The sequence below is a fragment of the Cupressus sempervirens genome, chromosome 10 (assembly GCF_028749045.1).
Source record: "Cupressus sempervirens isolate cs-2001-9-10 chromosome 10, ASM2874904v1, whole genome shotgun sequence".
NCBI lineage: Eukaryota > Viridiplantae > Streptophyta > Pinopsida > Cupressales > Cupressaceae > Cupressus > Cupressus sempervirens.
The window spans coordinates 91,008,105-91,294,111 of NC_143127.1; the positions used below are offsets into that span (position 1 = coordinate 91,008,105).

At 36.2% G+C, this 286,007-nt stretch overlaps 3 protein-coding genes across 4 annotated transcripts; 2 read left to right on the forward strand and 1 right to left on the reverse strand.

The window, feature by feature from the left end:
• The first annotated feature begins 42,796 nt into the window (after positions 1-42,796).
• Positions 42,797-43,659, forward strand: LOC149532717 (uncharacterized). Its single transcript, XM_089805754.1, has 2 exons — positions 42,797-43,311; positions 43,605-43,659. The coding sequence occupies exons 1-2, from the start codon at positions 42,797-42,799 to the stop codon at positions 43,657-43,659; spliced, it is 570 nt and encodes a 189-aa protein (XP_089661880.1).
• Positions 43,621-44,454, forward strand: LOC149532718 (uncharacterized). The gene has a single exon (XM_089806682.1). It carries the CDS (start codon positions 43,700-43,702, stop codon positions 44,117-44,119), a length of 420 nt encoding a protein of 139 aa, XP_089662808.1. The 5' UTR covers positions 43,621-43,699; the 3' UTR covers positions 44,120-44,454.
• A 9,107-nt stretch (positions 44,455-53,561) lies between these two features.
• Positions 53,562-224,145, reverse strand: ARPC4 (binding protein). 2 transcript variants are annotated; one of them, XM_089804918.1, is made up of 9 exons: positions 223,913-224,109; positions 202,835-202,900; positions 200,777-200,829; positions 149,988-150,015; positions 80,529-80,603; positions 79,613-79,681; positions 58,934-59,038; positions 55,345-55,434; positions 53,562-53,997 (listed from the first exon to the last, which is right to left on the reverse strand). In XM_089804918.1, exons 1-9 carry the CDS (start codon positions 223,913-223,915, stop codon positions 53,908-53,910), a joined length of 579 nt encoding a protein of 192 aa, XP_089661044.1. In that variant the 5' UTR covers positions 223,916-224,109; the 3' UTR covers positions 53,562-53,907. The 2 variants fall into 2 exon arrangements, with proteins under 2 accessions (XP_089661044.1, XP_089661045.1); XM_089804919.1 differs by lacking the exon at positions 79,613-79,681 and having other exon boundaries at positions 223,913-224,145.
• Between the last annotated feature and the right edge of the window lie 61,862 nt (positions 224,146-286,007).

The window sequence follows — 286,007 nt, forward strand, 5'->3', positions numbered from 1 at the left end:
CTCGTGCATTGCATGGAGATATACAATAGTCACAATGCGAAGTAGGTTATACTAACTCTTAGATGTGAACTGTTTGTTTTTAAAATGCTTTGTGCTGAACGAGGATACTTATTACAAGTGGGAGGCTTGTCAAAGATGATGTTTACTCACCTATTTGTGTATCTTTAGATTCAATAGAATTTTTTGGATATTTTTGAGATATTCAATGTTTGAGATACTTGCACTATTGTAACCAAAGAGAGAACATCAGTCAGTTGTGCTCAAGTAACGATGGTCATGTATTGTTTCATTTCTGTGAAAAAGGCACCATGCCCATACAGATGGGATGCAATGAAAAGTGTGAATTATTAAAATTGTGGAGTTATGGTGTTTTCATTTGGTATGGGATTTTTGGGAGCCTGGGTATGTTTTGTGCAGTTTTTAAAAAAAGAAAAGATTGTGAATGTATATTACAACCAAAAAACTATAACATATTGATATTAAATTACATTGTATAATTTTTTTGAAGTATTGAAAAATTCATATCAATATCATCCTCTAAATAACCTATCAATATGTTCGTTTTTAATTGATGTTTGAGAAAGTTACTAGTTCAGAGATCAGAAATTGATGAGATTATCTGGGGACTTGACAATGAGAAATAATGTTTGATTGAATGAAGACCATATATTCTAGTTTTATCAAGAAGGAAGAAGGAATGGTTTTGTTCAGTCAAATATTGAAGTCATTGGCTGAGAAATGGAAAACCATTTTTTTAGATATGGTTGTGGTTTTCTGTTGTGCAGCTGCAATCATTGTTCTTATGGCTTGTCAAAGTGGTGTTGAAGTAAGCAAAGTTTTCTCCTTCACATTTGTGTTTGATCAGCAAAGGGTTCCCTTGTTTCTTGTGGTATCTAGAACTCATGAAATGAAAGGAACACTATCATCAATGGTTTTTTACTTTGAAGTTGAAGCAGGCATCCTGGCCTGGAGGCACTATGAAGATTGGTGCATTGGTCAAGATAGATGCACATATATGACCAAAATTGTTGTAGTTGTGCATTAAAACCTAAAAAGACCTATGATAACAATATCATTCCTTGCCACTTTACCCTTGAAATAATCTCAAGTTACAATTTGTTTATAGTGGAAAGGAGACAAAAGTTCCCTTGGGTGAATAGTATTAGCCCTTATCACTACAGACTAAGATTTTCCTGATTAGACTATGATTTAGGTGAAGAATTCTTGGACTGCAGTGTTTGTCTCATCCTTGGCCCTTGAGGCAGTGGCCTATTGTCCATATCCATATGTTTTTTTGAGAGAAAACAAGATTGCCTCTATTAAAATAATATCCTCACTTAGTTCAAATAATTGAAGTTATATAACCTCATAAATGCTTGATCCTTTAACATTTACTAAATTTGGATGGTGCATTCACCAAATGGATGTGAAGATGCATTTTTTGAGTTAGAATCTCCAAGAGGAAGCAAATATGTAAGTACTCGAAGGATTTGAATTTCAAGAAAGAAAGAAGTAAACATGTTAGTGTCCACAGATTATCAAAAGCAGGTCAATGCATCTCAAGAGTATAGTAGATTATAAAGAAAGTTCAAGGAGATTCCTAGAGCATCAGTTATGTCAATTGATCAAATCATTGTATGGGTTGAAGTAAACTTCTTGTGCAGGGTACAACACAGATTGATTAGCACCTTTGAGCTCATGAATTATGTCAAAGTCTTTTAGACAACAACTTTGCACACTTTTAAACTGGACTCTTAGTAATTGAATCTGCACAAATTAATATTCAGTGTGTTTGTTGAGCAACTCGACAGAACTTTTTTTCATTATAAAACTACAGTGTTAGAAATACAGTAACAATAATCTTTACAATTCCAACTCTCCTATTGTTTAATTACACTTATGTATCAGACACAGCTTTCAAACTGCTAGTTTCTTTTGTCTATTAATATGTGCACATGAAAATACTATCATGCCATTTATTTTTTAAATAGTGCATGATGCATATTTTCTCAGTACTTGCTTCAATTTATTGAAATCCATTAATGCCTTGTATTTTAATCATATAGATTCTGAGATCTAGATTTTACATTCAATGGAGTCATAGAGTATATTTCTAACTTCTACCAATTTCTGATTATAATTTTGCAAGTGCAAATTGGTACGCATTCGTTTACATTTGATCACATGTATGGCAGCACTGGTTCTCCATCATCAATGATTTTTGGAGAATGTGTTGCTCCACTTGTTGATGGTTTATTCCAAGGTTATAATGCCACAATTCTTGCATATGGACAGGTGTGTGTCATCTCATCATGGCACCTACATGTTGGTTGATCGATTTCTTTTTTAAATCCCTAAACATGTAAAACTAAATTTCACAGATCCAATCTCTAATCTCTAAACTTTTAAAATTTAATAAAATTCATATTCTAACTTGTTTATTATTTGACAGGTCATTCTTGGAATCATGATTGTAACTTAGTTTCATCACAATGATCCTTATGAACTTACATGTACGTTCACTAACAAGTAACTCTAGATGAAACTTTAAGTTTATTTATCAAATTTCAACATTCTCACCAAAATTTGAACTACATTATCTCATGATTGTTGCAGAGTACCACTGCTCACATGTCAAGTAGGCATCTAGATTATTGAACCCTTCTTAAAATTAGTTTCATTGAATTAATATATGTTATGCTATCAGTGGGTGTGTAATTTGAGCATGAGAATAATGTCATATCTATCTACGTGTTTTGCCTAACAAACTTCTAAAATATAATTTCTATAAGTTTTTAAAATTAGAGTAGATGAATTATTCTATAGGAAAAGGTGTTGCATTTAGGCATTTATTGATAGGTTTGGACATGAACAATTTTCTATTTCTAGTAGATTATAATGATGATAGTGTTGGATTTTTTTCCATGTTTAATTTTTCTCGTGATTCTTGAACTTTCAGGTTGTTGCTTCACAAGATTGGCCTAAACTTATAAAGGATGTAGGTTTGTTCTATGTATGCTCAAGCACATTGAAAAGAATTGACTCAAGAGATAGAAAGATCATATGAGGGGCACTATATCTGCACTTTCAACTCCCATGCATTGCTATATATTTCATATTCTAAACAAAGGAAAAAATCATATATTCAAAAAAACACAAAAAAAACATAAAACTTTCTTTCACCAGTATGAGTATATTTATCTATATTGTTTAATTGAATCACCTGTTGCTTATGAGAAGAGTCTAGTACATAAAATATTTGGTGGCCGACTCATAAGTCGGGTTGTGATTTTTAGGTGTTTATATTTTCAAAAAAAATTGTACTTTGTTAACAAGGATGAGTGAATGTAAGAAGATATCAAAAGAAGTTATTCATATCTAAACATCATCTTTTTTAATATTAGCGAGGGAATAGAGAGGGGCTTATAGACACCTCCAAGATTTACTGTTCATTTCATAAATGGGATTTTTTGAGTCACTTAAACCTTTCAAAATTATTTTTATGCTGGGAAATCTAGGTTATAGTCTTAGAAAAGTATTTTATTCATTAACAATTGCTTCAACCTAGCTTGTAGGTGAAGTGCAAACAATGTTCTTATTACTCAAATAAATTTGATCCTTTCTTAGATTTGAGCCTAGAGATCATTCAAGTAGATTCCTTGTTGAAAGCATTATCCCATTACATGGCAGTGGAGCAGTTAGATGGGGATGTGAAAAGAGATCAATGTGAACGATGCAAAGTAAAAGTGAAGGCTCTAGAACAACTCAAAATTGATAAAGCACCACATGTTCTTGCAATTCATCTCAAGCACTTTAGTGTAGTTGGATCTGGAGGAAAATTTGACAAAAAAGTAGACTTTGGTTGTACGTTGGATCTCAAACCATTTGTTAGCAGTTCACATGTAAGTAGCCCTTACAATATTATTTGCCAGTGGATCACATTTTCAGTGGAATCTAATAATATAGTTTTTGTAATATCTACTAGTTTTTTAATAAATTTTGCACATTTGAATGATATTCTAGTTTCTCTGTCTATTGATCAATCATAGGAGGGCAATTTTAAGTACACTCTTTATGGTGTTCTTGTTCATCATGGTTGAAGCACACATTCTAGTCATTATTTCTGCTTTATTCGTTCATCCATAGGTATCTGGCATGCTTTAGATGATAATCGGGTATACATTTGCTATAGTTGTGAAGACATGTTTAATTTTGTGGAGCAAGCTCATTATAATTTGTGTATAACAGAATATACAAAAGAACTACAATTTTATGTAGTACCTTTTCTTTATATGGTAACACTAATTATACTGAAGTTTCTTAGACTAATTGAAGTTATTCTTATGACATTTTGTACTCTAGGTCTATTTAGTTAGTGAGAAAAGTGTGCTTTCCCAGAAAGCTTACATGTTATTCTATATATGAGATAAGAAAACTAGAATTCAAACAGCAGGTGGATTTGAATCTCAGTATAATGGCTCTAAACTAAAGAAGAGGGTGTCATTGAACATCGGACATCCAAAGGAAAACCACTTACAAGATTTATATGCCCCCCGGGCGACAAAAAACATGCATTCTTTCCAAACAACAGCAATCTCTTTTAGTGTTGTAGGTGTAAACAAGATACCCCAACAAGTAGAAAATTTGTCAAATCCCAATTTCATTTTAGAAAGTCTAGAAAAGAACACAAGTTCTAGCTAGTCATGCAGTAAATCCTGATCATCAGCAGATCATGATGCTAGATTACAGATGGTGCCTCCAAGAACCAATGGTATTCAAACAAATAATGTCTTCTAGTCAAGTCATACCATAAGTAATCGATGCACATCGAATGGGTCTAGTAATAATGTTAAGAAGCAGGAATCTAAAATAGGGGGAACTAATTCTATGGGTAATTTTAATATAATGGTTGTTAGACATTCTCGAAACTGTGATATGAGCAATGATAATGAGAACTATATTGGTAGAAATTCTGAATCTTATTCAAAAATTAATGGTAACAGATCATGAGAATGTCAAACATTCTACAAATGGTTTGACAGGTATTATTACTCGGCATCATGCTACTAAACTTCCAAAAAATGATTCAAATGGTAAACTTGTAGCTGGTGAGCATCTAGAGAATGGTAGTGTGGTCCACAATTCTATAGATAATGAGAGTGAGGCTGCTAAGCTCCTATCCCTGGTAGATGGTTCCTTATTTTAGGTGCTTGTTTTTTGTATTAATGCTCCAGTGTATATTTTTGTTTTTGAGAAAATTTCTTTTAGTCCTAATGAATCTTTATATGTTCCTTTTGGCAGGGAGGCAAAAATGGTACTTTACTCTGTAAGGGAAGGGAAATGAATGGGTCATGTGTAAAAGTTATGCATCCACATAGGTTGCAAAAATATAGTCAAGAAACTAAATGTATTTCCAACCAAAAGAACTAAAAACACCATGGCTGAAGCAACAGGCTGAATATGCTTGCAGTGGGGTCGCTATGGTGGTGACAGCAGTGGGCATCACCACCATAGCGGCCCCGCTGCAATGCTTGTCATGGATGTTGCAATTACAACATCCTCTTGACCATTGCGACAACATGTGCATCACAGACACAGCATCAGCGTCACAATTCTTGCATGGACATTGCAATTGCAATGTCCATGCAAGCATTGTGATGGCCATCGACGTCGCCGCCATAGCAACCCCACTGCCAAGTGCTGACGCATCCCCATCGCAATTTTTTGAGGATGTCACAATTGCGACGTATAGGGCAAGTATTGGGACAACTACCGTCACAGCAACCCCGTGGCCAGATGCTAACACAACCCCATCGCAATGCTTGGGGCAGACGTCAAAATTGTGACGTGTGTCACATGCATTGCGACAAGATTCATGCCATTATAAAGTGGTTTCATTGCGACGGATGGGTGTCAAAATTGTGATGGCAAAGGATAGACATCATAATTTGTGACTAAAAAATAACGACGTCTATTACTGTCGCAATGGTGACACATTGCCGTTGTAATTGTGACAGTTAGCCATCACAAATCGATGCCAAATGTATCAGTGTAAGTTTGAAGAGGTGAAGAAGGTACTTGAGAATATATTCTCATTGTACACAAAACTATGTGATCCTACACTCTTCACTCAAGAAATCAGAAGTCACATTCTGACACTGGAACATAGGATAACTACATCAGGTGTAACCCTACCTACAAATCTAGCTCAGAGTGAGAAGCATTTTAGGGCATTGCTTCAAACACAAAGTTAATTAGCTATATTAATAGTAGAAGAGGCTAGCATAAGAGCCAAATTGACATGTATACAAGCATCTCTCACTCCACACATGGAGATACTGCACAAGGAGCTAGGTTATGCCAAGACTTTACTGAAGAAAAACCCCAATCTTTCTACTTTAGATGGCCTAGTGCATCTTGTTTTCAAGCTTGCAATCCAAATCAAATCATTGGATGTTGCATGTGATAACTGGGATGCAACCCTCAAGATCATAATGGATGTCCATAAATCCTTCTTGTAAAAACACACTATATGTGTATAACCCATTTGACATAAGTGTCAAAAAGGGGGAGATAAAAATAATATGGGGAGAATAAAGAATAAAGTAAGGGGGAGTAAGGGGGAGATAGAAAATGTGAAAAAAAAAATTTGGGAAGATACATCATTGAGATAGAAATAAAATGAAGAGATATTAGCTACGGGAGAGCATGAAAGAGTATTAGTGCATTGAAGTCAAAGAGTATTAGTAGAGAAACATTTACTCAAAGAGGAGCACAAATTTTGGATATAGAACTGACATATTAACTCAAGGGGAGTTATCAAATTTTGAGGTATATAAATTATTGCAAAATTTTGAAATTTTGAAGTTTTTTATATAAGTCGAGTCATGGATATGTTATGCTCGAGAAAATTGAGATTGATTATGTATATTCAAGTGTTTTTGACACTCATGTCAAAGGGGGAGATTGTTTATCTCATATTGGTTTTGACAAGTGAGCGTCACACACTTAAGCCATTTACTTAGTTCATGTTGAACTAGTAATACATGCCAAGCACAAAATATATACATTAGACCATGTCGAGTTACAATATCTGCCGAGTCACTCAAGTGTCAAGCAGATAGACCATGGTGAGTGATTCAAGAATCAAGTAAATAGTGGATGCCAAGCAATCCAGGTGCTGACTTAGAATACAAATAGAGTGCATGTCGAGTATCAGTGACTTCATATGTTGAGTGACACAATTTGGACATATTTGTTTCTAGTGGCACAAATAACTATGTAAACCATTTTTAAGCCAACTCAAGGATAGATTATGATCTTTTGGAGATAAGGATGAATCTATATTTGGATTCCCTATGCAATTACATGTAGCCAATCAAAAAATGGGAAGGTTTAAGTGGGAATATGGATAAATCTCATTTGTAGATTCATACTGGACCCTAAGCCTCCTAGTCTTCTCAAGGAGGACAAAACCTTAAACTTCATATGAACGTGAAATGAATGTTGAAGAAGCAAAGAGAGAAGTTTGCATGCACAAATAGTGCATTCACAGAGACTTAGAACTTATGAAGAAAGAGAAAATTGTAGAATCAATTAAAGAACAGAGGATAGAGAGAAAGATACAACATTGATACATCTGATCAAGAAGGATCAAGAAGATAAGTGTTTAGAGGTGATTTGTCATTAGGAAAGCAAGTGCCAATCATAGGATCTATGCTGAGACATTTTAACAGGTGATTTTAGTCAAATCTCTTAACAAAGTAGTCCTATCAGGTTGTATGAAATCCTTTAACAAGGTGCTTACTTAGTAGTAAGTTGAAGTCCTCTAACAAGGCACACTTCTAACAGTATTGAAATCCTCTAACAAGGTAAGACCTAATAGTCTTTGTAAGCCTTTAACAGGGTAGACCTTTCACAATATAGACCACAATTCATGGTCAAAACATTGTATCCTTAATTGGATACACTTTACAATTGCAGTAGTGAAGATTTGTGGGTGTCATCCCCACCCTAGTTTTACCTTCTCACTTGGAGGGTTTCTGGGTAATCATTTATGATGTTATGTGTGTGATTTCTTATATGTTTACATGATTTAGATGTATGTTCTTTACATGTTATTTTAGTTTATTGATTGAATGCATGAGATGGATGTGAGGTGAAAGTCTTATGGGTTCAAGTTTTAACTGCTGATTTACCCCCCCACCTTCTCAGAAGTTTACCTTTTCTATTGTAATTCCAACAATGAAGGAACCAAGCCAACTCAGCTCATGACAAGACTGAGTCAATTTGAGATGTTAACCTGACCAAAAAGTATGTTTACCCACATCAAATAATCCAACCCATTGACAATCTCTCAGATGGGTTATCAATGATGGGTTGAATGGGGGGTAAAAATGGCCAACAATACCATCTGGCATATGGTAGTCATTAATGAATACATCATCCTTGCAAACATACAAGTCACCTGAAAAATGTTAATAGATCTATGTTTTCCATTTATGTAACCTCAGCCTTTATGCCCATCTTATCACAATAAAATTTCATCAGAATAATCATCCCATGATAGAAATATACTTCATCTTTAAACAATATAAATAGCTCAGTATGTCTTGTTATTTCCACAAGCATCAAAAACAAATTTACATAGGGTTCATATTGAGTAACCCATCATTCACCTATAAATATTTGCAAGTTTATCTTTTCCATTTGTGTGACCTAGTCTTGCATGCACATCTTGTTAGTTTAATTGTTTCAAGGAAAAACTTAAGCCAAACAAAATTTTAAATCATTGACAGTTTCAGTTATGCAAGTGTGTTTACTCCATATTGGAGCACAAAATGGCCTTCTTTTCATTTAATCAACATCAAAAAGGATTATCGTTGTTAAATTTAAAAGAGTTCTCAAAATCATGGTTCACACTTTTGTTTCATTTTTCCTTTAGTTCAAGTTCAAAATAAATAACAAAATATTTTTACCATTTCATATGAATAGGAATATAATTTCATAAAGTAAATGTTGGGAACATTCAACTAAAAAGAAATATTTAGTCAACATCAGGGTTTAGATAACATCTCATCAAGGTTATAGCAATTGGTTTGAATTGTGCAAGCCTTGGCATTTGGATCCAATTTAATCTTCTCATTCTCTACTGAGAATGGCCCTCCTTGCTGGGATAAGGTACAAGTACCATTTTGGTCCTACCACCTAAGCATCCTAGTGTTAGAGTGTGAGCTCAGTAATAGTCAAGGTTGAGGATACAACTCCAACAATCTATCCTTCTGTCAGCTAGCACCACTGACTTCTTTGTGATCCATTTTAGGCAAGCATGCCTTTAATCTACCTTGGCCAAGGATTTAAATGGAAAAATGAATAGCCCAATCACCACCAGTCGACTTCCCTATCATGTCATTTCCTTAGTTCTAATTCATCTTTATGATATTGCAGTTTATACATCTGTCCATTTCATATGGACCACACCATCATCTCAGCCCTTCCTAGCTTTTCTGGATGATTCCCCAGTGTGATTTTCCAATTTGATTTTAATATCTAGTTATGTAAAATAAATCTTTTTCAACATTTATATTTTTAGTTTCTCTAAAATAGTGTTGGGTCTAAGGTTCAATTTCAAACCCAACTCTCTGATACCATATGTAACAACCACTTTTTCTAGGTCTAAACTAACAACTAACATATCAAAGAAATACAATTATTACTTATTTTTCATAGGAAGACAGTTATTTCAATTACATTCATATGAATGAGATTAATGGTTACAACTAGTTAAACAAAATTTCATAACTAAGATTTGGAAACACCATCAATGAATTTACTATGGGAATTTAAATTTACATATCATGGTATTCAAAACCAAAATCAATTTAGTCATGTTTCTACAAACACCCATGTTAGTCCATAAATACCACTTAGGATCAAATGATGATTACCATCCAATACAACTATATTAATTAGGGCATTGCATACCATTGTATCAATTAGCACATCAATTACCATTGGATCATTTAGGGCATTAGATACCACTATATCATTTAGGATATCAGATACCATTGTGTTAGTTATGGCATCAATTACCATTGAATCATTTAGGGCATCAAATACCATTATATCATTCCTTTTTTGGCTATTGCTAACTGTGGAAATAACATAAGATTCAAATATTTTCTCATTATTATTATTCTTATAAATGAAAGACTGAAATATCAATCCTATAGATATATTCCATATTCGGTTGGAACGTCAACCAATCTAATGATTACCAATTACATTGATAAGAAATTTTGCTTACATCAAAGGAGATAATTGAATTCAATGATATAAATTAATCCATCATAAATTTTACTTGTATAAATATCATAAAAGTAAAAATACCTGTTACCAATAAATGTTTGAATGCTCAACTTATCTTTATCAAATGCAAGTCTGAATATCTTGTGGAGAGGGAAAATATTATCAGGGGCTTAACCACCCAACCATAGACCTTAAACTTATCCCCACACTTTCATTAACTAGAAAGGCCCTCCCTACTCGAGATAGACATGGAACACCTTGTTAGGCACTATAAATCCTAGTATCTAATCACACCACTCGACTTAACAACAAGAGAAAATAATTAAACATGATCATGCATAAGCTATTAAATGATTCCTTTTTAAAATGATAAACATTCTTATGTCACATCTTATTCTGTTTTATGTTATTGCAGATCCCTCTCTCTCACCTCTTCACCCTTTTCCTTGGCTCTATAGTCGAGTGAGTCCCAAGTGTTTTGACCTCAGAGCAACCATCTCTTTCTATTGATTCTCAATTGTTTCATGAATAATATATGTTCTAGCTTATCACAATCTGTAATTTTAAGAATGTGTTCTTTAAGACTTGCAAAAAATATGATTTGAATTCTAATCTCCAATGGCATAATAAATCATGATTTCATAACATGCTTACTTGGCTTTTATTTTCCATAAACAACTCTAACTTAGAGGTGGTCTAACATATGATATTAAGCAAGATAATTTGCATCATGATATGGGTTGTAGCTTACTACTATATAAATTGGAATGTTGTAGCAACTAGGAAGAAATTATATTGCAATGTTTGGATTTATGGTTAACCAGATAACCTGGTAAAATATGAAGGAAAGTATGGAGTCTTGTTGGATGCTCAACAACCAGCCTTAGAAAAGATCTTGAACACTACATTCTAGAATGATTATTGCTCATGATCTTAGCAGGGCATCTGTATAGCTAGAAATTGTGGAAGGGAAACAATGCAATAATTATTAAAATGATAACTATAGGGATCTTGAGGCTATGATAACGTGGTTGGGTAGTATGGAGAAGTAAGGTGATAAACAAGGAAGTCGAGTGCTAGAAAAATGAATGTCTTCTGCCTCTCTCCACTTCATAATATAAAGAGATAAAATGTCTTTTTGGCTTTCAAAAAGTTGTAACATAAAAGAAATTTCTTGGCTCTTGGACGCCAAATAAATATGCCAAGTGTTGAATTGGTTTTTGAGTAAAGAGTTGAATAAATAATAAAAAGAATTTGAAAGGTTACAAATTAAAAGAATAATATAAATATATTTATTTACTTGCACGTAAATATATTTTATTAATATGACACATATGAAATGTTTATCCAAGGTCTTACCTTTTAAATATGTACATCTAAATACATGTTTTATCTTGGATGGTTTATTTTATCTTCTTGTACATGCATTTAAATGTATGTATTAAAATAGATAAAAATCTTGTATAAAATAATATTATGATGCCACCTTTAATTTATATCTATATGTACATACATAAATATGTATTAAAAAGATGTGGTTGAAAATTCAACCAAAAGCCATTTGAGGTAGCATTAATTAAGTTAATATTTTAAATATTTATTTAATAGCTCATGTGTGTCTAATGTGTGTATCATGTTATGCAGTCGCTAGGTCCTCAACCATGGTGATTCACAATTCATACCCATTTGTGCAATGATGGTGATGCTCCTATGCCCAATTCTTTTCTGACAATGCTTTCACCCCTTTGACGTGCTCCCTACAAGGAAATTCTTCGCAGTTAAATCATATTACCATAACAAGTTATTAATCATAAATAATCATAATAGCTAACCACCTTTTCAATTCGATGAATTCATGATAAATGATCAACTAGCATGTTATCTTCATATGAAATTATAAAGACTAACCATATTACCATTTCACATGATTATAACAAATTTAACTGTCAACTGACTTCATGTGAACCTCAATGGCTACATGAACATTTTAAATTGGGTCAAAAATTGGGATGTAACATTTATAGTCAAAGCTACCCTATACTTAGGGTTACTAATTATCACCATTAATAAAAACCATTTTGATAACAACATTTTGTAAGAGTATATAAATTTTCTTAAGAAATATATATTTACCATTTATCTTTGTTTTCAAGCTAAGTCTATGATTTGAGTTTCCATGCAATTCTATGAGTATAAAGATTGTACTATGAATTAATCATTTTCATACAAGTGTATTTTACTTACTTTGGTGTATTAGAGTTTATTATCAAATTAGGGGCTAAAATTATAGGATTAAATCCAAAAAACCTAAAGCATCGATAGTGTGGATACATGAGAATAGCAAGAGAAAGAGAAATAAAGAACTTTTTTCTCCCCAATCACAGTATATCATGGATGAACAAAAGGTAGACTTATGTATCATTTCATAAACAAGAATTTATGAAACTCCATATGAAAAGATGAATATTATAACTTTACAAATTTGCACGACACAAGGACCAGCGACAGTTACTGTGAATGGGCCATTTAAAGACTTTGTGTACTCTTTTAATGAGAGAAATAAAAAAAAAATTAGAATGAATACATTGATAGCCATGACTACAACATATATAAGTTGGTGATGTTGCATAAGAAAGGCCAACTCAATAGTTGTATCGTCTTGGTCTCCACAATGATACATAGTTTTTTATTAAGAAAATTAGTTTTGATGGGGCCCCAAAACTCATTACAACTAGATTTTGACAGGGATCTAAAACCCAAAGTAGATGAGAAACTGCAAAAATATATTCAACAACATATCAGCAGACAAAGATCAGCCATAGGCTAATAGAAAGACAATAGCAACAAGATGGAAAAACTAGCACATAGGCTATACTTAGAAGCCCAAAAGGGCTAAAAAAAGACCCTACATGGTCCTATAGATCATGGGGTAAAAAAGGGGGGGTATACCCCCCAACTCCAAAACATAAAAATATTCTTTGAGAACATCTTGATCAGCCATCTGAAAATACACATCCTTGAACCAACTAACCCCATAAGAAAAGAAGGTTATCCACCCTAATCCTCCCAACCACGAATCGTTCCACCTCAACAGAAAGGGTATCCACCTCAATAGGAAAATGGGAAGGAGGAAGAGCCCCAAAGAAACTACTTCTAAAACCAACCCATCAAACCAACACCACTTCTTAAACTAATCCATCAAACTAGCAAAGCATATGGAGCTTCATCTATATAGAAGACCCTGGAGGAGGAGGAAAAATAGAAAAAAAAGTCCACCTGATGATAGATATAGATAAGGCTCAAAATCTAGTAGGGAGGAAACTCCCCCTACAATCATATTCACTTAACCAAAAATAATTAGGAGCTAAGGAGGGCCCTTGAAAATTTCTAGCATCCACTTGGTAAAGAATCAAAAGATCATTCTTGTGAAACTAAGAAAAATGCCTCCCCAATCTCACAACAATGAAAAATCCAAAATAGCTAAGGATAATAAAATTCATAGTATCAAAATAGAGGCAGATCCCTTTAGAGTGATAGAAAATGTCCCACCGAAAATAGGGGGGCTTCCAATCAGCAAAATTGATCTTAGGTGGACCAAGAAAGGTAAGGTGGATCATACCAATATAGAAGTCTAAGCTTGAAGAAATGTTTGTATGATCAAACCTAAAATAGTCCATCCAAATTTCCTTGCACAACTCACAAAACCAACTCACCTTGCAAAAGAACAACCCCCCGAGCATAAGGGGAAACAAAAAACCTTCCCCTAGAGTAGCTAAAGGGGGCACACCAAACCCATAATTATGAAGGACCTAAGAAGGAGACACCTCCTTCCTACTTGAGAAGCCACAATTTTTGTCATTAGTGCAAACCCCAATCTTAGAAAGACCACCACAGGCAAGAAGACCTGACCCCCACCATGAAAGGAAAGAATATGCAGTTGGCACAATAGGGACAACTATCGATAAGCTTCTAGGACCCCTTCATCTTCTAATCCAAAAATAGCCATGAGCCAAGGGATAGTCAACACCAACACCTCACCATCTAGAGCATTAGCCATCAATAACTAAAAATAGAAGCAAGCCTGCTAGACCAGCAGGGTGCACACCCAACATCATTTCCATCCACACCATCTCCATCTTTAGGATTATCTTCTCCATCCCTTGAGTTGTTTGCAACCCTAACACTGGCTTTCAAACTCTATCCTCCATGCACTACTCACACTCTCTTTCCCATCACTCTATTTTGTGTGGGTGATACCAATTCTAATATTCCACAATGATACATGGTTATGAATTCCAAAAGTCATGCAATAGAAAAACTCTTGAATGTTGCCAAGAATGAAAGGAAGACACAAAAGATTGATTAATATGGTACGCATATAGATAATAGTTATGAAGAGTGCAATATTTCTTGTACACTCTTGTAGTCTTAGACACCTAGCCATAAAGAATAAATAGGCAATGTAGAGAGGGGCATTGCGTTCACATGAGTTGTATGATGAAGCACTCATTTTAGGTAAGCAGATATCTCCAACTATAATCTTCAACACTCCCTCTTAGAAAAAGAAATGTCATTTCTAGATTATCATGTCATGGATTCTTTGTACATGATAATCACAAAGGCTACACCCCTTGTGAAGGAAACTAATACTTTATCACGAAGTCTCTCAACATGATTGAATCATGGAGTCACTAAATGTGATAACATCATGGAGTTTCTCAACATGATGTTCACCATGGCTACTCCCATGTGTGAAATAAACACAAGCTCACATTGAAAAGTCACTCAACATGATCTAATTATGCAATCTCTCAATGTGATATCCAGTATGGCTACTCCCATGAGTGAAAAGAGAAACAAGGGCTTTCATCTCAAATTTCTCTATCTCGCAGAGAGATGCATTACAAGAGCTTTCACCTCAAATTTATTTGTTTCAAATAAAAATACATTACAAGGTCTTTCACCTCAAATTTATGTACTTCAAATAAAAATGCATTACAAGGCTTTCATCTCAAATTTCATCTCATAAAAAAGAAAAAAAAATGCATAAGAAAAGGTTTCACCTCAAATTTTTATGTCTCAAAGAAAAATGCATTAGAGCACATAAAAATATTAATTGATGTTGAGACTCCCTCCCATCAAAGGAAACATTCTTAAACCTTATATTATCACAAAAAAATATAGTTGACTCCAATGTTTGACCAAACAAGGACCTTTCGAAGCCACACTACTTCATAATCTTGTTGATTCTCTATAAAGGACTTGGCACTCTCCATTTTTTGTTCAAGCTCCCTATGAATAACTAACCTCATATGGAAGGAAAATCACTACAAGGAGTTTACACACTCAAACCATGTGGTATAATAGACATGATTTTCCAATTGTTGCAAAAGAAAGAATTCACAAATTGTAGACACAAATATATACGAGCTCACTATTTGTGAATTCTTTCCTAGGACTCATGCAAGATGAATATACAATGCCTATGTTGAGGAGACCTAACTTCCATCTTGAACAATTGAAATATATAATGCTAAGGTTTCCTTAAAAAATCCTCCTATATAAATCTTGAATTATACCATTGCAATGTCTCTTAGCAACCAACATAAATTTTTTGTGACCATCTAAAACAACATACAGCAATACTCTTTAATCATGATAATATGCAATCGATATTATAGCTATTCACAAGTCTTGCTCAAGAAAATAGGGCATAATATCTTCACTTTATGCTCTCTAAAACAAATAACAAGTATGTACAATAGTCAAACACTAGTGCTTGCATTATTTATCTTATGCTCCAATCTAATAAAATTAAGGCAACATTCCCCCACATATGTATAGCCCTAAAAAGTAAGCATGCACTATGTGTTCATTTTGATACCACTACTAGTTCACTTTTTTTTATTTCCTATATTATGGTCTCATATTGAACCCAATTGTATACTTAATTTAAATCAAGGTCATATCTTCTCCTTCAAGTCTTGCTCAAAAATCTAAGTTGGCTTTAATTTCTACATAATTTTCCATATAACCATCCACATATAATATATCTTCTATCTAGAACCTATTAGATCCCACTTTAATGGTTCCTAAATATGAAGGTATTCAAGCTTAATTTTCCACATCGTTCATGCTCTTTCTCTCAACTAGACATAGAGACCATTTTTTGTTGCCTTCTCATTTATATGTTGGTGCAAGTCAGCCTATACCTCATGAGGTGAAATTTAAATGGGATTTGGGACCAATGCGAAGGTGTTTCTTTTCCTGCTCTTAATTTGGTCAACCTTTAGAAATTCAATCCCAAAATGTGTATAAAAGGAGGGTTCTTCCTCTTATTTTTGCATCCACAATCTACATCTATCATTGTGCAAGCTACCTGGATGAAAGAAAATTATTGTCCATTCAAGAAATTAAAGCATCCATCCATGAAGCATTCAAACACTCAAGCATTTTCTTCCATGGATCTAGCTCTTTTTTTGCATTCGAGGTCAAGCAAACGAGTTTGCAATCAAGGAAGGAGATCTACACTCATTCATTCAAGTCTTCTTCTTCCTTTTTAATATAACATTGAGGTGAATCACAATATCTATTACATGATGTTTTATCTATTACGATTTTTTTTATGTTGAGTCAAAGATATTGTATCAACATACTTGATCACATTCTAAGTATAATAGCATCTACATAGTGCAATATATTGTATTGTTTATATCTACTATCTACTACATGACAACACTTATTTCATTTCAAGGTTAATTCTTATAAAGGGCTTGACCAAGGCAAGCCCCTTCCCCCTAGCAATTTCTCATTTTACTTATATAGGGGAACAAGTAACAAAAGTATAGATTAAAATTTGTGGAAGATTTGGAACCACTGACAGGTACAAAAAAGAGTTATGCACTTTTGAGTATAGGTCAACATTTTTCTCCATATGCCTTGGTATATGTCACTTAATGTCAACCTATTTCTAGAGCTTTGTAACCTTCACAATCAATAGATACATGCTTTAGGACCCCAAATCTAGAACAATTTCAGTTTTTGACAATTTTTTTCACAGTATTTTTAGGATCTAAAGATTTGTCCTCTTCTAACTCTCAAAGAGAGTACAATATCATTTGCATTCCCTTTTAGCACTTACATTAGATCTGATTTCTTGCTATTTATCATTGGATGAGCATTTACTTTACATTCCACATTACAATTTTCTTCGTATACAGAATTCATCAATCCATCATTTTGCTAGATCTTGCTTTTGTACCCCTATATTCTTTTGGGTTGTGCAAATCAAATTTGGCCTAAGGGTTTGACTAAGGATTCTAATATGTAATACTACTTGGTGAGTGGTCTACATCCTAGCATAGCTCACCATCTTCTATTACACAATAGACAACAACAATATGTAGTCACATAACTTCAGATGATCTTGCTCTTATGTCCAACCATTTGAGAGGCAAAACTAAGACAAGAGATGTGCAACTAAAAATGAACAATGATCTTCCACTTGATCAAAGTTCATTCCAATAATCACTTCGAGCAACAAAGATTGAAACTGTGACAAAATATTATCACCGCCATCCAATATAGTTCCCACACAATTATGCTAAAAAATATTAGTTCATAGATTTTGGAATCATAAATTGAAACATGGACTTAACCCCTAAACCAGCCCATGAAGTATTCAAAGAGTCATTTAACTCTAAATAAGAGGACCATTATAATCAAGATGCACAACCTTGCAACCAGAATCCAAGGACAAAATTAGTCACAATATTCGACAAAGCCAATCAACTCTATGTGATTCACATATAGCAAGTGACCCTAAATTGGAGCATTGAACTAATGATTGTGTTTAGTGGAGTTGCTATGACCAAAGGCCACTTTCATTAGTGTATTCCCACTATGAAAAGTATCCATTACAAATATACGTCAAAAGCCCAATGGTGGTTGAAGAATACTTCCAGCAATAACAATGTATATCACACAAAAGGTGTAGCATGATAAATAAGAAATATGTTTTTCAAACTTATGATTTTATTGGCCCAATTTTCCTTTTGCAACTACATTTTCATAGCCATACAAAGTTCAAACTACATGAAATGATGATCATATGAGGCTTTACCAGCCCAACCTAGAAATTGTGTAGTTATCATATATAATAAAACAAAATACCATATCAAAAATAATATAAAATACTAATCTAATGTCTCAAAAAAATTATTGAAGGAAGACAAGACTAAACATTCATATAATACTAAATATATCATAAACCAAAAGAAAAACACTAATTTTAAGTTATTCTACATTTAAGAGAAAATCTTTAAAGATGAAATAACTCAAATATCGTGCTAATAGAATACTTAATGATTTTTAGATCTTCCTTACAATCCACCAATCATTCTTTCCTTAGTTGTGCACCTAAAGTAAAAATCCTTCTCAATCAACACTGGATTATTTATGAGGTGAAGCGCCATCAACATTTGCAGCATCTTGATGTTTTGATCTTGTTAAAAAAAAGTCTAGCAAAGTGATTATACTTGTCACATCTAAAACATTGAACTCTACAAAGATCATTCTTCTTCTTTACTTCAAGAGTTGAATCTGAATTCCTATCTCTACTCCTCTTGAAATTTTCTTCTCTCTTCCTTTCCATTTAGATGTATGAGCAACAAGAACATGATCTTTGTGATGAGGTTTCCATCCATGTCCTTTTTCTTCTAATTTGTATTCCTCTTGAATATAATCAACTCCCAGACAATCAAACTTGGGTAATTTATCTCTTCCACTAATGCCTTGAGCATAAGATTCCCAAGAATGAGGGAGACCATTCATAGCCAACATAACTAGGTCTTTATCTCCAATTGAATCTCTAATGAATTAAGTTGATCTTTCAATTATGTAATCTTCATGGAGACAACTAATTTTTGTTTAGCCATTTTTATATAAAGGAGTTGATGTCTCAAGGTTAGGATTCTACTAGTATTGTTAAATTCATACAAGCTTTGAAGACTCGTAAACATTTCTTTAGGTGGATTCAACTTGGATATAATAGGCACCAGGTGATCCTTTACAGACTGAATCAACATCTTCTTTTCCATAATATTATTCTTCTTACATTGAGTTTTCTCAGTATTATTAGTTGGATCACCCACATTAAACTTCACATCATTTAGAAGATCATTTTCTTCTCTAACAATGAGAACTTTGAATTTTTGTGATGTGAAATTTGATGCACCCTCTAACCTATCTTCAAATTTGAGTCCATTCACAATTTTTGAAACTTGAAAGAATCAATCTAGAAGAGAAGAAAACTATACTTTGATGCTTGAATAATTTTGATTATGTATCTTTACTTAGACCTTCTCTGATATCATGTCAAATTTAGAAGCGGAATTGAATAACCAAAGAGAAGATACCTTAATAATAAAAAAATATGATAACAGAGAAACAAAAAAATTATCCTAAGAAAACTCTCCAACTTGAAGGGAAAAAAGTAGTCACGCCAAAATTGGTTCTTTATTGAATAATCAAGAAGTTTAAATACAAAGCTCACTAGCTTAAGCAATAGTGAATTAGCTACTGATATTGTTAACACATAACAATCAATATTCTTTTTAAGATCATGTATAAACTACCAGAGTTGCATCACATACAAAAAAACTTTTATATCAATCATTGATACCATTCACATTACAATAAGCACATATATAATACAAATGTCTACCGAAATCTCAAACAACATCACAAATGCCTACATCAAACCATCTTTGAACACGATCACATAAATGATCACCCCAATGCAATACTAAATCACCCCCAACTTTAGTCACATGTGATACACAAGAATAGAAAATAAACCAAAATCAAAAACTTGTGTTGTCCAATTGCAATATATCTTGGATGGACACCAGTTACAAATATGAGTCATTTCATATCAATAATTTATGACACTCCCTATAAAGAGATTAACATCGTAATGTTACAAGTTTTGTGGCACGAGGATAGACAACAATTATTGGTAATGAGCCATTTCAAGACTCTTCATATTATTTTTGTTGGTGTAATTAAATATTCACTAATTACACTTTACTTAAGCTTACTTATGATAACGCATTGCATAGAAATTTTTCATTTAGACACCTATGAGTTTACACCTATATTAAGCACATAACGTAAGAGAAATTCACTTTAGGTGGTGATTGTTGATATCCAATCCCACTTTATGTGTGAAATCCACCTTTAGTGCATATATGGTTAATGTTTTAGCCCAAAAAAAGAGATAAACAATAATAAAAGAGTATATATAATACACAGAACACGCAAAGCATTTGTCTTGGGAAAACCCTTCCACCAAAAGGGAAAAACCCAACTACACCAACTTTTATTGATCATCAAATATTCAAGTACATGGCTTTCCACTTGATTGATTCACAATATATCAGGCAATCATAAGACTCTTCATCTTTCACACGAAGGTTTCTTTGAGTCCCAAAAATAAGGTCCTTCACATTTCCACATATTACACTTCACATTTCCATATACATGCCTCTTTGCATGAAGTATGACATGATTTTTTCCCATAATATTAACTTGAATGTGATCATAAATATCTCTTTCAACTGAAGATGACCATAATGGTCATAAGAAACATAGTTATAAATCATAAAATCATATATGAAGATCTCTATTGTAGCTACTAACTTCAACTGTCCCCCTTAGCAAGAGAGAGATATTTAGTTAGGCATGCACAAATAGTTGCAACCAAAGATGATAAGTTCACATAACATATGTTATCTTAGCATAACATAATCCACCATAGTTACTTCATAAGCACATAGAGTGAAGTCACATGCATGACTTTCGCCATGCCTACTTGTAGAGAGTAAAACAAAGACTTTTATCTCCAAAAAAAATTCCAAAGAATGATACATTGCCACCATACCTACTCATAGAGGGTGGCCCACCACACCTATTTGAAGAGGGTGGAACAAAGACCTTTATTTCAAACTTCTCCCAGAGAAGAATACATTTCCACCATACCTACTTGTAAAGGGTGGTCCACCTTACCTACTCAGGATGGAACGAGGGCTTTCACCTCAAAATTCTCCAAGAGAAGAATGCATTAATAATATTCTCTCTTAGGAGAGACTCCCACTCAATATGGACAACTTTAATAACATACTTTCCCTCTCAGTAAAGACAAATTTTATCACCACAATAAGATGGTTGACTACTACAAAAACTTGCAAAGGGTTGGACATCTCCCTTTGTCACATAACCTCCCTTTGAAGTTGTATAGTCTCTCCCTCTAAATAATGTGCCATCAGTTTAATATCAAGATAGCAAACAATGTTCATAATCTCCCACCATCCCATTGCATCCTGCAACCATGAGAGATTCATCCCAACTCATAAGGTTTGTTTATCATAGAGATCAAAGAAAAGGTATACTTTCTTTTGAAATTAGATACAAAATTCATAGAATAAATATCTCTTTAAAGTTTGATCTCAGCACCCACATAAAAAATGCAACCCAGCTTTCATATGAACAAAAGGTGTTATACAAGAAGAATGTTACCATGAAAATGATCACTGGGGTCTTTAAAAATAACCTGCTAGTTTAACCACAAACATTTACACAAAGTCAGGTCAATATATGCATCATAACTAATAGCATAGAACATTAAAAAAAAATTCTTATGAATGGTTGATCATTCAATCGATCATCACCATCTTGAAACCAAATAGATCATGCCAAAGCCCTTTATTATATTCATTATGTTTATGTCAACCTATAGTCCATTATTTCAATAATTCTTTAGACACAAATAGTGTAACTCTGCATGCACAAATAATCATCATTATTGATCTATCAAAAACTTGAACGCTAAAATCTATAGCCTCGACTCCCAAAAATCACACCATGATTATAATATTGATTTCAACCTCTACTAACTAGTTCATTTTAAATCACAAAAGAACACATAACATATGGTTTAGGAGCATCCTCGGTGTAAGAGCAATCTTGCATTACCCAAAAAAAAAATTTATTTTAGTTGTTTGAATAAGGAATGTCTTAATGAAAAGTTGTTGGTTGTGGAGGCTTGCTACTTTGTAAGTCAAACATACGAGCTTGGAATGTCCTACTTTCAGGGGTAGAGGTATATCTCTGTCATATCAGCCTACCAACTAAGGCTCAGTTCCATATCATAAGTATCGATGGCGTTATTGTGGATTTTTGGTATAAATTTTTGGTACAAAAACTTTGGGCTCAATGTTGAAGGCCTAAACATGCCCGGGTAAGGCCCGAAAACTCGACGAATGGGCACTTGTGCAGATCCAAGCATGTAAATCAAAAGTTGGGGATTCTAAAAAGTGGTTATAATAGCCAATTGGAACAACAGCTCGAAAGTTATGGCCTTCCAAAGTTGGACTGACCAAAACTTCCAAAATAAATGTCAAAAATGTATTTGGCTGAATCTATATGTATTGTTAGTCTTTCGGCCCTAGGTATTAAGTTTGAGTGTCTAGAACCTTCCTAGGTGGCATACAATTTCCTATTTAAGAAATGCTCATACATTGTCTAGGATAGCTCTGGGTGATAATCTGTAGCTTTGTCTTGCAGATTATTGTACTGAAGGCACCCATGTGAGTTAGCATACTGTAATTTTGAATTTTGTAATTCCACATTTGCAGGAATAACAAGAAACCCATATTTTGTTTTCTCAAATTTGTTATTTCTTTATTTATATTATGTATTTGTGGTATTAAGGGTAGTTCCCTTTATCAAGTGGTATCAGAGTAGGAGTTCCTGAGTGTGTAAATAGATTTTCGATTGTGAGGCAGTTGCACTAAGATTGTGGTTTGGACTGAGCATGTAGACATATCGCCAATTGTGAGACAGTTTGCACTAGGGTTTTAGCAAAAGCATAAAAATGCCTCCACAAAGAGAGCATGGTGGAACAGTTGTAAGTGTTACACCTAAGGGTTTTAGAACCCTCCAAAGAAAGATGCAAGGATTGGAAGAACAAATACATAGAGGAATAAATCATGTCGTAAGAGATAAAAGCGAGGATAAGGATGATGAAGAAGAAGAAAATGTTGAAGTAGAGATAGTTCTGATCCCAAAGGAAGAGAGCTTTTTTTAGGCCATCTCCAAGATTGGAAAAAGACCTAAGTTTGAGGTTTCCACATTTTCGAGAAATCTTAACCTTGAGGAGCTAATCGATTGGATCAATGAATTGGAGGAATACTTTGAGTATAAAGATATTAAGGATCTTGATAGGGTCAAGTTTTTGAAGGTGAAACTAAAGGGACATGCCAAGATCTGGTGGTAGGAGATTCAGTTAGAGCAAAATAGAAGAGGAAAGGACAAAATCACCAAATGGGACCGGATGATAGCTAAATTGAAGAGACAATTCATTCCCGTGGACTATGACATGGATCTACTAAAGAAAATGCAAGGCTGGAAGCAAGCGGAAAGATCTGTTCAAGAGTATACTAAAGAATTCTACTGATTTCTCATTAGAGCCAGTCATTCAAAAGTTCATAAGGAGAAAGTTGTCCATTATCTTAATGGGTTAAGGCCAAGCATTCAAGAGAAGCTAAGTCTGGTTTGAATGACCAGTATTGAGGAGGTGTACCATTTTTCCCTAAGAGTTGAAGAGAAGATGAGCAAAAAATTTGATAAGAAGAATAGTGGAAGAGGTCACAAAGAAAGATCTAGCAGATGGTCTTATGGAGGCTAAAATGATGATCAAAAGAACAAGGATGAAGCAAGTAGTAACAATCAAAACCAAAGAGGAAACAATTCCAATTTTTTTTATGATCAAAACAATAGATATTAGAGAAGAAGAGGCAGAGGACAAGGATCTGGAAGAGGAGGCTTTCGTGGGAAATATTTTCACTGTGGAGAAGAAAGGCATAAAGCATTTGAGTGTTCCCAACACCAAGGAAGGACAAATCAAAGAACCAAAGGCCAGGCCAAAGTTGCACATATTAATGAAGATGTCAAATCATCCCATTCTAAAGATGCTGAAAGAGGAGAAGTCCTAGTTAATAGGAGAGTTTTGTTGAGTGATGAGAATGAACTTGATCAAAGGAGTTTGTTTCACACCAAGTGCAAATGTGAAGATAAGTGTTGTGATATGATCATTGATGGTGGAACCACTAACAATCTGGTGTAAAAAAAGATGGTCACAAAATTGAAGCTAAAGAGATAGAAACACCCGCGTCCATACCATATTGCCTAGGTGCAAGATGACCACAAGGTCAAGGTCAATGAGCAATGGTCAGTGAAGTTCAAGATTGGAAGCTACTATGATGAGGTGTTGTGTGATATCATACCTATGGACATATGGCATATGTTGTTGGGTAGGTTGTGGCAGTTTGACAAACATGCTATACATGATGGGCAAGAAGATACCTACACTCTTACAAATGATGAAGTGAAACATAAGTTGAAGTCGTTGAAGGAAAAAGAAGAAAAGGTAAGTAGTGCTGCTAGAATATGTTTTGTTAATGGAAAAGAGTTTGTCCAAGGTATGAAGTATGAGAAAATGTGTTTTGATGTAATACAAAAATATGGTAAAGAAGAAGTAGAGGAGGTACCTATAGAAGTTGCAGATTTGTTATAAGAGTTTGTTGATATTGTGTAAGATAATGTACCTAATAGATTATCTCCAGTGAGATAGATAAGGAACCTAATGCATTTGATTCAAGGAGCAAGTTTGTCAAACAAGGCAATGTATAGAATGACACCAACAGAAAGTGAAGAGTTGAATAGACAAGTTCATGAGTTGTTGTAAAAGGGGTTGATTCAAGAGAGTCTGAGTCCATGTGTTGTACTAGCAGTATTAGCACCAAAGAAGAATGGAGAATGGAGGATGTGCACAGATTCACAAGCTATCGTCAAGATCACAATCAAGTACAAATTTTTATTGCCAAGGATGGATGATGTTATGGACTATTTGAGTGGAGCTATGTATTTCACAAAGATAGATCTAAATAGTGGTACCATCATATTCACATTAGAGAAGGAGACAAGTGGAAGATTGCCTTCAAGAAAAGGGAAGGATTGTACGAGTAATAAGTCGTGTCTTTTGGGTGAACCAATGCACCGAGCACTTTCATGCATCTCATGAATGAGGTACTGAAGGAGTTTCTGAGTAAGTTTGTCATTGTTGATCTAAATGATATATTTATCTTTAGTAAGACATTGGAGGAGCATTTGATGCATATTCAAAAGGTGTTTGATAAGTTAAGAAAGAAAAGTTGTTGATAAACCCGAAGGTGTACCTAGGATTTATAATTTCAACAGAATGTTTGAAAATGGACCTAGAGAAAGTGAAGGCTATCCTCGAATGGCCTACTCTAAAGAGTGCTATAGAGATAAGATCTTTTCAAGGACTAGCTAGTTTTTACAGAAAGTTCATAAGAGGTTTTATTAGTATTTGTGGACCTTTGAATGAAACAATGAGAGGGGATAGGAAAGAATTTAAGTGGACTATATGAGCAAATAAGAGTTTTAATCTATTGAAATAGAAAGTTACAGAGCAGTTTGTTTTAGCACTTTTAGATTTTAACAGAGTGTTTCAAGTAGACTGTGATGCTAGTGGTACAATGGTAGGAGTTGTTTTGAGCCAAGAAGGTAAACATATTGCTTATTTTAGTGAGAAGTTGAATGATGCCAAAAGAAAATATTATGTTTATGATCAAGAATTTTATGCTATAGTTCAAGCATTGAAGAAGTGGAGACACTATCTTCTTCCTAAGGAGTTTTTTTTGTATACTGAACATCAAGCTTTGCAATATTTGAATAGTTGAGGAAAATTAAACCAAACACATTTGAAGTAGGTTGAGTTTTTGCAGAATTATACATTTGCTTTGAAATACAAGAGTGGGAAGTCTAATAGAGTTGTCGATGCTCTTAGTAGATGACAACTTTTGCTGACAGAAATGCAAATTTAGGTTGTTAGGTTCAAGCAACTCAGTAATTTGTATCCAGAGGATCTTGATTTTGGTGAAACGTGGAAGGCTTGTACATAACCTGTTACACTTGACAGGATGAAGTGGTTGGATTTCATAATCCAAGATGGTATGTTGTTCAAAGGAAGTCAGTTGTGCATTCCAAGAAGTTCAATGAGAGAATCTCATCAAGAAGAAGCATAGTGGAGGATTGGTCGAACATTTTGGTAGGGATAAAACCATTTTTTTAGTTGCTGAGAATTATTATTGGCCATAGTTGCAGCAAGATGTGAAGAATTTTGTGCAAAGTTGCAGAGTATATTAGATGGCCAAAGGAGTGAAGTAGAACACAGTGTTGTATCAGCCATTATCTATAATAGAGAAGACATGGGAGGATGTCAGCATGCACTTTGTTCTTGGATTACCAAAGACTCGGTGAGGGCACAATTCTATCTTTGTGGTGGTTGATAGGTTTTCAAAGATGGCACATCTCATTCCCTGCAAGAAGACTAGTGATGGTGTTTATGTGATAGAGTTATTTTTCAAAGAAGTGTTGAGACTACATGGTCTGCCAAAGAGTATAGTTTCATATCGAGATACCAAATTTGTTGGGTATTTCTAATGTACATTGTGGAAGAAATTGAAGATGGATTTGAAGTTCAACTCATCACGTCATCCCCTGACTGATGGACAGACAAAAGTTGTGAATCATAGTTTGGGAAACTTGTTGAGATGTTTGGTTGGCAATAAGCCAAAAAAATGAGATTTGATTTTACCACAAGAAAAATTTGCATATAATAATTATGCCAATAGGAGTACTAGTAAATCACCATTCCAGATTGTATATGGGAGTATTCCTAAAAGTGCTTCTGAATTGAGGAAATTGGATAAAGGAGAAATAAGTAGTGCTAAAGCACAAGAATTTGTTGAACATTTGAAGAATATCCTTGAGGAGGTAAGGAAGCACATTATTAAGATGAATACACAGTATAAAGCTAAGGTGGATGTGAAAATGAGGTGTAAGGAATTCGAGATTGGAGATGAAGTCATTGTTCATTTGAGAAAAGAGCATTTTCTAGTGGGTACATATAATAAGCTGAAAATGAAGAAGTTTGGATCATGCAAGATAGTGAAAAGACATGATTTTGGAAATGCCAATGAAGTGGAATTGCCAGTTGAAGTAGGTTTAGTTTTTGCAGAATTATACATTTGTTTTGAAACACAAGAGTGGGAAGTCTAATAGAGTTGTTGATGCTCTTAGTAGAAGACAACTTTTGCTGACAGAATTGCAAATTCAAATTGTAAGGTTCAAGGAACTCAATAATTTGTATCTAGAGGATCCTGATTTTGGTGAAGCGTAGAAGGCTTGTACATAACCTGTTACACTTGACAAGACGAAGTGGTTGGATTTCATAATCCAAGATGGTATATTGTTCAAAGGAAGTCAATTGTGCATTCCAAGAAGTTCAATGAGAGAGAATCTCATCAAGGAGAAGCATAGTGGAGGATTGGTCGGACATTTTGGTAGGGATAAAACTATTGTTTTGGTTGCTAAGAATTATTATTGGCCACAGTTGTAGCAAGATGTAAAGAATTTTGTGCAGAGTTGTAGAGTATGTTAGATGGAAAAAGGAGTGAAGCAAAACACAGTGTTGTATCAGCGATTATCTGTAATAGAGAAGTCATGGAAGGATGTCAACATGGACTTCGTTCTTGGATTACCAAAGATTCAGGGAGGGCACAATTCTATCTTTGTGGTGGTTGACAGGTTTTCAAAGTGGCACATCTCATTCCCTGCAAGAAGACTAGTGATGGTGTTTATGTGGTAGAGTTATTTTTCAAAGAAGTGTTGAGACTACATGGTCTGCTAAAGAGTATAGTTTCATATTGAAATACCAAATTTGTTGGGTATTTATGACATACATTGTGGAAGAAATTGAAGAAGGATTTGAAGGTCAGCTCATCACATCATCCCCTGACTGATGGCCAGACAAAAGTTGTGAATCATGGTTTGGGAAACTTGTTGAGATGTTTGGTTCGCAATAAGCCAAAAGAATGAGATCTGATTTTACCATAGGCAAAATTTGCATATAATAATTATGCCAACAGGAGTACTAGTGAATCACCACTCCAAATTATATATGGGAGTATTCTTAAAAGTGCTTCTAAATTGAGGCAATTGGATAAAAAAGAAATAAGTAGTGCTAAAGCACAAGAATTTGTTGAACATTTGAAGAATATCCTTGAGGAGGTAAGGAAGCACATTATTAAGATGAATACATAGTATAAAGCTAAGGCAAATGTGAAAATGAGGTATAAGAAATTTGAGATTGGAGATGAAGTCATTGTTCATTTGAGAAAAGAGCATTTTTCAATGGGTACATATAATAAGCTGAAAATGAAAAAGTTTGGATCGTGCAAGATAGTGAAAAGATATGATTTTGGAAATGCCAATGAAGTGGAACTGCCAGTTGAACTGAATATTTCACCAGTATTTAAAATTTCTAATTTGATAGAGTATTATGAAGGACGTGATGGAGATGAAGTGGCAAAAATGCAGTGGAGTATTCTAGCAGCTAGTTCAGTTATAAAGGAGATTGAGGATATAGTAGATAGTTGTGTTGGCAAAAGTACAAGGAACAAAACTTATGAAGAATACCTGGTCAAATGGAAAGGGAGGCCAGTAGAAGATTCATCGTGACTAGTAAGGGAGGAGATTAACCATTTTGGTTTTCCTCTGAACACTTGAGATGTGACGGGGTCACTTTTCAAATTACCATAAGTGTCTGATGCAGGAGCATCTTGGGTGTAAGAGCAATCTTACATCATCAAAAAAAAATATTTCATTTCAGTTGTTTGAATAAGGGTTGTCTTAATGCAAAGTTGTTGTCTATGGAGCCTTGCTACTTAGTAAGTCAGTCATACGAACTCAGAGTGCTATAATTTTAGGTGCAAAAGTTCATCTCAATCATATCAGCCTGTTAGTTGAGGCTCAGTGTCATGTCATAAGTATCAATGGATTTATTGTGGATTTTTTGGCATCAATTTTTGGTACATAAACTTTGGGCTCAATTTTGAAGGCCTAAACATGTCTGGATGCGGCCCAAAAGCTCAACAAATGGACACTTGCATGGATTCAGGACTACAAATGAGAAGTTGAAGATTCCAAAAAGTGGTTATAATAGCCAATCGGAGCAACGGTTCGAAAGTTATGGCCTTCCAAAGTTGGGTCAACCAAAACTTCTAAAATAAATGTCAAAAATGTATTTGGCCAATTCTATATGTATTATTAGGGTCTATCGGCCCTAGGTATTAAGTTTGAATGTCTAGAACCTTCTCGAGTGACATAAAATTGTTTATTTAAGAAATACCCATACATTGTCTAGGACAGTTCTGGGTGATAGTTCCTAGATTTCTCTTGCAAATTACTATAATTAAGGCACACGTGGGTTGGCATATTGTAATTTCAAATCCTATAATTTCGCATTTGTGACGATAATAAGCTCATATTTTGTTCTCACAAATTGTTCTTATTTCTTTATTTATGTTATGTATTTGTGGTATTAAAGGGAGTACCCTTCATTAACATACCACATAGAGGATAAAACTAACACAAAATAAATCACACAAAGAACAAAAAATAATTATGTCCCATGAACAAAAGCACACTTTAGTTAGAATATGATACTGCTTTCTCATCCCTAATCAAAAGAACAATAATTACTCACATTATATACATAAAAGCATACTTATCTCTTTGAAGTCTAATCTTCCTTCAATATAGAAGAGGAACGATTCTTACATAAGAGTAATGATCTTCAAAAGTATTGATCCAGTATATATAAAAAATAGAAACTATTATGCAAACAACCCCCAAAATAGAGAGGCAAATCTTGGTGCACACACATGTAGGTAGCTCACACTATAACATTGACTGATAAAACATACCAAGAATGGGAAGAACGGCTATTAAAATAGTTCCGCATGGAAAACACTAAGTCAACCAATAAATCAGAAGAGCCAACACAGAGTCTTTGCTTCTGAAAAATTCAAAGTTCTTCAATAGAAAAAGTCTTTAATCCCAATTTAAAGAGGCTAAGAAATAAAGGGACTCTAAGAAAATAAAAACATAAAATAGACTTTACTAGTAGCAGAGCACATTATGCAAAAAAATAGAACCTTTGTATCAAACTTGTAGATGTCTATAGTGTTGCGTAGTTCCCTTTGAAATTCTTCAAAAACTAAATGAATAGCTAATCTCACACAATGCTCAAATTCCAAAAATATTTGTGAGCAAATATATTAGAATGATTGTTTTAGCACACATTTATTCTCCAAATGGCAGTCACTCGGCTCTCCAAGATATCAACGAAGATAGTGAACATTTGATGGTGTGGGATGTGAATTAGACAAGAAAGAAATACTTACTTCAATCTGCACAAAAGCTTCAATCGATCATTGCTTTACAATGCACAAAACTATAGAGCAAATATCTAATACTGATATCTCCTAAAGGAATTTATCAGCACATACAATCAAGCTCAACGGAATGGACATGAAAGTAGTGCCAATACAAAAGAGACAATCGGCTTGACAAGATATAAAAAAAATGACAAGACAAAAAATGCACTAAGCTTGGATACGATGTCAAAATGATTTATGATGATGTTACCAAAGAAAATGCATATGATACACCAAACATAGTGTTGTGAGGTTTTCACACATCGCCCCAAAATCTTGGGGACCCCCTTTTTAATCACCTTTAGGGCCAGTGGAGAAGGTTAGATGTATTTTTTCACCCGGTTTCAACTTGATTTTCCAGAGCTATCAGTTCTATCCTTAGGCCGAATAAGTTCAAAATTGATTTCAACTTGGCAGGATAAGATTGTGAATTTTGTACTTAGACGATTTCTTTTGAAAATTTGGATTTAATTGTAAATTTGAATGATTTTCAAATAAGGAAATTTTTCATTAGACTTAGGTTCTTGGAAAATCTTATTTTTTATTTTTTTTTTTGGTGAAATAGAATTTAATTTTGTAAGATGAAGTTAAATTGCAAAATCGATTTTTACTCTAGAGGCAATTTTATTTTTTGTCATAAAATTTTAATTATTTAGCAAAATCGATTTAGAGGAAAATTGCAAAAATTGGCTTTAGTAGATTAAATTTGCCTTGAAAGCTTTTGGTATTTAATGAAATTGGAAAATTAATATTAAGAAATGGCTTTTGGTTAGCCAAAATTCAACTTCAAGGATGTATTAATTAGCAAACCCTCATTAAATAGAAATTTTTAGCATCCCCAAGGCACCATTCAATTTCGTTTTGCAATTTGTGGTTAATTAGTAAATTAAAAGTGCAGTTTTCATTTTAGAAAATTAAAATTTTGGCAAAGTATTTAAAGTGGGCCACTAACTTAGCTTTAATTTTGGTTTTTTTTTTCCTCTATAGGACCAAGTCGGCCAGCTTTGGAGGAAGGTGAAAGTTGCAGTAAAGGGAGTCCCCTCCCATTTCATTTTCATCAATTCATTTGCTCCTCATGCTTGGGCGAATTTGAAGCAAGGGCAGATTTCCAGACTTGGGCGAAATTGGTGGAAGGCAGTTTTTTGGCGATTTTTGGGCAATTTCTCCATTGCCATTGTTGGGCGATTTGTCTAAGGGCCAGATTTTTTGCATTTTTGGGGATTTTTGCTCCACTTTGTGGGCTGCAATTTGTGCCCTAGGTGGCAGATTTTACAGATTTTGCTCCTTCTTTGCTTGGGCGAATTTTGTGGAAGGGCAGATTTTTTTTCATGCTTAGCCGAATTTTGTGGGAGCCGAATTTTGTGAGGGCCGAAATTTGTGGAAGACAAAATTCTGATTTTCTAGAGGGGCTGCAATTTTTATATCAGATTTGGGCAATTTTGTTGGGAGAAGAGATACATATGAAAGTTTGATTTTTGCATAGAAGGCAAGTGTTGGATAAGCTTAGAGGCTTTGTTTTCTAATTTGCAAAGGGATTTTTAATTCTTTGATGTCATATCCCGGGTTCCGAAAAGTTGCTGTAAGATTATTAGTTAAGGTGAAAGTCATCATCTAGAGTTGCAAGGAGTGCTTAAGCTGACATCCATTCTTTCGCTCTTTTCTAAGAATTGCACTACTTGGTTCTTCTTGCCTTTTGGTCCACCACTCTACCATCCCATAATAGGGCGGCGAGCATGGAGGATGATAGTGCAAGTAAGAATCCCAAGCGGGCAAACGCTAAGAAAGACAAAGAGGATATAACGCCCAAAACTTCCTTCTTCTCGAAAATGAAGAAAATAACCGATACTAATACCGCTACAGTGGACATGATACGGATGAGGGATAGACTAAAGGAAGGACAATCCCCCTTGGCAAAGAGGATATACAAGAGCGGAATTGTACATGCAGCAGCTTTTCCTCCTACTTTGCCTTGTCCGGAATTGATTATGGAGTGTGCATCCAGATTTGATCTAGACAGTAAATCCATCATTTTTGGCGAAGGGAAGAGAGTGTTGGCCAACATTGGCGAACAAGCGATTGAAGAGACATTTAATATTCCCCAGAGCAAGGGCATGACAGTTGTAATGGTGGATCAGGCAGCCAAATCATTTCAAGGTAACCAAGAGGCCTACTTCTCACATCTAAAGCAGAATTGGATACACGAAGGAAGGAAAGCAGTTAACAAATCAACAAGGCTTACAGTGGCAGATTTCAAGCCGGAATATGGCGATCTCATTGTTCTTCTCAGCCGGATCATGGGCCTAGCTCAAGCTATGCAATTCAAAAATTGGATGTACTTCTTCATTGATGAAATTGAAAAAGGAAAAGGAAAATTTGATTGGGCTAGGATCATAAGTGAAAATTTAGAGTTGCAACTTAGAACAGTTCAAAACCAAAGGCAATTCTACATGGGATCCTATCTGTTTTACTTAATTGCTAGATTGTATGAGAGTCCGAGACTTAGCGCCTTAGGAGAGATTGGTAATGGGTCGGGGCAATATTTGGTGCATGAATGCTATCCGCAGCTTCATTTGCACAATAACAAGGATTACAAGATGTTTTGCGATGCATTCGCCATGAAGACAGTAAGGGTATTACAAGGGGCGTCTGCTAAGAGACTTTCATCAGAAGCAGAAGCAAGGATTAAGAAGTTTGGGAGTTGGTTCATCCAATTCCCGCAATTCACATACATTAGAGTGGCAGGAAGTACAATTTGTCCCAAGAGGCTTCCAAGATACCCGCCCGACAAGGTAGTTTTGATGGAATTGGCTAGGCAGCTTGAGCACTATGATAGAGTAATGAGGAATGAGGGGAAAACAGGTGTTTCCTTCTCAATTATAATTGGCAATGATAGTTGCCCAAATCGGGCAACCTTTGAGGCTGCGGAAAAGGAATTGGAGTGGTATCATCTAGGATGGTACAGAGAAAGGCAAGGATTCGACCCTGTTGGTCTTATCAAGGCATCTCATGAAAGAGAATTTAAGCATGTTCCCACTATAGAGGACTTTTGGGCCAATGCAAAGGATGATTTTCACGTGAGAAAGCTAGCTTTCTCGAGATTGTCGGTGAACATGATGAGAGATATCAGATGGAGAGGCCTTGATATTCCCGATCAATTGGAGGATGATCGTAGTGTGTTGAGAGAAGACTATGAGACAGTAGTTGGAACAGAGTTGAATCCAGTGGATTGGGACGATCATCAGGATCCTTCCTTGGAGGCAGTCACAAGGACAGTAGATTTGCATACCGAGTCATGGTATAATGCCAAGTTGAGAAAGCTACAAAGACAAAAGGTTCTCCTTACTTATGAGATGATGTAACCGAAGGAAGGTCTAGTAAAATCAATCGGACAGAAGGGTGAAGGAAGTGTCCAGCAATCGGAGACAGTTAGAAATAGCAAGAAGAGGGCTTTGGAGGTAGAGAAAAGCCAAGAACGTTCAGAAGCTCTAGCCAAGAGACAGCGGGCAGCGCTGTCAAGGGAGAGTATAACTAAGGCTAGAAGCCAAGAGGTCAATTCGAGTGATAAAGGGGCCGCAGTGGAGGTGAGCTCTGATTCGGAATCAAGTGGCTACAGTGAAAGTATGGAGTACTCCCCTCTCTCGGAGAACCAGCAAGGAAATATGGCAGAAACTAGTAGAGAAGAAGATGGGCCGATTGATATTGAAGAGATAAGTCAAGCGTCTAAGGCCGTTGGTGATGCTTTGTTGGTCGAACCGAATCCGGATTTGGGGAGATGCACTGCACCACTATGGTTAAGGCAAATGCTTATGCCAAGAGGCAAGGTGGTAATGGCTCACGCAGTTGATGATATCCAAGGACTAATAGAAAAGGATGATAGCGACAACCAAAAACAGATGGCAAATACGGTGGCAAGGGTAATCAGAAGCAACAGTGATGGTCACCAAAGGGTTCAGATTGCTATACCAACAGTCAATAAGGCAGCGGATGAGATTGCAGCCCAGGAGTACGAAATAGTAGAACATAATTTGGGAAGAAATACAGATGATATGGAATGTGAGGAGGTTCAGGAAGGCATAGCATCAATCAGAGAAAGATTGAGGAAGGCAAACGAAAAGATAGTAAAGTTGGAGGCCGAAAACAAATATTGGAGAGATTGCCAGCCAATCCAACAGCTGCATCAGGCAGCCCTTCCTCAAGACAGCGGGAGCAATTCAGAAGAGGTATCAGCTCAGTTACATGAAGTAAGGGGTTGGATCTATGATACAATCCAAGATGGGCGAAATTTCTTTCCCTCCTTCATCTCAACATTCCAGTCATTGGTGACTGTTAGAAACAAATTCAGATTATTTGAAGAGGAATGGAAGAATTTTCTTCCCATCAAGGATTTGGTTATTCCTAGGCTGCAGGCGTTCATTAGGCTACCGGAGGCATATTTGGAAAGAGCCCGGTTGGTTGATGAGAGAGGATTGAGCATAGTTGAATCTTGGTATGTCGCATTGACTACCAGATTCAGAACACTTGAAGAAATTCATGCTGAGATTGCACAACACGGCCCAAGCATCGACACTTCCATTTCGACCATGATGAGCGACGTTGGGGTGGCGCTTGATTTTGAGGGTATTAGAGAGGAGGATGTCAGTGAGACAGGATTTGGATCGAGATTGGATGAGTTAGGAAAGGCTGCCATCAAAAGGAAACATCTGAACACCCTTTCCTCACTCAATGCTTTTATTGGGTTTGCAAAGGAATATGAGAAGGATCACGAAAGGATACTACAAGCAGCAAACAGCGTGGCAAAGTCAGCAGAACTCCGAGCGAAGCACACACCTTGTCCTCCTATGGAAGAAGTTAACGAAAGGCTAGCTAAGTTCATTGCCTTAGCTAAAAGAACAAAAGAAAAAGGAAGAATTATATTAGAAGATCATCTTATGTAAGCCCAAGGGGCAACTTTCTCTTTCTTCTAGAATAGGACAAGTGTTTGTTTCTGATTGGCCACCATTTTGGTGCCTTCTCATTGGTTGTCACTTTTGCACTTTTTTCATTGGTCCATTGATGAGGTTGCATCTTCTCATTGGCCGATGGGGTGGCAACCCTAATTAGGGTTTTTGGATCCAATCTGGATCATCAATCTTGTTTTGATCTCTACCGTCCATTGTATTTTGGACCTCTATATAAGGCCATTGGCCCTCATTTGTAAAGGAGGAGGGGTTGGAGAAATTGTTGCGAAAATAATACCAAAGTGCTCTCTTTTTCATTGCATGTTGACTAAGAACATTGGGTGTTATTGCATGTTTTCTACTTCCACATAGTTAAATTTTCTTTTCAAGTTGAAGCAATTTCATTTCAAGTTGTTAGAGTAAGAGTAAAATAAAATGGATAGTTGCATGGTAGCTTTGGTAGATGTTTGATAGGGGTCAACACTAGGCCACTAGCATCCTAGGGGCTTGTTGGGAGGCTTTGTGTGGTGATCTAGTTTACTTTCCTTTGAAGCGTTGCATCTATGGAGGTAGGGCCGCTGGTTAGCCTTCATTAGATTCGATCCCTGTCCATCTGCTAACCTTCCATTCTTAGGAGTAGGAGTAGTTGAGTAGCCAAATTTCATGCTTAGAAGAGGTTAGTTAGAGAAGTAAACCAAAACATCGGCATTCTCACCTTCCATCGCCATTCACCCTACATTGCCATCATCGCGCCATCAACATCATCTAGCATTCACACCGAACCACCATTTCCATTTTCTCACCAAGATCCAAATTTTTCTCAAACAAGAAAACGTAAGGCCGCCTACGTGATTACCAGCAAATCACATTGATAAAACTGAGCGAGTATCCAACGGTGTAAGGAACATTGGAGTTATACTCATGTCCCATGAGAGATAACTTTTCAAGAGAGGAATTGTGTATTTGATATTCTGTATCAAGCATCCAATTACTAATATGTTATGTAGTGACAAAAAACTCGCATCAACATTATCTGGCGCTAGAAGGAGGGCAAGAAATTTTCCCTTTTGAGAAACTTTCAAGATAAGTATGAAGAAGAATGGTGCTTCCTAGATCAAATCAACCTAGAGCAACTTGGAGAACACTTCAGGATCACCTTGTAGCCAGTTTGGGCTCAATTGCTTGGGAGGAAAGTGAAAACACCAGAGAGTATTTGGACACCATTGAAGTATTGAATCAAGAAGAAAGGAAAGCAAGAGCTATTGAAAGGAGAATTCAAAGGAAGTTGGAACGCCAAAGAGAATTGGAAAGGAAGCTTGAGAGAGAAAGAAAGGTGCAAAGACAAGCTCAAGCTATTATCAAAGAAAACTCGAATTAGAGAATCACTTGAGTCGGGTCTGAACTATATTCAAGCTGGATAGAAAGATTGGATCTTTTTCCCCTGAAAGATTTGAGAGATTGATATCGGATAAGAGACAGAGGATATTGAGAAATACACCACACCAAGAAGAAGACTTACTTGTGTTAGAATCTCCCAAAAGGTCAAGGAATCGTCAGGTAGCTGATATCTCAAACTTAGCTAGCTCCTCAAGTGGTCAAACAATCCAAGCTTTGGTTAATTCGCCAGTTCAAGTTCAAGTTCAAGTTCAAGCCAATCAACCAACAATGGCTCAACCACCATGGATTCAAAACAATGCTTCACCCATTTCATTCCAACAGTACCATGATCTACCTAAGAATCTTGAGGTTTTTTGCTCCAAGTTTTTTGTCAATAACCCTAACCGCACAGCAGAAGAGCATATCAAAGTGTTTCAAGAGGCATTATGCAACAAAAGAATTCAATAAGAAGATGTTGCATGTAGGCTTTTCCCCTATTCATTGAGTGAGGAACCATATTACTGGTTTGTCAATTTGCCAGCATCATCAATAACGGGATGGGTTCAACTCAGGGAAGCCTTTATTGCAAAGTTTGGTATGCCCACCACACCACTAGAGTTACATAGAATGTTTGTGGACATTAGGAGACGTGATAAAGAGTCAATAAGTTCCTTCAATGATCGTTTCCATAAGGCTTACACGAGATTGCAAGCTCCTTACACAATAACAGAGGCGGGTGCATTAAAAGCATACTACAATGCCTTAGACAGCCAGACGGCTATGTTCACAAGGATGGCGAATCCTGCTCCTGCAACGCTAACTGAGGCTTACACTAAAGCAATTAAGATTGGCAGGCAATTAAACCAATGAGGAATAGAACCTCAAGGTGTAAGGTATCCGAACAATCCAGTTCCACAACTTGCTTACCAAGCTCCTACAAATCAATTGGTGGTACACCCGGGACCTCCATTATCTCAAGCACCACCCTCAGTACCAGTTTATCTACAAGGTGCAGGTTCCTCCACGAGGACACAAGAAGAGAAGGATGAGATGAAAGAGTTGATTGACCAAGTCAAGAAGCTATCCACGGAAGTCACCTATTTGAGAAATCAGAACAATCAACTCCAATGTTCCCATAGAAACAACCAAGGAAGCAATTATCAGAACCAAGGGAATAATTACCAGAATCAAGGTGGAAGTTATCAAGGAGGGTATCAAAGAAACCATCAAGAAGGGGGATACCAAAGAAATTATCAGGATAGAGACTACCAAAGAAACAATCAAGGTGGTGGTTATCAAAGGAATTATCAAAACAACAACTATCAAGGTAACAATCAGTCACAAGACCAAGGATATAGCAACCAGTCTAACCAAAGGAAGACTTGGAACACAGGCCCAAACAATGGAAATGTGGTGTCGCCACTTGATAATCAGGCCTCAGCGGACAGTAGACCGGTAGATAGAATATTTCTAGCTGAGTTCGCTGTGTCCAAATATTGCAGATTTCATGAGACTGATTTACATTCGGAGTTAGGATGTGCTGAGTTCAAGAGGGCATCTAACCTGTTTCAAAACATAATAGATGAGTCAAATAGTCAGGAAGATGTGAAGGTCACGGGGTATGAGATTCTTCCATCCCCGGGATATGATTAGTGTTTGACTTTTGAGGAGTTTTCATTCCCGCCAAAATTTGAAGCATATAAAGAGCACCAAGGAAGATTTCCACCCGAATCAGCCAATGGGCCAGTTAGCGAGGTGATAAATCAAAATGAATATAACAATGAGTCGGATTTTTCTTTCCCACCTTTGGAGGATACTGTTCTAGTTCAAGGAACAGGTGGGAATCAAACATTTCAACAACCGGCTAGCAACGTGAGATTTTATCAGAGAAACAACAGGAGGAATGACGGACCCTTCACATCCTCCATTCCCCCGAATAATTTCAATACACCTCCACACCCCAATGCGAGCAATGTACCAAATGCTTCAAGGGATGCCCCTGAATACAGACAGAGTAACCATAGCAGTGGGAATGGACAACAGAATTTTCAACAGGGTACACAAAAGAACAATCAAGATGTTCAAAGATCACAGAATGTCCAGTCGACACAAGAAACAAATAGAGGAAGAACGGGAAACAACACTGTCAATAACGAAGAATTGAAGAAGTTGGGACAAAGTGTGACAGAGGAGATGAGAAAGATCAAGATCAGTCTCCCTTTGTTCGAATTACTGAAAATAGCAGAGGTTAGGGATACGTTCCTTAACAATTTGAAAGATAACAAACCACAAAGATCTCAAACTCAAAGTATAGTAACACATACTCAAGGGAGGTCTCCTCCTAATTGGGTGCATGTAATCCAAGACACTCTAGGAGCAAATATGACAAATTCATCTCAAGAAATTTCGTATGGTGAGGGGGAGAACCCTACACAAGAGGTTGCATATGGTGACATTAGCAGTTTCAATGGCCAGTTAGGGCCTCAACCAATTTATGTGGCTCAAGGATCGACGCCTATAGAACAACAAACTCAAAAGAGTCAAAATCCGGTGAACAATAAAGAAAAGGTGAAGAAGGAAGAGATTACTCAAACAATAGATTTCGGAGTGAAGCCAAAGCAAGCACATAAGACACCTGTGGTATATTATCAAGGGAAAGAGGAACCAGCCCCATTCTTGTTGTCAGTAAGGATGTTCGGGAAGTTGCTTCACAATTGTTTGATAGATTCAGGAGCATCAAGCAACGTCATGCCTTTGAACATTTGCAGAAGGTTAGGAATCACGCCTTTGGACTCCAACAGAAGAGTTACTCAATTGGATAAAATGGAAGTGCCAGTGGTAGGAGAATTACACAATATACATATGCAGTTGGCATCTGATCCGAGGATGGAACACATGGTAGACATTTCAGTAGTGGATGTAGCCGATACCTACGGATTGATCCTAGGGAGAGATTGGGCTAGAAAATTGAATGGATATATGGCTACTGACTTCTCCCACATGTGGCTCCCATGGAAAGGTTTGGCGAATCAAATTAGAATTGATAGCACCCCAAGGTTGAGATTGACAGTGACCAAAAATGGGGAGTCAAACGAAATATTGTTTATGGAGACAAATATGAGCACCTACAGACTAAAGAAAGTAGAAGTATTGACAATGAATATCATAAGCACAGGAAGGGATTCCACAGAGATCCTGATTGAGTCAGATCCAGATGCTTCGTCCGATGAGGGTGAAGGCATGTTTGAAAATTTCAAGAATTTCGTGACTAGGACCCTGCAACAAGGAATGGAGTTGGGTAACCGAACACCAGTAAGAGACTTATTATTACCCAATTGGTGCAGAATTCACAATGCATTCCACTCAGAGTTATCTTGCTCTCTGTGTACAGTAGCCTTAGAACAAGTGGAAAAGAGAATACCAGGGGCTCTAAAACGAGAAGATCAACATGGTAAACAGAAGGTTGAGATTCAACAAGTTGATGAAGCAAAAAGCAACATGATGGGTGAAACAAAGAACCAAATTACACCACCCAGTGCGGAAATAAAAGAAGATGATGAAATAGACGAGTCAGAGAGTCTCCAAAAGGAGAAGCATCTAGAAAGAAATGGAGTATGGACTCTAAGATTCGATGGTTCCAGAACCAAACAAGGAGCTGGAGCCGGATTTGAGTTAGTCAACCCAACAGGGACAACATATTTAGAGGCACATAGATTGCAATTCTCATGCACTAACAATGTGGCAGAATATGAAGCTTTGATTTTAGGATTGTTATGCGCTATCAAGAAAGGTGCCAAAATACTACATGTTCTTGGGGACTCATATTTGATAATTGAGCAGATAAAACAAAAGTTCGCCTGCTATGATAAGAGATTGAAGAGATATAGAAACAGGGTTTGGGATTTGATAGAGGACTTCGATGCCTTCAATATCAAGTTTAGCTATAGAGTGAACAATCAGGTGGCAAATGCCCTTGCACAGACTGCAAGCTCGCTGGCACCAATTAAGTTGGATGGTTTGAAGAAATTCAGAGTTGAGTTGGCATCGGTTCCATCAGTACCAGACAATGTCAAGAATTTCCAAGTGTTTGAAGATGATAGACATATCCTCAAATTCTTGACCAATTCAGATGTTTTCACAGCGCAAATCATAGATGGTGAAGTGGATGAAGAAGCAGAGATTGATGCAGAAGGAATTATGAGCTTAAAAGAAAATACTATTCCAAAGGGGATTATTGAGTTAGAAAGGATATTTGACATGGACCAGTTCCACAAAATGCAGTATCAACCCACAGAGGGCGATGAGTGTGAAAAGGTTAATTTGGGGACAGAAGATTGTCCCAAAATAGTTCACATTGGGAAAGTTTGCACACCTAAGGAGAAGGCAGATATATTGAGTTTGATGAAGGAATTCCCAGATGTAATTGCTTGGGGATATGGAGATTTGAAAACATATGATCCTTCTATCATCACACATACAATTCCACTGAAGGAAGGGAGTAAGCCATTCAGGCAGCGGCAGAGGCCAGTCAATCCTTTGTTAGAACCATTGATATATCAAGAAGTAAAGAAGTTGCTAGATGCGCGGATCATTTTCCCAGTGAGACATTCAACGTGGGTCGCCAATCTTGTCCCAGTAAGGAACAAGAACGGAGAGATAAGACTATGTGTAGATTTCAGAAATTTGAACAGAGCCTCAGAAAAAGACAATTATCCATTGCCATCACTAGACGAGGTTTTGCAAATTGTAAATGGAGCCCAAATGATGTCATTTATGGATGGATACTCGGGATACAATCAAGTGATAGTCGAAGAAGAAGATAGGTTAAAAACGACTTTCACCACGAAGTGGGGAACATTTGCATACAGAAGGATGCCTTTTGACTTGATCAATGCAGGCGCAACATTTCAAAGAGCCATGGATTATGCTTTCAAGGACTTAAAAGACAAGTGCATTATAATCTACATGGATGACATAACCGTATTTTCAAAGAACAGAGAAGATCACATTCTGGATTTGAGGAAAGTTTTCAGGAAATGTAGTAGGTATGGAATTTCTCTGAACCCGAAGAAATGTATGTTTGGAGTCATCGAGGGCAAATTGCTAGGACATATCATTTCAGAAAGAGGTATCATGATAGATCCAGAGAGGGTGGAAGCAATTTCCAAACTTGGCATGCCAGGAAGTAAGAAGGAGCTCAAATCGTTCTTTGGAAAGATCAACTTTGTGAGAAAGTTCATATCTGCATTTCCTGAGATCATGAAGCCAATGAATGACATGTTGGAAAAGGATGCAAAAGTGGATTGGACTCCAGTAGCTAAGAAGGCATTTGAAGAGATAAAACATGCTATCATCAATGCACCAGTTCTAGTGAGTCCAGATTATGAGAGGCCATTCAATATATATTCTTTCGCCTCTGATCATGCATGCGCGGCTATTTTAACACAGAAGAATGAAGAAGATGAAGAGCACCCGATAGCCTTCATGAGTGCACCTTTCAGAGAAGCTGAATTGAATTATCCAAATGTGGAGAAGCAAGCTTATGCCTTGGTGAAGGCAATGAAGAAATTCAGGCACTACATCTTGAGAAGTAAAGTACGTGCAATTGTACCTGATATAGCAGTGAAGACGCTACTGATGCAGAGTGAGCTTGGAGAAAGAAGAGGCAAGTGGGTCGCCACTATCCAAGAATATGACATAGAAATCCTACCAATGAAATTGGTTAGAGGACAACAATTGGCATAGACCATGGCATCAGAGGGGCCTGGACATGGGCAACAAGTTTATGAATTGGAGGATGTACATCCCGATGAATGGTACCGGGACATAACCAACTATTTGTTAAATCATCGGTGCCCTTCACATTTGAATCCAGTACAGAAGCGAGCATTGAGATTCAAGAGCAGAAGATATATGTTACAAGGAGCAGTATTATACAAGCAAAATCATGAAGGGATATATTTGAGATGTGTCGGAAAGGAAGAAGCCAGAAATATTTTAGAACATTTTCATGATAAATGGGGAACAGGACATGGATCAGACTTGGCCACAGCACATTGGATACTAAGAGCAGGATATTATTGGCCAACTTTGTTTAAGGATACTCACGAGCACGTAAAGATTTGTCATGTTTGCCAAACTTCGGCAAAACGACAAAGGAATCCGGCAATGCCTCTACGGCCAATCATCGAGGTGAGACCTTTCGCGATGTGGGGACTTGACTTCATCGGTCCTATCAATCCACCTTCCTCAGCACAACACAGGTATATTCTAACCGCAACTAACTATTGTACTCGGTGGTCAGAAGCCCAAGCTTTCAAGAATTGCACTGCTGAGATTGTTATCAAATTTTTAGAGGAAAGAATCACTACCAGGTTTGGGTGTCCTTCTGCTTTTGTTTGTGATAATGGTTCTGCTTTCACTTCTTTGAAATTTCATACATGGGCATTTGATCACGGGATTATTTTAAAATTTTCATCAGGTTACTATCCCCAGGGAAATGGCCTAGCAGAATCCATAAACAAGAACCTTTTGACTGTGATTGAAAAACTTTTAGACAGGAACCCAAAAGATTGGCACACACAACTGAGATACGCTTTGTGGGCAGATAGAACAAGAGTTAAAGAGTCCATAGGGATCACTCCTTTTCATATGGTTTATGGACAAGACCCTGTATTCCCAATTCAATTGAAAATTCCAACTTTAAGGTTCATACAGGAATACTACGATGAGAACGAAGACAGAGTCCAAGTCAGGTTGACTCAACTGATGCAGTTAGATGAGAAAAGAGACGAAGCCCTGGAAAAATTTGCAAAACATCAAGGGGTAGTAAAACGTTGGTTTGACAGAAAAGCACAAAACAAGGCCTTCAGGATTTCTGACTTGGTCTTATATTGGGACAAAGCCCATGAAAAGAAAGGACAACATAATAAATTCGACAAACTTTGGAAAGGTCCTTTCCAGATTGCTGAGATCATCGGAGATAATGCATTTAGACTCAAGACACTCACTGGAGGAGATGTCCCATTGCCCGTCAATGGGCAATTCCTCAAGCATTATTTCCAAGCCTAGGACTCTGTCCGGAGCCCTTTGTACATAGTTAGTTTAGGTTTGCTTTCAGTTGTTAGTTTAGGTTTGCTTTCAGTTCTTTAGAATAGAGTTTATCTTGGACCATTTGGCCCAAGGGTTAAAGTAGTTTCCCTTTCAATTGTTTAGAGTAGTTTTCTTTTAGTTGCTTAGTTTAGGTGTTTTGAGGGAGCTTGAATTTGATTTGCATCAAGTCATTTGACTTGAGATCTTTTTGCTTCCCTCAGTCGGAGAGTAGTTTTGGTTTTGGACCTTTGCAAGTGCAAAGGAGGGTTCCATGTTATCACTCATGGGCGAGGTGTGTAGATTTTATATTATATTGGGACAAAATGGAGTCTGTCTTGTTCATTTCTCGAATGCATTTAACAAGGTTCAGAGATTAAAGGATGTGTTTAGTCATTGGTCTATGGTAGGACTTGTACTAAATTTGGGTTAGACTCTATAGAGGTTCTTAAGTTATCTTTTGACATGGTTACAACATTCTACTCACACTTAATTGCTCTGAGTTCTTGGTGTTTTAAAGTGAAGTTGGACTTAGTAAAAATCATACACCTGCTTCAGCGCCACTGTGGTCTTCCAAACCCTCCGCAAGCTTCATTGCCTGCAAACCAAACAAAAGATTGAAAAGAGAGAAGAAAAAGAGAAAATATCAAGAGAAAAGAGAAAAGGCAATATTAAAGTGAAAATAAAGATAAAATTTGGTTAAAGGGTGTGCAGTCATCTCTGCCGGTGCTATAAAGATAATCACTAAAGGCAGAACCGTGATTGTGGTGCCACAGCGATAACTCCGTCGGGGCTATAGACGCCTGACTGGCAGCGGAGCTCTATCCGGGTTGCTTTTGAAGTAAGGATATTTATAATAGCTAAGTTTAATGGATCTGAGAGACTATCAACTTCTTGTCGAGCGGGGAATAAATCATTTGCACACACGTGAGTAACTTATGGTCAGAGTGCTTAGGTTCAACTTGAGAGTCCTTTCCCTTGTTGAGTGCTCGTCCTTAAGTGATTTGCGGATAGGCCATCCTGAGATTTTGTTCTAAGTTACTTGTTTCTCGAAATGTTCAGGAACATTTCACCCGTGGAGTCGCCAGATGTTGTGAGGTTTTCACACATCGCCCCAAAATCTTGGGGACCCCCTTTTTAATCGCCTTTAGGGCCAGTGGAGAAGGTTAGATGTATTTTTTCACCCAGTTTCAACTTGATTTTCCAGAGCTATCAGTTCTATCCTTAGGCCGAATAAGTTCAAAATTGATTTCAACTTGGTAGGATAAGATTGTGAATTTTGTACTTAGACGATTTCTTTTGAAAATTTGGATTTAATTGTAAATTTGAATGATTTTCAAATAAGGAAATTTTTCGTTAGACTTAGGTTCTCGAAAAATCTTTTTTTTTTTTTTTTTTGGTGAAATAGAATTTAATTTTGTAAGATGAAGTTAAATTGCAAAATTGATTTTTACTCTAGAGGTAATTTTATTTTTTGTCATAAAATTTTAATTATTTAGCAAAATCGATTTAGAGGAAAATTGCAAAAATTGGCTTTAATAGATTAAATTTGCCTTGAAAGCTTTTGGTATTTAATGAAATTGGTAAATTAATATTAAGAAATGGCTTTTGGTTAGCCAAAATTCAACTTCAAGGATGTATTAATTAGCAAACCCTCATTAAAAAGAAATTTTTAGCATCTCCAAGGCACCATTCAATTTCATTTTGCAATTTGTGGTTAATTAGTAAATTAAAAGTGCAGTTTTCATTTTAGAAAATTAAAATTTTGGCAAAGTATTTAAAGTGGGCCACTAACTTAGCTTTAATTTTGGTTTTTTTTTTCCTCTATAGGACCAAGTCGGCCAGCCTGGGAGGAAGGTGAAAGCTGCTATAAAGGGAGTCCCCTCCCATTTCATTTTCATCAATTCATTTGCTCCTCATGCTTGGGCGAATTTGAAGCAAGGGCAGATTTCCAGACATGGGCGAAATTGGTGGAAGGCAGTTTTTTGGCGATTTTTGGGCAATTTCTCCATTGCCATTATTGGGCGATTTGTCTAAGGGCCAGATTTTTTGCGTTTTTGGAGATTTTTGCTCCACTTTGTGGGCTGCGATTTGTGCCCTAGGTGGCAGATTTTACAGATTTTGCTCCTTTGCTTGGGCGAATTTTGTGGAAGGGCAGATTTTTTTTCATGCTTAGCCGAATTTTGTGGGAGCCGAATTTTGTGAGGGCCGAAATTTGTGGAAGACAAAATTCTGATTTTCTAGAGGGGCTGCAATTTTTATATCAGATTTAGGCAATTTTGTTGAGAGAAGAGATACATATGAAAGTTTGATTTTTGCATAGAAGGCAAGTGTTGGATAAGCTTAGAGGCTTTGTTTTCTAATTTGCAAAGGGATTTGTAATTCTTTGATGTCATATCCCGGGTTCCGAAAAGTTGCTGTAAGATTATTAGTTAAGGTGAAAGTCATCATCTAGAGTTGCAAGGAATGCTTAAGCTGACATCCATTCTTTCGCTCTTTTCTAAGAATTGCACTACTTGGTTCTTCTTGCCTTTTGGTCCACCACTCTACCATCCCGTAATAGGGCGACGAGCATGGAGGATGATAGTGCAAGTAAGAATCCCAAGCGGGCAAACGCTAAGAAACACAAAGAGGACATGACGCCCAAAACTTCCTTCTTCTCAAAAATGAAGAAAATAACCGATACTAATATCGCTACAGTGGACATGATACGGATGAGGGACAGACTAAAGGAAGGACAATCCCCCTTGGCAAAGAGGATATACAAGAGCGGAATTGTACATGCAGCAGCTTTTCCTCCTACTTTGCCTTGTCCGGAATTGATTATGGAGTGTGCATCCAGATTTGATCTAGACAGTAAATCCATCATTTTTGGCGAAGGGAAGAGAGTGTTGGCCAACATTGGCGAACAAGCGATTGAATAGACATTTAATATTCCCCAGAGCAAGGGCATGATAGTTGTAATGGTGGATCAGGCGGCCAAATCATTTCAAGGTAACCAAGAGGCCTACTTCTCACATCTAAAGCGGAATTGGATACACGAAGGAAGGAAAGGAGTTAACAAATCAACAAGGCTTACAGTGGCAGATTTCAAGCCGGAATATGGCGATCTCATTGTTCTTCTCAGCCGGATCATGGGCCTAGCTCAAGCTATGCAATTCGAAAACTGGATGTACTTCTTCATTGATGAAATTGAAAAAGGAAAAGGAAAATTTGATTGGGCTAGGATCATAAGTGAAAATTTAGAGTTGCAACTTAGAACAGTTCAAAACCAAAGGCAATTCTACATGGGATCCTATCTGTTTTACTTAATTGCTAGATTGTATGAGAGTCCGGGACTTAGGGCCTTAGGAGAGATTGGTAATGGGTCGGGGCAATATTTGGTGCATGAATGCTATCCGCAGCTTCATTTGCACAATAACAAGGATTACAAGATGTTTTGCGATGCATTCGCCATGAAGACAGTAAGGGTATTACAAGGGGCGCCTGCTAAGAGACTTTCATCAGAAGCAGAAGCAAGGATTAAGAAGTTTGGGAGTTGGTTCATCCAATTCCCACAATTCACATACATTAGAGTGGCAGGAAGTACAGTTTGTCCCAAGAGGCTTCCAAGATACCCGCTCGACAAGGTAGTTTTGATGGAATTGGCTAGGCAGCTTGAGCACTATGATAGAGTAATGAGGAATGAGGGGAAAACAGGCGTTTCCTTCTCAATTATAATTGGCAATGATAGTTGCCCAAATCGGGCCGCCTTTGAGGCTGTGGAAAAGGAATTGGAGTGGTATCATCTAGGATGGTACAGAGCAAGGCAAGGATTCGACCCTGTTGGTCTTATCAAGGCATCTCATGAAAGCGAATTTAAGCATGTTCCCACTATAGAGGACTTTTGGGCCAATGCAAAGGATGATTTTCACGTGAGAAAGCTAGCTTTCTCGAGATTGTCGGTGAACATGATGAGAGATATCAGATGGAGAGGCCTTGATATTCCCGATCAATTGGAGGATGATCATAGTGTGTTGAGAGAAGACTATGAGACAGTAGTTGGAACAGAGTTGAATCCAGTGGATTGGGACGATCATCAGGATCCTTCCTTGGAGGCAGTCACAAGGACAGTAGATTTGCATACCGAGTCGTGGTATAATGCCAAGTTGAGAAAGCTACAAAGACAAAAGGTTCTCCTTACTTATGAGATGATGAAACCGAAGGAAGGTCTAGTAAAATCAATCGGACAGAAGGGTGAAGGAAGTGGCCGGCAATCGGAGACAGTTAGAAATAGCAAGAAGAGGGCTTTGGAGGTAGAGAAAAGCCAAGAACGTTCGGAACCTCCAGCCAAGAGACAGCGGGCAGCGCCGTCAAGGGAGAGTATAACTAAGGCTAAAAGCCAAGAGGTCAATTCGAGTGATAAAGGGGCCGCAGTGGGGGTGAGCTCTGATTCGGAATCAAGTGGCTACAGTGAAAGTACGGAGTACTCCCCTCTCTCGGAGAACCAGCAAGGAAATATGGCAGAAACTAGTAGAGAAGAAGATGGGCCGATTGATATTGAAGAGATAAGTCAGGCGTCTAAGGCCGTTGGTGATGCTTTGTTGGTCGAACCGAATCCGGATTTGGGGAGATGCACTGCACCACTATGGTTAAGGCAAATGCTTATGCCGAGAGGCGAGGTGGTAATGGCTCACGCAGTTGATGATATCCAAGGACTAATAGAAAAGGATGATAGCGAGAACCAAAAACAGATGGCAAATACGGTGGCAAGGGTAATCAGAAGCGACAGTGATGGTCACCGAAGGGTTCAGATTGCTATACCAACAGTCAATAAGGCAGGGGATGAGATTGCAGCCTAGGAGTACGAAATAGTAGAACATAATTTGGGAAGAAATACAGATGATATGGAATGTGAGGAGGTTCAGGAAGGCATAGCATCAATCAGAGAAAGATTGAGGAAGGCAAACGAAAAGATAGTAAAGTTGGAGGCCGAAAACAAATATTGGAGAGATTGCCAGCCAATCCAACAGCTGCATCAGGCAGCCCTTCCTCAAGACAGCGGGAGCAATTCAGAAGAGGTATCAGCTCAGTTACATGAAGTAAGGGGTTGGATCTATGATACAATCCAAGATGGGCGAAATTTCTTGCCCTCCTTCATCTCAACATTCCAATCATTGGTGACTGTTAGAAACAAATTCAAATTATTTGAAGAGGAATGGAAGAATTTTCTTCCCATCAAGGATTTGGTTATTCCTAGGCTGCAGGCGTTCATTAGGCTACCGGAGGCATATTTGGAAAGAGCCCGGTTGGTTGATGAGAGAGGATTGAGCATAGTTGAATCTTGGTATGTCGCATTGACTACCAGATTCAAAACACTTGAAGAAATTCATGCTGAGATTGCACAACACGGCCCAAGCGTCGACACTTCCATTTCGACCATGATGAGCGACGTTGGGGTGGCGCTTGATTTTGAGGGTATTAGAGAGGAGGATGTCAGTGAGATAGGATTTGGATCGAGATTGGATGAGTTAGGAAAGGCTGCCGTCAAAAGGAAACATCTGAACACCCTTTCCTCACTCAATGCTTTTATTGGGTTTGCAAAGGAATATGAGAAGGATCACGAAAGGATACTACAAGCAGCAAACAGCGTGGCAAAGTCAGCAGAACTCCGAGCGAAGCACACACCTTGTCCTCCTATGGAAGAAGTTAACGAAAGGCTAGCTAAGTTCATTGCCTTAGCTAAAAGAACAAAAGAAAAAGGAAGAATTATATTAGAAGATCATCTTATGTAAGCCCAAGGGGCAACTTTCTCTTTCTTCTAGAATAGGACAAGTGTTTGTTTTTGATTGGCCACCATTTTGGTGCCTGCTCATTGGTTGCCACTTTTGCACTTTTTTCATTGGTCCATTGATGAGGTGGCATCTTCTCATTGGCCGATGGGGTGGCAACCCTAATTAGTGTTTTTGGATCCAATCTGGATCGTCGATCTTGTTTTGATCTCTACCGTCCATTGTATTTTGGACCTCTATATAAGGCCATTGGCTCTCATTTGTAAAGGAGGAGGGGTTGGAGAAATTGTTGCGAAAATAATACCAAAGTGCTCTCTTTTTCATTGCATGTTGACTAAGAACATTGGGTGTTATTGCATGTTTTCTACTTCCACATAGTTAAATTTTCTTTTCAAGTTGAAGCAATTTCATTTCAAGTTGTTAGAGTAAGAGTAAAATAAAATGGATAGTTGCATGGTAGCTTTGGTAGATGTTTGATAGGGGTCAACACTAGGCCACTAGCATCCTAGCGGCTGGTTGGGAGGCTTTGTGTGGTGATCTAGTTTACTTTCCTTTGAAGCGTTGCATCTATGGAGGTAGGGCCGCTGGTTAGCCTTCATTAGATTCGATCCCTGTCCATCTGCTAACCTTCCATTCTTAGGAGTAGGAGTAGTTGAGTAGCCAAATTTCATGCTTAGAAGAGGTTAGTTAGAGAAGTAAACCAAAACATCGGCATTCTCACCTTCCATCGCCATTCACCCTACATTGCCATCATCGCGCCATCAACATCATCTAGCATTCACACCGAACTACCATTTCCATTTTCTCACCAAGATCCAAATTTTTCTCAAACAAGAAAACGTAAGGCCGCCTACGTGATTACCAGCAAATCACATTGATAAAACTGAGCGAGTATCCAACGGTGTAAGGAACATTGGAGTTATACTCATGTCCCATGAGAGATAACTTTTCAAGAGAGGAATTGTGTATTTGATATTCTATATCAAGCATCCAATTACTAATATGTTATGTAGTGACAAAAAACTCGCATCAACACATAGCATATAACTGAATTATTACCGTAATGAATTTTCTCACCGGGAAGACTACAGCCGATAGTAGAGCCGAATCATCTTGCAAGGAATTTCATATGCTTGAGGGTTATGAGGTCACATGTGAGATTTCACAATTGACCCTACATGGTCTTTGATTTCACAAAGGTACATCTCGATTGTGATTAACGATCACATGACCTTGAAGAGTTTCTCCTTGTACTCGGGCAAGAATGAAGAGGGCGGATAGCAAGATGGAAAGACAACATTCGGAAGTGATCTAAGAAAATGAAAGCTATTAATTACAAAGGCAAGCTACCAACAATTATGATTCATGGGCACATTATTATGACAGGAACTGCACTTTCACACAATTGACTTTTCCCTCTAGCTCGATGGCATCTCCAAGCCTCAACATGCAGTAAATGTGTCACTGCATGCAACAACTTTGAGCATCATCGTTCAATTCTTATGTCTGAGGATTATGTTTCAAACGAGCTTACAAATACCAACGAGCTCGCAATGCGAATAGAATCATTTTCCTAACAAGTTCTTTCCGCTCCACTCCAACCTAATACTTTGATCCCTCTACTCTTAAAGTTGCCTGAGATTGATAGCTTCACACAAATCTTTCATAGACGTCTCTAATTTATTTAAAGAAACCTTCACACTTCCCCTATTAGACCACACACTAGCATTCTTTGGCTCCTATGCAATAAGGTTGGACAATATTCTTTCAGACTCCTCCAAATGCCCAGAACTGACAATCATGAGAGTATTATCTTGAAGCATGGACGTTTTCCTTCGCATCTCTAAAGTGCAAGTGATGTCTACAGTGAAGCTGGAGGGAGCACCTGAAAAGATTAGAGGTTGATCTCTAGCCTCATTACAGCCTAAGTGTTACAAGAAGGTCTGGTACATATGGAGATGGAACAAAGAACTCAACAAATGCAATACATAAACCAAATGAAGGTCAGTATTCCTTAAAACATTGATATGAATAAAACTTTGCAATATATTTAGGATACTTAGATACATTTTAAACAACAGATGCAAAATAGTCTCTGTCTTTGTTGAAACCTAACTAAGCTCTAATACCATGTTAATGTTTTAGCCCAAAAATTAAGATTAACAGCAATAAAAGAGTATATACAATACACAAAACACTCAAAGCATTTATTCTAGGAAAACCCTTCTATAAGAAAGGAAAAACCCAGTCACGCCATCTTTTATTGATCATCAAATATTCAAGTACATGACTTTCCACTTGATTTATTTACAATATATCAAGCAATCATATAAATAGATTACATAAGACTTCATCTTTCACACCAAGGTCTCTTTGACTCCCAAAAATAAGACCCTTCATAATTCCACATATTTAACACTTCACATTTCCATACGCATGCCTCTCTGCATGACGTATGATAGGACTTTTTGCATAATATTAACTTGAATATAATCATAAATATCTCTTTCAGCTGAAGATGACCATAACAGTTATAAGAAACATATATCTATCTCATAAAATCAAAGACGAAGATCTTCATCGCAGCTACAAACTTCAACATATATCACATTATCAGACTCATCCTATGGCACATACTTTATTGCATAAAGGAGGTTAATCCACCTTTGGTGGACATGAAATTACACCTTGCATAGGTGATAAGTTATCTTCTCATTATCATTATCTCTAATTGCCTTGCCTTGCCTATACATGCAAGCCTATTATGTACATTTTTATAATGTCCATTATCAATAATATCATGCTTGCACCTTAATGCAATTGTCTTATCATTCTCTAGTGGAAGTTATCTTGGTCTTTCATTTAATCTTGGGGGTGTTGTAGAGTCACCTAACTCTTAATACTCCTAATAAGAGATATCAAATGGCATGAATAAATATATCGATAGCCATGACTACAACAGATATGAGATGGTGACATTGCATAAGAAAGACTGACTCAACAGTCACGTCAACTGAGTTTCTACAATGATAGATAGTTATGCAACTCACCACGCTTAGAATTCCAAAAGTCGTGCAATAATAAAACTCTTGAATGTTGTCAAGAATGAAAGGAAGACATGAAAGCTTGATTGCTACAATACGCATACAGACAGTAGTTACGAAGAGTGCAACCTTTAATGTGTAGCATGAAGACTCTACATTAGAATTCAGTGATTGAAAGAAAAGAGAGAAGACTCTTCAAATAGGAATCGGTTCAGCACTGTAGACTCTTGCAGTCTAAGTTACCCAACCATAAAGATGAAAAGGGCAATGCAGAGAAAAGGCATTGCATTCACACAAACTGTACTCTTTAAGCATAGTTACCAAGAGATATGGAGGTAATGGCACCTGAGAAGAATATGGCAGTCAAATTAACTATGCAAGTAAATGATGAATATCCCTATATTGCATATAAATGTAGTCCCTAGAGATTGTGGGTACAGGACAAGCATGTGATACACATTCCTACAATGGAGTTGATTTGCAACAACATTTTTAAGCCATTAGATTGAACTACATCTCATATTTTAGATTCTCTAATTACTCCTAAAAAATGTCACTGTTTCTCTTCTCTAGTTACATATTGACCATTTATGTACACGAGTCCATGTAAAAAAATAGGATTTGCTTCTAGCAGCTTTCCAATCCACTAACTATTCACATATCCACCAATTCCATTGACATATTTTCAACCTTTCACCAATATTTTCAAGGTTATGTAAACAAGATTTTCATTGTCTTCTCTTACAAACTTCATAAATGAATGCTTAAAATCTGTCTTCTTTTGATTTATGAAGTGTCTTCTTTGTTTTTACAGTTGAATTCTACATAAGAAGTGGTATCCTTCAAAATAATACAGCCAGATTTGTCATAATTCCAAAAATATAACAGTTGTACAGAAAATTCCATTTTTGTAACCTTTCAGAAAAAGACGCAAAGGTTCTCCAATATAACATATTCAGGTGAATTGTTTCAAAAACTCTGTTGCTACCAGCCGGCCACGAGTGTTCACAGAGAGCTTCAATTCACTTATCTCTTTATCGATATCCTGCAAGATTGCCAACCAGAGTCAAAATACAATCTTCAAGCCAAGAAAAATGCTGAATGCCGTAGGCAACATATGTTGTTGCTTTGAGTGATGTAATGGCCCCATAACATCATAAGCATCTGCTACTACTGTTCAGTTTTGGGCACAATAAACTATACAATTTCTAGCTTGATTAACAATGGATCTATTCAAAAGTTGAAGGCAAACAGAAGTTCAGGAACAGTTTTCTTTACACAGTTTATGAATGCAATTTAACATTAATATATTTTAGAGTTTTATTAGGAAAAAGAAGCTTTTTATAGAATGCATCTCTAATAGATCTTGCCCATGGGATACAATCATTAAAATATAAGTGGATATATATTCAGTGGTCAAGTAACAAGGCACTAGCTAGAAAGATCTTTTAGCTCGTTTGCTGCTGGGAAGAAAAATAATACTTTTCTGTAGTTAGTTTGTGTGAAGTGGAATGATTCTATTTTCATTTTAATTTTAAATTCATTTCAAGAAAACGCATCCAACCAAATGATTCAATAATGAAAGCATTGCATAACTCTATCATGGAAGAATCCTTAGTGCAAACAGCTCTACACAAAAGGAAAAAGTATTCACAAGAGGATTAAACCGAAAAGGCATTTACAGAAGATGGAAATGTATGCAAGGTTGATGAGCCAGGGAAGACATGATCAAGAGCAAGTTATAAATTGTATATTGTGGAATTAAAGATTTATTTCACTGGTCATTCAAAAACAATAAAAAAGATTAATGAAAAGAAAAACTAGAATTTGTAGTTTTATACTGTCACAAAGTTCGAATTCGAATTCAAGTTCATTGATCATAAAATTCAAATGAAATTCAGCAAGGGTTAAAATTTGGAAAAAAAAATCAACACCAAATTTAAGTTTATGTGCGTGTGTATTTTTGAATATTAGTAATATATCCACAAAATTATCAAAATAGTTTAACATTGCTAAATAATTTGATAACTCAATATCAGTTTAAAATAAAATAATATCATATTAAATAACAGTATTATATTAAATATCATAAAATTTGGATGAAGTTTAGAAAGGGTAAAAATTCACTGAAATTCTAATCTCACGGATGAAATTCGACGCATCCTGTGACTTAGGTTTTATATATGACTGGAAATCTAATAGTTTTTAGCTCCTTATATTAAGTTTACAAAAAGCATTACTCGAAGATAACAGTGTTCTAGCATGAATACACTGGACTTTACAACCTGGGCATATCTGTTTCATTCTCTGACATAAAATGTAACCACCTGTAGGCATCAGAAAAGATCTTGCATATAGATGTAACATTAAAATGGGGTTGACAGATACTTACTTCCATAAACTGGACGATGAAATCTATAAGTTTATGTTTATACATCTCTTCACAATGATAGTTTGTAATCAAAAAGCTGATATCATAACCCTGCAAATCCCAGAAAAGGAGACTTATGAATGCTGTTGGAAATGGTAAGCTTGAAACAAAAACTAAATATTCTAAAGCACCAACAAGTTTCATGCTTTAAGTGAATGAATAGAGAAAGAGATGTTATTAATATATTGAAAAGCCAGAATATAAAACAAAATGGAAAACTATTAACTCAAAGAGAATGGAGAAACAAGGATAAAAATATTAATAGAAATGTGTCTGCATGCAGGAAAATGGACTTCCATTTATGAGACAGTTCAGTTGCAAAGTAAATCCACTGTTTGGTGCTAGAAAATTGATCAATGATGAGAAATGGTTCTAAAAGAACAATGCAACTTTGTTTCAGGTTAAACTTTGGATGAATCTTTTGTATGGTAGATGCTACAACTTCATCCCACAGTGAAGCTTTTAAACATGCTTCCACTCCTTCAAAACATAGTTAAAAAGGTAAAGCTATGAAATCTCTGAAACAATTGTCGCTTATTACTTCTATACTTGCAATATGGATTTTGTCTCTTTATTCCAAACTCGATAAAAACTAAGCTAAAGTCAGTTTAAAAGAAAGGTTCCCTCTAAACATGAATGTTAGTAATGAAGATAAATCACTTGCAGCAAAGCCTTTTCTCTGACAAAATTCTTTCCACTCAGACTCAACAATGTATCAAAAGCTGCCAAATCCAGTTCTGCTTTTACAATTGAATAACACCCAAATATACTGAGATGGTGGGGAGGGTGGGAAGGCTGGGGGGATGGCGGGTGTGTGAATCAGTAGATTAAAAAAAAAAAATTTAAAGACTTCATAAAATAATAGTAATGACTTTTAAAGCTTAATCAACAAATGCAAACTACAGCAAATAAGGACACCAACATTTACATGTAAACCCTAATGGAGAAACCATGGCCACAAATACTTGTCTATGAATGTCTCGTTTTACCATGTTTGTAGGCATCAACCCCTAAATATAGAGCACCAACCTCACCAAAATGAGACACCAAACTCCTAAATATGAAGCATCAATTTCACCAGTATTCTGCTCATGGACTTCTCATATACTTCTGAACTAATCTCACTTATATACCACTCCCTCTCTCTCTTGATGTACTGTATCTTCTTTGTTCACACAACACACACACTCTTCAATCTCCTTTTGCAAACTCTACTATACATGTTATTTCCTAAGAGACACCTTTTGAATATGAAATAAAATGTATTTTATTTCTTACTAAGCGCATCTCATAGAGAATCAACCTTTCATCAATTATTGACTGTGGAATGACCATACATGAATCATACCTCCGCATTAACAAATTAAACTACTCCAAGATAAATAGAAACTTTTGACCAAGCCTAGAATCTGTTGTATCATCTTAATGAGTTCTGACATTAACAGAAATGATGCACCTTTTCATGACAGATCCCAACCTAATCATCATTGTCACTGTGCGAATCATATCATTCATTGCCTTAACAGATCGAGCTTTTGTCTTAGCAAACTATTGAATGAGCTTTTGTCTTAACAAACTATTTACTATAAATTACTCGGCTATCAATGCTTGTTATTAGCTCGCTGCTTTTGATTTAAATTGTTTGTTATTTCTAACATAGAATGAAAATAGTTCAGCCTTTGATTCTCAAGGAATCGCTACATAATACACTACCACTGCTTATTGAATTGCCATCCAGGGATTGTTTCATTATACACTATCACTTCTTATCGAATCATTATCAATCGGATAATCAATAATCACTGCCGGAAATTCATTGTAATTGCTGCATATAATTATTAATACACAGATTGCTCCAACTGATCGTACCATATTTAGCATTGTAAATTGAAATACTATCATCTTCTGTGTCTTTATATTTGATTTTATGCCAATGATTCTTTTCTGTCATCAATGAGAAAATTGCATCAACAATGTCTCATTTTTTCTCTTTTTGGTTTCTTCTTAATTACTATAGGTTATGATGCCTAGAGTTATGGATCTTGTTTATAAAACAAAAGCAGCAAGCCTTTGCATGATGGAATGTTTCACCGTATCACTGTTAGGGCTGCATCTAGAGAACAAGCATATAAACAATGTGTGCAAGTTGGGACCTAAACATACAAATGTTCATCACATTTATAATTGTATATACATGTAAATTAGTTATTATGTATGTAACTTTAAATAGTAGCTCATCCCAGCACAATATCCTCACAACAAATCATTGTATGAATATCCATTGATACCCATTTAATGAAGAGCTCCTTAACTAATTATAAAACTTGTGATGTCACAATCTTTTTTATGCTACATCAGTAACTAACTAATTTTATGCAATGTTTGTCAAGTAGATACAAGCATTGACCAAGATAGACAAAAATGGTCCAACAGATAATATTTAGCACAAAAAAAGTATTTCTGCAATAGCAGATTATGATTTACAATCATTTATCAAATAAAACGAAGAGCTTATGAATGTCTGTTGATATTAACAAATTAACAACATAACCATAGATGTAGGAAATGGGTAGTAAAATTGGTGGAAGCTCAAAGAACTTGATACAATAGGAATGATCTAGGCATTAGGTACAAGGAAATGCAAAATATTAAAGATAAATGATGGATAAGGGGATTTGAAATCATTCTAAACTACAAGCACCCTCTGTGAAGTGGAAATCCTATACAAGACAGAAGGTTGAGAATTGGGTCCAGGCCAATATTATATCACTAACATCCAAAGACAATGAGAATACTTGAGACATTATGATGCTAGCATTGTGCTGGTCTGATGATGGTTTGAGACTTTGATGGAGTTAATCACAAGGGTATTTCTGACAAGTTTCTTCTGTGACAGAAGAATGCCAAGAGGTGGATGTGGATCTATGAATATATCCTCTATTGAGATAACTTACATATTAAATTATCCCATGGAAAAGAAGGCATGCATTTCTGATGCTTGGTCAACACAGACGGGGACTCTTTAAGCTAATCCACAAATCTTATAATCAACATAAAATATGAATATCAAATTATCCATCATTTCTAGTTTTATGTTAAAAGTTCACATATTCTTGTTTTCTAGGAATTTAATGATCTCTCTTTATCTCTGACCTGTTAGAAAATACTGATGCCCCAGCCTATGGACATGTCAGCTCAAACGATGATCCAATGTATCTTGAAATCATATTGTGCCCCTTCTTCAGCAGGGTATAGAAGATCACTATTGGAGATGTTGAATGAGCCCAGGTGATTAAATATAAGTGGTCTAGAATGGTTGTTCATAAAGAAAGAAATAATAAAATAATAAAATGTGTCTTCTGGATGTAATTGTGCCCCTTTTTAGATAATGTATCATTTGTGCTTTATCAAAATAGCTTACTTCCAAGTAAATATTACATATGTTTTGCCTGCAGTTGTGATAATGAGAAAAATCTCCAGCTATCTGGATATATATTGCAGAGACAAATTTACTACTATTTTCAGTACTGGCATGCATATTTAATACTACCTGTACTGGCTTTCGTCTAAGGACCTCGAAAGCTTCAGCACGCATCGACAAGAATCTGAGAAACTTCTTTGCAAGAATATTTTCCAATTCATCTGCTTGCTTTACCTGCAGCATTTCAATCATATTAGAGAAACACATCATATGTAGTACTTGTCAAAGCCATATCATGAATCTTGCATAGCACTACAAGGAACAGTGCACAACTATATCTCAACTCTCAGTTGTCAATCAAGGCTTTAATAATTCCATATGAATTAATCATGCAACTGGTTTGCAGGACACACAGGCATAAACACTTTATTTAGCTTAGGTAGAGATACTTGAGATACCATAATAATAGTTGACCAAAGTTTTATTGTTCAATTTGAAATTCCCCCTTACCATTTTTGCTAATCAATGTCAGTTGAAACATCTCCCAAAGATAGGATGGATCTTTTTAAAATAGCAAATTCTTAAATGCAAAATAATTTTGGAAGGAAAATCACACCCAATGCTTATGTAATTACTAATGACTGAGACATTACATACGTGCAAATGTGAGCAAACATGAATTTATGTGTGTGTATACACATACACACTTGAAATGGACGGCTCAATGTAAATAAATTAACTATAAAATTTAACAATTACAAGGAAATTGTTTAATTTCAGTACCCTAACTTGGTGAGGTCATAACCTGTGTTGCAAGATGTGCCTCATGTAGGCCCACATTGAGTGCGGATGCACATCAATGCAGATGCGCACAAGGTTCTTGCCTAGCACATGTGTGGGCGGCGATCACATAGAGCGAAAAAATGAACAATAAAAATGTGTTTTTTTCTTCTAAACTCTAAAACGGCCCTTTTATTAGGCATTTCAAATCAAAAATTATCATTTTGCTTCTTGTTATGCTCTCAACTTATTTCCTCCCCATTTTGGCATTTCGAAGGGCTGGTGGTTTTTTTTTGGAGATCATTTCTGGAGTGTTAGATAGTTTCCACAAAAGAGATTTAACCATCTAAGGTAAGCATTTAAACCTTTTGATGATTTTTTTCAAATTTTAGATGGATTTTTTAAGGTTTGTGAATAACTTTTTCAAGTTTGCTTCTTTATTTTTATTTTTTTAGAATGCAACAAAGGACAACTGTCGAAGTTCAGTGGGTGAGGAAAGAAATCAAAACTTCAAAATCGATAAAGAAGCTCCTTTATGGAGACGTACGCACAAGGATTTCACAAGTTCTTGGAGGTGGGGATACTTTTGGAAGTGTAGTCTTTCTAATGTACAATATAATAGCTCTTAGTCTCTAGGCCCTCATGATAAAAGGATTAATTTGTCTGAGGGTCCAAATAAGAAGCGGTTGTCTCTTGTACAAATAGCAAGATTCGTAAAGGAACAAGAAGATGCTGACAAATTGGATGCAAAAGGAAAACAAAGTGCCCATAATTCCAAAAAGAATGGAAAAATAAATTTACCCTCTAATACAATAGCAGCCTCCATATATCCCTTCTTGCCTATACTTTCTATGGAAGATGAAGATGAAGAACAAATTCACACCTGCAATAGAGGTCCATTGGATAGGGCATTTAAAATGGAAACAAGAGATATTGCTGAAGAAAAAATTGCATATTTTAGAACTCACTAAAACCAATTAGAGATTCTTGGATTGAATTAGGGTTCTATTGTTTCTGATGGAAAGATTCCAAAAACTGACGATTGATAAATGTTATTGCGATATCCCCAAAGGGGGTAATGCTCTTGAGGGTGGTTGATTGTGAAGGGGAAGTCAAAGACACAGAGTTCATTTTTATGATCCTTGTTGACTCTATAGAGATGAATAATGAGAATGTGGTCCAAGAAATTATGGACAATGCAAAAATTTGCAAGGTTGCACGTGCATTGGTTGAGGCAAGATATGAGCACAGTTTTTGGATACCGTACACTCCCTCAACTTGGTGATGCAACCGATTAGCACTCAAATAGAGTGGGTGAAAGAAATATACTAAGAGGCCGAGGAGATCTAGATGTTTGTGATGAACCATCATGTCATAAGAAATTTTCAGAACTTTCTCAAGATTGGAATTGTTGAAGGTAAATTTAATTTATTTGGTTTCATTTGTGTCACATTTTACATAATTGAATAGAAAAAACAATTATGTTATTTATTGTAAGAACACCAATGGCTCTACCAATGTTTCAAGTGTCCTTGAAAGATATTGTTTTTGCAATTTTAGAGTTTTTGTTTTAAGTTTTTCCAGAGTAAATGCTTTTTTTGGATTTCTGACAATACAAGGAATTCAAATAAAAATGCTTTGAAATAGACAAATGATAATGCAACAACTGTAGCAACTTTATTTCATTATCCCCACTATGAAATATTTATATTATTCAATACAATGCACATGAATTTTATTGGAAAAACTAATGAAGAAAAATACATGACTATTTGCATGCATCAAATTGACTCCCAAGTTGATATGCTGCCCTGTAAAAAATCCTTTCTCGCATTTACAATCCAGTTTTGCAACACAGCTCATTGGGAATGATTACCATTTGTTTTTAAGGTTCATAGTCCTTGCATGAAGGCACTAAACAACAAAATGTGCCTCTTAGAAAACAAATGCTGCCCCTTGCACTTAAATCATAGTCTGTAACAATGAATGTCATCCTCCTATCAAAATGATTAAACCTATATTCCCAAATGCAGCCCATTGTAAAGCTGTGATCTACATTAATTAATCACACCCCTGTCTTGCAACTGTTTCTGAGATGAAACACTGAGTCCAACTCTCAATTTGGTCACAATTTGAAGCATCCTCTAGCACAATTCAATGGTATAGTCACCATTCTTCCTTCAAACACTGAAACCATTGGCACAATACATCACACAAATTCGCCAAAATATCAAATGCATAGGAATATTGATTTCCAATGTTTGCTTTTATACTTTTCATGCCCAACTCAATCTAGAAGCTTCAACCAAACTCTTCACATCACTAGATAAATGTTCTTTTGTTCCAAAGTTTGAAACATAATAATTTATTATATTTCCCTCCAACCCTAGGCACTCAGCTTTAAACTTACAATTTAAATAATCATAAGATGCACTTATCAATACTTTATAATATAAGCTTTTAAATTTAATATTATTTAAGGGAAACCTAATTAATGATTATAAATAGCTTATTAATACCTTTAAATGATTCATCCAAAATCCATGTGCAATTTGCCTGAGCTTGATGCCAAGATGCCCTGCCAAAACTAGTACTAACCATTATTTGACTTACTTAGAATGAAAGCTATACTGATGACTCCCCAACTCCATACTGCTACCAAATTGTTCAAGTGTTCTACTAAATATAGAAACCATAACTTTCCCAAAATAATCACTTACTATAAATTGTAAGTCTGCCAATCTGACTCAAGTGAAGAGCAACCCTGAACTTCCTAACCTTTGCAGTTGAAAAAATAGCCTCTAGCTCGACCATCGAAGACTCTCCATCCAACTGATTAGCCTGCAAAGTTCATTGATAGGCTAATCCTCACTTCAGATCAAGGTTAACTAAAATGGGGATATTGCAGTCCGCCCTCCCTAAAATTGCTTGTTCCCAAGCAATCTCACAACTGATAGCTCACTAGACTCAACCTAAGAGGAATTCACACTCCAACGAGATCCCACAGATAAATGTGTAATGTCCTTGTCATCACCAAACCTGTAATGAAACATCATCCATATAATAATCAAAGCTTTCCTAACTGAACTCAACACCACAACTAGTGATGCTAAAGCAAGAACATTACATGGAAGCATCTCTACAGGTTGACTAGATTTGCCCCCTTTCTATATGCAAAATAAGTTGCCATACCCAATGTTGAAAATTTTTGCAATATATTGCATGTTGTTAATATTATAATAATAGATAGTTTCTATTATCTCCATTTAGTATCTAATGGTTATCTATTGTAATCTTCTATAATTATTAGAATGTTTCTAATATTTAGTTTTCTGTTTCTAGAATGGAATGTATCCAATCTTTACGATTGTTTCTTAAGGAAACATCATTCAGTCTCTTGTATAAATTGATCTCTTGATCACTGTTAATAACAAGTAAATATTTTCCAATTACTTCGTTATATGGTATTAGAGTCAATACTCTAAATTTTTTTCGAAAATAATTATAATTTCTTGGTTGAAATTATCTGCCTTTTATTTTTGAAATCATTTACATGCATATTTGCTTCCAATTCTCTCTATAATCCGACTAGGATTTCCATTCTACAAGATCTAAATCTGTCCACTTCTGGTTTGGTTCTACAACCCATTTCTATCTAGATCCATCTATTTTTTCTGCACATTTCTACCATTTTTTGTGGTTTTTTTGTAGCGGAGTTGTTTTTTCAAATTCTTGGTGGGTATTTTGAGAGCTCAATTCGATGGTCAAATTTTTCTGGGTGCCTCAATTTTCAAGCTACTAATCCAGAAATAGACAACATATTCTTTCTGGGTTTTTCAAGCTCTCTTCTGGGTCACCCTTCAAATTTTTTAGATCTCTACTTTTTGAGGGTTGCATGTACTTGCATGTTTGTTGCATGTACTTGAATGTTGTTTGCATGTGCAGCTTTACCATGCAAAGTCTCACGTTTTGCCTCCCTTACAAATTCTAGTGGGTTTTCAAAAAAAAATCAAAAAAAAAGAAATTCTAATGAGTTTTCATACTTTTTTCCCTAAAAAAATTTCTTATGGGTTTCTATTAAGTTTCCCTTAAAATTTTCTGATTTTGTAATTTGCTAAGTTGTGTGGGATTCCTTTGTTGAAATTGTAATTTTTTCCTCAAAAATTATCTATTGAGTTTTACCATTTTTCCTAAAAAACAAAGCTTTGTATTGGCAAGTTTTGATTGATTTTTCAACTCAAAAATCATGTTGAGTCTTGATTGATTTTTCACCTCAAAAATCATGTTGGGTTTTGATTTATTTTTCACCTAAAAAATCATGTTGGTTTTGATTGATTTTTCACCCCAAAAAAATCGTGTTTTGTTCTTTCGATTCTCTCCTAAAAATAATGGCTTTTTACAGTTTGTTTTGGAGCATTATGCTCATCTGCAAACATATTCAGAAAGCTCCTGAAAGAAAAACATTCAATGCAACTATTGCCACAAGTTTGGGCAGATGAAGGTTGAATGTCGGAAGTGCTTAGCTGCCCTATCTGAGCAATCTGGTTTGCAACCCATAGTGAACAGTGTGGAGCACCTTGAGCAGATAGAATCTGTCTTTTACGCTTTTTGACATCTTCGTGCTCTAGATAGATTAACCATAAAGGGAGGGTATTATGATAATAGATAGTTTTTATTATCTTTGTTTAGTATCTAATGGTTATCTATTGTAATCTTCTATAAATATTACAATGTTTCTAATATTTAGTTTTTTTGTTTCTAGAATAGAATGTTTCTATTCTTTACGATTGTTCCTTAAGGAAACATCGTTCAATCTCTTGTATAAATTGATCTCTTGATCACTATTAATAACAAGCAAATATTTTCCAATTACTTCGTAATAGTTAAAGAAAACGATATAACCACCTCATATATCGGAGTGAATATTTTGAAGATATCACAATGAAATAGCGTAGAGAAAAATCAAAACACTACCCTAAGAATTTCAGAATTGCAAAACAAAAGTTACCTTTATTTCTTAAACACCGCTCTCCCAGTTATTTTGGCAACGCGGGTATGGTAGGGTTTACTAGAGATGTGGCTAGGTTTACTAGAGATGCGGCTAGGTTACAAAATAATCTTGTTCAACCTAGAGACGTTGCTTGCAATCTTGTTCAGTTAAATGTCAAATAATTGAAACACAAGAATTTGGCATCAGTTTCCCATAATGATTAATGTTTTATTGTTTCAAGCATTGTTTTAAAACTTTGAAGTGTAATAGTTGAATGTTATAATAATTTTATTAATTTTTAAATAGTTTTAGATTTTAATATTGTTATTTGTTATTAATTATATTATATTTTAATTTATTAATATGATTATAATAATATATTCCTTATCTCTAAAGTACTATAACACATCAGTACTTCCTGTCCCAAGGAGAGTACCACCATATAGAGATTTTGAACTTACTAATGGGTACAAGCAAGCATTTATTAAACTCTTGAAAGATCCAAAGGTGGAGACAAGTGTTAAGCAAGAATTTGGCTTGTTCATCTCAAAAAGAAATCATACAGTTGTGATATTAAAGAACAATCCAAAATGGATGCTACTGCATGGTGGTACCTCCATGGTCAAGATTATATGTACCTCCAACCTCTTGTAATCAAGATGCTCAGACAAGGTTTTTTTTGGGCCACTTGTAATGTAGAATTTAGTGTTTAACATTCTTGAATTAATCTTGCAGCTTTTATTTTATTTTTTGTTGGTTTGCTCTCCATGTTGCAAGTTCTTCTTCCGCTGAATGGAATTTAAGTACACACTTCTTTAGTCACTCAATGAAGCATAACTAGTTGGCTGCAAAAAGAGATGAAGACTTAGCATATAATCATTCCAATTTGTGTCTTCTATCACATAAGGATCCCTAATACACACAAGGGACAGTAAAGCTTTAGGATGTAGCACCTGAGTCTAACAACTTGGATGCAACCCTTAGGGACCTTGCTAGATGGTGTGAATCTAAAGTGAGAGAAACCACCTTGGGTTAAAATGATGATAATGATCTTGAACTTGCAGTAGCTGATTTTTCTTTTCTATACCCCTTCTGATGATTGATGAGTCATAATTCATTTAATAAAATTTTGTAATTTAATAACTCTAATGATTTTCATTGGAATCACAAATGTAGACATATTACATCATTGATATGGATTATTTAAATATATTTGGACCATCTTTTAGTATTTAACATTTATCTTTTGCATTTAGTACTGATCAATGATGAAGTATCATACTATCAAATTATTTAGTTTCTTAATTTTGTTTATATCTTTAGGTTTTTCTGTATATATATATATATATATATATACACACACACACACACACACACACAAGAATACGTATTGAGCAGCTGCATGAAACAACTCAGAGAACCTCTTGTATGCTCAGATTAGAAATCTTACAAGAGAGTGTGTACACACAAACTAATATGATCCTAAATCCATCATGTTCTCATGTCTGTAAGCTTCTCATAGCCGCAAAGCCCTCATCAATGAAGTTATAAGTGGCACTTATATCAACAAGAGTAATGTTTCACTGACCCTGTAACACACCTCTCACCTTAAATGTGACTGCCTTCTGAATACTAGAGAGTTGAGCAATGGTACCATCACTCTTCTGCTCCTCTCTTGATGAACTTTCCCCATCAGAAGTCAAATACTTGTGGGTTCCCTTTTCTATTAGCCCCAACTTAGAAGAGAAGTGGTTATGGATGAAAACAAAAATTGAATAAAAGTTGGATGGATGGAATAGGTAATACTTATCCTTAGGTGGCAGGAGAGAAGTTTGTCAGGAGATCTTATCTTCAAGTAGTCTGTAACTTTATGTTGACTTAGTAGTCAGCACCTCCTGGGAGAATCATGACATGGCTTAACCAATTTGTGTGAGTCAGGTTAAGTATGGCATTTGTATCGGGCATTGATAGTTCGAGATTTTGGTGCAACGGTAGATGATTACAACAATTGGTATCAAAGCCTTGGGTCACAGGTTCAAGTCTCCCTTCAGTGGTTGCTGAAGGCTCAGTCAGTGTTGAGGGAAAGATTGTTGACTTGGTGGTCAAGACCTTCTTGGAGACTTGTGACATGGCTTAACCACCTCCTGCAAGTTGGGTTAAATCTGGCATTTGTATCAGGCATTAATAGTTCGAGCTTTTGGAGCCACAACAAATGATTCCAACACTTTATACTATGCGTCTACTTGACTTTTCAGCAATTAACACATAAATGCGATAAAGAAAAACAAATTGAGACTTTTAAGGTCAGATAGAAAAGGAAAAAAGGAAAACATTCATTCGATTGGGATTGGTGTTTTATGCAGTTGCACAATGCGGGGATTAGCTCTTATGGACCTCAAAAAACATGGCATTGTTTTAGCAGTAAAATGGATTATAAGAGGTCTTGATGGGGAAGCACTATGGAAAGTATTAGTAAGAAATAATATTCAGCTAACTCCCAAGCATGTCAAAAAGTGAATGTCTTTACCTATATGCGTTTATGGAAAGCGTATTATAACTCCTGCAGGATCTAACGAGTTTAATAGTTTAAGGAAAGCATGGAAGATGGTTAAGAACAAAGTAATTAATTGTCATTTCATGCAGGATAATAATAGGAAAGTTATTTCTCACAGATCCATTTGGTAGAATTTACAGCATTGAGGCAAGCATCTTGCTTTACTTGAAGGATGCTCAGCCAAAAGTTGCTATTAGAAAGGTATGCAATGCTTTATAAATATCATCCACAACAGTCAGCTTAAATATTGGGTCTCCCCTAGTTATGAATGTAAAACTGGAGGACATAAACCATTATGGGGGAGGCTTGTAAAGGATTTTAATTTCCACTAGGTTGCATCCAGGATGTTGAACAACTTAAATACAATAAACAGATAATGCTACTCCATTATGTAATATTAATGTTGAGATAATCTGTAAAGAATTGTCTCACAGTGTTTCTATCTCGGATTGCCTTAATAACTGTTAAATGTTAAGTGTTTCTATCTCGGATTGCCTTAATAATTGTTGAAATGTTAAGCTAGAAGATAAACAATGTCAAATATGTTTCAAGATGCTATTGTCAAATATTTTATAGCCTAAAAAGACCTGATTTAGATGGGTATTTGGTATTTACTCCGCAATGCTTTTAAACTTACGAATATAGATATTGATATGTGCACTATCTGCCGAAAGTCTGAATCTGTTAAACATAATTTTTGAATGTTTCTTTGCAAAAGAAATCTGCAAACTCTTTTGTGCGGGTCTGGAAACTGTAATGTAAGTAATTATGTTTTTTGGATGGAAATTTTATCAGGAACTGTTAATAAGTTGGATAAAGTTCACAATTTGTTTTGGCTTTCCTTTTCAACTGAGATATTATCTGGAAAGCAGGAAATGATGAGAATTTTAATGGGGTAAAGAGGATGCATACTAAGTCAAACAAAATTCACACCTTCCAATGTTGCCATGCAAATTATAACTTCTAGAGAGGTCTCAAAGACTTAAGTTTTTGAAGCTTCTTGGCGATGGTACAGTGAGAGTAAACAAGGAGGTAAGATATGGCCACACTTGTTCATACAATCAGTTCGAGAACCTCTCCCCTTCTACAAAGGGCTAGTGGAGTTTGTGAAAAGCTACAATAAGAAAACAGTGATACACAGAGAGAGTAACAAGGGAGCACATGGAGTAAGGATTCATCCTAATAAGGATAACGGTGGCATTGAAGCAGTAAGATCTGGTGAAAAGCTATCAGTTATGTCACATCCTATTGGGTGGTGAAACTGGGATTCCTATAATGAGACCAGAAATTACTAAAGAATCAATATACACAGTACAGTAGCTTACTTCAGAGTATATAAGATGTACATTCAATCTCATTGTTTACAGTGGACACAATATTATATTTCAATATATGCATCAGTTGTAAATAGATGTGAACTACTATTTAGTGATGTTAGAATGAGCTGCATTTTATATAGGTACAGCAGTATTTAGATGCTTAGATTTAGTAGCAGGTTATGTTTTCCATTGCATAGTGACCTAATGATCTGATGATCTGAATTTTGATATTTTTTATTGACAATTAAACTATATCTTACACAAAAAGTCCTTCTGATTGAAAAACTTCTTCAAGCTGTTATAATCTCTCCTTGCCACAAATTTATCTGCTAAAAGATAATATCAGAATTTGGCAAATACATATATAACAAGTAACATATGCAATGGAAAATCTTCCTTTCATCTCTTTGAGCTTCCCACCTAAGTCACAGGGTTCGCCGAATTTTCGGCTTCATGTTCGGATTTCGGCGAACTTCAAAAAAAAAAAAAAAAATTCGTTAAATTCAGCAGAAAATTCATACGAAATCATTCTAACTGTCTTTTGGCAGAGAACATATTTCATAGGTGTCATTTTTTAGGGTTTTCGGCCAAAAAAAACTTTAAAATGAAGCTCTATTTGCTCAAAATTATTTCTTCTGAAGATCGTTTCTGAAGGACGGCAAGGCAAATTGTCTACCGCAGCTTGCAAATCATTTATGTCGTCTATTGCAGGTTGTGGCATGGGAAATCATTAGGCATTTGGTGTTTGACATCATTTGCGTTTGAAGTAGAATCATTTGCACATCTGCATCTAGAGTAGAGGCATCTGAACTAGTCGTCAGTTGTCATTTATGTAGGTCGTTTAGCGTCTGAGATTATTTGCGTCTGAAGAAGAGCGTCCATGTTCAACGTCTGATAGTAAGGTGGTTGTAGCGGTACGATCCTGACAATCTCCCAGTAGCGGCAGCATCGACAACGACTATTAGCAAATCTCGACTACCATTTCTAATAGTTAGTAACATTGTTATAATGTATTTCATTTTAATTTAGGTTTCAATAGTTAATAACATTATTATAATGTATGCTATTTTTATTTATTTATTAATAGTAAAATAATTATGTATATTCTTTATTAGAAAAATATTAAATTTTTATATATTTTTTATTAACCTTCTTCTCATTAGTAAAATATTAATATATTATATTTTTATTTATTATTACATTACTTTTTGGTTTTATTTATATATTTATTTAAGATAAATTTAATGTCGAATTTTTCCCCGAATTTTTTTGGACCTTGCCGAACTTGATCCAAACTTCATAGTTGTCGAACTCGAACCTTGTGACTTAGCTTCCCACTATCAAAAGCTATAGGATGTTTGCTCTACATTAGGACAACTTCAATGAGCTTACCAAAAACATCACAATCTAAAACAAAGGGCTGAAAATTTGGCAATGCTAGAAATTGACACGAACTCCTCAACTCCTTGATCATTCCAAATTTCTTGTGTTGCATAAAAAAGTCATATGAAAGATCTCTTCATGGTCATCCCTATTAACGGTGTTGCCAACTGTGAAAAACACTAATGAATCTCCTATAACAGCAACACAAACCAAAGAATCCCCTCAAATAGGTCTATGTCTTAGGTGGTGGCCAATCCAAGATAGAGTGAATCGTATCCTAATCCATTTTGACTCCCTCTACACTAATCATATACCCCAAATATAGAATTTCTATCAAAAAAAATTCACATTCAAAAGTTCTATCATATAGTAACTATACCTCTATAACCCTAACAATTTCAACAATGTCTGAGATAATCTTCTCACGATTTGTTGTATATCAGAATGTCATCAAAGGAAACAAGAACAAATTTCCACAATTGCTTATTAAATACCTAGTCCATGTGTGATGAAAATATACCAGTTGCATTGATCAATCCCAAAGGCATTGCAAAGAACTCATAGTGTAAACAATAGCATATAAATGCAATGTTATTAATGTCCTCTTCTCTGACTCTAATCTGATGATAACCTAACAGAAGATCAATCTTCTAAAAGTAAATTAACCCATGCAACTCAACAATCTTGACAGCCCTATATCAATACACCTCATGGTTTCATCTGTTAGGAATTACAGAGCATGACATAGAATAATGTAATTAACAAGAAATCAACATAATTATCTTAATTCATTGTAAATGAGCTTTTAATTAGTTATTAGTTATAAGCGGTCATTAGTGGTTTGGTTAATTCATAAGTGGAATGGTTTTATAAAGCCATAGAATGTAATCATTTGTCAGTTAAAGATAAATGATTGATTTTGTGGATTTGAGCATTTGGATCTCATCTATTTTTCGATTTCAATACCATCCTTCTTAACCAACACTACTGAAGAAGTGAAAGGACTAGAACCAGATCTAGTATGACTGATACCAAGTATCTCCCAAATTACCTTGTCTATCTCTTCATTATGCCTTTTTGTGTGGTAATAAGTGGTTATAAGTTATAACTAATGTTACCCGATGATGCATCCCCAGTATATTTTCAGCCATCCCCGTCCCGAAAACATCTCAAAGACTTGCATATACCTAGGGGACTTTGACTTTGACTTCTAGAACAAATTAGACTTTGACTCTCAAAAGTAACACAAATTTGGAATAAGAATTCTGTTGATTCTTAAATTTTAAAGTTCTATTATGTATAAGTGCATGCTTTATCCATGTTTTCATATAAATATTTTAAATTTTTCTATATATTTTTATTTTCCCTATTGTTATATAGTCGTCCCCATTTGCCATCCCCCCATCCCCAAAATTGGCAAAAAATTTTGCCATCTCGAAAACCCATCCCAATGTCCCCCAACATCCCCATTCCAAAAACTTGGGGGAACATAGGTTATAACAGACTTGGCCCTCTCCTCAAAGCTTTGATCTAGTGGCCTACCAAGAGGATTATTGCCAAACACCAAGCTATGAATGAATACCAGCATAATAAGCTCTATCATCCTTCGAAAAAGCATTTTTAGAAACAAAACATTAAGCTGCCCATAACCTCACCATCCCAAAAAAAGAACTTACATCTTTGCAATGACTACTATGGTGCTCCATTAGACATGCCTCAAAGTACTACTCATTTTTCCATCTACTTTGAACTTCAACTCCATCGTCTAAGAATTTTGGGAGTACTTTCCAAGAGAATGTAGCTACAGTGTTCCCAAAACTAGATCAATCTTTCCAATTCCCTATTACATATAAATTGTTTGTCACGAAGTAGTTGACTACCATGATGGTCAACTATGATATATTTCTGGTGCATGTAATAGTAAATCCATTTGCAACCATTACATTTAAATTTTAAATCCTTCAAAATAATCCACCTCCTCTTTGCCACGAGGAGCTCATTAGTGAAGTTGTGGGTTGCCCCATGATTAATCAAAAGCAAAACAATCTCTCTAACCATGTAGGACTCCTCTAAACACTGAATGGATTGTACCTTGGTGTATCTTAAAGAGTAGGAAAAATCTCTCCTCTAACTCCAATCTGGTCTCTTTGTTCAACATCTTCCTATTCATGTTTATTGACTAATTCAACTTCCTCCTTTTCCTATTCATTATCAAATACAATCACAATGCAATGAAACTTGTACCTATTGAGGCACCTATGACATACTTCCCAAGGCTCTTTGCATGAAAAACATACTTTCCTCCTTCATGGCTTATTCTTTGTCTCCACATCCATGTTTTCCTTTTTAGGCCATTCTTTCTAAATAGACTTATTATATTTCCTCAATAGAGATGACACGGACTGGAATCTATTTTTGGTTATCGAAAACTCCTTGTTTCTTTCCCTTTTTATTCATCCTATAGAGATGGTGGGTCCAATTCCTTGACCCAAAATCTAAGTGGTTTAGTAAAACCCCCAATGAATAAGCAAATCCTGTCTCCGATACATCAAGAACCATAGCAAAAATCCTTATGTCACCGTCGCACAATATAACAAATCATGAACATCAAACTCCAAATGAAGTGCAGCATATTTCATTGCTTCTTTCTCAAACATGGGATTTGTTTGAGATAATAATCATTTTTAGATCCATGAATATATTGCCCATCTATTAGAGCCATCAAAAGAAGGTATGGACAGCTTGCCTAACTTTCACTCTAGATTTCAATTATGTTTGCGTCTTTCCTTCTTCTGTCTACTCTAGAAGATCAATTAGCAACATAGCTGCATGGTATTCTTCCCCTAAGGACATGGTATTCTTCCCCTAAGGATTGGTAGTCTTCCTTATTTAAAAAATGTAAGCACCAAGAGTCTAGCTGCTGATCCAATTACCATTCTTGTGTTTGTTGTTGGTTTGGTTGTTTGCATAATTACTTGCTCCCCCATTGTTATTCCTAATCAGCCCTTGGCACGTTCATACTTTGCAACATTTGTATCAATAGATTGGCCAACTACTGCTGTCCCTATGCAAGATCATTGACTTTCTACTGTAGAACACAGGCTCACTACTAAGAGGGGGGTTGAATTAGTAGTGAATATACCTTATCATTAGTTTCAAAACTTAATCTAAATTTTCTTCAACTTAGTCAGTTTTATAGTTTAGTGCATTAGATTAGATTGATAAGAAAACATAACAAAATCAAGAGACATAAAACTCAATGCACAAAACTGTAACGTGGAAACCCAATGCGGGAGAAAACCACCGAGATAATGACTGCTAGGAGCTACTGTCCTAATCCAGTCTAACAAATCCTTCTGTCCAATAACAACTTTAAGGACTTCAACCCTAAGGAGCAACTACCCCTCTCTTCTTAAGAGCATAAACTCTTTCACAACATAAACATCAGCTATACAATCTGAACTATATTCAACACTCTTACATGAGCACCAACTCAACAACATTCAGGGCTTCAACACTTCAACTTGATAAGGTTTGATATAATGTAATGATTGTCAAATTCTAAACAAACATCAACATGCTTTCAATCTGTATTCAACTCTTGAAGATCAACACTTACATTCAAGCCCTTCTGCACATGTGGTAATGACAGTACTAAATCATATATGTTTTGAACAAACTGAAAAAACTCATCAGTAAAATCATGTACTGATACACAAAACACTTTGTATGTGTGCAGAGATATATTAAAGCAACACTGATTGTCCCTATAAATCAGATATAATATCTCTCATACATTCCACATTTATTTTATCACTATCTGCGTAGATATCTTGTTCCACTTTATTCTATCAGTAGAACTTATGATACAGTAGATATGAAATTAACTCTGGAACAGCAAATTCGATACCTGACATAATGATTTGAAATCAGAAATATTTTCTCAACATAATCTGCAGAAGACGGGTCAGATCAACTACTCGGCCTGGCATCATCCAGGTTGTTGTTATATCTTCTTTTACCTTGTCGACATATACTTCATATTTGCTGTTTCCTTTCCAAGATTATATCCATGTTTTGTATCTGTGCTTTTGCAGATATACTTTTTCATTACACATACTCATTCTTTCCAATAACTCATCAAACTTATATAGGCATAATGTTGAGCTGTTTTGGATTGTTCAGTTGCAAACTATTCTGTAACTTCTCCCAATGTGTCATTATTTAGAGCATTTAAATAAAACAAAAATTATGAACTAATGAAACGACACTTTAAGCAAGTGCCTCAACTTCCACCGTTTCAACGAATTAACAATCTTCGCTTTCTGTTTCACCTGACTTTGTTGTGCAGCATATAAAAGTTTGTCGTCGCATCTAAACAGCTGTAGAAAATGGCACAAAGATACCTCCTTGCTTACTTGTGTGTGTGTATGTGTTCTAGACTCTAGTAACATCCACCTGTAACTTTTGTATTTGTTTGATTTGCCTGAAAACAGATACGCATCCGATAAATTTGCTTTCCCTTTAATTAAATCACATTAGAATGTTTATTTTGCAAGATTGAACAATATGGTCGGAATGAAGTCTGCCTTTTATGCATTATCTGAATGTCTTTAGCGAAGGAGGAAATAATTTGTCTTTTTGTGAGTTTGGCAGAAATAATTTGTCTTTATCTGAGTTTGGCAGTATTCACTGCTGAAGACCTGCCGTGTTCAGTATAGTGCTCAAATCTTATCAGGCTGTTTGACTCACAAGAAGCTTACTCCACAGAGGACAGAATTTTATAATTCGTCTCTAACAACAAGCACCCTAGCAGGCACCATTCGATCTATTCAACACAAATTTGTCTTCAAACACAAGGATATAGGCAGCCACCATTCATCTGTACTAATGCAACCACCATTCAATCTGTACAAATATATTATTAGATGGACTTATTTGATCTAATACCTGTAATGTCATCTCTGTTAGAACCACCATACTCATCCTGGTCTTGACATCAATGACACATTAGTCTAACATGTGCTTCATGCTATTTCCTTCATTCCTCTTTGCTCTATCTACAAAGATTTCTTCTACCTATAAATCTACAAAAGGAAATCTTTCTTCTTGATTTTTCAGAAAATTATATTGCCATCTTCTAAGATTCCTCTTACAGTAACTCTTAGCTCTTTCACTACACTCGAAATGAATTGTGTATCTCCATTTGTCTGTGAAGTTCCCAACAAACTAGTAGGAAAAGCAGCTGTGATACAACTGTAAACTGTCAAGCTACATTTTCTGTCTTTCAACAAATGTTTGACAAAATCATAATATAATAGCAATGCATAAACCAATATTACATTCACTGTATATGAGCAATGTTAGTATGCTAATAGAAACCAAATTTAAATAGAGCTTCTACAAACTAAACAAAATTCATAAACTTCAAGATAGACTAAGATGAGCTCTCAATTGAGAATATGAGCCATTAATGGACTCTCTCAATAAGAAGCTCTCTTGTTGAGTAGCTTTATCTAAATGGATAGGATGTATGCTCAATATGCTTCCAAAGGCTTCAATGGATGATTGTGGATTTTTGGTGTGGATAGATGGCTTTAGTATGGATTTGGCTCTCAAAATAGCATTATAACTTTACTTCATGGATTGTGTTATTTTGCAAAGGGGAAGAATCCAATTTATAGGCAAGAGGCTTGAGGGTTTGAGGGCTAAGATGCAAGGATGGGAAAAAGCTTATGGAGGGCTCAGATTGCATGAGAGGAGAGCACATGGATTGTGCTTCCTTACAACCAATCAAGGAGTGACACATGTCACATGGTGAGAGGATGGAGGAAAGGGGAAGGATGAGTCAACAAAGGAGGCTCAAGGGATAAAATCTTCATAAAGACCCTCATAATGACTTGTAAGAGCAATAAAAGGGCTTGTAAGAGTCATTTATGACCTAGTGGACTTCATAAAGTTTTATGGTTGAAATATTTTGAGGGTGATGAGAGCAATTTCGACTTGAGCTTGATTAAGAAGGTTCTAAGCTTGCTTAGGCTTGTGCAAATGATTAGAGGATGGATTAGGATGGTTTAGGATTAGCTTAGGGATAGGAAAGTGGATGGCATTTAATTAGGGTGGGTGAAAGAGGAGATATTTGTTAACTTTGGCTTGGGTTAGTAAGTCTTAACGCATGTTTAGGGAATGTGACAAGGTTAGGAGGGGATTAGGATTAGGTTTAAAGACATCTTCTAGAAGAGTCTAGACTTTGGATGAAGATAAAGACTTTCTAGAATAGTCTAGAATTTCCTAGGATGAGGATGAAGACTTTCTAGAAGAGTCTAGAACTTCTTAGGATGAGGATAAATTAGATTTTTAAGAAATAAATAAAGTTTTATTTATTTCAAGGGTTTGGGTTGAGGAGATATTTCAGATAAGATCCAGCAATTAGGAGTTTCAAAATTTTCAAATATAAAGCATTAAATTACCAATTGAAAGTATCTGATATTACAAATATATAGAGCTAAAGAAAAATGCAAGTTCTAAAGAAAGAAAATGCTGATAAAACCTTTGATCTGCTCATATAGGTCATCAAGGTTAAAGCACATTGAAATCTTCAACCTTGTCAACAATATAGCCTCCTCCTATGACTGAATATGCTGTTGGAATCTTCAAATAATAGCAACAACCAACATATTTTAATCGCTAACCCCACATAGGGTTGTGTTTGGTATGTGGAGATCTAAACCCTTGAAAACTCAAAGCAGCTCCTTCTACTGAAACAGCACCTTATTCCCGATTCCCCGCCCCTTTTCTACAACCACATGCCCCTCTTAACAAATGATATGGCACTCTCTACAGAAAATAAGGCCTAGGCCTAGAAATTATATGCTCTGGCTTGATCAACTATGACAGTCCCAGGCAAATACTAAACACATCCCTCACTATTTGATAGTATTTATTTTTGAATATTTTCTAATGAACTTCAAGAACTTCACAATTGGCATTTGATCATATCTGACATATTAGTTCAATTAATCAACATTTACCTCCGTACCCTTGCAAGAGGTAGAATATCATTTTATTTGCTATGTGCATCCTTTCATTAAATACCTTCAATCTGCAACTCAATCAGATACTGAAGTAACAGCTCTATAAATGATATGTTGACTCTTCACTATAATCTCCACCAATTTTCTAACATTTGGCAGACCTATGAATCCTATAAGAACCCACTAACAGATTCGCTAGGAGGGATGTCTTCTAGGAAAAAATTTAAAATATTATATTTCATTTCCCTCAGAATGACTTTTAATATTTATTTTTAACTATATAGTTGGCACCCAAAAAACTCATTTTTTAATAATTTGTCGAATATTAGTAAAATAATGATGCGCATAAAATGGGTGCCTTGTGATAGCTTTAATTAATTAATTAATTATTGCCTTACCAAATCCCAATTAAAAGGTAATCAAAATAGGGTAAGGATCTACGCAAATTGATCATGCTTGTGAAAGGAGCATTACCAGCACTATAATTTTCAGTTCTTAATAGGATTTCTATAGTCTTTAGAAACATCTTACAAACAAAAGTGCAAGTTAAGATGTTGCTAGCATTGTTCACTAGAGCTAAGCACCTTTGTATTCCTGGTTATGTTACCCCAGAAATGGACCTTTGTGTCACTGGTCAACTTCACCAGATTTGTCATTTTTTGAACTGGAAGAACAAATCATGATAATGCTCATAGAGGTTGGCCATCTCCTCACAATGACTGTCATGAAAGGATTATCCATACATGAGGATAGCTTCCACGAGGTACTCGTTATCTCAATAGCCATTTCCAAGAATGGCAGCCAAGGAAGAAGAAAAAATCAAAAGATCATATAAAGACAAATGAAGATCTTACCAAATATAGTACACCCCGTCATTGGGATTGGGCACTGATTGATTAATCAATCCTCGGTAGTAGTTCTCCAACTGCAAGCCTAATGTTTTAGTGGTCTTTGGGGAGTGATTCCATTTTACCCATTTTCCCATCAAAGCCTGTATTATAATATTTTTCTAATCTGGTTATAATCCCAAGATTTAACACAAAACATAGAAGTTACAAGGGAGATGAAACAGCAAAGGTAGGTCATTTGAGGATCAGGTGTTTAGTGAGGGGGATTTCTAACAGCTTGGAGTCATCCTAGGGATGTCCCATTTTTTTACATGTCCCAGTTTTTTACGAGTATGGTGGAATAAAAAAGATTGGGAATGGGTATTGACTTCATTAATCAATCCTTTGTAGTAGTTCTCAAACTGCATGTGTAATTTTTTTATTGGTCTATGGGGTGTGATTCCATTTTACCCCTTTTCCCACCACAATTTGTATTAGATATTTTTTCTAATCTGGTTATAATGCCAAGATTTAACACAAAAAACAGAACATGCAAGGGAGATGAAACAACGAAGGTAGATCATTTGAGGATCAGATATTTAGTGAGGGGGATTTCTAACAAATTGGAGACATCCTAAAGATGTCCCATTTTTTCTTTGAGTATGGTGGAACAACAAAGAAAGATTTTGTATCTATTCCATTATACCAGCAGTAGGCTGAACGTCATGCTAGGCCAAAGGGAGCATCCTTTTGGTATTAGAAATCCAATCACAGGTACTAATTACCTAATGCTTTGAAAACATTATATTAATCACATAAATCAATGAAATTCCAAACTCCAGGAAGAAAAATGGAATCACACACAAACAATTAGACCTAATGACCTGCTTTTCATTCATTCTAAAAACATAAATAAACAAATCCACCATTGATATAACTCACAATTGCAATGAAAACAAATTAATCTTACATTCAATTTTCTAGTCCTTTGGAAAACTTGGTCTTTCACTCCTTCAAAAGACAATCTGAATCAAAATGCTTACATAATCTAATTTGCTCCTATCTTTATACTAGTTTAGCTAAAACTAAACTTTAATAATTCAATTATGAAAACATCATTATCACCACTAAGGACTCGATGGAAGATAAATCTGAATCGTTTGTGATTATATGCACTTTTATTAGACTTAATTAGCTAAATAACATAAACCCACTTTAATCCCAAAGGTGGAATACAAGATATACTACCTCGCACCACTTCAACTTTTAACCACACATTCACAATGAACATGTGCAGAAGTTCCTATCCAAGCTAAGAGCTCAACACATGATTCATTAGAAGGAATAATTTTCCAGTCTATAATAGTTGACAATAATTATACCACTCAAGTCTATCTCTAGGTTGCACTTGGACAGTGTTGTCTTCTCATAGACACCAAATTCTTTTGTCAACATGGAATCAATGTATTTTTACCTAGGTTTGCATGGGGATGGGGGTACTTCGGTGCTTAGGGTACCGGTACTGGTACGGCTATTTTCCAAAATAGGGGACGGGAGTACTTGAGTGTGTCAAATGTTTTTTTAAATATAATTTAATATTTATAGAAAATTGGAAAATATGTGTCATGACAATGGTTTTTCAAAACAAGAACAGTGATAAAGTTTGCAAATGTAATGTATTGTTTTCAGTTTCAGATTTGCAATATGTTTGTAAATAGTAGTAATATTATATGATAAGTGTTTAGATGCTTAACAGTGAAAGCAGACTTTAAACATGAACAAAAAGATCATAAATCATATGAGTTATAAGAATGACATATTGCAAATGATAAACTTCTGACTTATCAAGCTAATACACAAACAAGAAACCAAAACAAACATCAGAAATCTTAATCAAGGTCCTTAGCAATGATGCTCTCACCCGAGTACCCGGTACTTGGGTATGTGGGTATGCATGTGGGTGCACGTACCCATGCAACCTAGAGTTTAACTGAAATGAAAATAACAAAATGGTGATCAAAAACAGATTTAACAATTATTTCCTCTGTTGCTTTGCATAACTCCAAAGTATTACTTATAATTTATACTTGACCACATTCCTAATAGCAAGGAGCATAAAATGATGTAGCATTACATTGATATTAACTCATAAACATTGTCAACTAGGAGCCTACTTGATGAAAGAAACTTACAAAGCGATTGAATTCAAATCTTAAAGAAAATGATTAGGTTAGGTTGAACTGTGAACTTGTAGGTGAATTTAGCAGAAAAGCTACTCCTTAATCAGTGAATCCAAGTCAATGGTCGCAATAAGATGAATTTCCCAAATCAAAGATGTATTCAAAAACATTGTTAATTTTCCATGGGTTGTAAAACACAAGAGTTTTGTGTGCATTTGAGCAAGGCAATGAGACACTACTTAAACAATGAACAGAATTCTCAGGAGTTATGGGAGATTCTGCAGTCTTCCAATCCACTTAACCTCAGTAAATGAATGCAGGCATAACTTGATTGTTCTTTCTCTTCAAACGTTTTCTTTTTATTTTGTCTGCGCACACACTAAATACGAGTTTGCAGTTTGTAATCATATCAACCATTAGGAATACTAATCAATATAAGAAATTACATGATTTATGGGCAAAAACAAGTAGCTCATTTCTCATAAGATTATAATCTTTATCTATTCTCTCTATCAAAACCTTCTTAAAATTTCAAATTATCAACTTGGTCAGCCATTACTCCATTGCCTTTTCATTTGTGTAAATAGAATTCTATTAATAAAAAAATTGATAAAGCTCAAATAACATAAACAGACCAAATATATTGAGAAAATTCACCTTAATACTAATTCGAAGGGAATTGATGGATGTTTCTATTAAACACTTCTCTGCCTCATTTCGACATATAAGAACCTGCCCAAGTAGATGATAGAAAGTAAGAAAAGGAAATAAGAAAGCCTAAAACCAGTTCCAACACATGATTAAACAAGTTAATGATATTATAAAGTGACCCTCTCTTTTTCCAGAATAGGAAAGCATCAAATTTTTGGATCTTTTCTGCTGGAAATTTTGCATTTCAAAATATCTAGGCATATTGTAATCGTGCAAGGTAAGCAGCATTGGTGAAGTATCTAATACTTATGAACAAAATCAGAAGACTCATTGTGAAAAATTTATTAGCTATACAAATAAAAAATGCAATCCACCTCCCAGTGTATGAAGTTATGACCAACCTGAGCCAACATGCCAACTCGATCTTTCTATGACCATGCAAAGGCATCTCTATACTCCTTGAAAATTCGCATCACATTTTAAGAGTTAGTAAACTGTTGCCCACTTTCCTAGACCCCCAACTCAATAAACCAGATTCTAGCACAATAGGACTGCCATGCAGTGCATATGTTCACCAAACTTAAGGAATGCATTTTTAATTTTTTAGGCATAATAATGATATATAATCTAGATGCATATTCATAAAGAAAAATTGGCACTGATGTGAAGCTTGAAGAACTAATTACTCAACAGTTCTTGATCAAGAATATCACAGAATTCTTCTAGAGAAAAATCAGAGTGAATAGAGTCTATCATTTTACAGTATACATGTATTCCAAGGACAGAACACAATTTAACTGCGGAAGTTTTAGCATGTATGTATGTATGTGTGTGTGTGTATATATATATATATATATATATATATATATATATATAGTTACCCAGTTCTCCCCTTGGCCCTTCGAACTAGGCGAATTTTGAACCGATTCTTGATCCTGGTCTTCGTTCCCTTTTGGGTTCCACTTGGGTTCAAACCCAAGCAGGTTAGTTCCTCCAGGTCGATCCTAGGTCTAACAATGGCAGACCTAGGTAGACCAAGTGCGAATCAGGTAAAGTTCCATTGGGGACATTCTATAATTTAGTGCAGAAAACAATTATAACAAAATTTGAATAAAGATTTTTAACATTAAAAAACAAAATTTGCTAAAGTTCAAATATTTATTACATCAAATTAAACTAGCCCTCAAGATTTCGTCCAGTGAAATTTTTGTTTCCAATTGCTAATAATGACCCCTGTCTAAATAATTGGAAGCTCTGTATAGTGATAAATCATATTTGAAACATTAAATAACATCTTCCATAGCTGAAGGGAGTTGCAAGCTACTTATATAACATTTTTCAAGTAGGATGTTAAATTACAAACAAACAAGTTCTTGTACAATTTGGACAACTTGGAAAGCAGTAATGTTATTAGTGCAATTGATCTCAATAACATTGACAATGTTTGTGATCCAACTAATGCCTTTAATGAAGAAGAAGAAGATTTAGATAATCCATTAGATGATTGAAACTTAGCATAAAGTTCTAATTGTTGAAAGTCTAAACAATCATACTTGAACTGAATTTTATTTTAATAGTTTGGTGTTGATAATAGATATGATGCTAAGATTACAAGTTTATAGTGTTTTTGTTGTTTTTATGATACTCTGTAGCATTCTAATCTTAATTTATATATAATTTTTACCTTTTTTTGTACTAACGAGCCCACACCCCATTTCAAGATTTTGTTATACCAGCAAACCGGCTCTCTCTCTCTCTCTCTCTCTCTCTCATATATATATATATATATATATATATATATATATATATATATATATATATATATATATATATATATATATATATATATATATATATATATATCATATCTTAACCATATCTGAGAAAAAAGTGTTGCTAGAAGCTAGAAGTAGACACCCTTTTGATCGTTGGATGAGCTATTGAGTGCTTTGCAACTTGGAAAGGTGGGTTTTTCTATTATAATTTGATTTAAAAGATTTAGTTATATCGAATTAAAAAGGTATCATAAAGGTGCACTACCAGTGGAATCTGACACCTTAAATATTACATTTTATTTAGAGGTCATATACACATGCATGTGTGTGTGTATACATGTGTGTGTGTGTGTGCATGCATGCCTATATATACATAAATATACATATACCTATAGGCTATATAGTGATATACACATGCATACATAACTATAGAGAGAGAGACAGAGAGAGAGAGAGAGAGAGAGAGAGAGAGATTAGCCATCAAGAAATTTTAATGTAAAGATTTCACACTTGGTTAGTCAAGCTTTAGCTGATCCTTATTGAAAAGGATTTGTGGGACATTATGAATGGGACTACATCAAAGCCGTCTAATGCTCACAAGATCTCAAACTGGATGACCAAAGATTGGAGGGTGATGACCAGTCTTCGATTTTTAGATGCATACATAAACCATATTGATTTGCCATGAACCTCAAAGCAAGTATACAATGATCTCAGGTTTTTGTTCGAGTCACAACGATCAAGTGTAGAGATGGCCTTGAAATAAAAGCTAATTGAGCAAACAATATTATTCAAAACATGAACGCGCTTTGTTCCTTGATCAATCAACTAACTGGGATAAAAACCAAGTTAGATGATGATGATGCAAAAGATATTTTAATATTTGTTGATATTGAACAATAGAGATGTCACCCTAGAAGCTATAATATTTACCCGATTGGGGAAGGGCCTAAGTAAAATGCCTCAACTATAGACAGAATTGCAATGTTTATCAAAAGCAAGGTAAACCATTCCTCCAAATCCAATTCGTCTACTTCAAAGAGATATCAGTTATCAAAGAATACTATATGCTACTAGTATAAGAAAAAGGAGCATATCATTACAAATTGTATTCAACATCCAGGGTTACCCTCAACAGCAAGATTGAATGAATGAATAAAGAATTTTAATAACGTCCACGAGGCCAAAGCAGCCTATGGGACCCAGCTGCTAACAACTAGCCTAATCCAGCTGTAATCCTTTGACTAATTCTTCTCTTCTTTGGTGTATTTTGATGATCAGGTTTGCGGTCTTATTTAGCTGCTTTTCTTCAAAGAAGTGGCCCATACTGCTGTTTTCTAACATCTCTGAATACCCGGATCTGATGTCACTGTACGCCAAGCAGTCCATGACAAAGTGATGTTCTGTCTCGATTGCCCCCGTGTCACAAAATAGGCAAGTCCTATCCTCCCATTCCTCTTTTGGTACTTTCCAGCTATACACAAATGGTATTGGTTGCTCACGACAATGAAGGATGGATTTAAATCCACTAGTTAAGACCCTTCACAGAGAACAATGAGGATGATTAAATTTATTAAACAAAATTATGAATTTGTATATATGATTGGATGTGTGTCCCCAATCCCAATTGTTTTTTTTGTGATTTGATGGGTTTGTCTCCAATTATAGTTGGAAATTGTAATTGGATGTGTTTGTCCTTGGACATAATTGTTAACAAAAGTATGTGTCCCTATTCATCACTGATGAAGAACATATGTGTTTGTCCATGTCCTTTGAAATACCATGGGCAGATCAAGATGTGTTTGTCCATATCCTTTGAATACCATGGGTAGATCCAGATATATATGTCCATATACGCTGTGTTTTTTATGAACTGTTGAACATTTTCATCAAGAGTTGTCCATCTACCTATTCCCTGTTTGGAGAATGATGTAATTAGGGTGGTGTTAGGAATATCACAGTATTAGTTATTTGTCCAAATCTACTCAGCAGTCCCTTTTGAAAGGGTTTTTAGTATGAATATTATATGAATATCATGTGTATTAATATAATCTTGTAATATTTGTTGTATGAGTGTTTGTATGGATAGTATTTTTGGAAAATTGTCATTGATGCCATCTACAGATCAGATACCATTAGTGTGCTCTGACTTCAGCTTTGATTAGAAATGAATATCCATGCAGATTTATTATTATGAGCAACCAACTTGTTCAAGAGATGCAGTTCAATTATAATTGAACCGCAATACATTAAGACAATAACATGATGTGAAGATTGAACAAAAATACATTAAGACAATAATATGATCTTAACAGCCAATTTGAATGATAAGTAACCATTAATTTTGAAGCAATACAATTTGTTTCCTTAATAGAATGAAACATAATTCAAAGGATGCAATGTGATAGTGGTGGCAATCAATAGTGTTAATGTTATAATTCTGTCAGATAAATTATATTATGTATATGAGATATATAAATAATAAATGACAAATATTATATATCAAATAATTAACTTATCAAATAATTAACTTATATTAAGAGTACTATATATATATATATATATATATATATATATATATATATATATCTTGTTATATAATCATTATAATGAATTGAGCGTATATTACTTCTGTTATAACTATAACTAATGTAAGTTAATATATTAAAGAGACATGTCTCTTCAAGAGACATGTCTCTTCAAGAGACATGCCTTTTTATATCACATATATATTCATTCGTATCGTAACTTGGAAAACACATAAAATACCCACAAGTGCTAATACAAGTTACAGCAATGAAAATTGATCTTACTTTAACATGGTACCAAAGCACCAACAAACCCTTGGGAGAATCATTTTTAGCATGACTTTTCATATTTGAAAGATACATTTGCGTTTTTCTGGTTATCATTGTACAGAAGGGCTCAAAAGATAAATTAATGTTTCTGGATTTTCATAAACTCATAGGTGCCAACAGTGAGAGTGGAGATAGAGTGTGATTCACAAAATATGAGCATGCAAAGTTGCTCTCAATGAATTGAAGTAGAAATAGTTATAATAAGAAAAGCAACAATATAGATTAAGATCAACACATTGTGCACCATATTTCTTGGTTTATGTATATCGACATACTAAACTAATTTGTGATGTCTATTGCAGCTTTGCTTCCTTCTCTCACGACAACTAGAACTTTCACATCTTCGGGGAGCCATGGAACCTCTCCCCCTAGTCCTCACCTTGCTGGCAGAGACTATTTGTTCAAGGACACTGACGAAGGTGGTATCGACTTTGGTGATTATGGTAAGGGGATCACACTTTCTGTGTCTCCCTGGTCAATTTTTCCCAAGGCTTATGTGCTTATGTGACTACCATCAATCCATCTCCCCATTATGTTTTAAGGTGGGAAGAGTGTCCAACATGTGGCATATTCCCTTAAATTTGGGCTTATGGATGGGGGTGTTACAACCAAGGTTTCTCCTACTATGACAGTTGGAGTGAAACACCAAGTGTTGTCTTTGTTGGTCATGGAGTATCCGAGTCTGATGTGGGTTCTTTGGAAGGTGTCTTCTCCATGCATATCCAGTCTTCTCTTGTGATTGCACATGCTTTTGATCCAACGGTGGCTCTTGCATCCTTTGCTCACGAGAAAATAGTGGTGGTTCTTGCATTCCTTCTTCTCGGGTGAATTAAGTGTAGTGCAGTGAGACAATAACAATAACCAAAATAAGTTTTAATAAAGCGCAGTGTTTGCTGCTTGGGATTCTATCACTTCCTTCAAGGGAGAACACCATGAATATGGTTTGGCCAGAGACGTTAATTGGAAGAGTACAAGTTTTATGTTGGAGCTCAATGTTATTACCAACAATACACATTAGTTTAAAATGCCAACCATATGTAAGTAACTGTCCATATGAAGATTAGAGGGATCATAGATCACTAATGATAAGGTGATCTAAATAAAGAGGATATTATGCTAAGAACTCGTAAATGTAAAATAATACCCATATCAACACATGATCACCCAACTTATGTCACAAGACAACAGATGACTATATAATTATATAATCCTTTTCTGGCACTGCTCAAGGATGGTTAAGGATATATTTTGATTTATATCAGGACTACATTAATTATATCATGAGTCAGAGCATTCTATTTAGCCGCCAAATTCTATTACAATGTAGCAATCAACTTGAATGCATCCAAAGACTTTCAAAAATTCTTGTTCATTTAGAAATGATATGGAGAGCTTGGAAAAGTGATAAAATGGACCAAATTCATGCCATCCTCAGTATTCTGAATGTGCATGGAGAATTTATATTAAAGAGAAGATGGGTGATAAAAACAAAATAGGGAAAAACGATAGAAAATCTATCAAGGCGTGATATTGCTAATATAGTAACTTTGACATCAAAAGAAGACTGGAAACATGTTGATAACCCTGTCACGTGGATGACTTGGTATACACTGTGAAAGCTTCACGTGCATGACTTTCTATACATCATGAAAGTTTCATGTTTACAAATGTTGACAAATCCATGTATACTATTTTATTCAGTAAAGGATGTTAAAACAATAGTTTATTAGGCTACTATCTTACAAATATTTCTTATCTTTCTTATCAGTAAGGATAATATGCAAAGTTAGAGTTGGTTTATAGGTAGATGATATTGTGTACAACAATAATTTTGAGTCAGATATTTTTATACACGTGTACAGCCCCACAAACTAAAAATATGTGTTCCTTGTTCAAATGAATGGATGTGTGAGTGAGCACATTTAAAACATCTAGAAGTGAATGCAATCAATATGAAAATGATTGTGGAAAATGAAAAACTCATTTCTGAGACTGTCAGAATCTCTAATTCAGAAAGTAATATGTGCAAAATTACTTTGAAAAGGTGAAGCAGTACAGGTTCATCAAATTGATGTTTGGAACGGATAGAGCATATTGTGATTCCTGACATTATTGCAAGTTTCAGATTGTAATAAGCTTATAGAGTTTAGAAAAGTAAATCAGAACAGAGATAAGTCAAATTAAGTAATGTCTGTTGTGAATTAGAAGTTATCAAAACTTAATCTGAAGTCAGCAATCCACAACTACGCAACATAAGGGGACATCTACTGAAAAATCCGATGAGATATATGTGTGATGAGAGTGGCTTGTAGAAATTGAGTAACATATTCATGGGCAAAGGGTCAAATTGTCACAGATAATTCAATTGTGTTCATGCCTGGAAGCATAATGAATCTTATCATTATTAATAGTCATGTTTCAGTTAATAACACTTTCAAATGAGTCCATAACACAAGGGTAGCTCTACAACCTAAATATGGGAGCAATCAAACTAGGTGATATCCATACAGTCTGAAACCACCTAATAAGTCTATACAAAGAAAACATCAAGTTGGCTTTACAGTGATTTTTCACTTAACAAGATTGTCTAAGGCTTCAAGATCAGAACTTGGAGGTTATTCAACCAATTTAACAGGAAATTCTCATTTCCAGAATAGTTTATGTTCACGGTGGTAATTCTGAGAGCATAGAGATGCTCTTTCCTACCATGTCTCGACTTGGACATAATATTCGTTGTGTTTCTACATGAATTCAATTGAGGATCAATTTCTCAACATCATAAAAGGTTTGGATTTGAGCAAGGAGTTGAAATATTTTATCTGTTACCCTAGAGGTTGGAACATTATATATGACATTTGGATAATTATATCCTTATTGTTCATATTGGTCAATCCTCTACATATATTTGGAGGTTCATTAATTTGGAAGACCTTTTAAATTTTTGACTGGGAATTTTACATTATGGGGGGAATAATAATCAATGTTCTATTCCCATTTTTTGACAAATGCTTACATCGAGACATTTTCTGATTTGTTGCATATGGGCCTTCATTGGAGCAACTCATATCAAGGATGTGCAGATAAGTATTCATTATCTTTGAGTTTTACATTTTTCTTATTTGTATTCCTATACATACCATAAAGAGCTATTTTCCTTGATCTTTTCCTTTTCTATCTCGAGATGTTCTTGCAAGAAAAGGTACTTGAACATGCTACAAAATATTGTGCAGAACTCAATCTTATGACTTTAGTCAATCTTATGCTTCAAGCAAACTTTTGATGAGCTTGATTGAATTGATTCAAAGGGAGTCTAACACCACATCAAAGACAACCTTCTATGAGGAGGTCAAAAGGTTGATATTAGTTTCAGAGGGAGTCTTACATTTCATCAGAAGCAACCTTGGATAAAAGACGTCAACAGATTGAGATGGAGAAGTCCGAGGTGAAATCCCTCGTAATAAATTCTTCTCTAATGAGGGATAAGTTTGAGGTGAAAACCTTATTCTCTAATATGATCCATGGTGGATGTTATGACAACACCACATGATAGCATCAATGGTGACTTCATGTGAACTTTTGATGTCATGTGTGTATGGGCCTTCCCCCTGTGTACATCATGAGGAAGTGACGACTTTCAAATGATTATCACTTGTATTTGGAGAAGTTATTGAAAGGTGACGACCTTACAATAACTTGTATCATGATATACATTTTGTGTAAATGTTGAAATAAATCATGAAAGGCTTTATCTTATAAATCAAGAACTAGGTGTTACGTGTCATTAATTTGACTATCTACAAGTTGTTTGTATAGATATATTTTAGGTACTTGGTGAATATCTTGCCTTGATATTCTGATAGGTCATTACCGCATTGAGTACTTGGTGAATATCATTTAGTTGATATTTTGATAGGCCATTACTCAGAGTACTTGGTGAATATCATTTGATTGATGTTCAGGTTGGCCAATGCTCATGTTACCTAATATGATACCAAATAGTAATTGGTGAATATCATGTGTTGATGTTCTGAGAGGCCAATACTTATATGATATCATATACTAGAAATCTTCTGATAAAAGATTTCCTATATGTATTATTTTTGAAATATTACCTATGGTGTAATATCTATGTGTTTTATCCTTCTTCATTAAGAGAGAGTGTTAATGTTATAATTCTGTCGGATAAATTATATTATGTATATGAGATATATAAATAATATATGACAAATATTATATATGAAATAATTAACTTATATTAAGAGTAATATATATATATATATATATATATATATATATATATATATATATATATATATAATCATTATAATATATTGAGGGTATATTACTTGTGTTATAACTATAACTAATGTAAGTTAATATATTAAAGAGACATGTCTCTTCAAGAGACATGCCTCTTTATATCACATATATATTCATTCGTATAGTAACTTGGAAAACACATAAAATACCCACAAATATTACAAGTTACAGCAATGAAAATTGATCTTACTTTAACAAATTGAGATATAATTCAGATTCATATACTACATAGTTGAATGAGAATCCTGATAACAACATTACAATTTGACTTGCTGAGGAAAATATCTTTGACTTATCAATTGATGATCTTAAGGGGCTTTATAACGAATTTTTCATAAGGCACAACACTTGCTGAAGGTTTTGCCAATGGGTTGCACACTAAGTACCTTGCAAGAAACTCCATGATCGAGCACACTTGAGCTAGAGCAGTAGTAGGATGGGTGACCACCCAAGAAGTCCCAGTGCTTCACCTCTACAAGCATCACCTAGTTGCAATGAGTGCTAAGTGTTCCATTCAGTCTCATGCGATATGCATTCTTGTGAACCACTGCTATGAAGCATAATTCAATGATTTTGACTCAAAAACTACATAGTTGAATTCTAATAGCAATATCACAATTCGACTAGTTGTGGAAAATATCTCCTAATTATCAATAGATGAGCTTAAGGGGCTTTACAATGAATGTCCATAATGCACAACACTTACTGAAGGTTTAACAAATGGGGTTGCAAGATAAGTATGCTTAAACTTGGAGGAAATTAAAATTGCTTGAGCTGGAGTAGTACTAGGATGGGTTAGCTCCCAAAAAGTCTTGGTGTTTCACCTCTGTAATCATCACCTAGATACAATGAGTGCTCACTGTTTATTTCATTCTCATGAGAGAAGTTCTTGTGAACCGCTACTCATGAAGCATGATTCAATGAGTTTGACTCAAAAAACTATATACTTGAATCCTAATAGCCATATCATGATTCGTCTTGTTGTGGAAAACATCTCCTACTTATCAATTGATGAGCTTAAGGGACTTTAAAATGAAAGGTTCATTAGGCACAATACTTGTTAAAGGTTTTGAAATGAGGTTGCAAGCAAAGTGGCTTAACCTTGGAGGAAACTCCATGATTAAGCATGCTTGAGCTAGAGCAGTACTAGGATGGGTTATCTCGAAGGAAGTCTTGGTGCTTCACCTTTGTGAGCATCACCTAGATGCAACGAGTGCTAAGTATTCCATTCATTCTCATGAGAGATAGGATCTTGTGAACCACTACTCATGAAGCATCGGTCAATAAGTTTGACTAAAAAACTACACAATTGAATCCTCATAGCAATATCACAATAGTAAGGTGATGTTTCTTGTTTAATATGCAAACAAACTTGTAAACAAATTACTAAGTACGATTTATGGCAAATTGTGAAGAAATTTAAGTATAAGTTTCTAGCTTAATTCATCCTATATTATGGTGTGATTTGCTAAGAAATAAGAAGTGGGTTACCAAGGAATTTTGTTACCAGGTTCATTCCTTAAACCCCTCAAATCCTGATTTGGTTCAAATTGGGTACAGATCCTCATACGATTTGCATACAATTTAGAATAGGTCCTTCAATCTCCTTGTGAGTACATACAAGATAAAGCTTGAAAAGTTTCTGATGAATTTCACAACATATTCCTACCAACCCTAATAAATTTGTGATAAATTTTACCATGAATTTCACAACATATTCCTACCAACCCTAATTATTTGTGATAAATTTTACCATGACTAATTTGTGATACTTTCATTGTATTTTTGCTACTATGACTTAAATTGTGATAAATTTCAATGTGTTCTTACTACCACAATGAATTGGAATTTATTGCAATTATATAATAAAATCGAAATTGTTTAAATTTTAAGATATGTAAATATTATAATAAAGTTGATACGGTTATATATATTTATAACAATAGTATAATAAATATCACAAACCATTATTTTATAATTTTATAATGTTTTTTATTAGCTAAGTAGTGATTTTGCAGGGGCCCTAATCCCTTTCACAAAGAAAGATGATGAATTCAGTCTAGCAAAATGAAAAATAACAACATAGAACAGAAATTACACAGTAAAGCAAGGCAAAACAAAATTCCACAGGCAACTAACCAACAACCAACCAAATTGATGACAACATTAAAGACCTAGTTGTAAAAGACCAAAGGTTGAAGCCAATAAACCTAACAATATAGAAAATCACATACAAAGGGGTTTAATAGGTTCTCTTAACCTAAACAATGGTTCCCATAACCTTCACTTCTTGTAAATTACTACCTGGAATAAGTCGAACATCCCAAGAGCACACAACGTGATGAGAAATAGAAGGAACAAGAGGTTTTAACAAGGCTTTTGTAACCTTCACTTCTAGTAACTTACTAACTAGAACCTCCCAAGATCCTAGAGCATGGTGAGGAATGAAAGGAACAATGGGTTTTAACAAGGCTCCCATTGCCTTCACTTCCAATAACTTACAATATGGAATAAGCTGAACCAAAACGGCTCCCAAAACTATCCTACAAAAGTCAAAAAAGGCTCCCCAACAAAAAGAGTTCACCTCTTCTACAAAGCCCTCTCCACCTCAATAAAAGAGGTACCCACCTCAATAGGAACAATAGAGGAAGAAACCACTAGAAAGAAGAGCCACACTCAATCCAATCTCGCAGCCAATGACAATATAAGTCCACATAAAGAAACTTTCAACCTCTACCATGAGACAAGTCTCCACCTCCATAGGGATGTTGCCGCCTCAATAAGAATTGTCAAAAAGGAAGAAATGAACAGCATGAGCCAAACCCAATCCTTAGCCACATGAATATTCCCCAACTCAATAGGAGAGAACTCCACCTCCGAGAGAAACACAAGCCCACTTGAGAAAAAAGAGAACCGGAAAACACCAGGCTCCAACAAAGGCAAGCATAGCCTTAGCACAACCAAGACACTAATCCAAAGATCTGTTATGGAAAGCATAGGAGAAGCATAAACAAAACTACAATAGGAAACAAAGTACCACCAACCAACAAATAGGTTCAATGAAACCACTGCTACCACCAAAAGCCCAAACAAAGTTGTGGTGCGGGACTATTGTAAATAGAAAAATACCCAAATGTGTTGTCGAAGCAACAACATTGGAATAAATTCCCACAAAAAGCATCAGCAAACAACCCCTCGACAACAAGAAAGAAGAGAAAGAGGAAAGTCCTTAAAGCAAGATACCCTCCCTACTTACCACACCAATAACCATCACACCACCAACCAAAATGTCAACGATACAGATCAAAGCCCCTTCCCTCACAAACCATCTCAGAAACCATTAAAAAAAGAGGGCAAATGCAAAAAAGGTTGCACAACTAAGCACTGAAAGGAAAAAGTACCACCATAACAAATCGCAGCCACAAAAAAAACTCCATCTAGAAGCGGCAATCGCACGCAAAGAAACAACAAAGAAGACAAACTCTCCTCTTCTAGCAGCAAGAACAAACAAAGAACCAAGAACAGTCGCTCCCAAGCCTTATGGCATAAACACCAAACCTATCGAATGGGAACTGGCGTATGAGAGTACAAAGTATAGAGAAGCTGCATGTGTATCCTACTGACCAAACAAAAAAATAAAAAGGTGGAAGAAACGAAGCATGCGTCATTAGAAATGGGCCTTGCCAAGGATGCCAACAACACCTAGTCGTCAAATCTGGGAACAGCCATATAGTCCTCAACCAAAACAGCACCACGCTCACTCAAAAACAACAATAGACAAAAGAGTTGCCAACAAGGCATAATCAAAGGTAAAACAGCGGGAAGGATGTTCCCCAACTGTTGAAATGATAACTTCAGTCAGATAATTATGAATGATAATTGTCAATACTATGATATAAATACACACACATATTTTGTATATTGATATATAGATGCATACATATTTAAATGCTTGAAATAATATCATTGTATTGATCTTAGCTTTGAAACTAATTATCATTCAAAAATCAGATCGAAATTTCATATATTAGTTCCAAGTATAATATCAATCTGCATATTTGTTAGACATTTAACATTGCAGATTATCATTGATCATGTTCCAAATATAATTCCGATCAAGATATGATCAATAGTGCTGAGATTCTCATCAGATTGAGTCTGATATCATTGCTTATACAAATTGTTGATTATGGTATCGACCATAAACATTTGTCTTTGCAAATTATTGTGTAAACCTCCGATAATTATCAGGCTTTTTTTAAAGTAATGAACTGGCACTATTTAGGAGACATGACAATGAATGGGCATGTCTCCACTTTGAGAAGACATGTCTATTCATTAGCAGGTCCCCTCTATTTTGAATTTACTCATATATATCAGATCCGATTGGACCTAGAGGAACACTGAAATCAATTAGTGAAAGCCTCTTGGAGTACGATCATTCTATGATAATTACATTCTGATTGGTAAAAGCAATAACCAGAACTCATTTATATTGTTTCAGCATCAGTTCTATATTTGAAAATTATTATTCTCATTCTGATTATAACCTGCAAAAGAGAGAAACATCAGTCAACAAGCATATTATTCAAGAGTCAAGAAATTGAAAAGATATACACAGTCTAAATCTGCAATAAATCTAATCACTTTAACATGGTATCAAAGCCTTGCTAAGGAATATCCAATTAGATTTGAGAATTCAGATTACTCAATATATAAATTGTCTCTTGAAAGAATAATTACATTCCACTCTTCATAATGTCTAGTGTAATGAGATTTGAGGATTGTCTTGATGGAGCGACCATCTTCATATCATGGAAGCTTATAGTTATGATGATATTGAGAGAAACTATATTCATTTGTGAAAGGAAACACATCTGAGCTAAATGTAAAGTTTCTGCAAATTCTGTACTAAATAATTCAGACTTATATAGTATCCTTGGTTGCCGAAAATGAACTTCTTAATAATCTGAAGTATGGAGGAGTTGTCAACTTTTATTTTGAACTGAAAGTTATGTATCTCTGCAATGAATTCGACTGGGTATTATTGCTTGAGGGAGCAGACTTGTTATACTTGCGTGCCCTCAAACTACAATAATACCCTCCTTTAATATCATCACTAAAGGGCATGTCCCTCAAAGGGACATGACCCTCCCTAAGTCGGCTCAAACACCTCTCCCAAAAATCGGCGACTAGCAAAGATGTTTAATACAAACAATAACCAACACAATGTGTTCAGTTGGTACTTAATATTAATCTATCTCAGAAATCACCGCCCATCACAAGAGGTGTAACTTATATATCTAATGCCTTTAAATGATATTAGAGAGGAGGAAGACTAGGTGCAATCTACACTCTCAGACCAGTAGATTATCACAGTTATAAACTTAACACTCCCTCTTAACTTGATGATCATACTGAGAGATAACATATCTAGCATCATCAATTACAATAAATAAGCATAGATTGATACTCTATATCTGTCTGAATCTTCTTGAGAAAATAGCATCACAAGATACTGAATCATATAACCATCTTGTGATATGACTCATCACGTATACTACTGATGTTAGTATTGCACATAATGCAATACACACAGGATAAAATCCGAAGAATGATTAAAATCTTCCTTTATCCAGGTTGTGATTCATAGGAACTGGTAATCCTATATCACAACTTGACCTTGAATTAAGATCTACCAAAAAACAGGATAAAGACTGAAGAATGAATTCTTCCTTTATCCAAGTTGTGATAAATAGGCATAGAAATGCTTATTTCACAAATGATCTTGAACTCACCTAGATCTAACAGTAGTTCTCTACTGTTCAATACATTATCTGAGGGATCGTCATCTCTCATAATGTTTTTTATACAAGTATTCATTATCTCAAAGATCGTCACCTCTTAAATAATGAATACAGATGGTGGAGCCCATAACAGTCAATAGCCTAACAAATAAAATTATTTTATTAATAATTTAAAGAATACAAATGGATTACAATTCAACCATACCAAGTCTTCTCCTGAAGTGGTCTATCTTCACTCTAGATAGAGGTTTGGTGAGTATGTCTATTGTCTGATCTACAGTGCAAATGTACTCTAATTTTGCAGTATTCCTGTCTACCATATCTCTTACATAATGGTAAGGAATTTCAATATGCTTGGACCTGTCATGAAAAACTGGATTCACCGAAAGCTTGATGGAACTCTAATTATCACAATGAATAATTGTAGGATTCATGGCTTGCCCAAATAATCCCACAAGTAACTTCCTTAGCCAAATTGCTTCTCGAGAGGCCATTGCTGCTGCAATGTATTTGGCTTTTGTGCAGCTTTGAGCTACTGAAGACTGCTTTCTACATATCCAAGATATCGTTGCTGATCCTAAATTGAAATAGCATCTTAAAGTACTTATCCTATCTTTAACACTTCCACCCCAATCTGAATCGGTGAATCCATGCAAATCTAAATCAACTTTCTCATATTTGAGCCCAAAATTAAGAGTGTCATGTACGTATCTCATAATGTGTTTAACTGCAACTAGGTGAATCTCCTTTGGCTCACACATAAATTGGCTTAAGGCATTAACAGCATAACAAATATTAGGTCTTGTATCTACTAAGTACCTAAGGGACCCAAACATCTGTTTGTAGATAGTAGAATCTATGGAAGGTGATTCTTTTGTTGCTTCTTTAAGTTTATGTAGATTAGTCTCCATTAGAGAAGACATAGACTTGCAATTCCACATTCCAAATCTCTTCAAAATGTCTGATGTATACTTCCCTTGATTTAGTATGATACTGTCAGAATTCAGTCATACTTCCAGTCCTAAGAAGTAATGAAGGAGTCCCAAGTCTTTCATCTCGAATTCTCTAATTAGATTTTGCTTGCATTGATCTATGAGATGATCATCACCTGTTATTAATAAATCATCAACATACAGTATCAAAATTACCATATCATCTTTATCTCCATCTTTATCTTGTTTATAATATAAATTTGGATCAGCTTCATTTTTGGAGAATCCTAAGCAGGTAAGATACTTATCAATTCTTTCATACCAAGCCCTTGGAGCCTGCTTAAGCCCATAGAGAGCTTTCTTGAGCCTACAAACAAAAACATTAGGATCATGAGTTTCAAATCCTTCAGGTTGCTCCAAATATACTTCTATAATCTTTCCATTTAGGAATGTTGTTTATACATCCATCTAATGTACTTTCCATCCCTTCGATGCTGCAATTGCTAGGACTGCTCTTATAGAGGTATATCTGGCAACATGAGCAAAAGTTTCTTCATAATCAATCCCTTCTTTCTAAGAGAATCCTCTGGCTACAAATCTAGCTTTATATTTCTCAATGCTACCGTCAGCAGCATGCTTTATTTTAAATATCTACTTGGAAGAAACAACAGATTTTCCTTTAGGTCTTGGAACAATTTTCCAAACATCATTCTTCATAATAGATTGGTATTCTTCTGTCATAGCTTCTTTCCAAGCTGTATGTTTAATAGCATCTGAAGGATTGGTTGGTTCTGTTTTGGACAATTCATTCATGTTTGTTGTATAACTGGAAAATCTTTCAGGTCTTTTGCTTTCTCTCACTGTTCCAAAAGGTGCAACAAAGCCTTGTGCTTACTCGACTGTTTTAATGGCCCAAAGTGGTCTTTTCTTTGAATTTTTAATTTCTCCAAGATTTGGATTTTGAATTTCATCTTCAATTTCTTCTATGTTCTCCCTTTGAGACTCAGACTCAGTATTTCTTTTAGAACTAGGTAAAGGAGAAGGTTCTTCAAAACTTAGGGCTCTTTTGAATGCTAGATCTTTTTCAAAATTACATCCCTACTAAGTTCAATACTTTTATGTCCAAGTATGAAAATCCTATATGCTTTAGATTTTTCACTATACCCTACAAAAATATATTTCCTCCCAGAGGGTTCTAACTTAGTTCTCTTTTCTTTTGGAACATGGATATATACGAGGCACCCAAAAATCCTAAGATGACTTCTATTGGGTTTAACCTTAGTAAATAACTCTTCAAGAGTTTTATCTCTAAGGTAAGAGTGTGGGCTTCTATTTTGAATATAGACAGCAATACAAGAGGCTTCTGCCCAAAGATAATATTCTAGATTTTGATCAAATATCATAGCTCTAGCAGCTTCTATAATTGTTCTATTCTTTCTTTCTGCAACCCCGTTTTGTTTTGGATTATAAGGAATGGTGTACTCCCTCTTAATTCATGTTTCTTCACAAAACCTTTTAAACAAATCTGAGGTGTATTCCCCTCCATTATCAGTTCTAAGAGTTTTAATTTTATGTCATGATAAATTTTTAGCTAATGTTTTGAATTCTTTAAATCTCTTTAGGATTTCTTCTGATTCTTTGCACTTTCAAAAATAAATCCATGTTTTCCTAGAGAAGTCATCTATGAGCAAAATCTAATACTAGTATCCTCCAAGAGAAGGAACAAACATAGGTCCACATAAATCTGAATGAATTAATTTCAAAACATTATTTGTTTTTCTAGTGCTATCATGAAATGGACTTTTGGTACTCTTACCCAAAGCGTACTCTTTGCATATGCTTGAGTGGTGTTTATTTAGTTTAGCTAACCTAGTAACCATCTTCTCCATAGTTGATAAGGTTTTGAAATTTAAATGCCCTAATCTTCTATGCCATATTTCATTTATGTTTGCAGCTTCATGAATTAAGGCTTGAATAGGTCGACTAGATTCTGAATTTAATTCATACAAATATCTTTTTCTCTAACCAATCAACTTTGCTTTCTTAATTGAGGAGTTCTTTGCCCAAGTAATTACTTTACCGTCCACAAATGCAACATTATGCCCATCATCTTCAAGTGTTGTAACTAAGATTAGATTTCTTTTTATTCCCGGTACGTAGAGTACACCTTTGAGAAAAAGAGAATTTTCTGATTTTAGTTTCAAGGTGCAATTTCCAATTCCTTCAACAGAACGTGCGAAATTATCACCAGTGGTGACTTTGTCATTAACCTTTTCAGATATAGAGTCTAGTGCTTCTTTGTATCCTGTTATATATCTAGAAGATCCACTATCAATTACCCATGCTTTACTTGAGATTTCATTTGATAGTGACAAATACAATACATGATTCTCAGGATCATAGTTATCTTCTTCCCTAGTAACATTTATATAGTTTGCTTGTTTAGAGTTCTCAGGACAATTAGATCTATAGTGTCCAAACTTTTCACATCTGAAATACTTTATTTTGGATAGATCTTTCTTGGGTTTGCCATTCTTTTGATTTCCCCTTTTCTTTTTGAAATGCTTCTTCTTGCCCTTATAGGAGTTTGTATTAAGAACATAAAGTTCTTCGTCTTCTGTTTTCAATTTCCCTCATTTCTTTAATTTTCTAGATTCTTCTTAAAGACAATCTCCCTTAAGTTTGTTGAAGTCAAGAAGTTTATCTCTAGCACTTATTCCTTGTGCAATAGTTTCTCATGAATCTGGTAATCCATCTATAGCCATCAGTGTTAGTTCTGTGTCACTAATAATGGTTCTTATACTTGATAGTTCATCTCTTATGCCTACAACCCTTGGGAAATAAGAATTCATTGATTCTCCTTTCTTTATTTGTATGTGATTTAATTGCCTTTTTAGTGTGAGAACTCTAGTTGCATTGTTGACCTTATATGCATTTAGTAATGCATTCATCATATCAAATCTTGTCTGATGTTTTGTTAGCATAGGTACAATATCATTCTTTACTCCATCTAATATGATTTGAATGGCTTTTCTATTTTTTTTATTCCATATAGTTTTATGAGGTTCAATACTAAGTTGTTTGGATGCTCTATCAACAATTTATTTTACATCATTTTCTTCAAGAATCATCATGATTCTGAATTTCCAAGCATCAAAGTATTCTTTCCCATCAAACCTGTCCTTGGGTCTAATTGTGTATGCCATTGAAGATAGGAGATAGATGCTAGATATATATAAAGTCTGATTACTGAATTTTGCAGAGCCTAGGTTCGACTACCAGAGCTCTGATACCATGTAAAGTTTCTGCAAATTCTGTACTAAATAATTCAGACTTGTATAATATCCTTGGTTGCCAAAAATGAACTTCTTAATAATCTAAAGTATGGAGGCGTTGTCAACTTTTATTCTGAATTGAAAGTTATTTATCTCTGCAATGAATTCGACTGGGTATTATTGCTTGAGTGAGCAGACTTGTTATACTTGTGTGTCCTCAAACTACAATAACACCCTCCTTTAATATCATGACTAAAGGGCATGTCCCTCAAAGGGACATGACCCTCCCTAAGTCGGCTCAAACACCTCTCCTAGAAATCGACAACTAGCAAAGATGTTTAATACAAACAATAACTAACACAATGTGTTAAGTTGGTATTTAATATTAATCTATCTCAAAAATCGCCGCCCATCGCAAGAGGTGTAACTTATATATTTAATGCCTTTAAATGATATTAGAGAGGAGGAAGACTAGGTGCGGTATGCACTCTCAAACCAATAGATTATCACAGTTATAAACTTAACACTAAAGAATGATCCTAAGAGAACTCAATGGGTCAAGAACAATGAAAAGGCTATAAAAATAACTGTGGATGTAGTTAGGGATCATATAGTTCCTATTTTGTCAAAATGTGATACTACATATCAAAAGTTCGAATCTCTTGAAAATACATATGAAATTAACACTAGCAGAATCCTTGCATTAAAATGACCAACTTCACCATGTGAAAATGAATAAGAGAGAATTTGTCACTGCATTCTTTATGAGAATCACTAAATTGAGAGATCAACATTTAACTGTTGAAAATCAAATTGACAATAAAGAGTTAATAACTCTAAGTGGCCTCCCAACATCTTGGGAATCATTTATTCAAGGAATAAGTGCATAGTCAAAACTCCTTAAATTTGATAGATTGAAAACAAATTGCTTACAAGAAGAATCCAGACTAATGACAAAAGGATAAATCAAAATTCCATAAATGAGGATATAAATGTATTAAAAACTAACTCTCATTAGAAGGGAAAGAAGAAGAACTTCAAAAGGAAGAAAAACACACATGGAAAAAGGACCTTCCAAGAAGAGGAAGGACATATCTCAAATACAATGTTTCAAATGTGATCAATATGGACATTATGCAATCAAATGCCCTGATAGAACAAAACAAAAAGCCACTTTTGCCAAAGTCGGGAAAGCTAACATAGATTATGATTCAAAGAAACTTGTTTACTATTCAGCCTTATCAAGCCAAGTTTCAAATAAACTCAACACTTGGGTGATTGATAGTGGATCCTCATGACATATTACAAGATTCAAAGAACTTCTAGACGCTATGGTAGAAGAATTTAGCAAAGAAGTAACTATTGGGGACAATTCAAACTATTCACTAAAGGGGATTGGAACCTGCACCATCAATTTGAAATCAGACATATCACTTCAACCCATAGGAGAATTATTTGTACAAAGGATAGAAAGAAACCTTGTCTTCATTTCTGCACTTGAACACAAAGGGTATAGACTAACCTTTATGGATGGAAAAGTTTTGGTATGGACAAAGAACTCCACCATAAAGAAAGCACACACTAGGAATAAGACAAGGATTTCTTTACAAACTTTGCACTAATTCAAATCAAGCCCTAATTCATGAGACTTTTAACTCCAATGAAATATCACATAAAAGACTAGGGCATCTCCACTTTCGCGCCCTGCCTTCAATAGAGAAAATGGTGACTAAGTTACCCAAACTAAATCAGTCTCATGAAGGAGCATGCAAAGGTTGTCCCCTAGGAAAGAATACAAAAGGGACTTTTCAAAATGGTTTTAGTAAAACTAAAAATTTACTAGAATTAGTTCATTCTGACTTATGTGGATCCATGTTTGTACCCTCCATGGGAGGCCATGGGAGGATTCTTATATAACATAATCTTTGAAGATAATTTCTCTAGAAAGACCTAGATATACTTTCTTAAATGTAAAGAGTCTGAGAAAATCCTTAAAAGCTTCAAGGAATTCAACGCTCTTGCAAAAAACACGTCTAGGAAGAGCATCAAAACACTAAGAATAGATAATGGGAGGGAATACACTTCAAAAATCATTACAAAAAAAACTATATAAATGTTGGGATTACAAGGATGTTTACTACACCTTAAAATACACAACAAAATGGAGTTTCTGAAAGAAAGAATAGGAGGACCATTGTAGAACATTACGTCCTCTATTTTGTGATTTTGAAAAATTATCTAGTTGTTGATATTTGAAGCGAACCCAAAATGGTTGGTCAAATTGGTTACTCATTTTTTATTTCTTATGAATGGGAACATTGGTTATTTGTTATGTTCATGTGAAATGGAAGGTGTTTGTTAGTCGTTGTGTTATTATAAGACTTGGAAATGAATCATCAAATTGGTTATTAGCTATGATAACTAGATTTTCCTTTTGAATGATATATGCTTTTACCGTGATAAATTTCTTCTTCCAGGAGCACACTAAAGGGGGGGAAGCATTGCCAAAGAGGTAATATGGCATGAGAGCACCAACCTACCATTAAGCCAATAGGTATGAGTCCTAATATACCAAGTGTCCACCATGAGCTAACTGGGTTGTCAAATTTAAAAGAAGCGTAGATATATAAATATTCACTTGGACATTAAAATGAATTAAAAACAATTGTTACCTTTGAGAATTGAGTTGATCTCAAATCCTTCTTAAAATGTCAGACATGTTTTAGTATAATGGTACCCATGGTACTTAAATACATTTGTACATGTTACATACATGTATGTGTATATGCAAATATGATGTATATGTATACTTAACATACAACATATGCATAAAAATACCTATGTTACCGGGGGACGCGTTTCCACCTCTAAGACTCAGGTTTCGGAAATGGGGACGGATTTGGGGACGGGGGGATGGCACGAAACATTTCCAAGCCGTCCCCACCTGGATAGGAAAATCAGAAACGCGTCCCCAAAACACAGAAAACGGTCAACGAGTTTCTGAAACTTGTTGACTGTCCCAGGGACTGCATTTTCATTTCCTAGAGGTTTCCGAGACTTAAAAAAGTTTCTGATTTTTATTTTTATTTTTTACCACAAAAAATTAAATAAATTATATTGGCACCTGTGGACCCCACATTTTGGGAGTCAAACTTCAAATATATTAAAAAATAAAACTTTTAATGTTTTTTATACGTCTAAAAGCTAAGCTTTTAAGTTTGTTAATGTTTAAAACTTTAAAACTTTAGTGAGGAAATATTTTTCATTTCCCATCTTCCTCGACACGGACAAAGTTGCGCTGAAGGTTTGAAGAGCCGAGTTTTTTGTAGGTCGAGTTTGTTTTGGAGGGCGATTTGTTTGCAAGTCAATTTTGTTTTGGAGGGCGATTTGTTTGTAGGTCGGTTTAGATGCAGGTTGGTTTGGACAATTGTTTAAGTCTTAACTTTTCAATGTTTTCATTTTGTTGAAAGTTGATGTTTTTCATTGTCTCATTTGATTCATTTCATGACTTACTAATGGTATTGTAAGTACTTAGATGATGATTGAAAGTGATTATTTGAATTTTTTTAGATGATTGAAAATGATGCTATTTAGAATTTTCTATGACAACTCAATTAGATGTTGATTGCTATGCGCTATGATCATTGATCAATCATTATTTGATGAATGGAATTGATAATTTTAAAGTATGTTGCTATGATGAATGTAGAATTGATGAATATATTTTAAAATTTAGCTATGTATGTGTGTGTGTGTGTGTGTGTGTGTATATATAGCCATCCTCTGCCGTCCCCTGTTCCTGCAAAAAAAAAAACCATCCCGGAAACCCGTTTCCCCATCCCGTCATCCCCTCGTCTCGAAAACTTGGGGTAACATAGAAAAATACGTATATTTGGAATATTACGTGTATGTATGTATGTGTAACACATATAGATATATGTAAATAATATAAGTATCACTATAGTAAATACGTAAGAAGTTTTATGTAAATTAAATTATTTCTTAGAGTCCATCAGTCTCTTATTTTCCAATCTTGCATTTACAAACCAAGATTGTAACTCATGCGCCACCTTTCAAGTCACCCAAGCATGTAACTCCTCTTGGGTAGCATTATAATTTTAAATAAGCATTTGCTTGAGAGGACATAATATACATACTCAACATTCTAAGAGTTTTGCATTCTTCTTTTCTTTAAGCCAGACAGATATAGCAATGACAATAAAGATTGAAATGCATCTTTTTTCTGAGGAGCCATTTAAGACTAGCTTGCGACAATTTGTAACCAGCAGCTAAGAAATAGACGCACCTACTTGCACTAGCAACCTGCCAAGTTGTATATCTCTCATGTATTTTATTTTATTCCAATCTTATAAATATGAAGCTCTGCAATCCAGCTAAATATGAATGAAAGATTTAAATATATTTGGAACCTTGCCGGTCAGATTAGAATCCATGAATGTATGATCTTTGAATGACCTTAAGCTTTCCGGTTTTATAGATTTTATGACCAAAACTGATCGAATGATTTTGCATGTAATCAGTCTAGTATAGAATTAAATTACATGTCATCTATCGATCCTTTTCTTTCAAGGACATAAATAACCTAGGAACGGCCCAAGACTATATGCTCTTATACAAGGGTATAATGTAATATGCCTTTGAAATAAGATGTAGTACCTTTACAGTATGATAATGATTTCATTGTAAGTCTTGTTACTCCTTAATATCATTACAAGGCCCAGGTTGGCCAGAGAACTTATGACTGTGGTAGACTGAATTATTCAAGAATTATAAATAGTCACACCCGAGATCATCAAGGACGACCAAGCATGGTTGAGATGATGGGTGTAGATTGATATCAAAAGATTGTGGAAAATCCCTACAAGTCAATAAGTGAAGATCAATAAACAAACCAGGCATTAAAAGAAACATAAGAAACTTAATTTGATGACAGAGTTAGCTCATGGTGTGCAATAGGGTGTAGTCTTGTTTGTAAAATTGTAAATCCCCGGCCAAGGTAGGTTAGTGGCAAATATTGTTGTTGTGATCACTAGAGGTCATGATAGCTTGCAGTCGAATAGATAGGTTGGTGGGAAGGATTCCACAGTCTAGTCAGCTATATAGTTGACACTCTAACACCAGGATCTTCAGGTAGCAAGACGAGGTGGTGGTCCAGTGCCTCATCCCGTGTAGGGTAGGGCCATTCTCAACCGAGAGTGAGAAGGGATACATTTGATCCATGGTTGGGAAGTTAAGCCTCTATCAATGCTTCTCCTCTCCACCAAATGCCAAGACTTGCACAAGACAGATCAAGACTGCATTTTTGGTCATTACGGTTTGCAGGTATCTTTCCTCCTCTCATATTTATTCAAGTTTAGTTATAAAATTATTTATATGGCTATTGCGTTTATTTTCTTTCAGATTTATAAAGTATTGTTCTATCTTACAAGTAGGAAGTGATCGATCTCTCTCTCTCACACCATGTATTGGTTAGTTATGATGACAGTTTATAAATGCATTATTTAGATAATGAGTTCTCAATCCCATTTGTTAGTTTAAGCCAATACCTGAAAATCAATTAATCTTTTGATGTTCCCAAATATTATTGTAATAAATTAATTTAATTAATTAATTAATTGGTTCCAGAATTTAAATTATATAAAAAGAAAAAACAAGGACCTTTAATTAATTACTTTAATTAATAAATGTGGAGCCCAAATTAATAAAGTAAAAGTTGTATTTGGGGTTATGATTGATTTATGTATATCTCGGGCCCATCTTTTATTTTGGTCGTAAGTGTTTGTTGCCATGTCGGCAATATTTGAAAACCCTCGAGAGTTTTCTTCGAAGGGGTATTCGTGTGCAGCATGTCGAAAGTTGTTATATATGTGATTTGGATTATTTCTTTGTACTGCAAATTCCTGTTGCAATTCTGTATTGTTCGCCATTTCAGAAGTGGAAGACCTTCCCTACTTGGCTAGTTTGGTTTCAGTGGGATTCAACCCTCACCTTATCTTGATTCTCTGTATTATTTTGCTTCGGATCTAGCACATCTAAAGCACCATCTTTGTCTATGAATGTAACTGGCTAATATCTATGTTCAACATATATTCTTGTTTGGCAAAAAATCTTGTGCAATTAGTGTTCTAATATTATCTTACCTGGCAAATAATGTTGAAATTCACTGTACTTTTTGGATAGCAAATTCAAACCCCATACGAAAATTTCTTTATTTCTGCAAGTGTTTTCTTTCCTTCCATGCGGTGACTTCTTACCGTACGGCCTCTGGCTTCTTACCATGTGGCCTTCGGCTTCCTTTCCTAGCGGCCTCTGGATTCCTTCTGTGCGGCCTCCGAATTCCTTTCCGTGTGGCCTCCGGATTCTTTTCTGAGCGGCCTCCAGATTCCTTCCGTACGAGCGACCTCTGGATTCCTTTCCATGCGGCCTCAAGATTCCGCTCCATGCGGCCTCCAACTTTCGTTCCATGTGGCCTCTAACTTCCTTTCGTGCAGCCTCCAACTTCCTTCCGGGCCTCTGGCTTCCTTTCATGCAACCTCCAGCTCCCTTCTGTGCGACCTCCTTACCGAGGTCACCTCCAAACCGAAATCGCCTATGGATGGAAACACCTCCAAACAGTAATCATCTCCGCACAAAACCACCTCTAGACAGTAATCGACTCCGAACAAAAATACCTCTAGACAATTTTCACCTCCGGATAGAAACACCTCCGAACAGAAACACCTTCAGACAAAGATCACCTCCAGACAGAGATCGCCTTCAGAACATTACAATGGTATTAGAACTGGTGATCTTACAAGCCTACTGGGATGATTGAGAGATTTTGGGATTTGGATCACACTGTGGTGCCCAACAACAATGGAGAGTGGTGGTTGAGGGCACTACAAAGATTGACAAAGAGCTCAGCAAGGGTGTTGATCTTCTATTAGATATATTGAAAGTATTTTTGTGTAAGGTGAACCAAATGCCTTCAAGATGTATACAAAGGACCCTTTCTCTGATTAAGGATGCTTTAAGTCAACACAAGCTTTTGGGACACCATGACAAGGAAATAAGATTGGGAGTTGCAACATGTCTCAATGAGATCTTCAGAATGTTGGCTCCTAGAGCACTGTATGATGATAACACCATGATAGAGATATTGCATTTGATTTTTGACATCTTTTAGAGCCTTGATAACTTTAGTGGTGATCCATTTGGTAAGAGATTTACAATATTGGAGAATTGGGCAAATGTCCAAGTGGATAACCTCCTCTTAGATCTAGAGTTGCAAAACTTAATCCATTATATGTTTCTTCACTTCTTGGTCACAATCAAGGAGCGTCATGATACTAGGGTTTCAGTTGTTATGGAGAAACTTGTGATTTCGTGCATTGAAGAGATGAATGAAATATCCCAACCTATCATATCTATGTTATGGGTTTTTCTTGTTATATCCCAAATTTTGCCCTAATTTTTAAATTGTTCATAACTGTTGGATTTAACGAATTTTTTTTTTTTATGATCATGTGAAATAGTTAGTTATTTATATACGTTGTATTAACTGTTGATGAAATGGTTGGTAACCTATAATTTTTATTAGGTAATTAGCAGTTGTCAATTTAAAATAACGATTAATATATTTTTGAATTACTATGGAATTGTTATTATGGTGAAAGTGTTTTTTTATGGGTGATTGTAGGAGAAGATTGAAGAGGGGAAGCATTGCTAAACAGGATCATCGAAATGGGATGTTTGCTTAGCTCAGTCATCAAGATCAGCAAATATGACCTTAGAATTACTTGGAAGGGATATGATGACTTGACCACAAGTTACATTGTGGGACCCACATGAGCTATTAAGAAAAACAATATAAGAAAAACATAAAATAATCTAATCTAAAATCTAATACATACCTCAAGAGATTTTTTTTAAATTTCATCATATCATCATAATAAAAACTTACATACGAACACATAAATATAAAAATGAAATGGCACCAATAAATTATAATAACATAATTTAGTGATGTCACCTCATCAATATACTTACGTGAACATATATAAGAATATATTATTATAATAAATGAAATTTTAATCTTTTCAACTTCTCTTCACAACTTTTTTTTATTTCTTTTCATTTCTTTCTTTTTCAAATCGAATTATTGATTGGATTCGAATGGACTTCTTTGTAACCTCTGGAAGCCAAGAAGCCATGGCTAGTATTTTATATAGAGCCATAATAGAAGCCGCAAAACGCAACTCCCAACCTTACAATCTCCTATGATCATTTCCGTATACATTGCAACAAGCCGAGTTCCATATTATCACAGCATTCTTACCTACATCCGCCGTACCCTACTATTTCCGTAATCAGCTTGCTCCATTTCGGGTGTTAAACTAAACCGTGCAAGAGTTCCGGTTGGAAGTCGTGAGATTGCCAAGTCCAAGCCAGGGTCTTACATAAACCAGGTTAAGAAATGCTTCAAATGTTTTTATTTACTTTTATTTTCCTGAATGTAATACATACTGCAGCCGGCTAGGTATGATAATCAGTTTTTGGACAGAGATTATCATATGTAATAATGTTGTTGGTCACCATCAAATTACATAGAGTCTTCCATAATTATTTTCCTTGTATGTATTTTATTTCATTGTAATCTCAGTCCTTTAGTAAAGAAATCGATGGTAACTTTAGGAGATCAAAATGATGTATGAACTGTCCCAAACAATATAATGAATATCAACAGCAATAGCTATTATGTTCTAAACTATGATAAATGCATAATATGAATAGTATGCTCATCCCGGGCACCTAGGAATCACTGGCAGTAAAGCCGCAATGGTGAAGAGGTGAAAAAGGGGCGGTGAGCTCATAAAATCTAATGCACCTAGGATTCACCGGCTGAAAGCCAAGAATGGTGAAGAGGTGAAATGAACCTGCAAGGAAACAAGAATGAAATCAGTTATATCTTAATAATGAAATACTTAATAGCTCATGCTTATCCCTATAATGGAATTTGTTGTCAAGTTTGAGTGGTGGTGATCGGGTCAATGAACCCATCGGAAATCTTTGGCCAAGGTAGTTTATAGGCATATGTGCCATCCAATGATCACTTGATGTTCGTGACTCAGTTATATAGGTATAACTAGGTGGGCACTCAAAAAACACCCGGTAGCTCAGATGGCTGGACTGAGGAACATCCCAAGCCCGATCCCGAGGTAGGGAGGGCCATTCTAATATGTTAGAATGTGGAGGGATAAGTATGGTCCGAGCTTGGGAGGTTAAGTCTATGACAATGCTTCTCCTCTCATCATTGTCGAGGCTTGCACAACCAGATAAAAGATCCTTTGATGATACTAGTATGTTTTCCTTCTTTCTTGTTAAACATTAACTTTACTTGTTAATCAATTTATCATGAATACATATATGTTAGTTGATTATTTTAGTTGAATGTGACTACAATTAGAATAGTTAATTGATATTTCATTTGAAATAGGGATACATTTATTTTCGGTTAAGCATGATTACAATTATGATAAATAGTCGTTAATCTATTTATTTCAGTTGAACATGAAGATACAGTTAAGAATAGTTAATAGTCGATCTTGAATCTGATTAGAGTTATTTCTGTTATTTGTTGAAAGTAGTCATTGTCATGTGAAATGGATTTAGTTTCTTATATAAACGTTGGGAAATATTAGTATTAGATGTATTGATTTAGATATGAAAAACCATTTGTTACAGTTCGTAATCAAGAATGTGTCCCTTCTATAGCAACATGTAGATTGGTCAAAATAATGTTTTCAAGCATTGTAAAGAAAAACTAATAACTCATTTGCACAAGTGGGAGAAAATGGATGACAACAATAAGGATGATGTATTACATGAGGAGAATGGAGGCATTATTGCAAGGCTTCTCCAAGAGGATTTGCTAAATCTTTCTCCTACACCAACATGGGGAGAACACCTAAAAAATGAAGAGGTTTCTTGCATGGATCTTGTGAAGACAACATGGATGAATTAAGTTGTGCCCAAGGCTGTCCCGTCATCGAGGTTGTGTTCATCTTCGAGGCACTATCAGTTGCGAAGGTTCTATCATTCCATAAGGTTGTGTCCATCGTAGAAGCAGTGTTTGTTGCTGAGTCTCAATCTGTCATCGAGGATGTGTTCGTCCTTGAGGCTATGTTCATCACCGAGGTCATGTTTGTTGCTGAGGCTATGTTTGTCACCAAAGCTATGTACATCATTGTGGTCATGTCCCTCACCAAGGTTGTGTGTCTATCATTGTGGTTGTGTCTGTCACCGTATTCATGTCTATTGTCGTCACCAAGTCTATGTCCATCATCGTCATTGTGTCTGTCACCATCATCATGTTCATCGTCGTCATCATCGTGTCCGTCACCATCATCATGTCCATCACCATCATTGTGTACCTCACCTTCATTGTGTCTGTCACCATCATTTTATTAGTCATCGTCGTGTCTATCACCATCGTTAATTCTGTGTCAATCGTCGTAATTATGTTCGTCGCCAAGTCTATGTCCATTGTCGTAGTTATATCCGTCAACATGTCCACCACCATCATAGTGTTGTCGTCACCACATCTGTCGCCGACTCTATGTCCATCACCGTTGTTGTGTCTGTCGCCATCGTCGAGTCTATGTTCGTCGCCGGGTCTATCCATTGTCATTGTCATGGTTGTTTGCCTCGCCATTGTATGTTTGTCATTTTGGCTACGTCTATCCCAATGGCTACATTTGTCACCATGTACGTCATTGAGGCGTTGTTCACTGTCGAGGCTCTGTCCATCGTCAAGGCTTTAGCCAGGATTTTATGTACCACCAAGGTTCTATCCACAACTGAATTTTTGTTTGTCGCCAAGATACTCTCTGTCGAGGCTCCCTTCGCTGAGGTACTCATGGCCAGGGTTACCCTTCACCAAGTTATTCTCTGTCAAGGTTCCCTGCATTGAGACTCCCTTCGTCGAGTTAGTCTCCATCAAGGTTCCCTTTACTGAGGTACTCTTTGTCGAGGCTCCCTTCGCTGAGACACCCTCCATCGAGGCTCCAGTCACCAAGGTACTCATGGTCAAGGCCCCCTTCGCCAACATACTCTCCACCGAGGTTCTCTTAGTTGAGGCACATTGGCAAATTGAACGCACAACCTACCTTTTATATGGTTTGCATACCACCATCAAGTCTCTCTCCATTGAGGCTCCCTTCGATGAGCTACTCACAATCGAGGCTCCTTTCGTTGAGGTACTCTTTGTCGAGGGTTTGTCCATCGGGAAAATTCAATAGGGTTTATCCAAAGGGCATTTGCTAGTCAAGAATATAATAGTGTTTGTTGTGGTCGTGTCAATGGCTAAGTTTGTACCAGCATCAGCATATGTGCATATGACCATACCCAAAGAGATCTTTGAACATGACGAGAAGGATTTCACTAATTGGCATCATTGGTATCATAGTGAAGTGTGTGAAAATGTCTATATCAAAGTGGCGTAAGGAAGTTGAATGACTGTGTGTTGCAACAAAGGTTTGATGTCAACTCACATGTTGTACCTGTGCATTTGATTTGGGATTCGAGAGTGGATGGTATGGATAGTGAATTGCTTGAGGACAAGCAATCTTTGGACGGAGAGGATTTGTGATGTTACCAAATTTTATTGTAATAACTTAATCAAATTAATTAATTAATTGGTCCCAGAATTTAAATTATATAATAGGAAAAAAACAAGACGACCTTTAATTAATAAATGTGGGGCCCAAATTAATAAAATTAAAGTTGTATTTGGGGTTTCGATTGATTTATGTATATCTCGGACCCATCTTTTATTTTGGTCGTAGGTGTTTGTTGCTGTGTCGACATCCTTTGTAAACCCTTGGGAATTTTCTCTAAAGGGGTTTTCATGTGCAGCATGTAAGAAGTTTAGATATGCGATTTGGATTATTTCTTTGTACTGCAATTCTTGTTGGAATTCTATATTGTTCACCATTTTGGAAGTGGAAGACCTTCCCTACTTGGGTAGTTCAGTTTTGATGGGATTCAACCCTCACTCTATTATAATTCTCTATATTACTTTGCTTTGGATCTAGCGCATCTGAAGCACCATCTTTGTCTGCAAATATAATTGGAGAGTGTCTATATTTAACATCTATTCTTGTTTGGCATATATCTTGTGCAATTGGTGTTATAATATTATCTTATTTGGCATATAACACTAGAATACATTGTACTTTCTGGATAGTAGATTACACCCCATAAAACACTTTCTTTATTCCTCTAAGTGTTTTCTTTCCTACCATGCGGTCTCTAACTTCCTACTATGTGGTCTCTAACTTCCTACCATGCGGCCTCTGACTTCCTACCATGTGGTCTTTAACTTCCTACTATGTAGCCTCTGGCTTCCTTATGTGCATCCTTCGGCTTCCTTTTCGTGCGGCCTCCGGATTCCTTTCCGTGCGGCCTCTGACTTCCTTCCGTTTAGCCCCTGGACTGAGGTCACCTTTGGACAGTAATCACCTTTGGACAAAAACACCGTCGAATAGTAATCACCACCAAACAGAAACACCTTCTGACAGAGATCACCTTCGAAACATTACAAATCTATTATAATTGTTAATCCCGTGCATGTGAATATGTAAACTTGTTGAATTCAATATTAAATGAGATGGTAAATATAAGGGTAGAAAATTTGGTTATTACATAGAAGCTACTAGAGCCATGTTGATCAATCAAAACATAGAAACCTCATTATGGGCGAAAGTCTCTAGGACAATTGTCTACATTCAAAAGCCTATAGAATACACATACCAGGACAAAATTTGATTGAACTTAGTGGAGATGTCATCTTTCAGGAAGACATTGATTTTGGGAGATCCAAGAACTCTCGTGAGATAGAAATACAAGATCCTCCTAAATATATGGAGAAGGATCATACTCCTAAGATTCAAAAGAAGTTTCTTGAAGAAACTATAAATGAAAATCAGACTACTACAATAGATGAACCTAAAAATAACAAAAAGAGACCACTTTGATTGAGAAAGATGATTAACGAAGCCGAAAATTATACAGCACCTAAAGGAACTTTTAGACAAAGTAAGAAACCCCATAGATTCTCTAGTTATGTTGCCTTACTGAGTGAGATCATCAAATCAAAACCAACTAGTGTTATAGAAGCTCTCAAACAAGTAGTATGGAAAAATGCTAGGATAGATGAGTATCAATCCATTATAAAAAATGATGTCTGGGACATAGTACCAAGACCAAACAAAAAATTTGTTGCCTCTTCAAAATGGCTCTTCAAAATCAAACATGTTGCAGATGAAAGTATTGAGAAACATAAAAAGGCCCGGTTTGTTGCCAGAGCTTTCTCACAGAAAGAGGGTATTGATTATGAAGACGCTTTTGCACATGTTGCCTATTACACCTTAGTAAGAGCAGTAATGGCTATATAAGCATCTAAAGGTTGGAAGATCCATCAAATGGATGTAAAGACTACATTTCTGAATTGGACAATTAAAAGAAGAAATTTATCTAGAGCAACCTGAAGGCTTTGTAATACATAATGCTCAATCACAGGTATGCAAATTAAAAAAGGCTTTATATAAATTTAAACAAGCCCCTAGAGCTTGGTGTGAGAGGATTGATCACTATCTTGTGGGACTAGGGTTTTCCCAGAACGATGCAGTTCCAAATCTTTACTTTAACGTAATTAATGTTAATATATTAATACTTATTCTATATGTTGATGACTTGCTAATTATAGGAGAAGATCACCAAATCTCTTAATGTAATAGAGATTTAGCTTTAGAATTTTACATGAAGGATTTGGGCATTCTACATTACTTTCTTGGCTTAGAAGTCTAGCAGAAATCAGATGGCATCATTCTTTATCAAAGGAAGTATACCATTCACATCCTGAAAAGGTTTGGAATGTTGGATTGTAGACCCATGTCCACACCTATGGAAACAAATTTGCACAAATTGAAGGAAGTAGTAGTAGAATCAGAATTCGCAAAATCCACTCTCTATAGATAGATAATTAGATCATTGATGTATTTGGTCGACACAAGACCGGATATATGTTATACAGTGAATGCTTTGAGCCAATTTGTGTGTGAACCAAAGGAGATACATCTTGTTGCTGTAAAGAATATTCTGAGATTCCTTCAAAGTACAATTAGATATGGTCTTAAATACAAAAATATAGACGTAGATCTACATGGAAACTCTAACTCAAATTGGGTATTACATAGTAATTGGTAAAATATTTGTTTGTTATTAACAGAGACTGAGAGGTCTATATATACAAAAGAATAAAGTGATGTTTCCTTAGGAAACGATTGAAAAGAATAGAAATATTCTATTCTATGTAAAAGAAAGCTAAAGAAAGCTAACACATAACTGCAGCTAACTAAATATTAGAAACAATCTAATATTTACAATAGATTACAAACAGATAAACATTAACTAATAATAGAAGTTTATCTATTATTGTAATACCCTCCCTTAATGGTTATTTTATCCACAACACCAAGTTGTCCTCTGAATTTGACGAACTTATCAGGACCAAGAGGCTTGGTAAGAATGTCTACAGTCTGATCTGTGGTAGGAACATACTGCAACTCTATTGTCTCGTCTTCAACCAGCTATCGTATGCAGTGACGATGAACATCCACATGCTTGGTTTGTTCATGGAAGACTCGATTTCGTGCTAACTTGATAATGCCTTCGTTATCAACAAACAAAGTGGACAGTCCTGCTGGTGACATCTGCATATCCCCAAGTATCCAACAAAGGCAAACAACTTCACAACTTGCCTTGACTGTCCCTTTGTATTTGTCCTCTGTAGAGGACAGAGAAACTATCTACTACTTCTTACTGGTCCATGTGACGGCACCTAATCCCTAACTGAATACATATCCAAAAGTTGACTTTTTATCGTCAACAGAGCCTGCCCAATATGACTCCGTGAACCCATTGGGTCTAGGAGTAGAACTTCGAGAGTAAAAAAGTTCATAATCTAAAGTGCCCTTCACATAACAAAGCATGCACTTTGTTGTTGTCCAATGATCAGCCTTGGGAGTTGTCATAAAGTGTGATATCCCCACTCTAGCATATAATAAATAAGTACTACATATATAAAGTAATATTAATAATAATATTTTATTAAGTAATACTATATTATAATATCATATATCATATTATAATAATAATAATCTAATATAATAAATCATAATATTATGATTAAGATATATTTTAATATAAAAATACTATATTAAAAAATGTATTACAATATATATACTTATATATTAAAATAATATTCTTTATGACATTACTATAACTAACCTTATTAATTAATATAAGTATATTATTATTAATATAATAAAATATATATAGTTGATATAACATAATTATTAATATAACGTATCCTGTGATATTAATTAATACAATTAAGGTTATTAATATAAATATATAATTAATATAATTAACATTATTATTATTTAATTAATATTAATGAAAGGACATGACCCTTTCAATTAATATATATATGGATTTATAACCTTGGTAAGGATGAGATTGAAAAAAAAAGAGAATGAAATCTATACAAATCGGAGAAAATATAATATAAAAAAAAAAAAATAAGAGATCAAGTCGGAAACAAGCAATGGACCCCCAATTTGGGTTCATTACAAATGGTATCAGAGCATGATCTTGCCATCTTGATGGGAAAATTAGAAAACTTATTACCAAATTCTCAATTGCTAGAAATTAAGTCTGCAGATATTCATACATCTAGATAGAGATAGTAGCATACATAAATATCAATGCGACTCATTGAAGTGGTATCTAGTCAGAATCCAACTCTGCGAAGTTATCATTTGTCAAATGCAAATTAGACAGTCAGCGCACAACCAGAAATATATGGAAGGCAATGAATGATAGATATGAGTAACAAATTGCTTATATACTGTACAAGGATGAAACCAACAAATAATGTCTCAGTCAATATAATTAAATGCATCAAGTTAAATAATATATATGATGCTATGAAGTGCATATAAGAGAAGTAAATATATTTGAAGATTATGGTCTTGGCTGGGTATCCCCATATAATTGAGAAATGTTCGTTCATTTAATTAGAGTCAAAGACTCAAATGGCAAACCATTCTGGCCTTGAAATTCAATTATTTTTCCCTTGCACAAAATTAGATATTTTGACTATTTTTCCATAGACAATAAAGGCAAGAATATATAATAATAATATCAAGTAAGAAAAGGATCAAACCATGGATATACAGGTTTACATTTATCCAAGATATGCAGAAATTTTAGTAAAGAAAATGACAACTAGCTGCATTCCCTCAGCCCTCTGCTAACACTGGACACGTAAATAACCAGTCACCCACCACTAGCAGGCAGAAAGAAAAGGTAATTGACGCCCAACATGGAGAGTAGACCCAGCACAATTAGCGCAGGAGAATGAGCAGAAAATGGCAGGTAAGTTGGATGATGTCGATCAAGTAACACGTCGAAGAATACCCATCAACATTACTTTAATTATGGAAAAAAAGGCACGTGAAATTTGCATGAGCTGAATTAGAAATCGAGGGGAAGATTTAGCATTAATGGAAGAGGAGCAACCCATGTATGCTATCTCGAGTAGTAATACTTGACATGGCCATTTGGTGGCAGTTTAAATACAATACCTAAAAGGGAAGCACCTGCTTCATAAATAGGAAAGAATTCAATATTCGGGAAACAAATCTGTGATTAAAAGGGTGTCGTGAACATCCATTACAGTAGATAGCAAATATGATGGCAAATTGAATGTGAAGCCAATTAACAATGTCTTGAATATTACTAACTTAGAAAGTAATGATTGGACAGCAATGTTAATAATATGGAGGAGTCGACAATGGTTTACAATGATGTCAACACTTGAGAGACAACAAATGAGGAGTACAATATATTAAATTTGAGAGAAGTATCATATTCAAAAAGATTAGAATCGATTAGACAATAATGTATTGAGCATCCCACCAAAATGAGTTAAATCCAATATTATAACATAGTCGGCATCACTATCTAAATTAGATATATCCAATACAATTCAAACTACGATTCGGTGTAATGCATGATTCAGATTCATCAAAGGTATTATGGTAAACAATGTATCCAAGAATATGGTTAAGCATACTCAAGGAAGCTGATGATTTATGTGCACCAATCATCTATGTGAAGGCAGCCAACATCTAATATTTTGAGAGAAGAAAGATAGCAATATTTAAATGACAAATAAAATATTCATTTGTGTTTGATAAAAAAGGAAGAAATGCAATTGTTGATTTCTTTCAAACATAGAGGAAGAATATATGTATGACATCTACACATGGAAGCATATTCACCATCTGTCATTAAGCATGTCGTTGAGGAAATCAACAAGTGTCTATTCACTCAAGCCATGCAACTCTTCAAGATATAAAATGGATTAAAGATTGGTAAAAGGAAGGGTGCTAAAAGAAAGAACAAACTCTTTAAAAGAGGTAAATATATCATAAGGACCAATAATGACTAGATCTATAAGGTAATATGGAATATAAAAACATAGATGAATGCTAATATGTAAAGATATACGAAACATAAAGCAATTCCATAGACTTCGTGCAGAAAGAAGTTGAGGTAATATGGAGGTAAGTATTATTTTCATATTTCATTATGAATATATAATTTAAGTGGATATGAAGATTACTTCATACTTATAAATTGCCATAAAGGTAATGAGGTAAGTTTATATCTTCTTCATATGTTTTATTAAGAGATAATTTTAAGTGTCTTTCTTATTACTGACACATTTTTTATTGTGAAGAATATTGAATAATCTATCAATGATTCTAGTTACAAAATAAAAAGAATATATGAAAATGAAATATAAATGGAAAATATATATATGAAAAAGGAAAAAAATGAAATATAAATAAATGTTGATTTAAGGAAAACATAGTAATTAGAATACATTTCAATTATAGTATAGAGAGTCTATCTCTTGTCCAAATTACGTAAACTTAGATAGGGAGTTGGTGGGGGGGAAAGGCGGAGTAATTTCGAGCACTTGTCGGATACGCTTGGAGCTTGTTTCACGCGCCCTCTGCACCGTCATTCTACCATCAAGATGATCGTAACAAGGAGAGAGAAAGTTGTTTGTGTACTATAAGAAGAAATCTTTCAAATGAACTATGTAAATTAAATTTAATACTCATCTTCCCATCCACATTATGATATCCTAAGGTAGGGAGTTGGTGGAGGGAGAGGCGGAGTAATTTCGAGCACCTGTCGGATACGCTTGGAGCTTGTTTCACACGCCCTCTGCACCGTAAATCTACCATCTTATGATAATCGTAATAAGGAGAGAGAGAAAAGTTCCTTCCAAAGGATTATGTAAATAAAAAAAGGGAACCCTACCACTTTCCTATGGAGTCTGCAATCAGGAGAGAACACCCTATTGTAGTGCTAGTTAAGGGAAAGATAGTAATGGCTCCTTTTCACAAGAACCTTTCTAGCCAAACAAGCAATCCACTAAGTAGACCACCTCATGTGGATGCCTAACACCCACCACCAGGGCCAAGGGGGCCAAAGTTCCGCTCTTGGGCTTAGTATGGAACTGGCTTGGATTAATTTATTATTATTTGAATTTCTTTTGAAGCTTTTATATATATATATATACTGATGCTTATTTGGTGGTTGCAGGGTTCATAAGCCTAATGAAGAAGTATAGTCATTGCGCATTGTTAATTTTTGGGATCTAATCAAGGTTATGTATGATGTGTTTGCATCGTGTTTGCTCCGTGTCTTCATCTGTCTACATTGTGTCTACTTCGTGTTTTCATCTATTTACATTGTGTATGCTTTGTGTTTTTATTCATGTATATTTCATAAATCTCTCGTCTTTTGAATGCAACTATGTTTCGTGTCTATGATAAAGCCTGTGTATGAAAGATTTTGCTTGAGGGCAAGCAAATCCGAGAAGGGAGGACGGTGATATCCCCACTCCGGCATATAATAAATAAGTACTACATATATAAAGTAATATTAATAATAATATTTTATTAAGTAATACTATATTATAATATCATATATCATATTATAATAATTATAATAATCTAATATAATAAATCATAATATTATGATTAAGATATATTTTAATATAAAAATACTATATTAAAAAATGTATTACAATATATATACTTGATATATTAAAATAATATTCTTTATTACATTACTATAACTAACCTTATTAACTAATATAAGTATATTATTATTAATATAATAAAATATGTATAGTTGATATAACATAATTATTAATATAACGTATCCTATGATATTAATTAATACAATTAAGGTTATTAATATAAATATATAATTAATATAATTAACATTATTATTATTTAATTAATATTATGAAAGGACATGACCCTTTCAATTAATATATATATGGATTTATAACCTTGGTAAGGATGAGATTGAAAAAAAAAGAGAATGAAATCTATACAAATCAGAGAAAATATAATAAAAAGGATACAAATAAGAGATCAAGTCGAAAATAAGCAATGGACCCCCAATTTGGGTTCATTACATAAAGCATGAGATGTGGTTGGCTACGAAGCTGATATCAAACCTGGTAGCAAAGAGGTAGATAAGGCTACCTACTAGTTGCTTGTATGTAGTATCATCAACGAGAGGAGAATCAGACTTGGCTGATAACTTAAGACCTTTCTCCATGGGTGTAGATGCAAGCTTGCAATCCCAAATACGGAATTTGTCTAACAGAACCCTGGCATATTTGGATTGAGAGATGAATATAGCAAAAGACTGTTGCAAAACCTCACAATCTAGGCAGTAATGCATGAGCCCAAGTTCCGCCATATCAAAAGATTGGAATAAATTCTGTTTGATTCCCTGAATCAAAGATGTCGAACTGTCAGTGATCATCAAATCATCCACATAAATAACCAGAAGGATGATGTCACTGTCAGTACTCTTGATGTACAAATTTGAGTCTGAAGACCTCCTCTGGCAACCTTGATCACTTAGGTACTTATCAATTTTTATGTACCATGCCCTAGGGGCCTGCTTCAAGCCATAGAGAGCTTTCACCAATCTAAGAACTTGATGGTCTTTACCAGCAACCTTGAAACTAGGGGGCTACATCATGTAGACCTCTTCGTGGAGATCACCATTCATGAAAGCACTCTTGACGTCCATCTGATGGACCTTCTAACCAAACTGTTGCCATGGCTAGGACTAATCTAATTGTGCTCATCTTTGCAGTAGGAGAAAAGGTCTCCTCATAATCAATGCCCTAACATTGAGAAAAGCCCTTTGCAACTAAACGAGCTTTGTACTTATCCAAAGTACCATCAGATTTGTATTTGATTTTGTAAACCCATTTGCAGCCAATGGGTTTCTTCCCTAGTGGAAGATCAGAAAGAACCCAACTGTTATTCTTCAGTAGGCTTTGGTGTTCAGATGTAATGGCCTATTCCCACTCTGGAATTCCTTCAACCTCGGAATATGTTTGAGGTTCAAACAAATTATGAATGTTGGCCATGAGAGCAAAGTTAAGAAACTCTATAGGTTTGTTTTTTTTTCGAGCAGTTCTCCCATCAATGAGCTCATCATCACAAAGATCAACGAGTGTCTTATCCCACCACTTAGGTCTAAGAGAAGAATGACCAACATTAGTATCAAGAGATGCTTGGTGATCAAGTTCCTCTTCAGAAGAATTTGGTTCAAACTCAGGTGAAGCATCTACAAATCAAAGTGATCGTATAGGAGAAGCTGGAGGTGTCTGTACAGGTATCACAAGTATAACTGGAGCTACAGGAGCTATTGGAGCCCTCCCATCACGTGGACCTAATGGAATCCTAACTCCCAAATCATAAGCCTTCATAGGCTAGTCTATTGGATCAAGATCAGGAGAAACAGGCATGAATGGTCCTCACTACTCATCAAAGACTACATCATGACTGTACAGGAGACGAGATGTCTCAGTGTCAATCAAGCAGTAGGCTTTGTGAAGACTATTGTATCCAGCGAGCATAAGTTTCTGACTCTTGGCATCCAACTTGGTGTATGACGCATCAAGGATCCAAACAAAAGAAAGGGAGCCAAAAACCTTCAAGTGAGTAATTCTACGCTTGTGACCTAACCAGGCCTCTTCCGAAGTATTACCTTTGACCACCACTGTGGGTGACCGGTTCAAAAGATAAACTGTAGTGTTGACTGTCTTTGCCCAGATCTTCTTCGGAACATGTTTGTGTTCGAGCATGGATTGAGCCATCTCGGTGATTGTTCTATTCCAACGTTCAACTACACTATTCTGCTGTGGTGTGTGGGGTGTGGTTAATTGGAGTTTGATGCCATGAGTATCCAAGAAGCTAGAGAATTCATTAGAAAAGAATTCCCCCCCATTGTCTGATCTAAGAGTAATAATAGATTTCCCAGACTCTTTTCAACTAAAGGTTCAAACTTCTAAAATTCTTAAATGCATTTGATTTCTTTTTAAACAAATACACCCACATATTTCTATTGAAATCATCAACAAACAAAAGAAAATGCCTGGAACCAAGAATAGAAGGAGTGGCCATAGGGCCACAGATATTGACATGAACAAGTTGAAGTACCTTAGAAGCTCACCATGAATCACCACTTGTGAAAGGTGTGCGATGTTGCTTCCTAGCCTGGCATGCATCGCAAACTCTAAGCTGCTTAGTCTGAATCTTTGGCAAACCAAGGACAAGCTCTTCTCGAGCAAGCTAAGAGAGATAATGCACATTTAAGTGCCCATACCGTTGATGCCAAAGTGTGCTAACCGAAGACCGTCGAGCAGCCATAGCTAAGTCCCAAGAATCCCCAGAATCAGTAAGTCGAAAAAGACCATGATCCTCAAGACCCACTGCAACAATTGACTGAGTCGCCTTATCAGTGATGGTACACTAATGTGAACTGAAGGTGACATCCAAGTGTGGAGAATGTCGCAATAATTAACTAAGAGTAGATTTAGTTCCACCCCTGGAACATAGTACACATCGAGGAAAATGAGATTCCTCCCAGTAGATTGAATCTGAATCTTGCCTTTACCAACAATGGTGTACTCTTCTCCGCCGCCAAAAATAACAGAATTTGAATAAGGCTAGTAGTCAGTAAACTAGTCTTTGCGGTGGGTGAAGTGATGAGAGGCACCTGAATCAATGTACCAAGTAGATGACTTCACATGATCTGCAGGACTTTTAGCCATGAAGGCGTAAAAGGCAAATTTCGTCTACTCAGAGTGCTCTACACTGTTCACTTTGAGCTGCAAACCTAATTGCTTAGATCGGGCAGCTAAGCATTTCTGACATCCAACCTTCATGTGACCAAACTTGTCGCAATAGTTGCATTGAATGTTCTTCCGAGAGCCTTCTGAAGTTGGAGCAAAGGACTTCTGCTAAGAAGACTGTTGAGACTTCCCTCTATCCTTCTGAAAGTATTTGGCAACAAAAGCTTGCTCTGTGGAGGTGGCTACTGATCTGTTGTTTCCACCGATCTTGCTGAAGCAGAAATATGCAGAGATTAGTGAACTTCAAATCAACACCAAAAGACGTGATGTTGAGTCTCGATAAAATGCTCGTAGGACTTTGGTAAACTCTAGAGAGTGACAACCACAATGTCCTTTTCCTCCATCTTTCGACTGATGGCAAGCAACTAATAACGGATTTCTTGAATCCTATTCAAGTGAGCCTAGAGTGAGGTTCACTCATCCATGATAATAGAAAATAGAGTGTTCTTCAAGAATAAAACTCTGCTTTTGTCAGAAGTTTCATATAGACCTTTGAGATGTGCCCATATCTCAACGGTTGTCTCGTTGGATGGAATCTGAGAGAGTTGATCATCAACTACGGATAATTTGAGAAGCATCACCGCCTCTCGATTATTTAGATCCCATGAATCCTGATCAGTGCCAAGGGCAGTCAAACGCTGTGTAACACCCAGAACAATCTGATCAGTATTCTGATATTCAAAAATTGCTATGATCTAACAACTTCTTTGATTTGGTTTACATATTGAGAAAAATTCTCACCTTATTTCATTTCATCATCATACTTTCCTCTAAGACTTTCTACATTAGCTCTCCTTATCTCCTCCATGTACAAGTGTCAATTTATCCAATGCCATAATTCTAACCATTGAATTTTATATTGCTCTCAAGCAGAATATTGGTCAATGATGCCATAGCACGTTTTTCAATAAAAAAGCGTGAAAATCTCTGAGGCACGTTCTTTGAGAAAAAATGGAAGACCCAAAAAAATTCAAGGGTGCCCAAAAGAGAGCTCAAAAAACTCAGATAGAATATGTTGACAGTTTTTGGATCCACTAGCTCGAAAATCGAGGCACCTAGAAAAATTAGACAACCCAATTGGGCTTTCGAAAAACCCACCAAGAATCTATAAGTAGAAATTTTTACCAAGCTCAAAATTTAGGGTTTCGAAGAAAACCCTAATCGACAGCCATGGAGGTTGAAGTTGCAGGAAAAAATGATGTTTGTAGGTTGAAAGACGCCGATTTTTTCCTAAATAGAGATAATTTTGCAGGGACAACAGAGACAATGAAGGGTTGTCACAAAAGAAACAAATATTTCACCCTAAAAATGCAAATGTAGGAGACCCATGACCAGCAAAAAAATCTGTAAAAACGACCTCAGAAAATGGCAATGCCGACCTTAAACCAAGTTGCGGTTTCATTTTAAAACCAAAAGAAGCCCATACTTCAACCCCAAGATGCTACAAATAGGTGGATCTTCCTAAAAATTGTAATTTCAGTCGGATTTTTCACAGAAAACATGTTTTTCCTATACGTAGATTCGCACAACAAAAATGTGATTTTTAGCATTCAAATTTCTCAAGGCAAAAACCCTAAGTGGGTTGGAGAGAAAAAGACTGAAATAATTTCGAAAAATTTAAACAAATAATCTCAAAAGAATTTGAAATTATAAATTTGTCGAAAAAAAAATTGTATTGCCTTTGACACCATATTACGAAGTAATTGGTAAAATACTTGCTTGTTATTAACAAGACTGAGAGGTCTATATATACAAAAGAATAAAGTAATGATTCCTTAGGAAACGATCATAAAGAATAGAAATATTCTATTCTAGCTAAAATAAAGTTAAAGAAAGCTAACAGATAACTACAGCTAGCTAAATATTAGAAACATTCCAATATTTACAATAGATTACAAACAGATAACCATTAACTAGTAATAGAAGCTTATCTATTATCATAATATTGGATTGGAAGTGTAATTGATTGGAAAAGCACATCAAGATGTTGCTCTAGTCTAAGATCAGCTATGATCTCGTGGGTCAACAAGAAACAGTCATCGGTTGCTTAAAGCTCTACATAAGCTGAATACATTGCAGCCTCTATGGGAGCAAGAGAAGCAGTATGGTTTCAGATATTGCTTGTGGGATTATTTGTTGAGCCCCTGAATCCTACTATTATCCATTGTGATAATCAGAGTTGCATCAATCTTTCTACGAATCCAGTGTTCCATGATAGATCAAAGCGCATTGAGATTCCTTATCACTATGTTAGAGACATAGTAGAAAAGAATGTGATTCGATTAGAGTATATTAGTACAAGTGATCAATCAATAGACATTCTCACCAAGCCTCTCTCCAGGGTAAAAGTTGAACATTTTTGGGATAAACCTGGTATGGTTGAAAATGTAAGTCAAATTTGAGATTGAGTCTCAAAATTATTATTTATTTGTACTAGTATATAAAAAGATTTTAATCTGTAAACTCTTTTATTGTCATGTGTGTGACTCCATGACTTTATCGGCACCTGTTGATTTGCTTCACTATCATGATGGATATCATGTGACTTGATATACGTGGACATGTCATGATAGTCAATATCTTGGACATTCTAATAGATATTATGAGACTTGATATCAGTTGAACTTTGAATATCGTTATGATCCTTAAGAGATAATCATGGTGGATAGCGTATCCATGGATATACCACGATTTATTATGATAGAGATCTTGAGACTTGATGTCAGTGCACATACCATAATATGGATATTTGTGTTATGAAGAATGTCATCTGACTTGATATCTTGTTAAAAATGTCATATCTTCTGATATCACAAGTAAGGTGATATTGTTGTGATATATACTTGATTAAACTTTTATCTTCCCTAGCTAAGAGGGAGTGTTGAAAATGATAGCTTCGGTCAGATAATTATCAATACTATGATATAATTATATGCATGTATATATATCAATATACATTGTGTATATTGATATCTATATATGTATATTGATATCTATATATACATACATATTTAAATGCTTGAAATAATATCATTGTATTGATCTTATCTGTGAAACTAATTATCATTCATAAATCACATTGAAATATCATATATTAGTTCCAAGTATAATATCAATCTGCATATCTGTTAGACATTTACATTGCAGATTATCATTGATCATGTTCCAAATATAATTCCAATCAAAATATGATCGATAGTGCTGAGATTCTCATCAGATTGAATCTGATATCATTGCTTATACAGATCGTTGATTTGGTATCAACCATACACATTTGTCATTGCAAATTATTATGTAAATCCCCGATAATTATCGGGTTTTGTTTAAAGTAATGAACTGGCCCTATTAAGGAGACATCATAATTAATGGACATGTCTATTCATTAGCATGTCCCCTCTATTTTCAATTCACTCATATTTATATCAGATCCAATTAGACCAAGAGGAACACCAAAATCAAGAAGCAAAAGCCTCTTGGAGTACGATCATTTTATGATAATTACATTCTGATTTGTAACAGCAATAACCAGAACTCATTTATATTGTTTCAGTATCAGTTCTATATTTGAGATATATTATTCTCATTCTGATTATAACCTGCAAAAGAGAGAAACATCAGCCAACAAGCATATTATTCAAGACTCAAGAAATTGAAAAGATGTACACAGTATAAATCTGCAATAAATCTAATCACTTTAAAACCAACCACTGCTTTCAAGCCAAGAAGAGGCTCCAAAAGAGCAACCTCTCCAACATGTTTTTATGCCTGTTTAACCACAGGCAATGATGTTGCCCTCCCAACCATAGGCAAACGACTATCGTCTCCCCCAAGCACTATAGATTAACTTATTGTTTTCTCTATTGTAGTATTATCTGTATAATCCATTGTCAAGAAATGAAGATCTAATCTTCCTTTATACCTACCGTTGGTGCCTCTTCACCAAGGGTCACCATTCTTCAAGTTGGCCCCATTGATTATATTATATCTCATATTATTATATTAATATTTAATTTGTATATTAATATAATTATAACTCATTTTTTTTTATTTTTTTTGATCGGTGAACAGTTGAAGCCTTATATTATATTAGATAAGCAAAAAAGATTACAAAATTCTCCATTCTGACAAGCACTGGTAGGAAAGAACGGAGTAAAAAAACCTCCAATCTAGCTCGGGACCGAAGTCCTTTATTATACATATAATAAAAGGGGCATACCCTAGTGAGAGTATAAGTTCAATATATTCTCATAATGCTCGGGTGAAAAGCAAAGCAGCGAGAAGCCTATAGATGAGAGGATCCACGAGCATTGGATAATGTGCATTCCTTGGGGAGGAGCAAGAGACCTGTCAAAAGAGTAAAATAACATCGCCAAAAACTAAAAGCCAATAGGGTTAAGCATAAATAATATTAAAAGGATAGATGCTTATGCCTTATTAGGACAAACTTGTTAGGAGATAATGTTACTTTCAAGTCCTCGGTATGAAAAATGAGAAGTACCATATGCCAATGGGTTAGTTAAATGTTCTAAATAGTATTAGCAATGACTCAAAGCTGAATTTAAGTATTACCCTGCTTAAGATTTCATTTGATGTAATTATGCCTATTTTTATTCTTTACTGGTTTTGAAGTTTAACTTTATTAATAGTTTTGCAGTTAGTAGCTACTTTAAGATGATATTTATGGAGAACTCCATATAAGCCTCAACAACCCGTTGTAATTTAAATGTTATATATTGATAATAACAGGGTGATAGGTGAAAATGCCAGAACTGAATTTATCCTTCTCGTATGCAGTGATAAGATCTAAATTAATGAATTGCAAGTGAGTGTAATCAAAGTGAATCTTTAAGAGGTTTAATAAAGTTTGAACAAAATTTGATCTGGTCAATTAACCAAATAAGGTGTCCATGTGCAGGCACAAAAGACGATACCATACAAAGGGCCGAGCCCAAGCCCCAATCAATTTAGAAACAAAACTCTCATAAAATAAAAGGTTTAGTATTAATATAAACTGAATTTTTACATAAGTAAGCCATAATCCGTCGAGTACTGGAGATGCCCTAAACTATATATGGTCTACTCACTGCCTAAGGAAAATACAGCAAGTCAAAACCTAATATAACCCTAAACTTTTATATCTAGAATCATACCCAAAGCTACATAGAGAGAGGGAGAAAGAGCCATATAGCGGAGAAAGAGCCATATAGCAGAGAAAAAACAAAAGGCACACCCATGATCCTAACTATTCTTCATGAGTCTTCTTACTGAAGACCATAATGATTTCTGAGGCTTCCCTGATGTTTTTTTCCCTAGAGCCAGGTGGGAACTCATAAGCATTTCTCATTTTGCTTGATTTGTCAAAGTTAGGGAGGCAAAACTCAACAACTTCCAAGTCAGAGAAATCCACATAGGGTGAATATACACGTCAAAGGCCTACAAATAAGTCCTGAGCCACTCCCTTGCAGGATCCTCTTTAATGCCTCTCCATTGCAGCAGGAATTGTACACTCGCTTCCATTCTAGGCTATTCTCGGAAGAAAAGAATGTTATCTCTGACAACCAAACAAGGGCGCCTGGGGACAATAGCGAGTTCAAAGCTACCCGATTGGTGAGCCATGTAGGCTTCTAGCACTGGGATTTTGAGTTTCTCATCAATGCTAAAGACCACTTCTTCTAAACCTACTAACCAGCTCAGGTCAAAAAGGTTGTACCAAAGTCTGATTATATCCTATTTCTCTACTCTAGCCCTAGCTAGGCATCCAATTCATGACCCCAAGATGTCACTGTTGGTGCACCATGAATAGTCATAGTTAAAAACACCTTCCCCCAAAACCCTACTGACAGCAACCCTACTCATGTCGTCTATGGGTCTGAGTAACCGATTCCATCTTTCCGGTTTAACTAAACCACGAAAGGCCATGGTTCTATTTTCAAAAGCATGACACAAACAAATATTGGTATCCATTAATTGGGGGCAACACAGAACCTAAATCAAACAAGGTGAGGAGAACATGAAGTTTAATTAATCCAACCCGCATTTATAAAATAATAGAAGGGAAGCATCTTGAGAATCAGGTGATGACGCCATCTCCATGCAACTGGATGATTACTCATCCACTCGAGATCATAATTAAAATGATGCCTATAGTCACAATATCTCTGAGAAATAGATTCAATTGTGCGGGAATACATGAACCAAGATTTGCACCAATAGAGATAATCATGTATCCAAGTGTCAAGGGAGATTGCAATAAAGGACTATATCTTATGATACGTATCCTTTACTTACTATGATTAAATAGTAATATGTTTTCTCCATCTATACCTTTATTTGCTAAACTGTCTGCTTCAATATTGCCTTCTCTAAATATATGTGTAAATCTAATTTCTTCAAATTCTTCCAATAGTCTTATGGTTTTTTCTAGTCTAGAATTTAATATCCAATTAGGAGTTCTTCAATTCCTAAGCACAATTAAGACTATTTGTGAGTCTCCTTCGATTATAATTTTCTTGATTTTCAGATTAATACAAAGTTTTAGTCCTTCTACTGCTTCTAGTTCTGTCATATTATTAGAGACTAATCCCAAAGGCTTTGCTCTTTTTATGAGCCAATTTCCAATTTCCTCCCTGATTATAAACCCTATTCCTACTTTTCCGGGGTTGCCTCTAGAAGCTCCGTCAAAATTGAGTTTCTTCCAGCCTTTTAGTGGTGGTTCCCATTTGCATTCTTTTTTGGCTACACTATTGCTTCTTTTATATATGAGGGGTGGATTGATTAGATGTTTCCAATTCCTTTTAATTTCAGCATCCCACTCCGAGAAGGAGCCTTCTTCTTTTGATGTTTTCCTAAGATCGCAATTTATGACCTCTACAATGTGTTCATGTCAGTTTTGTACCACTACATAACATATAGCAATTGAAAACTTGACATGGAATATCAAACACTCAATCCCTCTCTTGAAAATTTAATACTCATCAAGACATGAGAAAAACTCTAATGTTCCTTTAACCTGTGGATATTAACTCAGTTATCAATGTGATTTGTTGATAATCACGTAGGCAGCCTTACATTGTTCATTCAAGGATGACTTGGGTTTAAGGATGATGGTGATGATGATGGTTTTGTAGAATATACAGTGCTAGATAATGTTGATGGTGGTGATGGTGGGGGTGTGTTTAGCAATGATGCTTCTCCTAATTTCCTTCCTCAAAACTCCAAATACTAAACTACTCACTGCTCTACTCTTACTCCTATGAATGGAAAGATTAGCAAATGGAGGAGGATCAAATCTGATGAAAGCTAACCAACGGCTCTACCTCCATAGATGCAATGATTCGAGGGAAAAAGACTAGAATACCACACAAGGCTTCCTAACAAGCCGCTAGGGTGCTAGTAGCCTAGTTGTAGATCCCTATCAAACATCCACTAATATCACCATGCAACTATCAATCTACTCTTACTCTTACTTAGCAACTTTCTCAAAATGAAATCTACATTAACAACTTTGAAGGAAATCTAATTCTAACTATTGGAAGTAGAAACCATGCAATAACACCAAATGTTCTTAATCACCATGCAAGTCACAACAATGATAAAGAGAGGCAATTTTGGTATTATCTTAGCAACAATTTTCTTCAACCCTTTACAAATGAGAGCAAATGGCCTTATATAGAGGCCAAAATTACAACCAACAATAGAGATTAGGAGGCAAAATCAACGATCCAAATTGGATCATAGAAACCCTAATTAGGGTTGCCACTCCATTGGCCAATGAGAAGACGCCACCTCATCAATGAACCAATGAAAAAAAAGAAAAGTGGCAATAAATGAGAAGGTAGCAAAATGGTAGCCAATCAGAATTAGACACCTATCCTACCCAAGAAGAAGGAGAATTTGCCACTTGGGCTTACATCAAATGATCTTCTAATATAGTTCTACCCCTTTCTTTCATCTTTTTAGCCAAAGCAATGAACTTGGTTAGCTTGTCATTAACTTCCTCCACGGGAGGGCAAAGTGTATGTTTCATCCTAAGCTCAGCTGAATTCATCATGTTGCTCACTGTTTGCAGTGTTTTCTCGTGATCCTTCTCATAAGTAAGGTACACCCTCTGACTTTGTAATTTCCTTAACTTCCCATTATCCACGACTCAGTTTGTAGATCAACTATCCTTGTAATTGCCTCCAAGGAAGGATCCTGATGATCATCCCAATCCACTAGATTCAACTCCGTTCCATCCACTGTATCATAATCTCCTCTTAGCACATTTTCATCGTTTTCCAGTTGATCGGGAATATCAAGGCCTCTCCATCTGATTGTCCTCATCATGTTCACTGACAACCTTGAGAAAGCTAGCTTTCTCACATGAAAGTCATCTCGTGCATTAGCCCAAAAATCTTCTATGGCAGGAATATGTTTGAATGTATTTCCATGAGATGCCTTGATAAGACCATTAGGATCGAATCCTTGTCTTGCTCTATACCATCCTAGATGATACCACTCCAACTCTTTCTCTGTAGTTGCAAAGGCGACAAGATTAGGGCAAGTATCATTGCCTATTCCAAATGAGAAGGTAATCCCTATCTCACCTTTAAGTTTCATCATTTTGTCATAATGCTCAAGTTGCCTAGCCAACTCCACCAAAACTACCTTATCGAGTGGGTACCTTGGAAGTCTCTTGGGACAGACTGTACTTCCTACTACTCTAATATATGTGAATTGCAAAAATTGGATGAACGAACTCCCATACTTTTTAACTTTTATTTTTGCTTCCGTTGAGAGCCTCTTAGCAGGTGTCCCTTGTAATATCCTTACCGTCTTCATGGCAAAGCCATCATAAAACATCTTATAGTCTTTGGTGTTGTGCAAATGAAGCTATGGATAGCACTCATGCACCAAACATTGCCCCGGCCCATTGCCAATCACTCCTAAGGTCTTAAGTCCGAGATTTTCATATAGTCTCGCAATCAGATAGAAAAGATAGGACCCCATATAGAATTGCTTTTGATTTTGCACTATCCTAAGTTGCAACTCTAAATTCTCACTTATAATCCTAGCACAATCAAATTTTCTCTTTTCATTTTCAATTCCATCAACAAAAAAGTACATCCAGTTTTTGAATTGCATACCTTGAGCTAAGCCCATGATTCGGCTGAGAAGCACAATGAGATCGTCGTACTCTAGTTTGAAATCTGACTTGGTGAGCCTTGATAACCTGGTGACTCCCTTCTTGCCCTCGTGTAGCCAATTCTACTTTAGATGAATGAAGTAAGCCTCCTGGTTATCCTAGAATAACTTAGCCCCCTGATCCATCATTACCACTGTCATGCCTTTATACTGGGGAATATTAAATGCTTCTTTGACCACTTGTCCGCCGATGTTGGCCAACACTCTGTTACCTTCATCAAAAATGGACTTACTAACAATATCAAACTGGGATGCACACTCCATTACCAATTCCGAACAAGGCAGGGTAGGAGGGAAAGCCGCCACGTGTACAATTTCGCTCTCATAGATCTTCTTCGCCATGGGAGGTTGTCCTTCCTTCAATCTGTCATTTAACTATATCATGTTCACTGTACCGATATTGGTATCACTTATTCACTTCATTTTCGAGAACAAGGTGATCTTAGGCATCATGTCTTCCTTGTCTTTTTTGGTATTCCTTCCCTTTGTGTTCTTGCTTGCACTAACATCTACCATCCTAAACACTTACTTCTACCCCTTCATTCTAAATGATATGGACCAAACTTATCAATCTCCAACTTTCTTTATATCGATGGAATCTAGCTTATTTCTACCTCGCCAAGTCCTATCTCTACACTTTATAATCTCCAACCCTCAACCTAAGGGTGGGACTACCACTTATTTCTGCCTCTTTGTTACCTTAAGATGGACTACACTTATATCTCCCAACTTCAACCTAGGGTGGTCTAGCTTATTTCTGCCTTGCCAAGTGTCCTATCATGAAATCTACACTCATCAATCTCCAAACTTCAGCCTATAAATGGAATGATGAAGTGGTGGATGATGAATGCGAAAAAAATATAAGGGAAACGAACAAAGCAAGAACAAGGAATAGCATCTGCCTTTCACAATCTTCACCTCTAAAATGAATTGAATTTTACCTTAATTTTGTCTTTACCAATAACCGGGCCCTCCTCAAGTTTGGATCAGATTTCGGAAATTTCAAGCCTCCTTGCAAATAATGATGTCTTAGCAAAAATTAGAATTTTGCCCCTTGAAATCGCCTAGATTGTAATAACCCCAATAGGTAATAACTTCTTCAAACACCAAAAATCTTTATACTTCAGTTGTTTGACATTTCGTCAAACACTTTGCAAGCAAGCTCTGATACCACTGTAATGACCCTCCTCAAATATGTTCTCAAAAAATGCTGATGAAAGCTCAAGGAATTTCATCAAACAATTCACATGCAAGGGACGTATGACTGATATAGTATTTCAGCTGGCTTTAAATGACTCTTTTTCAATTTGCATCAATGAGAATCTTGTGCTAGAAGACTCCAAATGGACTACACAATGACCTAACGTGAGTGTGCTACTAATTTTGACAATATTCAGTGTATATATATGATCTAAGCATGAGAAATGAACACCTACAGCCAATTGGCATTTTTACAAATAGATGGTATGCAAACTAACTAGCTGATAAATAATGCTATTGAATTGCTTAAATGACACCAGCAACTATTATCTTCTTAATTTGCAATGAAATTTCTAATACAATGCTCATGAAATTTGGTTGTATCCCTCTTTTACTTTATAGATTCCATCTTTAGAAGCTGCCCAAATAAGTCTATCCTCCCTATTTTTAAAATAATCGAACGCTCTCTAAGGATATTTTCTAGGATCTCCTGATCTACCTGATTGAGACCACAATTTACTAAGGATTTCCATTTCTAGGTCGTTTCTTAATTAGACTGGTCCAATTGAATATAATCTTCTAACTTAGTATCCCAGATCATTTGTAAGTGAATTTTTGCATTGCGAGTTAAATCAAAATGATCAAGGGAGGGATACCCATTCCAAGAATCTTCCCAGAATAGAGCTTTATCTCCTTTTCAATATCCCATGTCGTATATTTAGTTATTAGGGGATGATATTTTATTAAGAAATTTCATGCTGCTAAACCTCTAGGAGGGTTCCTAGTTCTAAATAGTGATGTACTATCTGACATGTTCAGATATTTGTTATACAGAATTCTAGCCCATTTGTTATCTCTTTCTTGATACAATCTCCATACTTGTTCTGCTTCTAGTGCTTCATTCTGCCAGTCTAGATTTTTAATTCCTAGTCCCCCTGCTTCTTTTGGCCTACAAATTTTTTCTCATCCTATTAATGCTGCCTTCTTCTTATCTTCTATGCCATTCCAAAAGAAGTTTCTTAATTTCTTTTCAATTTTCTGATTTATATTCTTAGGTAGTTGTCAACACGATAGTTGATAAGTAGGTATAACTGATAGAGCGGCTTTGATTTTTGTTGCTTTCCCAGCTTTGGTCAAGCATTTCCCTTTCTAGGCTTCTATCTGGTTGTCTATTTTTTCCAATGTTTGTTCCCATCCTTGATTATTTTTATTTCCTTTTTCCAGATATATTCTCAGATATTTACATGGAAAGGTACCTTTTTTATATCCTAGTTCATTGCATATATATTCTTCTCTATCTACTGATGTGTTTAAGAAAGAAAAATTCAGATTTTTCTACATTAATTTTTTGACCTGAGGCTTTTGTATAATTGTTTAAAATTGTTTTAATATAGTCTGTCTCTTTCTTAGTGCTTGCTCCAGCTAGTATTGTATCATCAAAGAAGTGTTGATGTGTGATGTTATCCACGTTTTTAGTGACCTTTATACCTTTAATTTTGTTTTGAAGTTGTGTTGTTTTAATTGATCTCCCAAAGGTTTCTGCCATGATGATGAATAGAAAGGGGGAGATAGGGTCGCCTTGTCGGAGCCCCCTAAATATACTAAAAAATCCTTTTGGAGTTCCATTAATACGGAGTGAGATTTTTGGGGTAGAAATGCATTGAAAAATGATGTGATGTTGATCCATTGATTTGAGAATCCGAAAGCTTCGAGTGTTTTACATAGGAATCTCCAGTCTACTTTATCATAAGCTTTTTGTATATTAAGTTTTAATAAAATGCATGCTTCTTTATTTTTTGATGCTAAATGAATTGTTTCTTGAATGATTGATATGCCATTTAGAATAGATCTCCGAGGTACAAATCCTTTTTGTTCTTCTGATATTAATTTAGGGAGATGTTTTTTAAGTCGATTAGGTAAAGCTTTTGAGAAAATTTTATAAATAGTATTGCATAGTACAATAGGTCTGAAATCACCTAGTTTTTCAGCATTATTTTTCTTTGGGATAAGAGTTAGGAAGGTGTGATTGATTTCCGCTAAAAGTGTTCCTTTGTTCCTTGATGCTTCCATTGCTTTTCAAAAGTCTACTCCTATTATTTCCCAACATTTTTGGAAGAAGAATGCTTGGAATTCATCAGGTCCTGGTGATTTTTCTAGGATAATATTAAAGAGCGTTGTTTTGATTTCTTGCAATGTGAATGGTTTGTTGAGGGATTTATTATCGTCTGTTATAATAACCTTAGGTATCGTTTTCAGCATTTCTTCTTGTTCTATTCTGTTAGAAGTGTCATAATTATTAAGGATATCTTTGAAATAATCTACAAAAATTTCTGCTATTTTATCTAGATTATCTATTGATTCACCTTGTGAATTTTTTATTTTTGTTATATTATTATGGGCTCTATGATGTAGGGCGCTAGTATGAAAGAATTTAGTATTGTGATCTCCTTCTGCCAGCGATTTCTCCCTAGATTTTTGCTTCCAATACACCTCTTCTTTAGCTAAAATTTCTTCTTGTTTTAGTAGATATTCTTTTTCGAGCTGATAAGTTTCATTATTCATTCCTTTTTTTATAACTTCTTTGTCTAATTTTTCCAATTTCTCTTCTCTATCTAACTTTTCTTTAAATATGTTTTTGAATTGTACTTTATTCCATTTAAGTATCTTTTCTTTTATTATTTTTAGTTTGGATACAAAGCAGAACATTTTTTAGCCCTGAATTTGCTCTTCTTGCCACCAATTTTTTATGTTATTCATAAAAAATTTGTCCATAAACTGCATTTTTTAACATTTAAATGGGTTTCTACTAGGTTTGGACTGTTCCTTGATTTCAATTTTTACCGGAAAGTGATCCGATCCTACCATTGGTAGAATTTCTGCATTGATTTCTCTTTCCAGACTACTTAGCTTTCCTTGAAAGAAAGATCTGTCCAATCTTTCTATTATGTAGCTAAAGTCTTTTCTTCTATTATTCCATGTGTATACTCCATTTTTTATTGGAATATCTATGAGAGAATTTCTTTCTATCCATTCTCTAAAATCTTTTATGGCTCTAGATATTGTCTAAATCCCACCATATTTTTCATCTCTTTTTAATATTGCATTAAAATCTCCTCCAATGATAATGTTCTCATTTTGTAGTGTGTTAAGAAATGTGTTGATCTCATTCCATACTACTAATTTGTCTGTTGTTTGTGTAGGCCCAAAGACATTTATTACCATAATCTGGAGATTAGTTTTTGTGCTGGAAACTCTGCTTCCCATCCAATTAGAATTAGAGGTTATACTTTCTAGATTGACTTTTCGATTATTTCATAGTATTCCCAATCCTCGAGGCTAAAGCTCCATGAGATGTTTTGAATTCTGATTTCCAAGTTCCTAGTTTCTGTCCTAACTTTATGTCTTCTTCTTTGTTTAATTTTGCTTCTTGAATTCATAGGATCTCTATGTCAAATAGTGTTAGATTATGCTTCAATAAGCGTTTCTTGCTAGGGGCATTTAGACCCCTAGCGTTCCATGCGGTGATTCTCATTGATCCTTGGGAAGGTTCTTCCCCTTCCCACCTTGTAGAATTTCTATAACCTTAGTTTGTTCCTTTGCTTGTCCTACTGCCTCCCTAAGTTCTTTTAGTGATTTTCGTCCCTGTTTCTGCTTATGTTTTCCATAGTTGGGTGTCTTTTACCCTTGCTGATTAATGGATATACTCAATTTTTCCAAATTTAGTTGAGTTTTTACTTTTTCTACAATTTCTGATTCTTCTATTTCCTGATCATCCTCTGCTAAAGCTTCTTTGATTGGTTGTTCATTTGATAATCTTCTGCTTCTAGATTTTTTCCTTCATCCTCCATTCTATCTTTTTCTAGTTCGTCTTCCCAGTTGGAGTTTTCCACCATGGTTCCAAAATCTTCCCATATTGAATATTCTTCTCTCAGATTTTCCTATTCTTCTCCTTGCTTGCTTATTTGTTTACTGTTTTGTTCTATTTCTGTGGATATTTTTCTATATCTACCGGTGTTAATAACTCTGTCTCTCCTTTGTCTTCAGCCCTCCTTATCTCTTCTTTGTCCTGATCAAACATATCCTTTCCATTACTCAGTGTCTGCCAAAATTTGTAACTCTTCTTTTTCGCTTGTTTCCTAATGGTGACATTACTCCATTGGGTTGATACTGCTGGCGGGATATTAGGGCTCTGATCATTCTTCTCCAATATTTGATTTCGTTCTTGATTCACTTCTTCCTCTGATTCTATTTCTATGTAGGTCACTATTTTTGACTATTTGTTGCAATTTTTTCCATCCTATTCCATGTTTGTCTCCTCTTCTAATGGTTTGAACTCTATATTACCTCCTTTCCCTAATTCCTTCTTTGGATTTGACCTCAAAACAGCCTTACCTTTATGTTCTGTATGCCTGATTTCTGCTATGATAAATTGGTCTTCTAGATCGTTCTGTAGGTGCAGTATCTTGTGGGAAAGCATATTTAATTTTTTAACATTGATCTTTATCTCTTCTAATGTTTCCTTTTCTATTCTGCAATATTTACAGTTTCTGTATTTTTCTAAAGAGTGTTGGTAATCTGTATTTGTCGTCCATCTATATTCTGCCTCTTCTTCTCTTCCTGAATTTTCCTTTTGAGCCTCTTGAACTATCTCTGTGTTCTCCATGTCTTGGTTTCTTTTGTTTTCTAGTGTTCTTTTCTCCCTGTTTTCTTTTCCTTCCCTTTTTCTGCTTGTCCTTAGTGTTTTCTTTAAGTTATTCTTGATGTTTATGCTATTAAAGTATGTTCCTATAATTTTATTTATTTCTCCTGTATATTCAGTAAAGATTAATTTATAAATAGATCTATTTGTTATAATTTTCCTATTTATGGCTTCACTTTGTTCTGTTTTTACTAAGAATCTTATCTTGCTTGTTTTAAATTTATTAACTTCGAATCCTATTAAAGTTCCTAGAGATTGTCCTATTCTTCTTATGATGTGGATATCATTTAATTCTTATGGTATGTTCACACATTCCATCCATTTTATTGTCTATTTATGTTTATTATAGTTTTCATTGAAATTGGGCTGTCATGCTAAAAAAAATTATATGATGCCCTTTGTAAAAACAATTTGATAATTCTAATAGTTCATTTCTAAATTTAATATCCTGACATTGCAAAAACTAATATTGATTTACATGAGGAGTTATGTTACTTACCTTTGCTCCACAGATCTTTGCTAGGTTCCGTTCCAAATTGTTTCTGTATTTTGTTGGACCGTTCTAATATGCATAGATGCCTAGATCAGAGCATTCCTACCATTTTGCTTCGCTGTATTTGTTGCTGATGATAATTGTGTCAATGTTTTCTACATTGGTTGTGTTGCTTTGATTGGGGTTTATAACTTTGCTTCATTTGTTTAATACATACTACTTTTTCCGATGTGGAGGAATATATACAAATGTTCAGGATGTCTTTGTTACCTTCTGAGTTTGTTTTTCTATAGGGTTTTTCAGTATAGATACATATGATTCATGCTTTTTTGCTGGGACACATGACCGAGATGGAAACAATCCTAGAGGTATATTATTGGGTTCAGAGATCTAGGTGGGTTCAGATATTTGTTGCTTGTATTTTCTTTGCATCGGCAAAGACTCGTTATGTTTATCTTCTCCGCTGGTGTATTTGGTTTTTTTGAAAAAAACCTCTTGATTCTTCAATCACTAGTCCAAACCTTTGGTCCTAGTATATGGTTTTGGAACCTGCTTTTTGCCACCTTGCTTTCTCTTCTTTCTATTTTGAACAATCTTCCATCCGTTTTCATTATTGCTATTTTGATTTCTGTGAATGACAGCGTTTCGCTCTGCGTGAAACCTGATTAGGATTTCAAAGCCTTTCGACTTTTCTGGTTGTTTGATATTATGTTCTTCTTCTTGGATTGCAAAAAGTACTTCAAATTGGTTTTTGACATGTAGAGCGCTTCCTCCTGTCGTCTGATATTGATTCGCTTTATAGATTAAGGGAGGCCTGTGTTTAGGAGCAATTGTATTTCCTACTTTCTTCGGATTTTTTGTCATTTTCGTCATTTTCACTAGGCAGAGCTCAATAACATGAGTTCACTTTTTTATAACTCATATATTATATTATCAATAATTATGTTATCAATATAATTATTATATGATCAATAATTATATTCTCAATATAGTTATATTATTAGAATAATTATATTGTCACAACTTTTATGTTATCTATGTCAGCTTGAAGGAATCCAACCATAGTTGTAAAAACTTTAACACTCCCTCTTAACTAGGGAAGAATCCTTCTCGATATTTGAGTTATGTAGTGATATCCACCAAAGCTACTCCCAAAGGGTGGGTCCATCATTATGGCTACTTCAATAAATGGAAATGGAAATGAGCGCAAGTGCCCGTCATGGAATCACTAAACGTGATGTTGTCATCTCAACATGGTTACTCCCAAAGGGTGAATAAATAGAAATGTCGAGTCATGAAATCTCTCACATGACATCCAACATGGCTACTCCCAGAGGATGGATCCACCATGGCTACTCCCAAAGGGTGGACCAAAGGCTTTCACCTCAAACTTCTCTCTCATAGAGAAGAATGCATTAACAAGGGTTCGTACCTCAAACTTCTCCCTCATTGAAAAGAATGCATTATAATACATCTCAATAAGGGTTTCGTTCTCCACACTTCCAAGCTTGTCTTGAAAAAGCACAAACTTTACTCTAGCAAGGGCCTTGGTGAGAATATCAGTCATTAGATTATCAATGCTAATGTACCTCAACTAAATAACATTTCTTTGCACCAAATCTCTAATATAGTTATTTTTTATCTCCACATTCTTTGGCCTATCATGAAATACAAGGTTGGAGTATAGATCACTCTTGGTGAATCCCAAGCTCACCAAGTATCCATCTATTCAAGAATATCCCCACTTAGGTGTCAGCATAAAGGCCTTTTGTTGTGAGCTTTTCACACCATCGCCCCAAAAAATTTAGGGACCCCCATTTTCGAGCAAGCCTTGGCAAATTTCATGGGTGTTGAGAATTTTTCGGTTGCCTTTGCAAAATTTTGAGTTGTCCAAAGGTTTTTGAATTAGCAATTTTACACCTTGGACGTCTTCGAGCCAGGAGGGAATTTGGTTTGTTTTCACCTAGTGCAAAGCTTGATTTTCTAGAACATGAAATTTCGTCCTTGGGCCTAGCAAGATTCAATAGCAAGATTTTTTTGATGGTTAAAACAATATCTGGTAGGCCTATTGCGAATTTTGGACTTAGATGGATTTTGAAAATTTGATTTAATTGAACAAGCTTGAACATTTTCAAAATGAATTTTAGATTTAGTTGTTTTGGAAAATCTTGAAATTTTTTGGTGAAAAAAAATTTTGATAGTGAAATTGAATTTAGAGTTTGAATTTTGATTGCCAGGAAAAGGATTTATTTTGTTAAAAAATTAAAATTGTATTGCAAAATTGAAATTGGATTAAATTGCTAAATCTTATTAATTTGGTTGAAATTTTGCCAAGAGGATTTTAGAAATGTTAGAGGAAATTGGTAATTTGGAATTGAAAATTGATTTTTGGCTTGCTAGATTCGATTTTAATGATATTTTAATTGTCAAAATGTTGTTAAATGAAAATTTTGACATCTCCTAGACGTACCTTATTTCTATTTTGTAATTCTGGGTCAAAGGCAATTAAAGAGGTCAATTTCACTATGGGGCTTAGTTATTTTCATGTTTTATTTAAAACTAGGCCATTTTGGGGGGTTTAACTTAAGTTTTTGTTTCCCTCCAAGTAGGTCGGCCCACTCTAGAGGTCAACAGGAGGGTATAAGAAGGGGCTTCGCCCCTCTTATTTCCTCATTCCATTTTCACTCCTCTTGCTTGGTGTTGAGAGATTTCTTCTAGCTGGACGAATTTCTCCTTTGGCGACGATTTTGGCTTGAGGATTTCCATTTTTGGGCAGCGAATTTCTTCCTAGATGCTGGGCGATTTCTGCCCTAAGGCAAATTTGTGGGTGAAGATCTGAATTTAGGCAAGATTGGACGATCTTTGAGGTCTGATTTTCCTCCTAGGGCAGTGATTTTTTTTCCTTCAACTGGGATGATTTTGTTTGATGGAGACACAAAGTGCTTTAAGGTCTGATTTTTGCAAGTGGGCAAATTTAGATGGACAAAATTCTGATTTGGAGCAAACTTTTCTGCCCTAGGGCAGCGATTCTCCTTTTAGTTGGGCGATTTTGGTAAGGAAGTCGAAATTTGGTGAAAGGAGCAGATTTTTGCAAGTAAACCATTTTCTATGGCATCACATTTTGGAGGACTGAAATTTTTTAGATCAGCTCTAAATTTGAAGAGGCCCGATTGTTGGTAGAAGACAGATTTAAGATAAGATTTTCATTCATCTTTAAAGGTAAAGATTGGTTTTAAAGGTGGATTTTATTCCTTGTTCTTGCTTCGTTCATTTCCCTTATCTTCTTCTTGCACTATTCATCCACCACTTCATCATCTCCATTGATAGGCTAAAGTTGGGAGATATAAGTGTAGATTTCATGATAGGACATTTGGAGAGGCAAAAATAAGCTAGACCACCCTAGGATTGAAGTTGGGAGATATAAGTGTAGTCCATCCTAAGGTAATGAAAAGGCAGAAATAAGTGGCAGTCCCACCCCTAGGCTAGAGAGGCGATTATAAGTGTAGAGATAGGATTTGGAGAGGCAAAAATACGCTAGATTCTATTAATAGAAAGAAGCTGGGAGATTTATAAGTGTAGTCCATATCATTTAAAACGAAGAGGTAGAAATAAGTCTTTAGGATGGTGGATGTTAGTAAAAGCAGGAACCCAAAGGGAACAAATACCAAAAAAGACGAGGAACACATGATGCCTAAGACTACCTTTTTCTCAAAAGTGAGGCAAATAAGTGACACCAATATCAGCATGGTGAACATGGTATAGTTGAAGGATAGATTGAAGGAAGGACAATCCCCCATGGCGAAGGAGATCTACAAGAGTGGAATTGTACACGCAGCGGCTTTCCCTCCTACCTTGTCTTGTCCCAAATTGGTAATGGAGTGTGCATCCCGATTTGATATTGTGACCAAGTCCATCATTTTTGATGAAGGGAAGAGAGTGTTGGCTAACATCAACAGACAAGTGGTCGAAGAAGTATTCAATATTCCCCAACATAAAGGCATGACAGTGGTAATGATGGATCAAACAACCTAGTTCTTTCAGGATAATCAGGATGCCTACTTCATTCACCTAAAGCAGAATTGGTTACATGAAGGCAAGAAGGGAGTTACCAAGTCATCAAAGCTCACCAAGTTAGATTTCAAATCAGAGTATGGTGACCTTATTGTGCTTCTCAACTGAATCATGGGCGTGGCTTAAGGTATGCAATTCGAGAACTAGATGTACTATTTTATTGATGAAATTGAAAATGGAAAGAAAATTTGATTGGGCTAGGATTATAAGTGAAAATGTAGAGGCGCAACTAAGGACAATATAAATTCAAAAGCAATTCTACATGGGGTCCTACCTTTTCTATTTGATTGTGAGACTATATGAACATCCTGGACTTAAGGCCTTAGAAGTGATTGACAATGGGTCGAGGCAATGTTTGGTGCATGAGTGTTATCCACAGCTTCACTTGTACAACACCAAAGATTATAAGATGTTTTATGATGCCTTTGCTATGAAGACAGTAAGAATATTACAACGAACACCTGCTAGGAGGCTCTCATCAGAAGCGGAAGCAAAAGTTAAGAAGTATGGGAGTTGGAAAAGTTAAGAAGTATGGGAGTTGGTTCATCCAATTTTCACAATTCACATATATTAGAGTGGCAGGAAGTACAGTTTGTCCCAAGAGACTTCCAAGGTACCCACCCGACAAAATAGTTTTGGAGTTGGCCAAGCAACTTGAGCATTATGACAAGATGATGAATCTTAAAGGTGAGACAAGGATTACCTTGGCATTTGGAATGGGCAATGCTACTTGCCCCAATCCTATCGCCTTTGTAGCTACGGAGGAGTTAGAACGGTATCATCTAGGATGGTATAGAGCAAGACAGGGATTCGATCCTAATGGTCTTATCAAGGCATCTCACGAGAACACATTCAAACATATTCCTACTATAGAAGACTTTTGGGCCAATGCACAGGATGACTTTCATGTGAGGAAGCTAGCTTTCTCAAGATTGTCATGGGCATGATGAGGGCAATCAGATGGAGAGGCCTTGATATTCCCAATCAGCTAGAAGATGATGAAAATGTGCTAAGGGAAGGTTATGATACAATGGATGGAACAGAATTGGGTCTAATGGATTGGAATGATCATCAGGATCCTTCCTTAGAGGCAATTACAAGGACGATTGATCTACACACTGAGTCATGGTACAATGAGAAGTTAAGGCAATTACAAAGTCAGAAGGTACGCCTTACTTATGAGAAGATGAAAACGAAGGAAGAAGGTCCAGTGGAGTCATTCAGACAAAAAGGTGGGGGCAATAGCAAGCACCAAGGAGCAGGTAAGAGCAAGAATAGAAATTTGGAGGTTGAGAAAAGTAAAGAACATCAGGAGCCTCCAACAAAGAGACAAAATGCAGCACCGTCAAGGGAGAGCATAATTGAGGCTAGGAGCCAAGAGGTTAAAACAAGTGGACAAAGGGTCGCAGTAGAGGTGAGCCTTGATTCAGAATCAAGTGGTTACAATGACAGTGCTGAATACTCTCCTGTCTTGGAGAACCAACATGGAGATGATATGACAGTCACTAGTGACGAAGAGGATAGGCCAATTAATATTGAGGAAGTAAGCTAGGCACCCAAGGCTATTTGTGATGCTTTGCTAGTTGAATCGAATCTAGATTTGGGGAGATGCACTACATCACTATGGTTAAGGCAAATGCTTATGCTAAGAGGCGAGGTGGTGACTATCCAAACAGTTGAAGGTATTCAAGGGTTAGTGGAAAAGGAAGATAGTGAGAAACAAAAACGGTGGCAAAGGTAACAAGAGCGATGATGAGGGTCACCGAAAAGTTCAGATTGCTATACCAAAGGTTAACAAGGCAGTGGATGAGATTGTAGCCCAGGAGTATGAGATAGTAGAGCATGACTTGGGAAGAATCATGGATGACATGGAGTGTCAGGAGATCCAAGAAGGCATGGTTTCAATTAGAGAAAGGTTGAGCGAGGCAAATGAGAGGATTGTAAAGTTGGAGGCCGAAAACAAGTATTGGAGAGACTGTCAGCCTATCCAACAGTTGCACTAAGTAGCCCTTTCGCAAGACAACAGGAGCAACATAGAAGAGATACGGCTCAACTGCACAAAATCAAAGATTGGATCAGTGATATAATTCAAGATGGGTGAAATTTCTTGCCTTCCTTTATCTCGACATTCAAGTCATTGGTGGCTATTAGAGACAAATTCAAAACATTTGAAGGGGAGTGGAAGGATTTCCTTCCAGTCAAAGACTTAGCCATTCCCAGGGTACAAGCAGTTATTGGACTACCCAAGAGATATTTGGAGAGAACTAAGTTGGTGGATGGAGGAAAGAGTATGGTGGAGTCTTGGTATGTCACCTTGACCATCAGATTGAGGATACTTGAAGACATACGGAATGAGATTGCACAGCACAGCCCAGGTGTTGACACTTCATTTCAACCATGTTGGGCAATGTTGGGGTTGCGCTTGATTTTGAAGATATCAAAGAGGAGAATGTCAATGAAACAAAGTTTGGATCGAGATTGGATGAGTTGGGGAAGGTTGCCATTAGGAAGAAGCATTTGGGCACCCTTGCCTCCCTCAATGCCTTTATCGGATATGCAAAAAAATATGAGAAGACACTGCAAGCAATGAGCAACATAATGAATTCAACTGAGCTCAAGATGAGGCACACGCCTTGCCCTCCCATGAAGGAAGTCAACGAGAGGCTAGCGAAGTTCATTGTCTTGGCTAAGAAGATGAAAGAAAAGGGTAGAATTATATTAGAGGATCAATTGATGTAAGCCCAAGTGGCAAATTCTCCTTTCTTCTTGGGTAGGAATAGTGTATGATTCTGATTGGCTACCATTTTGGTGTCTTCTCATTGGTTGCCACTTTTCCTTTTTTCATTGGTCCATTGATGAGGTGGCGTCTTCTCATTGGCCGATGGGGTGGCAACCCTAATTAGGGTTTCACGGATTTGATCTAGATCGTTGATTTTGCCTCTTAATCTCTACCCTTGGCTGTATTTTTGTCCCCTATATAAGGCCATTTGCCCTCATTTGTAAAGGGTTGAAGAAAATTGTTGCTTAGATAATACCAAAATTGCTTCTCTTATCATTTTTGTCTTGCATGGTGATTAAGAACACTTGGTGTTATTGCATGGTTTCTACTTTCAATAGTTAAACTTAAATTCCATTGAAGTTGTTAAAGTAGAATTTATTTCAAGAAAGTCATTAAGCAAGAGTAAGAATAGATGGATAGTTGTATGGTGATATTAGTGGATGTTTGATAGGGATCCATAAACTAGGCCAATAGCATCCTAGCGGCTTGTTAGGAAGCCTTGCGTGGTAATCTAGTATTTTTTTCCCTTGCATCGTTACATCTATGGAGGTAGCGTCGTTGGCAAGCTTTCATCAGATTTGATCCCCGTCCATCTACTAGTCTTTCCATTCATAGGAGTAGAAGTAAAGCAGCAAGTAGTTTAGGAGTTGGAGTTTTGAAGAGCAAAGTTGGAAGTGAGATAAATTGGAAAAGTAAATTGAGAAAGTCAAGTCAATATATGTTGCAAAGCTAGATTTCATCACCATCACAATAAAAGTTTGACATCCTTGAAAGAACAACATAAGTCCGCCTACGTGATTAACCAACAAACCACATTAATATAACTGAGCTATTATCCACAGGTGTAAGGAACCTTGGAGTTTTCTCATATTCTTCATGAGTATTTACTTTTCAAGAGAGGGTTGAGTGTTTGGTATTCTATATCAAGTATTTGATTGCTATATGTTATGTAGTGGTGCAAAACTGACATCAACACCTTTCAGCATACACACATGGAACTTTATCCCATGAATCGTAGTCTTCTAACTGGTACAATTTCCCAATCACTAGAGATTCCATCTCGACATGGTCTACTCCTTTTGAATCAATATGACCAAGATCCTTAGAAGTCAACTGAAGTAGATCCTCTAGTTGCTCCCTCTATCACAGAAGCATACCTTGCTCACATGGCCTCCATCATGAAAGATATCTTTCTCCAAGAGACTCTCATCATCTAGCATGATCCGCATACAGCTAGAAGTGGTAGATGCAAGACCACCTTGGACCTACTATCATAAGATCGAGCCCTAGACCAGAAAAAAATATGACCATTCTAAGATTAGAACAAAATCCCCTTGCAGTCTACTCCTCACTGGAAGAGCCCTCTTATCTCAACTTTTCTTCGTAATCCTAAATGCTAACATCACCTGCACAAATGCCTCAGCAGCATTCCCAATGCATTGCTCTTCTTCTCCTCACACTAATACTCTCTTCCATAGTTCAAATATCTCAGATATTTCATAACCATGATAACAAACAGCCTCATTGCACATATTGTGAGAAAGATGGACATATTACTAATAATTGTTTTAATAAAGAAAGCGATAAGAGGCCCATGAATCAAAATAATCAACATAATCAAAAACCTAATTTTAAGAAAGTTAATAATAGTGGTCTTCAATCTTGTTATGCATTTACATGCAACTATAATGTTTCTAGGCCTTTGGAGTGGATTATTGATAATGGTGCATCTCAACATGTCATCTTTTATTGAGAAGTTTTTTATTCTCGCATCTTGACACTTCAAATATTCTTACTCAACTAGCAAACAATCATAGTTGTAAAGTTAAAGGTTTGGATGACATGATTGTTCCTATATATATATAAAACTTCATAATGTGCTTTATGTTCCTAAATTAAAATCAAATCTGTTTATTGTTGCTAAGCTATGTCAGCATTATAGGATTGAATTTCATAAGGAAATGTTATATTAATGATACTAAGAATATTCAAATTGTTGCTAATACACAAATGGATGATGATAACCTCTTTAAATTCTCTGAGTTTTCTACTCCAAGGTACTCTTTGATTACTTTACTATTGACTTTAATGCATGGCATGAAAGACTTGGCCATTTGAATTAAGATTATATTTCTTTGATGCTAAAAGAAAATATGGTTGATGGATAGCCTAATATTGTTCCTTCCAAAATTGTATCCACTGGTTGCATGAGTGGTAAAATGCATAGGGAACCCTTTCCTCATTTTCAATCATGGAAGGCAAATCATAAATTGCACCTCATTCATAGTGACCTTATGGAACCCATGGAAAGTAGCTCCACTGAAGGGTCTAGGTATGCTCTTATGAAGCCCAATCTTAAGCATTTAAGGTTTTTTAGTTCAATTGCTTATGTTTATAAACCTAAACAAAAGAGGCACAAATTAGATTATAAATCTTCTCCTTACATATTTGTTGTCTATGATGAATATTCTAAAGCATATAGAGTTTACAATCTTAATACTAACCAAGTGAAAGTTGCATGAGAAGTTTGTATTGCAAAGAATGGAGTACATGATTGTTCTAATATGCAAGATGTTGAATTCAGTTGAAGTATATTTGCAGTTGTGAAGGACTAACCTCCTTCTCAAAACCCTACTTCTAATGCATATCTTTCTAATCCTTCTAGTGATAGTCGTGATGACAATAATAATTGTACTCCTCATGATTCTTGTTCTAGTGATGAGTTGGATACTTCTAAGAGAAAGCCTAAATGGTTTAAGCATTTGCTTCAAGAAAGTGATGACTATTTAGCTAGAATGGGTGAACTTAAATCTAGGAGACTTAATTATTGCAATTATGCTTTGATGTCTTCTATCATGAATTCTAGTGATCCTAAATCTTTTGCGCAAGCTAAAATTCAACCATATTAGCAAAATGCTATGCAAGAGGAGTATTATATTTTAATTTCTAATAAAACTTGGGGTTTAGTTCTTTTGTCTCCTGCTAATAATCCGGTTTCATGCAAATGGTTATATAAAACTAAATTGAATGCCAACATTGAAATTAGTAAGTTTAAAACTAAATTAGTTGCTAGAAGTTTCTCTCAAATTGAAGACTTAGATTATAGTAAGACTTTTGCTCCTGTTACCAAAATGCCTATTATTAAACTTGTTATTGCTTTAGCTTCTAAAATGAATTGGCCTATTCACCAAATGGATGGTAAAAGTGTCTTTTTAAATGGTGATTTGCACAAGGAAATTTATGTCTCAGCCTCCTAGTTTTGTTAAAGGTAATGAACATTCAGTTTGTGAGTTGAAAAAATCAATTTATGGATTAAAACAATCTCCTAAAGAATGGTACTCTAAGATTAAGGCATTCTTTTTATGTCAAGGTTATGTTAGAAGCAAAAATGATCCTAATCTATATATTAAACATACTCAAGATGACACTACCATAATTGTTTTACATGTGCCTGATTTGATTCTTACTTCAAGATCAAATAGTTTAATTTCTAATATTAAGTTTCAACTTAGCCAATAAAATTAAATGACAGATTTAAGACTTTTACATTATTTCCTAGGAATGCAAATTTGGCAAACCTTAAAGGGTATTTTTCTATCTTGAAGTAAATATGCTCAAGATTCTAGATTACTTTAAAATGAATGATGAAACTTATGTTTCAATTCCATGTGAATTAGGCATTAAATTAATGATTGATTTGAAAACTCCATTTGTGGATGCTACTTTATATAGACAACCAGTTTAAATTATTTAACTCTTAATATACAAGATATTGCTTATAATGTTGGTTTGGTTTCAAAATTTATATCTAAACCTCAACAAACTCGTATTAAAGTTACTAAAAGAATTTTACGAAATATTAAAGGCACTATTAATATTGGTTTATAATATGATGCAAATTCTGTTTTTTCTTTAAAAGGATTTACTGATTGAGATCTAGGGGGAGATCCCAATGATGCTAAATCTGCTTGTGGATATTGTTTCTTTATTGGTTCAGGTGCTATTTGTTGCAATAGTAAAAAGCAGCATTCTACATCTCTTTGTTCTACAAAAGCCAAACGTAAAAATTGTACTAATACCTTTATAGAAGCTATATGACTTAGAAGATCACCTGAAGATTTGGGCCTACCTCAACAAGATCCTAAACCATTGTATTGTGACAGCTAAAGCGTCATTGCCTTGGCTAAAAAACCTACCTTTCATGCAAGGACAAAAGATATTGCTCTCTAACGCCACTTTATTAGAGAACAAATTCAAGACAAATGTCGCTTCTATATTAGTAGGGCAAAGATCAAGTAGTTGATATGTTGACGAAGCCTCTTTCTAACAACAAGTTTCAATTTCATTGTGAAAATATGGGTTTGCACCCATTGATGTGAACTCCCCAACTTAAGGGGGTGTTAGAATATTAATCTTTCCTTGGTTGTATTTAATTTGGAATTATTCCTTTGGAATCCCTAAATGTAATTTGTCCTCTTGTAAGGACATGCCATTTCTTTTTTTCTTTTACTAAGGAATATTAATTTATCTTCCTTAAGAGGATGTTGACACAATGCACACACATATTATAAAAGGTGGTATTCATAAGTTTGTTGCTTTTTAACTCCTCTTCTCAATAGAAATGCTTCTCCTCTCATTTCTTCTCTATGATGTTATTATAATGTCTATGATGCTCTCTCTCTCTCTCTCTCTCTCTCTCTCTCTCTCTCTCTCTCTCTCTCTCTCTCTCTCTCTCTCTCATTATACATAAAGGGTTTTTCTTTGCTTTTCCCCTTTCAAAAGCTTCTATCCCCACTCTCATTTGGATGGTTGCTCTCTCAAGTTATTCATCTTGCATGGTAGCATTACTTCAATCAATAAACTTATTTGGATTTACTTTTTAAGCTCTTGTTATCTCATTTCCTTTCAACTTCACATTAACTTACAGCCAGTGGTTCTCCAAGTTTCATGGATAGAAAAAAAAGGGGCATAGGGCCTCAACTTCTAAGACAAAATATTTTGCCAAATTTTGGGGACAATGAGCTGAATTTGCAATGACAATTTCCCCTTTCTAGATTTTTAGAGGTTTTCAGCATTATTTTTCTAAACGTTTATACATGAGCAGGTTGTCCAGTCCTAAAAAAGAGGAAATCTCCTCCAAGTCCCCAAGTCTGCAAGACATAACCTGAAGAGCACACACTAATACTACGAGGTGGGATGAATCAAGAATAGGACAAATTTTAATACTTATTTCAAATCAGAAAATATAACTTCAAAAACAACAAGTAAACAACCCATGCAAGAACATTGTCTTCTTTTACATCCAAACTTTCCTTTTAACTAACACAGGCAGGTTTTCTTCTGCATCTAGGAATGTATGATGCAGTAGAATCAAACAATAGGCAAATTGTTTCTGACACAGCAGCATATTCTTTCTAACAGGAGGTTCTTACATCTTTTTGCATATACCAAGCTTTGACATCAATGACAACAATCTAACATTATGGAAATCATCCAGACCCTCATGGAAATATCCCTATAGAATGCTATTAAAAGCCAGTGTAGAACCTATTCGCATGTTACTTATCACTAATGCCCTTGTCAGAATGTATTTCTTTGGATGCACATAAAGTTTCAAAACACAATCAAATGTCACTCAATATTATAAGTTTTCTCCATTTCTAAAGCAAAGTAGAACAAAGGTAGAACTTACGGGATTCAACAAAAGCTCTGGACTGGTCCTGCAAAAGCAAAAACGAAAAGGATATTACACTCTTCGCAGATAACAAACCTGCAAATTTCTTATTGTGATCTTATTATTCAAATAGTCATCAGCAAATTCTAGGCAAGAATATCTGTGAGAAATACAAAGGTAGTTAAAGCACACCCCTCAAAATGAACCATATTAGACCAGAGAGCAAATTTATTTTGAAAACAACTATACATAAAGACTTCTATTCTAGTCATCTAAAAAGGATCATATGTTTATTCCCTGATAATGGTAACATTATATCCCCGTGATGTGATGTAATTTGAGTTAAGAATTGAATAATTTTTGAGTTGTTAGGCAGATAATATTTTGATCGACGTGCCCAATAATCACACCAATCCCCTTTTCTTTTTATTGTCTACAACTTGATATGAGTTAATCAGGAATCTTAACAATGCTGTCTTGCAATGATCACAACATATGAATGAAAACACTCCATTTATAGCTGGAATTGCTTTCTCTATAATGTGAAAGTGATCATGTCATATTTGCACTGCAGAAGTGCATTTTGGCATTGTTGCCACCTTGACTATATAGACCTTGTCAATCACTAGTGTTGACAGCATAGTAACAATCGGATGTCCATATATTTTGTTATGATCCTGAATTAAAACTGAAAAAAAAAAAAAAATCAACAGATAAAATAGGTAACTTATATTTATGAACCTAACCAAGCATAGATGAGCATTGAGAATTGACATTGGACATGAAATTGAGTCATATTTTGAATCTGAAAGCAAATAAATAGATCCTTAATATAAGCACATGAGAAAAGTCACACGAGCTTTTCCTCAACAAAAGCACTGTTAAAACTTATTGATATCATGTATTATTATTATTGAAATTTTACAAGTTTTTATTATTATTAATGATATGATGTATATATTGAGAAAAAGTATTGACAGAATAGTAGCATCCTATTATTATTATTGAAATTTTCTAAATTATTTTTGAAATAGGTTCAATAATAGGTCAATCGCTAGCAAAATTTCAATAATGAAATTATTTTTTGAAAAAATTTGCTCCGATACCATATGATGGTAAAATAATGAATGTGTTATTATACAGAGATCATAATCGATCTATATATGCAAGTATACACAAGAATGTTTCTATAACAAACAAAGAGAGAGAACTAGAAACATTTTGAAGAGAGAAAATTTTCATATTGAACAAAGAGAGAATATGGAAATATAGAAGAGGAGTGACCATTAAAAATAGAAATAAATATTCAGAAGAAAGAGAAACAACAATAGAGAGATTTAACTCTAATAAATCATTTGTGCACAAAGTTGTTCGTTCCCAAATCCCTGAAGGTAGGTGATTCCTTAGCATCAGAGGTGTCAAACTCAATTTTAAAAGCTTCATACTTATGATCAACTAAGGAAACCATGGGTCAATTTATTAAGGTAGGTATGTAAGACCAGCATTACAGGACTCGGTGAGTCCCGAGGCGAGGTGGGAAAACTAAGGCAAACAATCTCTGGACTTGGACTCAGCCGAATCCTAGCTGAGGCTTGACTGACTTGCCGAGGCAACTACCTTGGCCAACTCGCCGAATCTCATCAAGCTGCCTCAACTTGCAAGCAATGTCCATAAAGTGCAAAAAACAATTTTTTTAATGTTTTTTTGGTTTGTAATGCATAAGTAAGACCTAAAAAGGTCATTCTATCACTTGCAAACACAAAGTATAGAGAAAGAAGAGTTGAGCGAAGAGTAAATGGGTTTTGAGAGATAGATTAGCAAATTGGTTGGCTCTAATCTATCGATTGCTGATTGTTTGTGCCAATTCGTAGCTTGCATCTAAGCATTGAGAGGAGTTAAAAGAAGCATTTGGAGGAGGCTTTTTCAAACTTAAGTTATATTTCTATTTCTAAAGAAAATTTAAAGAGGTAAGATACATTTTTTTTGTGTTATTTTGCAATTTTTTTTACATTCATGAATCTTTTTTTATTTACATTTGTTTAGACTCTTTAGATTTGTTCCATTTTATGCCGATGAAAAACTTGAAAAGTAAGCAGCCCTAGTGTTTGTAAATTTGATTTTCTATGTTCTAGATGCTTATTTATTATTTTATTTTATGGTATATTACAACAGTAGCAACATCATGTCTCAACCTGAGGGTAGTGGAACTAAGCCTAAAACTAACCCTGATGTTGACCCTACTACACTAGCAAGGGATAGGGCTTGACAACATGTCATAAAAAGTTGACATGTTGGCATTGTATGGTAACATATAATGGGGGAGGCATTAATAGATTGAAATATCACCTTGAACATATACCAAGGCGTGATATCAAACAATACAAAGCAGTACCCCAAGATGTTATGTGTGATATGCAAGCTCTCTTAGAGGAATCTCTAGAGAAGAAAGAATTAAAAAAAAAGCAACAAGAAGAGATGGCACAATTAGTTGGAACTAGAAGTGTAGAGGGCTCTTCAAGTTATCATGGACATGGTCAGCCTCCAATTCCACCTACTAGTACTATTGCATCTCAGCGTGAGCATTGAGCCTCGAGTGCGTAAGCAAAGATCCTCACTTGATTCCATCTTTATTCCATGCACAACTCCAAGTGCACAACCATCGCTTGAGAGCATGGCTTGGAATAAGAAGAAGCATGAGCAAGCAAAGTTGGCACCTGGAGATTTGTTCTTCTACAACAACCTTCCATTTAATGCAGCAAGGTGCTTATTATTTTAATTTTAAATTTGTGTCTTATCTTGCTTTCAAGACTCAAGAATTTTTATGTCTTACTTCTCTTACTAATAATTTAGTAAGTATACTTATTAGTTATTTGTTTATTTAATTTCTTTTAGGTCTCCTTATTGGCAAATTGCCATAGATGTTGTTATTGTTTGTGGTTTGGGGTTCAAAGCCCCTAATGATGAGGAGCTAAAAGGTACTATTTTGGCCCATCAAGTTGCTCATGTAAAAGTTGAAATTGAGGAGAAGTGTAAAGTATGGGTTGCAAAGGGTTGTGCCATCATGACCGATAGTTGGACTGATAGAAGAAATGGAACACTGCTGAATTTTCTTGTCTCCTCATTAGGTAATTCAATATTGTACTTAGAAAGTTAGAACTTATTAAGTAGTAAATTGATTGATCATTGTGATTATACTAAATTTCTTCATTTTTTCTCAAGTTCCACAATGTTTTTGAAATCAATTGATGCCTTGAGGAGACCAAAAATGTTGAGTATCTTTGTGAGGTAATGGAGGAAGCGTTGATGTTGCTGGTAAACTTCTTCTGGAGAGGCACCGCCACTTGTTTTGGACTCCTTCTATTGTCCATTGCATTGACCTCATGTTGGAAGATCTAGGTAAAATTCCTTGCATAAAAAAATGTGTTGAGCAAGCAAAGAATATTTGTAAATTCATATATAATCATGCTTGGGTCCTCAACCTTATGAGGCAACACACAAATAAAAAAGAGTTGCCTCGTCCAAAGGTCACTAGAATTGTAACAAATTTTCTCGCATTGAAATCTTTTCTTAATGCAAAAGCTAGTTTGAAAGGTATGTTTGCATTTGAGGTCTAGACAAGTTCATCATATGCAAAGCTCAATGCAGCAGCTGAGGTGGTTGATCGGGTTTTTGATGAGAGTGGCTTTTGGAAACCCGCCAAGGAGAGTATGGAGGTAATTTTCCTTTTTTGTGCTCATTTCCATTTCATTTCACTATTTTTGTTAAAGTTTTAAATTCTTGTTTATGTTCATTAACATTCACATATTTCATTTTTAAAAGGAAAACTTAAAGCTTAGTGTTTCATTTTTCACGATGATTGCAGTTCATAGAACCTCTTATTGTTATCCTACAGATTGCTGATGGAGAGAAGCCCTCAACGAGTTACATTTAAGAAGACGTGGATAGGGAAAAAGAGGTCATTCAAGCTTTTTATGCAGGGAATCAAGATAAATATGGTCCCATATGGGATGTTATTGATAGGCGATGGCACAATCTACTTCTTAGGCCTATACATGCAGATGCCCACTTTCTTAATCCAACATACCAATTCAGCCTAGAATATACGGCTGATAAAAAGGTATTAAGTGGCCTCTGTGATGTTATAGAGAGAATGTCACCTGGTGAAACTATTGGAACAAATACAGTCTGTGAGATAGAGATGTATAAGAAAGCACTAGCAGACCTATTTTGACGAGACTTATGCAAAAAAAACCAAACAAAATTGATGCCTAGCAAAAATCTATGATTCCAAATTCTAATTTCTAATTTCATTAGCACTTTAGAATCTAGAATCTAGATTGATGAAGTCAAAGTTATAGAACTGATTTAAAATTTTCTTATTTCAAATGTATGGTGGTAGATGTTTGGTAGTAAGGTGCCAAATCTACAGAGGATTGCATTTTGTATCTTGAGCCAGTCATCTAGTGCTTCAAGTTGCAAATGCAATTGAAGTATGTTCGAGCATATACACTCAAAGAGGCACAACAAGTTGGCAGCAAAAAAGTTGAATGATCTTGTTTTTGTTCACTACAACCTTCGTTCCTGTCACAAACAAATTTTGGGCACCAACACGTCTCCTATTGTATTAGAGAAGGTTGATATACAAGCAGGGTGGAACACAGAGGTTGATGATCCTGCCTTCAGTAATGAAGACTTGGAGTGGATTGATCAAGTGGATCGAGAGGTAGAGACAGTGGTGATGGCAGTGGAGGAGACCCAGTCCAGGACTCTAAGGGTGAGAGTGATGGATTCCACTCATATGATGAGGATTATGAGGATGAGGAGAATGATCGTGATGAGCATGTTGCTGAGGTTCAACCTCACACAGCAAGATAGGATGGCTCTAGAGTCTTCTATGACCTATCTTAGGCGTACTCATAGGAAGACTGGGACATAGGCTACTATTAGCCTTTCTTTTGATATATTGTTTGAACTTTTGATTCCATGGATTGCATATTCCATGAATATTGTAGACATTTGACAATTACACTATATTTCAGATTTCTATTATGTTATTCAGTTTGACCTTAAGTTATTTATTTCAAAAATTTGCATTTATACTTATGTGATCTATGAAAAGTTGTGTATGTGTGGAAAGTAGCTTCCATTTATCTCAATTATTGTGTATTTGATGTTAATTGGCTAAATGATGCATGAAAACAAGTTAAAATCCTTTAAAAACTTTGAATTTCATGGAGTTTTTAATTTGTCAAGTCCTTGCCAGGTCCGGCTGCCAAGTCCAAGTCCGAGTCCAAGCCCAATTTGGGCTTGCCAAATCCAAGCCGAGTCCAAGGCCGGTAACACTGGGTAAGACCTTCCATTTAAGGGAACTACTAAGCCAATTAAGGCTTCACTAAGGTGTCAAACTAGATATAAAATGGACATATGCCCGAACATGAAATTGAGTCATATTATGAATCTGAAAGAAAATAAATCGACCCTTAATATAAGCACATTAGAAAAAGTCACACAAGAATTCCCTCAACAAAAGCAATGTTAAAACTTACTGATATCATGTATTACACAGGAAAATAAAGATGTTATTAGAAGACAGAAAGGACATGGAAGCTTCCAAAAAATGAAATGTACTAAACTAATACAAAATATAATATGCTACTATTGTAACTAATCAAATATAACTTCTGATCTACAGACTAAGCCTTATCAATACCTCCATGTTTAGAGAAAGTTGCCCCCACTTCCTCTTTACAGTGGGCAAAAGCTGCTCAAAAGATGACTAGGAAACCCATTTGGCACGGGTCAGCAATGTACCCTTACAACCAAATCATTGGTGCACAAAGCTGTTGGTTCCCAAATCCCTAAAGGTAGGTGATTCCTGAGCATCAGAGGTGACCAACTCAGTTTAAAAAGCTTCATACTTACGATCAAGTATGGAGACTATGGGTCAATTTTTAAGGTAGGTAAGACCTTCCAATTTAGGCAACTACTAAGCCAAAGAAGGCTTCACTAAAGTGTCAAACTAGATATAAGAAATGGACATATGCCTTCACATTAACCATACTCAGCGCACACTATACGCTTATTTATCTATCATTGAATATATATATGCTGGATTGCAAGGTTTTGCACCATCATAAAGCAAATAAACTAACATGTGTGTAATAACCACACCTGGTTTCTTTGAAAGTGGCTCTTGCAAGTTTGTTTTCCGATGAAGTAATTTGTTGTTTGTTTGCTACAGATTGAATTCATGATTGTAATTCAAAATAAGTAAGATACACTCAATAACATACAAAATGGAGGGGTCTTTAAGGCTTCACCATGCAATATTGAAGTAGATTACAACTAAATTAGATGAAGAGGGGGTTTTGATGCCTTCACCACTCAACAGGACAAAAGCACAGAGAAACAAGAGTAGTTTGCAACTAGACTTATATCGAACTTCATAAACCATTGCTAAACTTAGCAAATCAGATTTGCATGAACAGTTTTCTGCCAATCAGACTTAATGAAAAAACTTGCAGACCTGGTGAGCATGCTAAGAAGTACAAGTTTCAGTTCTTATTCATATCAGCAACTACCCCAAACTCCTTCAGATTTCTTCGAAGACAACAAGATCATATGCAGAATTAATACTCAGGAAACTCCAATTTCCAAAGCAGGTTGAGTCACTGGTATGCAGATTTACAATATTTACCAAACCCACATGCTATGCAAGAAGGGGTGCCCAATACATCGGGAATTTTACCTTGCATAATTCTCTTTCAAAAAGTTACAAATAACCAAGGTTGCACGGGGACAAGGTTACTTGTGTACTTAGGGTACCGATACGGGTACGAGTATGTCTATATTTCAAAATAGGGGTACTTGGGTATGTCAAATGTTTTTTTAATATAATTTAATATTTATAGAGAATCTAAAATTATGAGTCATAATGATTTTTCAAACAAGAACAGTGATAAAGTTTGCAAATGTAATTTTTCATTTCAGTTTTAGATCTGCAATATGTTTGTAATAATAATATATGATAAATGTCTAGATGCATAACAGAGAAGGCAGACTTTAAACATGAACAAGAAGATCATAAATCATATAACAATGCCATATTGCAAATGATAAACTGCTGACTTGAACAGTGAGATAAAGTTTACTGTTAATCAACATTGTATCAAAGTTTCAAATTGATTACGTAGTGAATTAAGCTTGATAAACAACAAGTTGATACGCAAACAAAAAATATGAAATCTTAATCAAGGTCTTACCTATGATGCTCTCCACTGAGTACCCAATACTTGGACAATGTCTACCCTGTACGTGGGTACGCGTACCAAGGTTGTGGGTACACATACCTGTGATACTCTCCACTGAGTACCCAGTACTTGGAGTACGTCTACCTGGTACGTGGGTACGTGGGTACATGGATACCAAGGGTGTGGGCATGCATACGTATGCAACCTAGCAAATAACCTATCACCAAGAGTCCCCCAAGTCAAGGAACTTGTTTGAATTCATAACCATAGACCAAAAACTCTTCCTTATGATAAGCAATCAAAACTATGATATCCAGCTACTCTGAAAAAGCACCTCAGCACTAAGAAAAAGCTCCAAACTAAACCAATCTCGAACAGCACTTCAAGAAGTCACACCCCACACCAAAAACACAATGCCCCCAAAAAGATAGTGCAAATATCATTGTCTACCTGAAACCCAAAATCATCCACAAAACCAAAATCACTATTAATCTTGAACCGTGAATACCAACCAGCTACAGTGGGCCTACTGAAACTATAAAGATGAGAGGAGGGTTCTCATCCTCAATCAGCGAAATAAATCTGTGAGCTCATTCCAGCAGCACAACATTAGGTTGTCAATTCATCAATGTCCTCTTGCTGAAATAGGACTTGATATAAGAGTTGGTTAATATTAAACTTGCACAACATGAGTAACTTATATTGAAAGATTTGTAAGAAAATTGGCATTGCTTGAGGACAAGCAAATTTGTAAAGGGCAGATTGCAATGTCCCCTTTCCGAAATAGGATTTGATAACAAATAATAATAATATTATAATATAAAAAGAATATAAATAAAATTTAAGAAAGAATTATGTTGAAATTTAATTAAGCTTAATAAATGGTCAAAAGGCATGAAATGAATAGATGTGACTCCCTCAAACATGAGATATGAAAGATAAGAAAAAGATTGGAATGGGAAGAATTGATGAAGGGTTGTGACTCTTTCAAAAGTTGGTATTTATGAAAGGTTGTGCTCTCCCATAATGAAGATATAAATGGGAGGGAAAGTCATTTGTTGAAGGCATGGAAAAAGGGATCATCATAAGGAAGGTAATCATAGTAAGTTCTCTTATGAGATATAAAACAGTTGTGATCTTCTTGAAGGGAGCATAGGAATTAAGGAAGGACTAATGGAAGAAAAAGTAACTTCCAAAGGGGCAGCAATGATGGAGGGTTGTGACCCTTTTGAAGGGTGGTAAGCGTGAAAGTGTGTGACCGTTGAAAAGGCAGATATGTTGAAGAGGTTGGACCCTCCCACACAAATGATATTGGGGGAAGAAGAGATAATAATATATATTTGATGCTCTTTACAAGGAAGAAAGCAGAAAGGCAATGAATCCTTTATATTGTTGGCAAGTATTTAGGATTGTGATATTGCTATCAGGATTTAAGTATATGTATCAAATTTTGACTTGCTGTGGAAAATATCTCCTACTTATCAAGTATTTAGGAATTTCATAAATTTACAGAATATTATGCCTGAATTCTATTAGGGATAAGGAACCCTTTATGGTCTAATATATATATATATATATATATATATATATATATAGGAATGAAATCAGATATATATATTGTATACATTTGTTAATAAGAGTGAAAACATTACATTATTTTAATACCCTCCCTTAGCAGTCATCGTTCTAACAACCCTACAAAAGACGTCTGCAAGTCTTTTAGCCACAAATGCATAGAAAGATGCCCCCTTCTTGTCATAAATGCATAGAATGCTCTAGGACATGAGTCCAATTGAGACCCTCCGTCATGCTACAATATTTCTAGAAATGACCAGATAACAAAAATCTTTCGAATCCAATGTTGGGAAACAAAGCAGTCCCTCCTTGTAGCCAAAGATACCAAGAATAGATTCTTCAACTAAAACCACAATTTTAAGGAGAAATTTGTCAAACCCTCCACTCCTTCAGAAAAACAGCAATGATTTGTAGAAAAATCGGCAAAACCTTATGCAGTTCGTTGCCCTAGCAATAAACCACAATTTTTGTGGAAAAATGGCCAACCCCTCCAATGATCTTTTTAGGAAAAGATTATAAACCCTCCAACATTATTTTTTAATAACAAAAATTAGAAAACCTAGAATAAAATCCTTCATTGCAGCAAGAAATTTGCCCCGTGCGTAGGAAACACATCCAAACCCTATGCAATTTTCAAAAAATTGGATTTCTGCAAACATGGGTTTGGAAGATTAGGCAAGTTGAAAACTTTGCAAGCATCGTAACAATTTGTAAACCACAGTCATGCACAAAAAGGCCATAAAAGAGTTGCAGACTATAGACAGAACTCCTACAAACCCGCACACTATTGAAACATACAATAACAAAGCAAGAACCTGTTGTGAACTATAAATGAAGGCTTTTTTTGATGCAAGAACCTGTTGCGAACATAAATGAATGTAGAATTTGTTGCACATGAAAAGCCCTTAAGAAACAATGACTAGACGAACACGAACATAAATGGCTTTTTTGTGATAAAAAATGCAAAGAATAGGCCACAAAAATTTGTGTCGAATGAAGACATGCTTTGAAAAGAATTGGTGTCAGAATCAATGCCTTCGACAAGGACCAAAAACATCCAAAATTGCATAATGAAAGCTGCAAAATGGGCAGCCAAGAAGGAAAAAACACAGGTTTTCAAAACCCTCGAATTTGTGTAAGAAATATGATTTTTCTTATTAAAATATAAAAACATCTAAAATAAATTCTACAAGTTATTGAGGAAAACCACAATTTTTTATTTAAAAAATCACCCAAACTTGAAAAACCCCATCAAATCACCCCAATACCATGTAATGGTGATTGTATGCTCAATAATGAAAACAAAGTTACATATATAGGCAATTATGTTATAATAATGCTTCTAAATGAAACGACGTCAATAGAAGCCAGAAAAAGAAATTGTTAATGTTTGGTAGCTTCAATTGCATAAACTCATGAGACTAAACTGACGTTATGTATATATTATATAGTATTATATATGTGATATATATGTGTGTGTGTGTGGTTATACAATAAACTATTATATTAATTAAATATTAATGAATAGACATGTCCCATGAAAGGACATGTCTATCCATATCTCATCCACAATATAAAGAGAGATCGCTGAACTTGGAACACGCATACCAAGAAGGCAATGCTATTACAGTTGCAAGCGATCCTCAGAAAACCAACATGATATCAAAGTAGGCTGGTTACCAGGATGATCAACTACACAATCCTAAACATAAACAATCAGATCGCTAGGACGTAGGAAGCACGATTGATGGAAAGTAGAGAGGTGTGCGTATAATGTTGGATGCAGCCTCACGAAAGAGCTCACATTGGAAGGATTGTTTGTTGAGCTACAACAATATCCAAACATAGGAGAGGCAATGCAAATTGCAGATATCATTTAGGAATTGCTAATATCATTTAGGAATTGCTATCAAGGACAATCGACCACAATGAATTGTTTATTGCTATATATGCCCAAATCAATCAATTTGGATGTTATGATGAAATCATCATTGCAAAGTATGTGGACAGGAAGACTATGAGTGAATATTTGATAGTAGTAAGATTGACAAAGAAGAATTTGTAATAGACAATGATCTTTAATATTGTGACCTTAATCATTCAAGAGATATATAGGTATGACTGAGAATGGTGGCTCCCATGATTTCCAAAGGCTTGTGGATTGGACCGGTCAAGGACTATAACATTCAACGCTTTCTATTACAGCCAAGTTCCTTTTTGTACCGACATTTACCAACAATGGTATCGATTAAGCATAAGACAAGAAAAAAAAACAAATACAAGATGGCTATCATGTTCAAATAGAGGGCAAAGCTCTTACAACACTCATATGTGGTTGACTATATTGGTGATTGGAGAATGAGTACATGGATAGGTTCATACAAATTACCATACACACATAGGAAGATATCCAAATCAATAGGTTTATGAATTCCAAGTTGACCCTTGTACATTGTGTTGGGCAATCTGTCATTCTAATATAGTGACAACTTCGATAGAAATGGATTAGGTGATGAAGCCCTAGGTACCATGATGATATTTCCAAGTTGACCCTTGTACATTGTGTTGGGCAATCTGTCATGCTAATACAATAACAACTTCGATAGAAATGGATTAAGTGATGAAGCCTAGGGAGCGTGATGATATATAATAAATTTAACATTGCTTATTATCATAGGAGAATCAACAAGTCTCTTGGTGAGAATTTTGGTGGGAAATTCGTTGAAGGAGCATTGCGCCAACATGCAATTGTCATTAAAGTTAAAGGTACAATCCTATTTGCCATCACGAGGGGAACATCACCAAATTCATTGGCAGACAACATTGATCTTAGGAGAAGTGAAAAATGGATAAGAAAGGGGACTAACATGGACATGACGTAGAGTACCCCATGCGGTATTATGTTGTAAAAGGGAGGAATTAACACAAGTCATCACCCCTTTGACCTCGGTAGGGTCAGAATACAGGTATTAAAGATTTAAGCGTCTGAAAATTCAATGGTTAACAATATGTGTTAAGGATGTAAAGATCTAATCACCCAACATAGTAAGATGTATGACATGCCTTATAAAAATAATGACTTAATAGAAGATGTCATCTAGAGGGCATTATCGTTTGACTACATGAGATAAGTATTCTCTTTTGAGTACAACTTTAAGTATCATATTTTTTAATAAAGTAAATTTCTCTCATTTATATTTCTATATGTACTATAAGAACTATTTGTCTTGATCTTTTCCTCTAAGATATCAAACTCAGAGGGAGTCTGACAATTTGTTAAAGATGACTTTGGATGAGGAGCTCAAAAGATAGATATTCAAAGGCAAATCAAAAGTACTTCGTGTGTGGCTATGTGAGGTTAATGGGCCTATCCCCTATGTACATCATGAGGAAGTGATGACTTCTTAATGATCATCACTTGTATTTGCAAAAGTTATTGGAAGGTGACGATCTTACAATAACTTGAGTCATGATATACATTTTATGTAAATGTTAAAATAGATCATGAAGGATTATATCTTGTAAATCAACAACTAAGTGTTAGGTGTCATTCACTTGACAGTCTATGAGTTGTTTGTATAGATATATAATAGGTATTTGGTGAATATCATGTGTTGATATTTTAGAGACCGATGTTCATGACATCAGATGTGATATCAAACCTTATTGAGTACTTGGTGACTATCATGTGCTAATATTCTGGAGACCAATACTCATGATATCAGATGTGATATCAAACCTTATTGAGTAATTGGTGAATATCATAGGTTAATGTTTTGCAGGCCATTACTCAAAGTAATTGATGAATATCATACTTTGATATTCTAGAGGCCAATACTCATGATATCAAATGTGATTGTAGTAGAGAATAAAGTAATATTATACATAGCGCTTGTTAAAGCTTGAGCAGGTTGGGTAGTTAGGAGGTGGGGGAATGCGTCGGTTGGTTTTCCCAACCAATTGACCCTTTTATAAGTACTTGGAATATTGTCAATGTAATCATGTTTTTGGTATGAATAAAATAAATCATTTCCTTGCCAATTAATACTGTGGTATTGAGGTACATTCTATATTTGGCTCTATATACATGTCTTTATTATTCTGTGAATTTGAGTAGTATTTTCGTTCTACATTTTTGGTACCATTGCCTAAGTCCAAACCTAGAGGTCGTTGGCAAGACAGGATGGAGTAATGGGAAGACCCTTTCTACCGCATATACAAGTAACAAATAGTGATGGAGAAGAGGAGGAAATAACCAAGGAAGATCAGTTGACATGCAATCTGGTGATGGCCTAAGAAGTTGCGGTCGATCAATACGTACAAAGGGAAGCCCGTGAGAGAATGGTTCCTAAAGGTATGGTATGCGATGAACTTTTGGTACCACCAGTGGTGTATGATCTACTAGAACAGATTCCTTGCCTATTGGCACACAACTTGTTACGTGTGGAGGAAGATAGAGTCGAAACAGAAAGGGAACAGAGGAGACAACAAGTACTCCACCAATTTGTTGAAAGGAGGACAAGGGAACACAACTTGGAGGAATGTGATAATCTCAAAAAGGGAAACAGACACTAAATTGATTCATGCCCTTGATTCCAAACAAATATCCGAGGTGGGTACCAGGGGAAGAAACTGAGGACGTTGCCTTGAGGACACTACGTCTGCAGCAACAAGACGAGTGATGTTGTAACTTAGGGGAGGACTAGGGGATCCCACCAGAATCCGAGGGGTTGATTGAGCATACAACCAAAGGAATAGCCAATTTGGCCATCTCAGAGACACCAACAAGTTAGGGTGCAGAAACCCAGAGACACTTGCACGGAGAGAACTGCAACAAGAGCAAAGTCCTAGAGAAGAGGATACCTCCAATAATCAAGAATCAAGTTCGTCGAGATGGAATTACCAATCAAGAGGAAGTGTTCCATCAGGAGGAGGTATTCCATCCAGAGAAAGTGTTCCATCTGGAGGAAGTATTCCATCAGGAGGGAGTGTTCCATCTAGAGAAAGTGTTTCATCAGGAAGGAGTATTCCATCAAGAGGAAGTATTCCATCAGGAAGGAGTATTCCATCAGGAGGAAGTGTTCCTTTGGGAGGGCGTATTCCACCAGGAGGGAAAAAGGCCAACATAATGGCAATAGATAAACAAAAATTGCCTAGGTTTACGAGGGACAATTCGGAGGACCCTGCATGCCATTGTAAAACATGCATAACCATATGGCAAGCTAACGGAGAGAATAATGCAGACGAGTGGCTAAAAGTTGTCCCTACCACACTAAGAGGTATAGCCATTGACTAGTATACAAATTTAGAGGCAAGGAAGAAAAACACATGGAATAATATCCGCACAGCCTTTGAAGAAGAATTTAGACTCTTGAGGGACAATGATGAAATAGTGACAGAGATTTATAACACAAGGCAAGGAAAGAGTGAATCCGTCAAAGCCTACAGCAAAAGGCTAAAAGAGCTAATAGGGAAACTTGACAACAAGCCTATAGATGGGCTAAAGAAAAGATGGTTCATTGAAGGGTCGACACCATCCCTTGGGAAAAAAAAGAATATAGTCCCACCATCAACCTTCGTGGATGTGTGTACTCGCGCAATGGACATAGAAAGTGAGATAAAAACTTCCAAGGCAAGAATGCATGGAATCGCGGGTGAAAGTTCAGAAGAAAATGAAGAGGAATCCAAAACATTCCAAGCCCTAAGAAAAGATGTGAGGCAATTAATGAAGGAGGTAACCGAGAGTAAGGAAGATAAAAAGAAGGAAGAGAGCTCTAGTGCACCGATTGTTAAAAAGAAGGCCATACAAAAGGAGCATGTCCAAAGAAAGCATTTTGTGAGATTTGTCAGGTATTGGGACACGCAATTAAAGACTGTCCCTACAATCTAAAAACATAGAGCGCTCAAGTATTCTTTACCCAACGAGAGCAATCTACACCACCCTCCACTCCTCCAAAGAATACAAATACGGAAGCCTCACCAGGAGGATACAAAAATAATGGAAGAGGAAGTAACAATAATAGCAATAAAAACACACCCTGGTGAGCAATCCAATGTGATTCTAAGGGGAGACCTATGATCCAATGTAGGAGGTGCAATGAATGGGGACATTTTGCACGAGATTGCCAGAATGGAAGAATGTTGTATAAATGGTGTGAGCCAAGCAATCATGAAGATGCAAATTGCCCCAAACAGAGGGGGGTAAATATGTTAGATATTGAAGAACCAGAAAGTGAAATCCTTACCATCACGAGGATGCAAGCCAGAAAACTAGCCTATCCAGATGTTGCTACGGAGAAGGAAAGATTTCAGCAAGCAACGGACATTCAAGATAGCATAGGAGAGGAAGGGAAGACAAGGCCAGATAAACTGACTTCGGATGGGGGTGTATCAAGTATTGTGAGGCAAGTACTGGAAACCACCATCCCAGTGAAAATCACTGATTTATTGGAAACATTACCCTAGTTACAGGTAGCATTAACACAGGAAGCAAGCCTAAGAGGGGCAACTTCTAAAAAAGAGAAGGAAGGAGAATCATAGACAGAAAACAATACCCTATTCACTATAGGAACGGGGAGAACACTAGCCATAGTAGAAATGAATATGTAGAAATGAAGATATTAGGGTGCAAACTTTCAAATACTATTGTTGATGGAGGTTCTAGCGTAAATGTTTTATCTAAAGAAACATGGAAGGCAATAGGAAAACCCACGCTCTAGCCACCTACATTTAACCTAGTGGGAGCTCATACAACATGCTAGGTCTCAAAATATAGAAGCGATCATAATAGCAACAGAAGCATTGGCCGCATTTATGCAGACTGGCTGCCATATAGACTAGGAACTGTTACAGCAGAGTGGATATGCGCAGGAGGATATGGCCGCTATATGGACAAAAATATCCATCATTCCTTGTGGTCAAGAACACCCGCCTCTCATGGAGGCCATTGCAACTATGGAAGTTGCTTTTTGAGGAACATTCCTAGAACTCCAGCATGGAAAAAGCTTGGCTAAGGAATGGGAGGTGGAAAAGAAAACTTTTCAGGATCAGTGGAAGGTAGAGAAAGTCGCCATGGAAGAGGCCTGGAGAATAGCAAAAATTGACTTGGAAAACAGGATCACTACAGCAGAAGCAAAGAAGATGGACGCCCTGAGGGTACTACAGGGAGTTCGAGCAAAACAAAAGACAATTGAACCTGACCTGCAATGGCTCCAGGGAGCTCCGAGTACAAGGATGTCTTCCCAACCCTCTTCTTAAAATCAAGTTTTTCTATTTCAGCGTGTTCAGTAGTAGTTTGGAAGACGACTTCTTTTTTTTTTTTTTTTGGGGGGGGGGGGAGGGGGGTAGATGTAGTAGAGAATAAAGTAATATTATACTTAGCGCTTGTTAAAACTTGAGTGGGTTGGGTAGTTAGGAGGTGGGGGAATGCGTCGGTTGGTTTTCCCAACCGACCGACCCTTTTATAAGTACTTGGAATATTGTCAATGTAATCATCATGTTTTTGGTATGAATAAAGTAAATCATTTCCTCGCCAATTGGTATTGTGGTATTGAGGTACATTCTATATTTGGCTTTGTATACATGTCTTTATTATTTTGTGAATTTGAGTAGTATTTCCATTCTACAATGATATCAAAATGTTGAATATTTTCTGACCAAAGATATTCTTATATTACATTGAGATAATATATGGTCATGTGTTTATCCTCCCTAGCTAAGAGGGAGTGTTAATGTTTGGTAGCTTCAGTTGGATAAACTCATGAGACTAAACTGAAGTTATATATATTATATATTATTATATGTGTGTGTAGTTAAATAATAAACTATTATATTAATTAAATATTAATGAACAGACATGTCCCATGAAGGGACATATCTATCCATATCTCATCTGCAATATAAAGAGAGATCGATGCACTTGGAACACACATACCAAGAAGGCAGTGTTATTAAATCTGCAAGCGATCCTCAGAAAACCAACAGAAACTACCTAAACTGATTAAGATGACCATTAATATAACATTAATTGATTTAATACATATCATTTGTGTTGTATTATATATTCGTAATACATGAGATACTAATATATACGCAGCCTATTCCTTAATCACTCACTATAGCCCCTTAAGATAAGATAAGATAGGATCAATATATTAATGTCTAACAAGAGACCACAAAGAGGGTCTAAAGGACTAGAAAACAAACAATGAACCAACAACCAATAGCAAGAGCACCAAAAGGTGTCCTTGGAAAGAACAAGCAAGAAAGCAAAAGAACAAAATAAAGAAAGACTAAATACTCCTCATAGACAAGTAGTCCAGAACTAAAGGATATGGTCTGGGGTGAGGTTGTGCCCCTGGCTATCTCAGGAAGTTGCTGGAGATATGGTGATGCTACCAAGTGTGTCCTCTGCGAGGCCTCACAGATCTGGTGTGACCCGAAGGAGGGCCGAGTGATCTCTTCATCCCCCGGGTAGGAGAAACAGAGGTGAAGGAGGTGATAAGCTGATTTGAGATTTGCCTCGATGACAACTGAAGCTGCAAAGTATGATCACAAAGCCAAATGGCCTCCTTGAGGTAAAGCACAAGACACCGCTGATTAGTGTGTCTGGAAAATGAACAAAGGGACCTGCACTAGGTTGTTTTTTTTCAAGGATAGGCAGAGTAATTACTAACAAGGTAGAAGAATCCCAAGATATGGAATGAACATGTATTTCCAATGAGTTGAGGGAAATGTCCAAGATGGGTACAAATGTGTTCTAGAAACCTTGAGGGAGCCAACTTGTGGATTGGTTTCCAAACACTCCAAGGGCAAGTAATTCCCCATCCTCCTTAGGGTTGATGTTTAGGAGAGAAGTAAGGAATTAGGGCTTAAGAATCAGTAATTGTTTCTTTATCCTGATTTAAATGCATAACAATGTATGTTAATCATTGGGAATTGGTTGCCTCACAGTAGGGAACATTACAAACTGTCATTTCCAAGCACAATCTATACACTAATGGGCCTATTGGGAATTTTACATTAAAACAAGTAAAATCCCAATTGAGAACATTACAAATGGTATCAAAGTTTTCATCCTACCATCCTACAAGATAAAAGATGAAACAAGGAATCATTCTAAACAATAAGGAATCTAACAAAGTGTGTATTGTGTGTATAATTTGTATATGCTCTATGTCTTCATACATTCGTGTATGCTCCGTGTCTTAATATATTCAAGTATGTGTTCCATGGGTGGTTCTATTTTTGGTTGATCTAGAATAAGAAAATAACTAAAGTGAACCTAAACACTAGCCAATCCAAATCAGTTTTGATGCCATTACAAGATGGCCTTGAACCTTGTCTCTAGAAGATGAGACAAGACTTTAAAACTACAAATCATGCAAATTCTCATTGCATTGGTTAATATCCGAGTTACACAACAGAAGCTACTTATAGTGAAAGCTCTACACAAAAATCAGCATTGCTTGAGGAAAAACAAATTTGAGAAGAGCAGATTGCGATGTCCCCTTTCTGAAATAGGATTTGATAATAAATTATAATATGAAAATATCAAAAGAATATGAATTAAATTAAATTAAATTAAAATATAAAAGAATTAAGTTATAATTTAATTAGGTTCAATAAATGGTCAAAAGACATGAAGTGAAAAGATGTGGCTCCCTCATTTGAACGGGGGCAAGGAGAAAAGAAGAAAGAAGGGAGCATGGAAACTAAGGGGTAATGGAAGAAGATTGGAATGGGAAGAGCTGAAGGGTTGTGACTCTTTCAAAATTTGGTAGTTATGAATAATTGTGACTTTTTCAAAAGGCATAAAGGATGAAGGGTTGTGAACCTCTTGAAAGGTTGTAATAATGAAAGGTTGTGACTCTCCCATCCTAGGGATATTAATGGGGGGGAAATCATAATTTAAAGCCCGGGAAATAGGGATCATCTTAAGGAAGGTAATCATAGTAAGTTTTGATCTAAGATATAAGGCAGTTCTAATTTGCTTGAAGGAAGCATAGGAATTAAGGAAGAACTAATAGAAGAAGAACGAAAGAACTTCCAAAGGGGTAGCAATGATGGAGGGTTGTGACCTTTTCGAAGGGTGATCAATGTGAAAGAGTGTGACCATTGAAAAGGGCAGACATGATGAAGAGGTGTGACCCTTCCTCACAAAAGATATTGGAGAAGAGATTATAATATATATTTGATATTCTTCACATGGAAGAGAGGAGAACGGAAATGAATCATTTATATCGCTAGCAAGCATTTATGAATTATATCCTAATTGACAAAATATTATACTTGAATTCTATTAGCAATAAGGAACACTTATATGGTCATACATATATATATATATATATATATATATATATATATAAGAGAGACAAATTAGAATTATATATCCTGATTGACAAAAAAATTATACTTGAATTCTATTAGGGATAAGGAACCCTTATATGGTCTCTTCTATATATATATATATAAGAGAGACAAATCAGAATTATATATCTTGATTGACAAAATATTATACTTGATTTCTATTAGGGATAAGGAACCCTTATATGGTCATATATATAAAAGAGACAAATCAGAATTATATATCTTGATTGACAAAATATTATACTTGAATTCTATTAGGGATAAGGAACCCTTATATGGTCTTATATATATATATATATATATATATATATATATATATATATATATATATATATATATAAGGGACAAATCAGAATTATATCAGTTATGTCGTATTAAATATATCACACATGTGATATTAATATATACATAGCCTAATCTTTAATCTCTCACTATAGCCTCTTGAGAGGATGGGTTGGTTTTGTCAAGGAGAGGCAGAGTAATTCCTCACAAGGTAGGCAAATCCCAACATGTGGTAAGGAAATGTATTTCCAATGCCTTCAAGGAAACATCCCAAGATGGGTACAAATGTGTTCTAGAAACCTTAAGAGAGCCTACTTGTAGATTGGTTTCCAAGCACCCTAAGGACAAGTAATTACCCACAATCCTTAGGTTTATTGTTTAGGAGAGAATTAAGGAATTGAGAAATTAAGTAATTACCCAAGTAACTATTAATATAATTATTATATTTTCAAGTAATATAATATGTAATATAATTAATACAATATGTAATATAAGTATTGTATTATATTATATTATATAATATAATAATAATTTTATAATTTAATTATATTATATAGTTATATAACAATAATATATATATGAAAAAGTGGTGTCACTTGGTGACAGGGCACCACACACATATATTAAAGAAGAATAAGTCTTCCTCTTAAAAAAGGAATCAAATGAAATAGAATAATTAACATGGTATCAGAGTAGGCGACTCCCAGGCCTATCAATACTGAGACATCTACAATGACAACAGATGTACACAAACATGAAAATATACCCTTTGACCTGTGAGGAAGTTTGAAGATATGACAGAATAATGAAATAAGCAAAGGCAGATGCCATCTCTCTTAAACAACGACCATATCATGCAACGATGATTAATATTAAACTTGGACAAGGGACGAGCACTACCAATCGGAGCATAAAACCTGTAGAATTGATTTAGGCGAACGAGACTTCAAATTACCAATATGGATGAATATGAAGTATCCACTATTGTACAGGAATGGGGCGGCTTCATATTAAGACTATTAGTTCTTAATATGCAAATCCCATGCATCCAACCTGGGAGTTTAAAATTCCCAATAACCAAAAGTCATTGAGGCAATTGAGTTGCACTTGGTGTTTACTGTACAAGGTAAACAGATACTTATCGCATTAATAGACTAGAATGTAACACCGAACAGAGACTTTACTCATATAAGTAGATATGCAATTCCAATTACAATGATGATTCATAAATCCATTCGAACGATGTACATATACTTCTCGAAGGGATGACTCAACCATCACACAACCTTTCAGATACTAACTCAACCCGTTGGCTATAATATAGTTTTTACCGACGACATCATCCCCCCCAAAAGAAAAGTCGTCCCCGGACAACAAAATAGAGAACTTAAATTACTACGTATATCAAGACTCAAAATAAACTAAGACATAGAGGGTTGCATCCCTAGTACAGCTGGTGTGGTAGACCTTTGTGCCCGCAACTCATGTACCTGTTGCGTCCAAGCATCCAAATTTAATTTGGCCTGCATCTAGAGTTCTAGTGCCCTCTTCATCATGTCAACTATCTTCCAAAGCTCAACTTCCTTTGTATCCAACTCTTTCTTCACATCCCCCAACTGAGATACAATTGCTACCTTCTCAGCAATGAGTGTTTCCCGCTCCTCCCAAGCCACCTACTGGGTGGCCAAACTCACTTCTACTAAGGCTAGTGTAGTAGTTGTCTCCTCCTGAACCCTTACTGCTGCTACCTTATCTACCTCGCTCCTACGCAGAGCGTAGTACGCATCCCAATACACCTGTACTATCCCTCACATGAGCTGCTCAATTTTGCTCTCCACCACAAGCTCCTAAGTATTCCACTCCTACTACATCTTAGGGGTCTCTATGCTCGGCCATCCTCTCACCTCGAAACATACGGAGAAGGCCGTTGGGCAACTAACCCTCATAAATGCCAAGACCTACTCTAACTCCCATACCACTGACTCCAAGGTGTGTCTCTGTGCGGAGACTACTACTCGTCTACCCCGAGTTAGTACATCTGCTAACTATGTCTCAATATCCTCCTCCACCATAGTTGTCGAGAAGTTAGATGGCATGGTGTTCTCTACGGCCATTGTTGTCTCTACTGCTTCCAACATCCTCTCAATCGTGCTCCCTACCGAAGGTGGGGGTGGTGGTGGCTCCACTGTGACGGTAGGATGACTCTCTGTTGGGGTTGGAGGATCTATCACCTCAGGTACTTCTCTCATGGGTAACATAGTGACAAGTGTCGGCACTATTCGTCTGATGTTGAATCTCCTACCCAAATATCCACTTAGCTCTTGCTCACTTAAGACCTCAGCTGCACCATCCTCGCTGGTGGCCAATAATGCATCGTCTATCATCACTACAGCATCAAATCCCACTACATCTAAGTGAACTCTGGGTGTCCTCGAACCCTCATCTGCTTCTTCTTGTATAGGTACCTCCATCACTCCCTCCCGTGTCTCTACCTCATCATCAGGTATAACTACGGCTATATGTGTCTCAGCCTATATCTCCAGTAGAACTACGACTGTAACTAGAAAAGCCTCACGGTCGACTAAAGGCTCAGCAACCCCTAGTAGTGTTGGTTGAGTTGATGGCCAAGGTGTTGGCCGCGCTGCTGATATGGCTACTACAGTGATTGGAGTCATAACCACAAGCTGCCTAAACTGTCTGAATCTCGAAATGTGCACGCCTGTTGGGACTAAGTGAGAGTGAGATGTAATTGCAAGGGGCCTTGGAAATAATAGTAGTGGTGCTGTGATGACCTCAACGTCCTCATCATCCTCCTCGTCCTTGTCCTCCACCCCTTTCTCTGAGTCACCCTTTCTCTGAGTCATCAGTGTCTTCGGAGGATGTGTCCTGCCTCCCACTATCAGTGTTCCCATGCTCTGAGCTCTCTACCTTCTGTCATAGCCTCTTCTGTTCGATGGCCTTTTACCCTCCTGGAGTATCAAGGTACTTCCACTGCATGATCGGAGGCTGCCCTGGTTCTATTGAACCTGGCTTCATCTCTAGTCTATTGATAGGTATCATCTATGTTGTTTCGTGGAGAAATAGACTGATGGCGTGGTGTGGCATATAGAATGTTTTGTGCTACAATGTCATGAACTCATTCGTGCGCTTAGCCAATAAAGATGCCTAGTCATATACTCTGCCAATCACGATGTTGTTCATCATGCTCACCTGTAGAAATGAGATATCCAATGCCCTACTCGATCTAGTGAGTCTACTTTTTGCCAAGTCCATAAGGCAACGCCAATGTCCTTCCTATATATCGAATTTCTTCAATCCTCTTCCCTTTGAAGTATCCATTAGGGCTTCATTTTCTGCCTAAGGCCGTTTACCACACACCAATTCTACCAGCTGTGCCTTCACTTCATGACTTAGTTTCTTAGGTTTGTTAATTTTTCTCCCTCCCTGCACACCCTTGTGAAATTTACTACTCTAAAAGATATCACGAGGTTTTGTCCCAGATACGGAAATCAACTTGTTTGTGAAAATCGGTCATAGGTTTCCAGCATGGTGCAAAGAAAACCCTCGAAGTCGCGAATGCTAAACACTAGCACCTACAACGCCCATTCCACCTACACCCTCTGTATGCTTTCCTTCGCAAAATGGTCATTCGAAGTCTCCTGCCACCACTTCCTACACTCCAACCCGTTCAAACCCTCAAACATCACATTTTGGGGTGTGAGGTGCGTAGTTGTAGTAGGTTGTACTTGTGCCCTTGCCTTCTTTTTGCCTGTACTCCATGCAATACACACTCCTGATGGTAGAGCTTGTACATTCCTGTTCATTGTGCTACTAGCTGAATCTTCTTCTAATTTTTTCTTCCAAGCCCTCTTCACTGCACTCTCCATGATTATCCTTCCCTTTGTTTTGCAAGAAACAGTTCTTGGAAACGATTGGAACCATTACTCCACTTCCAACCTATTCAACTTCTTAGTCCCCTACAATACAGTGTTGACCCTTCAAAGATGTCGTGTGATGTCTTTGTGCTTTGTATGGGTCGTACAGCTTCTGTGAATTATCTCAACCCAACTGGTGATGACTCTAGCCTTCTTTTCCCTGTCCATATGGCTCACATCTTCCATCTTGCCTACACGTACATTGAAACACTGAAACTCCTTCCTTCCTTTTCCCCCACAATTAGTACGATGCACTGTGATCACACTTTGGTCTTCTGCTCTCCCCATGCCGTACGGTATTTTAACTTATTGCTTTAGCATCCTCAGGTTGTACGGTGTTTCCCATGGTGTGTTCGGACCGGTTTTTATCACTTTTTGTTTCCTTTCTGTCTGTACAACCATACGATGCACAGCTTCCTCTTAAATGAGTCATACGATGTTTTTATCTTTTACTTTCGTTGTTTGTTGTGTTCACCCGGTACCTATTCTTAAGGCCATATGGTGGATTTCACAAGCTTTCTCCACATCCGTACGATACTTCTCCACGTCTGTATGGTGCTCCTGTTTTTGTTCGATATGTTGTTTGATGCACATATGCTGCCTATATCCTTTGGTTATCACCGTACAGTGCTTTTTTCCTCCTAAGTCTTCATGTGACCGTACGGTACCTTCCCTATGAGGTATTCTCTTTTCAGCCTTATGTACGGTATATGTTGCTTTCTCTTGTTGTGTCATTATTTGACTGTACAGTACTTTTGTTGGCCCTCTGGTGTATATTAGCCTTTCTTGACTGTACGGTGTCCCTAATAATCGATTCACACATATGCTTTTCCATTGATGATTTGACCGCACGGTATCTTAAATACTTTTCCATTGGTCACTTGACCATACAGTATCTTAAATACTTTTCCATTGGTCACTTGACCGTACAGTATCTTCAATACTTTTCCATTGATTGATTGATCATACGGTATGGTATTTCCAATACATCTCTATTGATCTCTTGACCGTACGGCATCTTTCTGTTGTGTACTCCGACTATACGGTGTGTTGTTTTATCTGGCCATATGGTGGCATAATATACTCTTTCGTCTTGTTCTCTTCTGCACATACTTCTTATAATTAACTATATTTATTTATTTAGTATTCTTATGTATATTAGTACTTATTATTATATTTTTATGTTGCCTTTGAGTTGTTTCTTCGGGAAGTCTCCTCTCCCGGAACCTTTTTTCTTTCATGGTAGATTTTTAATTTTGACTCATCTACTGCATCCGTCACCCCCTTTCCGTCCAGCGTCCATAGTTTTATTGCTCTGTTATTGCCCACTTCACGAATTTTATATGGCCCGACCCACTTCACCTTAAATTTGCCCAATTTGATTTTGTTGCACCCATTATATTTTAAAACTAATTGACCTGGCTAGAACCTGTTTAGTTTCAAGTGCTTGTCATGTCACACTTTGCATCTGCATTGTGAGACTTCGACGGCCCATTGTGCTTGAAATTGTCATTCATCAAGTTTATTCAAGTTGTGCAATCTTTCCCTGAGACTTTCCATATCTCCTACCTTGTTTTAGATCACTATTCGCAAACTTGGTACCATGAATTATGTTGGTACTACGACTTCCTAGCCATACATCAATTGGAACGGAGTGTCTCGTGGTGACTTTGTAAGAGGTACAATATGCCCACAATGTCGATGACAGCTTTTCCTCCCAATCCTCACCTTTAACTACGCAAGACTTGTAGATTATTGCTACCAAGATTTTGTTTGTGGCTTCTACTTGTCCGTTTGCTCTAGGATAGTACGGGTTTGATAGAGAATGGTATATTTTGAATTTCATGGTCAGTAGCCGGATGATGTGATTGACAAGATGTCCCCCATAGTCGCGTGTCAGCTTTATCAGGATCCTGTACCTTGTGATGATTTGCTCGTAGATGACTCTCGTTGTGCTCACTATAGAGTTGTCTAGTAGGGCTCGCGCCCCTACCCACTTGATAAATACTTCGTTGCTACAAAAATGTACCTACATCTCCAAGATTTGCTCACCTTGAGGGGTCCGACAAACTCCAACCCCCAACATTCAAATAATTACTGCGCATGTGAAGGGTTTAGAGGCATGAAATCGCTCTTCAGTGGCTTCCCGACCCTCTGACATATATCACATGCAACGAGCCACTCCCTGGCATCAGTGTACACAATTGGCCACCATAATCCTGCCAGGAGTATCTTCCGTGTAGTTGTATCTGGCCCCATATGTCCTCATGCAGGTCCTTTGTGTGCTTCCTTCAATACCTTTTGTATTTCTTCCTCTAGAACACATCGTCGTAAAATCTAGTCAAGTCCCATCTTATATAGCGACCCGTTGATCAATTGGAATGTTCAAATTCTCAACACTAGTTTCCTCCTCTCACTTGGCGGCATTTCCCTAAGAAATTGCCCCATCGAAAGATATTCCTCGATACTTGCGTACCAAGATGGTAGTACGGCAATCTGGAATAGTTATGCATTAGAAAAGTCATCGTTGACTCCCTTCGGAGGTTCTCCCGATTTAATTCTTGATAGTGATCCACACTTATGTGGCTTTTCCCAGGCTGTACCACAATTTTAAATGTAAACTCCTGCAACAATAGTAGCCATCTGCTTATCCGTCCTTGGATGATCGATTTGTTCACATGATATAGTAGGGCTTGATGATCTACATATAACACGAATGGAGTCGCCAGTAGGTAGTGTCTAAACTTCTGCACAGCGTACACCATTCTGAGAGCCTCCTGCTCTATTGTACTATAATTATTTTCCACCTTAGACCATAGTCTACTTGCAAAGTACACTAGATGGTCCAATCCGTGATCACCTATCTGTGCCAACATTGCTCCAATTGCATAGTTCGATGCGTCGACATGTACATGGAACTCCTTGTCCCATTTCGGATAAGCCAAGATAGGTGTTGTGGCTAATCGTGTTTTCAGTCCCTCAAAAGCTTCATTCTGCTCTGTTTCCCATTTGTATCCTTCTCCCTTATAGGTTAGTTTGTCAAGTGGGTAAGATATTTTGGCAAAGTTCTTAATGAACCTTCGGTGATATCCTATGTGTCCCAAGAATGATTTTACCTCAGTCACATCTGTTGAAGGTGGCATTTCCAGGATTACCTGGACTTTGTCAGGATCTGTCTCTAATCCTACTTTACATACGATGTGTCCCAACAGTTTCCCCTACACTACCATAAATCTACACTTCTTCGGATTTAGTGCTAATCTTGCTCATGTACATCTTTCCATGCATTCTCTAAGTGCAGTCAAATGCTTGTCCTCCGCACTAAAAACTAACCAATCATCCAAAAATGTCTTGAAGTTTCCAACTAACATCTTGTTGAAGATGTGCAGGATAATTCTTTGAAATGTTGTCAGGGCATTGCACAAACCGAGTGGCATTCTATTGTGGGCATATACCCCGTCTTCTACTATCAAGGTTCTTTTGAGCCTATCTTCTTCTGCGATGGGTATCTGGTTGTATTCGAAGAATCCATCTATGAATGAATAAATTTCATGCCCCGTCACTTCTTTAAAAATATTGTCAGTAAATGGTTTCGAAAACGGGTCCTTAATCGTTACTACATTCAAGCATCAAAAGTCTACGCATATCCTTCTCTAAGTGGTGTTTTTTCAGAGATATCACAATTGGGGATACCCACTCACTCGTTTGTACCCTAAAAATAATGCTTGCTTCAAGCATCCAATTAATCTCATCTGTAACCCGTGTGGCATAATTTTTGTTCAACCGATATGGTTGCTTCCGTACGAGTACTGCTCCTATCAGTGGGATGCGGTGGACGCATAATTCCGGCAGTACCCTTTCCAGGTCTTTATACGTCCATGCAAAAAATCCTTATATTCCATAAATATTTTAAATGTTGTTGCCTTCAGAACTGGATTCCAATCATCTCCCACAAATATATTTTTCAGATTAGCCTCATTCCCTAAGTTTATCGTCTTCACTATGGGTACTTCGTATTTAATAGGCTTTTCCTCACAAAATGTATGTGTAGGTGTTTCATCTATCTGCGCCTCTCCTTTCAGTTCTCTGTATTCCCTCAGGAATTCATTTTCCTCTCCTTTATCTTCTTCCTCTATCCCTAACATGTGACAACTCGAAAAGAGCTCATAGTCCTCCATTTGCTAATGGAGTAGGTGATTCACCGAATCCAGGTCATCATCATTGGACCCTCCTTCCAGTCTCAACATTCCTTCTTCGTTGGGTTCCATTCACTTCTTCCCTTCGTCATCTCCTTTGCCTTCAAAATCTAACGATGTTGCCTCCTCTCCTACCATCTGTGTATGTAGGTCAATTACAAATCTACAACCTCTGCCTTCCATGGACAAAGTGTTCCTTTTCCAATCATGTTTTACTTTCGCCTTTACTAGCTAGCCCTAAGGATGTCGTCATACCCTTTTCTTTTCAATGGCACGAAGTCCAGTATGAATGGTTGTGTCCCGATCGTGACAAGTTGTGCCATCAAAGTCCCTAGGGGTTTGATCCCGTGTTCATCGGTGGTGAACAGTTGAAATGTAGGTGGCCATAACATAGGTTGCCCCAACTTCTTCCATGTTTCTTCCAATTGTACATTTACTCTTGACCCTCCATCTACAAAGGTGTCTGTGAGGATGGTTCCAAAAAAACCCATCTCTACTACTCCAGGGTGTGGTGAGCAAAATTAGCATTGGGTCCGCCACAGTCGTTCCGCTTCCACCTTTTGCATCTATTCCTAGCTCTTCCATCACCTTCAAGGATGGTGTCATGTTCAGGATTGCAGTCCATAAATGAGGAATTATAAGAAGGTCATTCAGCTTCATGGGAACCTCAGCTTGCATTACCTGTTGTATGATATTTTATTCTGCCTGGTTCCTCCTTGAGGTGCCGGTAGTGTCCTTTGTTTGCGATTTTCCAACCTCCATTTCTTTTTCTAATTCTACTCGTGCTTGCTACAACTTTTTCTTTTCCTCTTTCGGATTTGGATACGTTTTCACTTGCGCGTGAGTGATGGCTAATGTCTCCTCATCACATGTTTCTATACTTAACAGGTTCGCCCCAGGCTTAGGGCATTTTGAATCCTCATGGTCTCCAAGGCCACACCATCTGCACAACAATTGCAGTTCCCCCTTTGTAGTACAGTCTCTGGCGGAGTGGCCCCAGAGGTTGCACGCACAACAACTTATCATTGGCTGTCCACTTGGATCATACTGTATCCGGCTTCAGCCCCCATTATTGTTGTTGTTGTTATTGTTGTTGTCACCTTGTCTGTGTTGATTGTTGTTTTGGTAGCCTTCTAAGGTTGCCACATCATTGTTCGTATTCATTTCCGCTCCCGAGGTGGACACTTCTTGCGTTAGTAGTACCTGTTAGAGTCCCTTCGTTTTTATATTGAACAAGCATTCCTTGGTGGAATGTCTTGCAATTTGGCAGATATCGCAAAATTGGTTCTTAGCATAAGAGCCCTTTGTGTGGCCCTCTTTCTTACAATCCGTACACCACAATTCTCCTTCTCTCGCTTGGCCAGGATTCTTTTTCATGTTTTTGAACTCTTTCGTCATACGTAGCATGTCCTTCTGCAGTGCTCGAACCTTTTTACTTGATTCCTCGTTGCTACTACTTTCGGAGGATGAATCTTCCGAGTCCGACAATCTATCATTCTTCTTTTTGCCCGTTTTTTGTTCACTTTCCAAGTCCATCGCGCGGTTATATGCATCCATGTATGATGTTGGAGGTATAATTTTCATCTTTTTCTGCAATGATGGTTGTAACCCTTTGACGAACCACCTTTTCTTCAACCCATCTACTGGTTGGCTTTCCATCTTTCCAACCAGCTCCTTCAGCCTCCTCGCGTATATGCAGACTATTTCATTCTTGCCATGTTTGGTACTGTAGATTTCTGCTATTATTGCATTATCATCCCTTAGTAGTCGGAACTCCGTTATGAATTCCATCCCAAATTTTGACCTAATTTAAATTATTATAGCTGTTGAGTTGAATGGATTTTTCTTTCCTATTCATGTGAAAAGGGTAGTTAAATATAACCGTTGTATCCTATGGAATTGGTTTTCATCAATTATTTTGTGGAACTGTTTAATGATGATGGTCGTTATCCGTTATTTGTCATATGATGATGATAGTAGTTAGCAATTGATTGGTTTTGGAATTATGGTTATTAACTAATTTCCTTACTAATATCTATGTTAATTGTTATTACGGATTTATCATGGAACTTGTTATTATTGTGGAAAATGTTGCACAGGTGATTGCAGGAGCAGACAAAGGGGAGAAGCATTGCTTAACTACTTTAGTCCATTTCTCTAATAGACAGGTATGACCTATAACTATCTTGGTAAGGACATAGTGACTTGTACAACAGGATACAATCATTGGACACGCATGAGCTATTGGATTGACATTAAAACATTAAACATTTTAACTTAATTAAAGTAGGTATCTTTTAATGGCTTATGGTTGACATTCTCATCACTTCAATATAATACATATTTATGTACGTGCAGATAGATATAAAAATAAGGTGACACCATAGTATTAATTTATACAAGATTATATCTATTAAATACGTATATCTAAATGTGCGTACACCATGACAAGATATGGAGATAAAATAATCTTCTAGGTGATACACGTATTTAGATATGCATACCTTAGTAGGTACAACCTTGGATAAATATTAAATATGATGCCATCATAATAATATATGTGTGCAAATATATATATATATATATATATGTATGTATGTATGTATGTATGTATGTAACTTTATAAATTATCCTTTTCATTACATAACCTTCAAGTTCTCTTTCATATTTACTCTTTCCTTATAAGAGGCGAGAGAATGTACACTTGGCATTTTTATCGGTGATTCAAGAAGATGATTCTTCTTCTTTTCTTATAACTGATCATAGAGTCACGGCTTCTTGGAAGCCTTTATTATTTCAAATGCCTCCTTTTATATATACAAGTTGGGAGGACCAAAAACCCATATTCTGCATTTTATATCTCTGCTCTCCTACGTTTCTCTTATTTTTTTATTTACTGCAAATGATTGAGGACAAGTCGTATTCATTGTTACTCTGAGCTCTGCACTTTGGATTGCTCACGTCAAGAAGAGTCAACTGCATAGAGTTCAGCCAAGCCCCACGTCTTCCTGATCAGGTTATGTGGTCAGCTTTTCCAATCATGATTTGTTATTTATATATTTGCATTTGAATTTACAGCAATAAGAAATGTGTCCATGAATTCCATAAATTAATATTGAATTGCAATATCAAATAGACATTCGATGAGTCCATTCTTCCCATGTTAAGTCAAGATCAAATGTATATGATATGCTCAGATGTCTCTGTTACTGATGGATTTCATAATCAAACTATTTTTCCTTGTAAGTCCATTAAGAGAAGTTCACGGGTCATAAAGATTGTGTTATGACAATACTGAAAATATATAATGTTCTCTACACCAGCTGAGGTTCAACAAAAAGAGTTGGATTACTCTAGGATTTAAACACCTAGGACTCACCCAGCTGTATGGCCAAGGAAGAGGGTGAAGAGGTGAGAGAAAAATCTGCAAGAAACATGAAATAGAATCAGATGTGATACAATAAATATATTATTTTAAAAGAATCATTTAATTGCTCATGCATGTCCATTTATATTGTTTTCATGTTGTCAAGTCGAGCGGTGGTGATCGAGTATTAGAAACCCATCTAAAAACCAGTCGTTAAAGGCTTTCTTGCCTTCTAAAGATCATATGATGTCGGTAGCACCAATTATTCAAACATGTCCGTCCATAACTGTGCAGAGATTCTAAACACCGGTATTGCTCGGATGGCTGGACTAGTAGTACCCCAAGCTTGGCTCCAGAGTAGAGAGGGCCTTTCTTTTCAAAAGACTGTGGGGGGATGGATATGGTCCGCGGTTGGGAGGTTAAGCCTAAGTTAATACTTCTCTTATCCAAAAGCCGAGGCTTCCACAACCATTTAAAAACTCACCAGTTTCTTTTTGTATGTTCTTTCTCTATCCTTGCTATGCATTTGTTTCCTCTTGTATCATAGTATAAATGGTAATAATTTACTTTACATGTATACAAAGAATGATAGGAAACGGTTATTTCAGTCAGTAGTTATTTCAATTGAATGATATTTCAATTAATCCTTATTTCAGTTAATCGTTATTTCAGTTAATATCTCATGAAATGGATTTTAAGATGTTATGTTTCAGAAGTTAGTTGAAGAATTACTTTCATTTCTACTTGAAATCAAATATTAGTTCCATTCTTTTTAGTTACATCTTTCTTGACATCCAGCCATATAGTTAACTTCTTTGGGTCGGTGTCCGAAAACCAATCGATCGCTACACCCGTAGGGTAGCTGAAAACTGTCAAACCCAGTCATCTTGATCCGTTACACCGTTCACAATCCAAATTGTTTCACATGTTTTACAATGTCTGACTAGATCAACCGTCCCATCGCCATTAAATTTTTGGCATTTTTTCCTTTGGTCATGCCATTGTTAATTTGTTTTGTATTTGTGGTACTTGTTGGTCACTCACGTTGTTCCACTGCGCACTCACATTGTTCTATGCACTTGCGTTGTTCTAAGCAACCGCATTGTTCTGTGTACCCGCGTTGGGCTGCACAACCATGCTACTTTGGACAACCGCATTACTCTATGGTGTGAAGAGGTCTTCTACAAGCGAATTCTCAACTTGTATCCATTCGTCAGGGGTATCGGAAACGAAGAGTTCACCCCACTGTAATGTCCCGTTTTGGATGACCTTTAAATCATTCTTTGTTTCCAATGAATAACTTCAAGTACTCGTTCTATACTCAGAGATATATGGAATTTGTGGTTTATACATATATTTATATATATTATATATATTATAATATATATAATAATAATTTTGTTATAAAATAATGATTTTTTTATATAAGATAAAATATAATTGAAATTAGGAGTCTATCCTAATAACTCATCGACTTGCACTCCTCCTTTACTTAAAGCTTTAGCCCCTTGAATATATTGGTAGTTCAATTTATAACTTAATTACCAATTTCCTCTACCTACAATCTTCCGTATTACTTTGCTTTGTTTCTCATTAATCTTATGTCAACAAATACTCCAAAGCTGATGACGTTCCACGGTTTTGGTTCAAGGGATAACGCATGAAGTCCAAGTTGGATGTTCATACCCTAATGCAAATGGAATGATGCTTCGGTTTTGATGTGTCTTTGTATATGGGTTTGCACGTCTTTAAATGTCTGATGCCTTCAATATACTCCTCGGCTTCCTCCGCCTACGACGTCCTTTGTTCCACGTATTGTGAATGATTTATTCCTACTATCCCCTCATCAATGTGGTTTCTGAATGTGTTTTCCTCCCATGGCTTTTATGCCCTTCGATGGCTTTTATGCCCTTCGGTGAATGTGATTTGAAGATGTGCCATTCGTTGTAGTCCTTTTTTCATAAATACTGTTGTGATGTGTCTTATAAATGGATAGTCGTGCCCCTATGCGTAATGGAAAGTTTATCGATTTGTTTAGTATTTTGCTTATTGTCTTTATATACGTTGATTTGGTATGTATTATGTATGTTAAGTTTATATTTAAATATTTATAATGTCAATGCCATTGGTTAGGCATATATATATATATATATATATATATATATATATATATAAATTAATGTATTTTTACAAAATAATTATTATTTATTAATATATATTACTAATAATCATTATTATTAGGAATAATATATTTATAATATTATGATGGGTATAAATAATTACGTAGAATGAATGGACTATAGATATTTATCTATATAGTCGTTAATAATGTTCCTTGTGAGAATAATCGATATATATTTTATTCATATATTATATAATTTTATTCAGATATAATTTGTAGGATCCCCTTTTAGGAGGGGTCATGACACCCACGCTCGTGCTCCTTCAACACCTCAAGCCGTGCAGGTTCCTTCCCTTCTGTTCAGATTCTCTACACTTGGTGTATACAAGTTTAGGGAACTCCTCCTTTGTCTCTTCTACCAAATTCAATCTCTGTAACATTTTCTTCAAACAAGTCCTCGGCACTCCTCGGTCTGCTAGGTGAATGCACTCCCTTGATCCATGCTCTTTCACCACTTTGGTGGCCGTCAGTGAGCTGCTGAAACTTCTGCCTTCGCTCCGCCTGTTGTGTGAGGATTAATGCTTCTCGTGATGTGTGTATCTCATCCTTGTCTTTTATTTTATTCCTATCCTTATTAAGAAAATTCGGCATTAATCTTCATAACACCTCTTTTGTACCAGGTTCGACTGGCAATGGCGCCAAATGTTTACCGTACAAGGTAAACGGATACTTATCGCATTAATAGAGTAGAATGTAACACCGAACAAAGACTTTACTCATATAAGCAGATATGCAATTCCAATTACAATGATGATTCATAAATCCATTCGGATGATGTATATATACTTCCCAAAGGGGTGACTCAACCGTTATGCAACCTTTCGGATACTAACTCAACCCGTCAACTATAATATAGTTTTTACTGACAACATCATCCCCCCCAAAAGAAAAGTCATCTCTGGACAATAAAATAGATACAACTTAAATTACTAAGTACATCAAGACTCAAAATAAACTAAGAAGTAGAGGGTTGTGTCCCTGGTACAGCTGGTGTGGTAGACCTCCTCTGTGCCTGGAACTCATGTATTTGATGCATCCGAGCATCCAAATTCAGTTTGGCCTGCATCTGGAGTTCTAGTGCCCTCTTCATCATGTTGGCTATCTTTTGGAGCTCCACTTCCTTTGTATCTGACTCTTTCTTCGCATCCCCCAACTGAGATACAATTGCTGGTTATCGTTTGTTTATTGTTTGAAGACAACAGAGCTTACAGTTTTCAAGGTTCACAGTAGAGAGAATCGTGGAGACTTTTGACATTTGACAATTCCTTGGTTCATAGTTATTGGTCATAGCAGCCTTGAACGAACAAGGTGTTTTTGCGTGGAATGTTATGCATGAACAGTACGATGAAACTACTGTATGTGAAGTTAGAAAAGGACTTATGTTAATGACCTAAGTGTCTGCTATGGCTGAAAACACAGTGTAAGCAGTAATAGATATAAACTCTGTGCGAACAATGTTGATATTGGTGATACCCGTTTTGCTATCTATGGCTACTGTGTAAAGTAACCATCCGCAGTGAAAGGATTTGATTAAGTGTATCATGAAATGGATAGTAACTTTATACAGTTCAGTTTTGGTTTTCAAAATAATAATTTATGATATTCTTTTAGGCCTTGAATATCTAGTTATCCTGTTCAACTGAGACAGGTGTTACCAGATTTGGTTTGACCACCTGAATAAACCAACAGATGCTTGGAATCTCTGTTATTGCTACTTGTCGTTGGGAGTTTGGTTAAAGGTTAATCCAAGCATATTGGTCATACCTTGGTCATCGGGCTTTGTTTTGAGATAATATGTTTCTTCAAATGATTGGAATTGAAGGGTAGTATACACAATGAGGCTGAGAAAATTGTGGCCTTAGCCTTGGTTCCTTGATTTTGTTACAGCTGTATCAGGCTCAAATTAATACGTAGACTCCCATCATGGCACAAAGCATAGTATTGGTTGCATGATTATGATCATGAGGTATTTGCTGACTCTTATTTTATTCAAGAATCATCATGACATGAGAGGAAATTAACAGAAACTGTTCAAAAATAAGTAACAGTTCACATCCTGCCAAATCCATAAATAGTAGTATATTTGTGAAATTGGTCACTATCAGAAGCAAAAGAAGAACAAGTGCAGAGGTATCTGCAGAATTGGTACAGGAAGTTAAATATCTGGGTGATTTTTAATTTCTGCACAACAGAACATCCTCAATGCAGTATTTAGGAGAGAAGTACAGTATATGAGCGAGCATTATAGCTATTCTCTTGTCATTGTATGTAGGCTAGATGGCCTTTATGTGGATGTCTTAGACATGAAATTCCTAGATACATGGATACTTGTTGTATGAAAGAGCATTCAAGAAAATAGCTTGATGCAGGCTAAAGAATAAAGACACAACTTGCTGCCATGAGGTCAGGAGGTTGATATCAGATTTAAAGGGAGTCTGACAGTTCATCAGAAGCAACCTTGAATGAACAGGTCAAAAGCTTAATACCTGCTTAATGAGTTCTTCTCTGTGAGATAGAAGTTTGAAGTGAAAGCCCTTATTCCACACTCTGATATAGTTCATGGTGGATGTCATGTTTGTGACACCATGAAACACTACGTGAGACGATTTGTGATGATTTTCCTTGTACATGTGATATGAATATCCTTGTGATGTGAGGATTTCACAATGCTGACACTTTTACACTGTTACCTTCTTTGTGAGGTGACGATATCACAATGATGATTGAGAAATCCATTACAGTGGGTAGCGCATGCGGCGGTAGCCACAAACATGTCATAATGGTAGATATCATTAATAATAAATAGTTTCTATATCTATTTAATGGCTATCTATTTTAATCTATTGTAAATATTAGAATCTTATAATATAATTATTATATTAATAATTATATTAAATCATTATATATAATAAGATTATAATTATTATATTATATAATATATAATTATATAATTAATAACTATTATTATTATAATATAATATAATTATAATATATATACGAAAAAGTGGTGTCCCTTAGTGATGGGGCACCACCCACACATATTAAGGATAAGTCTTCCTCTTAAAAAAGGAATTGAATGAAATAGAATATTTAACACCCTTAAGCACAACTTAGATGAATGAAAAGATGATAGGTCTTGAAAAATGAGTCCTATTATTCAGTACCCATGTACAAGAAGTCCCTCCCACCCAAATTGAAGATGCCCCCCTCAATGGTCTCGTGTCAATGCTACAAATTGTCATGATTAAATTACGTGTTCTAAGCCACACTATTGAAGATGACAATCCAAAAATATCTTAGAAATTGTTATAGAACATAACCAAAAGACTCAAATATCTTCTTGTGATCAAAGAGACCTCCAAATATTGTATGAATGTATCCACACTGATGTCGAACAATGAGAATTGAGCATGTAGAGAATGAAAAAGATCAGAGTGTTCCCTCACAACAACGGAAGAAGAATCAACTATCTTAAAGAGAAAATGTATGCAATCAAAGTGTCTTATAAATTTGGAAAGAGGGTGTCCATAAACAAACAAAATATGTTTGATGAAAATTAGCCCTAATGAACTAAATCCAAAGGACGTAAATGATCTTGTAGCAAAGAATCATTGGAAGTTATCAATGAAGCAACTCTCAACTTTGAAGAAGCAATAGTAGATAGGGAATCAACAAACTAATCATTCTAGAAGGATGTGTCCATATAAGATTGGATAACAAAAGTTTCATTATCATCCACATGATCCTAGTCATTTAAGGAAAAATCACTTTCAAATGAACATCCAATATCTCCATACAACTTGTGGATGATGGTTCAAGTAGTGAATAGACACTCAGTGTACTCTATGACATGTAGGAAACCGTAAGCCATATTAGACCACAAACAACCGCATTATTGTTAAACCATGCATTTTTTTGTTCATAGTCACTTGGCTTAGGAACGAGTCCAAGGAGATAGGGTAGCAGATCTTGTTCAAGGCAGTGAATCTTAGTCCCTTGTTTCCAGGAAAAATAGTTCCATGATGTTAAGTTGCCAACATAAGGATGAAAATAATTATCAATAGAAATGATTAATCCCCAATTATTGGAACTTTACCTCTGTTGATAATTGCATAAAAGACATCGAGCAATACCCCTCTTTTGACTAATATCAGAAATCACCCCCCTCCAAATATTAGAATTTTGGCACTTTATAGTATAGTGTGATTACAAAGATTTTCCCAAATTATATATATGAACTAAAAATACTATTAACTCATTGTTTTCAAACATAACTATATATGTTTTCATTGTTTTGTAAATTCAATTATATAATTAGTCATAGTGATTTTAATATTACAGTTTTGAAATTTCATGCAGTTTATATATAATTTAAGAGCGTAGTTCTTATGGTTAGTTATGATGTTATTGTATGAAATTTGTTCATCCTCAAAAGTGAGGCCCATAAGGAAATCCCAGATGTTATATCTAAATATTATATTTTAGATAAATAATTATGTAATTACAGACAGTATTGAAAATTCACTGGATACATACATACGTACGTACGTACGTACGTACGTACATACATACCTACATACATACGTACATACAACAGCACCTACAGAAGAAATAATAGGTCTACGAACTGAAATACAGTGCCAAATATTGTCAAGGGAGATAGCAACACAAAATGAAATATTGTCAATCATTGCAGGAATAAGAATCAAGTTACAGTCTTAAAGAGACAAACATTACAGAGTTTGAATGAGGATTGATGGTGTTCTGCACCTGCATGCTCGCCCACGGCCATTGAGGCCTTGGGTGCATGTTGTTTTCTACTGCTGCATGTGTCTTATTTCTTCAGGATCGGTTTGTCTGTGGCGTGCTGTGCTCAGGGAGGGGTTCTTAAAGCTTTCGGGAGTGTGTTTGGATCAGTTTAAATTCTTGTTTTTTTGTTCCTTCTTGTTGGATCCGTCTTCTGTCTATGTGGAGAGACGTTTGCTGAGTCGCGGTGATTGGTGCTGGAGCTTATTGGTGTTCTTGTTGCAGGCCTGTCTTGGGCATTCCAATGTCCTCGTCTTGGGGTGAGACATCTAGGGAGTCGCCTAATATGGACTTTCGGGCTGCGGTTGGTTCAAAATCTCCGAACCATGGTATGAAGTCCTTCGATAATAACTTATTCTCTCTGGATTCAGAGGTTGGCGGTGCTGGTTTGCATGGTGGCTCGCAGATCATGAAGATTAATGGTTGTCTTGAGCGGTGCAAGGAGTGACCAAAATTGGTTATTCCGCCAGAGATGATTGCCAAGGATATAGAATACTATTCAAGTCACTCTTTATATTGCAAGTTTTTGGGGATCAGGGTCTCTTTGCATTTTTTGGAGACTTGGGCCCAGAGGACATGGGAGCCGGAGGGCGAAATGGCAATCATGCTATTGGAGAATAATTACTTCATGGTTACTTTCAATTGTGTGGCTGATCGCATTAGGGTCTTTGAGGGGGGCCCTTACTTTCATAATCAATTGGGACTGTTTATCAAACCTTGGCATGCAAGGTTTAACCCCTCTAAGGAGCTGCTGAATCGGGTTCCGATGTGGGTTCGTCTACCTATTAGGATAAACCACGGACAGAAATAAAAAAAACTACATGCAAATATAACCAATAACAGAAAAAATAATAGAACACACAGAAATGAACACAAGGCACCAAGATTTAACGTGGTTCACCCAATCCCTGGGCTACGTCCACCAAACAGCAAGTCCGATCTTATTACAATCCAATGATTACAACCTGATTACAATCCGTAATCCCTTACAGCTCAATACCGCCACAAGAACCAATTTCGCATCACAACATAATGAAAAATACCCAACCCTAAGCCCTTTTATACAAGTATTAAACCGCTTTAGGGTTATAACATGTCGGCCATATGTCGGCCATAATATGTTGGCTACCATGTCGGCCACTGCCCAAAAAATTTTTTGAACCCCACTATTTATGAAGTATGTACAGTACTTTTCTGATCAGTCACCACAATCTAACAATCTCCCACTTGGGGACTGATCAGGCTCCACACTAAACAACAATCTCCCACTTGGAGACTGATTCTATAGCAATACCACTACCACATGGGGCTCCCACTGGATCAAACCATCCTGGACGCTACTGTTCTTTTATTCATGTTCAGTCTAAAAGACCAACCGAAGCTGAAGAGGAGTTCAGCTTCTCCCTTGTTACAACCTTTGTCAACATATCTGCTGGATTGTCATTGGTATGTATCTTCTCCAGCTTTAACTGTCCATCCTCCAAAACTAACCGAATGAAATGGTACCGCAACTATATGTGTTTGGTCTTAGAATGCAGAGCTAAATTTTTAGCAAGATGAATGGCACTCTGACTATCTGTGAACAAATAATTATCCTTCTGAGGATGTCCCAATTCTTCCAAGAAGAACTGAAGCCATATCATCTCTTTGGCTGCCTCTGTAGCAGCAACATACTCTGCCTCTGTAGTGGAGAGAGCATTAATCTTTTGTAATCTAGAAACCCAGCTCACGGCTGCCCCACCAACAGTAAAGACATAACCTGTAGTACTCCGCCTGGTACCAATATCCCCAGCCAAATCTGAGTCAACATAGCCCTGTAAATCAGTAGTAGAGCCCCCAAAGTGTAAACACTTATTGGATGTTCCTCTCAAATATCTGAGAATCCACTTGACAGCATTCCAATGCTCAAATCCTGGATGACTCATATACCTGCTAACGACTCCCACTGCATGTGCAATATCTGGCCTAGTGCATACCATAGCATACATCAAACTTCCTACAGCTGAAGCATAGGGTACCTTGGACATCTTATCCTCCTCTTCCTGTGTCTTGGGACACATTTCCTTAGTCAATTTCAAATGACTGGGTAAAGGTGTGCTGACAGCTTTAGCATTCTCCATAGAGAAACGTTGCAACACCTTCTCAACATAATTAGCTTGAGATAGTGTCAATGTTCTGTTCTTCCTATCTCTGCAAATCTTCATACCAAGGATTTGTTTTGCTGCCCCCAAATCCTTCATAGCAAATGCATGTGCTAATTGGCATTTCAGCCCCTTAATATGATCCATGTTAGACCCAACTACAAGCATATCATCAACATATAAACATAAAATAATGTAGCTATCATCATCCAACCTCTTAAAATAAACACAGTAATCTGAATGACACCTATTATATCCATGCTCATGCATAAAACTGTCAAATTTCAGATACCATTGCCGAAGTGCTTGCTTCAAGCCATATAAACTTTTCTTCAATTTGCATACTAAGTTCTCCTTACCTTTGACCTCAAAACCCTGTGGCTGAGCCATATATATTTCTTCATCCAAATCACCATGAAGAAAGGTTGTTTTAACATCCATCTGCTCTAAATGTAAATCTTCAGTAGCCACAAGACTTAAAACAGTACGAATAGAAGTCATTTTAACAACAGGAGAAAATATCTCATCAAAATCAATTCCCTTTTTCTGTGCAAATCCTTTTACAACTAACCTGGCCTTAAATCTTTTCTTACCTCCTTCTTCTTCTTTCAACCTGTAAACCCATTTATTTTGTAAAGCCTTTTTACCTGCAGGCAACTTGCACAAATCCCATGTCTTATTTTTCAGCAAAGAGTCCATTTCATCTTTCATTGCAGACTCCCACTGAATCTTAGTATCCACCTGCACAGCTTCATCATAACTTTCAGGTTCAACAGCATCAGTAAGTAAAATAGAATACAAAGAGGGAGAAAACCTTTGTGGAGGTCTAATTTGCCTTGTTGACCGTCTAACATTTACTGGTGTGTGTGGTATTTGTTGTTGCAGTTGTTGCACATCATGAGGAATGGCTGGAACATCAGCTTTTGGAGTATCATCCAGCACTACATAATCATCTTCTTTCTTCTCATGTTGCTGCAACAGATCTTTGTACAACACTTTCTCATTGAATATGACATCCCGACTTCTAACAATTTTAAGATTTTCAAAATCCCAAAGCCTATAACCAAATTCATTAATGCCATATCCAACAAAGACACATTTCTTTGATTTAGCTTCTAGCTTGGTTCTATTTTCAGAGTCTATATGAGCAAAAGCTTCACAACTGAAGGTCTTGAAAAAAGAATAACTCACCTTCTTACCAGTCCATGCTTCCTTTGGAATACCACAGCCCAAAAGAGTAGAGGGACCTCTATTAATCAAATATACTGCAGTATTGACAGCCTCCGCCCACATGTGTAAGGGCAACCCAGCATGCAACCTCATGCTCCTTGCGCGCTCCATTATAGTCATGTTCATGCGTTCAGCCACTCCATTTTCCTGTGGAGTCCTTGGAACAGTTTTTTGTCTACGAATACCATTAGTGGAGCAATAATCTTCAAATTCATGACTGCAATACTCACCACCATTATCAGATCTGAAACATTTTAATTTCTTACCAGTCTCATTTTCAACCAAGCATTTCCATTTCTTAAAAGTTTGAAATACATCAGATTTCTGTCTAAGGAAATAAACCCATACTTTTCTAGTTGCATCATCAATAAATGTAACATAATAATGAGAGCCACCAAGGAAAGATACCTGAGCCGGTCCCCATACATCTGTATGCACAAGCTCTAATTTCTCTTTTTTGTTTTCCTTCCCTGTCTTTACAAAACTCACTCTCCTTTGTTTTCCATACACACAACTTTCACAGAAATCCATATTCACACATTTCAGACCTGGTAAAACTTTCCTTGAATGAAGTACTTTCATACCTTTCTCACTCATGTGCCCAAGCCTATTGTGCCACAGCGCTGTATCAAAATCTACAACAGCTATTTGTTCTCCCTGCTCAACTGCAGTAATTGTTCCTGAATATTCATTTTTCTCTGAAACAATCAAAGTAGAAGGAACAATATGACCTGTACAAAGATATAAGGTGCCTACTTTCACACCTTTTGCTACTACAAGGGAACCTTTTGAAACCTTCCAATTTTTATCATTAAAAGTAACTACACAACCCTCATCACCGAGTTGCCCTACTGAAATTAAATTTCTACTTAGTTTTGGAACATGTCTTACCTCATGTAGTAGCCAATGATTCCCATTCTGCAACTTAATCTTAATTTTTCCCTTTCCAACAATCTGACAGGGTTCATTATCCCCCAAATAAACAAGCCCAAAATCCCCTTGGACATAATCAATGAAATAACCTCTATGAGGTGTAGCATGAAATGAAGCACCAAAATCTAAAACTCATGAATCATCAACACTCTCTAAAGACAAAAGCAAAGCATCCTCTTCGGATTTGTTATTTACCACATTTGCCTCCTTGTCTCCATCTGATTTATCTCCTTCATTTTTCTTTCGATTCCAACAATCTTTCTTTTTGTGCCCTGGTTTCCCACAGTACCAGCAATCATTTGGTTCTCTCGATTGAGACCTCCTCCCCTTTGACTTTCCTCTTGATTTCCCACGATTTCCAGAGTTACTTCCTCTTTCAGTCGTTCTGCCCCTGCTTTGTGCATTTAAAGCACTTCTTGATGTAGATCCACCTGAGGATTTTCTACGAGTTTCCTCACTTAAAATAACACCGATCACATCATCATATTTTAGGGTACTAGATCCAGGAACAGAATTACTCACCGCCATTACCAAGCCATTCCAGCTTTCAGGCAAAGAACACAAAATCAAGAGAGCCCTAATTTCTTCATCAAAATTGATACCCACAGAAGATAATTGACTAGTAATAGTATTAAACTCATTTAAATGATCTGCAACAGATCCACCTTCTGCCATTTTCATATTAAATAAATGCTTCATGAGAAATACCTTGTTTGAAGCGGAGGGCTTTTTCATACAGTGTCGCTAGGGTTTTCATCAAATCTTCTGTCATCTTTGCTTTTGTAATATTAAATGCCACCGATGGTGCCAAGCATAACCGAATGCTTCCGAGTGCCTTTCTATCCAAAAGATCCCATTCAGCCTCTGACATAGTTCCCTGATTCTTGGCTTTTCCTTCCAACGGCTTCCATAAATCCTTCTGATATAGATAGTCTTCCATTTGCATCTTTCATAACTGGAAGTTCTGCCCATTAAACCTGTCAACCCTCAACTTACCCTCATCTGCCATCGCTCCCACTCAACCGTGAGACTCCCACTTAACCGTGAGACTTTCCTGCAGAGGATAACTAAAAGACAACCTCGCTTTGATACCACTTGTTAGGATAAACCACGGACAGAAATAAAAAAAACTACATGCAAATATAACCAATAACAGGAAAAATAATAGAACACACAGAAATGAACACAAGGCACCAAGATTTAACGTGGTTCACCCAATCCCTGGGCTACGTCCACCAAACAGTAAGTCCGATCTTATTACAATCCAGTGATTACAACCTGATTACAATCCGTAATCCCTTACAGCTCAATACCGCCGCAAGAACCAATTTCGCATCACAACATAATGAAAAATACCCAACCCTAAGCCCTTTTATACAAGTATTAAACCGCTTCAAGGTTATAACATGTCGGCCATATGTCGGCCATAATATGTCGGCTACCATGTCGGCCACTGCCCAAAACCCCACTATTTATGAAGTATGTACAGTACTTTCCTGATCAGTCACCACAATCTAACACTACCTTGGTTCCCGGTGGAATGTTGCCGAGAGGATGTTTTGCACTTGCTAGCTTCAATGTTAGGAAAACCAATTGGGTCTTCGTCTCAAACTTTGGGTAAAAAGGTAATGACCTTCGCCCACATTTGTGTTGAAATTGATCTCAGTAAGCCTTTGCCTGATGCTGTGGAAAAGTGTGCAAGATCTTACTCTTGGGTGCAACAATTGGATTATGAGACCCTCCCTTTCCGTTGTCACCTTTGTCATGAATACGAACATTTACAACGTAGATGCCCACGATTGAAGTCAGTGGAGTCTCAGCCTTCACATCCCCCTTGAAATCCCCCTAGGGCTGATAAGGGGAAGGGCCTTGATCCTGGGGAGGTGGTTGGTGCTAATGGTTTTATTCAGGTCAAGAATCATAACAAGAGCCGGGGTCAAAAGAGGCCCTTCAAGGAAAGACAGGAGGAGGATACCTTTAACAGGTTTGAGGTTCTGGATGATCTCAGCCAACAGGAAGTGAATCCAAGGTTGATGAGTTTGGACCAAGGGGTTGTGGGTTCAGTTCATGAGGGCCTTAACCCTGAAGCGTCTATTAATCCTCAGAATGTTGTTTCTTTGCACATGGAAATTGATCAGCAACTGGTGATCTCAAAGGTCTTGGTTCCTTCTAGTGATGCCTTGAAAGGTGGGGGGGGTTCTTCTCATCTAGGGTGGATTGTGGGGTTGGAAGTAGCCAAGAGTACCAAGCCTTCTCCTCAGCTAGGCCTTTTGCAAAAAGATCTTAAGAAAAGTGGGGTAGAAAAAGCTACTAAAGGTAGAAAGAAGGATTTGGAAAAGATTAAGCTGATTGGGGAAACTTTGGTGGAGTCAAGGTAAGTGAAGACTCTGGACTCCCATTTTTCAAGCCCCTTGAAATTATTGTTCTATCATGAAATGTTAGGGGCTTGAACAGTGGCCATCGACAAAAAGTGGTTCATGATTTGGTTAGAAATCAAGGTTCGGATGTTCTTTTTCTCCAGGAGAGTAAGTTATATGGTGGGGCTATGTTTGGTTTGGCTCCTAAGTTGTGGAGGAATGGGGATTGTCAGAGTATTGGTGCTCATGGATCTTCTGGGGGTGTAGCTTGCTTGTGGAACCCATGGAAGATCCGTCCTCTTTGGTGGTTATCTTCTAAGTTTGTTATGTCGATGATTGCTTCTAGTTTTGAGATGGGGGAGGTTTTACTCCTTTCCAATATTTATGCACCTATTAACATCCAGAGTAAACAATCATTGTGGTCCCACATTAGCTTTGTCCCCAGTTTGGCTCCTTTTCATCCTTGGATTCTGGCAGGAGACTTTAATGCTATATCTGAGTTGGCTGAAAAGTGTGGTGGTATTGCGAGGCTGGAGCACTCTACGTCACTCTTGCATGACAACATTGAGGCTCTAAATTTAGTGGATATTAAACCCAGTAATTGTAAATATACTTGGAACGATCGCAAGGTTGGTGAATGCTGGGTTGCTAAGAGATTGGATCGCTTCCTGGTTTCTTGTTACTGGGTTGGTGGTATGTGGTCTTCTTGTTCTGAAATCTTGGATTGGAGGGGATACGATCACTGGCCTTTCAAGCTTGCTATTGAGTCAACTCGGGTGCCTCGTGCTCCTTTAGATTCCAGCTCATGTGGTTGCAGGACCAGTCTCTGTATGACTATATGGCTGATTGGTGGAGGAATGGTAGACTTGCTTTTGGTATGGCAATGTATACCTTTACAAAATTACTTCAACATGTGAAATATCTCAAGCGTTGGAATAGTCAATGCTTTGGGAATGTCTTCCAAGCTAAGGCAATTGCTCAAGTGGAATTGAATGGTATTATGAGATTGATTAGGGAGGATGGGGTTACTGAAGAGATGCTTCACGAAGAGGCTTGAGCTTTGAAAACTCTTGAGGAGTGTGAGTTGCGGGAGGAATGTATTGGAAACAAAAGGCTCGAATAGAGTGGCTTCTAGAAGGAGACAAAAATACAGCTTTTTTCTTCAATTCAGTAAAAGCCAGGAGACACGGTAACTCTATCTCTACTTTGGTGAATAATAGAGGTGAGCAGATTTCATCCTTTCCTAAAATCTCAGTGGAGGCAATGCAGTGTTTTTCCTCTCTTTTTAGGGAAGACTCGCTTGGGGGATTGCCTGAGGAAGCCCAGGTTCTTTCTTGTATTCCTCCTCTCATTTCTAGGGATTTGAATGAGCAACTTATGAGTGAAATCACGCTTGAAGAGTTAGCAAGGACTGTTTTCCAGATGAAGGGGAAAGCTCTTGGGTCCTGATGGCTTCCTAGTTGAGTTTGTTCAAGAATTTTGGGAAATTGTCAAGATAAACCTACTAGCAGTTGTTTAGAAATCTTAGTGAAATAAGCGAATGCTAAAGACTTTAAATTCTACCTTTCTTGCTTTCATTCCTAAGTGTGATGGGGCTGATAGGTTAAGTCAATTTCATCCCATTTCTCTTTGCAACGTAATTTATAAAATTATATCCAAGCTAATTGCTGACAGGTTAAAAAAGGGGCTCAAAGAGTTGATTTCTAAGGAGCAGAGTGATTTTGTAGCGGGTAGGAAAATTCTAGATGGGATTGTTATTGCCACTGAGACCATTCACTCTATGGCGAGTCCCAAAGAAAAGGTGATGTTCATTAAGTTGGATATGGCTAAGGCTTATGATAGGGTCAGGTGGTCCTTCCTTTAGAAGGTTTTCAGTGCTTTTGGTTTTGGGGATGAATGGATTCAATGGGTTATGAGCTGCATTACTTCAATTTCCTTCTCTATGCTAATCAATGGGGATCACTCTGAGTTGTTTGGAGCTTCTCGAGGGCTTCGTCAAGGGGATCCCATATCTCCTTATTTGTTTCTTCTCCTTGCTGAAGGCCTGGGGCGGTTGCTTACAAGAAATGTGGAGGTTGGTCTCATCCAGGGTTGGCAGTGGGGTGGTAACTTGCCTCTGCAATCTCACCTACAGTTTGTGGACGACACTGCTTTGATGGGTATGGCTACAATGAGAGAAGCTGCTAATATCCGCAGGGTGTTGGATGTTTACCTGATTGCCTCGGGTCAGTTGATTAATGAAGATAAGCCTTCCATCTTCTTTTTTAATACCCCGGGCCCCATTCAGCAAAGAATTGCTCAGACTTTGAGATTTCAGATTGGGACTTTCCCTTTGACCTATCTTGGTATTCCCATCTCGGTTGGTAGACCTCCCAAGGAGTCGTGGCAGAATATTTTGGATAAGTTTCGAGTGAAAGTTAATCACTGGACTCATCAATGGTTGTCCTTTGTTGGCCGTGTTCAGCTTATCATGTCTATTGTGCAAGCATTGCCCATTTACAAATGCATGCTCCAAATTGCCCCGGTAAGCTTTGTTAAGGAGTTTGATGCAGTTACAAGACAATTTTTATGGGCTTGTTGTTTGGGGTCTTCCAAATGGAGTCTGGTTAGATGAAAGGTTGTCTGTAGCCCAAAGCAGTATGGTGGTCTTGGTTTACGGCAGTCGGCCTTGACTGGTGTGGCTCTGGCGGCGAAGTTGTATTGGTGATGGTGCACTGAGCAAGATAAGATTTGGGCTAGGATTCTTTCTGAAAAGTATTTCTCGGAGATCCCTCCGCATGACATCCCTTGATATCCCTTGGTGGGGAAAGGCTCTATGATTTGGGACACTCTCAAGAAAGGGGCTAATCTTATTAATGAGGGCTTATTTTGGATTTGTAGAATGGGGACTAGGGTCTATTTTTGGTTTGATTAATGGGATGGTTTTCCTCCCATAATCTCTCAGTTTCCCAATTTATTGAATCTTTGCCAACGATTTCTTGAGACTGGTTGGTCTCGGGTGAGTGAATTTAAATCCTTCTCTTCTAGGGGAATGTTGGAGGTGGCAAGTTGGAAGTCTCATGAGGCTTGGCCGAATGTTGGTTCGCAAGATGACTGTGTTGAGCTGCAAGGTACCCTTTTCCATAGGTGGCGTAGTTCCCTCTGTGATGAAGATGTGTTGGCATGGTCTCCTAATCCTAAAGGAGTTTATACTGTTGCTTCTGGATATCAAGTGTTACTATCCCGTAGGATGGTTGGGGAGGAAGTGCAGTGGTGGAAGAGGGTATGGAACAAGTTCTCCTGGCCCAAGTGTAACTGCTTTGTCTAGATGTTGGCGTGGAATAAGTGTTTGACCTGGGATAATATTCGGAAGAGAGGTTTCCATAGCCCTTCTGTTTGTGTTTTGTGTGGAGTTGCGGAGGACTCTACTCACTTGTTTTTCCGGTGTCCTTTCCCTCTATAGCTTTGGCATTTTTGGTGGGGTGTTTGGCAAAGCCCTTGTGTTCATGCTTCCTCTTTGATTGATTTTTGGAATGGTTTGGGTAGGCCTCCCTCCTTGGCCTCCTTCTTGCAAGATGTGTGGTTTGTGGGGCCTATCTTCATGCTGTGGCAGATTTGGTTAGAACGGAATAGGCGCATCTTTCGTGGAGAGAAGAAGTGTGTGCAACAAGTTTCGCAAAGAATTTTGGGCATGATTCAGGAGACTATGGAGGCTAAGTGTGATGTAATTTTTCCCTTGGAAAGAAAGGACACTGAGGTGGTGGAGAGATTGGGGATTCATGGGTTATCCATGACTTCTGCGTGTGTCAGGAGAGGTCAAAAGGTGAAGCAAAAAATTCAAAGGGCTGGCAGGTGGCAGCTCCCTCCTAATGAGATTCTGAAGATTAACATTGATGGATCTTCAAGGGGCAATCCTAGGCCTACTGGTATTGGGGGGATTGGTAGGGGTTGTGCGGGTTCGATAATCCTTTTCTTTTCAATCCATGAGGGGATGTAGACTATCAACATTATGGAAGGGATGGCTATTCTCTATGCTTTGGAGAGGGCTCATGCTTTGGGGTGGAGAAAGATTATATGTGAATCTGACTCCTAGGTTTTGATCAATTTGCTTAGGGAGCGGAAAGTGGTGTGTGTCAGTTGGCAGTTGGCTATGATTGTGCAACAAATTTTGCAAGTTAGTTCATTGTTGGAAATGGTGTCCTTTGTTAATATTCCGAGGGAGTGGAATCGGGCTGTTGATTGCTTGGCGAAATGGGCTTCTGAACATTTAATTGGCTGGAGAATTGAGGAGTGGGAGTTGGTCCCTTAGGTTCTTTGCCAAGATTTGGAGAGAATTCTTGCTGAAGATAGAGATGGAAATAGAGTTGGATGATTCTTTTCTTATGTAATTGATGGTTTCTAGGACTTCAGTCCTTTTCTTTCTTTGTAATGGTCCTTTCTGATTTTCAATAAAGTTTTTACCCCTTTTTTAAAAAAAAAAAGGGGAACAAACATTACTGCTGAAATAGATGCAGAAAGGACAACCCGAACAGCTGGGTGCCTTGTTGAAGCTTTTTCTTCCTGCTGCCTTTGTTCACAATGCAATCAGGCAGACTTTGTGCAAAAGCTGTAAAGAATTATTCTTGGGGTATGCACTAGGCACAGCATGTATCTTACAAAGGTTTTTTTCCAAGAGCGTTTTATCTGTTTTTGTCTAAATTTCTGATTCAGATGTGGATTAAGTAAGCAGATGCGGGATACGGGATGCAGGAAAAAAAAAAATTTGGATGCGGATGCAGGACGATGAGTGTATATGTATGTGTGTGTGTATATATATATATATGCAAGAGCATTTTATCTGTTTTCGCCTAAGTTGCTGATTTAGATGCGGATTAAGTTAGCAGATGCAGGATGTGGGAAAAAAAAAAATTGGATGCAGATGTGGAAGAATGTGTGTGTGTATATATATATATATGCAATGAAATGCAGGAAATATACAAAAACAAATCATTTGATAGTATGACTATGATACTTTACCAGTTCACCCTTTATCAAAATTCAAGATATTTAAATTCATATCAATATGACTTGTGAATGCACCAACATTCACCTTTAGGGTCATTTTAGGGTTTCCTTGCCAAAAAAAGCTTTAAATCAACACTTTAAAGCATATGTAAATTTAAAAATTTAAGTTGTTTGACACCTGATGTGACCGGAAGCCCTGTGTAGGCTTCTTGAAGCCATCCACAGGCTTCTGGATGCGGATGGAAGCCAATCTCCACAGGGCTTCTGGATGCATCAGGCATCCACACACACCAGCTTCCGCATCCAGAGTGGGCCAAGATGAATCAGTATCTGAGGTTTTCGCATATGAACATTGGGCAGTTGTAGAACATTTTGCCATTCTGAAACTCGCAACATTTCAGCATTCCAAAATCCACAACAGATATGGAAAAAACATACACCTCAAGTGCCTTTAAAATACATTTTTCTTGGGCTTGGATTCCTTCCTTGCACTCCCAAGGTTCATACCAAGCATGCCCACTGGCTCAGGTACAAACCCTGGGCATACCCAGGAAAGACCAGGGCAATGAACAGTAATTGGACCCAGTTCGTATGTGTACGGCCCCCAAACCAGGTGCACCCAGTAACATAGGGTTTCACATTATATTTCTCATGACGATGACCTTTGAGACCTATATATGTAAAGACTATTCATACTTTTTATCAACAAGTTTTGTGTGATCATTTTTTCTCTACAATGTATCTTTTGAGTGATTCTGCAGTTACTGATGCATGCATGAGTGTGATCTTTGCAATAGATTCAATCCATCTGCTCAGTTAAGACAGTTTAGGCCTTGAACGGAAATACACTCTATATCATTCATCAAGCATACAAACATGTCAACATTTCCACATAAATCAATCATCAAAATCTTACTCAGTTTGAAAATTGTTTGCTTAGTCTGCATATCATTTAAACAATGTATGATGAATAAAGAATACAATAAAGAGAAGAACTAGTTTAAAAGTTGAAAAACAGAACATCCACGAGTTACATCAACTACCTTCCAGAGTCATTAAGTGCTACATTTGGTTGATAATATGTTTACAAACAATTGATATTTTGTATGCTGAACCAGGAGAAATTGAGGAACAAGCACACATAAGCAGTAACCTCATTCTAAATGATACACTGTGCAAGTCCACGTTTGCTGATAACTTACTTGAACTCAACTTCTGGTTTATTATGCCTTTCAACTTCTTGGCAAGGAAAGTTCTGCAACGTGTAGATTCAATTCATAAAATTGGTCAAAAGTTCCAGACTAAAGAAATCTAGCAACAATAAATAGAGAGAGAAATAACTGCTTAAAAACCTAGAAAGTGTGATGATATGCATTGAACAGTTCCAAATACAATCTTACTGAAAACATTCACAGTATGAAATTTGTCGAAAACCATGTAAGAAAAATTAAACACACTAAATGAGAGGAATATTAATTTTATATTGCATATCAATCCCAACTAATCTGCTCATATAAGCATCAACATGAGACCAATACAAGCTCATTACAAGAAAACAAACCAAGAAAACATCAATGGAAGACCAAGAGTAACTACTTGAAAATTCATTTTATTTAAAAGCCAATTATGGAAGACCGAGAGTCACAGCTTCGAATTCCACTTTAGACAACCATGTGGGGATTTGAACTTGGGCCTCTGCAACAAAAACCTAACATTTTTCCCTATTAAGCTCAACCCCTTGGACCAAATGGAATAACTGATACAACACAAATAACATCAATATCTAAGTTTTCAGTTAATATTTGAAGAACTTCCATATGATTCATTACCTTATCACATATTGTTCTGCCTAACCTGAGCCAAAATTGAAGCGTCATTATATGGAACAGTTATTTCATAGACACAGACTGCCTCTTCACATATCAAGCACCATTCAGCTCCTAGTGAGAAAACTAAATGGCCATAATCATAAAACTCGAAAAGGATCAAAATATCTTAATAAATCATTTTCCATTAGAGGAAAGTGCAGATTAAGAGTGACTCAATTCCAATCTAATATCAGAATACTTCATAAAACATTTTTGTCAATTCCAAAGTTTCATGCAGTGAACCTTCTCATAAGATGTAAAAGGTAACTAATTCAAGGCACTAACATCTCAGATTTACCTGTGAGACCTCAAATTGCACACCAATAATACTGAAGCCTCAAATGCATCTCAGCGATACTGATGAAAAAGATGATACTACTGTGTGCTCCACTGCTGCTTTGAGCCTTCTTAAAAGAATCAGAGATTGATAAAAAGATTTTGGTAAAAGTGTGCAAGAAGTGCTGCATTACGGCTTTGGGCCTTCTCGAAGAAATCAGAGATTGGTAAAAAGCTTCAGGTAAAACTGTGTGAGCAGCGATACTGGTAATGGAGATGACACTACAGCACATATCCACTATTGCCTTGGGCCTTCATGAAGAAATCTGAGATCGATAAACTGCTTTGGGTAAAATTGCAGAATAAACTTGCACAATTTTGCTAACACTGTTCCCATGGACTCTGAACATCTCATGCTTATAATCAGAGATTAAGTTCAAACTTTATAATGTCATTCTACATTAGACTACAAAAAAATTGTTACTGGTTGTCTGGGAATTGACATTGCAAAGAAAATTTAGAGGTCATTCTTGCCAATATCACATGAAATCAATGACTAGGTAGGCAGTCGGTAAGAACCTTAAAAATAGAAATTCTGTTTCCTTGTCTTTGAGTTTCCATTGATCAGTTCAGATAATGATATTTTATTTCTATGACTAACTGTACAATGTACTAATTGTCATACAATGTACAATGTACTAATTGTCATACAATGTACAATGTACAATATACAATGTACAATGTACAAGGTACTAACTGTACAATGTACTAATTGTCATACAATGTACAATTAGTTCACATTGTTCAGATAGGTTGTACAATGTGAATTAACATACTCAATCAGTCACATAGTATAGAAGTTTAGAAGTTCTTAGTCTGCATTAGATTGATGACTAGTCTAGCAGTATTATGATTGAGTGACAGCACCTATCTCATCTTAAGTGGCAGGTAAAGACTTTTTTCTGATTAAGTTGAGGCCAAAATGATGCATTAGTAGTTCCAGCAACAACTAAAAAATCACAATAACAAACTATAATAAGATCATTATTAAAACAGTGCTTCTTCAGAAATAAAGGGCCTAATCACAAAATGACTAAATTATAAAACATATGTCACCTGCAAACACATAGCAGCTGCCAGTGTATTTCGTATGCATGTCAAGTAAGGCCTCAACGTATTTGCCTGCAGTATATAAGACACAGCAAAACACTCTGAATACGATTCCTTTCAAAACCCAGTATTTTAATACAGTTAAAGGATGACTCCGGTGTAATCTAACAAAGAACAATTTCACAAACTGACTTTCAGACAAAATCAGGGATAGATAATAATGCTGAATTCCTATTCTCTTGTTATACCACAAGCAATTCACAAGCCTTTGCAGCTGTAATTAGCAAAATTATTAATTGTTAGAATTTGAAAATATGGTTTCAAAGTGTCGATTGTTTTGCATTTATAACAGGAAAAAATCCTTATGCTGTTAGAAATATGTTGTTTTCCTCGAACTTTCTGCTGTATTGTTGTAAAATAATTGCAAAATAAAATAATGTGATCCATAACTCAAAAGGACACCTCATGATCATAGAGGTTCTGTTGTATTAAAATACAAATAATGTTATAGAGCATTAAAATCCAAGTAGGTGATGGTGTTGAGTATTGAAATGCATGAGGTTATGGAAAATTAACATTAAGGAATCCTATAAATATAAAACATGTGACTTTATTGTGTTATGGAAAATGGGTTGAAGTTGTAAATCATTGAAAATGTGATATAGTCATATTAATATGTTTAAGTGAGGTTGTGTAGCATTTCAGATAAACATGTTGATTAATGTATACTGAGGTGTGTAAAGTTTGTGCAAATTCTGCTATAAATCGAACTGATGTAATGCTTTTAATATTGCTGAAGATGGTCTTTACCAATACTGGACGGTATATTAAGTCTTCTTCTTGTGATGTACAGTTCTGCAATAATATGTTTATATCTGCTATAAGTCGTATGAGGCAATGAATGCTAAAGGAGCAGACTTAGTTTCAATGTGTGTCATTTATCCACAATCACACCCTATATAAATATAGCAACTAAAGGGCATGTCCTTTGAAAGGACATGTCCCTCTCTAGTCGGCCTTAATTGCTTTCCTTGAAATCGGCGTCCAATGGAGAAAACATTTAGTTAATGTTAAACTAACTAATTTGATCAAGTTTAGACTTTAACAACAATGCCTCAAGGAGACACCGATCACAACTAGGCTAAAGACAATTATATATAGACCTTTATTAATAAGGGATTTCATGCATGAACAGATCTGTATGATCTGCTAGAATCGGACCAGTACGATTTCAGAGTTATGGAATTAACAAGGTGAAGCATTCAGATATGGGAGGTTGACGCTACAGAGAATTTAAAATGGAGTATTGTTGTGACCTTTTCACACCATCCCCTCATTGCAAATGGGAGCCTCTCTTTTCGCTCGTAGTTGTTAGGTTTCAGCAGTTGAAGTGACAGTTCAGAGCTGAAAAAGTTGAGTAGTTGAGTAATCAAATTATCAGGTTGTGAATATAAATTGCAATGTTCAGATTAAGATTCTTCTGGGTCAAGTTGCAATGGGTTGAAATAAAATCGTAAGTGTATTAACATTTTAGCTAGTCGAATAGTCCAAAATATATTATAAAGGCATATTTTATGCCCAGGGGCTTTAAAATCCTTATAAAAATTGATGTTCCATTAATAAACTGTGAGAATCCTAATAAAAATCAATTTTTCCTCATAATAATGTATAAAATCCGGATGGAAATAGAATCCTTCCCACTTAAAATGCATAAAATCTAAATGGAAATATATTTCCACTTGAAAAATTACAAAAATCCAGATGGAGGTAGAATTTCCCCACCTGAAGAGATATTTATGATGAAAAAATTAAGTGTTGGACCAATTTGTCCAGATGAGGGTCAAATTTCCCCTTCTAGATATCAAGAACAAGGAGCAAAGTTAAAGTCCTGATGCAAATCGATTTCCCTTGGGGATCTATGCTTAGAAAAATTTAAGACAACTACTTTTGTCCGGATGGAGATGGTTTTTCCCTCTCCAATACTCAGAACATTTTTTTTGAGCTTCAAAGTTAGGAAAGTCCATATGAACATAGAATTGCCCCAAGTACATATGGAGGTCAGTTTTCCCCAATAAGACTATTAAGCATGGATGAAAAATGTTAAGTATGAAAATTATTACTATCCCTATATGGATAAATAAAATGGAACAAGTTGGAGTCCACATGGGGGATCGAATTTCCCCTTTGTGGGTAAATCAAGGCAAAATATTAAAAGTATTAAACTGTTATAATCCTTATAGGGATCAAATTTCCCTTGTGGATAAGGAATTAAATTGAAATGTAATTGGGATGAAGATCAAATCTCCCCTTTGGAAATGGTCATTAACAAAACCTTTAAAAAATGGAATAGATTGTATTGACAATACAAATGCTTAAATAGAGTATTACAAACACTAAAAATGGTGTGAACTAAAAAGCAAGGTTGTCTAAATAAAGACAGTCTAAATATAGACCAAATTAAGAAAAATAAAATAAGCCTAAACAACCATTAATTAAAGTTCTAGAATAAAAAATTAAATATAGCAAGAACCTAAGATACTAAAAATATTATAATACCCTCCCTTAATGATCATTCTATCAACTACCCTACAAAAGATTGTACATGTCTTGTAGTCATAAATTCTTCAGAACATTCTACTGCTGCTATGACCATCCCTACATCCACAAAATGTCAATGACCAAAAGTAGTCAAAAACTATCCAAAAAAATAATAGAGAAGGTTGTCCCCTTCTTCAGAATGGTCTGCAACAAGAGACAAGAGTCTGCCATTGAGATGAGTCAGTCACCAACCCTCTTAGAATCTAAAATACTTCTGAGCAGAATCATCACCAAATGTCCAACTTGATGTTGGATAACATAACAGTCCTTCACTGTAAATAAAGACAAACATTGAGAACAATGACCACAGTTTTGAGGAAAAATCAGCAAACCATCCAAACTATTGCAGATGAGCAGGATGCCCCAAAACCCACTACAAGATACCATGATTTGAAGTGAACAAACCATCGGCTATTTGAAAAAAGGGTAAAAATCTAAAAACAAAAACCCCTGCCGTTGAATCCCACATGAACTTCACAAATTACAAAAATCAGAAGCAAATTTTGAGGAGAAAAATCAAACAAAACCAAACACAACTTTTGAGGTGAAAAAATAATCAAAACTTAACAAACCTGGATCAGAGAACACAAAACTGATATTTTTGAGGAAAATTTATTAAAACCCTCCCATAAGGGAGTATACCCAAACCAGCTCTTGCTCTACTACCATGAAACTTCAAAAAAATGGAATAGGTTGTATTAACAATGCACGCACTTAAATAGAGTTTTACAAACACTAAAAATAGCATGAACTAAAAAGCAAGGTTGTCTAAATAAAGACAACATCTAAAAATTACAACAAATTGAAAAACCTAAAATAAGCCTAAATGACCATTAACTAAAATTCTAGAATAATGAGCTGAATACAAAAAGAACCTAGGATACTAAGATTATTCTAATAATTGATTTGACTTAAAAAATAAAACAACTTGGCTATAATCCTTCTAGAAGTTGAATTTCCCTAATGGTATAAAGTGAAAATTAATTAAATAAAAAGAAAATAAATTAAATACAAGTTTCAATGTGGGATTTTCTTAATTCCACATTGGTTGTGAGTGAAACTCCAGCCCAAAACTCCTTTAAAAGATCTCCTTCAGCATCAAATAAAATACAATAAAAGGAGTTGATCACAGCCCAAAGTTAAAGGAAGACAAGGAGTGATAGACAATTTGGGAAGGAGGTAAAAGCAAGGAAAAGAAGGAGCTGCTAAAAAGTGATCAGATTTGCCCAAAACTGAGATAAGTTGCAGCCACAGCCATTATCAACGTGGCCAGCAGTGAAGGTCTGAAATTCAAAAGGTGCCAATAGAAATTGCTTCAAACAAGAAGAAATCCTAACACTGCCAAAAGAAAAGGCAAATGTGAAGAGAGGGGATTTGCATACTCTAAATCTGGAAACCATCAAGGAGCTGCAATTTTGCAACGAAAAAGTCAGAGACTACAACAGCAAGTGATAGAGGTGTCTGAGAGTCAAATTTAAATTACACAAAAGTCAGACAATATCCAAGCATTGGAAACAGTTGTAAGTTGTTATTTTCAGAATTAAGTCTGAAAACTCTCCAAGAAATTTAATTTTTATGGAAAAATCAGAGAAAATTCTAAACAGTTTTTCTTCATCCCAAATGCAATGCAGGGTTTGGAGGACCATTTTGGCAAACGAGTCACTTGGTTTGAAAGAAAAATCACCCAGTTAAAGCATGTTTCAGACTTGTCTTCAAAAATCAGATTTACGTCTTATTGTTAAAGGGATTGTTTTTTCAATTTTAATCCTTAAACCTTCATTGGAACATGCTCTAGACAATTAATATGATGATTTTCTGAAGTCTAAGTCACTAGTCCCGAGAATGTAGGGATGTCTTCAGACTTATTCTCAGAATTTGTCTCAAAATCCAGTCTGATCCTAAGACTTATTCCCCATTGTCAAGCTTCAATGCATGTTTGAAGTGATGTTTAGCTAAGTAGTGCATTGATTTCCAAGTTTTTGGACATGTTGCAGGTTTGTCCTCGAAAAAATCAGAGTTTGTGCATTAATGAAAAGGTCTGATCCTTGCATTTTTAAGTCTAAAAAAAGCCGATTTAATCATGAATTTGACATCCTAACAATCTGATTGTAACTATTTGCCAACCATGTCTTCAGACGTGTCCTCATAAAATTTCTTACATTCATGACTTTAAAAATCTGATTTTTCAAGGTTTGTAGCAGTAAAGGGACTATTCTGTGCTCTTAAATTGGTTAGTCTGAAGACTAAGCCTTCAGGCTGAGCTTTCGGACTTTGTTTTCAGAACTTGGTAAGTTCAAAGTCATCAGACTTCAAAATTATGATTTTTCTAAGTTTGTAGCAGAAAAGGGACTATTTTGTGCTCTTAATTGGTTAGTCTGCAGACTAAGTCCTCAAACTTAGCTTCCAGACTGTCTTCAGAACTTGTTGACTTTAAAAATCTGATTTTCTTGCAAATTTAAGGCATCTAAAGGATAAGTAACTGATTTTGGTATTTCCCTTAGACTCTGTTCAAATCCACATTTCATTTCTCCGAAGTCTTTGAATAGGATTTGAGGATTAAATCAAAAGTTTTTATGGTCTGAAATTGGTTCCCTATTTAAGTCCCTTAAACTATACTGACTTTGACTTTTGAGCAGGGATATGGCAGGTGGCAAAGGGATAGCAGCAAAGACAGCGTTGATAAAGAAGTTATCAGAGGGGTTCTATCCTGAGTCCCCAATGGTCTCCAAGTGAAAGATTATGGTTACAACATGGAACACCTAGACATGAGGAGAATGAAGCAAAGGATGTTCGGAACAAAGGCCTATTTACCTCCAAACATGGCAGATAGCATAATGAGGAGTGACCTCTACCATGCACCTGGATTTCCCTCTAACATTCAATGCAATGAGTTTCTAGTGGAATCTGCAAAGAATTAAGATTCAGAGACCAGGATAATCAAAGCTAAAGGAAGGGTGTTGGCATTCCTAGTAGATGAGGTGGTGAAAGAGACCTTTGGGATTCCATATAATCCAAAAATGCAAATAAGGACTAAGGAAGAAGCTCAAGCATTGTATGAGAAGAAACCAGGGGCATGCATGGACATCATCAACAAGAATTGGATTAACAAATAAGAAAGCATCATTCCAAATTACCTAGGAAGCTTGTAAGTGAGGACATCAAAGATGATCACAGTGAAATGACTTTCATGTAGAACACAATCATGAGAACACCCGAAATGGCTTTCTTTGAGACTTGGATGTTTTAGTTCATTGAGAAAATATTAGCAAGAAATGTTATGATGAACTGGGTCAGGATGATCAGTGACACTCTGCATACCCAATTAACAAACTTAGAAAAAGCAAGGACATTTTAGATGAGTTCTTATGTGATCTATCTACTAGCAAGAAACATTAAGTATTCAAGTCTTATATGCAAAGGCATGATAGGAAATGATAAGGGACAATTCAAGGTGTATAGTTGTCGTCCTGAGTTACAACTGCGTGGAAGAGCAAGTTATAGCAAAGTTAATAATATTTTCACCATGAACATCAAACGCACACTCGAAGGTGGACTATAGAGGAGGTTATCTAAGGACACCATGACATTGATTGAATAGTATGGATATTGATACATCCAGTTTCCCACTTTCAATTACATCGAGATCCAAGGATTTTCTTCATAACCTTACAAGCTTCCTAAGCATCTTGCAGATAAGATGGGCTTGCTGGAGGTGGTCAAACAATTGTCAAAGGCTGATTATATGCAGAAGGAGAAGCATTAACAAGGAAAGCCTTCCTCTATCACATTGGGGAAGATGCTTGAGACATGTTCTTCACTACAAGGAGCAGAGACAATCAATATGAAAATATAGTTCTACAAACTTGGGGCATACAAGGCAAGGAAGGAGTTTAATTCATTCCAGAAAATCCACAATAATAAAGGAAGGAGATACAAATATAAGATAGAAAATGATATGCTACGAAGAATCAAGTAAGAAAGTTCGAGCGTTGCAGAAGGATATGCTATGGATGATGAAGGAATTTAAAAATGTGAAAAAGAATCCTGATTCGGTGAAGCGGGAATCGTGGTGTACGGACTGTAAAGAGGAGGGCCACACAAAGGGCTCCTACCCGAGAAAAGAATTTTGCGATACCTACCAAATTGCAGGACATTCCACCAAGGAATGCCCGTTCAATATGAAGTCAAAGGGACATCAACAAGTGCTATTGACGCAAGAAGTATCCGCCGGAGCAGGAATGAACACAAACAATGATGCAACCTTAGGAGGGTATCAGAACAATAACCAGCGCAGATGAGGTGGCAATAATAACAAAAACAACAATGGAGGCCGAAGTCAGATACAATACGACTCAAGTGGACAGCCGATGATACAATGTCATGCATGCAACCTCTGGGGGCACTTCGCCAGATATTGTACCACGAAGGAGACACTGCAGCTATTATGCAGATGGTGTGGCCCGAGAGACCATGAGGATTCGAAATGCCCGAAGCAGGGGGTGAACTTGTTAAGCATCAAAACATGTGATGAGGAAACACTAGCCATTACGTGTGAGCAAGCAAAGAAGGCAAAGTACCCTGATGCAAAGGAAGAAAAGAAGAGGTTCCAGCAAGCACACACGGAGTTGGAAAAACAAATGGAAACAGAGAAATTACAAACAAAAGACTCTATCGGCACCTCGAGCAGAAACCTGGCAAAACAAAACATGATAAGGCAAGTAATGCAAATAGAAGTTCCTATAAAATTAAAGGACCTTTTTACAATGCCTCAACTACGAACAGTGATATTTGAACATGACACCACTTTCGAAAGCAATTAATGAAACAAGAAAGGATGGCAGTGGAACAACTGCAACAAACCCAATGCTACTGGCACTCACTACAGGGAGACATCCGGCAGTAGTAGAGATGGGTATCCTGGGAACAGTACTCACGGACACAATCATCGATGGAGAGTCAGGAGTAAACATACTACCGGAGGATATATGGAGAAAGTTGGGACAACCTACGTTGTGGCCACCTACATTTCAATTACTCACTACAGATCAACACGGGATTAAGCCTTTAGGGACCCTGATGGCACAGCTTGTAACCATCGAAACGCAACCATTCTTATTAGATTTCGTGGTTATTCCGTTAAAAAGAAAAGGATATGACACCATCCTCAGACGGGGCTGGCTAGTGCAGGCAAAGGTGAAACATGATTAGAAGCGAAATACCCTATCCATGGAAGGCGGAGGCCGGAGATTTATAATCCACCTGCAGACACAAATGGTAGGCGAGGAGGCAATGTTGTCAAATTCCGAAGGCGAAGGCGAAGGTGACGATGAGGGAAAGAAGAGAATGGAACCTGATGAAGAGAGAGTATTAAGACTTGAAGTGTTGTGAGGTTTTCACACCATCGCCCCAAAATTTTGGGGACCCCCTTTTTTTCAGTGGCCTTAGCAATTTTTCGGTCTAGAGGTTTTGAATTTGAAAATTTCACACCTTGGACGCCTTCAGGCCAAGAGGGATTTGCTTTGATGTGATTTCTTTTTTCATCCGGTGTTCACTTGATTTTTCGGAATGTGTAATTTTATCCTTAAGCCAAACAAATTTCAAAAGCAACATTTCTTTGATGGCTAAAACAAATACTTGGCAAGATAAAATTGCAAATTTTTGAACTTAGACGAATTTTGGAAATTGGATACAATTGTATAAACTTGAGCATTTTCAAAATGAAATTTTTCAGATTTAATTGTTTTGGAAAATCTTTAATTTTTTTTTGGTGAAAAAGCAATTTTTTGATAGTGAAATTGAAAATGGAAAAATCAATTTTAAGTGCCAGGAAAAGGATTAATTTGGTTAGGAAAATTGAAATTGTTTGCAAAACTAAAATTGGAAAATATTGCAAAATTGCATTTATTTTGGTTGAAATATTGCCTAGAAGATTTTTAAATGTCAAAAGAAATTGGTAAATTGGAATTGAAAATTGATTTTAGCTTGCTAAATTCAATTTTAATGATATTTTAATTGCCAAAACGTTGTTAAATGAAAATTTTAGCATCTCCTAGGCTTTCCTTATTTTTATTTTGCAATTTTTGATCAAAACTGGCAATTAAATGGGCTAATTTCACTATAGGCTAGGCAATTTTAATGATGCATATAAATTTGGGCCATTAATGATTGCACTAATTTTATTTTGTTCTCCTCCAAGGCAAGTCGGCCAGCTTGGAAGGACAGTGAAATGTTGGTATAAGAGGGGCTCCCCCATCTTTCTTTTCTTCATTCCATCTTCCTCCTCATGTGTTAGGCAATTTTTTTCTAGAAGGGCAGCAATTTTGTTTGGGCGATTTTCTAAGGCAGATTTCCCTTGCTTGGCGTCATTTTTTCTTCTTCCATCTTGGGCGAATTTCTGCCTTGGGTGATTTTGGAGCAAATTCTGATTTTATCTTGCTTGGGCGAATTTTGTGGAGGTCTGATTTTCCTTCTAAGGGCTGCGATTTCACTTTCCAGCTTGGGCGATTTTGTTGGTGAATGAAATACATGATCCAAGGTCTGATTTTTTGGCAAATCTAGGCGATTTCAAGGGGCAAAATTCTGATTTTTGCTAGCGCATCATTATTTGAAAGGAGGCTTGAAATATCCGAAATCTGATCCGAACTAAAAGAGGGTCCAATTATTGGTAAAGACAAAATTAAGGCAAAATTCAATTCATTTTAGAGGTGAAGATTGTTAAAGGCGGATGCTATTCCTTGTTTTTGCTTCGTTTCGTTTCCCTTATATTCTTCTTGCATTCATGATCCACCACTTCATCATTCCATTTATAGGCTGAAGTTTGGAGATTAATAAGTGTAGATTTCATGATAGGACACTTGGCGAGGCAAAAATAAGCTAGACCACCCTAGGTTGAAGTTGGGAGATATAAGTGTTGTCCATCCTAAGATAACGAAGAGGCAAAAATAAGTGGTGGTCTCACCCCTAGGTTGAAGGTTAGAGATTGATAAGTGTAGAGATAGGACTTGGCGAAGCAAAAATAAGCTAAATTCCATCAATAGAAAGAAGGTTGGAGATTGATAAGTGTAGTCCATATCATTTAGAACGAAGGGGCAGAAATAAGTGTTTAGGATGGTAGATGTTAGTGCAAACAAGAACCCAAAGGGAACAAATACCAAAAAAGACAAGGAAGACATGATGCCTAAGACCACCTTCTTCTCGAAAGTGAAGCGAATAAGTGATACCAATATCGGTACAGTGAACATGATACAATTAAAGGGCAGATTGAAGGAAGGACAATCCCCCATGGTAGAGAAGATCTACGAGAGCGGAATTGTACACACGGCGGCTTTCCCTCCTACCTTGCCTTGTCCGGAATTGGTCATTGAGTGTGCATCCCAGTTTGATTTGCTTAGTAAGTCCATCATTTTTTATGAAGGGAACAAAGTGTTGGCCAACATCAGCAGAGAAGTGGTCGAAGAAGCATTTAATATTCCCCAATATAAAGGCATGACAGTGGTAATGATGGATCAAGCAGCTAAGTTATTCCAGGATAACCAGGAGGCTTACTTCATTTGTCTAAAGCAGAATTGGCTACACAAGGGCAAGAAGGGAGTCACCAGGTTATCAAGGCTCACGAAGTCAAATTTCAAACCAGAGTACGGCAATCTCATTATGCTTCTCAATCGAATCATGGGCTTAGCTCAAGGTATGCAATTCGAACACTAGATGTACTTATTTGTTGATGAAATTGAAAATACAAAGAGAAAATTTGATTGGGCTAGGATTATAAGTGAGAACTTAGAGTTGCAACTTAGGACGCTGCAAAATCAAAAGCAATTCTACATGGGGTCCTATCTTTTCTATCTGATTGCGAGACTATATGAAAATCCTGGACTTAAGGCCTTAGGAGTGATTGGCAATGGGTCGGGGCAATGTTTGGTGCATGAGTGTTATCCACAGCTTCATTTGCACAACACCAAAGACTATAAGATGTTTTATAACGCGTTTTCCATGAAGACTATAAGAATATTACAAGGGACACCTGCTAAGAGGCTCTCAACGGAAGCAGAAATAAAAGTTTTAAAAGTATGGGATTTGGTTCATCCAATTTTCGCAATTCACATATATTAGAGTAGCAGGAAGTACAGTCTGTCCCAAGAGACTTCCAAGGTACCCACCCGACAAGGTAGTTTTGATGGAGTTGGCTAGGCAACTTGAGCATTATGACAAAATGATGAAACTTAAAGGTGAGACAGGGATTACCTTCTCATTTGGAATAGGCAATGATACTTGCCCCAATCCTGTCGCCTTTCCAGCTGCAAAGAAAGAATTAGAATGATATCATCTAGGATGGTATAGAGCAAGACAAGAATTCAATCCTAATGGTCTTATCAAGGCATCTCACGGAAATACATTCAAACATGTTCCCACTATAGAAGATTTATGGGCCAATGCACGGGATGACTTTCATGTGAGAAAGCTAGCTTTCTCAAGGTTGTCAATGAACATGATGAGGGCAATTCCTTGATATTCCCGATCAACTGGAAGATGATGAAAATGTGCTAAGAGGAGATTACGATACAGTGGATCAAACGGAGTTGAATCCAATGGATTGGGATGATCATCAGGATCCTTCCTTGAAGGCAGTTACAAGGACAGTTGATCTACACACTGAGTCGTGGTACAATGGGAAGTTAAGGAAATTACAAAGTCAGAGGGTGCACCTTACTTATGAGAAGATGAAACCGAAGGAAAGTCTAGCGGAGTCAATCGGACAGAAAGGTGAGGGCAATAGCCAGCAACAGAGAATAGTTAAAAGCAAGAAGAGAAGTTTGGAGGTTGAGAAAAGTAAAGAACATCAGGAACCTCCAGCAAAGAAACAAAATGCAGCACCATCAAGGGAAAGCATAATTGAGGCCAAAAGCCAAGAAGTTAATACAAGTGAACAAGGGGCCACGGTAGAGGTGAGCTCTAATTCATAATCAAGTGGTTACAGTGACAATACTGAGTACTCTCCTCTCTTGGAGAACCAACACAGAGATGATGTGACAGTCACTAGTGAAGAAGATAGGCTAATTGATATTGAAGAAATAAGCCAGGCGCCTAAGGCCGTTGGTAATGCTTTGCTAGTCGAACCGAATCCAAATTTGGGGAGATGCATTGCACCGCTATGGTTAAGGCAAATGCTTATGCCAAGAGGTGAGGTAGTGATTGCCCGAACAGTTGAAGACATCCAGGGGTTAGTGGAAAAAGGTGATAGCGAGAACTAGAAAAAAATTGCAAAAACAGTGGCAAAGGTAATCAGGAGCGACAATGATGGTCACCAAAAAGTTCAAATTGTTATACCAACGGTTAGCAAGGCAATGGATGAGATTGTAGCTCAGGAATATGAGATAGTTGAGCATAACTTAGGAAGAATCACAGATGACATGGAATGTGAGGAGATTCAGAAAGGCATGGTTTCAATTAGAGAAAGGTTGAGGAAGGCAAACGAGAGGATTGTGAAGTTGGAGGCCGAAAAAAAATATTGGAGAGATTGCCAGCCTATCCAACAGTTGCACTAGGCAGCCCTTCCTCAAGATAGTGGGAGCAACACAGAAGAGATATTGGCTCAGTTACACGAAGTCAGGGATTGGATCCATGATACAATCCAAGATGGCGAAATTTCTTGCCTTCCTTTGTCTCGACATTTAGGTCATTAGTGGTTATTAGAGATAAATTCAGAACATTTGAAGGTGAGTGGAAGGATTTCCTTCCAGTCAAGGACTTAGCCATTCCCAAGCTATAGGAATTTATTGAGCTACCGGAGAAATATTTGGAAACAGCCAAGTTGGTAGATGAAGGAGGATTGAGTACGGTGGAGTCTTGGTTTGTTGCCTTGACCATTAGATTGAGAGTGCTTGAAGAAATACAGAACGAAATTGCACAGCATAGCCCAGGCGGTGACACTTCCATTTCAACCATGATGAGCAATGTTGGGGTTGCGCTTGATTTTGAAGATATCAGAGAAGAGAACATTAATGAGACAGAGTTTGGATCAAGATTGGATGAGTTGGGGAAGGTTGCCATCAAGAAGAAGCATTTGGGCCCCTTGCCTCCTTCAATGCCTTTATCGGATATGCGAAAGAATACGAGAAGGATCATGAGAAAACACTACAAGCAGCGAGCAACATGATGAATTCAGCTGAGCTCAAGATGAAATATACACTTTGCCCTCCCATGAAGGAAGTCAACGACAAGCTAGCCAAGTTCATTGCTTTAGCTAAAAAGATGAAAGAAAGGGGTAGCACTATATTAGATCATTTGATGTAAGCCCAAGTGACAAATTCTCCTTCTTCTTGGGTAGGATAGGTGTTTGATTCTGATTGGCTACCATTTTGGTGCCTTCTCATTGGTTGCCACTTTTCCATTTTTTCATTGGTCCATTGATGAGGTGGCATCTTCTCATTAGCTGATGGGGTGGCAACCCTAATTAGGGTTTCTAGGATCCAATCTGAATCGTTGATTTTGCCTCTTAATCTCTACCGTTGGTTGTAATTTTGGCCTCTAAATAAGGCCATTTGCTCTCATTTGTAAAGGGTTGAAGAAAATTGTTGCTAAGATAATACCAAAATCGCTTCTCTTTATCATTGTTGTGACTTGCATGGTGATTAAGAACATTTTATGTTATTGCATGGTTTCTACTTCCAATAGTTAAAGTTAGGTTTCCTTTGAAGCTGTTAAAGTAGATTTTATTTTGAGAAAGTTGTTAAGTAAGAGTAAGAGTAGATGGATAGTTGCATAGTGATATTAGTGGATGTTTGATAGGGCTCTACAAACTAGGCCACTAGCATCCTAGCGGCTCGTTAGGAAGCCTTGTGTGGTAATCTAGTCTTTTTCCCTTGAATCATTGCATCTATGGAGGTAGAGCCACTGGTTAGCTTTCATTAGATTCGATCCCCATCCATTTGCTAATCTTTCTATTCATAAGAGTAGGAGTAGAGCAGTGAGTAGTTTAGTATTTGGAGTTTTGAGGAAGGAAGTTAGGAGAAGCATCATTGGTAGACACACCACCCATCATCATCACCATCAACATTATCTAGCACTCGTATATTTTACAAACCAATCATCATCGCCATCATCCCAAAACCCAAGTCATCCTTGAATGAACAACGTAAGGCTGCCTGCATGATTACCAGCAAATCACATCGATAACTGAGTTAGTATTCACAGGTGTAAGGAACATTGGAGTTTTCCTCATGTCTTCATTAGTATTAACTTTTCAAGAGAGGGATTGAGTGTTTGATATTCCATGTCAAGTATTCAATCACTATATGTTATGTAGTGGTACAAAACTGACATCAACAGGAAGGAGGGTCTAACAATGATGACTTGGACTCAATGAACGGCCTACTCCTTTGGCAGATGGAGAACTACGAGCTCTTTCGGAGTTGTAATATACGAAGGTAATAAAAGAGAGGGAAATGAATGTCCAAAGGAATACAAAGAAGCAAAAGAAGCAAAGGCGGATACAGCTGAAGCTGAAGGAAAGAACATATCGTATGGCCAGTACAAGAGGAAAAACATTTCGTACGAACCCAGCAAAAGGAAAGATTCCACCGTATGGTACACGGTGAACTGACCGCGCAGAAAGAAAAGGTTACACCGCACCACGAAATTAGTAGAAAGGTGCCGACAGCAAGGAAAACACATCGTAACAAAAAGGAAGGGCTTAATAAAAACTTCAACAGTACGGAGTGAAGGTTCTAGAATCAAGAATACAGTTATTAACGGCAAGGAGTGGCAACCGACATAATTCAAGGCACCAAGTTTTATAACCACGATCAAAAACAAGCCAGGAGATATGGAAAGCCTTAGGGAAAGAGTGTATAATTTAAATAAACTTGATAACTGACGACTACAAGTACAATGGGCCACAAAGGTTACACAGAACAGGTATAAGGCACAACATGACAAGCACTTGAAGTTGAACAGATTTCAACCAGGCCAATTAGTTTTGAAGTATAATGGGAGGAATGAAATCATACCAAGAAAATTCAAAGCAAAATGGGTAGGACCATACAAGATACGCGAAGTTGGCGATAATAGAGCAATCAAATTATGGACGCTCGACGGGAAGGAAGTAGCCGATGCAGTGAATGGGTCGAAGCTAAAAGTCTATCATGAGAAAAATAATGTGCCTCGACGAACAAACACTTCAGAAATAGTATAAAAAGGAATAAAAACCAGTAATGTATATATGTAAGATGAGTAGATGTAAAAAATGTATAAAGTTAAACATTAGTAAATATAAAAGAAAATTATAATATAAAGCAAGCTTAAGGCTATATAAGGTACCGTGCAGACATGGAAGACTGGAGATAACCATACCGTACAGTTGCAATAAATCATATGCATGAGTGCAAGAGGAGATTGAGCCACCATACAGACACCAAGGAGAAAGACGGCAACAGGGAGATATAGCAAACTGTATCATACGGCCGTACAATATGAAGGAAGCATGACCAACAAAAGATGCATAACACCTTACGATCCTAGGAGTGTTTTGAACAGCTTTGAAAGGACACCGTACAGCTATTAGTTGGAGGAAGATATCACTGTACGGCTCGTGCAATCTCAAGAAGGATACCATTCATAGAAGCAATCACCGTACAACGGTATGGACAAGAGGAGAACACTATTAGAAACACAATGTACAGTGGAGAAAATAGCGTCATACGGCCGGAAAGGTTGTAGGAGGGGCTCGTAAGCACACCGTACGGTCAAAGGAATACAGAATGCATGAAGATTGAGGAGGGGACCGTACGGCGAAGAATAAAGTGAGGGACCATTACGAAAAACTCCAGAGAAGAAAGTAAAAACCGTACGGCTATCAGTAGTGAAGATCATCGTACGGCCTTTAAGAGTAGAACGGTGGCTTCAAGAGGGAACCAGAGACAACCATACAACCCAATAGGAGATATATTAGACCACCATGTGACTTTTTGAAATGCGGAGCATAGGAAGTCGAAAAGGGAACATGTGCTAGATGCATAGTACAATCAAGAAGGTTGATTGAAGGAAGTGACCATACGGCCATATGACAACAGGAAGGTACAGAAAGAACAACAATAACACCGTACGGCATGCACATCTCACATTGGGTACCGTATGGCAAGCAAAAACGAAGCCAGTCAAAGCATAAAATAGTAATGTACAGCCAACACAATCAAGGAAACAAGGCTATAACTATAGCATACCAAAGTATGGCACGAAGGCTCTAAAATAAAATAAAAACGATGACAAATCAAAACAATTTACAATGAATAACGTATGATACTGAAGGGAAGGGAATGACATAAACAGGTAGTAAAACACAAGCGATTGCCAAAAATAGTATGGGATCAAAAGAAAATCACAAAAATGGTGTGTTCCATGGACTTCTGTGTGGGTTTAAGGGTGCTAGAGTGCGCCTGGGGTAGAGCCCCAGGACCTCGCAAGGACGCTGCCCCTTGACCCCACCCCCGGTCAGTTCAGTTATCAATTGTGGGAAGTGTGACCAATTGATGAGACCTGGAGCTGCTGCAGACATAGAGTGTCTGTATGTCAAAGGTGGAGAGAGCACTAGAGCAAGCCTTTCGAGAGGGGTGCTACGCTTTGAGGCACTCAGAGTAGATGTTGGACGTGAGGCTGTCTTGGTAGATGCATAGAGAGCTCAGAAGGAGCTAACCATCCAGTTGGAGGCAGTAGAGCGACACTCGGCTCAGTGTACCCAGGGGTTGGAAGCAAAGAACGCAACACGGATGACTATCAAGGTCAAATTGACTAGGGAGACAGTATTGTGTTAGCAGAGGCTATAGATGCAACGTGTTTTTGGAGACCAGTTTGGTGCAGGCACAAGAGGAATGTGAATGTGATGTGACGGAAAAAGATCTATTTTGTTTTGTTAATTTGTCTCGGTAATTTTGTGATTGTCGTCCGGAGCCGACTTTTCCTTTTGGGGGGGATGATGTTGTCGGTAAATTCTATATTGTAGCCGACGGGTATAATTGTATCTGAAAGGGCGCGTGACAGTTGAGTCACCCTTCAAGAAAGTATATGTACACCGTTTGGAAGGGACTATTGATCATTATCATGGTAATCATCATAATCATTATTATAAGCATTGTACTTGGAGTGCATATTATGTATATGAATAAAGTATCTATTCTGTGTTATATTTTACTGTACTATATATGATAAGTATCCTTTTACCCTGTACAGTAAACAAACTATTGGGCAAATCTAGATGAATATGCTATAAAGAGAAAGATGTGGTTTAGGATAGCATTGAATTGCATACAGAAAGTGTAACATCTTCACCATTCCTAATCAAGTTAAGGATGATGGAAATCATATTCATTCCCATTATGAACATGAAAAGGGCAAACCACTCCAACCACCTATTGGTCACAAATCGAGGAGCTTACAGATTTGGGCATCTTGATGAGGAAGTGGTAGATAGATCAAGAGCATGGGTTGACAAGAAGATATACAAGTTAAGGAAGCAAGGTGTTACCCTCACTAATGGAAGGATATAGAGTGAGGAGTTTTCCTCAAAAGGAGATGAAATGACCATCAATACTCTGGGACCACAAATGAGAATAAAAGACAAATCTCAAACAAAAGGGATAATGTGGTAAAGGCATCGCAAGCAACAAGTGAGAGAACTATTAAAAAGGGAGTTTGGAAATAAAAGGCATAGGCCCACCACACCTACTCCCACTACCAATTCTTCATCAATAGGGGCAGTAGAAATGCAAAATAAGGAACAGAGTTCAAAACAAGGTGGAGATACATAGATTTTACCTTAGGAGGATAAAGGGGCGACTTCGTCAGCACAGTCAATCCAACACAATACAGAGATATTGTCAACATCTCCTACTGCACTACTAGTAATTGACTTGGAAGATGATATGAGACGGCCTAGTCTCAACACACGGGAGATTAATGGTGAGATCATTTCAACATTGAAGGGACTTAATGAGCAGCTAGATAATGACATGGATCAGTCCCCTGACTGGTTGAGGGAAAGTATGAAGAAATGAATAGTAGAGGAAGTACTCCCAATGGATGACACTAATACATTCTTGAACAAGATTGGTAAGGTGAAGGAATCTAAACAAGCAAAGACAATCCATATGATTACTAGACAGGCATCAAGATCTCACACTTTGCATAGGGTTGTCCTAGTTGGTGACAAGATTAGAGATGAGATCATTCCAAATAACTACAACATCACCTCATTCAACATTGGGCAAACTACTAAGAAGCAAAAAATTTAAGCATTGAGGGGTACTACAGACCCAATTTAAGAAAGGATGGATAAGCTCAAAAAGAAGATAGATGAGCTAAAATTGGAAAATGTGACATTGAAAGAGTATATAAACAGGTATATGGATCCATCAAGACATGAGAGTGCAAAACTTGTTCCATATGCCCCTACTTCTCTGGAGTCACGTAACGCTTATACTGCAATTAGAAACACCTATCAAGAGGTAAAGGAATGCGGAAGTGATATCAAGAAATCAGGCAAAGGAATTTCTTGCTAAGATGGTTCAAGCATATGAGAACACCATAGTTTTGATGAATAAAGTATTGGGATTAGAGGAAAAATGGAAAGAATTCCAGCCAATTGAAGACAAGATGATTCCTCATCTTAAGGCATTGAAAAGTATCCTTGCATTAATTCTAACTTCTAACTTCTGATTCAAGGTGTAATTGATAGAGGAAGTGCATAGGACTTTGGTCAATGGCATCTTTCACTAGCCATGAGGAAGCCTACATTCGAGCATGTACAAGTTGGTTGTCTTGTTAACGAGGGTCCCTTCCTAGAGATACATTTGAAAGTCCTTGTTACAATCAAGGAATTACTTAATCTTGAAATTGATGCTTCCAGTGAGTTGGATTTGGAGAATTTGAAAGAAAAGATGGAATCAGTCTACTTCGGAGACACGGACTCTATTGAGAAGAGTCATTTAGATAGATTTCTCTCCCTTATGATTTTCATATGTAAGTTGCCGAGGCATACTTAAGATTGGGACAGCATATTGGATACCTGCATGGAGAAGTTAGAGGTCATTGAACTACAGCATAGAAGCCTTCCCAGTATTGCCATGGATGAACTTGGTGCAATTATGGTTAAGTTCATTGAATTTGCTAGAAGGAAAAGGGAGTGCATCTCTTGGATGATGAGTTATACAATGACTACATGGCTTCCCTTTCTTGTATTGGTCCTCGAGCCATTAAATTTTCTCATTGGCTCATTTTGTGGTGCTTCACTCTCTTTGGCTATTAGTGGTTGTCCTAATTAGGATTTAAAATAGATTATATCGGGTCATTGATTCCATTTTAATCTTGGTCATTCATTGTAATTGGGGCTCCTATAGAAACCCCACTCCTCTCATTTATAAGGGCGATTGTTAGAGAATTGTTGCTTATATACAGCCAAATTTGCTCTACTATTTATTGTTTTGTTTTGCATGGTGAAGGATTGTGTTCTTTTTTGGAGTATTACATGGTGATCTACATTCCTCACTTAGAATAGATTTGATTTCAAGCATTTAGTTAGAATTTTCTTTGTGTTGTTTAGTGGGATAAGAGTAACTATAAATGCATCCTTTCTTGGCTCGATCATAAACAAAACCACTAACTGCTTACTGATTGTGAGACTTGCCTTGCATGGTCAAATGGCATTATTATGAACTTAACTTCAATCCTTACTTGCTCTTTGATTTGCATTTATAAATGAAATTTAATGAAATGGTATTGATTTGAACATCATTTGAACACATCTTAGAAGATTGTACTAGGTGAGTGGAGTCGATGACAAGGCTGGATCTAATTGAGTCCAAGGATATTCACTCTTTCTTGCATCCTTAAGTAAAAGTAGCTTAGATCTGTAGGTTTAATTTCATTGCACATTGTGAAACCATATCATTCGAAGTCGAGTTAATAAACCCTAGTGAACAATGCAAGCCCCCTCATAATACCAGCTATCACATCATTACAATTGAATTAAGTCCACCATTTGAAGGAATTTTGGAGTCATCTTGATGATTTTTTCATGCAATCTTTAGCATATGTGGTGTCTTTATTCAAGAGAGGATTCAATATTCAATGTTTCATCTTGAAACATTAAGTGTTCTATTTTGTATATTGTAAGGGTATAAAACTCACATCAACAAGTACATTTGAAATTTAAAACCCAGGTTGTACCAAAAAATGTGCAAATAAAGCTATGGAGTAGAAACTAAGATGCTTTCATAAACATGTGGGTGTGGGTTGACAAAGCTTCAAAATATAGCGGAGCTTGTAGAGAATAAATCCTTCATAAACAAACCCTCGAGTAGAGGTTTGAATTGAGGATATGTGAACTTATGCAAAACTGACAACTAGGTGTAAATAACTATTGACTTTATGCAATATTTATATGCGCATGTGAGGTTTTGGTGAATTGGAAAAGGTAAATCCGTTAAATGCATCGCCGTGGAGTACTGAAATATCAATAAATGAAGTATTGACATATAGGTCAATGACTATTGAGGTACCAAAACTGGTTGAATCAGAAATTCAAAACCAAGTTCAACTCATCTCCAATAATGCAGCACATGGTCTCAACTTGCACAGCATTAAGGCGATCCACAGTCTCATACCAACACAAAAGCCTCCGCTTCAAATTGGTAGCTCCAGAGAGAAGGAAATTGGGTTTGGTTTCATGTAGAAACTTATGCAGGTCTTTTAGTGGCTAATGCATAGAATTTCATCTATATATAAAATATTAAATTCACTGATTCGAGGCTCTCTGTTAAGAATACTTCCTACCAATAGAAGAGACTAATCTCTGCAATTGAAACTCAAATTTCATTTTATATATAAAATATCAAATTCAAATTAATGTTTCGAGGCACTACATTAATGAACACTTCGTACCAACATTCAAGAAATCACTTCGAGGAGCCTTTCTTTTGATAATCAATAGATCTTCGCTGAGGTTATGGATCACCTTCAACAAGGTTTGGGTGTGAACAAGTTCAAGTCAAATTCATAAAGATTAACCCTGAATGTCCTAGGACAAGAGGTATAGAGTGAGATTAGACTACATTCTTGTATTGGATACGCTTGTGTCACGTTTTTAAGATAAATTCTCACTATGCCCTATTAATCCCATGTCTCGCAGTAGGTGGTGCCCAATATTTGTTATTGTAGTAATTTCCACCATTTCATTTAACCCGTGATGCCTAAAGATACTTTCGCCACAAATTGCATAAGAAAAAATAATGTTTTTAAGTAGAAAGAAAAGGCAAACATTTATAAAACACAGTTCTTATATGTGCAAATCTGAATTTAATTAATTTGTAACGAAAAATGAAGAAAGAATTTGCACAGCAAAGCCGATGTAAATCTTCCCATCCAAAATTTAAACGAGAAGTACGATTTGCGCGAACAAGCATTTCACATCGGACACTATAATGAAATTGAAATGCCTACCATTGATAGAGAGATTTGATTACGCTGCCAAAATCAGTAACATTGCATAGGGGAAGGTTTTATGCGATTGTTTAAAGCAACTCTGGCAATTGTCGTGCATTTCTGTGCCTTCAAAAGCAATCTCTGAGTGGTAATTACTTGATTAATTAAGAAAGAAATCATTGTTCTCGCAGCCCAAAGTTAAAGTCACCGTAATTGTAAAAGGACCAAGAAAATAACCCTTTCCTAAGCTTACGGTCCTGTCGGAAAGCCTATGTAATTTAAATGGGATTCAATTTTTTTGATAGATCTGTAATCTATAGTTAAATGGATGTTGCTTATCTATTGGATTGTGAAAGTATTTCTTTTCTTTTCTATTATATTCTATATTTTTTTAAGATTAATGGTAGCAGTATAAAGAGTGAAAAATGTTTATCATGTTTTGTTATATACGGACATATCTAATATGTATCTTTTATGTGTAACTTATTGTAAAATGATAAGAAAAGGGAGATAGATATCAATAACCTTGAACATGGTTTTGTGTTGTTAGTTTTAGTTGATCATGGAATGTACAATCACTAACCTTATGGATGAAATCTTGGATTCCATTCCCTCTTTGATTACACAATAAGAGAATTTGATTCTAATGACCCCATTTATTCTTTTTGAGATTCATGTTGTCGTTTTTTTTATGACATCTAATAAGGCACCAGGCCTTGATGGGTTCACCGTACTATTTTTTCAAAAATGTTGGGATGTCATATGTTTTGAGTTGCTTGAGGTGCTTGAAGAATTCAAGGAAAATGTTTCCATTTTGAAGAACTTTAATACCACAAATATTGCTCTCATCCCAAAGGTTAATGATCCCTATTTTTGTTTCGTGATTTCCGCCCTATTTCTTTATGTAACACCATCTATAAGATTATCACAAAAGCTATTTATTTGTGAGTTAAGCCCATTATTCCAAAAATTATATCGACAGAACAAGGGAATTTTGTTCCTAGTCGAGAAACAACTGAGGGAGCCATAATAGCCCATGAGACCCTTCATTCCATCAAAGAACATAATATTGTGGCCTCTATTGCCAAATTAGATATGAAGAAGGTGTACAATAAACTAAATTGGTCTTTTCTTCTTCTAGTCCTTCGTCAATTTGACTTTTCTTCTAGGAGGTGTAAATGGATTAAAGCTTGCATTTCAAGTGCACATTTTTCTATTCTCATTAATGGTGCACCAGCAAGTTTATTTGCCTCTTCCCAAGGAGTTCGTCAAGGTGACCCTCTTTCTCCATTCGTGTTTATCATTATGGTAGAGGTCTTCAATAGACTTATTAACTCTTTTAATCAAAAAGGGTTATGGAAAGATATTAATATTGTGGGTACATCTTTGTCCATAACCCATTCTCTTTTTGTTGACAATACTTTACTCTTTGGATCATCTACATATCAAGAAGCACAAAGTATGAAGAAAGCCATTGATTTATATACACAAGTTTCGGGACAATGTATTAATACAACTAAATCTAAAATTTATGTTTTTAATACATCCCAACTGGTTACTCAAAGAATAATCCATCTTCTTGGTTTTCCCCTTGATCATTTGCCTTCTACTTATCTTGGTGTTCCCTTTTTTATGGGATTAAACAAACCTTCTCATTGGAAATTTGTGACTGATCGTATTAAAAATAGAACTAGTGCGTGGAAGGTTCGTTGGTTATCCCTCTCACCTAGAATTTAGCTTATCAAAATTGTTCTCTCTACCATTCCTAATTATTACTTCTCCATTCTATAAGCCCCCAAAAGTATCATCTCTCAAATTGAAACTTTAATCTACACCTTTCTTTGGTCTGACAATATGAATGGACAAAAGAAAATACCTCTAATTTCTATCCAGGCCATGTCAACCTATGTCAGAATAGGAGGTGTCGAACTTCTCAACATTATTAATAGGAATAGGGCTTTTGGTGCTAAACTTGTTTGGAAAATGTATGACAAATCCTCTGTCAAATGGTGTCACCTTTTAATGAAGGGTTCTCCCCTTATTACCATAAACACATAACAGAAATAAAGAAACAACAATAATTGCAAGAACAAAATATGGACTTCTTATTATCGCCACAGATGCGAAATTACAAAATTCAAAATTACAATATGCTAACCTGCATGGGCACCTTCATTACAGTATTTCGCAAGACAAAGCTGTGAACTATCACCTAGTGTTGTCCTAGACAATGTTCAAGCATTTCTTAAATAGACAATTTTATGCCACCCGGGAAGGTTCTAGACACTCAAACTTAATAACTAGGGCCAACAGACCCTAACAATACATATAAAGTCGACCAAATACATTTTTGACATTTATTTCATACATTTTGGTCGGCCCAACTTTGGAAGGCCATAACTCTCGAACCATTGCTCTGATTGGCTATTATAACCACTTTTCGAAAACCTCAGCTCTAGATCTACAAGCCTAAATGTATGCAATTGCCCATCCATTGAGTTTTCGAGCCTCATTCAGGCACATTTAGGCCTCAAACAGCGAGCCTAAAGTTTATATCTCAAAATTGTAAGGGTATGTGTAGGATCATGGTCAACCAAACTATGGCCTTAAGTGACAGTGAAAAACCAGCAAATCAGGGTTATGTCAACTTGACACATAATTGTAAAGTGGTTGTGGACTTTATATCAAAAAGTTGTAAGAAAGTAATATGTAAGAAATTGAATGTAGTTTCTAAACTACTAGGCCTTATCTCGAGAATAAAATATTTGATTGGTCAAAAGTTTGGATTTTAATGCAGTACTACAAAAATTTTAGGGTGAAAATAAAAAGTAGGTGTATGTCTGACCACCTTAATCAAAATCAAATGATAATATTTTCTAATATAATTATAGATATAAAAAGTAGACTCATGCCCAGATGTGACACATATTTTTGAGTATTTTTATTCCAAATAAATATTTAAATATGAATTTTCTACTAAAACTTTTTCAGAAAAAAAATCTCGTGTCTGACCACCTTAACTAATTGAAAACTTTATCAAATTAATTTGATTTGTTTTTTTCCTTATACTAGGCGAAGCACAGAATGTGACACAACTTTTGGATTTAAAAAATGTTATACCATTTGAAAGTTATAGTTATTTTTCAATCAATATGTCAATTAGCACTTTACAATCATCTTCATTGAAAATTAACTAATAAATACTTATCAAACTCAGAATTTGACAACAATTATATCGATGGAATCTCGATAGTGTTAAAAAAAACTCTTTTCGTTTCATTCAATTTCGATAAAAATAACATTGTCAGATGGCTACTGAAGTCTAAGTGTCAGCGAAACCCTTCTCAAACATGTTTTTTGGGTTGACCAAATAGGCTTGGTAAATATCGAGCCTAATCAGATACCCAAAATAAAATCAAGTATTCGATTGTAATCGAGTACCCGATATGAAATCAAGAATCTAATAACTACGAGTTTTCCAATTGAAATTCTGGAGGGAAATTTGAGAGGAAAGATTTTCCAATTGCAATTTTGGAGGGAGGGAAATTTGAGAGAAAAGAACATTTTCAATTGCAATTTTGGAGAGAAATTTGACAGGGAAACTTTAGAGGGTTATAGAGGGAAATTTATTTGGGGGAAGTGTGGACATTAATATTATTATTACATATGATTGTGATTATTATTAACTATTATTATTATATATTATTATATATAGTAATATGTATGATTATTATTATTAAATATAATATAGTTATAAATATAATTATTATTATTGTAAATAAATATAATATAGTAATATATATGATAAATATTATTATTATTAAACATATATAGTAATATTATATGATTATTATTATATATAATAATATATAGTTATTATTATTAAATCTATAATCTAGTAACATCAATAATTATTATTGTTATATAATATAATAATATATTATTATTATATTAAAATATACAATATTATATTAGTATTAAATATAATATTGTCAGTAAATGCATCGAAAGGGTTCATAGGTTAACCTATGACCCCTTTCGACGCATTTCATGACAACATATGTCCCTAGAGCCCGTAATGACCCCTTTCAACGCATTCCCAATGGGTCCCTAAGGGTCCTAGAACCAACCACATGCATCCCTAGGGGTCGTAGGGGCCCTAAGGACATATGTTGTCATGAAATGCGTCAAGAGGGGTCATAGGTTAACCTATGACCCCTCTCAACACATTAGAACCAACCACATGCGTCCCTAGGGGTTCTAGGGCCCCTACGCACATAGGTTGTCATGAAATGCATTGCTTGACGCATTAGAACTAACCACATGCGTCCCCAGGGGTCGTCGCAGGGCCCCTAGGGACATACATTGTCATGAAATGCATTGCTCAATGCATTAGAACTAACCACATGCATCCCTAGGGGTCCTAGGGCCCCTAAGGACATACATTGTCATGAAATGTGTTGAGAGGTAACCTATGACCCTCTTGACGCATTAGAACCAACCAAATGCATCCCTAGGAGCCCTAGGGCCCATAGCAACATAGGTTGTCGTGAAATGCTTTGAGAGGGGTCATAGGTTAGGTTGTCCCTAGGGGTCCTAGGGACCCTAGGGACGCATTTGGTTGATTCCAATGCATCGAATGGGGTCATAGGTGTTCCAATGCATTGAGAGGGGTCATAGGTTGTCATGAAATGCATCGTAGGTTAACCTATGACCCTCTCGACGCATTGGAACCAACCAGATGCATCCTTAGGGGCCCCAGGGACATAGGTTGTCATTAAATGCATCGAGAGGGGTCATAGGTTAACCTATGACCCCTCTCGATGCATTAGAACCAACCACATGTGTCCTTAGAGATCGTAGGGCCCCTAGAGACATAGGTTGTCATGAAATGCATCGAGAGGGGTCATAGGTTAACCTATGACCCCTCTCGATGCATTAGAACTAACCACATGCGTCCTTAAGGGTCATAGGGCCCCTAGGGACATACATTATCATGAAATACATCGAGAGCGGTCATAGGTTAACCTATGACCCCACTCGACGCATTGGAACCAACCAAATGTGTCTCCAGGGGCCCTAGGACCCCTAGGGACATATGTTTTCATGTCATGAAATGCATCGAGAGGGGTCATAGGTTAACCTATGACCCCTCTTGACGCATTGGAACCAACCAAATGTGTCCCTAGGGTTACTAGGACCCCTAGGGACATACGTTGTCATGAAATGCATCGAGAGGGGTTAACTTATGACCCCTCTCGACACATTACAACCAACCACATGCGTCCTTAGGGGTCATAGGGCCCCTAGGGACAACCTATGACCCCTCTCAACACATTAGAACCAACCACATGCGTTCCTAGGGGTTGTAGGGCCCTTAGAGACATACGTTGTCGTGAAATGCATCTTAACCTATGACCCCTCTTGACGCATTAGAACTAACCACATGCATCCTTAGGGGTCGTAAGGCCCCTAGGGACATAAGGTGTCATGAAATGCATTGAGACAGGTCATAGGTTAACCTATGACCCCTCTCAACGCACTAGAACCAACCACATGAGTCCCTAGGGGCCTTAGGGCCCCTAGAGACATAGCTTGTCATGATGTCGAGAGGAGTCATAGGTTAACCTATGACCCCTCTCGATGTATTGGAACTAACCAAATGTGTATGAAATGTGTCAAGAGGGGTCATAAGTTAACCTATGACCCCTCTCAATGCATTAGAACCAACCACATGCATCCCTAGGGGTCGTAGGGCCCCTTGTGACATACGTTGTCGTGAAATGCGTCAAGAGGAGTCATAGGTTAACCTATGACCCCTCTCAATGCATTAGAATCAACCACATGTGTCCCTAGGGGTCATAGGGCCCCTAGGGACATACGTTGTTGTGAAATGCGTCGAGAGGGGTCATAGGTTAACCTATGACCCCTCTCGATACATTGAAACTACCAAATGTGTCCCTAGGGGTCCTAGGTCACTAACCTATGACCCCTCTCGACGCATTAGAACCAACCAAATGCATCCCTAGGGGTTGTAGGGACCCTAGGGACATACGTTGTCATGAAATGCGTCGAGAATCTATGACCCCTCTCGATGCATTAGAACCAACCACATGCATCCCTAGGGGTTGTAGGGCCCCTAAGGACATACTTTATCGTGAAATGCATTGAGAGGGGTCATAGGTTAACCTATGACCCCTCTCGATGCATTGGAACCCACCACATGCGCTCCTAGAGACATAGGTTGTTATGAAATGCGTCGAGAGGGGTCATAGGTTAACCATCTCAATGCATTAGAACCAACCACATGCATCCCTACGGGTCGTGGGGCCCCTAGGGACATACATTCTCATGAAATGTGTCAAGAGGGGTCATAGGTTAACCTATGATCCCTCTTGATGCATTAGAACCAACCACATGCATCCTTGGGGGTCGTAGGGCCCTTAGGGACATACGTTGTCGTGAAATGTGTTGACTCTTGACGCATTGGAACCAATCATATGACATAGGTTGTCATGAAATGCATCGAGAGGGGTCATAGGTTAACCTATGACCCCTCTCGATGCATTGGAACCAACCAAATGCATCCCTAAGGGTCCTAGGGCCCCTAGGGACATATGTTGTCGTGAAATGCATCCCTAGGGGTCCTAGGGCCCCTAGGGACATACGTAGTCATGAAATGCATCCCTAGGGGTCCTAGGGCCCCTAGGGACATACATAGTCATGAAATGCGTTGAGAGAACCTATGACCCCTCTCAACACATTGGAACCAACCAAATGCATCCTTAGGGGCCCTAGGGACATAGGTTGTCATGAAATACGTCAAGAGGGGTCATAGGTTAAGGGCCCCTAGGGACGTAGGTTGTCATGAAATGTGTCAAGAGGGGTCATAGGTTAACCTATGACCCCTCTCAACGCATTAGAACCAACCACATGTGTTGCTAGGGGTCGTAGGCCCCTAGGGACATACGTTGTCATGAAATGCGTCGATAGGTGTCATAGGTTAACCTATGACCCCTCTTGACGCATTTTAGAACCAAGCAAATGGATCATAGGTCATAATAATAACAATAATAATATATGTTGTTATATTTAATAATAATAATAACATATATAATATATTACGTTATTATATTTAATAATAATATAGTAAAAATAAAAATATAATATTAATATATATATATATATATATTATATTTATATATAATAATAATAATAATATATATTATTATTATATTTAATATAATTATAATATATATATATATATTATTATATATTATTATATAATAATATATATTATTAATATAATTATATATAATATAATTATAATATATATTATTATTATATTTATAGATAATAATAATAATAACATATATTATTATATTTAATAATAATCACATCTATTAATAATAATAATAGGTCATAATAATATATAATACATAACAATAATCCTAAATAATATTACTCATCATACATTCCCCTTAATTCCCTCCAAAATTTTGGCATCGATATCGGATATCCAATTTATTATCGGGTATCCAATCTTAGATCGGATACCTAATTGAAATGGCATTATTTTCCCAAAATATTCCCTGTCACTGCAGACCCAACAACATTGCTTTTTGTGGGCCATTTTCACGAGTTTTGGGAAAACTCGTGTTTTGGGGCCCAAACGATCGAAATAAGTTTGATAATATATCATTAGGTGTTTGATATTGTCATCTGAATGGGGAGTAGTAATCGTTGAAAGGCTAAACACAAAAGGAAGCTATCCAATGAAGACATTGCAACATACAGGGAAAGGGACAAGGTAAATCACTGAAGGAAAAGACAAGGTATGTTAAATGTGAGTCAAGTTGACGATGAATTGGTCGAAGGTGAAATCATAGAGTCAGATAATGAATATGTGTAGTTGGGGAATGAAAATGTACCAATTGATAATGATAATGCCGAGATTGAAAATTTAGATAATAAAAATTTGGAGGATGAAATGCTACCAGGTCATAATGTAAATTGCATGATTGACCATGCCGAACATGACAATGCACAGGAACCTTACATATCTCCTAATTATAATCGACATGAAGGTTCTAGAACACCAAAACAGATAATTCAAATTGATGAAATGATTATTACCAATTTGGAAGGGAAAAAATAAGAAAGAACCATTCGGTTATGGGCTTCAAGACTATATAAGATGTTTTTCGGCAACAAGACGGTGGTGGAACAATGTCAGCTTTTTATGCACTTATTAAATATGCAAAAGATGAGACCATGCTTTCCAAATTGAACATTCGTGTCAATAAAAAATTGGAAAGAAATGCCATTATTGTGAAGAATCTTTTTAGTGCTCTCAATAGCATTGAGAAAAATAGCAAGGAGAAGGATAAGAGAGCTGCTCGAAGCGTTATTACAACCTCTTTGGTAAGTCATCATTTGAGAAAGGGTAGATATATGAGACAAACTTGTATTGACTTGAACCTAAATAGTACTACTTTGAGAAGAGTACTTAGTAAACGAGAGAGAATTGATGATCCTCTTCAAAATGAAACATGGGCTTGTGGTGGGAGACTTCCATGTACTGATAAGAAGCTATCTGATGATGTGAAGGAAGAAATTACACAATTTTGGCACTCTAGCTCAAGAGTATCATCCAATGCTAAAGACATGTTAAAGTTGAAAATTGACATCAGAGACCGCACGCCACATCCTAAACATTATTTGAAGGTAAGTCAAACTATGTTGTTCAAACAATACAGATAGATTCATCCAAGTTTTCATATATCACAAAGGGATTTTGAATCTTTGAAGCCATTTTATTGCGTGCCACTTAAAATTTGAAATACATGTTGTTGCAAATATCATGTCGAGGTTTCTATGCACCATGAACTATTATGCTCCCTCCGTTCTACTTTGCATAGTAAAGAAATGTTGGAGAATTGTGGTGCTAGTGGGCTTCCAAAATCATCAAGAGACTTGCTAGATCAATTTTTATATTGTAGAGTTGATGGTTGTTTCTTTTATATAAATGCTTGCTTAAATGAGAAGTGTTCAGAATGTGGTGGCTTATCCAAGTTTGACACATGTTTCCATGAGGGGTCCGAACAAGATCTTGGAAAGACAATAGTAAAAAAAAAAGTATATGAAACGGTGAAATACACATTAAAGAGTGGGGGTGAGGGCTCTAGATGTGAATTGGTTGCAAAAGAAATCAGTGTGGCTAGTTTTATTTCAGATTTCAAGACAAATTTTTTTCTACAAGTATGCAAGACATAGTCACAGGTCTTAGTGGTTGGATCAATAATTTAGAATGTGTAAGGAGACTTATCCCATTGGCACTATTATATCAGTTGTTGACTTTGCTGAGAACTACACATTGCAACCTCAAAATGAGACACAATCTTAGTATTACAACTCCATTTAGATTGCTATTTTCGTTCACATAACATATAGACATGCCCTTGATAGTGTAGAAGATAATTAGAAGATTATTAGAGAGTATGTATTTTTATATGAGTGATGATAGATCTCAGTTTCACGAGTTTGTGCAACATTGTTTCGAGAATTATTTTGATTTCTTACAGGAGCATGCAATTGCTATGGATAGACATATCATTTGGTCAGATAATTGTATAGATCAATTCAAGAATGCTTACATATTTTATTGGTTGTGTAGAATGCACATAGAGAGGGGGTTGCCTCAAAATTAGAGTTTTTTTGAGTCTAGCCATGGGAAAGGGGAACATGATGGAGCAGGGGCATGTGTGAAGAGAGCTCTAGTTAAGGAGCAATTGAAGATTTCAGAAGCAAAGTTTCTTGATGCTCGTAGCATTGTTGATTGGTGTAATTTAGCATTATCGCAGGGGGGAACTCTTGATTCAGTGGTACACAAGTTCTTTTGGTTGGTTGAGGAAGGGTCCATAGGTGATAGATCAGATTGTTCTACAGTGAGAGACTCATCAAAAATGCATTCATTCTAGAGCTCTGATTCTAGTACATGAACCATTTGGACATGACAGGTAGCTTGCTTTTGTCCTAGTTGTTTTCAGTGCGATTGGGATCACTGTGAGTCGAGTGAGTGGCTGGACACATGGGCTCCACATTATCTTACTCCATTGTCTATCATACCCTCTATTAGAAATGATGACATGAAAGGTTCACTTGAGCATAACCATCTATCAGATCTTCTTCAGCCAAGACATGTCTTTGCATTGGTTGCACCACAAGGGAATGATGAGAAATCCAATTATTGGTTAGCACATTGTATAAGAAGTAAACAAAACCTTGCACAACCAATCAAAGATTATGATGGATTCACATATGCTACTGGTTCAGTGGTTGTCACTAGAACATGGTTGCGGACTTACATGTTTAGAAGGAATGGAATTCCTGCATTTGAAGACTATTAGAAGCACAAAATAATTCTCATATATTCGCATCTTATTGTAGCAACAAATGTAAAGTTGTTGAAGCATTAAGGAAGATCAAAAGTAAAAGAAATTTTTTAATGTTACTACTGATGATCATGAAGCCTTGTTGGAGACCCTAAAACAAAGAGAGGACCCTATTGGAACACTCAACTAGGTATATTTACTTCTTATGTTATTTTCTTCATAATGATTCAGTGAACTGGTGATTATCTTGTTTAATACAATAAGTTACTAATATTTTTTATGATATTGGAATGTAGCTACATCATTAAGAGTAGCCATGCATGAAGATAAAAAGCTAAATAAAGAGCAAAATGAAAAAAAATCTATTCTATTTTTGACAATACTTTTATCGATATTATGATTTTTGACACTACTATTTCTGACACAATGATTTTTGGTAGTTGTGTATTGATGTAATAATGATGAAACACTTGATATATTGTAAATGTAAACTTGTTGATTTAATGTAAGAAAAAAATATGATTTTACTTAATGCAATTTATGTGGTGGGACCTAAAAAATGATGATTTTAATACATATTAACACCAAACTTGCATTCTGAAAAATGCCAAAAACTTGAGAGAGGTAAAAAATAATGTTTTTACTTTTAATACTAACCCTAGTGACACCCTTATTATGGCCGTGGAGACCCTCCTTTGTCTGCGGCCACCTTGTACCGTGGAGTCTCCAAGGTGCTTTAAGTGTGTTTCAAGGTCGATCTTCTGAGGGTCGTAACTCGGAGCTCATGAGGGCTACCGATGAAATGTTGAATTCTAAAGGACAGTGATATTGAGGCCTAAAATAACCTGTCTCATTTTTGAGAGATCACGTTTCGTTTGAATTCAGCACAACGATCTTGCTTGATGCCAAAATTCACATTGTGCCTCAATTCATAGGTGCACCACAACATAACTTTGAAACTGTTGATCTTGGCATTGAATCGTCAGTGCCATTAGCTCTAGATGGGCGGGTAAACCCTAGTGACACCCTTGTTCCATCCATGAAGACCCTCCATCATCCGCGGTCACCCCATACTGAGGAGTCTCCAATGTGCTCTAAGTGTGTTTCGAGGTTGATCTTTCGAGGATCATAACTCGAAGCTCGTGAGGGCTATCAATGAAACTTTGAATTATATAGGATGGTGATGGCAAGGTCTAAAATAAACTATCTCATTTTGTTTGGATTTGACATAGTGATCTTGCTCGATGCCAAAATTCGTAGTGTGCCTCAGTTCATCAGTGCACCAAAATGTAACTTTGAAACTGCTAATCTTGGCATCGAATCTTCAGTGCCATTAGCTTTGGATAGGTAGGTGAACCCTGGTTACACCCTTGTTTCAGCCGCGAAGACCATCCATCGTCTGCAGCCACCCCATACCGAGGAGTCTCCAAAGTGCTCTAAGTGTGTTTCGAGGTCGATCTTTTGAGGCTCGTAACTCAAAGCTCATGAGAGCTATCGATGAAATGTCAAATGCTATAGGATGGTGATGTCAAGGCCTAAAATAACCTATCTCATTTTTGAGAGATCACATTCTATTTGGATCTGGCACAGTGATCTTGCTCAATGCCAAAACTCATAGTGTGCCTCAGTTCATAGGTGCACTACAACATAACTTTGAAATCGTTGATCTTGGCATCAAATCGTCAGTATCATTAGCTCTGAATGGGTGGGTAAACCCTAGTGATACCTTTGTTTCAACTGTGGAGACCATCCATCGTCCGTGGCCACCTTGTACCGAGGAGACTCCAAGGTGCTCTAAGTGTGTTTTGAGGTCAATCTTTCGAGGGTTGTAACTCAGAGCTCGTAAGGGCTATCAATAAAATATTGAATGCTATAGGATAGTGATGTCAAGTCCTAAATAACCTATCTCATTTTTGAGAAATCACGTTTTGTTTGGATTCGGCACAACAATCTTGCTCGATATGAAAACTCATAATGTGCCTCAGTTCACAGGTGCACCATAGCATAACTTTGAAACCACTGATCTTGGCATCAAATCGTCATCACCATTAGCTCTAGATGGGCGGGTAAACCCTAGCGACACCCTTGTTCCAATCACGGAGACCATCCATTGTCCGCGACCACCGTGTACCGAGGAGACTCCAAGGTGCTCTAAGTGCATTTTGAGGTCAATTTTCTGAGAGTCATAACTTGAAGCTCGTGTGAGCTATCAATGAAATATTGAATGCTATAGGATGGTAATGCTAAGGCCTAAAATAACCTATCTCACTTTTGAGAGATTACATTTCATTTGGATTTGGCACAACAATCTTGCTCGTTGCCAAAACTCGCAGTGTCTCAGTTCATAGGTGCACCATAGCATAACTTTGAAATTGTTGATCTTGGCATCAAATCGTCAGCACCATTAGTTTTGGATGGGCATGTGAACCCTAGTGACACCCTTGTTCCAGTCGTGGAGACCTTCCATCCTCTATGGCCACCTCGTATTGAGGAGACTCCAAGGTGCTCTAAGTGTGTTTTGAGGTCAATCTTCTGAGGGTTGTAACTCGAAGCTCATGCAGGCTATCAATGAAATGTTGAATTCTATAGGATAGTAATGTCAAGGACTAAAATAACTTATCTCATTTTTGAGAGACCATATTCCGTTTAGATTTGGCACAACGATCTTGCTCGATGCCAAAACTCGCAGTGTGCCTCAGTTCATAAGTGCACCACATCGTAACTTTGAAATCGTTGATCTTGGCATTGAATGATCAATTCCATCAGCTCTAGATGGGTAGATGAAACCTAGTGACACTCTTGTTCTATCTGCAGAGACCATCCATCGTCCGCGGCCACCCTATACCAAGGAGACTCCAAGGTGCTCTAAGTGTGTTTTGAGGTCAATCTTCTGAGGGTTGTAACTCAAAGCTCATGTGGGCTATTGATGAAATTTCAAATGCTACATGAAGATGATGTTGAGGCCTAAAATAACCTATCTCACTTTCAAGATATCACATTTTGTTTGGATTTGGCACAGCAATCTCGCTTGATGCCAAAACTCGCAGTGTGCCTCAGTTAATAGGTGCACCACAACATAACTTTGAAACCACTGATCTTCTCATCAAATCGTCAATGCCATTAACTCTGAATGGGTGGGTGAACTCTAGTGACACCCTTGTTCTGGCTACAAAGACCATCCATTTTTCGGAGCCACCTTGTGCCGAAGAGACTCCAAGGTGCTCTAAGTGCGTTTCGAGGTCAATCTTTCAAGGGTCATAACTCGAAGCTCGTGCAGGCTATCGATGAAACATAGAATGCTATAGGATGGTGATGTCAAGGCTTGATATTGAGTCCTAAAATAACCTATCTCATTTTCAAGAGATCGCATTCTGTTTGGATTCAACACAATGATCTCACTCGATGCCAAAACTCGTAGTGTGCCTTAGTTCATAGGTGCGCCACAACGTAACTTTGAAATTGTTGATCTTGACATTGAATTGTCAGTTCCATTAGCTTCAGATGGGCAGGTGAACCCTGGTGTCACCCTTGTTCCAACCGCAGAGACCATTCATTATTCATGGCCACCCCGTACCAAGGAGACTCCAAGGTGTTCTAAATGTGCTTCAAGGTCGATCTTCCGAGGGTCATAACTCAAAGCTCGTGTGGGCTATCAATGAAACATTGAATGCTATAGGACAATGATGTTGAGGCCTAAAATAACCTATCTCATTTTTGAGAGATCATGTTCCTTTTGGATTCGGTATAATGATCTCGCTCGATGCCAAAACTCGCAATGTGCCTCAATTCATAGGTGCACCACAATGTAACTTTCAAACCACTAATCGTGGCATCAAATCATCAGTGCCATTAGCTTTGGATGGATGTGTGAACCCTAGTGACACCCTTGTTTCAATTGCGAAGACCATCCATCGTCCGCGGCCACCCCATACCTAGGAGACTTCAAGGTGCTCTAGGTGCATTTTGAGGTCGATCTTTCGAGGGTCATAACTCAAAGCTTGTGCAGGCTATTGATGAAACATCAAATGCTATAGGATGGTGATGTCGAGGCCTAAAATAACCTATCTCATTTTTGAGAGATCACATTCCATTTGGATTCAGCATAGTGATCTCGCTCGATGTTGAAACTCGTAATATGCCTTAGTTCATACGTGCACCACAGTGTAACTTTGAAACCACTGATCTTGGCATCGAATCGTTAGCACCATTAGCTCTAGATGGGCAGGTGAACCCTACTAAAACCCTTGTTCTCACTGGGAAGTCCATCCATCATTCACGGTCACCCCGTTCCGAGGAGACTCCAAGGTGCTCTATGTGTGTTTCAAGGTCAATCTTCTGAGGGTCGTAACTCGAAGCTCGTGTAGGCTATCGATAACCCCTTACCAAGTTTGGTGAACTCGTCTAATTAAGAATTTAAAGTTATAGAAAAAATTGTTCAAAATAGCAAAAGTTGCAATTTTACAACTTTTGCAACTTTTTTTTGCAAAGTGAAAATGAGTGCAAAGAGTCAGTTAGGGGTTTGAGCACGACCATAGAAGGTTGAAAACACCTATATAAGGTGTGAAATGATAACATGCATTAATGAAGCCAATTTTCTTAAGTGGATAGTATGGGTAATCTAATAAATGTGAGAAATGTATAGATGTTATTCATATGGGTATGGTATTGGGGAACTAAGTTAAAAAAGTTTTGATCTAATCAAGTCTCTTAAGTTGGAATATTTTGAGGATATGTTGAAATTGAAAAGTTGTAGTATGAGGATAGTAACAAAGTGAAGGGCTATTTATCAAAGATTATGAGTCTAGGAATGAGTTTGTGGTTGGGAATAGAATCCATGGTTGAGGAGTGGAGTCCTTAAGTGTGTTGAGATTAGATTTGAAACCAAGAGTTAGTTTCAAGGTTGAAGGTGGAGTTTAAAATCAAATTTGGGGTTATGTGAACCTTGTGTAGGAGGTTAACAAGTGTGTTTATGTCATGATAGTACTTCAAATTAAACATTGCATCCAAATTTGATAATAAAGGTTGTTAAAGTGTTATTCACAAATTATTGCATTTGAATCGAATATAACAAACATGATCAAAATTAATGATATTCCATAAACATGAACAATACACATGATCCACGATAAATTGAACAATACTAGATACTAAATTAATATGTATATCATTGTGCACATAAATGAAAAAAAATATATCAAAATACATGTATCCATAGACAAATTACACAAATATATATCAAAGTTCATGTATCCATAGACAAATTACACAAATATATATCAAAATAGATAGATCCATATACAAAATATGGTTGATCATGCCATCAGAATGTGTATAATATCAATGTTTTTGTAAACAATGTGGCATATGCCATCTCAAAATGTCTCATGATGCATCCTATGACAACTATACTATCCTAGGCTGTTGGTGGATGATCAAAATGTAGCCTCTTCACTACACTAGGTGGATCATATGCCTCCTACATAAACAAAAAAGGAAAATCCAAAGTTCGACTACTAAATTTATATGATTCTTTGTATCTAACATTGAATTAATCAAATGCATAATGATCTTTTTTTTAATAAAGATTTATACTATTAAACTTTCATAATAAATACCTCTCTTGTCGACCTCTTGCACTGGTCAGGAGTCCTCTTATATGCCCTTGGCAATGCTTGTACCTCGCTAATTCTTGCATGTGTTCAAATATGTTTGTTAGATGAATCTACAACTTAAACTATAACATTATCATTCATAGCATGCTAAATTTGTAACATATAATCAAGAATTCAAATTACAACTTACTTGTGTAGGCTCCTCCTCAGGATATAGTGGTTGCATCATCAAAGATATAGAACTCTCCCATCCAACCTCGTGTGCACTAGGAGTTTCCTATGAGATACAAAATACTAATTGTTAATATCACGAAAATTAGTTTTGAATTTATTTATGAAAATAGGGAAAATATAAAAAAATGATACTTATACATACAATGGGGCTCTCAGTGCGAATGGAAATGCCTGAGTATCTATGATGCAGATTCTACACGGGCTCATTGCTAGTAGCCATGCCATATACAATAAAGAATATAATTAAATTTCATTACCACAAACATTTTACAAGAATGCATCAATATTTAATCAAATAGAAAGCACCTAATTACCTTTCCTTTGTTAATGGGTCTTGGCTCATCCCCCGCACTTTGTCCCCCAGGGATAGGTGGTACCTGCAAGATAAAAGAAAGATTAGAAACCATACATGCTACAATATCAAACAGAAAAAATAATGAGAATACAACATAATGTACCATAGATGTCTCAAGGCCAAATGAAATAACCGAGACCGTGGCATCATCAACCTGTCTCAGCTCCTCCTTAGTCATCAACTCAACATGAATGAAGATCACATACATGTATAAGTTAGTATGGCTTAAAAATTAAAATTACTCTATTATAAAGATTAACTTTAAATTGCACATATCATACCAAAAAAATGCATACACGTACCAACACAAAAGGAGTCCATGCCTCTGCATGCCCCTCCTCTCTCGCATTAGGGTCTATAGCCTCTGCACGTGTGCCTGGTGTATCCTCGTCTAATACAAACTGATACTCAGGAAGATCACCTATGGGACCCAGACATATATTCTTGCATGTAATGCAAGTATGAGGCACATAAACATGTGATGAGCTAGCTGATGATGAACTCATGCTAGCATCATCAACATAGGGAGGCAGGACTGACCTAGCCTAAGATATCAATAGGCAACTCAGTTAATGGAGGGCTCTAATGGTTTGAGAGCTAGCCTCTACGATAATATCAAGATGTTGCACTCAAGGAGAGGGGGAGACATCAGTAGGGGGGGCAAAAGTGCCAGCTTTTTTTCATTGGGAAGAGGGTTTATCTTGAGGAGCTCCTCCTCCTACACCCATGTTGGGCTTCATGCTCCAATAGTTCACCTTGAGGTTCAACACAAATTTTGCATACAATTTTTTAAGGAAATAAAATGACACCTCTAAATTGCTATGTGGAGGGATGTCAAAAACCATCCACCAATGATCCCAAAAGTTTGCACGTATGGCATCATTTGTGCACCATTTAATCGATAGTTTGAGTTTTTTGCGGTCGACTAGTCCACCAGTTTTTGGGTTTGCAAAAAGGCCAACCAAATAATATTTGCTTATATTGAGGGCCACAACCTCATCATAGTCTAACCCACCATCAAACATCTCATGCATTTCGTCATGCCAACAAAGAGCAACATTTTGTTCATTGGTAAGTGTTTCAATGTTATCCATTATGGTGTTTAATGTGGATAACATAGGAGTCAATGCGGGTACAATATTATATGTTGTTCGCAAAGCCCTTAATTTGATGAGATTTTCAAATATCAAATCCTCGATTCAAGGAGGGTTTTGAGGGGGTAAAGGATCATTTGGTGGATGATTTTGTAGGGGCACTAGATCGTTTGGTGGGGGGTTATGAGGAACATTATCCGTTGCCTTAGTATCATCATTTTGGTCAACCATACCTATTAATTTGCAAAACAATTTATATTAAAAAAACCTAAATTTTAATAATTTCTATAAAAAAAACCTAAATTCTAACAAATTCAACTAAAACTAACAAATTTATATTAAAATTGATTTTTTTTAAAAATACCTATTATCGTGTATCCAATTACAATATGGATATCTAAGCTCTAAAAACACTATCATTGTCAAAACAACAACCCTTGGGTTGAATTTTTTAAAAAAATAGTACAGTTATTGGGTATCCAATTTGATATCAGATACTCGATATTATATCAGATATCCAATATCAAATCGGATACCCGATGTATTGCATAAAAACGTAACAAAGGAATAAACAATAAGTAACTAAAGCCTATTCCTACATGTTAATGCAAACCTCAAATATGAAAGACAACATGTAAATAATGATGAAATGAAATCAAAAGAGCTTAAACCATTCAAAATAGCACTAATGCAAACCTCAGAAAATCACCAAGTGTTGATTTCATCGTTGTGGGATGTGGTTGCTCACAAATCCTATAGCATAACAATAGGCTAGATAGTGCTTCATGGAAATGAGGAGAGGGCTCTCCTTATATAGGAAATGAGATGAAACAAATAGCTAAGATTCAATGCAAGATGAAGGGCTAGGATCTGTCAGGATCAATGAGGTGTCCATGAGGTAGAGGCCAAGTGGACTCCATGTGGATTAGGGTTTTTGACCATTCAAAGGGGGGAAGATGCTCACACATGTATGAGAAACCTTTGATGTGATAGGTCAATGATGGTTGTAAGAGGTGTGAAAAGTATGATTTCTCACACATGTGTGAGACACCTTGATTCTCATGTGAAGAGGCAACAAATATGCAAGAGGTGTGAAAAGTGTGAGGGGTGTGGGAAGTGTGAGTGTTCCTCACACGTGTGAGCACACACTTAGGATTAAATGTGGATTTAGCAAGATGATTAGGAAAAGTAAGTAGGATTAAGTAGTGAGTAGGTTTAGAAGGATGAGTTAGGTTAGGAAGGTGAGGTTGGATGAGGGTTAAAGTTAGGAGCCATGTGCTCAAATATGATAAAATTTAATATTTAATTACAAGTGGGATTAAAAGGGGTTAATTAAGTAAATGAAGTAATTTACTTAATTAAAGTAAATGGGTTAGGATGTAAGTGGGATGAGGGGAAAGGCTAGGATTTAAATAAATCTTAGTTTATTTAAATCAAGGAAAGGCGAATGTAATTAAATAAATGTAAATTTATTTAATTAAAGGTAAGGTAATTAAATAAATAATAAATATTTATTTAATTGGTCGTGAAACGGGTATTTGAACAATTTTAGGTGTCTACATTTTGCCCCTCTTTGATATAGCTTTAGTAATGTTATATCAAAGAAAAATAAAATATAGTGGCTGGAAGGATAAGACTAGTAGCATGATGCCCCAGTCATGGAAGGATGACTAAAAGACTAGTAGCATGATGCCCCAATCATGGAAGGATGACGAGGGTGAAAGGGTATGCCCCCTTGAGAGGACATGCAAGTTAGGAGAACACAGATGTTCTCTCGAAACGGATGGGAGTACGGAAGGGAGTGGAAAATGATAAGATTGATCAAGTTATGCTGTAATGGTGTGAACAACCTAAGTTTGTTATTGTATTCAACACTATGTACCAAGGTATGAGGAACCAAGATGACAATGTGTTGAGTACGTGATAAAAGGGGTCTAATACAACCATATGCCTTATGAAACCATGATATGGAAGACCATGATTCCTTGGGACAATAGGGTGCAAAGACCATGATAAATGCATAAAATATTAATACAGACAAGTAACAAGTAATCATGCACAAAAAACCAAAAGCAAACCAAAATTTGCCCCTAGTCAAGCTGAAAACCAATTAATGGATTGATTGATGATGATTGATTAAGGATGACAAAGCTAACGATAAACATAATGCACATTCGAGGATTGAGAAGGATACATCCCATGATAATGTTTGAATACGATCAATGGATTAACAACTGATTGGGTCAAATTGATGAATTGATTAAGGATTGATGTACAAGATTGCAAAATTAGATTGATTGGATTAGTATTGATTGCACATTGATTGAGTTTTTTTTTTTTGATGTTTTTGATTTTATGGAGATTTGGATGGATAGATTGAATTGAAATGCAATTGGAAGAATGAATGTGGATGAGATTGGAAGAATGATGTTGATAGGATGAAGAATGATGAGAGTAGAATAGAAATTGATTTGATGTGAAAGGATTAGAAGAAGGGAAAATTGATTGAATCAGAGGATAAATGAAGTTGATTGAAGTGAGTGGAAGAATTAGATTGAATGTGATATGAATGAATATGGGATAGAATGGATTGGGACCAATGACAAGGGAGAGCCAAGGCATGGTAATTGGAGGAAAAGCAACGTGATTCGGTAGATGAAAGGAATGGTGAAAGGATATGAGGGGCCACATGATATGGTGTCAAAAAATGCAGAGCCAAGGGATAGGTTTCAAAGGATTCCAAATGCCCCATACCAAGGATAGGAAAATGGAAGGAAATATGGTGGGAAGGATGCATGAAAATGGAAGTATGGTATGAAGGCTAGCATATGGAGGAAGAAAAGGAATGTGTTCTTCTAAAGCATGTATGAACCTTTTGTTTATGTGCCTCTAGTATTGATCACGAGCATGGGTATGAAAGTGGAATGAAGAAGGGATATGGGAGGGAGGGTATGAAAAGGGATAATGATATGAAGTGTATGGATGACATGTGGGATATGAAGTGGATGAAATGGAAGGGATAACCAAGATCAAGGACATATGAAAGAAGGATGGAAGTATGTAGGAGTATGGATGGAGGATAATGAGGAAATGAAAAAGCCAAGGACTATGGGATGAAAGATATGGATAGGATGTCAAGATCAAATAAATGGAAGAATTATGGAAGTATAATGTATGGATAATGAGGAAGGGACATGGAAAGTGCATATGGATGGATGAAAAGAAAGTGAAAGTCAAGATCAAAGATGGAAAAGGATGATGAACGGTAGATGGAAGAAAGGAAGTGTGGTGTGGATGGAGCTTGCCCCCAGTGTAGAGTGCAAGTGGAAGAGGAAAAGTGAATGGATGGCTAACTGGAATTGGAAGAAATTGTATACATGATAGGAAAACAAAGGGAGGACTCAAGCATCTATATATATGGATGGTATCCCTTGATATGTCTTTCTCTTTCTTTGTTATTTTCAAGGAATTTTGACTAGTTTCTCATAAATGTTGGTAGGATAGTGAATGGAGGACAATGACTTATGAAAAAGTTTGGATTAAGGGGGTGGAGTGGGTGGGAGGAAGACATGGTTGATGGATTCTAGGTTGGAAGACTTGTGAATGAGTGGATAAAGGAGGTAGAAAGATTGTCATTGACACACACCTTGAAGGGTGATGGAAAGGTGGAAATTTTGGAGGATATATAGGAGAAAGTTTGGATTTTGGGATATAGGGACCCAAAATGGATGAAGGAGATGATGGATATAGGATGATGAATTTGGGTATACAAGGACCCAAAATGGATTTGGAAAATGGAAGCTTGGATGATTTATGAATGAGGGAAGCCTTTGGATTAGCGAAATTGGATGTCATTTGGAATCTTTCTTTGAGATTCATTGCTACATTAAGTAGCTTTGGGATCCACAATTTTTTTTTACATTTTTCATTTTTAGCCTTTGTGGCCTTTGAGTTCTATTTTGGATCATATTTTTCTTTTCTTATACATGTCTTTTAGAGGGGACATGTCGATCCTTGGGCTTTTGTGCAATTTTGGCTTTATTTTCGTTTTCTTTGGTATCCAATTTGCTTCCTTTGGCCATGGTATGGGTGCATGAAGATAAATGGGGTGGAAAGCGGATGAATGGTGAACATTGTAAGGAATTCAAGGATGTGTGCCTTTGTTGATCTTGATTAGGAGCATGGTGGGATGACGTGGAAGAATTGGATATTATGGATGGAGGTATGTAAGGACCCAAAATGGAAGGAAGGGATGAAGGGTTTGGATGTGGAACATAAGGACCCAAAATGGATGGACGGGATGAAGAGTTGGGAATATGGATATAAGGGCCCAAAATGGACTTGGAAGATGGATGATGGGAACATTTGGGTTTGGATGGAGGAATTTTGGATTTGGAAGTACTATAAGGTGTACCAACATCTTGAGACATTATTTCTTCAATGGGATGCTTATTATTTTCAACACAAGGTTCTAGTCAATGTATATGGGGTTCATGAGTGGATTGGATAGGTGTGATAGGATCATGTGGAGGATTAGGATCGTAAGGGGGATCATGAGGGATAATAGGATCTTGAGATGGAGTGGGATCATGAAAGGAAAATAAAGGGGTACTTTTATCTTGACTTAAAATAGGATCGTGTAGTGGAATGAGTGGATCATGAGATGGAATAGGATCATGTAATAGAGGGGAGCGAATGGAACCATGAGATGGAGTGTTTGATCTTGACATGGAGAAGTATTAGTGGATGGAGTGGAAGGAACTTCTTCATGAAGTGTAGGATCTATGGATGCTAACTCTTGAGATGGAGAAGAATCAGTAATGTGTGTGTTACATGGAATGTCTTGATCTTGATTAGGAAGAGAATCATGAGATGGACTAAGAGGGATAAATGGATCTTGAGGGATAATGGCATGATGGGATGGAAAAATGCTCAGATCTAGAGGAGAATAGTAATATATCATGTCGTGCTTTGGAGGATGGTCTTGAGATGGAATTAGGGGTATGACTTTGGGTGATTGGATCACTTTATTTTGAATTTTATACTTAGGCCAAAAATTGTGTGAGAAAAACTCATTACGAGGTGGGGATGATGTTTTTGGAGTATTAAGATTGTGTGAAGGTGGAGGTATGGGTAGGGGATTGGGATGATGGTTTTGGAAATTAAGCTCAAAGTAGTGGGAATTACATGGAGGGTTGGGGTTGGATGGGACATGAGGACTATGGTCTTCGAAACATGGGGGAGAAGGACATATGGCATGGAAGGTGGATTTTTTCTATTGATTTGCTAGGCTCAAGATAGAATTATTTAGTTCCTCAATTTCTTTGGCCATGGCATTTCTGCTTGAGGCATTGTGTGGGCTATGAATGGAATCGTATGTGGTTGAAGGATAATGAGGTGGATTTCCCTTGTCAAAGGTAGAAGAATAATGAACATGAGATGGATTAGAGTTGGATATGAAGTTTTGAGTATGGATTTGATATGTAGGTTGAAAGGGAGGTATAACTCCAAATTTCCTTTGAAGATCTACAACCATTTTATTAAGCCAATTCTTATCTATAGATTAGATGAGGAGTGGTGAGAGATTTGATGATGAATGGAATATGAACTTGGGACTAGGAGCAATTTTGGACTTTGTGTTGACTTGATTTTAATTGGATTTGACTTGATATTGATTGGACTTGATTTGATTTGATTAGATTTGAATTGATATTGGACGAAGGTTTGCTATAGCTTTGATAAAAACCTTATGATATTGCAAACAAGTGAATGTGGGGTTTGAATTAAAGTCTGATGTTTATGATAGAGCTCCTATGTCCAAAGTAGAAGATTTAATGCAAAGTTGAATTAGAAGAAGACATGAATGAAATTAGAAAGATTGATTATGGATGAAGATGTAAATGGATTGAATTAAGAACTGATTAAAAATGACTAAATTTGACAAGGAATTGGATTAGAAGGATGATGATGTGAAGGATTGAATTAAGGATGAGTTATGAGATTAGCTAAGGAAATTAGATCTTGATTTGGATTATGAATCATGAATAGGATGAATATTATGGATTAGATTGAATAATTAGGAAGACAAGGAAATGATTTGGATGAATAGAGATGATTAAGACTTCAAGGAATGGTTTGAATGATTAAGACAAGAGATGCATGAGGGTGATGAATTTGATGGAAAGAAGATGTGATGTAGAATTGATGTGGACAACTTGACTAAGAGGACTTGAACCAAGACTTGTTTTTGTTGTTTTTTGAGATTTTTTTGATTTTTTTAAATTTTTGAACTTTTATGATGTTTTTTGGATTTTTATGTTGTATGATGTTTTGGCTTTTTCAAATTTGAGATGCAAAATCAAATAATGAAATATATACAAGAAAAGCATAGCCGGTGTGTCCCCTTCAACTGGGGAGGGTTTCAAACACTCAAGAATGTCAAACACATCAACAATCCTATAAGGTTTCAACTAGGATGTACAAGGATCAACTAGAGGGCATCCTCGATATATGCAAGGTACATGAGGCCCAAATTTGTAGATGAAAGAAAATAATGCCACATAGCTGGGGGGAGACAGTAACCCAAATCTCCTCCTTCACTTGCCAAAGGTATAAATTTCTTTGGGGCTTAGCCAAGAGTGACAAGATTTTACTTCCAAGAGAGGTGTCTTTCGATTCACCTCTCAATTTTTATACTCCGCTAGAACATTGGAGTTGAGGTCATCCCAAGGGGTGATGAAATCCCCAAGTAGGCCTCCTAAAAGGATAAAAATAAGACCAATTATTTATTGTGCACCCAAGATCACCTGAAGGCACAAGGGGAGAGAATACATAAGTGGCCTCAAGGTTCAAAAGACACTTGTTCTTTCTCAATGAAGCTTTAGATTTTGTAATCTACTTTGAAGACACACGTGTTTATAGCATACAATGTTCTTTCCAACTTGAAATCATCATCAACATAAATGAAAAGTGTGGATTCATCAACACGAAGTAAATCAAGTGTGTGCATAACCAAATTGCTGAAAATGAAATCAATTTCCTTTAAGACATTCAAGAGTATGTAAATTCATTTTAAGCACCAAATCCAAATGTTGGCTATCCTAAGCATACATGTCCATTACCTTAAGGCATTCAAGAGTGTATGAGTTCATTCCAAAGCAAAAGTGTTGTTCAATTGACTGCACATTCAAGATTGAGTTCGATTGTTTTAGCTTTAACCTTGCATTCAAAGACAAGTGTTTAAGCATAAAATTTCATTCCCAAAACATATTTAAGGCAAAACTTGCAAGCAATATGGTTAGTGATTTCTAGAATTCTCCAACCTTCAATGCACAAGTGAGCAAATATTCCTACAAAATGACAAGTTAGGGCATAAAAAATGTGTGACAAACACAAAATAACCCTACAATGAAAATGTTAACAAAAAGTTTGGTCTTTGATAGAAAAATAGGTCTAAATAGCATAAAAATCTAATGAAACCAACACCATCATGATGGGCTCAGAATCATCTTTCCAACGATATTTTATTTTTCAAAAATGGAGTCCGTATGCTCAAGTTATGAACAAAAAACTGAAGGCTGCTCCTTATGGTCTAGAAGGGCATGTGGAATGCTGGTGCAGTGATGACATCAGTGACTTGCAGGCTTAAATTTGATGGTTAGATGCATGTTAGGGAATTTTTTTGGTTTTTTGCTAAAAAGAAGGTGAAATCTAGATGTTTTGTTAAAAAAGAAGAAGATAAATTCTATTTTTAAAAAAATCAAAATGAAAATATAAGCAATAGTTATAAATTTAATCTTTAAAAAATTATATTATTTTGTTTTTAAAAAAAAAAGTGGTGGAAGGGTTTAGTGGCAGAGGGAGGTAGGTTGAGCGACAGTAGAAGCTGCGGGTGAGGGGATGGAGAGCGGCGGCCAAGGGAGGAGTGGGTGGAGACATAGAGTAGCCGCGACAGAGTGGGGGTGTAGGGTTGAGCGGAGGCGGGAGGGTTGTGGGAAGTGCGGAGGTGGTGGGACACAGGGTAGTCACCGAAGTAGTGGAAGCAATAGCCGCGAGGGGAGGTGGTGTCGACAGAAGGAAGGGTTAGCAGCGGTACATGGTTTTGGTGCGGTATGAGCCATGAAGCAGCGACAGAGGCAAGGAAGGAGCGCGGGAGGTCAAGGCAACAGCGTGGCCATAGGAGGTGGGATGTAGGGCCAAGGCAGAGGTGTCCAGAAAAGGCACTCGACGTAAGCAGCGGGAAGTGTGAGGAGAGGCGGTGCAGAGGAAGGTGGGCTGTGGCAGAATTGTAGGTGGAGCAGAGAGTACAGGGGGTAATAGGCGATGGAGTGAGCGGCGACAAAGGGTAGTGGAGGAGATGCAGGGTAGCCGCGACAAGGGTGGTGAGGGCAGCTAGGGATGCAGGGGGGCCTCAGGAGGAGGGTGAGCAACGCTCATAAGAGTGCAAGGCAGGTGGCGTCAGGAGAGGAGGTGGCACGGGGGAGAGGCTGGTGAGTGTGGGGGCGGGTTTGCAAGCAACCAAGTTGTGCGGGGGTGGTGCTCGTAGGCGCCATCGGTGGTGGCACTTGCAGATGTCAAACCTACGCAATGAAAACAGTTTGAATTTAATTTTTAAATTAAAAAAAAAATAAAAAATTTCCCTACTTAGACTAACATCATTTTTAATTTTTTAACAATTCCTATAAAAAAAACACAAACAAGATGAAATAAAACATAACAAACCCCCTTGGTTTTTTTTACTTTCCTATCAACAAATATACACTTTTAAAAAAAAATTTACAAAGAAATATATTCAAGGTATATGCACTTCTACAACTTGGAAATAGAGCAATAAGAAATGTAGAGTGTTATATGTCAAAAGACTTCTCTCGTGTGCTTCAAGCACGATGATGGGCTTTATGGCTCAGTTAAAGGCTCCTCATGAAACTTGATCTTCAAGTGCAAGCCTTCAACTTACAAGCTTGAAAACTCACACATAAACACAAAAATATGTTAGATGATTAGTTTGAACCCATGAAGTGGGTCCCACCAGGCATGCCAAAATGTATTGCATAAAAATGTAACAAAAGAATAAACAATAAGCAACTAAAGTCTATTCCTACATGTTCATGCGAACCTCAAATATGAAAGACAACATGTAAATAATGATGACATGAAATCAAAAGAGCTTAAACCATTCAAAATAGCACTAATTCAAACCTCATAAAATCACCAAGTGTTGATGATTTCATTGTTGTGGGATGTGGTTGCTCACAAATCCTATAGCATAACAATGGGCTAGATAATGCTTCATGGAAATGGGGAGAGGGCTCTCCTTATTTAAGAAATGAGATGAAATGGACGGTTGAGATTCAATGCAAGATGAAGGGCTAGGATCTCTCAGGATCAATGAAGTGTCCATGAGGTAGAGGCCAAGTGGACTCCATATGGATTATGGTTTTTGACCATTCAAAGGGGGGAAGATGCTCACACATGTGTGAGCAACCCTTGATGTGATAGGTCAATGACGGGTGTAAGAGGTGTGAGAAGCATGATTTCTCACACATGTGTGAGACACCTTGATTCTCATGTGAAGAGGCAACAAATATGCAAGAGGTGTGAAAAGTGTGAGGGGTGTGGGAAGTGTGAGTGTTCCTCACACATGTGAGCACACACTTAGGATTAAATGTGGATTTAGCAAGATGATTAGGAAAAGTAAGTAGAATTAAGTAGTGAGTAGGTTTAGAAGGATGAGTTAGGTTAGGAAGGTGAGGTTGGATGAGGGTTAAAGTTAGGAGCCATGTGCTCAAATATGATAAAATTTAATATTTAATTACAAGTGGGATTAAAAGGGGTTAATTAAGTAAATGAAGTAATTTACTTAATTAAAGTAAATGGGTTAGGATGTAAGTGGGATGAGGGGAAAGGCTAGGATTTAAATAGATCTTAGTTTATTTAAATCAAGGAAAGGCGAATGTAATTAAATAAATGTAAATTTATTTAATTAAAGGTAAGGTAATTAAATAAATTATAAATATTTATTTAATTGGTCATGAAACAGGTATTTGGACAATTTTAGGTGTCTACCCCCAATAAGGGTTGGGTACCTGCTTTCCAGGTTTGGTATAAGGATGGGTGAAAAAAAGTCAGAGTAGATTTTGAAATGCTTTTAGACTTTTTCAAACTCTTTTTTTTATATCGCCACTTTTTGGCACACCATGATCCTGCACATACTCATAAACCAACAATCTACAATAAATCCATGGATTACATTATATGGCACCGAGCCTCAACTAGTAGGCTAATATATCCAAGATGAATATCCACCTCTTAAATTAGGATATTCTGAGCTCGTATGACTGACTTGCTAAGTAGCAAGCCTCCATAGACAACTTAAATTAGGATATTCTAAGCTCATATGACTGACTTGCTAAGTAGCAAGCCTCCATAGACAATAACTCTGCATTAAGACAACCCTTATTGAAATAACTAAAATGAAATATTTTTGGTTGATGCAAGATTGCTCTTACACCTAGGATGCTCCTGCATTAGACACCAAGGGTAATTTGAGAAGTGACTCCATCACATCTCAGGTATTTAGAGGAAAATCAAGACGATTAACCTCCTCCCTTGTTAGCCATGATGAATCTTCTAATGGCCTTCCTTTCTATTTGACGAAGTATTCTTCATAAGTTATGTTCTTTGTACTTTTTCCAAAACGACTATCTAGTATCTCCTCAATCTCCTTTGTAGTTGAACTTTCTGCTAGACTACTCCACTGCACTTCCACAACTTCATCTCCATCACCTCCTACATAATATGTTGTCAAATCTAAAATGTTAAATATTAGTTTTCAATTCAGCAGGCAACTCCACTTCCTAGACATTTCTAGAATAATGTCTTTTCACTATCTTGCACGGTCCAAACTTCTTCATCTTCAACTTATTATAGGTACCCATTGGAAAATGCTCCTTTCTCAAATGAACCATGACTTCATCTCCAATCTAAAATTCTTTATACCTCCTTTTCACATCTAGCTTAGCCTTGTACTGTGTATTCATCTCTATAATATGCTTCCTCACCTCCTCATGGATGTTCTTCAAATGTTCAACAAATTCTTCTGCTTCAGCACTACTTATCTCTCCTTTATCCAACTGCCTCAATTTAGAAGCATTTTTGGGACTGCTCCCATATACAATCTGGAATGGTGATTTACCAGTACTCTTGTTGACAAAATTATTATATGCAAACTTTGATTGTGGTAAAATTACAAAATTAGTTAAATGATTTACCAGTACTCTTGGGTATCGATCCCATAAATAAGTGGTAAATTATTTAATGTTTCTCTTTTAAAATATAATATTTGTGGATAGCTTCTTAAATAGATATAGATATATACATGAAAATTCATTAGGAAAATGCATTTAAAGGTAAATCTATAGTTGAAGCATCCTTTTATATTTATAATATTTTCTATTAATTATCTATTAAAGGGATATATTGGAAGTATTAACTAAATATGTGTGTGTGTGTGTGGGGGGGGGGGTGTGTGTAAATGATAATGTTTAGTCATAACATTCAAAGGTGATATTCAATAATGAGACTTAATGAATCAACATTATTATTTGTTAAGGATTAATCAAGCTATTGTAAGATAGTGATGTGTTTCTAATAGATCTAATTGGTGAATTAAAACCCCATAGTGCCAATGTAGGAACTATGCTCATCTCTATATGAATGGTTGTGTGCCAGTGTAGAGATTGAGGGCATTTCTATATGAATGTCTAGATAAGAAAATGGAATCTCATAGTGCCAATATAGGAAATGAGATCCTTGTATGAATGGCCATCATGCCAGTGCGAGAGATGAGTAATTCTATATGAATGGCTAGATGAGTAAATGGAATCTCACAGAGCCAGCACAGGAGATGAGATCCTTGTATGAATGGCTATCGTACCAATGCGAGAGATGAGTAATCCTATACAAATGGCTAGATTAGAAATGGTTAGAATAGTAAAAATTATATGTGTGTGTGTATGTGTGTATATATATGTGTGTGTGTGTGTGTGTGTGTGTGTGTGTGTGTGTGTGTGTGTGTGTGTGTGTGTGTGTGTGTATGTATATGTATATATATATATATATATATATATATATATATACATACATATATATATATACATATATATATATATACATATATATATATATATATATATATATATATATATATACATATATATATATATATATGTATATATATATATATGTATATATATATATATGTATATATATATATGTATATATGTATATATATATGTAAATATATGTATATATATGTATATATGTGTATATATGTATATATGTGTGTATATATATATATGTATATGTATACATGTATATATGTATATATGTATATATATAATTTTACAAATCCCAACTTTGGTTTTGCAGGTAATAATGTCCTAGTTAGTGGGGACATTACAATATACCATCTTGCATTATGAAATCCAACCACTTGGTCCTATCAAGAGTAACAGGTTCTATACAAGCCTTCCACGCTTCACCAAAATCAGGATCCTTTGGATACAAATTACTGAGTTCCTTGAACTCAACCACCTCAATCTACATTTTTGTCAGTAAAAGTTGTCTCCAACTAAGAGCATTTGCAACTCTATTAGACTTCCCACTCCTGTGTTTCAAAAGAAATGTATAACTTTACAAAAACTCAACCCACTTCAAGTGCCTTTGTTTTAATTTTCCTTGATCATTCAAATATTGCAAAGCTTGATGATCAGTTTACAAAACAAACTCCTTAGGAAGAAGACAGTGTCTCCAGTTCCTCAATGCTTGAACTATAGAATAAAATTCCTGATCATAAATAGAATATTTTCTTTTTGCATAGTTTAATTTCTCACTAAAGTCAGCAATAGGTCTACCTTCTTGGCTCAAAACAGCTCCTATTGCAGTACCACTAGCATCACAATCTACTCGAAACACCTTGTTAAAACCTAGAAGTGTTAAAAATAAGATGCTTTGTAACTTTCTATTTCAACAAATTAAAACTTTTATCTGCTCCTACAATCCACTTAAATTCTTCCCTATCCCCTCTCATTATTTCATTCAAGGGTCCACAAATACTACTAAAACCTCTTATGAACTTTCTATAAAAACTAGTCAGTCCATGAAAAGATCTTACCTCTATAGCACTCTTTGGAGTAGCCCATTAAGGACAAACTTCATTTTCTCTAGGTCCATTTTTAAACCTTCTACTAAGACTACAAATCCTAGGTACACCAATTCCTTCTTCACAAAATTTCACTTCTTCAAGTTTATCAGTAACTTTTCTTCCCTCAAATTATCAAACACCTTTCATATATGCATCAAATGCTCCTCCAATGTCTTACTAAAGATCAAAATATCATCTAGGTAAACAATGACAAACTTAACTAGAAACTCCTTCAGTACCTCATTCATGAGCCTCATGAAAGTGCTTGGTGCATTGGTTAGCCCAAAAGACATGAGTAATCACTCGTACAATCCTTCCCTTGTTTTGAAAGTAGTCTTCCACTCATCACCTTCTCTTATACAAATTTGATGGTATCCACTCTTCAGATATATCTTCATGAAATACTCAACGATCATCCATCCTTGGAATTGGAAATTTTTACTTGATTGTGATCTTGTTAATAGCACAAGAATCTGTGCACATCCTCCATTCTCCATTCTTCTTTGGTGCTAATATTTTTGGTACAACACATGGACTCAGACTCTCTTGAACCAACCCCTTCTACAACAAATCATGAACTTGCATGTTTAACTCTTCACTATCTACTAGTGTAATTCAGTGTGTTGCCCTATTTGGCAAACTGGCTCCTGGAATCAAATCCATCTGATGACTGATCTTCCTCATTGGGGGTAATCCATCAGGTACATTATTTGACACAATATCATAAAACTTTGCCAACATATCTGCAACTTCTATAGGTCTGTCCTCTACTTCTTCTTTACCATCTTTTGGAATTCTAGTAAAACACATATGCTCATGCTTCATACCTTTGAAAAACTCTTTTCCATCAACAAAACATATTCTGATAGCACTACATACATTTTCTTCTTTCTCCTTCAATGGCTTCAACTTATGTTTCACTCCATCCTTGGTCAGAGTGTAGGTATTTTCTCACCTATCACGTAGAGCATGCCTATTGAACTGCCATGGCCTACCCAAAAACATATGGCATATGTCCATAAGTATGATATCACAAAGTACCTCATCCTAGTAGCTTCCAATCTTGAACTTCACTAAGCATTGCTCACCGACCATGACCTTGTGGTCATCTTGCACCGAAGCAATATAGTATGGACACAGGTTTTTTTTTTTCTCTCCAGCTTCAACTTTGTGACCATCATTTATGACACCAAATTATCAGTACTTCCATCATCAATGATCACATCATAACACTTATGTTCACATCTACACCTTGTGTGAAACAAGCTCCTTCTTTGATTAGGTACATTCTCACCACTTAGCAAGACTCTTTTATTAACTAGGACTTCTCCTCTTTTAGCATCTTCAGAATGTGATGATCTGGCATCTTTCAACATGTGCAACTCTGGCCTAGCCTTCTCTTCTTCGATCTATCCTTCCTTGGCTCTGGGAATATTCAAACGCTCTATGCTTTTCAACTCTACAGTGAAAACATTTCTCACAAAAGCCTCCTCTTCCAAATCCTTGTCCTCTACCTCTTCCTCTCTGATCTCTATTGTTCTGATTATGGAAATGATTGGAATTATTTCCCCTCTAATTTTGATTGCTACTTCTAGCATCATCCTTGTTCTTATGATCATCATTTTAGCCTCCATAAGATCATCTGCCAGATCTTCCACCGCGACCTCTACCACTATTATTGTTATCAAACTTTTTGTTTAGTTTCTCTTCAAGTCTTAGGGAAAATCGGTATGCCACCTCAATACTAGTCATTTGAACTAGACTCAGCTCATCCTGAATGTTTAGTCTTAACCCATTAAGATAATGGGCCACTTTCTCCTTATTAGCTTCTACATGGCTGGTTCAAATGAGAACTTTGTAAAACTCCTCGGTATACTCTTGAACATATTTTCCTGCTTGCTTAAACCCTTACATTTTCTTAAATAGATCAAGCTCATAATCCATAAGAATGAATCGTCACTTCATTTTAGCTACCGTCTAATCCCATTTGGTGATTTTGTCCTTTTCTCTTTTATTTTGATCCAAGTGGATCTCCTGCCACTAGATCTTTGCATGACCCTTCAATTTGGCCTTTGCAAACTTGACCCTATCTAGATCTTCAATATCTTCATATTCAAAGTATTCTTCTAGTTCATTAATTCAGTCAATCAATTCCTCTAGGTTGAGATTTCTTGAAAATGTGCAAACATCAAACTTAGGTCTTTTTCCAATACTGTAAATTGCCTTAAAAAGCTTTGCCTCCTATGGGTTAAGAACTTCATCTACTGCACCTAAGTCTGTGTTTCCTTCTTCTTCTCTTTCATCCTCACTTTCATCATCTCCTACAGCAAGATGCATTCCTTTGTGCATCTATTCTTGCATTGCTTGCGTTTGCCTCAGGAGGATTCTAAAATCCTTAGGTGTAATACCTTTGACTCTTCCACCACGCTCTCTTCGTGGAGGCATTTCTGTGGTTCCATTGAAACCCTAGTGCAAACTACCTCACAATCGACAATCTGTCTACACACTCAACCCAAACCATGGTCCTAGTGCAAATTGCCTCATAGTAGGCAATTTGTCCATGCACTCAGGAACTCTATCTCTAATACCACTTGATGAAGGGTGCTCCCCTTATAGCCATAAACACATAATGGAAACAAAGAAACAAGAGTGATTGTGAGAACAAGATATGGGCTTCTTATTATCATCGTAAATGAGGAACTATAGAATTCACAATTATAATATGCTATCCCAAATGGGCATCTTCATTACAGTAATCTGCAAGAAAAAGCTGTGAACTATCACCTAGAGTTGTCTTAGACAATATTCGAGCATTTCTTAAATAGGCAATTTTATGTTGCTCGAGAACGTTCTACACACTCAAACTTAATACCTAGGGTGGATACCCCTAACAATACATATAAAGTTGGACAAATACATTTTTGACATTTATTTTGGATGTTTTGGTTAGCCCAACTTCGAAAGACCATTAATCTTGAATTGTTGCTTCGATTGGCTATTATAACCACTTTTCGAAAACCCTAGGCTCCTAACCTATAGGCTCAAATTTGTGCAAGAGCCCATCTATTGAGTTTTCATACCTCATCTTGGCAATTTAATGCCTCCAACAGTGAGCATGAAGTTTATATACCAAATAGACAAAGCAAAAATATGCAATAAATCCATGAATACACATGATATGGAACTAAGCTTCAACTAGTAGGCTAATATATCCAAGATAAATATGCACCTCATAAATTAGGACATTCCAAGCTCATATGACAAACTTGCTAAAAATAGTAAGTTCCCAGAAATAGTAAGCCCCCTGTCTACTAGTCCTTATTAAAATAGAAAAGGCTGAAAATAAAAATATTTTTGGGTGATGCAAGATTTCCCTCACACCCAAGATGCTCGTGCATCACTGATGCACCTATTGGGATGAATAAGTGGCTAATCTTTAATCTGCAACTTGGTTTGCTAAATGAGATTCCTTTAAAATACAATGATCACCTTGTTGTGATGGATAAGACTCTGATTTTCCTTATACTACTTGTAGCCTTCTTAATTCACACTCATATTGCTTCTTGCTTGATCCACTTTGATGCATTTGATATGATAATATGTATTACATATATACCAATCTAATAAGTTACCTTCTGGAGTTGACTACAAGACCTAATTCAATCAATCTTCACTAAGTTTGCTTACTGTTGTAACTCAGGTTTTGAAGACCACTCGGGTGATATTCTAACACTTGGCAACACTATCAACATGGAAAACTTTGGCATTCGTTTAACACTAGTGTTTGGTCCACATTGATCACTCTAGAGTAGTAGGAACTCTGTTAGCATTGGGTGACTCTGTGAATACTGAAGAACTCGCAAGAAACTAAAGAGCTTAGTTGACACTAAAAGCTTCATCCATTACATTGATGAGCTTTGTAGCAACTGATATGAGCTCAGTTTTGCTAAGCTTGGGAGACTCTTCTTTCTGCATATGGAGCTTGATAGAAATGGTGAACAATTGACTAAGTGTTAAGTCACTAATTGACAAATGATTTGACCTTAATGTCAACACTTCTTTCATAGCAACATAGACTACTTCATCATCATTACTTTCATATTCATTATTAGTTTCTTCTTCAATAATATAACAAGATTTCTTACCTTTTTCATCTGTGTTTCTCTTGAAGTCTTGTTCATTTCTTCTTCCTTTGTACTTGCTTTCCTTCATTTCATCCTTATCCTTTCTATCAAGACACCTAGCAGCAATATGACCTACTTTGTTGCATGAAAAACAAATAATAGGCAGTTTGCCTTTGTATTTACCTTTTTCTCTTCCAAATCATTTTGCAATAAGGGCTTCAAGTTCATCAATCTCATCATCATAATTATCACTGTCACTCTTCATATATTTTCCTTTCTTTTTCCTAAGGACCAATTTTGACTTAAATGAATATTCAATAGTAGTAGGTGTGTAGTTATCAATGTTTGACATTACAAAAGTAGTAAGTCTACCAATTACACCTTCTAAGGTCAAAGTGTTACTTGGTGTGCATCTCAATTCTTGGATTGCAGAGACTCTAATGGCATAAATAGGGAGTAGAGTCCTCAATGCCTTGCTTATCATAGTTTCATCTTTGATTTATCCATTTGTACCATGAATATCATTTACAACTTCTTTAATTCTTGTGCATTATTGTACTATATTCTCACATTCCATCATTCTCATGTCATCAAATTTACCTCTCAGGCTTTCTGATTTGGCTCTCAAGACATTGTCATCACCTCTATATATGGTCTTCAATTTGTCTTGCATTTTCTTTACATTTTTATAGTCTTTTAGGTCATCAAACTCAACATAGCTTAAGGCTAAGGCAATCTCCAACATTTCTTGGTTGTGTTCTTGTTTCTGCTTCAGTTGTTCAATTGTCAAAGGAGTAGTTGTTACCTCCACATATTCATTGTCCACAAAATTGATAGCAACAACACTAATACTCAATATGTGAAACCTCATCAAGGTTTTCCATGCAAGAAAGTTCTCCTTATCCACCTTGAGTACATCTTTGTTTTGAGTCATGATCTTTAGCTTTAAGTACCTTGAAACTTTTCTCTATAAGCATTGTGCTCTGATACCAATTTTTAGAAATTTTTAGAATAACTAAGAGGGGAGGGGGGGTGAATCAATTAATCAAGGTCGTTAAGTACCATTTGAATTTTTAAACATAAAGCTCTTAGTGTTATGCTTATCTTGTTGTTTCTTAGTCTCTACTGTTACTCGGTCTCTACTATAAACAAAATTTACTGTTCCAAATATAACATGCTTTGCTGAATATAAAATGCAAAACATATAAATCATTCAACATGGGTTTGACACTAGGACTTTTACATGGAAACACAACTTGGGAAAAACTACTAGCAACATGTCACCAATTTTTCACTCTTTCGAAGTGAGCTCTATTAGGAGCCAACCCTACTAAAGGTTACAATACACACTGTTAAATGTGACCTAGTTAGAGGATTTAATCACCTTATTAAGAGTGGCCTTGTCAAAGGACTTTGATCATTCCATTTAGATTGTCACCTTGTGATAGGATTTACACAAACTGTTAAGTCTTTCAAATGACTATTAGGTCAACCTCTGTTAAAAGGATTTCAATACAAACTATTTAGACTAATTAGAAAGAAAATAGTAGGGTTTCGATGTGTGTGATTACAACTCACTTTTCAAGTTTAGATCCATGTTTGGTTCAAGTGTTGATTCATTGATAAGTTCTCCATTGTCATCTTTGTTCTTGATTCACTCAGCAACCCTTCAAGCAATTAGTCTTCCCCCTTCAACAACACTTAACCCTTCTTACTCAGATTTCACTTATCACTATTAGCAACATCTCTACAAGCTTTCTCCTTTAGCTTCACATTCACTCACAGACTTGTGCATCTCTGATCCACCTTGCTATGTATGTGCCTCTTGCATATACTTGCACTCAATAAGTTGTTTAGCTCTATACCTCTTTAAATAGGTAATTCTTGCTTTACCATTTTCCACAATCACCGTAGATCTTAAGGTTTACAATCAGGTTCAACATGAATCTTTGTATCTATCCATCTTCTTGATCTTCTTCTAGAAACTTCTCTAGAATCTATCTATTAGGTCTTTACCTACTCCTCACCTTGAATTTAATGATCCAACTCATCAATCTCATCTTCGTTAAGTTTACATCTCCCAAGAAATCAACTAAGTCAGCTAGGAATCATGATTTCCTTGAATTCATCTTCAACAGTATTACTCGACAATCATTAAGTTTTGACACTCAATCATCACTAAACACTCGGGTATTGTAAATTTTTTTTGGCTCAGCATCAACTAGCTTGCTTGGTCGATAGTAATGCTTAGTCAACATAAGATTTACTCGGCACTAACTATGGCTCAGTTGCCACTAGCATCACTCGGTATTCCTTTTCCATTTACTCTATTGCTCGGTTTGGCTCAACTTTCTTGGCATAAACAATCACTTTTCTTTATCAAAGTCTATTTAATAAAATGTCCATTGTAGCTTCCTTTTCATAACTCAACATTTCCTCTAGGTGTTATTGCTATGAGAAATTTCTCAAATCCTCTTCATCAATCAAATAGATATGACATTTAGATTAGGTAGCAATATGTCTCATCAATAGATTTGACATCAATGACAAAAAAAATTGTCCCAATTGTAAGTTTCCAATAGTTTTCTTGACTATTTTACTATTGTAAAGCTTGATGATCAGTATACAAAACAAATTCCTTAAGAAGAAGGTAGTGTCTCCAGTTCTTCAATGCCTGAAGTACAGCAAAAAATTCTTGATCATAAACACAATATTTTATTTTGGCATCATTAAACTTCTTAATGAAATAAGAAATAGTTCTACCTTCTTGACTTAAAATAGATCTTATTATAGTACCACTAGCATCACGGTCTACTTGAAACACATTTTTAAAATTTGGAAGTGATAGAACGGGATGCTCTGTAACTCTTTATTTCAACAAATTAAAAATTTTATCTCCTACTACAATCCACTTAAATTATTTTCTATCCCCTCTCATTATTTCAGTCAAGGGTCCACAAATACCACTAAAAGCTCTAATTAAATCTCAATAAAAATTGGTCAATCCATGAAAATATCTTACCTTAGTCACACTCTGTAGAGTAGGTCATTCAAGGATAGCCTTCACTTTCTCAGGGTCTATTTTTAGACCTTTTGTTGAAACTAAAAATCTTGGGTACACCAACTCCTTCTTCACAAAACTACACTTCTTCAAATTTATCAGACACTTTTCCTCCCTCAACTTATCAAACACCTTATGAATGAACATAAAATGCTCCTACAATGGCTTACTAAAGGTCAAAATATCATCTAGGTAAACAATGACAAACTTACCTAGAAACTCCTTTTGTACCTAATTCATGAGTTGCATGAAAGTTCTCAGTGCATTTGTTAGCTCAAAAGGCTTGACTAACCACTCATATAGTCCTTCCTTTTTCCTAAAGGAAATCTTCCAATCATCTCCTTCTTTGATGTGAATCCTATGGTACCCACTCTTCAAATCTATATTTTTGAAATACATAGCTTTGCTCAAATAGTCCATAATATCATCCATCCACAGAAATGGAAATTTGTACTTGATTATGATCTTGTTGATAGCTTAAGAATCTATGCACATCCTCCATTCTTCATTCTTCTTTGGTGCCAATATAGCTAGTACAACACATGGACTCAAGCTCTATCGAATCAACCCCTTTTGTAACAACTCATGCACTTGTTTGTTGAAATCCTCACTTTCCACTGGTGTCATTCTATGTGTTTCCTTATTTGGAAATTTGTCTCTTGGAATCATGTCCATTTGATGATTAATCTTCCTTTCTAGTGGTTATCCATCAGGCACATTATCAGATACAATATCTAGAAATTCCTCCAACAAATATGCAACTTCTACAGGTACCTCTTCTACTTCTTCTTTACCATATTTTGGAATTATATAAAAACATGTATGCTCACACCTCATACCCTCTAAGAACTAATTTCCATTAATAAAACATACTCTAGTAGCATTACTTACCTTTTCATCTGTAGCCTTCAATGGCTTCAACTTATGTTTCACTCCATCCTTTGTCAAAGTGTAGGTATTTGCACACCCATTATGTACAGCATGCATGTCAAACTACCATGACCTACCCAACAACATATGACATATGTTCATAGGTATGATATCACAAACTACCTCATTCTAGTATCTTCCAATCTTGAACTTCACTAGGCAATGCTCATTGACCATGACATTGTGGTCATCTTGTACCTAGGCGATATGGTATGGACATTGTTGTTTCTTTCGCTTAAGCTTTAACTTCATGACCATCTTTTTTGACACCAGATTGTTGGTTCTTCCATCATCAATGATCGCATCAAAACATTTATCTGCACATTTGCACCTTGTGCGAAACGGGCTCCTCCTTTGATTTGGTTCATCCTCACAACTCAATGGGACTCTTCTATTAACTAGGACTTCTCCTCTTTCAACATCTTCATTATGTGATGATTTGGCATCTTCATCAACATGTGCAACTCTAGTCTAGCCTTATTTCATCTATATGTCCTTCCTTAGCATTGGGGACACTCAAATGCCCTATGCCCTTCTTCTCCACACTAAAAATAGGTTCCACGAAAACCTCCTCTACCAAATCCTTTCCCTCTTCCTCTTCCTCAATGATCCCTATTATTATGATCATGGAAACAATTGTAATTATTTCCTTTGTGGTTTTGACTGCTACTACTAGCTTCATCCTTCTTTTGATCATCATTTTGGCCTCCATAAGATTCTCTCCCAAATCTTCCACCACAACCTCTTTCACTATTCTTGTTATGAATTTTTTTGTTCAACTTTTCCTTGACTCTCCGGGAAAATTGGTATGTCTCTTCAATATTGTTCATTTGGACCAGACTCATCTCCTCTTGAATGCTTTGCCTTAACCCGTTAAGATAATGGAAAAATTTCTCCTTGTTAGCTTTTGCATGGCCTATTTAGATGAGAACTTAGTAGAACTCCTTGTTATACTCCTGAAAAAATCTTCTTGCTTGCTTCAATCCTTGCATTTTATTCAATGGATCAAGCTCAAAGTTCATGAGAATGAATTGTCACTTCACTATCATTTGATCCCTTCTTGTGAGTTTGTCCTTCCCTCTTCTATTTCAATTGAACTAAATCTCCTGCCAGGAAATCTTCACATGACCCTTTATTTTATCCTTCACAAATTTGACCATATCTAGATCTTCAATATCTTCATACACAAAGTATTCCTCTAATTCATTTATCCAATCAATCAATTCCTCTAGATTAAGATTTTCTAAAAATGTGGGAACCTCAAACTTAGGTCTTTTCCAATCTTGGACATGGCCCTAAAAAGACTTTCCTCTTCAAGGTTTAGAACCACCTCTTCTTCAAAAAAATATTCTTCTTTGCTTCATCATTGCTTTCATATCTTACGAAAAGATTCATCCCTCTACACATTTGTATTTCCAATGCTTGAATTTTCCTCTAGAGGGTTCCAAAACAATTAGGTATAACACATGTGATTCTTCCACCACACTCTCTTCATGGAGGCATGTTCGTACTTCCGTTGAAATCAAAGTAAAAATTACAATCGGTAATATGTCTACACATGTAGCCCAAACTATGGTCCTAGTGTAAATTGTCTCACAATTGGTGATCTATTTACACACTTAGGAACTCCTTTGATACCACTTGATGAAGGATGTTCCCCTTAATACCAAAAACACATAATAGAAACAAAGAAATAATAGTAACTTGTGAGAACAAAATATGGGATTCTTATTATCACCACAAATACATAATGAAAAAGTTTTGAAATACGATATACAAACCCACATGTGCGCCTTCCTTACAATACATTTCAAGACAGAGCTGCAAACTATCACTTAAAGTTGTCCTAGACAATCTATGGGCCTTCCTTATGTAAGCAATTTTACACCACCTGGAAAGTTTCTAGACATCAAACAATAACCCATGAGGTTGAATGACGCTTAGATTACATATAGAGTTGGCTCAAATCAATTATGGTATTTATTTTGAAATTTTTCAGTTGGCCCAATTTTGGAAGACCATAACTTGTGAACCATTACTCTGATTAACTATTATAACCCTATTATGAAATCCTTAGCTTTTGATCTACAAGACCTGACTTGCACAAGCTTCAATCGACCCCATTTTGGAGCCCATTTGGGACCTCTAAGGCCTTCAAAACTAAGCCCACAACTTTTCTACCAAAATTACACACCAAAAATCTGCAATAACTTCACAAATACTCATGATATCGCACTAAGCCTCAACTGGCAAGCTGATATATCCAAGATGAACCTCCACCTCTAATATTAGGACATTATAAGCTCATATGAATGACTTCCTAAGTAGTATGCCTCTAGAAACAACAACTCTACATTGAGACAACCCTTATTTAACAAACTTAAAAGAAATATTTTCAGGTAATGCAAGATTACTCTTACACCCACGATGCTCCTGCATCAAGTGCACACTTTTTCTTCTAGTTGGATGTGGTCTTTAGTCTTGATCCTCTTCTTAACATCTCTAGTTTCTCATTCTATTATTCCTTTCAACTAGCTTAGTATATCATTCTCCCCTTTTCCTTTTTCTTCACATTATTCACTTTTGCATATGCTTTCATTCTCTATCTCATTAGCATCATCCCACACATACTTTGAATACGTGAAGTCTCATTTTATCTTTGGGTGTTAAAACTCTAGAAGATTATCCCTCTTAAACCACTGAATTCAAATTTTGAATTTGAATTGATGAGCAGTTCACAAGCAACCTATGATACTTACAATGTAGGGTCTAGACCAGTAGTGTTGTCTGTATGTTCTAGGTCCGACCTTAATTAATTTGTGCTTTTTGTATTCCTCCATTCTTGTCAGAATATAGACCAAATTTTAATTCTCTCCATGCCTTCTCTATCATTTCATATCAATGACTCTTCATGTTGATTGTGATAGTTTTTGCCTTGTCTTATTCTCTTATGCAAACCAATGAAGATATATATCGATATTCATGAGATGATGTATTCTCCTTGACCAAATTCTAATCAATGACAACACACTTACACCAACTACTCCTCATTTTGTTAATGTGATTGGTTGGGGTCAAAAACCTCACCCTTTGGAATTGGTGGCAAAACATGTAACCTATGGTCATCTTCATACTTCAGCTTAGTGGGGTGTGATATTGATAGAATCTTTACCGATAAATGGACTTAACGATTTTCTACTCCTTTCCATGTCTTCCTTCATTTTACTCCCCCTATGGTGTATCTCTAAATTTATTTCTTCTCCTAGCTATCTTTAGGGCCAACTCCCCCTATTCTTATCACTTCTCTATGTTTCCCTCTTTCCTCTTGTCTCATTTTTTTTATCAATTCCTGAGTTCTTATTCATCCCATTCAAGATTTAGCTCTTTATTTCTCCCTTTGATCTTTACCTTTTCCTTTATCTTCCCTTATGATCTCTCCCTTATTTTATCATTATCTCCCCCTTACCTTTACCCTTATATTTCCTATTGAATTCACTATCTCCCCCTTTTTGTCGTCAATGAAAAAGGATATCTTGCCTCTACAAATTCTAGCTGTGACTTCAATGTGTTTGGGACTTTTTGGAGTGCCAATGTCATATTAGCAATTGTTAGTAGGTGTTGTTCCACATTTTCAATGGTGTCCACGGGGCCTTTGGATAGCAAAACATCTGCCTCTTTAATATGTCCTTGGATAATTCCTATTATTGGGAGTAGGAATCATTGTATCTCAAAGAGTGTTGAGGTCCTCTTGTGTTGTTATACAGTAACCCATTTGATCAGATGAGCTTTTTCTTGAATCTAACCTATATACATGCTAGGTGAATTGGTTGATGCATCAAATTATGTTTGAGTGACCTATAGTCCCTCATGCATTATTTTCATAGTATCATTCAAATCTATCAAGAAGTTTTGTGAGTCAAATATTCTATGTGTTAGTTTGTGGCAACTTATAAGGGAAGTATTGTACATACTTCATAATTCTTAAGACGGTCAACATGTTTGGGTTGGCTGACATATGGCTGACATGTTGTAATCCTAAAGTGGCAAAACTACTTGTATAAAAGTGCTTAGGATTAGGTATCTTTCATTATGTGTGATGCGAAATTGTTTCTTGTAATGGTATTGAGCTGTAAGGGATTACAGATTGTAATCAGGTTGTAATCACTGGATCATAATAATATTGGAGTTGTTGTTTGGTGGACATAGCCCAAGATTTGGGTGAATCACATTAAATCTTGGCGTCTTGTGTTCTCTTCAGTCTGATCTATTATTTTATGATATTGTTTATATTTGCATGTAATTGTTATTTCTATCTGAGGTTAATCCTAACAAGTGGTATCAAAGTGAGGTTGTTTTTCAATTATCCTCTGCAAGAAAGTCTCACGATTGAGTGGGAGTCTCACGGTTAAGTGGGAGTGATGGAAGAAAATGGTAAGTTGAAGGTGGATAAGTTTAATGGCCAGAACTTTCAGTTATGGAAAATGCAAATGGAGGAATATCTTTATCAAAAGGACTTATGGAAGCCATTGGAAGGAAAATCCAAGAAACAAGGAACTATGAAAGATAAGGACTGGGAGATTTTAGACAAGAAAGAACTTGGAAGCATTCAACTATGCTTGGCACCATCAATGATATTTAACATCACAAAAATGAAGAGGACAGAAGAGTTGATGCAAACCCTAGCAAAATTGCATGAAAATCCCTCTGCTTCAAATAAGGTATTTCTCATGAAGCATTTATTTAATATGAAGATGATAGAAGGTGGATCTATTGCAGATCATTTAAACGAGTTTAATACTATCACTAGTTAGTTATCTTCTATGGGTATTAATTTTGATGAAGAAATTAGGGCTCTCTTGATTTTGTGTTCTTTGCTTAAAAGCTAGAATGGCTTGGTAATGGTTGTGAGTAATTTTATTTTTGGATCTAATACCCTAAAATATGATGATGTGATCGATGTTATTTTGAGTGAGGAAACTCATAGGAAAACCTCAAGTGGATCTACATTAGGAAGTACTTTGAATGCACAAAGCAAAGGCATAACAATCAAGAGAGGAAACAATTCTGAAATCGTGAGAAATCAAGAGGAAAGTCAAAGGGAAAGAGGTCTCAATCAAGAGGACCAAATGACTACTGGTACTATGGAAAACTAGGGCATAAGAATAAAGATTTTTGGACTCAAAAGAAAAATGAAGGAGATAAACTAAAAGGGAAGGAGGCAAATGTGGTAAGTAACAAATCTGAAGAGGATGTTTTGCTTCTGTCTTTTGAAAGTGTTGACAATTCATGGGTTATAGATTCTGGTGCTTTATTTCATGCTACACCTCACAAAGGTTATTTTATTGAATATGTCCAAGGGGATTTTGGGCTTGTTTATTTTGGGGATAATGAACCCTATCAGATTGTTGAAAAAGGAAAAGTTACGATTAAGTTGTAGAATGGCAATCATTGGCTACTATATGAGGTAAGACATGTTCCAAGGCTGAGTATGAATTTAATTTCAGTAGGGCAAATCAATGATGAGGGTTGTGTAGTTACTTTTAATGATAAAAATTGGAAGGTTTCAAAAGGTTCCCTTGTAGTAGAAAAAGGTGTGAAAGTAGGCACCTTATATCTTTGTATGGGTCATATTGTTCCTTCTAATTCAATTGTTTCAGAGAAAAATGAGTGTTCAAAAATAGTCATTGTAGTTGAGCAAGGGGAACAAACAGTTGTTGTAGATTCTAATACAACGCTATGGCACAAAAAACTTGGGAACATGATTGAGAAAGGTATGAAATTACTTCATTGAAAGCAATTTTTACCAAGTCTAAAATGTGTTGATATGGATTTCTGTGAAAGTTGTGTGTATGGAAAACAAAAGAGAGTGAGTTTTCTGAAATGTGGGAAGGAAAAGAAAAGTGAGAGATTAGAGCTTGTGCATACAAATGTATGGGGACCAACTCAGGTATCTTCCCTTGGTGGCTCTCATTATTATGTTACATTTATTGATGATACAACTAGAAAAGTATAGATTTATTTCCTTGGACAAAAATTTGATGTATTTCAAACTTTTAAGAAATGGAAATGCTTGGTTGAAAATGAGACTGGTAAGAAATTAAAATGTCTCAGATTTGATAATAGTGGTGAGTATTGCAGCCATGAATTTGAAGATTATTGCTCCACTAATGGTATTCGTAGACAAAAAACTTTTCCAAGGACTCCATAGGAAAATGGAATGGTTGAACGCATAAACAAGACTATAATGGAGCGTGTACGGAGCATGAGGTTACATGCTGGGTTGCCCTTAAATATGTGGGTGGAGGCTATCAAAGCTGTTGTATATTTGATTAATAGAGGCCCCTCTACTCCCTTGGGCTATGGTATTCTAGAGGAAGCATGGACTAGTAAGAAGGTGAATTATTATTTTCTCAAAACCTTCAGTTGTGAAGCATTTTCTCATATAGATTCTAAAAATAGAACCAAGTTGGAAACTAAGTCAAAGAAATGTGTATATGTTTGATATGGCATTGATAAATTTTGGTTATAGGCTTTGGGATTTTGAAAATCATAAAATCATAAGAAGCAGGGATGTCATATACATCGAGAAAATGGTGTACAAAGATCTATTACAGCAACAAGGGAAGAAAGAAGATGATTATGTAGTGTTGGATGATACTCCAAAAGATGATGTTCTAGCTATTCCTCATGATCTACAACAACTGGAACAACAAATACCACACACACCAGTGAATGTTAGACGACCAACAAGACTAAGTAGACCTCCCAAAATATTTTCTCCCTCTTTGTATTCTATTTTACTTGCTGATGTTGATGAACCAGAATGTTATGATGAAGCTATGCAGGTTGATTGTAAGATTCAGTGGGAGTCTACAATGGCAAATAAGACTTGGGATTTATGCAAGTTGCAAGTAAGTAAACATGCTTTACAGAGTAAATGTGTTTATAGGTTGAAAGAAGAGGATGGAGGTAAGAAAAGATTTAAAGCTAGGTTAGTTGTAAAAGGATTTGCACAGAAAAAGGGCATTTATTTTGATGATATATTCTCTCTTGTTGTAAATATGAATTCTATTTGTATTTTTTAAAGTATTGTGGCTACTAAAGATTTGCATTTGGAGCAACTTGATGTTAAAATAGCCTTCCTTCATGGTAATTTGGATGAAGAGATATATATGGCATAGCCATAGTTGTATTCTATTTTACTTACTGATGCTGATGAACCAGAATGTTATGATGAAGCTATGCAGGTTGATAGTAAGATTCAGTGGGAGTCTACAATGGAAAATGAAATGGACTCCTTGCCAAAAAATAAGACTTGGGATTTATGCAAGTTGCCAGCAAGTAAACATGCTTTACAGAGTAAATGGGTTTACAGGTTGAAAGAAGAGGATGGAGGTAAGAAAATATTTAAAGCTAGGTTAGTTGTAAAAGGATTTGCACAGAAAAAGGGCATTTATTTTGATGATATATTCTCTCTTGTTGTAAATATGACTTCTATTTGTATTTTTTAAAGTATTGTGGCTACTAAAGATTTGCATTTGGAGCAACTTGATGTTAAAATAGCTTTCCTTCATGGTAATTTGGATGAAGAGATATATATGGCATAGCCATAGGGATTTGATGTCAAAGGTAAGGAGAAGTTAGTGTGCGAATTGAAGAAAAGTTTATATGGCTTGAAGCAAGTACCTCGGCAATGGTATCTAAAATTTGACAGTTTTATGCATGAGCATGGATATAGTAGGTGTCATTCATATCATTGTGTTTATTTTAACAGGTTGGATGATGACAACTACATTCTTTTATGGTTATATGTTGATGATATGGTTGTAGTTGGGTCTAACATGGATCTAATTAAGGGGCTAAAACGCCAATTAGCACATGCATTTGCTATGAAGGATTTGGGGGCAGCAAAACAAATCCTTGGTATGAATATTTGTAGAGATCAAAAGAACATAAAATTGACATTATCTTAGGTTGATTATATTGCAAAGGTCTTGCAACATTTCTCTATGGAGAATGCAAAAGTTGTCATTACACCTTTGCCTAGTCATTTGAAGTTGACTAAGGAGATGTGTCCAAAGACATAATAAGAGGAGGATAAGATTTTCAAGGAACCTTATGCTTTAGCTATAGGAATCTTAATGTATGTTATGCTATGTACGAGGCTAGATATTGCACATGCAGTGGGAGTCATTATCAAGCATATGAGTCATCCAAGAATTGAGCATTGGAATGTAGTAAAATGGATTCTTGAATATTTGAGAGGTACATCCAATAAGTGTTTACACTTTGGGGGCTCTAGTACTGATTTATAGGGATATTTTGACCTAGATTTGGTAGGGGATATTGATAATAGGCAGAGTACTTTAGGTTATGTATTTACTATTGGTGGGGTAGTAGTGAGTTGGGTTTCTCGATTGCAGAAGGTTAATGCTTTATCCACTACAAAGGCATAGTATGTTGCTGCTACAGAGATGGCCAAGGAGATGATATGGATTTAGTTCTACCTAGAAGAATTAGGCCACCCTCAGAGGGATAATTATTTGTTTATAGATAGTTAGAGTGTCATTCATCTTGCGAATAATTCTACTTTGCATTCAAAGATAGAAAACATATAGTTGTGGTACTATTTCATTTGGTCAGTTTTGGATGATGGACAGTTAAAGCTATATAAGATACATATAGATGACAATCTAGTGGATATGTTTACACAGGTAGTGACAAGGGAGAAGTTGAACTCCTCTTCAGCCTCAGTTGGTCTTCTAGACTAAACAAAATAAAAGAACAACAGAGTTCAGGGTGGTTTGATCCAACGAGAGCCTCATGGAGTAGCGGGATAGCTACAGGATCAATCTCTAAGTGAGAGACTATTGTTTAGTGTGGAGCCTGATTATTCCCCAAGTGAGAAATTGTTAGTTTGTGGCAACTGATTAGGGAAGTACTGTACATATATCATAATTCTTAACGCGACTGACATGTTTGGGTTGGCCAACATATGGCTGACATATTGTAACCCTAAAGTTGCAAAACTACTTGTATACAAGTGCTTAGGATTAGGTATATTTCATTATGTGTGATGTGAAATTGTTTCTTGCGGCGATATTGAGCTATAAGGGATTACAGGTTGTAATCATTGGATCATAATAATATTGGAATTATTGTTCAGTGGACATAGCTCAGGGTTTGGGTGAACCATGTTAAATCTTGGTGTCTTGTGTTCTCTTTTGTGCAGTCTATTATTTTCTTATATTTTTTATATTTGCATGTAATTGTTATTTCTATCTGAGGTTAATCCTAACACTATGAACGATTGGAGAGACATCCTTCAATAATTCAATTGATGTGTCTCTCACTTCTATAAGTTTTTGAGAGCGATGTTTGATGAGTTGCTTGATCTTCTATTTTTCCTTTCTTTTGTTGAGTGGACTTGTTACTTCACTGATGTATGCATTTTTGAGTAGGTACTCTAGTTGATCAATAAGATATGTATTATCATCATATTGCACATCACCAAGTATTCATGTGACTATTGTCCTTGGTGTAATCAAGGTTTGTGCTTGTTTCTATCTCAAATGAGCTTTCTTAGATGCTTTAAGTTTATGTAACAAGTGATTATGATGATTGAGATCTTCACTATTCAAATCCTTTATTTTTACTGCATACTTGTCCAATTCATTTCAAATTGTCTTAGGATACTCTTCTTCCTAAGCATACCACTCAAATAGTTCTTCCTCATCTTCAAACCTTGAAGATCATCATGAGGAGGATGGTGTTCTTCTCCTCTTTATCAATTTTGCCTTTGATTTTTAAGACTCATCTCTTCCTAGTTTTAACTTCCTCTTTGTAGATTTTGGCCCCATAGATATTTTGAATTTGTCTGGTTTTTATTGTTTGACTGGTTGGTCAACTTCCCATTATACATCCCTATGTTCCCATAGGGGTCTCTTAGTTGTGTCCCTTATTGGACTTCTTTTGTCTTTGTCCTCTTCTTTTGTGACCTTTTTTGATGATATTTCCTCCACATGTCGAGTCTCTACTTCTCTTCTCTCTTCATGCTAAGTTGTGCATGATTTTTTGTATTTGCTACCAATGGAAGCTTAGCTAGCTTGGAGGTCTCAACTTGTTTGTGTTCTACTAGAGTGACTTGAGGATTCATCAATCCTGTTGATGTTTCATTCTCTGCAAATATTTCACTCTGAGTTGTTTCTTGACATTTCCCTCAAACCTTGCTGCTTTGCTAGGGCCAAGAGATGTGATTTTCTTTATTTTTTCCTGTCATTTGGATATGTCCCAGTTAGAGACTTTGTTTGTCTAGCAGGCTTCTATGCACATATGAATTCCATTTGATCTAAAATAAATTTATATCCTTTGATTTCTCTTCTAAATACTTCTTTTCTTTGCTTTTTGTTATTAATGCAACATTCTCTTGGGTCAAGAAATCTAAGATGTATGCTCTTGCATATGTTTCCCTCTTTGTTGTAGTGTATATTGGCCTAACCTTTGATAGTGCATCATTAAGAATTAATTTGAAGCGGGATATACCATTTTTTCCCTTCTTTGTAATGATTTATACTATCTCTTTTGGTGACACCTTCTTTACCTTATCAGGTGTTTTTTTGTAGGTTCTCAAGCTGACTAATATTGCACTTATAACACTATTATGATCCTTCTCACTCATAAGTGCATATATGTATCTTGTTGTGTTATAGTTTCAATTGTGAACAATGTCATTTATTATGTCATAAATATAAAGTGGAGGAGTAGGATTTCTACCTCCTCTTATAGGTTTTACTATTCTTGATGATGATTCACCTACACATGGGTTTGGTCTTTTCTACGGAGATGTTGGTTTCTCCTTGTCTTCCCCTTCAATTTTATTCTTCTTTCTCTCATCATCCTCACTTGACTCTGGCTTTGGTGAGGTTGACTCTCTTCCTAAGTCAATGTTCCCTTCTTCACTTTTCTTCCTTAAAGAATGTATAGCTTGGTTTCGATTGTGTTCTTCCTCTTGTCTTCTTAGCTTCTTTTTTGTTCTCTTCCTTGTCTTTTTCTATTTTGTCCAATGTACTTCTTCTCACTGTATTGGTACCACTTGCTAGCAACTTTTTGTCAATAAGTATTGACAGTATCAATTTTATGGACCAATCCTTGCCTCCTCCTCTACCAATTCATACTAGAATATTGTGAGCCAGTGGCTTTTGGACTTCACAATCTATATCATGCAAGTGTTTGTCCATGCTAGGAAACATAACTCATTTCTACATTCTTCTACTAGGGTAAAGGGTATCCTTTCCCTTTCTCTCATTATATCCCCAAACCTACCAAAATATCTTCTGAACTGATTATATCTATTATCTCTTAACATCATGTAAGATTTACAAACTTTTTCACAAGTTGTCTTATCCTTAAAACCAATTGATTACACCTTGTCTAGGAAATTTTTATATAAAGTAGAAAAAAATAAGAGAGCTCCAAATTTGAATGGATGTACCTTGGGTCTTTCTTTGATCTTTGTCAGGTTCATCATTGGCTACTCATACAACTATGCACCTAAATCAAGTGGGGTATTTTCATGGATAATTTGGTATGTTGGATGTACTACTCTACAGGGTACACTATTAGGCTTGCTTGATAAATAGAGTTTGTATTCAATTACCATTGCAAAAATTCTCATTTTGGGGTCAAGTATCTTATCAATGGCCAATGTTCATCCTTCTTTCCTTGCTCTAGTTAGCTTTGCAACTTCATCAAGTGTGACTTTTTTTGTGTTTAACCTTGCTCTTGTGCCATTGGGTCATGTTACCCTAAGGATAAATCACTTTGTAATTTCATAGGACTTATAAATCCATATGTATTTTATATTGGAAATGCATTCAGTGCTCCCCTCGAGATTCGTGGCAAGGGCTTAACTGCCTCATCTATATTATAAGTTTAGTGGTTGTATCAAGCATTAACAATTTACTCTTGTTTGTGCAACGAAAACCTTACTCTAACAATTGGTATCAGAGTGTAGTTACTTCAAGGAAGCCTAATAGCTTGAGTAAGATCCCTATGGATATGAAATAGTTTTAGAAGAACCTAGAAGAAGCTCTTGAGCATATTGATATTCTTACTAAAGAAAGAGATACTCTAAAAGAAAGATATGGAGATGCTAAAGACTACATTGGAAAGCTAAAAGATAAGATAGATCATCTGAAGTCCAAGAAAGAACCTAAAGATCATATCAAGAATAGTGATGAAGTTTCAACATTGAAGAAAGAAAATAAGATCCTAAAGCATGAACTTAAGATTACATATCTGAAGTTGAGCTTAAAGAATGATAATAGAAAAGTTGAATCAAATTTGAAAGCTTAAAATGCATATCTGATATCCAATCTTACCAAAGTGACATTTGGGCTTGAATCTACAAAGTTGCAGTATGTAGAACTTGAGAAATACAATGTTATTGTGAAAGGATAGAAAACTTAGTCTACCCTATAGCTTGAGAAGTTATATTCCAGTACTAAAAAACTTGATTAGCATATATTTATACAAAGACTCTCTTAACATTAAAATTAGTCTTAGATATCTTGGAGAAAAGTTGGCTAAGAAGTCTAAAGCTAGAAAGGAATCAGATCTTGTGATTCGTCAATCTAAGCACTAGAAAGATAATAAAAACAAGATTGAGGCAAGTCATTCTGGAGAAATACCTAAGCAAGTTGAGCAAGTTAATCATCATGTGAAATTTGATGTACCTAAGCAACTTGGGCAAAATGAATCACCTAAAGAAGTAAGAAATGAATTGAAAGGTAGATGTTATGAATGCAATGAATTTGGTCATATGAAAAGGAACTATACAACTAAGTCATTTAAACTTATTGCTAATTTTTATTGTTAGAATTGTCATAGTTTTGGTCATACAACAATAAATTATAAAAATCCTAAATTTGATAATAGTAATATCAATAGTAGAATGTTTAGAGGTACTAACCCTATAACAAGAAGATCTAATGAAGGGAACATTAATGGAATGAGAAGTAACATTGAGTGTTATAAGTACAATAACTTTGGAAATATTATTAGAGATTGTAGAGTGCCTATTAACCAGTCTAGACCTAGATTTGGGAACAATGTGCCAATATGTTAGTTATGCAACAATATGGGTCACATACCAAGATTTTATAGAATAAACATGAGGAACAATATGAGGAATCCTAATTTCAGAAGGAATGTGAATAGAAATGCCAAAATGAACAATAGCAATAATGATAGCTTGAAGGAGAATATAAGAGAACATGTAGAAGAATAGAATGAAGTATTTGTCAAAGTCACAGATCTAGCAAGTTCACATGTGGTATTGGAAGGTCAGTCAAGTGAAGCACTTGAAAGAAGATTGAAGTCAGTTGTAGTGTTTGACTCATCAAATTGAATAATTAGTATTAGTAGAGTAGCATAAGTTTCAGAGGAAGAATTAAGGCATGTGGAGTTGTTATAAGATAGATCACAATTTGTTAAAGTTGAGGTTAAGTGCACAGAATATTTAAAGTTTGTATGTGAGTGCGCAAAGGAAAAAAAAGTCTATTGGTAATTAGAAATAGGTTTTGTTGATTGTGTACTTGTGCAATTAATGCAAAATTGAATTGGATGTGATTTAAGGGTTGAAATTGAGTAGTTGAGCACCATTTGATCGTGCAAGAGTTAAAGAATGGATTTGGAGTGGATTTAAGGTGACTTTGAAGCGTTCTTAGAAGTGAATTGAAGTAAGCGCTAATTTCTCAAAATTAAGGTATTTATCATTTATGCAATCTTAATTTGAATTTTTTATTCGAAATATGGAAAATACTATTGTATGTGATGTCAGTGAAAGGCCTAGGTATAAGTTTAAGATTCATCCTTATGTTTCAGTGGAAGATGATCCCCTAGGAGAATTTTCACAAGTTTCCCATAACATTTTGCATGTAAATGATGTTAGGGCATAAATTTTCTATAAGTTTGAGAGTATTGGAGAGAATGACATTCACAATAATTTGGATTTAGTCTGTAATAATAATCTATCACTAAAACAAGGGTTTGAGAACCTCAATGAGATAAACATCATTAAGCATATGTTCTACACAAAATTTGATAACCAGGAGTGGATGCAAATTATTCTGAGTGTAATTCATGAAAATATATTATGGGTAGGTGGCATACCAGTTATGATAGATAATAACTTGATTCATAAGCTTACTAGACTTATTAATGATGGTAGCAACCCCATGAATCATAAGAATTAGATGAGGAAGGAACATAGGCAAAACAGGCAGAAGAACTGAAGGTAAAAGTGAAGGTTCCTGCTGGAAGGAAGCCTCAGAAGCCAAAGATAGAGACACTAAACAACACAATCATTAACAATGGAAATTTTGTATAGCTAAATAACTTTTATAAGTTATATGGTAATATGGATAGATTATAGTTAGAAAATTTAGTTGTGAGTCATATGATTTTGAGTAACAAAATATTTCAAGATGTAAAGAAGCAAATATCTAAGTATCTATATGATCGATTGAGAAATAGAAAGAAAAGAGTAATTGAAGAAGACGGGAAGATAAGAGAGAATATGATATGAAAGTTATGGGAGGATAAAAAAGATGAACATCTTACAAGTATCATGAAGGGTATTGAGCCCTTACTGTAGAATAGAAGAATATTCATACTCATAATGGGAGGTAATTATGAGGAAATCAATGAGGAAACAAAGCAAGCAATTGTAAAATACATGACCTCAGTACCCAACCAATAAGAAAGGAAGGAATTATGGGGAGAAATCCCTATAATTCAAGCACAAGAAGAAGAAAAGGTTGAAGAAGCATGATCAACAATACCTTGAGCAACACCAACTATAGATACAATGATGATAGAGGCAATCACCACTCCATAGGTAACCTTGTTACTAACACTATGCATATCAACAGTACAAGAATTGCCTTGGACACAACATAGGATCCATTCAATGACTTTGGACCATCTATTGTTTATAATTTGGTGGAATATACCAATTTTGAGGATGAGGAAGAATAAAATAGGAAGAAAGAAGAGGAAGAAAGAAATAAAGAAGTAGAGAAGAAGAAGAAGTTAGAAGAAAGAAAGAATAGAGAAGAAGGAAAGAAAAGAAGAGAGGAAAGTAGAAGAAGAGAAAAGAAGAGAGGAAGAAGAAAAGAGGAAGGAAGAAGATATGAAGAAGAAAGAAAAAGAAGAAAAGGAAGAAGAGGAGAAAGAAGAAGAGGAGGAAGAAGAGGAGTAGAAACAAGAAAAGACGATTAAAAATAATTGGATGATAGTAATGCAAGAATATGCATTATTACCTAAGCTAAAGCACATAGAGACTAAAGTAGATAGAGTTATAATCCAACATGAGGTAGATATTCTATTGCAAACCTCTCAAAAGGCCAAATTTGCATTGGAATCAGAGATAGAGAATATTTTTGGTGACGATGATTATCAGTTAGGACTAATATCATCATCAAGAAAACTATTTGAGAGGAATAAATCAAGATCAAAATTCATGGGAATGAACTATCACTTCATTTTAGCTACCATCTGATCCCATTTGATAATTTTGTCCTTTCCTCTTTTATTTCGATCCAAGTGGATCTCCTACCACCAGATCTTCACATGACCCTTCAGTTTGGCCTTCATAGACTTGACCCTATCTGGATCTTCAATATCTTCATATTCAAGGTACTCTTCCATTTTATTGATCCATTTGATCAATTCATCTGGGTTGATTTTTCTCAAAAATGTGGGAATATCAAACTTAGGTCTTTTTCAAATACTGGAAATGGTCTTAAAAAGCTTCACCTCTTCTGGGTTAGGAACTTCCTATACTTTGTTTGGGTCCATGTTTCCTTCTTCTTATCTTTCATTCTCACTTTCGTCATCTCCTATGGTAAGATTCATTCCTTTGTGCATATATGATTGCATTGCTTGCATTTTCCTCTGGAGGATTCTAAAATCCTTAGGTGTAACACCTTTGACCCTTCCACCATGCTTTCTTCATGGAGACATTTTCTCGCTTTCGCTGAAACCCTAGTGCAAACTGCCTCACAATCAACAATCTATCTACACACTTAACCCAAACCACGGTCTAGGTGTGAATTGCCTCACAATTGATGATTTGTCCACACACTTAGGAAACTCTATCTTTGATATCACTTGATGAAGGGTGCTCCCCTTAATACCATAAACACATAACAGAAACAAAGAAACAACAGTAATTGCGAGGACAAAATATGGGCTTCTTATGACCGTCGCAAATGCAGAATTACAAAATTCACAATTAGAATATGCTAGCCCACATGGGTGCCTTCATTATAGTAATATGAAAGACAAAGCTGTGAACTATCATCCAGAGCTGTCTTGGACAATGTTCGGGTATTTTTTAAATATGCAATTTTAAGTCTCCCGAGAAGGTTCTAGACACTTAAACTTAATACCTAGGGCTGACAGACCCTAACAATACATATAAAGTCAGCCAAATACATTTTTGAGATTTATTTTGGACCTTTTGGTTGTCCCAACTTTTGAAGGCCATAACTCTCGAACCCTTGCTCTGATTGGCTATTATAGCCACTTTTCGAAAACCTCATATTTTGATCTACAGGATTGGATTTGTGCAAGTGCCCATCTATCAAGTTTTTGTGTGTCATTCGAGCACTTTTAGGCCTCCAATGGTGAGCCTGAAGTTTATATCTTAAAATTGCAAACCAAAAATCCACAATAAATCCATGAATACACATGAAAAAACACTGAGCCTCAACTAATAGGCTGATATATCCAAGATGAGCATCCACCTCTTAAATTTGGACATTCTGAACTCGTATGACTGACTTGCTAAGTAGCAAACCTCCACAGATAGCAACTCTGCATTAAGATAACCCTTATTGAAATAACTGAAATGAAATACTTTTGGTTGATGCAAGATTACTCTTACACCCAGGATGCTCCTACATCATAAGTTTTGACACCTTTTTCATTGATGTCAAAGGAGAGAGAGATAAGGAAAATTGTATGTATATATATAAGGGGAAGTAGTGTAGAAATTTGTAATTAAGAGATGATATGAAGTTATATTTTAATTAGGAGATATAAGGAAAGATGGTATATTATATGATGATCCACAGTTTTGAAATGTGGTAAAGGCCACAAATTTTCAAATTTTATTTTGGGACTAAGCCAATTTTCCCACATGTTGTCATCAAAACCAAAGGGGGGGGGTTGTTGGACTAACCACCAATATTTCCCTTCGAGATTCATGACATGGCTTAACTACCTCTTGTGTTTCATAAGTCTAGTGGTTATATCAGGAATTGGCAGATCAATCTTTTGGTGCAACAACAACTCTGGCTTGTAACAAGTGGTATCAAAGCTTGGTCATAGGTTCATATCCTTAGACCCTAGGGTAACATTGAGGGGGAGATTTTTGGAAATTTATTTAGTATTCCCCTAGAGATTCATGACAAGGGCTTAACTACCTCCTATGTACTATAATTTGATCAATGGTTGTATTAGGCATTGACATATCATTCTTTTGGTGCAATTACAACCCCACTCTAACATTTTCTATGTACTCTACTTAGTACAAGTCTCATCCAATCTTCCAAAATAAAGTCAGGGATTTCAATTATGCAGTGTAGTATTATGTTCATTAGGTGTCACCATTATTTATTCATTATGTTATCCTCCAAAAATATTGTGAATACCTCATAAACCTTATTTTCTCCTAGCTCTACAATGTTTTCCCTCAGTTATGCACTAACATTTTCTACAAGTAGAACGTATGTGGGAAGTGAGGATAGTGTTGCTATCTAGTTTCTTGGTTGGACACTAGTTCTTTGCTATTGAAAAACTCAATCTTGTGAATGAGTCTGACATGATGCTCTTTGTGATTTTTTGTAACTTCTCGTCTCTTTTTCCTTTGATCTTTCCCTTACTAATTTTAGGAAACTTCTTCATGGGCGATATGGTGCACAATTGCACCACTAGGTTGTCTCAGGTTTTGGTTAGCTCAAAAATTTAAGTTTTCAATGTGATTAATTAAACCCCTTTTAACCTATGTATATCCTTTTATGAGTTATCATTAGGTTAAGGTGAATGAGCAATGATAAATGCAATGCTTACCTAGCTATCCTTTTTTAAATAATGTGAATGACCCATGCAACAACAGTCATAATCTCAACATTCTCTTGTCTCGATATAGGCTTCTTATGCTTGTTTTGTATATTCATCTACCAATTTTGAATAGGAGATCTATGTATGGTGTGACTTTAGCATGCAACCCCTTGTAAAGCTTGGATGAGCTTAGTTTTCCATAGAAGTCTCACTAGAAACATGTGAGTTTCCTACTTCTTTAGACTTGACCTATTTTCTCTCATCTACTTTCATTGCCTATATCTTGTTGAAGTCCTTTCTGACTTCCTCTTTGTCTATTATCTTTTTCTTTCCTTTGTTATCCAAGTTTTTTACTTGGGATACTTTTCTTGATCTACAGTCTTTAGCAAGATGACCTATTTTGCTACAGTAGTAACAGATCATGCATGTTCCTCTCCATGGTCCTAAGTGTTTCCTTTGACTGGAATTGATTAGTTGTATGTCCTCTATTCTCACAGGTTGAACATATGGGTATGTTGAATCTGTTCTTCCAACATGGACTAGAGATTTTTCTAAGATTATTGATTTGTCCATTCTCTTGATCTGCATACCTCTGCATTGTGTCTGTACTTGTTATAATAGTAATAGTACCCATCAAATATTTTATCATGAGAATGAGATATGTACTCTCAAGAGGAGTGATAATACTAGTGACATGTGTTGCAATATCCATAGAAAATATATTGTGCATTAGTTTCAACCTTTATATGCTAGCATACATTTGCAGTGTGACCTAATTTACCACAATAACAAGAAGTTGTTTTCTTAGACTTCTTACCTTTAGATGATGGTTTCACTTGTCCTTGTTTGGTCCAGTTCTTTCTCTCAAATATCTCACGTCTTTCAGTCTTATTGTCTCCTTTATAGCCAAGACTGGTTGTGTTCTTAGTCTTCCTTTGAGCTTTGAGTTACTTATCTATCTTCTCAGAGGTATCATTAAATTTTCTTAGCTTCTCATTCCTCTCATTGGTGCTTTTTAGTTCCTCATTTAGCCTTTGAATATGCTTGTCCTTTGGTTTGGCATTTTGTTCATCTGCTCTTTTTTCTTCTATGGCTTTACTTCATGCTCTTTTAGCTTTTGCTAGTGCCTGTGTGACATTTCTTTTATCTTTGTGTGCTTGACTCAACCTCTCTAGTGCTTCTTTCAGTTCTTTCTTAGTTTTGCAACTGACTTTCTTAGCTTCTTGTTGTCAGTTGTGAGGTCAGAAATAGTTTATTTAGATCCATCTATGTCACTCTACTTTTCCATCTACTCAATGATTACATGACTCTCACTGAGTTTCTTTATAAGCTTTTTTCTTTTTGCTAATGATTCTCTTAGCTTTTATGTCAGATCCTCTATTGTATCAAGAGCTCCTTCATACAACTTCTTGTACTTCATTACTTTTGTTTGATCTACCCTCAAGTTGTGAGGCTTGCAACTTTTAGAGTTTGAGCTTTGATACCAATTATTATTCCCAACTAATTTTGAGAGGGGGTGAATCAATACTGACTGTAAAATTTATTTTTCTCCTAACCACTTCAAGTATGCTAACTAACAACCACTTGAGTGCTAACACAATTATGAATCCAGTAAATAAAATCAAGTAAACTCACACACAAAAGCATTCATCAATAAACACATTGATTCTTGTACGTGCAATTCCCCAATGAGAGGATGCAAACCATGGTGGGAATAATATATCCACTAGCCTTTTACTGCAAATAAAAGGTTGTCTAGTTAAGAGCTACAACTTGTTCATTCTAAGAACTCATTCAATTAGGAGTGTTAGTAACCTGTTAGGGTTATAATCATCCTACTAAGGCTACTTAGTACAATATTTATCACTCCTTCTGAGAGGCACCTTGTTAAAGGATTTAACATATATTGAAGTACGCTTGATTAAGAGCTTACAAGATGATTGCAATTGTTAGAGAGCAATCAAATGTGATCTAAAATGTAAAGCACTTCTTGCTTGATAGATCTCCAATGAATACCTTTGGAGATGGCATGATCTCCTCCTTCTGCTTGGGAACACTTTGTGATATCCTTTTGTATCACTCTACTTTTCTTTTCTTTGATTGCCCCTATCTATAGTGCACACTTATGCTTTTGGTTAGTTGTGGCCTTCATTCTTGATCCTCTTCTTAACAACTCTAGTCTCTCATTCTATTGTTCCTTTCAAATGCCTTAGTGTATCATTCTCTTTTTTTTCTTTTTCTTCACATTGTTCACTTTTGCATACATCAAATCTCTTTATCTCTTCAGCATCATCCCACACACATTTCAAATGCATGAAGTCTCTTTTTATCTTTTGGTATCGAAACCCTAGAAGAATATCCCAATTGAACCAGTGAATTCAAAATTTGAATTCAAACTACTGAGTGGTTGACAAGCAACCCATGACACCTACGATGTTAGGTCTAAACTAGTACTATTGTATTTCTATTCTGGGTCTTGCCTCAATTTGTATGTCCTTTATGTGCTCCATTATTTTTATCATGATAAAAACCAATTTTGAATTCTCACCATGCCTGCTCTGCCAGGTCATATCAATAACTCTTAGTGTTAATTGCGATAGTCTCTTCCTTCTTTTATTCTCTTATGTAGACTAGTGAATACGTCTACCAATACTCGTGAGATGATGTATTATCAATCAATGACAACACACTTACACCAACTACTCTTCATTATGCCAATGTAAGCAATTGGGTCAAAATCCCCTACCTCATCTATAGAGATAATAGTTTCCACTATAATTGAGGCACAACTTCTCTTATTTTTCCCTCTTCCAAATCTTCCCATACAATGGATTCTATAATGTTAAAGCCAAATCGTGTGTCCAGAGGAGGATAAGGAAAAGAAGGGCTCCAATTTGGGATCAGAGAAGCTAATGCAGGGTCCTCTTGGAAGATGTTTTCATGAATCTCAGTTCTATCATGAGTAACCCCCCCTTAATGTAAATATTTAAAGGCTTAGGTTTATAAATGTTGGTATGCATACTGACTATGATAATTGAATTGGAGAACGTCAATTCAATTTCTACATATTTCCCTAACTTGTTACTTATCAATTAAGAGTATCTTTTGTTAGTAATTCAATGGGGAGATTAGGTAGACTAATAGCATGATCTATTATGAAGGATCTTGGATTGTTTAGGTTAAAGAAAGGTTGATAAAAGAATTGCCTTTGAAAAATAGGGCAATTTGTTTTTGTTTTTTTTTTCAAACTTGAGCTACAACAATCAATATAAAGAAAATCATTTTCCAAGATAGTTACTTCTAATTTCTTACCATAAGATTCTTTCAACCATCTCACAATAGATTATACCTTTGTACCTGTTGTCATCCATCTGGCATTAAGTTCATACTTCTGATAGGGTTGTTGGGTATATTCCACTTCATAGCCTTCACGATCTAGAGTGGGGATTTCCTCCTTGTCAATTGTCACCAGATTAGGGATGACCACTTTTGTTGGCTTCTTGGGGCTTCCTTACTAACTAGTTCAACTATGGGATTTATTTTGAATTTAGGAAGGGGTGATCTCAGAACCAGATCTCTCAGAGGAATGAAAGGGTTAGAATGCATAATGATGTATGGACAAAGTTGATCTTGATTTTCTTGTAGAGGGAAATTTTAACTATGTGAGTTATGAGGATAAGAGTGGGAAGGAATTTGAGTTTGGGGGGGGATTCAACATTGCTTATTGTCATTTGGCTTGTTTAGAATTAATAGTAATCCAACCCTTATCATCAAATTCATTCTTTATTGGTTAATAAAGACTCTAGGGAACCAAGTCTGGAATTGATCTATAGTAAAAGGGAAGGGTATATTTTGTGCGCCAAAAGATAAAACATTGTCTGTCAAATATTGCCCTAGTTGCTTGGTTCACATAGATTGAGAAAAATGCAAAGTTTTAAGGATTAAATTTTGCTAAGGAAATATTACTTTTGCAATTTCAATTAATTTTTATCCTAAGTATAAATGCACCTATTGTTAATTAGTAACTATAAATTCACAACTTTTAATTTTTGCAAAGAATAATTGTTAGAGTAAAGGATTAATTTAATTACATTTATTAAATTACCTTTACTCCCTACTTAGGTTTTCACTTTATGCACATGCATTCCCATTTAATTATTAAATATCATTTACCTCTTAGGTTTTCCCTTTTAGGTTTTTACGACATCCTTCTATAAGGATTGATCCATTGTATATTTCTATTCATTATTTTTGTCTAATAGTATATTCTTGCATATTTCAGAGCCAAACCCTTGCCTTCTCTTCTATTTTTCTTCTCAGTGGCAGGTTTTGGCATGCAGGTGTTCTTTAGGATTTGTGGATTTGTTCTTATTAAATCTTTCATGGTATTAGAATCAGATATGATGTAGCTTGTTTAGGTTTATTGAAGAAAGAAGGAATAGGGGTTTGTTGGATCAAATCTGGTATTTTTGGGACATCTTTTATAGAAATACAGGGGTCTTTAAAATTTGAAGCACTTCGAGTCTAAATGGACCTCACGGTTGGATTCATACCATGTCAAAACCCCTATTTCCATATAAAGTACTTCAATTTTGGAGTTTGGGCGATTTTGAGGCAAAAGAAATTTTGCCTACCAAGGCCATACGACCCTTGGCACACACTTTAAGGTGCAAAACTCCAAAAATTGTAAATAAATAAATAAATATGTATTTTTGCATTTTTTTAAAACATGGACCAGTTTTAAAAAGGTGCCACTAGTAGCCTGTCCACACTCAACCACGGCATTGCACACCACCCAACAACCACTGTCGCGCCACTCACACACCACCATCCCCCTCCTTACCCAATAGGTGGTCCTATTATGACCAAGGTGCTTAATTTTTTTTCCTAAGGGGTGTTTTTAGGCCTTATATTTTGCCTCTAGAGTACTTGTCAATTTTTTGCCAATATCGAGAACATACGGTATCATTTTTTGG

Excerpts from the sequence above, each read along its gene's own strand:
- LOC149532717 (XM_089805754.1), top strand. The coding sequence starts at position 42,797 with ATGGCATCAGAGGGGCCTGGACATGGGCAACAAGTTTATGAATTGGAG. Across the intron at positions 43,312-43,604 it reads CCTTCCTCAGCACAACACAG|ACAGGAACCCAAAAGATTGG; the intron begins GTATATTCTAAC and ends AAAAACTTTTAG.
- LOC149532718 (XM_089806682.1), top strand. The coding sequence starts at position 43,700 with ATGGTTTATGGACAAGACCCTGTATTCCCAATTCAATTGAAAATTCCA.
- ARPC4 (XM_089804918.1), bottom strand. Across the intron at positions 79,682-80,528 it reads CCCTTCGAATTAGTATTAAG|TTAAACTCTAGGTTGCATGG; the intron begins GTGAATTTTCTC and ends TTTTCATTTCAG. Across the intron at positions 59,039-79,612 it reads CCCAAGTACCGGGTACTCGG|GTAAAGCAAGCAGATGAATT; the intron begins GTGAGAGCATCA and ends GAAATGCTGCAG.